Raw genomic sequence first — 281580 nt, 5'->3', positions numbered from 1 at the left:
GCCGCCATTTTTGCGTTAAAGGCTTTTGTGCCAGAAGGAGCTGTCTACACTGCCCCTTCTTGCACAACAAAAACCCTCTTGCACAATGCCGTTCTGCCCCTTATTTTTCAGGAAGAATGGCATTGCGCAAGAGGGTTTTTGTTGCGCAAGAAAGGGCAGTGTAGACACCTGCTTCTGGCACAAAAGCGTCTTCCACAAAATGGCAGCTCATTAGGTATGCAAATGAAGCTTGGCGATATTCCACGCTTAGCCTAATTTGCATATTTCTTGAGCAAGAAGCCGAGAGTGTAGACATAGCCTTAGTGTAAAGATTCCAAGGCTGGGGAACCTCCCACATCCCGGCTGTGTCTAGACTGGCAAGTTTTTCCTCAAAATCATCTGCTTTTGCAGAAAAAACTTGCCAGCTGTCTACACTGGCCATTTGAATTTCCGCAAAAGCACTGACAATCTCATGTAAGATTGTCAGCGCTTTTGCGGAAATACTATGCTGCTCCCATTCAGGCAAAAGTCATTTTCTGAAAAACTTTTGCACAAAAGGGCCAGTGTAGACAGCACAGTAGTGTTTTCCGCAAAAAAGCCCCGATCACGAAAATGGCGATTGGGGCTTTTTTACGGAAAAGCGCATCTAGATTGGCCACGGATGCTTTTCCGCAAAAAGTGCTTTTGCAGAAAAGCATCCTGCCAATGTAGACGTGCTTTTCCAAAAATGCTTTTAACTGAAAAGTTTTCTGTTAAAAGCATTTCTGGAAAATCATGCCAGTGTAGACATAGCCCCCTTGTACCTGAAACCCAGCAATGGGCTGCCCTCCCTGGAGTGCCTTTTTTGAACAGGAATTTGTCTCACTGCAACCTCCATGAGGAATGGTGGGAGCTGAGATCTGTGACATGGTGGGAAGGTGACAGGTCTGACCCCTTCCCCACAGCTCCCCTGGGCTGCAGGCGAGATCACACAACAATCACCAAATGTGGCACCTCAGGACCCCTGGGATGTCACCTGAGGTGCTTTTGTAACACCAACAAGTGGAACCAAACCTGGGACCTCTGGACCTTGGTGCACGAGCCTGTACAGCTTGAGCTAGGAGCCAGCTAGCTCTCAGGGAAGGCTTATTATTCTCTATGTCAGTGGTCTAAGTACCACTCCATGGGACAGTGACCCAGACCCAGTAGGTGTGTAGGTTACACTAAGGCTATGTCTACACTGGGAAGGTTTGTCGACAAAAGCGCTGGTGACATGCAAAAGCCGCCAAAAGTGAAAACTGGCCAAATCAGTTTTTCTGCCTCCCATTGTCGACATTTCACAGCCACTTTATTAGTACCCAGTTGACAGGTAGAGCAAAGGAATATGAGTAAACATCCTACAGTGCAGTGCTGTGGAAGGCAGAGCTAATTCCTGCACTTCTTGGGATTCCTTCCTACCTCAGTGAGCTCTCTGTGCTAAGGAATGTCAAAGCAGCACAGTCGTCTCTCCAGCCCTCCCTCTGCAGCCACAGTCTGCCTGTCACTGTGTTCCTAGCAGCGCAGAACAGAAGCATTCTAAAGATTTTCTTTGTTCCCCAAACAAAGCAGCTCCCTCAGCTGTCAGCTGTCACCTTTGAAAAGGGAGGGTTCATGCCTGCAGGGCAGCAGAGATCACAGAACACTGAGCACAGCCATCAGGGCAGGCATTATGGGATATTAGTGGACACCAATTCCCTCAATAAAACAGCTGAGTCCACACTGACTGCTTTTCAACAATAAAGGGAGGGGAAAAGACAAATGTCTCTCAGAGGGTTGGAAGTTTTTTGTCATCAAAACTGGGTGTTTTTCCCCACAAGTCTCATTGCAGGGTAAACGCTCTCACTGTTTTGTCATCAAAGGCAATTTTTGGTGTCAAAATGTACCAATGTAGACAAGGCCCTAAACATCACTGAGCCCTGCTTCACTGCCAGCCTGGGCCCCCCTTAAAGGCAGATTCTCGGGCGCTAGCACAGCACACAGGCAGAGGCACACCCACCTGCAGAAAATACAGACACTGAGATCAGCACTGGGAAGACTGAGCTTTAGCACCCAGATGTTCACCCCCTCCCTTTTGGGGAACAAACCCAAAATCAAATGAAGTTCACCTCCTTCCTCAGGGTGAAGGAAGGAATACACAGATTCTCGCCCCCTTCCCTGGTTAGAAATTCCACAAACTGGGTTACAGTAAAAAAAAATGTATTAGCTAAAAGAGGAGGGTGGATTTTAAGTTGTTATAAGTGGCAACAAACAGAACAAAGAAGCTCACTTCAGTAAATAAAACAGACTTGCTAATCTTAGCATACCACAGAAATTGGCTATAATCAATATTTCTCTCCCTAAATATTGTTCTTATCTTCTTCACAGGACAGACATCCTTCCAGCCTGGGCCCAGTTTCTTCCCCCAATTCAGCCTTAATTGTTTCCAGTAGTCATCTTGGGTGAGGTAGCTGGAAGAATTCATGACCCAGATTACCTCACTCCCCACCCTTAAATAGGGTTTGCATAAATCCATTTTTTCCTAGTCTAACACGCCTCCCCCCCCCACACACACACTTCCCACCAGCTTTTCATGGAAAGGTACAGAATTCAGGATGGGTTCCAAGTATCTGCTGCCACGGTCACATGTCTCTGTAGGGACCCTGGGGCCATTCTTCACAGACTGACCCATCCATTCCCAGGAAGGTGAGGCTTTTTCACAGTCTCTTGCTGACGAGCCCTCAGCACTGTCCAGTTTTTCCATTGTACAGGAAGGGCAGATAGAAGGCTTCGCCCAGCGTGGACACATTGGTAATATAAAATCTACCATCCATGTTCCTAACTCCAGCAACAGGGTGTATGCAAATAGGCTAGCCATATTCTAGAAATCATCACCTTTCCAATGAGATTACATCAGCCATCTTGCAGAGGGCAAATCTCACTTATAACTTATTCATATCCTGAACTTATTTTCATAAAGCCTATAGAATGCCATGTCACATCCAGAATGTAATGTGGCTGGAATGAATGCAGGGGGTTCTGGGATACGTAGCATTCTGCTCATACCTGGACCTGTCTTGTGCTGCCGTGTCTCTTGTACTGCCTCATTGGCCTCGAAGGTTCCCCTGCAAAGGGCCACATGCACCATGGACACACAGAGAATTTATTAGGGGTCACTATGGAAACCTTGTTGATACATTTTCCAGTCTCCTTCCCTTGCTATCCCATCACTACAAGGTGATGCAGCTCCTAGCAACATGCTGCAGACCAGGCGTGTCTCTCCTCTGCTCCTGAGCTGTGGGCATCACATGGTAAGACGGAAATGTAAGAACTGGAGGAGGAGAGCAACAGAACACATGGATAGCAAGCGGATATCCGCAGAGTTGCTGGATTCTAGATACAAAATTTGTATCCCCATCCATATCTGCATAAGAGAGCCACGGATATCCACATCCACATCCACATCCACATCTGTGGATATAGATGTGGCTATAAAGCAGATGTCCATGGATTTGTGGGGCTCTGTTTATCAGTATCCAAGCCTGCAAATGTGAAGTTGAAATGAGGAGCTACCCATGACTGGAATTCAGTGACTGCTGCAGAAAGTATTTATCTTTATTGCAAACCTTGGCCACCTGGGCAGGAAAGGACTGCACTGTTTGCATGTCGGGCGTGGATAAAATTTAACTGAAATGAGGAAACAACCGCTCTGGCTGGGAGATCTGTCAGGCATTAGGCTTTAAGTCCGTCTGCTTCCTCATCAAGCTGTTTGCATCTGCAAATGCAGCCCTGTGACCTGCTGTCACCGAAGGAGTAGAGCCAGGACTTTCCTCTTCCTGTCCTGAGCCAGGGAAAAAATTGGAGGAGCTCTCATAGGTCCTGTCTTTCCCGCACACTTAAACCGAGTTCTTACCCATGTGGTAACCTAACACGCCCCCCCTCCACAGCTACACAGACTCTCTGACGGGGTGCAGGCATGAGGGGTGCTGTAGGGGCTGCTGTGCCCCAGGCTTGCAGTGGCTTCCATCATAGTTCCAGTTGGATTCAATGGCTCTCAGTGCACCCCCTGAAAAAATATTCCAGTGTCTCCACCCTCTGACCTGGATTCAAAGGTGCTTTAAGGTGATGCAGGTCAGGAGCGGTGAGGGTTTAGAGCCTGGTTCCAGACCAACAGCACCCTGGGGCCAGGATCCAGACCCAACACTGGGCCAGGATGCACAGTGCCCAGGGGCTGCGTTCTGGCCCAAGTGGTGTCCTGGGGCCAAGGGCTGCACTGAACAGTGTGCTGCTGCTCAGCTGCGAACTTCGAATTGCTACAGCAGGCTCAGCAGCCTTTCCGAAGTGGCCTGCCAGTATTTAACCCTCCTGCCCCAGGCCATGCTGCTCTCCTGGAAGCGGGGAGGGACTCACTCCACCACGTGCCCCGTGGACCACCGGGGTCAATGCAAACTTTTCCGCAGTGACCAGCTGCTCATGGAAATTCGCCGTTAATTACATAATTACATCTGAGCCGTTTCGCTAGTGCTGCAGCTAGGGAGAACGATTTAATTTAAATTATTAAACAGATTCAGCATTTTAACTTTTTTGTGTTAGTTTATCAAATTTAGAATCATAGAACCATAGAGCTGGAAGAGATCTCAGAAGGTCATCAAGTCCAGCCCCCTGCTCTAGGCAGGACCAATCCCAACTAAATCAACCCAGCCAGGGCTTTGTCAAGCCAAGACTTAAAAATCTCTAGGGATGGAGACTCCACTACTTCCCTAGGGAACCCATCCCAGTGCTTCACCACCCTCCTAGTGAAATAGTTTTTCCTAATAGCCAACCTGGACCTCTCCCACCACAACTTGAGACCATTGCTCTTTGTTCTGCCATCTGTCACTACTGAGAACAGCCTCTCTCCAGCCTCTTTGGAACCTCCCTTCAGGAAGTTGAAGGCAGCTATCAAATCCCCCCTCACTCTTCGCTTCTGCAGACTAAACAGACCCAAGTCCCTCAGCCTCTCCTCATAAGTCATATGCTCCAGCCCCCTAATCATTTTGGTTGCCCCCCTCTGGACCCTCTCCAGTGCATCCACATCCTTCCTGTAATTGGGGCCCAGAACTGGACACAATACTTCAGATGTGGCTTCACCAGAGCCGAATAAAGGGGAATAATGACAACTCTGGATCTGCTGGCAATGTTCCTCTTAATGCAACCTAAAAGGCCATTAGCCTTCTTGGCTACAAGGGCACACTGTTGACTCATATCCAGCTTCTCATCCACTGTAACCCCCAGGTCCTTTTCTGCAGAACTACTACTTAGCCAGTTGGTCCCCAGCCTGTAACAATGCTTGGGATTCTTCCGTCCCAAGTGCAGGACTCTACACTTGTCCTTGTTGAACCTCATCAGATTTCTTTTAGCCCAATCCTCCAATTTGTCTAAGTCACTCTGGACCCTATCTCTGCCCTTGAGCGTATCTACCTCTTCCCCTAGATTAGTGTCATCTGCAAACTTGCTGAGGGTGCAATCCATCCCCTCATCCACGTCATTAATAAGGATATTGAACAAAACCGGTCCTAGAACCGAAGCTTTGGGCACTCCTCTAGAAACCAACCGCCAACCTGACATCGAGCCATTGATCACTACCCGCTGGGCCTGCCCTTCTATCCATCTTACCATCTATTTGTCCAATCCACATTCCCTTAAACTGATGGCAAGAATATTGTGTGAGACCGTATCAAAAGCCTTGCTAAAGTCAAGTATATCACATCCACTGACTTTCCCATGTCCACAGAGCCAGTTACCTCATCATAGAAGCTTAATCAGATTGGTCAGACACGACTTGCCCTTTGTGAATCCATGCTGACTATTCCTGATCACTTTCCTCTCATCCAAGTGCCTCAATATGGATTCCTTAAGGATCCCTTCCATGATTTTTCCAGGAACCGAGGTAAGACTGACCGGCCTATAGTTCTCTGCATTGCCCTTTTTCCCTTTTTTGAAGATGGGCACTAAATTTGCCTTTTTCCAGTCATCTGGGATCTCTCCCGATCTCCACAACTTTTCAAAGATAATGGCCAAAGGCTCCTCAATGACATTTGCCAACTCCCTCAGTACCCTCGGATGCATTAAGTCCGGACCCATGGATTTATGTACGTTTAGTTTTTCTAAATAGTTCCTAACCTGTTCTTTACCCACCACGGGCTGTCCATCTTCATCCCATCTTGCATCACTTAGCGCATTAGTCCAGGAGCTGAACTTGTCCGTGAATACAGAGGCAAAGAAAGCCTTGAGTACTTCAGCTTTCCCCACATCATCTGTCACTGGGGCTGTGTCCAGACTCAGGGGTTTTTTCGGGAAAAGTAGCCTTTTCCCGAAAAAACTTCCCCTGCGTCCAGACTCAAGCCGCGTTCTTTCGAAATTAATTCGAAAGAACGCGGCTTTTCTTTCGATGGCGGTAAACCTCAATTTACGAGGAAGAACGCCTTCTTTTGAAAGTTCCTCTTTCGAAAGAAGGCGTTCTTCAATGTAAATAGGGCTTCTTCAAAAGAGAGCATCCAGACTCACTGGATGCTTTCTTTCGAAAAAGCAAGCCGCTTTTTCGAAATTTCTCCGTGCAGTCTAGACGCTCTCTTTCTAAAGAGCCTCTTTCGAAAGAGGCTTGCAGTCTAGACATAGCCTAGGCTACCTCCTTCATCCAGTAGGGGCCGTGCACCCTCTCTGATCACCACCTTCTTGTTATTCTTCACATCCTTTGCCAGTTGCAATTCCTTATGTGCTTTCGCCTTCCTGATAACCCCCCGGCACTCTCGAGCTAGACATTTAAACTCCTCCCTGGTCATTTGTCCAAGTTTCCACTTTTTGTAAGCTTCCTTTTTGTGCTTAATTTCACCAAGGATTTCCCCTGTAAGCCAATCCGGTCTTCTACCATGTTTGCCTCTCTTGCTACGCATCAGGATGGTTTCTTTGTGTGCCTTCAATAAGGATTCTTTAAAATACTGCCAGCTTTCCTGGACTCCTTTCCCCTTCATGTTAGCAACCCAGGGGATTCTGACAGGGAGTCAAAATCTGCTTTTTTGAAGTCCAAGGTGTGTATTTTACTACTCTCTTTTCTTTCTTTGCTCAGGATCCTGAAATCTACCATCTCATGATCACTGCTTCCCAGGTTGTCACCCACCTCCACTTCCCCTATTAGTTCCTTCCTGTCTGTGAGCAGAAGGTCAAGTTGTTGACGGTCCCTGGTCAGATCCTTGAGCACTAGTACCAAGAAATTATCCCCAACATTCTCCAAAAACTTCCTGGATTGCCTGTGTACTGCCGTATTGGTCTCCCAACAGATGTTAGGGTGATTAAAGTCCTCCACAAGAACCAGGGACTGAGATCTGGAAGCTTCTCTCAGTTGTCCAAAGAAAGCCTCATCTACCTCATCTACCTGATTTGGTGGCCTGTAGCAGACACCAACCACAACATCACTGCTGTTGTTTGCACCTCTAATCTTAACCCATAGACTCTCAACATGTTTTTTCTCTATATATACTGGAGTTCTGAGCAATCATAGTGCTCTCTTACATATAGTGCAACTCCTCCTCCTTTTCTCCCCTGCCTGTTCTTCCTGAACAGCCTATACCCTTCCATGACAGCGCTCCAGTCATGCGAGTCATCCCACCAAGTCTCTGTTATCCCAATTAAATCATATTTCTTGGACTGAGCCAAGGCCTCCAATTCTTCCTGTTTGTTGCCCAGGCTTCTCGCATTGGTGTACAAACACCTCAGATAACCAGGTGATTGCCCTATCTTCTCCATTTGAATCAGGGGTCCTCCTTTCTTGCTTGTTCCTCTTTGCATTTCTTTCTGGTATCTGACTTCCCCACTCCACTCAGGGTTTTGGTCACCAACCCCCAACAAACCCTCACTGGGTTTGCAAGACTGCCCACCATGATGCTCCTTCCTCTCTTTGTTAGGTGGATCCCATCTCTTCCTAACAATCCTTGTGCCTGGAACAGAGTCCCACGGTTGAAGAAACCAAAGCCCTCACTCTGAAACCACCTGCGCAACCACGCATTTACTTCCTCAGTTTGATGATCCCTGCCCAGTCCTTTCCCTTCAACAGGGAGGATGGACGAGAACACCACTTGCGCCCAGTGCTACATAATCTGCAGTGACCTGCTCAAGGTCATTCTTGGCCATATCGATAGTTTCCACATGGAGAAGCAGGAAGGCGTAGCAATCCTAAGGTTTGATAAGTTTTGCAATCCTCTCAGTCACATTCTGAATTTGAACTCCCGGTAAGTAGCCCACCTCTTGAGATTCCAGGTCCAGATGGCAGATGGATGGCTCAGTCCCTCTTAGGAGGGAGTCCCCGACCACCACCACCCGTCTTCTTCTTTCCACCTGCCAGTCAGAGCACACACTCTGTGAAGGGAAGGGGGAGGGGAAAGGGGAAGTGAAAAAAAGCCTCACTCACAATCACAGGGGAAAAAAACACACAGCAACCCTCACTCACAAACACAAGCTCAGCACACAGCAAGAAGCCCCAAACACTTCCCTCAAGAGTCCTGTATCTTCTTCTCCTTTACCTGGAGAACTCCCTCTCTAAACTCCCTGGTAGCACTCACCTGTTATTTATTTAAATAAAATAAAACACTGTGTCCAACACAAAAGATTTTAATGTTTTCTTTATTTATGGCAGGGGTGGAAAACCATTTTTTGCATTGGGGGTCTCTGACCCACAGAAAAATCAGCTGGGAGCCACACAAGTGAGAAGCAAAACACTCCTCCCAAACCCCTCTCACTGATGTGGCCCCCAATGGAGACACCTCACTCCTCTGGTGCTCCAACCCTACAGGTGAGGGGAAGGACAGGGAGGACTGAGGTTCAGGGCTTTCCATAGGCCAGATTTACTTTTCCAGGGCTAATGGATTATGTGGACTCCCTTAGACTCTGGGGTGGGAACAAAACTGAGGGGTTCATTGTGCGGGACTGCCAGCAAGTGGGATAGGGATGCAAAATCTGGGTGGGAGGGGAGGTGCAGGATGGGGTGAGGAGGACAGGGTCTGGAAGGGAGTTTGGCAGCAGGAGAGGGTGTGAGATGGGGGTACGAGAGGGAGTTTGGAGGCAGAAGAGGGCTGGGAGAGTAAAGCAGAAAAGGTGAGAGGCTGAGAATGCAGCCAAATAGCTAGCTGGGGAGGGAGGCAAAGACATGAGGAGTAAAGGAAAGTGCAGCTTCTTCAGAGTAAAATTGTATCTCCCCCCCCCCAAATGTTCCCTTGTGACTACATGTGCTCGCTGCCCAGCCCCGGCTCTGCAGAGCAGGCCCAGTCCCACCCCCTCACAAAGCAGGAAGCAGAGCCTCTTGCTGGAGGGGGGGACAACCCCCTAGCTTCTGGGAGCTGCACATCCAGGCTCGGCAGGGGCAGCTCCAGGGATGCACACAGGTGCCTCTCCCATGCCCTGCCCCTGCAGGAAGCCTGAGCTGTGTGGCTGCCACCCTGCGTGCCAGTGAAAATTGGCTCCCATGCTGCTTGTGGCATGCGTGCTGGGGGCTGCCAACCCCTGTTCTATACCAGCCATGGAGGGAGAGCCATGGACGCAGAAGGGAGGCTGGGGTGGAGGTGGTCAGGCTACTCCTGGTTGTTGGGGGAGGCTCAGCCTCCAGAGCCTCTGATACCCACTGGCAATGCAGAAGGGCCAGACAAGCAGCCTGGGACTGGAGGCAGCATCAGTGCTGAGGCTGAGTGGAGCTGGAGCCATTCAGAGTGGGGTGGAGTGAGAAGCTGTGAAGGGCAAGGGGGACCCTCGGAGGGAGACACCCCAAGCCAAGAGGCTAGCAGGCCAGACTTGCAGGGGGATCATACCTGGCCGGGGGGGGGGGGGTCCGATGCTGGGGAGTAGGGTCTTGCCCGCCCAGAGTTTGAGGGCATGTGGCCACCATGTTACAGAGTGGATTAAGTCCTAAAGTCCCCTGCTGGAGGCTTGTGGCCTTGCCACACACCACCCCTGAAAAGGAGCAGTAAAGAAGTCCTCCAAGCACCCCGGAGCAACGGTGTGAGAGGCAGCCAATTAAGGACCAGCAAACCAGTATAAATAAAACTGCTGGGTGAGAGCCAGACCCTGCCACTTTGGAGGGTAAGGAGTGCAGAGGAGGCAACTGGCTGACAGAGCAGCAGCACCGCGGACAGCTCACTGGGGAAAGCTTATTGAAAACTGGACTCAGGGCCGGGGGCGGCTGCTGAAAACCAGGCCTTGGCTTATGGGAAGTCTGCAGGTCTCAGGCTGTCTGGATGGGGCATGGCGGGGGCTGGGCTAGTGTCTCAGGCTGTCTGGATGGGGCATGGCGGGGGCTGGGCTAGTGTCTCAGGCTGTCTGGCATGGCGGGGGCTGGGCTGGTGTCTCGGGCTGTCTGGATGGGGCATGGCGGGGGCTGGGCTGATGTCTCCGGCTGTCTGGATGGGGCATGGCGGGGGCTGGGCTGGTGTCTCGGGCTGTCTGGATGGGGCATGGCGGGGGCTGGGCTGATGTCTCCGGCTGTCTGGATGGGGCATGGCGGGGGCTGGGCTGATGTCTCCGGCTGTCTGGATGGGGCATGGCGGGGGCTGGGCTGATGTCTCAGGCTGTCTGGATGGGGCATGGCGGGGGCTGGGCTGGTGTCTCGGGCTGTCTGGATGGGGCATGGCGGGGGCTGGGCTGATGTCTCCGGCTGTCTGGATGGGGCATGGCGGGGGCTGGGCTGGTGGCTCAGGCTGTCTGGATGGGGCATGGCAGGGGCTGGGCTAGTGTCTCAGGCTGTCTGGATGGGGCATGGCAGGGGCTGGGCTGGTGTCTCAGGCTGTCTGGATGGGGCATGGCGGGGGCTGGGCTGGTGTCTCAGGCTGTCTGGATGGGGCATGGCGGGGGCTGGGCTAGTGTCTCAGGCTGTCTGGATGGGACATGGCGGGGGCTGGGCTGGTGTCTCAGGCTGTCTGGATGGGACATGGCGGGGGCTGGGCTGGTGTCTCAGGCTGTCTGGATGGGGCATGGCAGGGGCTGGGCTGGTGTCTCGGGCTGTCTGGATGGGGCATGGCGGGGGCTGGGCTGATGTCTCAGGCTGTCTGGATGGGGCATGGCGGGGGCTGGGCTAGTGTCTCAGGCTGTCTGGATGGGGCATGGCAGGGGCTGGGCTGGTGTCTCAGGCTGTCTGGATGGGGCATGGCAGGGGCTGGGCTGGTGTCTCAGGCTGTCTGGATGGGGCATGGCGGGGGCTGGGCTGATGTCTCAGGCTGTCTGGATGGGGCCTGGCAGGGGCTGGGCTAGTGTCTCAGGCTGTCTGGATGGGGCATGGCAGGGGCTGGGCTAGTGTCTCAGGCTGTCTGGATGGGGCATGGCAGGGGCTGGGCTGGTGTCTCAGGCTGTCTGGATGGGGCATGGCGGGGGCTGGGCTGATGTCTCAGGCTGTCTGGATGGGGCCTGGCAGGGGCTGGGCTAGTGTCTCAGGCTGTCTGGATGGGGCATGGCAGGGGCTGGGCTAGTGTCTCAGGGTGTCTGGATGCGGCAAGGCAGGGGCTGGGCTGGTGCAGATCGCCAGATGCCTGCCTGACATTTGATGAAAGATCTTCACCCGTTGCTGGAGAAAAAGCCTAGAAACTCGCCCATCCAGGGACCTCTGGTTTCCCGCCAGTTCCAGATATGGGTCCGCCAAAGCCTCCCCCAGGCCTTCCCGACCCCACCCATATTGATATCTGAAAACTCATGGCTCCAGCGCTCGGCAATGGGGCACCTGCAGCAGCGATGGGGTGCAGGCATTTCCCTGCATGTGCTGGCCAGGTCTATGACCACTTCACTGACAAGGGGGCTCCCCTCTGCCTTGATTCATCTTCAGCAGCACCTTCCTCTGCAAGGGCCCGATGGGGGCTAACTCGCAGAGTGCGGCTGGCCAAACACCAGGGCATGTCAGGAGCTGAGTGCTCATGGAAATTGCACTGCATCAGTAGGTGCCAGGCCCCTGGGATTGTGCTGCCGGGGGTCCAGTCACACCATGTAGGCTGAATTGTGGGAGCTCCAGTGGGGTGCGTGGGACTCTGTGCGCAAAGGGAGTTTCATCCAACATGGCTATGGGTGGCTGTATCAGGCCCCCTGGTCGTCTTACCATCGGCCTTACTGCTTGTCTGGGGGCTTGGGCATGGCTCTGCAGCTGAGCACTGTTCCTGTGCAGGAAGCTGGCACAGGCCAGAGACCGAGCAGTGATTGTTTCCCACAAGCTTTCTGGGGTCCTGTTTCACTGCCGGTGGGGCCTTTGTAGTCTGGCACCTTCAAGAGCTGTTCAGTGTCGAACCAGGCCACAGGAGGTCAGTATTGTCCAGCAGCATTCCCAGCACTTTCACTGCTTAGTGGGCTCTGAGGAGACATTTAGGGATAAATTGGAGCTAAATAACAGCCCAGAACACTGAGACCTGGAGTGGTGGCTGGACTTTATGGGACCGTGGGGAACTTGGCCACACCTATGATAAGTAGACATGGGGATGACTAAAATCATGCCAGACCACGGATGTTGACTAGAGAGGTTCAGCCTGTACATGCTTTGTTCGGGAAGGGCTGTACAGGCTGTTTCCCATTCCCCCCCCATGGACAAAACAAAACAATAATCTGAACAGTGAGGGAGGGGGAATCCAGTGAAAAGTTCCGCTCCGCGGGCCGTGGATTCTGCATGCGGGGTATTCCAGGCATGTCCCTTTCAGGAGGGGTTTCTGAGACAGGCACACTGGATTCAGGACGGTTAAGGTTTCAGCTTCTTAGGGAAGGGGGGGAGCAGAGGAGCTGAGGTGTAGCCAGGAGGAGAATCTTTCTCTTCAATGAGGACGCGAAGGGCTGCTTTGTTGTGGTTGGACATTGTGGCAGAAATCTCAAAGTTGCCCAAGGTCACAACAAGGCCCGTTGCGTTTTTCCCGAGCTGGTCCTTCTGGTAGGTGCTGGACAGCGGCCTGTGGCCACGCATGCTGTGATACATACTCTCCAGCTCCCTGCCATCCATGCTGCCCTCGCGGATATCCAGGGCATACTCGAGGCTCCGCACGCTGCTGTTAAAGGGGTTGAAGAACATGATGGCAAGGGAGAACCCTGGCCACTCATAGGCGAGGGCCCCTGTGACTCCCCAGGTGCTGAGCTCCCTTTTCACAAACACGCAGGTCTCCTTGCAGCCAGGGTTGATGACTGGGATGGGGGGGATCCTGGTGTGGCCGCTGGAACAGAAGACGCTGAAGGCAGAGAAAGCATCCTCATTATTGGACTCAGCCAGGAGTTAACTTGTGGGGGCTGGACTACAGGGCGCAGGCTGGAGCAGGAAGCCAAGAGGAGGACTGTAAGGAACAGGCCTGCTGGAGGGTGAGGGGAGCAAAGGGGGTGATGCACAGGGGCCTGGCCATTCAAAGGAGCCTGAGGATCCAGCAGCCCCCACTTCCGCAGAAGTGCCAGAGAGCTGCTACACCTGGCTCTGAGGGGGAAGACAGCCCCACGGTCTGGGCAGTAGGAAGGGCTGACTGCCCTCAGCTCCGCCTCTTCTACCCTTGGCCCTGCCCCTTCTAGGGAGCAGAGCTGCCCCCACACACTTTGCCCCAGAGCCCCGGCTTTCAGTGGTGACAGAATTGGAGATTCTCAGCTAGCTACTCCTGTAGTTGCGTTTGCCTAAAGCCCCCCTCAAGAAGGTGTCTGGCCATCAAGAGATGGAGACTCTACCACTGCCCCTAGGAGTTTATGCCTTCCCCCTGCCAAGACAACTTCCAGTCTGGAGCTCCCAGGCTCCCAGTACCCCCCTCCAAGCAGGGCAGGTCTCAGCCCCACTTTCACTCCAGTGCAGGGCAGCTCCCAGGTCCCTGGCCACACCCTCTCTTGCAGCTGGGTTTGCCCAGTCCCCTGGCCAGGCCACAAGGGACAGGAGAGCAGGCCAGCACCCTCCCTCCCCGTCGCCCCGGGCTGATTGATCCCACTGGGGCAGAGTTCACCTGCAGAGCAGGGACCCCGAACCCCAGTGTCTGTAACAGGGCTTATTTACTGTGGCAGTCACTCCCACGTGGCTGCCAGATGCTGCTCCAGAGAGACCCATGGGTCGAGTGTGGAATGGAGGCTGCGCCTTGCCAGGAGCACAGGGATTCTGGCCGGCGGGTCCAGGCAGACTGGGCAGGACCCAGCCCACTGGCATCTGGATGGTGGACTCCAGTGGCCCCACAGGGCTCTCTGGCGGGGGTGAGTGCACGGCCTGCGCGGGCGGTGCTAGGTGGGGGCAGAGTAGCAGGGACGTGGCCATGGCAGCAGTGGGTCCTTCATGGGCAAAACGGCGTCTGGGTCTGCTTTTGGCCCCGCACCAGGCCATCCTGAGTGTACGTCCACCGGGGCAATGCTACTTTCTATACAGAGCAGCAGGCAGGGCCCTTTCTACGGGCACCCTGAGCAAAGGCCTCACCTGGGGTTGCGGAGGGAGACTGAACTTCTGTTGGTTATCTCGACCCCCACGCACCGGGAGGGACTCACGCCCCTCAGGATCTCTTCGATGTCTTTGCCCTTTTCCATCTCGGCCGAGTGCAGGGCTCTGGAAAGCAATCATTGAGCAGAGCGTCAGCGAGCGGAGCACTGGCACAGCCCCCCGCAAAGCCCAGCTGAGCGGAGCGGCGTAACCACCACCCACGTGCCACGTGTGCTCACGAGAGGACCAGGACCGCCCTGTGCAACAACAGCTCCCCCCAGCCATGTCCTGCCCAGAGTTAGAGCTCCTAAGCTTTCAGGAGGAGTGGAACATGCCCTGGGGCCATGGATCAGCAAGTAAGTTTAATAGGCTAGTGGTGCTGCACAGGAATCAGGAGTAATGCTTGAGTAATGTGTGAGCCTTGTTAGGCTTGTAAGAAGCACATAGGACTTTGGGGTGGGAAGAGGCAAGACACTGTGTTTATTAAGGATACAGTAGTAAAGCAGCTGGCAGATGCTCACACAGACACACACACACAGGCTGCGTCTAGATTGGCAAGATTTTGCGCAAATACTTTTAACAGAAAAGTTTTTCCGTTAAAAGTATTTGTGCAAGAGAGAATCTACACTGGCATGTGCCTTTGCACAAGAGATGTGCTTTTGCGCAAAAGCATCCGTGCCCAGTGTAGACGCTCTCTTGTGCAAGAAAGCTCTGCTGGCCATTTTAACCATCGGGCTTTCTTGCGCAAGAAATTAATGTGGCTGTCTACACTGGCCTCTTGCGCAAGAATACCGCCCCGTGGCTACGGGGAGTGTTGGAGTATTTGCACAAGAACCACTGATTTAGTACATTACAATGTCGGTGTTCTTGCACAAATACTCACGGCCAGTGTAGACAGGTGGCAAGATTTTGCGCAAAAGCAGTCGCTTTTGCACAAAAGCATGCCAGTCTAGACACAGCCACACTTACCAGTTTTACCAATGTTGTGATAGTTACCAGTTTGTTATTTTTATCAACCTACTAGCCACGTAGGCTGAGCGAGGGAGAAGCAGGGCTCTGTGGCTTTGTCTATACTGCAGGGTTTTTGCGCAAGAAGCTTTTTGTGGAAGAGATCTTTCGCAAAAACTTCTTGCACAAAAGCGCGTCCACACCTCATAAGCACGTCGCAAAAGCAATGTGCTTTTGTGCAAGAGAGCACCCACACTGCATGGACACTCTTGCACAAGAGAGCTATGATGGCCATTCACAGAATGGCCATCAGAGCACCTGTGCTTTTTCTGATAGGTTCTTTTTGCACAAGAAACCCCTGCGGAGCGTCCACACTTGCCTTTTTGCACAAGAGCTATAACACAAAAAGGAATTATTCCTCATAGGGAAATGAATAACTATACCAGCAAAAGCCCTCTGTCCTGTTGATTTACTGTTTTGTTTTGGGGTCTTTTTGTGTGCAAAAACATGCTTGAGGTATGGACATGCCACCGGTTTTTGTGCAAAAACCTTGTAGTGTAGACATAGCCTGTCAGTCCAGAACGATGCTCCAGGATGTTGGCAAGACAGGACCCAAAAACAGTAACAAAGCTGCCCCTTTTCATAGCAATGTTTTTATTGGAATTAGTAAGTTTTGCACCCTTATATAGCACAGCTTTTGCACCTTTTATATCACAGCTATTTTGTTCCAATTGATAGGCGTTTGCCTTGATTTTTAGAGTTGTTCATTTGCCCTTCATTTGCATTTTAATAGGGATATGCAGCAATCTTCTTTCATCTTTATGTTTGCCCTCAGCTTCTCTTTACAACAGATGGTTTGGTGAGGGCCTTTACACTTATTTTTTAATGCACATTACTTATTCTGCACCCACACAAGCAAAAGTGGTACAGTTGCTTTTGTAATATCAGATTTAGTACAAAAAACATTCTTATGGTTTTAAATTAAAGAAAACAATCCTAATAGTAAAAGGGTGACATGAGGGACAAATAGGCCCTTTTGGTGTATTCCTGCTTTCATATTAATAACAGACACAAACAGCCTGCTCAGCACATCTGTACCAACAGCAGCTTCCCTCAGAGAGTCACAGCCAAAATTCCCATCACCATCTAAGTATTGGTGCAGTGTCCAGGGAAACAGAGTCACACATGGGGTTACTATAGGACAAGAGCACTCACTTGCAACAAAGCAAGGTGAATAAAACCCTCATTTCATCACAATGTAAAGAGCAAAAGACACAGGAACGAGAATGGGACCCTAACACAGGGCAAGTACAGATGCCTAATGGAAATGAAACTGCAGCCTGCAGCCCTGAACTCTGAGGGACCTAACCGTCTTGTTAGTTTCTAAAGTGCTACATAGTCCTGTATTTTGTTCCAGCTACACCAAACTAACACAGCTACATTTCTATCACTATTCTTTTGTTGGTTTGTGCAGGCAATTTCCTTCCAAGCCTAGAGCAAGACAGCAGCTGTGGACGCGCTCGGAAAGCCCTGCTAAGGGTCCATGGGAACTGACGTACCTGGGACTGTAGCAGACCAACAGCCTCCTGCTGGCGAGCTCCCTTGAGCGCTTCCAGATTCTCTCTGTGGCTTACAGGTTGTGGCTCTTGCTGTTTTTATGGGAAGGCAAAGCCCAGCCCTGGGGTTTAATGACCTTCAGGCTTGTCTCTCAAGTCATAAGGCAAAGGGAGGAAACTCCACCAGGATTTATGGGCAGTGAGCTGGCAGGGAGTGTTCAGGGTACACGGATGTTCCATGAGTGTGACCTTGACTGCGCTGACAACCACTTGGGGAAGGGGTGTGTCACGTTACCGGATTTTGAGGGGAGCAGCCAGATCACTGATGCACCTATAGGTAGGGGTGTTGGCCCCAAAAATGGTATAAAAGGGGGCCATGTGGGGTGTTGAATAGAAGCTTACTGTCTGATAATCCTGTGTACGCTAGTCATGTGATTGTATAGTGTCTGTGTGTCTAGGTAGGAATCTGTGTGGATACTTAATATTTCTCTGAATGTTGTTGAGGATAGGGCAGAGCCCGGCCTATGGACATGCTAATTAGTGAGGCCCTGTGGGACAATGTCACTGAAAGGGCCAAGAACACACCTAAAGAATGAGTGGTGACTCATGCCTAAGGGCTACCAGCAGGAATAAACCGTGGGCCAGGTGACCTGCTGTAGCCAAGAAGAGACCAGGAAGGAGGGATAAATGGGCCATGTGGTGGACTCCATCTTGGTCTTCAGCTCAGCACTTCATCCCAGAGGCAGCAGTGCAGGGATTGAAGAGCCAGAAAGACCTGTGGACCCATCCTGATCCTAGGATGCGCAAGAAGGACTTTTAAACCAGCAGCTGTAACATCTGTGCTAGGGCCTGCATCGAGAACTGGGAGATTCGATGCATGTAATGTACTATCCTTTAATAACCTCACTCTCATGCTTTTCTTTATTGTAGTAATAAACCTTTAGAGGATAGATGCTAAAGGATTGGCTCAGCATGATTTGTGGGTAAGGTCCAGAGGGTAAATTGACCAGGGATCTGTGGCTGGTTTCTTGGAACTTGTTCGGGGTAGGTGGGATTAGGTTCTAAGACACCCCCCCCCCCCCACCTGTGAATGAGGCCCGGGGCCATCTAGGGCACGGATATTGCTGGGGTGTCGTGAGGCTTCAGGCAGGCTGCTGAAGTGCTCTGTGGGACTGGTTTGTGGCCTGTGTGGAGAGGTCACCAGTCTGGGGACTGTAAGGAGCCCCGGATTTGAGCAATTCGCCCTGAGCGGATGGCCTCAGCAGCACCCAGACACGGCCCGGTCCATCACAGGGTGGCAGCTTTTAAAATCGGCTGCTCAAGGGAGTGATGCCAGATTGAGGAGGCTGGCTAATTTCAGCAGGGACAGCGATGAGGAGAAGATGAAGAACAGAGGCTGGAGAGTTCAGGTCAGATGAGGCCAATGCTGTAAAAAAATGGAAATAGAAAATATCCTCAGGGTTTAATGTCACCCAGTAGGGATTGCAGCCACTTCTGGTGTCACACACAGACATAGGCCCATGCAGAATCATGAGTTACAACCAGGAGACTTGCTAGAGTCTGCCAAGTCTCCTGAGAACTTTCTAGATTCCATTAGGGTCATTGGGAGCTTTATACAGCCCAGGAGAACTTCAGGAAGGGTTCCCAGAGCTGGTACGTGAGAAAAGGGAAAGTCAAAGATTTGAAGACCAGAAGGGACCATTCTGATAATCTAATCTGACTCCCAGCATCACATATAGACCACAGAACCTCCTCCAAGCCATTCATGCATCTTGCCCATATCCTGTGATTGAGCTAGACTGGGTCTTTAGAAAGAGACACGCAATCCTGAGGGGACTTGTAGAGGAAAGTACTTGCATATTTTCTCTACTCCCATAGGAATGCAAAAGACATGTTAACCAAAAATGTCCTGCTTGCATGGTATGACATTGAGCCAGCAGGGTGAGTAGCCATCAGGCCATGCGAGCTGAAAACAACCCATAAAGATGTATTAGAAGAATATTGAAATGGTAATGTAGATACAGCTCTGTATTAATCATACAGCTCTGTTTTAATAAATTTTCATTGAAGTTTTTAACTTTGTAGCAAGTCCTTTTGTATAGCTTTGCATTAAGTCCTTTTATAGACACACTTTGTATCTTGTAGAATAGTGATAGAAATGTAGCCGTATTAGTCTGGTGTAGCTGAAACAAAAAACAGGACTGTGTAGCACTTTAAAGACTAACAAGATGGTTTATTAGGTGATGAGCTTCCGTGGGCCAGACCCACTTCCTCAGATCAAATAGTGGAAGAAAATAGACACAACCATATATACCAAAGGATACAATTTAAAAAAATGAACACACATGAAAAGGACAAATCAAATTTCCCTTTTCATATGTGTTCATTTTTTTAAATTGTATCCTTTGGTGTATATGGCTGTGACAATTTTCTTCCACTATTTGATCTGAGGAAGTGGGTCTGGCCCACGAAAGCTCATCACCTAATAAACCATCTTGTTAGTCTTTAAAGTGCTACATAGTCCTGTATTTTGCATCTTGTAGAACAGTCTTACTTGATTGCCCTGTCAAATGAATGAGCTGTGAATGGATAAAGTGAGAAAGAAAAGCACTTCCAGGCAGTTGCAGCAGTTGGAGAGGGGATGGAAGCCAGATCCAAGAATAATGAGATCTCTGAAGTGGGCCCATTGAAAAAAGACTGGACATATGGACGCCGTTGGGAGTCAGCAGCAAGTGCCTGCTTTTGGAAGCCCCCTCTTTGAAGATGAATGTGGCAGCTTTGAGACACCTCCCAGAAGAAGGCATCACAGAAGACTAACTGCATATGCATAAGATGTTAGATTTGCAGGAGGAGAGAGCTTCTATAAATCAAAGGTGTTTTGCAGGAGGACCCAAGGTCTCGTCTTGTCACCACTGGAGCACTGGTAACGATTGGCAGGAGCCCAGCTCCGCACCTCCCCGACCTAACTCACCCAGCCAGTGCAGTTAGGGGGAACAACTATTGGTAACAACAACAAGATGGAATGTGTTTGGTGGGTCTGTGTGTGAGTGCATCAGTGTGATATACCATATGCATATAAGTGTTGATTGATATATGTGCTACCGATAAATGCAGCATTTTGCCTTTTCCCCTGAAAAGATCCTGTGCAGTACTTTTAAGCATAGAAGTAAAGAAGGGCATTCCTTATAGGTAATTACCAAAGCCTTGTTACATAAAGTAAAAGAAAATAGAAGTAGATAGTAATTGTACTTGTCTGTGTGTCTGTCTCTTGTTAGAAGTTGAACAGGGTGATCTAATTATGTTGTATATGCTAAACTTCTGTTCCTGTCTATAATATTTCCTTCCTATATTCTGTTGATTCAGAGATCAAAAACGGACATTAGCATTTAGATGGCTCTTGTGGCATAATTATATTTATTGCTCTTTCAAGTTTTTATGGTAACCCACCTGTGTAATCGTTTGAACAGTTAATCACCTTACACTAATGAATGCAGCAAGTTATTGTTGTCTGCCTAGGAAATAGTGATTTACTTTGGAGGAACAATGTGTATTACCTAGTCTTCCTCTAGGAAAGCCTCTACTCTGATGTTTGCTGCCAAGAGGCTATCAGACATAAGGATATCAACAGGTTTCAGAGAGGTGGCTGTGTTAGTCTGTTTCAGCAAAAGAAGGAGACTGGTGGCACTTTCAAGACTAAACAATGTTATTAGGATGTTAGAGCATACACTTTTGTGAGCTACAACTGTCTCTATGTAAAAGAATAAATGGACATAAATTAGACATTAGGAACGGCAACATCCAACAGCTGGGAAGGGAGACATTCACCTTTCTGGGCAGTTTCAAACTTGCAAGTTGACATAGAAAAACTTCCAAAACAGACTACAGAGCGGAAGCTGCTGAGCTGGAATTCATATGCAAATTTGACACCTTGAACCAAAGTCTGAACAAACACATTGTGTAGTTCCTGCATCACAGTAGGTAATTTCCCATTCAGGTAATTTCCCATTCAGGTACTCTCACTTTTTATGGCTGTTGGAGATGAGTCACGTCCATTCTGATTTTAATAGCACCGAGGTCACATTGCTGTCATTTTCTTTCTTTCTTTCTTTCTTTCTTTCTTTCTTTCTTTCTTTCTTTCTTTCTTTCTTTCTTTCTTTCTTTCTTTCTTTCTTTCTTTCTTTCTTCAGCGTCTGAGGCAGTGAGCTGTAGCTCACCAAAGCTTATGCTCTAATGAATTTGTTAGTCTCCCGTTAGGATCATGGCTATCAACAGTTCTGCTCATCTTTAAATAACAACTAAAAATTTGCTTTTGAACAACGAATTTGTAATACAAATAAATAGAACCCCCTGGGGCTGTTCTAGTTTCCTCTCCAACTATTTGAGCAGCACAACACATTGTTTTGGGTGTTTGGATGGGCAAAGCGGGGCCCTACGTTCAAGTGGCAGAGATGGTGTGCCAGCCAGAGCACCCATAGGAAGGCTGCCCCGCTCCTGGGAGTCTCTGTATATCTGCAGGATCCTGAGTAGAGGAGTCCAGGGACTCACTGCCATTAAACTGTGGGAGGGTAAAGAGATTTGATGTTGAGCAGTGCTCAGGTACTATGGCTGGTGATGGACAACTTACCTGTGTGTCTTATGTCATTTGTGTGTGTGTGTGTGTGTGTGTGTGTGTGTGTGTGCGCGCGCGCACATGCGTGTGTGTGTTGGGACGGGTGTTTTATGAGCAACAAGTGTTTCTGTTTCTGCAGCTCCTGCCACCTCTGCATCCTTTGGCAGTGTCCAGAGTTTGCAGCGCTGTGTCGGCCCTGCCACTCTCCCATGCTGCCAGCTTACTGCTTAGACTGTGGTGGCATTTCTATGTATCCTAGACTCCTGGAGCCTTCTGGCTGCATCCAGCCTGCGACAGCTGGGTTCTCCGGAGACTCAGATCCCCCTGCCCCAGCTGACGGTGACAGGCGCTGTAGACAGCACTTCTGGGCTGCTTGTCTCATAAAAAGCAGCACTTCTTGTGTGCATATGACATCACTGTGTCTGACGGCTGCTCAACAGCTCCTCTCCTGCCCAGTCTGTGACCACATGGCATCCCACCCACAAAGGAAGGGTGATGCATAGAGCCTGCGGCTGCACCACAGCCAGGTGAGACCTTGGGCTGAATGGAGAATCATTCTCAGAGCCCCGGACCTTCCAGCATTGCTGGGAGAAGTTGTATCTTAAAGGGGAAAAATAGCTTTGGAGGAAAACAGGCTTTTTGGAAAAGGGGAAATGTTGACGGTCGATGTGGGGTTTTGTGACAAAAAAAATCAAGAAAAAATGACGAAATGCGCCCATTCATTTCCTCTCCGAAGAGTTTGTTCTTGGTTGGAGGTGAGGAAGTGTTTGTTTTTCGGTTTTGGTTTCTTCTGCTCTTCTGTTTTCTGACTTTTTTCCCATGGGAAACTCAGAAAATATTTTATCTTGCACTTCCTTACACTCCTTTAGATATATATATATATATTTTCTTCACTGGAAAAGAGTGGATTTTTTTAAATGAGAGAAAAAAGAATCCTACCTCTCAAAAAAAGCAATTAAGCAAATTCTAAATGAAACAAAACTTCATTTTTATTGTACTGTTGTTGTCCTTACCTCCTGAGGCCTACAATACATATAGAAAGAATGCAACATTAACACTTTGTTGCTTGGAAATTATAGTAGAAGAGTGAGATTTGGAATTTGCAAGGTTAAAATAATTAGTTTTACTGAACTTATTTACAGCAAAGGTTTTTTTTAATTGTACCATTTTCACTCACACAGAGAGCAATTCATCTACAGGAACTGAGGCTACATCTACATATCCAAGTTTTGTCACCAAAAACTGCCTTATAGTGACAAAACAGTGAGACGTGCACAATGCAATGTCTGGAAAAATGCCCAGTTTCAGCAACAGAAAAATTCCATCTCTACTAGAGATGTTTTTCTTTCTCCTCTCTTTATTGTCAACATAGAACTGCTGTTTGTTTTGACGACAGAACTGGCTTCCACCCAATATCCCACAATGCCTGCCCTGTTGGCTCTGCTCTGTGTTTTGATTTCTGCTGCTCTTCCGGCAGTGCTGGATTTAGACATGAACTATCTAAGTTACAGCTTAGGGCCTGGCAGTATGAGGGACTGCTAAAAAAGAAAAAACAATGAACTCCATTTCTAATTTGATCAAAATCAGCTGATAAATAAAGGAGCTATGGGGAAAAGATTCTCTGGAAATACAGACATTTCCATTCAAATATGGCAAAAATATACACATCTGGCTAGAAAAATAAATACCCTCACCCTTCATTATTGACAGGCAGGAGGCCAGGGCTGAAAAAAATAATTGCATTTATAAAACTGGTATTTCTACAAGTAGGTTCGCTATCAGTGTCCCAAGGCCAGTGTCTTGTTGGCTCCTGGTAAAATTCTGGCTGAGCCTTCAGAGCCGATTGAAATAAATAAATAAGCTCACTGCTGATAAAACTGGGGGAACTATGACAGTGGTGTTGTGCCGCAATCCTCTCAAGCTCTACTTGGATGGGACTCGGCCTGCGGCTGACACCTATAGCCTCCCCCTTGGCTGGGAACAGCTGGAAGGCCAGCAGTGCTAGACATTCTCTTACTCTTGTTGGCCATGCTGTAATTCAGGGATAGGCAAACACTGGCCCATGGGCCAGATATAGTGCCAGGGTTAGCCCCTGGCAGGCCCCCACACTGCCATATTTACCTGTGCCTCCACAGGTCCAGGAGATCTCAGCTCCCATTGGCTGTGGATCACCATTCCTGGCCAACGAGAGCTGCGATTGCTCGTCCCTGCAGAGGTGCAGATAAATATAGCAGCAGCAGCCCACCAGGGACTAACTCTGGTGAATCGCTGCCATTTTATTGCCCACCCTTGCTGTAGTAGATTGCTGAGTAGCTACAGTTAACTTGTTTGCTATTGTGGAAGAGCTGTCTACATTCTTTCCTGTCTCATCACACCACCAGACAGCGCTCATATTGTTTTTGAGTCCCAAGTCCCCCATACCAAAACTTCCTTCTGATGCTAGTTGGGAAGCATGGGCAAGGTTTACAGCAGATAGCTACAGTTCAATTATTGAACCACTTAATCCTCTTCATACTGATGGCAGTGAAAAAAGTAATACAAGGAGAGAGGTTTGGTATTCGGCATGGGTATGTCTACACTACAATGTTAGTTCGAATTAACTTTGATAGTGCTACACATGCAAACCGCTAGTTTGGACTTAATTCGAACTATTGGAGTGCTTAATTCGAACTATGAAAACCTCATTCCACAAGGACTAACGCCTAGTTCGAATTAAGTAGTTCGAATTAAGGGCTGTGTAGCCACTTAATTCAAACTAGTGGGAGGCTAGCCCTCCCCAGCTTTCCCTGGTGGCCACTCTGGGCACCACCAGGGAAACTCTTCTGCCTCCCTCCCGGCCCCGGAGCCCTTAAAGGGGCACAGGCTGGCTATGGTGCCCATGCCAGGTGCAAGCCTGCCAGCACCCAGCCAGCAGACCCTGCACCTGGCACGGCACGAGCCAGCCACCCGCTGCCACCCAGCCCTCCGCCTCTTCCCGGGACCAGGCTGGCGGCTCTCGGGAGCCTGCCCAGGTCCTCAAGAGGCGGGTGCCCGCCTGGTCTAGTGCGGAGATCGTGGACCTCATCCATGAGCTCCATACTAGGCACAGGAAAGTGGCCGCCTAGGGCAGGATAGCTGCCAGCCTGGCCACCCAGGAGCAGGTTTACATGAAAATCAGTGTGGTCCAGGGAGATCCCCGACTCTGAGCCCTGAGCTTAGAATGGCCGTACTGGGTCAGACCAAAGGTCCATCTAGCCCAGTAGCCTGTCTGCCAACAGCGGCCAACACTAGGGACCCTGGAGGGGATGGACCGAAGATAATGACCAATCCATTTGTCTCGTGCCATCCATCTCCAGCCTTCCACAAACAGAGGCCAGGGACACCATTTCTAACCCCTGGCTAGTAGCACTCCATGGATCCAACCTCCATGAATTTATCTAAGTTCTCTTTAAACTCTGTTCTAGTTCTAGCCTTCACAGCCTCCTGCAGCAAGGAGTTCCACAGGTTGACTATTTGCTTTGTGAAGAAGAACTTTCTGTTAGTTTGAAGCCTGCTATCTATTCATTTCATTTGGTGTCCTCTAGTCCTTCTATTATGGGAACTAATGAAGAACTTTTCTTTATTCACCCTCTCTACACCACTCATGCTTTTAGACCTCTATCATATCTCCCCTCAGTCTCCTCTTTTCTAAGCTGAAAAGTCCCAGTCTCTTTAGCCTCTTTTCATATGGGACCTGTTCCAAACCCCTGATCATTTTAGTTGCCCTCCCCTCTCCCACCCTCTCTCTTCCCCTCTCCCACCTCCTTTTCCCAGTGTCCCCGAGTTTTGTTCAATAAAGAGAGTTTCTATTTTTGAACACACGTGTCCTTTATTTTGTACATCAGGAAGGGGGGCTAGGGAGGGATAAGTGGAAGGAGGTGAGGGAGGAATGGGGTATGAGCCCCCGATGGGGAGGACTGGGGTGGCTCTGCGGGCTCCTCGGGGTGGAAGCTCTCCTGCAGCCCTCCGATTGACACGCCCCCCCCCCCCCCCCGGGATGGTAGCGTGCGGCAAGTGCTGCCGGGCTGATGGCCGAGTGCTGTGATGTACCGAGTGTGGGCATTCAGAGCACTCCAAGCCAGGACTGCTTTGCTGACCCTTATCGAGTTAGACAAGTGAGCGGGGAACCCCTGAGAACTGTCTGTCTGGGGTGGGGGTCGGGTCCCTTTAAGCACAGCCCTCGGCTAGCCTGAGACAGCAGCTCCACGCTCTAAGTCCTAACCTGATGCCCTGCCGGCACTGCTTCCGGCCAGCCTTAACCTCAGTTCAGGGTCCACTCAATGTGGACATGCTAGTTCGAATTAGCAAAATGCTAATTCGAACTAGTTTTTAGGTCTAGATGCACTAGTTCAAATTAGCTTAGTTCGAATTAACTAATTCGAATTAAGTTAGTTCGAATTAGTGCTGTAGTGTATACATACTCCATGACAAGAAGGAGTAGCGTGGTCCTTGTGCTCCAGTCAGAACGTTGGAATCAGTTCCATGACACCAGCAGGACACCACACGATGCAGGGAGAACCCTTGATACATGAGCAAAGCTTGGCATCTCACTGCCCTGCTTTGTGAAAGAAACCCAGAATCATTTTGACAACCAGGGACATAAAGGAAAAGAAAAACTGCCTGACATAGACCACAAACCATAGCTAACCAGAAAAGAAGTTTAAAAAAGCTAATGGTGGTGACACACCTAATATTGATGAAATGTTTTTTTCAAGAGACAAATTTCAGGTAGAATCCTTTATCCCTGTAGTACAGGGGTGGGCAATAACTTTTGATGGGGGGGGGCACTCCAAAATTTGGTAAGTGGTCACTTTTGTATGGAGGGCATATGGGGTCTATGATGGAGCTTGGGTACAGAAGGGAGCTTGGAGTAGTGGATAGAGGTACAGGAGGGGGTGTGGGGTCTGAGAGGGAGTTTGGGTGAAGGAGGGGGTTCGCAGTGCATGAAGAATCCCCTTAACGCCAGCACAGAGGGGCAGATGGAGCAGCCATCTGCTCTAAGCCCTGGGGCTGCACCTTGTCTGTGGGTCTTGTGGGACAGGGTTGTGGGCTGGATTGAATGGCTTGGCAGGCCACACCCAGCCTCTGGGCTGTGTCTTGCCCACCCTTGCTATAGTATAATGGATGCACTTGAAACCAAGTTGAAGACAAGAGAAATCATATACAAAAGTGTTGCAAACAATTTTTCACTTTTGGTTGTCTAAGCTGCCTTGGAGAAACAGCAAAATGAAAGAATAATGCTCTTGATGAAAAACTGCCCTGACGCTGTTGGTGTTAACCTCGCTAGGGAAATAAAGCACTTCCATGCCTATATAAAGGAAAAAAATATGCACATAAAGGACATTTGAACCACCAGGACCTTTCTCAATTCATAATCCAAGATGAGATTCCATTGGCATTCCATAATGCAGAAATGATTTTGCATCTTTTTATTTTTTAGTTTCATAGTAGCTAACTGCTCAGTAGAAAGACCATATTTTGCAACCAAAATATCTCAAGAATGAACTGCGAACGAAAATGCTGCAAGAAAAGCGATCTATCCTAAGCATTCAGTGCATTGAGAGTGACAAATTCTGTACGTTATCAGATGAGGACTTCGTCAATAACTTTGCTCTCCAAAAAGCACAGCACATTTTAAATTTGTGTTAAAATTAATGTGATGTGCAAACTGCCATTCTGCCAGTTGTACTGCTTCCATTTTATAAGGTGGTCTGTGCACCTGTAGCTGTTTTGGTGTGTCTGTAGATATAAAGTTTTCATATCTACTTATTAAGAAATCATACATGAAAATATGCTAATTTTAACTATTTTTTAATGCAAACAGGCATATTGCAAGACATGTTTCATTTTCACCTAAGTCAACCCAAAGTGAAAAAATACAAAATTGTTTGCAGTACTTCTATATATGGTTGCTCTTTCCTTCACATTGGTTTCAAGTGCATCCATTATAGGGATAAAGGATTTTACCTGAATTTTGTTTGAAGAAAATGTTTCATCAACATTAGGTGAATTTAGTATTCTTACAATGTTGCCTTTGTATAGATGCAAATAATAAACCTTTTATGTTTATATTTTCAATGTCCTTTCTGTGAAAATAATATATATATTTTTATGGCATGGGGCCTCTTAAACTTGACATTAGCATAGGGCCTTATCATGTCATAATCTGGCCTCATTTCCCTGCATGGACCCTTCCCCTGTCAAAGCTTGAGGAAGTATCTGACAGCTGAGTGAGCTGCTCCCATTATACTGCTTCTTTTCTGCCTTGTTAGGAACACATAGCAGGCAGAAGGCTGCTGCTCTAGGAGGGAGACAGATTACTGCATTGCTTCAACATTCCTCAGCACAGAGAGCTTAGAACATAAGAACGGCCGTACTGGGTCAGACCAATGGTCCATCGAGCCCAGTATCCTGTCTGCCGACAGTGGCCAGCACCAGGGCCCCAGAGAGGGTGGACCGGAGACAGTGATCAAGCAATTTGTCTCCTGCCATCCCCTCTCCAGCCTCTGACAAACAGAGACCAAGGACACCATTTTATCCCCTGGCTAATAGCCTTTTATGGACCTAACCTCCAGGAAATTATCTAGCTTCTCTTTAAACTCTATTATAGTCCTAGCCTTCACAGCCTCCTCTGGCAAGGAGTTCCACAGGTTGACTACACGCTGTGTGAAGAAGAACTTTCTTTTATTAGTTTTAAACCTGCTACCCATTAATTTCATTTGGTGTCCTCTAGTTCTTCTATTTAGGGAGCTAATAAATAACTTTTTTTTTTATCGGCCCTCTCCACACCACTCATGATTTTATAGACCTCTATCATATCCCCCCTCAATGTCCTCTTTTCTAAACTGAAAAGTCCCAGTCGCTTTAACCTCTCCTCATATGGGACCTGTTCCAAACCCCTACACATAGTTGAACTCCCAGCACCTGTGGGAGAATTTGGAGGACATCCTAAAAATCACAGCAATCAGTCCTGCTTTCTCACAACACTGCTCTGTGGGGCATATCCCCACAACGTATTGCTCACACGTTAATGATGGTGCCCCCAGTGTGCACATGCTCGGTAGATAGAAGGATCAAGTGTGAACACTTTCTGACAATCTTTGATTTTTTGAATTTTGGCTGTCAACATGGCTACGTCTACACTGGCCCCTTTTCCGGAAGGGGCATGTAAATTTCACTAGTCGTCGTAGGGAAATCCGCGGGGGATTTAAATATCCCCCGCGGCATTTAAATAAAAATGTCCGCCGCTTTTTTCCGGCTTTTAAAAAAGCCGGAAAAGAGCGTCTAGACTGGCCCCGATCCTCCGGAAAAAGTGCCCTTTTCCGGAGGGTCTTATTCCTACTTTGAAGTAGGAATAAGACCCTCCGGAAAAGGGCACTTTTTCCGGAGGATCGGGGCCAGTCTAGACGCTCTTTTCCGGCTTTTTTAAAAGCCGGAAAAAAGCGGCGGACATTTTTATTTAAATGCCGCGGGGGATATTTAAATCCCCCGCGGATTTCCCTACGACGACTAGTGAAATTTACATGCCCCTTCCGGAAAAGGGGCCAGTGTAGACGTAGCCCATAAGTTTTGTCAACAAAACGTGGTAGTGTAGACATACATAGTCAGGGTATGTCTACACTACCACCCTAGTTCGAACTAGGGTGGTTAATGTAGGCAACCCTAGTTGCAAATGAAGCCCGGGATTTGAATTTCCCGGGCTTCATTTGCATGTTCCCGGGCGCCACCATTTTTAAATGTCCGCTAGTTCGGACTCCGTGCCCGCAGCTACACGTGGCACGAACTATGTAGTTCGGATTAGGCTTCCTATTCCGAACTACCGTTACTCCTCGTGGAGTCCGAACTAGCAGACATTTAAAAATGGCGGCACCCAGCAACATGCAAATGAAGCCCGGGAAATTCAAATCCCGGGCTTCATTTGCAACTCCGGTTGCCTACATTAACCACCCTAGTTCGAACTAGGGTGGTAGTGTAGACATACCCTCAGTGTATGTAATGCACACAGGCTAGATTTAACATAATTGTGCATTTTAAGTAGCATATAACAACACAACAAGGTTAAACATTAAATAATATTTTCCCAAACATTTAACAACACACAGTTCAATTCCAGATTTTGAAACATACACTACAAGGTAATTCTAATGCTTAGATCAATGCCCTTTAGAAAACAGAAGTATAGTGTTTGTGTCCTGTAATTGCTAAATTAATTTTAATACACAAAAATCCAAAATTACAGTGATCTCTAAGTAAAAATAAATGACTGAATTTAGGCGCAAATAAATAATTATGAGGTGTTGCATTTAAATTGTATTACTTAGCCTAATTATAAATTTTAGGGAAACGTTTGTGATGTCTGTTTTGCACATGCAGAATTCAAGGGGGAAAAAAGGAAACAAGCAAGTACCCATTAAGAAAATGTCAGAAAGGAAGGAATTCATACAATTAGAAAGAGAGAAAATAAAGGATTTAAGACACTAAATACAGCACCACAATATTTCAGTTGTTTTCATAAGTTATTATCTGGCCACATGTTGCATAATTTCTGGCTGGCTCCTGCTCTCTATGTTTGTTTCATAACTGTCTCAACCTCTCTTTGACCTTTCTGTGGGTTTTCTCTGTGTGCTGTTGCTGGCTTTTTCACAGATCTCATCTCAGGCATGTTATAAATGGCAAGACACAAATGCTTCTTCTGTATCTAGCACCATCAAGCAGCAGCTGGAACACTTTCACTTTCATTTCCTGTTCACTTTTGTCCTCTGCTACGGTGTTACACAGGGAACAGGCAAAAGCCCAAGAGCATTTCTCAGACGTTGTGTCCCATGGTCAATCATATTCAAAGGAGTCCCTCATCTTACTTCTATTGCTTTATAATCAGGTGTGTACAGTTTGGATCTCATATCTATTTCCTATTCCCCTGACAGGGATCTGCTGAGCAATGTGTTGGGTGCACTGCAAGAACCCCCTATGTCCACAAGCAGCTAGAATAAACCTTTTCTTTGCCCCCCCCCGCTTTGTGATTTCACAATATCAACCCCCATCTGGTCTGCTTTTTAGTGTTTTCCCCTTTTCATAAAGTTTTTCTAAATTGTGGTACATATGGTACCAGTCACATAAGTGAGAGGTCCAATTGAGACTGCTAGGTGAGAATCTAGGACAGGGGTGGACAATAAAATGGCAGCTTCTCACTGGGATTAGCCCCGGCGGGCTGCCGTCATTATATTTACCTGAAGATACCAGTGATCACAGCTCCCATTGGCCATGGATTGCCGTTCCTGACTAATGGGAGCTGCAGCAAGTAGCATGGAACAGGACACCACTTCCCATTGTTCCCATTGGCCAGGAACAGTGATATGCAGCCAACAGGAGCTGCAATCACCTATGCCTGCCGAGGTAAATACAATGGTGAGGCAACTAGGGGTTAACCCTGCCAAACCAGATATCTGCCCACACCGGCGCTAGGACCTCCATGGTAACGTTCTCTGGAATCCTTCCAATTCCACACCCAGGGCCAGTTGGGCAGATCTGCAGGGTCTCCGTGCAGGGATGAGACACTGGTGCAGGAAGGAGAGATTCAAGTTTATGAGGAACTAGGGAACCTTTTGGATAAAGAGGAACCTCTTCAGCAGGGGTCAGCAAGCTTTCCGGAGTGCTGTGCCGAGATTTAACCCTCCTGCTCTGGGCTGCACTGCTCTAGGGAGCGGGAGAGGGGCTTTCTCCACTGCTCGCCCCGCTTGGGCTCTTGCCTTGTGAGGAGGGAAGGAGCAGCACATGGCACTTCCCTGGAAGATGGATGTAGCGCGGAGCCTCGGGGCTTCCCATCCCCACCCCTAACCCCCGCAGGAAGCTGGCACTGGCTCCAATCTTGTAGGGGGCGCGATGCTGCACCACCAGCATAGGCTGGGGTCAGGATCACTGGGGGGATTCAGAGAAATGGGCAAGGCAGGGGTGGGTGGGTGGGTGGAGACAGGGATCCGTGCGGGTCCAGCCCATGGTGCTCTCGCTTTCCTGCCAGAGACCCAGGCAGCCAGAGGCCAACGTAGCTTTGGGGCCCAGCGGCAGTGGTGCTTGTGGCTGAGTGTGAATTCAGCACTAGCTTTAGCCTGCCTGGCAGGGGCACCGCGAGGCAGAAAGGGAGGCGAGCGGAGTGGGGGCACCAAGGCTGCAGGGCTGGGTCTGCATAACAGGGCGGAGAGCAGTGGGCTGGAGGAGGTGGGGATGGGACTCTCAGGCGAAGGCGCTGGAGGGGCAGGAAGGCAGCTACACACACACACACACACACACACACCACAATCCTCTGAAGCAGCACCAGGGTGAGTCCCCCCCCCATTTCCCCATGGCCACTGCACCCCAGTCCGGCTCTAGCCTGCCTCCAGAAGCTGGCTCGGGAAGCCTCACTCCTCCATATGGCCTAACCACCCCTGAAGAAACCCCAGCCCCCGCACCAACCCCGCTCCTCCATGCAGGCTGGCCACCCCCAGGAGCCTAACTGAAGCAGCTCCAGCATCCAGAACAGCCCAGCTCCTGGAGCTGGCTAGGCTGTGTGGCTGCCATGGGAACAGGTACTGTGGTGATGCAGTCCCAGTAGGGACAGTCTCACTATGACCCGGCTCCAACCATGGAAAATGGTGCAGCCACCCATCACACAGCCCTGCCGGCTGGGCCGTGTGCCACTCAAAACCATCTCACACGCCACTAGCGGCATGCGCATGGTATATTGATGATCTCTGCCCACAGGAGGGCTGGGCTCTGCCTAAACTGAAAAGGAGCAACACTGTTGGCACGGAAAATTAAAAAGGCCGTAGAGGAGATTTTACACTAAGGGCTGGGATGGAGGGAGCCAACAGCAATAGAGAAGCATATGACAGAGACCTCCCTTGGGGGAATTTATTAAATGGGACACTATCCTAGCAAAGACGAGAGAATGGAAGTTGATAACGTTCAGATGGAAACCGGAGAGAAAGGAGTGGCTCTGTATGGGAAAGAAAGCGAAGAGTCAAATACAGTTACCATCTGAAATGACTCAAACGGCACCACAGCACCATCACATTCCTATGGACAGAGTTTCCATGCTTAAATAATAAGAGGACAGCAGCTGGAAGCTACCACTCACCATCTGACCAGTGGGGTGACACTGACTGAGAAAGGCCCTGGGAGATCCTGTGTCTACAGAACCAGAAGCCCCAATAATAATGGGGGGTTGCAGCTCTCCCCATATTGACTTGGTAATTGTTAGGAGCTCTTTCAAGCGTGGGCCTGTCATGGTGCTACTGGCTCCGTAATACACGGTTCCCCCATGTGATGGAGCAAGGATTTTATTCACTGTGTTATGTTGCACTTGAGCTCTGCTGTCCAAAGCCTGTGTGTGCCTCAGTTTCCCTGGGTGCTACATCCAGGCCTAGATGGTGATGGGAGTTTCAGGTGTGACTGACTTGAGGAAGGCTGCCCCATGGCCTGTATGTGAACAACAGCAAACTCCCTTCGTAACCTGAGCCCAAGAGGGGGTGCGACCATGTAACACCTTTTGCCCAGGAAGGGAGACAAAAGTGGGAGGAGGAGTCTGACCCAATCCAGCCCAATCTTTCCTGGCCACCTGGAGGGTCAGGGTTGCTGTGCCGCAGCCCTGGCTCCAGTGCTCTGGGGTGGCCAGGGAGCCTGGCTGCCGTGCCACTGGCCCGTCCCTCCCTGATGGCTGGGATCCCGGGTTGTCACACCATGGCCCCAGCCCTCCCTGGCAGCTGGGAATGTAGGCAGTTTTGGGAAGGCTGTTCCCTCCCTTACCTGCCGCACATGTGCATTCCTGGAATTGTACCACAAGCTGTCTGGGTCCCATGGCAGTGCCATCCCTCCCTTACTCACCATTTTAACCTCTCCCGGTGGGTCCCACAGACCTTCCTTGCTAGCACCTCATAACGGCCAGACTGGGTTGGACCAACGGCCCATCTAGCCCTGTGTCATTTCTGCTGACAGTGGCCAGAGCCAGGTGCCCTAGAGGGAGTGACCGGAGCACTTCCCACACCGCCCTCCCTCCTGAGGCAAGGGGAAGTTACTCTGTCCCAAGAAGTTGCATGCACTGGACACAGCAGGAAGCCAGCCTCTGCCTCAACCCCCCTCCTACCTGTCGGCTCCTGGGCTGCCTGGCCCCTCCGCACAACAGCCCGACTTTGGACTGAGTGCGTCCGGACACTCCCCTGAGACATCTGACACTGTGGCCAAACTATGGCCTTGCACAAAACACAGCACCTGTGTCTGAACAGAGACCTTCCACCTACGCTAAGGCCACATCTGCACTCAGAAATTATCTCAACATCTCAAAATTCAACTTAATTCCCTGGGTGGGAAAGTCGAACTCGAGTGTCCTCACTATGGGCAAGCATTGAAAGTGTTAGAATTAGTCTGAAATAGCACGTCTCCACCGACTGGAGTCCACCTTGGACTGAACCCCTGGGAGCACTCTGGGGAGGGCACCAGAAGGGCAGATACTGTCTGTGGCTGCTTGGTCAGGCAAGCTGCAATGTGCACTCATAGGGCTCCTCTCTGTGGCCCCTGCTGCATCTCACAAGCCACTTCTCCCTCGCCTACCTCCTGCGGGACACAAGTGGGACGCAGTGAATACGTGCCTCCTTGTGCTCTGGTTGCCCATGAGGATGCCACAGCACACACAGCCTGGAGACAGAGCTGCTGCAAAGCAGTGCCATGCTCACGGGCCTTGTTCTGCGCCTCATGGTGCAGTACTTCCAAACTACCCACATGCTGCTCCAGCAGGACAAAGACAAGGAGGCCCTGCTCAGCCAAGTCCTGATGCTCCTCAGTTGTACATGGCCCTCAGTGCCCCAAAATGCCATTTCTGGCAGTGGGAGACAAGCTCAGACTGGTGGGACCAGATCGTCCTGCAGGGATGGGATGACCTGCAGTGGCTGCAGAACTTCCACATGAGCAAGGCCACCTTCCTGGAGCTCTGCGACTGCCTCACACCTGCCCTCAGATGACAGGACACTTGCATGAGACCTGCCATCCCCGTGCAGAAGCAAGTGGCCATCGCCCTGTGGAAGCTCGCCACGCTGGACAGTTACTGGTCAGTCAAGAACCAGTTTGGCGTGGGGAATTCCACAGGAGGGGCCAGGCTCTTGCAGGTAGCCATGGCCATCTGCCACGTGCTGCTACAGAAGGTCATCACTCTGGGTAACATGGATAACATAATAGCCAGCTTTGCCGGCATGGGCTTCCCCAACAGCTGGGGGGCCATAGTTGGCAATCACCAAGCTTCGGAGTTCATGACCTGAAAGGGGAACATCTCCATGGTGCTGCAGGCCCTCATGAATCACAAAGGACACTTCACCGACATCACCGTCGGATGATTGGGAAAGGCGCATGACACCTGCCTCTTCCAGAACTCCTGCTGGGGCACTTCCTGGAGGACGGGGCAGGGCAGGCTGTGGACATAGTGGCTGCTCTCGGCAGCAGCCGACTCCCAGCTCACTAAGTAGAGTTCAGGGACTCAGTGGCTGCTGGGGCTCAGCCGCAGTGGGGCCCCATAGCCTGAGCACCAAGAACAAGCAAAACACTCCTCAGGCTGCAAATTCACCCAGAGGGCACCCGCGGCCTGGTGCTGTCACTGCATGGGCCCCCCGCAGTGAGTGCCACCTGTCTGGGCTCCGATGGCTCAGGCTAGGCAGCAGACACCTTCCCCCGGCCACCCCTCAGCAGCCCGCTCCCATTGCTGCCACTGCCGCCCCCACCACTATAGCAGCCTCCTGCCCGCGCCTCCTTCCTGGTGCCTGCCAAGTGCTTGAGCAATCAGCATCTGGAGACAGCCATCACCCGCTCCAGCAGGAGAGCTGCGATCACAGCTGCTCCACCATGCAACCATCCGCCACGGTTCCCTCCAGCTGGGAAAGCAACAGAGAAAAATGGGGACCCCAGCCCCGCAAACTGGAAGGCAAAAGGTAGGGGAGGGGAAGAGATGGGAGAAGAAGGGATTTGTGCTGAGGGGAGGGGGGACAGGGTGATGCAGGGAGAGGAGAGGGTAAGGGTATTGGGCTAGAGGGGGGAGGGGGATGTGCTGGGAGAAGGTTTGAAAGAAGGGGTGGGCATGAGGAAGGCAGGGATTGAGCAAGTTAATGTGTGAGGGCAAAGAGACATGAGGGGAACGGGGGCAGAGAGTGGTGAGGGGGTGGGTATCAGAGAAAAAGAGGACAAGGGGGCAGGGGCAGTGAAGGAAGGGGGAAGCACCAAGAGGGTGCAGGGGTAAGGGAAGGTGCAGATGCCAGAGGATTCTGGGGGTGAAGCAGAAGGGCAGACACCTGCAGGGGAGGGACCAGCACCAGAGGAGAGAAGCAGGGCAGGTGTGTAGCGTGAGAGCAAAAAGGCTTTCTGTACCGTTCATAAATAAAATAAAATATTTTAAAAACATTGTTTAGTTCATCTTTATCTCATCCTTTAATTTCTATTTCTGGTGTACGTTTTATAATACATAATTTATAAATACATAAATATAGGGGGTGCGTGCTCAAAAATTTTACTGATAGGGGTGCGCAATCAAAAAAGTTTGGAGACCACTGCTCTATGGGAACTGTCCTTGTCCAGCCTAGACGGCAGTGGAAAGTTCTGCCCCTGCTGAGCTGAATCCATTGTCATAGACAAACATTCTTATTATCCTCATAGAGTCTACCAGGTGCTGTTACTGAACTGCGTTCACAATAACTCTGCCCCCGGTGCCTTTGTCCCTTATCTGATTTGTGGTCACTGGAGGTTCTCTTGTGACCTGCTGGGCTGGCTACCTGCACAGAGGGAGCACATGCACACAGCCAAATGGTTATTGGCACTTGAGAGGAAGATACCACTCAGGACACCCAGCCAGCGACATTGGATGACATGCACAAATCCTGTTCTTCTAAAGGGAGTTTTCCCCAGGCACTTAAATCCAAACACATTGGCTGTGTCTAGACTGCATCCCTTTTCCATAAAAGGGATGCAAATTAGACACATGGCAATTGCAAATGGAGCAGAGATTTAAATCCCCCCCGCTTCATTTGCATAAACATGGCTGCCGCTTTTTTCCAGCTTGGAGCTTTGCTGGAAAAAAGCGCCAGTCTAGACGGGGATCTTTCGGAAAATAAAGCCTTTTCCAAAAGATCCCTAATTCCTCTTAAAATAAGGAATAAGGGATCTTTCGGAAAAGGCTTTATTTTCCGAAAGATCCGCGTCTAGACTGGCGCTTTTTTCTGGCAAAGCTCCGAGCCGGGAAAAAAGCCACAGCCATGTTTATGCTAATGAAGCGGGGGGAGATTTAAATCCCCGCTTCATTAGCAATTGTGATACGTCTAATCTTCATCCCTTTTACGAAAAAAGGGATGCATTCTAGACACAGCCCTCGGTTTTGAGAACACAAGTGTATTAACTTTTGTGACAGAGCAGGAGTGATAAAGCAGATTAAAGAGCTTGATACTATTTGGTATCCAGGAGGTGGGCGGGCATTAGCCCGCCCACCTCTAAAGGACCTCCCACTATCCTGCAGGGAGGGTCCACAGAACCCAGAAAAACCAACTAATTACTGGGGACAAATGAAAAAACAGGGACGGGTGTGAGGGTCAAAGGGTTAAAACGAGGGAACCGGATGGGGACACCGAGCAGAGAATCCCAGACAGCGCCCACTGCCCCCGAAGGTGGCTGAAATAAACCCTGTCCCCCCACTCCAGCTGCCAGCTAGCCTCGGTGGCCACAGCTGCATGGGTCTCCTGGAGGAATACGACAGAGTACCTCCCCTTCCGAAGGAAGGTGAGTACCTGACACCTACGGAGGCCGGACCGGCAGCCCCAGGTGTGTAGAGTGGCAATGATGAGCAGAGGCATTGAGAGGGCTGGGGAAGATCCTCATTGGCAGGAGTGCCAGCGGCCCCCATTGGGACTCGCAGCAAACCGTGACCGTGCCCAAAGGTAAGAAGGGTGTCACGGAAGCTGCGGACCCGCTGGTAAGCCGTGGCCTCCTGCCGCCCGGTCCCTTTACCCTCCCCCAGGAGGGCCCTTACTATTTGTAGGATGAAATGAAAATCTCCCCAGCACTGAAGGGCGAGAGCGACTTTGTTCTTGGAGGCACAGATGTCTTCCAAGAAAGCACGCATCTCGCCCTTCAGCGCATCTGGCGTCGGGGGCTCGGGCCCTCGAATGCCTTGGGGCCAGACCTCTCCCTGAGCCCTGTGGCCCATCGACACCGGGATGCAGGGCATCTGAGGTCCCTGCTGGGAGGACAGTGGCGGAGGGAGCCCAGCCCCAGATGTGCTGGGAGCAAGAGAAACGAAAACCGCCTCCCGGGGGTCAACGTCTAGAGTAAACGTGGCAACCCCAGGGGCGGCAGTAACAGAGTAAGGGGAGGAAAAAAGTTCAGGCAGGGGATCAGGAAAAGGAGGGAGACGAGGAAGGGGAGTAGGGGGAGGAAGAGGTGAGGGATTGGGGAAAAGACAAGGACTGGGGGGAAGGAGGAAGAGGGTCAGGAAGCTCAGTTGGGAGGGGGTTGGAACAGGGAGCAGGAGAAGGAGGAGGGCAAGAAGCCTCAGCGGTGCCTCCTCGCAGGGCAGAGAGTCAGTGGCAACGGTAGGGGTAGTAATACTCTCCCAGTGCTGGGCTCCAGTGCCACAGAGAGTGCAGCACCAGAAGCCTCAGCACCGGGGGTGATGGATATTAATGGGAGCTCCCTTCCGCTGAGAGTCTCAAGGGTTTCGGCAGCCGCGGCCGAAACGCTGTCGATGGCCGGGCAGATGGTCGCACCCCGGGGCAACTCAGAGGCAGGGAGAAGGGATAGCAGCGAGTCGGAAGGGGAAGGAGAGGTCTGTTGTTGTCCCTCCAGGACCTGATGATCCCCCCGAGGCAGCCGGGGTCAGCCCCAAAGCCTCCACCTCCTGGGAGAGGAAGGCAAGCCTGCTAGCCGCCACCAGATGGTGATCTTTGTCGGTGGCAAGGTCAGCGGCTGCCCCCTCAGCGGAGGTGGGAACAGTGAGAGCATCCTTCATGGACTCCCCCTCTTGCAGGGACCCCGGGAGGGAGGTGTTCACCTCTCCCGCAACCGCCGCGGTCACCTCAACCGCTTCGCAGTGCTGTGAATCGTTCGAGGGCTCAAAGGGTGGGACTGTTCCAGCATCCATCCCCATAGGTGCAGGGAGGTTGTCCTCCCCCTCAGTGGGCGGGGTGGAATGCCGAGCACGCTTTCGGCGCCTCCCTGTTGCAAGCTCCCATCCCTCGGAGGAAGGGGGCTGAGCCTGATGGGAGGAAGAGCCAGGGGACAAGGGCGGTGGTGGGAGGGCAAGGGTAGATGAGGGCTGGGCAGCAGGGGAAAGGGATGCCTCCCCCTGAGGCAGGTCCTGCCCGAGTCCCCTCACTGACCCCGCCGCCCTCTCCTCCGTGGGCCCGGCCTTGCCGCTTTTGGCAGTGGCAGCAACAGCACCCGCACGCTCGTCTGGGCCCTGCGGAACCCGAGCAGGATTGATGACAGTCACGGTTGGAGGAGGGGCGACCCCAGGGTCCAGACCGTCAGGGCCACTGGCGATGGTAGGGCCGGTGCCCTCCCGGGCGTCAGGGGTCCCGGGTGTCTCTCCAAACCGGGCCAGGGGACAGTCCCTTCAGACGTGCCCCGTCGCCCGACAGAGAAAACACCGGGCCTCCCCCATGGTGTAGTACATCCGGTACCGGGCCCCTTGATGGGGCACCAGAAATGACCCTTTGAGGGCTTCTCCGCCACGTCCCGCCGGCAGTAGTTGGATTTGTACCTGCCGGCGAAAGGAGAGGACGTGGCGGAGGGTAGGATCTTTGCAGCCCAGAGGAAGGGGACTCAGGACTGACAGAGGCCTCCCCAGGGTGGAGAGGAAAGGCAACAGGGTGGCATTGAGGAGGAATGGAGGACAAAACCACCCATACACCTACGTCCTCCAAAGGCTCGAGGGGAATGTGGACTCCCCCCACCGCCAAACCCCTTTCCACCGCCTCCTGGGCGGCGGCCTCAGACGCCAGGAAGAATACCACCTTCCCGAACATCCTAGAGGCCGCCACCACGGCCGCGGGCCCCACCACGCGTGCCTACGCCCGCACGTAGGTCTCCACGTGGGGCGAGAAGCCACCAAGAGACAACGGACCCCGTGCCTCCTGGTCAGGGTGGGAAAGGGGCCGCGGCTGCCGGGGATGGTATTCCGGGAGGCGGCTTGAGAAGCAGCAGGTGGGAGGGTGGCAGCTACCTGGGCGTACGCCCTGGGGCCCGGGACACCCTTGCCCCCAGAGCTGGTGGAAGGAACAGGGGAGCGGGAAGGAGGGGGGGGGGGCTGCGGCCAGCAGATGGGTCATGGCTGGGGAGTGAGCCTTCGCCTCAGGAGGTTTTGCCTTCCGGGCGGGGCTCTTGCCCTTCTTGGTCCCCCGGCCCTTCCTACCCTTCAGGGGAAGTTCTTTAGAGGTGACTGGAGGTGCCGCGGCAGAAGCGGTCGAGGCCCTGGGGTCCTCATCCATGTTCGCCCCCTCTACCATAGTGACGGGGGGGCCCGGCAGCCTCAGAGGGGTTCTTGTTTTTAGGGGTGGGAGGGGAAGGTCTGGCAGGGGTGTCACTGGACAACCCCTCCATTGTGGTTATAGGTGGGAAGGAAGGACCAAAAACACCAGGGGAGGGAACAAGGAGGGAGAGGGAGAGGAGGAGGAAGGAATACAGCTCCCAGCACAGGATATAAAGAGTGGCTCCTCCGGCTGCACTGGGAATGTGAGAGGGTCAATTATTGAAAGGCATGTGGCAAGTGAAATGGTGTGTGTGTGGGGGGGGGGGTAACCAAAGTAGAGTGGGAGGCTCAGGCGCCAAACGAGATGCCAGAGGGGGCATGGCACGGGTAGAGGAGAGGGGAATGCAGTCTGTGAGAAGGGGCCTGCTCAAGAAAGCAGGAGGGCAGCAAGATACTTCAGGCTGGAGAGGGGGGAAGGAAGCGAGTGTGCCCACAGGCACCTGAGTGGCAGGCTCACTGTACCTGCTGCAGGACCCACCAGAGCAAGGGAGGGGCAGGGAGGCAAGCAGTGGGGCCAAGGAAGAAGATAGCCCTACAGCACCTGAGGCAGCACCTGAGGCTGGGGAGGGAGCAGCAACAGCAGCAGCAGAAATGCAGGGGAGACAGCAGGGAGCAGAGGGAACCACCCCCAGTCCCAGCACCCCACAAAAGCTGTGCCAGCTGCCACCTAGGGGCCCAGATGGCAAGAGGCCCCTCACAAACACTCACCTCCCCCCACAAACTCATGGAGGGGAATTAAGAACCCCAGGAGTTGCTGTAAAGCAGCCCCCTTACCTCCTCCACTCCAGAGAGAGTAGCAGCTGCAGGAACGGTGAAGTTCAGGCCTGCAACTGTGAAAAAGGGGCCAGGCAGTCCCCAAATAGATGGAAAATGGGGGGGTCCTGCTCCCCCCACCAGGGTGAGGGCAGCAAAGGCCCCCCGTCCACCCCCACACTCCCAGCAGCTCCTGCAGCCAGCTGAGGGGTGGGGGTGGGGAAAGGCTGCCTGCAGATAGAGCAGGCAGAGAGAAAAGGGACCTAGCCCAGAATGTAGCCAGGGCCAGCCTGCCACAACCCCAGTAGCCCCCCCCCCCACACACACACCTCCCAAAAAGTGGAGGGGAGGGGTGCAGGGGAGGAAAAAGCACAACAAGCCCAGACCAGCAGCCTGCCATGCTCAGTGGAAGAGTGGTTCCTCTCTCCACCTCCAAGTCCCGGGCATGGACGGGCTGACCGTGGAGTTCTACTGCGTGTTCTGGGACCGTCCTCGGCCTGGACCTCGTCACCATCTGGGCCGAGTCCCTGGAGAGCGGGGTCCTCCCTCTGTTGTGCAGGCGAGCGGTGCTCGCCTTACTGCCAAAGAGGGGGGACCTCCGCGACCTACGGAATTGGCATCCCGTCTCGCTCCTCAGCACGGACTACAAGATCGTAGCAAAAACCATCTCGCTGCGACTGCGGTCCGTGCTGGCGGACGTGATCCATCCCGACCAGACCTACACCGTCCCGGGCCGTAGTATATTTGATAACTTGTATTTGGTCCGGGATCTCTTAGAGCTCGGGTGTAGGGACGGCTTGTCTTTCACCCTCCTGTCCCTGGACCAGGAGAAGGCGTTCGACAGGATGGACCACGGGTATCTCCTGGGCACCCTGCAGGCCTTCGGCTTCGGGCCCCGGTTTGTGGGTTTTCTCCGGGTGCTGTACGCCCTCGCGGAGTGTTTGGTCAGGCTCAACTGGACCCTGACCGAGCCGGTCAGCTTCGGGCGGAGGGTACGTCAGGGGTGTCCGCTGTCGGGCCAGCTGTACGCTCTGGCGATCGAGCCCTTCCTCTGTCTCCTCCGTAGGAGGTTGACGGGGTTGGTGCTTCGGGAGCCGGAGCTGCGGCTGGTCCTGTCGGCGTACGCCGATGACGTGCTCCTCGTGGTCCAGGACCCGGGTGACCTGGCGCGGGTGGAGGCTTGCCAAGCCTCCTCCGCCCGGGTCAACTGGGTCAAGAGCTCTGGCCTGGTGGTCGGGGACGAGTGGCAGGCCGGCTCCCTCCCACCCGCGCTTCAGGCCATCAGGTGGAGCGCGGGTCCGCTGCTCTATCTGCCCGCCCACCCTCCCATGATTTCCAAATAGACCTCCAAGTCAGAAACAGAGCTGGGGGATGTAGCCAGAGAGGGACAGAGAGAGTCAGCAATCCTGGCTATTTAGGGGCAGCTGAGCCAGGGCCCAGGTGAAACCAATTGAGGCTACCTGGAGACCTATTTAAGAACCCTCCCTGTGGGTGAGGAGAGAGAGAGAGAGAGAGAGATGGGAAGGGAAGGGAAGGGAAGGGAAGGAGTTTGGAGAGTTGTGAGAGTGTGGAGTGAACTGTGGAGGAGTTTGGAGAGAGAAAGACACTGGAGGAGTCAAGAGAACAGCATCAACCTTGTTAAAAGACTACAGGGACACAACAAAACTCAAACCAAGGCGAATAAGCCGTATTACTGTGACTTCTAGACTGTGGGACAGTGGGCTGAACAGGGGCCCAGGAGTGGGACTGACCCTGCCACACTTTACATACAATATTGCTACATGTGTTTTTTCAGAACAGTATTGTTTAGTGAGTTAGGACTTTTCCAAATTTGTACACAAATGATTGCAGCCGTGTGATGAAAGGGGCAAATACAGGCGCACAGACCTGCTGGGGTATGACAGAGGGCTATAAAATCTTGAATGGTGCAGAGAAAGCAAATAGGGAAATGTATTCATGGAATAAGGAGGTGCCATCTTTTCCTAACACAAGAACTAGGGGTCACCAAATGACATTCAAAGGGGCAGGTTTATACCAGACCAAAGGACGTATTTCTTCACAAAGCTCACAGTCCGCCTGTGGAACATGTTGCTGGGCGTGTTGTAAAGGCCAAAATTACAATGGGGTTCAAAAGCGACTTAGACAAGTTCATGAAGGACGACTCCATCAATGGCTACTAGCCAAGGTGGGCAGGGGCCGAAGCCCATTCTCTAGGTGTCTCTAAACCTCTCACTGCCAGAGGCTGGGAGTGGACCACAGGGGATGGGTCACTTGAAGTTGTCCTGCTCTGTTCATTCCCTCTGAAGCATCTGGCACTGGGTTGGGTGGGTGTCACATTACCGAATTGGAGGGAAGCAGCCAGATCGCTGCTGCACCCCTAGGTAGGGGTGTTGGCCCCAGAAATTGGTATAAAAGGGAGCCATGTGGGGTATTGAATGGGAGCTTATCGTTTGTTGATCTTATGTACGCTATTTATGTGAGTGTATAATGTCTATGTGTGTAGGTAGGAATCTGTAATCTGTGTGGAAGCTGAATATTTCTCTGAATGTGGCTAAGCATGGCTATGGACAGGCTGAGTAGCGAAGCCCTGTGGGACAATGGATCTCAATGGGCTATGGACACACCCAAAGAATGGGGTTTGTCACCTGAGAGCAGCCAGCAGGGAACATAGAGATTGGCCTCTGACCAGGTGACTTGCTGCATAGAAGAAGAGGCCAGGAAGGAGGTATAAAGAGGCCATGTGGTCGATGCCATTTTATTCTCAGCTCAGCACTTCATCCCAGAGGCAGCATTGCAGGGATCGAAGAGCCCGGAAGACCTGTGAACCCATCCTGACCCTAGGATGTGCAACAAGAACTTTTAAACTAGCAGCTGTAACATCTCTGCTAGAGCCTGCATCGAGGACTGGGAGATTCGGTGCATGTAACGTTCTATTCTTTAACAACTTTACTCTCATGCTTTTCTTTATTGTAATAATAAACCTTTAGATTTTAGATGCTAAAGGATTGGCTCAGCGTGATTTGTGGGTAAGGTCCAGAGGGTAAATTGACCAGGGATCTGTGGCTGGTTTCTTGGAACCGGACAGAACTTGTTCGGGGTAGGTGGGATTGGGTGCTAGGACCCCCCACCTGTGTATGAGGCCCGGGGCCATCTGGGGCACGGATATTGCTGGGGTATCGGAGGGGTTTTGCTCAGGAGGCTTCAGGCAGGTTGCTGAAGCGCTCTGTGAGACTGGTTTGTGGCCTGTGTGGAGAGGTCACCAGTCTGGGGGCTGTAAGGAGCCCCGGATTCGAGCAATTCGCCCTGAGCGGACGCCCTCAGCTGTGCCCAGACACGGCCCGGTCCGTCACAGTGGGCAATTGTGTTATGATCTTCTGCACCTACCCTTTCCTTGTGTGTTTATAACTTGCCATTCAAGTTGCTTAGCCAATTCTAGTTTTCCTCGTAAGCACACATGCAATCAATAGCAACCTTACACAGCTACACCAAAAGGTCAAGCTCTTCAACATTTATTTTTTAAAAATTCTGTTATCTTTTTAGCATGACTTTTTGCAAAGCTTTATCACCAAGATAAATGCTGAAGCTTCAGGCCTTCATATGCCAACACCTACTATTTCTGAGATTAGGAAATAAGCAGAAAAAAAATACCTTCTTTATAATCCTGCATGCCCAGATACCCCCACACTGAGGAGACAGACATGTACTAGTGCCAAAAAAGAGCAGTTCAGGCTAGCCACCGAGTGCAAACCCAAGAGATCAGGCAAGATGGTACTTGGCTGGCTAGCTCTTCCCACCAACCCCACTGCTCTGGCCATTTTTAGTGGCCTCGCATGAGCAGAGCTAACGCAAGGTTGTCTACACAGGCTGGGAGAAAAAAGTCCCTGCCCCTGCCCCCCCACACACACACTCCACCCCAGTCTGTCACACAGGGACACTTGCCTGGGCTGAGTGTATAGCTAGGGCAGGCTAGGATTGTTTTTGCTCAATCTCCACTTTAATGTAGGACTTATAGTTGCTGGTCATGGTGGCTTTCACCTCTATCTCCTGGTTGTGAACCCTCAGTTCCCTAGTACTCCACCCCTGGAGCACCGCTTTCTTGAAGGAGTGGCACTGATAGGGCGGGCCACCGTCGTACATATAGCTGTAGAGGCGCTTCATGCTTTCGAAGTGCTCCCTGCCACTGCAGAGTTCAAGAGCAAACGTGATGCTGTACAAATTGTAGTCAAAGGGGTTGGAGAACATGATGGCCAGGGTGAAGGTATCGGACTCATAGCTCAGCGCCCCCACACTTCCGCGGGCAGTGTATCTAGTTTTCACAAACACGCTTCTCCCCGAGGAGCCAGGGCAGATTTCAAGTGTTGGCTCCGTCCATACGTAGCCACTCTTACAGTAAGTCCTGGAGGAACAGACAACAGGGCACCTCATCACACAGTATCCCTGACAATAATTAACAGCAGGAGACCCCTGACCCTGGGGCTGAGGTGGGTCACAGCGTCTCAGCTCTTCTACAGAGAGATGCACAGCACATCGCTGGACAAGGGAGCATGACCCAACTTGGGCCAAGCCCAGGGCAGAGGGGCCTTTCCTGAATGACCAAGGAATAAGGGAGCAGAGATAAGGTAAGTGGGAACTGACCCTCCCACCCAACCCAGGCTGGGCTCTGCCCCTATCCCTGCCAGTACCCTGCTCACACAGCACCAGCCTGCCTGGGGGAAGCTGTGGCTGCAGAGCCTGGGCTGAGCAGGTGGAGCCCAGCAGGTTCTAGGATGGGCAAGGAGGAGACCTCCGGTCTGGGAGGCAGCAGCAGCCAGGATGGATCTAAGAAGAGGAGCAGGCACAGCTGCCCCACTAGGCTGCACATGATGGAGCTGGCTCAGGGGACAGAGTCCCTCTAAGCTGCGTGGCAGCACAGCCCCATAGCTGCTTAATCAGCCCTGCCCAGTCAGATGCTCAGGGCTCTGTGCAGGGCGCTGCCTGGCTGAGCGGAGCTGATTAAGCAGCTGCAGGGCCGTGCTGCCACTCAGTGTAGAGGGAACACTTGTGGGGAAGCTCTAGGTGGCAGGGTGTTTCTTGGAGGCTCTGGGTTGTTACTGGGGTGGCAGGAGGCTCTAGGCAACAGGGTTTTTACTTGGGAGGATAGAAAGGGGGTGTCAGGGTGCCAGAGCTTACATTGGGGTTCTGGTTTATCCTTGGGCAGGGGTGAGGAACCTTTCTTGGGTCGGGAGCTGCTGATCCACAGAAAAATTAGTCACGGGCCACATACACATATCACCTGTTCAGCCAAAAATAGTCTGAAATGCAGTTGTTTTGGTTGACTTGGCTCCTTTTACTATGTTGGTCAGTTTGTTGTTGGTGTGTTGTTTTGGTTTGATTTGATTTTTTTCATGTTCAGGAGTTTTATAGTTGCTATTGCTTCTCAGGTTTAGATTGGCTCCTGGAGTCCACCCACCTCTGGATCCCACCAATCAGAATGAAAGTTTAAAAGATTTACACTGATTTGACTGAAGTCCCTCTAACGAAAATGCCCCTTCCCCTCCCAACCAGATTGTGCGTGCTTACAACGTACAGGTCATTGTTAAGGGACTACAGTTCCATTTGCTTCCTTTATCTTATGAGTTTAGGATCATGAGAATCCCCACTGCCAGAAGACTGGCTTAGGGTTAGTGACAGAGTTAGGGTCAGTGATAGGGTTAGGGTGAGCATTAGGGATAGGATTAAAGACAGGGCGAGGGATAGCAATACAGACTGAGTTAGGGTTAGCGTTATGGTTAGGGTTAGTGATAGCATTAGAGTTAGGTTATGTATACAAATAGGGTCAGGATTAGCATTAGGATTAGAGATACGGATAGGGTTGAGGTTAGGGCTAGAGTTAGTGAAAGGGTTAGAATTGTTAGGATTAGAGCTATGTTTTAGGGTGAGGTTTATTATTAGGGTTAGGGATAGGATTAGGATTAGTGTTTAGGTTAGGATTAGGGATACCATTTGGTTAGGATTAGGGTTAGGGTTTGTTTTAGGGGTTAAGGTTAGGGTTAGGGTTAAAGTTAGGAATAAATTTAGGATTATGGTTAGCATTAAGGATTAGAGTTAGTGTTAGGGTTAGGAATAGTGTTTGGTTACTGTTAAATTTAGGGTTAGAGTTAGGATTAGTGTGTAGGGTTATTTTAGGATTAGGGTTAGAGATCACATTTGGTTAGGGTTAGGTTCAAGGTTAGGATTAGGTTTACCATTAGTTTTAGGGTTTTGGTTGAGAGTGAGGTTAGGGATAGCATTTGATTAGGGCTAGGGATCATAGGCATGCGTAGCACATTTCATTAGGGTGTGCACCCAGGGAATTTTTTTTTAAAGGTGAACATTTATTGAATACTCAATAAAGGACATTATTTTTATTCATCAAAGAAACTAAAACTTAACTAAACTTATTTTTTTAATTAACAACTAAACTTTACTTAAAAGAGCGTATCATATGATTAAATTAAAATGCAAAGCCACTTTTTTTGAGACATTAGGGTGTGCCTGGGCACACCAGGCACACCCCCTGTGCACGCCTATGTTAAGGATGGTGAAATGGTTAGTTTAGTGTTAGAGATAGGGATAGGCTTGGGCTTGGGCTTGGGTTTGGGGCTAGGGTTAGGTTTGAGGTAGAGTTAGATTTAGGGTTACGTTTTAGGATTAGGAATCGGGATGGGGATAGGGTTTGGTTTAGTGTTTGTTGAGGGTTAGGGTTAGGATTTCAGATAGGATTTGGTTATGGTTAGCATTAGAGTTAGGGCTGGGAATAGAGATAGGATTAGGGTTAGTGTTAGAGTTTAAGGTTAGGGTTAGGATTAAGGTTCAGGGTAGTGTTAGGGTTATGATTAGTTTTAGGATTAGGGATAGCATTTGGTGAGGGTTAGGGTTAGATCTGGGATTAGGATTAGGATTAGGGTTAGGATTAGGGCTAGTGTTAGGGTTACGGTTACCGATAGGATTAGGAATAGTTATAGGGCTAGGAATAGGGTTAGCATGAAGTGTATGCTTAGGGATAGGGATAAGGCTAAATTCAGCCTTAAAATAAGGGTTATGTTTAGGATTAGGTTTAATTTAGGTTTAGCATTAGGGATAGATTTAGGATTTGGTTTAGGATTAGGGTTAAGATTAGTGTTAGGGTTGGGTGTAGGGTTAATGTTAGGGTTAAGGCTAGGGTTTGGTTTAGGTTATGGTTAGGGTTAGGGTAAAAATTAAAGGGATTCTGTCAGTGTTTTAGGGCTAGAGTTAGGTTCAGGGTTATAGCTAGGGCTTGGGTTAGGGTTAGGGTTAGTGTTAGGTTAGCATATAGGGTTAGATTTGGGTTAGGGTTAGGTGCAAAGTCAGGATTGGGGTCTTTAGGGTTAGGGATAGCATAAGGCTTTGGTTTAGGGTTAGGGTGACGGTTATGAATAGAGTTAGAGGTGTTGCATAAAAATGCCTCCACCTAAGCTTACTTGATTTATATACATGGATTTTCTGAAACTACACTAAAGTGTAAGGTCTAAGGTTTTAAACTGCAACTCATTGTGATCTTTGTCAAACTTTGAAATCTTTGTGCCTCTCAGAAATTTACTGTAAGCTGCAACTTTGTAATCTTTGTATGCTTGCTTGTAACTTTCTCTAAACTGCATTCTCCTCTGAGTGAATGGAGACAAAGTGTGAGTATGTTTGAAGAAGACTAGGAACAATGGACCACATGGCAATGAGTCATCACAGTCTGGGCATGCTCCCTGCTGGATAAAAGGAAGTCTGGGCATGCTCCCTTATGACGAGGTGAATGAGTCACAGGAGCCATTCAGACACAATATAAAAAGAGGGAGCAGATATGAGACTCTTTTTCTCTTCCCTTCTCCTGAGAAGCTCCTCTCTAGTGTCTTTCCTCCTAACCAGCTTCCTCAGCCATTATAAGCAGACAGACTCTCCAGGATCTGCATGTCTTGGCTCCTTCTGCAATCCATATGCCTGTGTAAGTGTGTGAGTGCCTGAGGGCAGGAATGAATGGGTGTGAATGAGTGAGTGAATGAATGAATGAATTAGACACCACTCTCTACAGAAAACCCACCGACTCATACAGTTACCTACATGCTTCCAGCTCCCATCCAGAACACACCACACAATCCATCGTCTATAGCCAAGCCCTTCGATACAACCGCATCTGCTCTAATCCCACTGACAGAGACCAGAAGCTTCAGGATCTCTACCAAGCATTTATAAACCTCAACTACCCACCCAGAGAAAGAAAAAAGCAAATTGAAAGAGCCAGACGAATACCTAGAAACCATCTACTTCAAGACAGACCCAAGAAAACCAACAATAGAACACCACTTGTCATCACCTACAACCCCCAACTTAAACCTGTCCAACACATTATCAATAAACTACAGCCTATATTGGAACAGGATACCATACTCAAAGAGGCTCTGGGAGACAGACCCATAGTCTCCTATAGACAACCACCTAACCTCAAGATGATTCTTACCAACAACCACAGGACATACCACACTAATACCAACCCTGGTACCTTCCCTTGCAACAAACCCCGTTGCCAGCTTTGTCCACATATTCATTCTGCTGATACCATTATTGGACCTAACCAAGTGAGTTATAAGATCAAGAACACATATTCCTGCGCATCCAGAAATATAATCTATGCTATCATGTGCCGAAAGTGTCCGTCTGCTATGTACATTGGACAAACATCTCAGACACTTCGCCAAAGGATTAATGCCCACAAAACAGATATCAGACAAGATCACAAAGAGAAAACAGTTTCTTGCCATTTTAACCAGAAAGGACACTCTCTCAATGACTTAACCACCTGCATTCTGCTACAAAGACCTTTTACATCTGCACTTGAAAGGGAATCCTCTGAACTGTCATTCATGTTAAAATTCGACACTTTCCAAAAAGTTCAAATGTTTGTTGAGTCCTATCTCACCCATTACCAAGATAGTTTCCCCAATTATCACCTCTAATACCATTAACTCACAAACATCCCACTCTCCCTACCTCTAATATCATCAATTCACAGACACTTTCCTTCCTTCCTTCCCCTCCCCCTGCGTCCCCCTCCTGTTCTGCAATGTGATTTGTCCTTTTCATATTTGTTCATTTTTTTAAATTGTATCCTTTGGTGTATATATGGTTGTGACTACTTTCTTCCACTATTTGATCTGAGGAAGTGGGTCTGGCCCACGAAAGCTCATCATCTAATAAACCATCTTGTTAGTCTTTAAAGTGCTACATTGTCCTGCATTTTGCTGGAGGGTGTGTGTGTGTGTGTGAGAGAGAGAGAGAGAGCTCTGTATCTTCTTCAGTTTAAACCTTTGGTGGCTGCTCTCTCCTCTTTAGTTTTACCTAGTGGCAATAAACCCACACTAGTGTAACCCTGGGTAGTCTCCAGTGAGAATGTGTTTGGGGTAACAAGAGGTAGGGCTAGGGTAAGGGTTAGAGTTAGGGAAAGAGGGTTAGAGAGAGGGTTAGGGATAAGGTTCAGTTAAGGATAGCATCAGGGTTTGGGTTAAGGCTAGTGTTAGGGTTATGGTTATGGTTAGTGTTAGAGTTCAGGTAGAGTTTAGTGTGAGGGTAGTGTTGGGATAGCATTTGGTTATGGTTAGAGTTAGCGTTTAGGTTTGGTTTAGGATTACGGTTAGGGATAGGGCTAAAGATATGATTAGGGTCAGGAATACAGATAGGGTTAGGGTTAGGGTTAGGGTTAGGGTTAAGGAAAGATTTGAATTAGGGGTAGGAACAGGGAATGGGTTAGAGTAGGGTTAGGGTTACGGCTTAGGGTTAGGAATAGGGATAGAATTAGGTTTACAGTTACGCTGCATCATGATTGGCATGATTTTTCGGAAATGCTTTTAACGGAAAAGTTTTCTGTTAAAAGCATTTTCGGAACAGAGCGTCTAGATTGGCATGGACACTTTTCCACAAAAGCACTTTTTGCGGAAAAGCGTCCATGCCAATCTAGATGCGCTTTTCCACAAAAAAGTCCCGATCACCATTTTCGCGATCAGGGATTTTTTGCGGAAAACAAATCTGAGCTGTCTACACTTTGTGCAAAAGGGACTTTTGCCAGAACAGGAGCAGAATAGTATTTCTGCAAGAAGCACTGATTTCTTACAGTAGGAAGTCAGTGCTTTTGCAGAAATTCAAGCGGCCAGTGTAGACAGCTGGCAAGTTTTTCCAGAAAAGCGGCTGATTTTCCGGAAAAACTGGCCAGTCTAGACACAGCCTTAGTGTTTAGGGTTACGGTTAGGATGCAGTTAGGTTTAGGAGTAGGGATTGTGTTTGGCAAGAGTTATGGTTAGATTTTGGATTAAAGTTAGGGTTAAGGTTAGTGTTAGGGATAGGGTATGGGTTAGGAATAGGGTTAGCATTAGTGTTAGGGATAGGGATAGAAATAAAGTTAGGGTTACGTTTAGGGTTAGAACTAGGGTTAGGGTGAGAGTTAGTATTGTGGGTGTCCTGTCCATGTTTTAAAAAATTGTTGAAATTCTGGAGAGTGGAAGGATAAGATGCAAGCTTATCCCTATCCCTATTCCTATCCCTAATCCCGGCTGCTGAGTCTGGGAGTCAGTGTGTGAAGGGAGTAAAGTCTCTCTCGCCCCTGTAGATGCTGCACAGGAGGAAGAACTAAGCTTCCCCCAAGGGGCTGCGCTGGTTTCGGGTGAGACACTCCCAGCCCTGCAGACACCATGTGGAGGGGGAGGGAATCCCCCACATGCACATCCCCAAGCCTCAGTAGCGACATTTAAATGGTGAAGTTCCATTCCAGACTCGGTGCATTATCTGCCATGTCACTGAACAGTCATGAAACTGCATGAAATCTTGGCAGTTACACAGCTATTGGATAGTCCCCAGGGGTGGGGCTGGTAGCCAGTGAGCTTCCAAGCCCACTCCCAGGGAGCCCCTTGGCACCCAGTCTGGAAGGGGTGGGGAGAGAGAGAAGGCAGGGGAGGTATATGGGAGTGGGTGGATGGATGGAGGAGGTGTATGGGAATGGCAGACAGACACTCGATAGCAGGCATGTACCCCACACCCTGGCCAGTCCATAGAGGCGTGTAGAGGGGGCCATGGAAACTCGCTCACCTGGGTTTCTCGAGAGTCACATTTTTGGTTTTGTTGCTTATCTCGATGCCCACACACCTGCCAACGTTCAGCTCCGCCACTTCCTTCTCAATGGTCGTCATCATGCAGCACTGAGGAACTGTTCAGCAGCAGCCTCTACAGAGCCCCTGTGGGAGAAGAGCCAACTCACTCCCCTGCCAGCCCTGGCTGCATGGGCCTCCTGCCAGCCGGGTCACACAGCGCCCTTGGTCTGCAGGGCAGGGCTGTGCACGGGCAGGATGTAGGGGGTGGAAGGGCTACAAAGGAACCCTGGCTAAGGAAGGAGGGGCAGAGCCAGCACAACGACGCGGGACGCTCACTGCTGCCCCTGTGGGTTACTTGCTGGCTCTCGGGCTGGCCTGCTCCTTACAGGGATCTACACAACCTGTCTCAGTGGAGGAAGGGGGCCCAGACACCTCTGCCGTAGCTCAATGGGTACCCCGGGCCCTCGGGACGTTATCACGTTTATACAATTAACCAATAAACCTGGGCTCATTGGTTATTCCAAAAGGATACACTCCACCCCTCCCCCTTGCTGCCTCTGTATCATAGGCATATCACAGGCAATAGGGCGGGAAGGGCAGGCAGGAGCCGGTATGCGCAGGGAGCCAGCTCTCTGCGGCTGCCAGCTACTGCAGAGCCACCTCTCCCCCACCCTGCCTCCCACAGAGCTGGGACACATGGGAAGTCGACTCCCTGCGTGTAGCAGTTCCCATGGATCCACCTCCCCACATGCTGCTGTCAGAGGCAGCCAGGTGGGGGGACAAGCGGAAGACAGTTTAAAAGCCAGTTTCTGCCTGTATGTAAACACGTGAGCATGGCAAAGTTCAGCAGTTCCATGTTTACAACAATAAACTTTTGTTGACAACCCGGCCAGGCCCAGGAACCAGACCTGGTGCTGGGGACACAAGGAATATGCATTGTCTGTGTCTGGGGACACAGACATCCAGCCTGCTCCTCCGCTTGGCCGGGCACCAGCCTCCAGGGAGTGGCCGGGGCCAGGTGCAAAGCCCAAGCTGAGAAGGGCCCGTTGTAGGGACCCCGGCAGTGGGAGGGGCAGGGTTTGTCTCCAGCAGCTCTTTGAGGTTTCCCCTGAAGAGGTGACTCGGCTTCCCATTGGTGGAGATAACGGAGGCGTCGGGAGACAATAATTGAACCACAGTGGACACTGAGATTCAAAAAGTTAAAGCGTCATAGCCCCTCTGCCACAAATCACCACCATTAGATTTCAAATCCACAAATCACCTCTAATCAAGCTCCAGAGTTTTACAGCTAGCATGTTTCTCATTCTTCCTGGCAGCAGAGGTAGGTTGTTATCAGGGTAATTTTTGTTGGTTTGTGTGTTCACGCATGAAATCGACGTTTGCTGCTATTCCCTGATTAAAATCTCATCCTTTCGAGCCTACAACAAAACAGCAGCTGTGGATGCACTCGGACAGCCCTGCTGAGGGGCAACGGGAACCGACGTACCTGGGACTGTCGCAGATCAACAGCCTTCTGCTGGCGAGGTCCCTTGGGTGCTTCCAGATTCTCTCTGTCCTCAGATGTAGCGGCTCTTGCCGGTTTTGTAGGAAGGCAGAGTCCAGCCCCCGGGTCTAAAGACCACAAGCCTCTCACAGCATTTATGGGAAAACAGCTGGTGACTGTGCTGATCAACCACAGGAAAGCACCACAGTCAAATGAAGAAGAGGTGACAGAAGGGAGCAATGCTAGATGGCTCATTGAGAAGACGTTGTAGTTTAACTGTTTAATTACAGCACTCAGGGCAGTGGGTTTGTAGACATTGTGGTGGTTCCCAGACTGTGTCCACGTCCCTCCTGTCCTCCCCCACCCCCCCGACCTGTCTGAGGCTCTGGGAGGGTATGTCTACACTACAAAGTTAATTCAAACTAGCAGCTGTTAGTTTAAATTAACTTTAATAGGGGCTACACATACAAACCGCTAGTTCGAACTAGCGGAGCGCTTAATTCGAACTAGATAAACCTCATTCCACGAGGACTAACGCCTAGTTCGAATTAAGTAGTTCGAATTAAGGTTTGTGTAGCCACTTAGTTCAAACTAGTGGGAGGCTAGCCCTCCCCAGCTTGCCCTGGTGACCACTCTGGGCCAAACCAGAAAAACTCTTCTGCCCCCCTTCCAGCCCTGGAGCCCTTAAAGGGGCAGATTCTGGCCACAGTGCCTGTGCCAGGTGCAAGCCTGCCAGCATCCAGCCAGCAGACCCTGCACCTGGCACACCATGAGCCAGCCACCCGCTGCCACCCAGCCCTCTGCCTCTTCCGAGGACCAGGTTGGCGGCTCTCAGGAGTCTGCCAGGGACCGAAAAAGATGGGTGCCCACCTAGTCTAGTGCGGAGATCACGGATTTCACTGAGGTTTGGGGGAGGCCTCCAACGCCCACGATCTCTGCACTAGGCACAGGAATGCGGCCGTCTACAGCTCTGCCAGCCTGGCCACCAGAGGCCACATGCGCAGCCAGGAGCAGGTGCGCTGCAAAATTAAAGACCTGCAGCAGGCCTACTCCAGGGGCTCCCAACCAGGGGTTGACACCTGCCCTCATTATGAGGCCCTGGACCACATCCTGGGGTCTCACACAGTCCGTGCCCCCTGGGTTGTGATTGACCCCGGGGCAGAGAGCCCAACCCCTGAAACGGGAAGAGGAGGAAGATGAGGAGGACAACAGCCAGGAGCCGCAGGAGCCTGCAGGTAGCCTGCCCAGCACCCAGGACCCCCGAGTCATCCCACAGAGCCCATCAGCTGTGTCATCTGAGGCCGGGGAGGGCTCCACATGTGAGTGCCGTCATGGTTCCCTTATGTGTGTGTGAGGCGGGGGGGGCCAAGGGACTGTGCACCTGGGCCTTGCCCACCATGGAGCAGCAGCTGGGTGTCATGCAGGGGCCCTGGCCCGTTCCCCACACTCCGACCTCGCCTTGCAGAGGGGGGCTGGGTTTCACCCACCTTGTCCCCAGGGAGAACTGACCACTGCTCTTGTTTCACCAGAGCCGCAGCATCTGTGAGTGCAGGGCACACCACCCTGCTGGGACCAGCCAACTGCATCTGGGCCAGCAGGCGCACCAGGAACCAGGAGGACTACAAACAGCGGCACATGTGGCTACTGGGGCAGCAGCTCCGCAACCAGGACCTGCGGATATGGCAGCAGAGCTTGCAGGCGCTGGAGGAGCAGGGCCATGACCTCTGAGGCCACCTCCAGAACCTGGTGGACAGGTTCCTGCCTCCTCCTGCTCCAGCCCCTGCAGCCACCCCAGCTCTCGCTCCTCCTCCCACCCCTGCTCCCACCCCTGCTTCCTCTGCCTCCCCGTCCCTCCTGCCTCACCCTCCACACCCACCCCCCCCCCCCCCCCCCGACGCCCCTGTACTCGCAGTGCTGTGAGATGGGAGAGCCAGCAGGACTCCCAAGCCCTGAGCTTTCCCTTCCCTTCCTCCCCTTACCTCTCCCTTCCAGCTGCTTCCTCCCAGGTTTGCCCCTCCCCTTTCCCACCCTCATTCCCCCCTTCCTCCATCTCAGTTCTGTGAAATAAACAGACACAGTTGTTGGCAAAACTGGTGTTTTTATTTTACATTAGGAAGGGGGTTAGGGAGGGGAAAGGGGAAGGAGGGGAGGGTGGAAAAGTGGGGCACGCCAGGAAGAGTTCAGTCCTCTTCCTCCTGGAAGCTCTCCCGCGGGGTTTTCCGGATCTGGACAGCCCCCCGCTGGGCCTCCCGGAAGGCGGCGGTGCAGGGCTGCACATACTGGCCAGCTAAGTGTTCCACCTCAGCCATCCAGGCTGGCAGGAAAGCCTCCCCCTTCCACTCACATAAACTGTGTAGCACACAACATGCTGCTACCCCGGGAGGAATATTGTTCTCAGCGAGGTCGAGGTGCATGAGGAGACACCTAAGCCATGCTTTCAGTCAGCCAAAGGCTCCCTCCACCATGATGCAGCCCCTGGTGAGCCTAGCATTGAAGGCCTGGCAGGAAGGGTTGAGGTGCCCCGTGTACAGCTTCATCAGCCAGGGCTGTAAGGGGTAGACCACATCCCCCACCAGGCACACGGGCATGTCCACGTCCCCGACCCTGATGTGGCGGTTGGGGAAGAAGGTCCCGGCGTGCAGCCTCTGCCACATGGTGGAGTTGCGGAACACCCGCGCATCGTGTGCCTTGCCAGACCAGCCCACACTGATGTCCGTGAACTGGCCCCGGTGGTCAGACCCGGCCTGCAGGAGCACGGAGAAGTACTTCTTCCTGTTGATGTAGAGGGAGGCTGTAGCCAGACAGGAACGCCCCTTGTAACATCCATTTTTGCTTGCCTGGAGCATACAGGGCACACAGAGCAGAAGGCCCAGGCTGTGTGACCGTGAATGGCTGTAAACAGAGATACTCCAATTGCTGACCAAGAGGCTGCCAAGGAGTGTCCTTGACTTAACCCATATTGATACGAACACACAGCCGTCTGCGGGGGGAGGAATCTCTCGCCCAGTAAAAAAATGTCTAGTACTCACAATTTAGTTATCTCTCTTGCAAGTGTAAATTAACTTGAAACTTGTTTGTAAGAACTGGCACCACAAAACGGACCAGTACAATTCAGCATCTTAGATAAGAAAGAGGATACGGGCCCCCAGGGGTATATAGATGGGTCCAGCAGCACATTTTCTCTGAGTGTCAATCTACCATCTATCTGCTGGTCGGGTTAGGTGTTTGATCTCCCGAGGTTCCAGAGGGGACGCCCACCTTGTATTCGTCTTTCCTAGGAATTGAGAGACCAGCCCTGGCCTGACACGCTGGAGTCGAGAGGCACAGAAAGGGGTAAAAATTGTACCTGGATGTGGTCCTTTGTTTAAGTATATATATACATAGTGTTAGAGCTCTTTAAAGATTAAGCTGTCACTTGGTACCATTATTTCTATTTTCTATCTTTACCTTTTTCCTGTAATCATTTTTAAGACCTATATATATATATATATATATTTGCTAGCATTTAAGAAATAAAGTAATAGCCATTGTAACCATATGATTTATAAGCCTCTTTAATAAACCTGTAACTGTTTAAGCTTTAACCTGACTCCTTCAGTTGCTGTAATAGAACCAAGCACAATTTAAAAGAACTTCAGCCGGTCATAAAGGGACAGACATAGGGAGAGCTTAGGCGTTTGGATCTGTGTCACTCCCAGGTGACAAGATCCATTGAGGCACCTTTTCAGCCTTTCCTAGGCTGCCCGCTGCGAAGGAACCCCTGTGTTCTAGCAGCTAAAATCTAAGGTGTAATAAGCTCTTCCTATATAACGGGGCGTCTGTTGGCCTGCTGGCCACCCTCTGCGACAGGACCCCGGTCCTAGCAGTAAAGACACGGACGTTAAACCTTTTCTCAGAAACATACACACACACAATGCCCTGACCGTCGGCTGACAGAATTGGCGTAGTCGGCAGGATTGTGTTATTGGTTCACATACAGCAGCATGAAGCCTGTCATGCTGGACATGGATTTTAGCTGTATGGAGAAAGCATTTGCCCAAGAGGGCAACCCTAAATGGGATAAAGAGATTTTAGGGAAAGGCGCTTGCATCTGGCTGTTAAAGGGTGTGTGGCAAGCAGCCTGTACTAGCTACTGGAAGTTAGAAACAGAGCTTATCAGAGTGCAGAGAGAGAGATACGAACTCTGGGAGCAATGCCAGAACCTGGATACCCGGGTGCGAACCCTAAATAAGGACATGGAGCACCTTCAGGAACGGCTCCTCCTGAGGCTAGAGAGGGGAAGGAGAAAGTAATTAATGGAGAAAAATGAGCTTTTGGAGCTGGCTTTAGAACTTTGCTAGCTCAAACCTCCGCCTTCCACTGTAACCAAGATAAAACAGTACAGCATTCCAGCCGAAGCTATGGCTCCGGTCTGTGAACTAATTAAAGATTTGGAAAAATGGGGAATCTTAATTTGTACCTACTCCCCGTATAATTTGCTCAGGAAGCATGCTCGCTGGGAATGAGCCCCTACCCACAAGGAAGCTCTGAGACAGCTGAAAACGAGATACGCACTTATCAGTCTATGGGTCCCATTTCATTTGTACCTTACTATGGGAAACACAGGGATATCCTATGGCAAGAAGGAGAAATGGTACCCCGCCGTCCCATACAGTTTGGCTCGAAGTTATGGCAGGGGTCACAGTCAAATTACTTGCCTTATAAAAAGTGCTTCTGGCAGCCTACACAGCACTAAGAGAAACAGAGGAGCTAACCCAAGCTCAAGCCATAACACTTCACACTCCTCTCCCAATCATTAAGCCCATATTGGAAGGAAAGGAGTTGCCACCGGGAATAGCCCAAAAGAAAATGACTGTCCAAAGATGAGCACTCTATTTACACCACAGACTTTGCTGCAGCATGGATGTTATAAAAACCCTATGCTAAGAAGTTTAAAATTAGTAATAGCTGACTGCAATAATAAACAGTCAGATTTACCTATTGAAAGGAATCAAAAGATGTGAGGGACTAATTAAAAAGCTCACCCTCCTTACCAAATTGATACTGAACAAACCTGTGTCATTGGAAAAAGTCATTTAGCAGAAATCAGGACGGACCATAAGAGGGAAAAGCATGTGAAGGTAAAAAGTGAACTCCAAGGGAGTGTGGAAGGAATTAAGCGATTGTTGTAATATGTGAAGGGAAACCTGCTTTAAAAATGACACCTCGTTTCTTTGCAGCCTCTTTCTTAAGCACTGTGCAAACCATCTAGGCAAAGAAACAATCAACTGTAAACATTTGTCTATGGATACTTTTGTTAAATCTGCAAAGGAAAATTAGGTATTCTACTGAAACTTAATTGGTTAACTGCATAAAGAATGAGTTCTATATATTGTAACTTTATTTTGTAGGTTTCAAATGAACTAGTTTTATTTTGTTTTGGACAATGTCCTCTTGCTTAAAATTGCAAACAGACAAAGCACAAATTAGTTAGTGCTTCTGTTGGGCATTCAACTTTTAAAGTTAAATTTGCTCTCTAAGAAAACCAAGTTATTGTTTTAAGAATCCAAACTCTGAAACTTCACTGTGTCTTTGTTCAAGGCTGAGTTGATAACACTTGTAGCTTGCTCTCAGATCCAAGGTTGTAAGTAGGTGCAGACTGCCTGTCTGTTCTGAAGAGGTGTAAAACCAACTGTCTCTCATAAGTAAGCCTGTAACATTGTACATATGAATCTTTTTAGGAAAATAAAATCTTTTTGCTTGCAGGAACAGTAACTAACCAACACTTTGTGCTAAGGAAAAGCATTATAGCTTCACACATTAAGCCTGATCTGTGGTACAAGAGGGAAAATGAGGCATGCCACTGTTAGGGAGGGCTAGCAACTCTAAGTAATTCGAGGGAGTGGAAGGTCATGAGTACCGATAAAGCGCCGTTCTAAGAAAGTTGTAGCTCACTCACCCATAGAAGTGTTAAGGAACTAGCTGTAACAGGTTCCCCATGCAGATCTTAGGCAGTATTTTAAGTTATAATAGGCCACCCCGATGGGGGTAGAGATGTTTTCTTGTCTTTCAGATCATCAGAAAGTGCTGGTGCCAGCTGAAGAAACAACAAACAACAACAACAACCACTACCACCCATGGTTCTGTGTCATGACACAATAAGTTTGTGTTCTGTCCAAGTTTGTCTTGTGTGTCTTAATTGTAATACGCATTGCAAATATTGTTGTGTGTAAGATATTGTTTTAATGAAAGGATAATTTGAGTAAAGCAAAAGCATGAATTTAAACCAACAAAATTCATAATTGGGCCCAATCAATTGGCAACTCTAAACTTAGTCAATTGGCAACTTTAAACTTTAGTGAAAGGATAATAGTTTGGTAATTGTTTAGGCTAGGAGAATGTTAACAATGTCTCCACAGGTAATTAAAGAAGAAACTGGAAGGAAGCAAGGAGTGCATCACGTGAACAGAAGGACTGGGAGTGAGGTACCAGCCCTCTCTTCCACCGGATTGGTTTTGCTTTAATAGCTCTAGAGCACCAGAGATAATAAGAAATCTATAAGAAACAACACGAGCAAGTAGGACATCAGCATATTTAAGTAAAGATGCCCACAACAATGAGGAAACTAGTAACCTCACCATTGCAATAACAGCTACTTGCCCTGCTACTCATTGGTGCCTGATGCTTTAAAAGGCCTCAAGAATTATGGAATTGCATGGGTTAACAATTAAACATCTGTGAACCATGCTTGATCCTATAAGAGAAACAGTGACTCTAGTAAACGTAACCTCCTTCAAGTTACATACATAGGAAAAATACACGCTAATAGCAATAGGGAATACACGGCCTTGGGCTGCCCCTCATTCACACTGAATTATTTTGTTTATTGTAATAACATGAACGCTACGAGGACAAAGAATACACAGTCCTGAGTTAAAGTTTGTGTAGAATATTGCGGGAAAGAAGCTAAACACTAACATTAGGCCACTAAAGTTGGACCTACTGACTCCTACTGGGGCTTACCACTTAAAGCCCAGACAAAGGTAACCCCTGAGGCATGGCTGTCATTTGTTAAACAATGGCCATTGCTAACTTGCTCTCATTTAGATATTATTAACCAGGACTTTGAGGACAAAATAGAGCCTCCCAATTGTGCATCATGCCCTGAACAGACCCCTGTCCCAGAACCAGGACAACTGTCACTGGTCCTTACCTTGGTGATGTTCCACACTGGTATAGACCAGCTGTGTGCTAGACTGGCTAATCAAATTGGCAAGTGCCTAATTAAGCAATGATGGGCCTTAGCAGATACCATCGCAGATTGGTTTAGGCCTGAAAACCCTGTCAGCAACACTTATGTCATAGCCTAGAAATTGTATAGAATCCAGGCTGGTAGATGCAGTAATATCCAGTGCCCGTGGAGGACTAGACACCAGCCAAGCCAACCGACTGATCCTGTATAGTTTGAAGGATCTGTCCAGCTCTGTGTCCACTTCACTAGACCTAACCAAATATTTGGACCAGAGACTAATTAGATTGTTAATTAATGGAACTAAATTAAAGAATTAGAAGGCCAGTGTTGAAGAATAGGATAGCTTTGACCACCCTGCCCTTATGGTGGTGAGTCCCCATCTCCCCCGTGCCTACCCATGGGAGTGGGGAAGTAAAGAATCCATGAGGACCCAAAGGCCCACAGATGGCAAATGGAAAAACAGCTTAGATACTGTGGTGCAAAAATTAAACAATTGGCAGACCCCTACAGGCAGTTCGATCAGTAAGAGATTCTTCCCTACAGGGAGAACACCTCCTAGCCCCACTGTACCACTCAAAGATTTTAAATATGCACCCGGAGACACTGTGGTAATCAAACACCCCAGTTTAAGAATGTAAATCCACGTACTGCACTCCCACAAGGGAAAAGGAGTCTGGACCACTGCAGACGTTGGGCTAACACCAATAACCATTACTGAGGCTTGGATTGTATCCAAGACCAGCAAACCTTATGTTTTATTACAGGAAACTGAGGCAATGGCCCTGAACAGTGCTCCAGTGGGATGGATCCCTCCCAACGCTGGTGTGGATCTGGAAAACCACCATGAACTTTTTGTATATATACCGCTTGCTGTTATAGCGCTTGCAATCGCTGTTGCTGGTTATAGACTGAACTATAGAAAAAAAAATCTAAGCTGAAGCAAGACATGGTACTCCAACTCGCCATGGTCTTCTTCCTCATTCCAACTGCTACTGCTGTACCAGAACACCTTACTTGACTCCTCTACTGGACTGGGAATCGAGTTTGTCCCTCTCAGCCCAAACAACTGGTGGAACAAGAGCAACATCTTCCAATGGAGACCGGTATGGTTCGATGACAGCGACCACCGCAATTCTCAAAATAACTTTGGGGGGAGGCAAGGGAAGTGGCAACGGATGGTATGGGGTAAGACATGCTGTAACTAAGAATGTAAACATCTCATGGCTAAATTGGGGTATGTCTACACTACAGCGCTAATTCGAACTAACTTAGTTCGAATTAGTTAATTCGAACTAAGCTAATTCGAACTAATGGATCCAGACTAAAAAACTAGTTCGAATTACAGGCAGTCCCCGGGTTACGTACAAGATAGGGACTGTAGGTTTGTTCTTAAGTTGAATCTGTATGTAAGTAGGAACTGGCGTCAGCCGCTACTGAAACTGATCAGTTTCAACCGCGGCTGAATCTGGACGCCAGTTCTGACTTACATACGGATTCAACTTAAGAAACCCAAGCATCCCCAAGTCAGCTGCTGCTGAAACTGATCAGCGGCTGATTCCAGAAAGCCTGGGGCAGAGCCTCGGGCTACCCCCAGGGGTAGGCAGGAAAAGCCTGGTCTGCTGGCGGGGGGCACTAGCTGCCCCCCCCCAGCAGACCAGGGAGATGGGGGTGGCGGGACCGCCCAAATCCTCCACGGCTTTGCTCCATCTCCCTGGTCTGCTGACCTGGGAGATGTGGAGCAAAGCCGCAGAGCATGTGGGCAGTGGGACAGTCCAGGTGCGCCTGTGCTGTCCCGCTGCGGAAGTGCTCCAAGGCTTTGCTCCCCATCTCCCTGCAGACCAGGAAGACGGGGAGCAGCTTTTCTCGCCCCGGAGGACGGGGGCGGCGGACTGCGGCGCATCTGGGCATCCTGCCGCTCCCGTCCTCCGGGACGAGAAAAGCCCCGTTCGTAACTGCGGATCCGACATAAGTCGGATCCGCGTAACTCGGGGACTGCCTGTAGCGTTTTGCTAATTCGAACTAGCATGTCCACATTAAGTGGACCCTGAACCGGGGTTAAGGATGGCCGGAAGCAGTGCCGGCAGGGTATCAGATGAGGACTTAGAGCATGGAGCTGCTGCCTCAGGCTAGCTGAGGGCTGTGCTTAAAGGGACCCGACCCCCACCCCGGACAGACAGTTCTCAGGGTTTCCCGCTTGCAAAGCAGTCCTGGCTTGGATTGCCCGGAGTATCCACACTGGGCACATCACAGCACATGGCCATCAGACCGGCTGCACTTGCCGCAGGCTGCCATCTGGGGAGAGAGGGCAATTGCGGGGCTGCCGGAGAGCTTCCACCCCCAGAAGCCCGCAGAGCCACCCCAGTCCTCCCCATCGGGGGCTCGTACCCCATTCCTCCCTCACCTCCTTCCAGTGCCCTGAATGCCCACACTCGGCACATCACAGCACTCGGCCATCAGCCCTGCTGCACTTGCCGCAGGCTGCCATCTAGGGGGAGGTCAATCGGGGAGCTGCAGGAGAGCTTCCACCCCGAGGAGCCCACAGAGTGCTCCCCATTGGGGGCTCATACCCCATTCCTCCCTCACCTCCTTCCACTTACCCCTCCCTAGCCCCCCTTCCTGATCTACAAAATAAAGAACACGTGTGTTCAAAAATGGAAACTCTCTTTATTGAACAAAACTCGGGGAGACTAGGAAAAGGAGGTGGGAGGGGGAAGAGAGAAGGTGGGAGAGGGGAGGAGGAAACCTGGGAGGAGGGAGCTGGAAGGGGGAAGCCAGGGAAAGAAGGAGAAAGGGAAGTATCAAACTATGGTACGCCATATCTTCAGTACTGTGTACAGATGTGATCTCCTCACCCCAGAAAAGATATTTTGACCTTGGAAAAGGTTCAGAAAAGGGCAACTAAAATGATCAGGGGTTTGGAACAGGTCCCATATGAAGAGAGGCTAAAGAGACTGGGACTTTTCAGCTTAGAAAAGAGGAGACTGAGGGGGGATATGATAGAGGTCTATAAAAGCATGACTGGTGTGGAGAGGATGCATAAAGAAAAGTTCTTCATTAGTTCCCATAATAGAAGGACTAGAGGACACCAAATGAAATGAATAGGTAGCAGGCTTCAAACTAATAACAGAAAGTTCTTCTTCGCAAAGCAAATAGTCAACCTGTGGAACTCCTTGCTGCAGGAGGCTGTGAAGGCTAGAACTAGAACAGAGTTTAAAGAGAAGTGAGATAAAGTCATGGAGGTTGGGTCCATGGAGTGGTATTAGCCAGGGGGTAGGAATGGTGTCCCTGGCCTCTGTTTGTGGAAGGCTGGAGATGGATGGCACGAGAGAAATGGCTTGGTCATTGTCTTCGGTCCATCCCCTCCAGGGTACCTAGTGTTGGCCGCTGTCAGCAGACAGGCTACTGGGCTAGCTGGACCTTTGGTCTGACCCAGGACGGCCATTGTAAGCTCAGGGCTCAGGGTCGGGGGTCTCACTGGACCACCCTGATATTCATGCAAACCTGATAAGGTCCACGATCTCCGCACTAGACCAGGTGGGCGCCCGCCTGTTGCAGACCAGGGCAGGCTCCCGGGAGCCGCCAGCCTGGTCCTGGGAAGAGGCAGAGGGCCGGGTGGCAGTGGGTGGCTGGCTCGTGCCGTGCCAGGTGCAGGGTCTGCTGGCTGGGTGCTGGCAGGCTTGCACCTGGCACGGGCACCGTAGCCAGCCCGTGCCCCTTTAAGGGCTCCGGGGCCGGGAGGGGAGCAGAAGAGTTTCCCTGGTGGTGCCCAGAGTGGCCACCAGGGCAAGCTGGGGAGTGCTAGCCTCCCACTAGTTCGAATTAAGTGGCTACACAGCCCTTAATTCGAACTACTTATTTCGAACTAGGCGTTAGTCCTCGTAGAATGAGGTTTACCTAGTTCGAATTAAGCGCTCCGCTAGTTCGAATTAAGTTCGAACTAGCGGTTTGCCTGTGTAGCACCTATCAAAGTTAATTTGAACTAACGTCTGTTAGTTCGAATTAACTTTGTAGTGCAGACATACCCTCAGGGATAATCCTACCATGAGAGCAGAAGAGTGGATTTAATGACCTCTCAAAGTCCCTTCCAGCTCTATGAGACAGGTGTATCTCCATATATTAATACTGTGCTTTATAACCTAGCTAGCCCCTGTTCCAATTTTGATGAGCCTGTCAAACCACTGCACAACAGCTAATTACAACTTTTGTTGCTGGAAACATTTTCCAACCCAAAAAAATTGGTTTAATCAAAAATATTTTGTAGGAATTTTTTTTTCCAAACTATGAGTTGGGATAAAATCAGACAGCTAAAGAGTAAGCATAACTGTCAGGAATTGGAAATTGAAAAAAAAATAGATTGAAAGCAGTTCATCAATCAAACAGCATGTGTGTATGGGTGGGGGGAGGTTCGTCTTTAAAAGTGGTAGGAGAAAAAGGACCAAACTGAAACACTTTGCACATCTCAAAAATTTGTTCATGAAAAGTTCCCAAACATCAAAAAATAAAGGCAGGAACTTCTTTTGGGGGGGGGGGGGGAGAGGGAAGCATCCTGAATTCTGCAGCTTGTGGAATGAGATTCAAAAGCAGACGAACATTTTCCATTTGTTTAAAATGCACCATGTTCGATGTTCAATCATTTGCAGGCATTTTAGTGCTTAGTTTTAGCATGAAATAAGGATTGAGGCTCCTCAGATGCTGGAGCATAGGCAGGGGGGGATTCAATTTCTTCAATCAGGATCTTAAAAACAGCTTTACTGTGGTTGGACATGGTGGCAGAAATTTTAAATGGCCCTCGTGCAACCGCAAGAGCTCTTGAATTTCGGCTAAGCTTTTCGCTTACGTATGTTTCACTTTTACTCTGAGAGCTGCGCATCTTTTCATACATGATCTTCAAATCTGTTTCTCTGAAGTTCTTTTTGCCTTCCAGGATTTCCAGTCCATACTGAAGATCATGCAGGTTGTTGTCAAAGGGATTGGAGAACATGACGGCAAATGAGAAACTGTCGGATTCATAGGTGAAGACTCCTGCAACTCCCCAAGTGCTGAGGTGCCTTTTCACAAACACACAGGTCTCGGTGCTTTGGGGGCCAATGGACGGAGGGGGAGGACTGAAGGTGTGACCGCTGTAACAGAACACACTGTGGGGAGACAGGAAATCTACTGGTTATGTTGCCTCCTCAGCAGCAGGTTTGCTATAATCAGCCAGTGGCTGGCAAAGCAGACGACTGAACCCGAGGACTAGCAAGCTGATTGGACTCCAAGGCTATGTCTACACTAATGAGTTCTTGTGCAAGAATGGTTGTTCTTGCGCAAGAATCTACAGAGCGTCCACATGGCCCCCCACTTTTCTTTCACAAGAAGACTTATAGTCCGGCGTGGTAAGAGAGGGCTTCTTGCGCAAGAGCTATGGGCATGTCTACACTACAGACGTTAGTTCGAATTAACTTTGATAGGCGCTACACTAGCAAACCGCTAGTTCGAACTTAATTCGAACTAGCGGAGCGCTTAATTCGAACTAGGTAAACCTCATTCTATGAGGACTAACGCCTAGTTTGAAATAAGTAGTTCAAATTAAGGGCTGTGTAGCCACTTAATTCGAACTAGTGGGAGGCTAGCCCTCCCCAGCTTTCCCTGGTGGCCACTCTGAGCACCACCAGGGAAACTCTTCTGCCCCCCTTCCGGCCCCGGAGCCCTTAAAGGGGCACAGGCTGGCTACGGTGCCCGTGCCAGGTGCAAGCCTGCCAGCACCCAGCCAGCAGACCCTGCACCTGGCATGGCTTGAGCCAGCCACCCGCTGCCACCCAGTCCTCCGCCTCTTCCAGGGACCAGGCTGGCAGATCCTGGGAGCCTGCCAAGGTCCGCAAGAGGCGGGCACCCGCCTGGTCTAGTGCAGACATCGTGGACCTCATCCACAACCTCTGCACTAGGCACAGGAAAGTGGCCATGTAGGGGTATTTCTACACTACCCCGCTAGTTCGAACTAGTGGGGTAATGTATGCATACCGAACTTGCTAATGAAGCCCGGGATTTGAATTTCCCGGGGTCATTAGCATAAAGCCGGCGCGCCGTTTTTAAAAGCCGGCTAGTGCGAACCCCGTGCCGTGCGGCTACATGCGGCACGGCCTAGATAGTTCGGAATGGCTACGTAGTTCGAACTATCTAGCCCGTGCCGTGTGTAGCCGCGCGGCACGGGGTTCGCACTAGCCGGTTTTTAAAAATGGCGGCGCCGGCTTTATGCTAATGAAGCCCGGGAAATTCAAATCCCGGGATTCATTAGCAAGTTCGGTATGCATACATTACCCCGCTAGTTCGAACTAGCGGGGTAGTGTAGACATACCCTAGGGCAGGATAGCTGCCAGCCTGGCCACCCAGGAGCAGGTTTACATGAATATCGAGGTGGTCCAGTGAGACCCCCAACCCTGAGCCCTGAGCTTAGAACGGCCGTAGTGGGTCAGACCAAAGGTCCATCTAGCCCAGTAGCATGTCTGCCGACAGCAGCCAACACTAGGTATCCTGGAGGGGATGGACCGAAGACAATGACCAAGCCATTTGTCTCATGCCATCCATCTCCAGCCTTCCACAAACAGAGGCCAGGGACACCATTTCTACCCCCTGGCTAATACCACTCCATGGACCCAACCTCCATGACTTTATCTCACTTCTCTTTAAATTCTGTTCTAGTTCTAGCCTTCACAGCCTCCTGCAGCAAGGAGTTCCACAGGTTGACTGTTTGCTTTGTGAAGAAGAACTTTCTTTTATTAGTTTGAAGCCTGCTACCCATTCATTTCATTTGGTGTCCTCTAGTCCTTCTATTATGGGAACTAATGAAGAACTTTTCTTTATGCACCCTCTCCACACCACCCATGCTTTTATAGACCTCTATCATATCCCCCCTCAGTCTCCTCTTTTCTAAGCTGAGAAGTCCCAGTCTCTTTAGCCTCTCTTCATATGGGACCTGTTCCAAACCCCTGATCATTTTAGTTGCCCTCCCCTCTCCCACCCTCTCTCTTCCCCTCTCCCACCTCCTTTTCCCAGTCTCCCCCAGTTTTGTTCAATAAAGAGAGTTTCTATTTTTGAACACACGTGTCCTTTATTTTGTACATCAGGAAGGGGGGCTAGAGAGGGGTAAGTGGAAGGAGGTGAGGGAGGCATGCAGTACGAGCCCCCAATGGGAAGGACTGGGGTGGCTCTGTGGGCTCCTCGGGGTGGAAGCTCTCCTGAAGCCCCCGATTGACACCCCTTCCCCGGATGGCAGCCTGCGGCAAGTGCAGCTGGGCTGATGGCCGAGTGCTGTGATGTGCCGAGTGTGGGCAGTCAGGGAACTCCAAGACAGGACTGCTGTGCAAGCGGAGCACCCCTGAGAACTGTCTGTCCAGGGTAGGGGTTGGGTCCCTTGAAGCACAGCCCTCTGCTAGCCTGAGACAGCAGCTCCATGCTCTAAGTCCTAATCTGATGCCCTGCCGGCACTGCTTCCGGCCAGCCTTAACCTCGGTTCAGGGTCCACTCAGTGTGGACATGCTAGTTCGAATTAGCAAAACGCTAATTCGAACTAGTTTTTAAGTCTAGATGCGCTAATTCGAATTAGCTTAGTTCAAATTAGCTAGTTCGAATTAGTGCTGTAGTGTAGACATACCCTATGCTCTTTTCTAACAGGTGTAGCTCTCTTGTGCAAGAGAGCAGTGTGGATGCGCGGCAGGGGTTTCTTGCGCAAGAAAGCCCTATGGCTAAAACAGCCATCATTTCTTTCTTGCGCAAAAGAGTGTCCACACTGCCATGGATGCCCTTGCGCAAAAGCACATCTCGCACATGGCAGTGTGGATGTGTTCTTGCAGAAGACTTCTTGAACAGGAACCCTTGTACAAGATATTCTTGTGCAAGAAGCTGCCCGTGTAGACATAGCCCAGGAGTGCAGAGGGAAGTTCCATCCTCATGGGATAATGCACTTTAGGGCTATGGCTGTGCAGTTGCCCAGTCACCTTTCCCTGAGCAACCAAGTCCTCTTCTAGAGTGCTACACTGTCTACACTGGCAGGTTCTTGTGCAAGAACTCTTGCGCAGGAACATGTCCACACTGCCCTGTGCTTTTGCACAAGAGCATCCATGGTAGTGTGGACGCTTTCTTGCGCAAGAAAGCTCTGATGGCCATTTTAGCCTTAGGGCTTTCTTGCACAAGAAACCCCTGCCATGTGTCCACACTGCCCTCTTGTGCAAGAGCTCCTGCACAAGAGGGCTTACATCTGTTAGAAAAGAGCGTAGCTCTTGTGCAAGAAGCCCTCTCTTCCAACATCGTACTGTAAATCTTCTTGTGCAAGAGCAGGCAGGCAGTGTGGACACTCTGCGGGTTTTTGTGCAAGAACGGCTGTTCTTGTGCAAGAACCCACCAGGTTAGACATAGCCCTTGTGTTTAGCTGGGAATCTCTCCCCAGGTCTGGCTGATGTTTGTAGATTCGGAGATCTAAACCCTTAAGCAGTCATTCCCCAGGATCTTTCACTTGAAAACCTTTGCCCTGACACTATCTGGCACTTGCTATGGTAGCATTTGCCCCAATATCTTTATTTACACATACAAAAATGGTAAGTAGCAAATGTCAAAGTGGTACAATATACCCTTAACTCTGTCCCCGGTGGGCATGTGCAATGCCCTTGCCTCTCCTTTATTCTTTCATTTTTATTTAATCAGCCCTTTTTCAGGCCCCTACTGGATGAAAGCCTCCCCCATTTAAGCATCACTTTCTTCAGTCTTGCACCATTCCCATTCAAGCAGCTCCCAGTCCTACCTACATTAGAGACACAAGGTGGGTAAAGTAATAGAGACAAACTTTTGAGCTACACAAAATAATGAGGCATTAAAAAGAAATTAAATTGGAGCTGACGTCTGGGGTAGCTAGGGTGCATCTACACTGAAATAAGCACTAGAGCTTGAAATAAGAAATGCAATTTGAGCTATGCAAATTGTATATGTTATTTTGATCTTATTTCAAAATAGCTTATTTCGTAATTTGGTGCTGTCTACACAGCACCAAATTTCGAAATAAAGTGCTATCCCAAAATGTCCCTTAGTCCTCATGGAATGAGGTTTACAGGGATGTTGGAATAGCAAGCCTGAAATAACAGGCTTGCTGTTAAAATGCGGGATAGCTATTTCGAGACACCTCAGTATCCCGAAACAGCGCTGCAGTGTAGTTGTAGCCCTACAGAGAGAAATATACACAGCTGTAGGATATAGAAAGCACCTGGAATAATCATTCTGCATAAAACATGAGCCCATACATACCCTGGGGATGAGAGAGCCACAGTAGTTTTGTTGGTTATCTCAACTCCCACACTTCTGGAGTGATTCACCCCTTTAAGAATCTCTTCGATGGCTTTGCTCTTGTCCATCTCTGAAACTTGCCAAGCACAGGGACTTTCTAGCAGGTCAGCGAGTCTCAATTTAGTGCCACCTCACACAGGGTTCTCGCTGTTTTCGCCGAGCACCCAGCCCGTCTGAGGAAGCCAGACCTTTGCGATGAGCAATAAATGCTGGGAGGCAAGAGGCGTCTTCAAGTGAGGTCTGGCTGCTTGCCTGGAGGACTCCACTTCCCCCCCTTTTTTTTTCTTCTCTGTTTTTGAGTGAGGCTTCAGAGAGGGAGTTCTCCAGGTAGAAGAGAAGCAGGTACAGGACTCTTGAGGGAAGTGTGTGTTGTGTTTGGGGCTTTCTTGCTGTGTGCTGAGCTTGTCTTTGTGAGTGAGAGTTGGTGTGTGTGCTTTTTTTGTTTGTTTGTTTTTTTCCCCTGTGTTTGTAAGTGAGGCTTTTTTTTTCCACTTCCCCTTTGCCCTCCCCGTCCCCTTGATGGAGTTTGTGCTGTGATTGGCTGTGATTGGCAGGTGGAAACTGTTGGCTTCTAATTAAAGTTTGAATTCTAGAAGCTTCTGCTGATTGGCTGAGGCTTGGTAGGGGGAGGGACTTTCAGGCACTCTAGGGCGTTATAAGGCAATGGGCAAGCGACCAAGGAGCTTGTGAACAGGTGAGTGCTAACAGGGAGTTTAGAGAGGGAGTTGGGAAGGGTGGGAGGTTCTCTTGCCTTTCTTTTTAAATCCCTTCTCCAGGACAGCAGCGATGGTTGATGATGGGTCTGCTGCTGGTACCTGCACAGCGTGTGCCATGTTTGTCTTCCTCCCAGAAGAAAGAACAGATTTCATCTGCACAAAGTGCAAGCTGGTTGACATTTTGGAAGAAAAAGTTAGAGGGCTGGAGGCCCAAGTGTCAACCCTGTGCTCGATCAGAGAGGATGAAGTCTTCCTCGATAGAAGGCAACGTTTAATCCTTCAAGCACGGCAGGCAGAGGAGCCAGAGAGGGCAGTACAGGACCAAGAAAAGAACTGGCAGCATGTAACTTCTAGAAGGGGAAAAAGGCCAGCACAGGAATCCCCCGATGCTATAGAGGTAAACAATCGCTTTCAAGCTCTCTCCACAGGCTCTGCAGTGCTGAAAGCTCTGGAAGGGACCTCACAAGGAAGAAACCAGAAGGGAACACCATCTACTGGAAGGCATGGGATGCGTAGTCCTAGGGATGGGGGTTCCACGGCCACCACCCCCAAAGGAAAACGATGGGTGGTGGTGGTCGGGGACTCCCTCCTAAGAGGGACTGAGCCATCCCCCTGCCGTCCGGACCTGGAATCTCGAGAGGTATGCTGCTTACCGGGAGCTCACATTCAGGGTGTCACTGAGAGGCTTACCAAGCTGATCAAACCTTCGGATCGCTACCCCTTCCTGCTTCTCCACGTGGGAACTAATGATACAGCCAAGAATGACCTTGAGCGGGTTACTGCGGATTATGTAACGCTAGGAAGAAGGATCCAAGAATTCAGAGCGCAAGTGGTGTTCTCATCCATCCTCCCTGTTGAAGGGAAAGGACTGGACAGGGATCGTCGAATTGAGGACGTAAATGCGTGGTTGTGCAAGTGGTGTCGCAGAGAGAGCTTTGGTTTCTTCGACCATGGGACTCTGTTCCGGGCACAAGGATTGTTAGGAAGAGATGGGATTCACTTAACCAAGAGAGGAAGGAGCATCTTCGCGGGCAGGCTTGCAAACCGAGTGAGGAGGGCTTAAAACTAGGTTCGTCGGGGGACGGTGACAAAAACCCTGAGGGGAGTGGGAAAGCTGGATACCAGGAAGCAATGCAGAGAGGAGGGAGCAAGAAAGGAGGACCTCTGTTTCGAATGGACAAGATAGGGCAATCAACTGGTTACCTGAAGTGTTTGTACACGAATGCGAGAAGCCTGGGCAACAAACAGGAAGAACTGGAGGCCCTGGCCCAGTCCAAGAAATATGATTTAATTGGGATAACAGAGACTTGGTGGGATGACTCGCATGACTGGAGCGCTGTCATGGAAGGGTATAGACTGTTCAGGAAGAACAGGCAGGGGAGAAAAGGAGGAGGAGTTGCACTATATGTAAGAGAGCACTACGATTGCTCTGAACTCCAGTGTAAAGAGGGAGAAAAACCTGTTGAGAGTCTATGGGTTAAGTTTAAAGGAGCAAACAACAGCAGTGATGTTGTGGTTGGTGTCTGCTACAGGCCACTGAATCAGGTGGATGAGGTAAATGAGGCTTTCTTCGGACAACTGCGCGAAGTTTCCAGATCGCAGGCCCTGGTTCTTGTGGAGGACTTTAATCACCCTGACATCTGTTGGGAAACCAATACGGCAGTACACAGGCAATCCAGGAAGTTTTTGGAGAATGTTGGGGATAACTTCTTGACACAAGTGCTGAAGGATCCGACCAGGGGCCGTGCGCAACTTGACCTTCTGCTCACAAACAGGGAGGAACTAAGGGTATGTCTACCCTACAGCACTAATTCAAACTAATGTAATACGAATTAATTAATTCAAACTAAGCTAATTCGAACAAGTGCATCTAGACCTAAAAACTAGTTCGAATTAGCATTTTGCTAATTCGAGCTAGCATGTCCACATTGAGTGGACCCTGAACCGAAGTTAAGGCTGGCTGGAAACAGTGCCGGCAGGGCATCAGATTAGGACTTAAAGCGTGGAGCTGCTGTCTCAGGCTAGCCGAGGGCTGTGCTTATAGGGACCCGACCCCCACCCCGGACAGACAATTCTCAGGGGTTCCCCGCTCGCTTGTCTAATTCGATGAGGGACAGCAAAGCAGTCCTGGCTTGGGGTGCCCTGAATGCCCACACTTGGCACATCACAGCACTCGGCCATCAGCCTGGCTGAACTTGCCACAGGCTGCCATCCGGGGGGGAGGGGTGTCAATCGAGGGGCTTCAGGAGAGCTTCCACCCCAAGGATCCTGCAGAGCCAGCCCAGTCCTCCCCATCGGGGGCTCATGCCCCATTCCTCCCTCACCTCCTTCCACTTACCCTTCCCTAGCCCCCCTTCCTGATGTACAAAATAAAGGACACGTGTGTTCAAAAATAGAAACTCTCTTTATTGAACAAAACTCGGGGAGACTGGGAAAAGGAGGTGGGAGAGGGGAAGAGAGAGGGTGGGAGAGGGGAGGGCAACTAAAATGATCAGGGGTTTGAAACAGGTCCCATGTGAAGAGAGGCTAAAGAGACTGGGACTTTTCAGCTTAGAAAAGAGAAGACTGAGGGGGGATATGATAGAGGTCTATGAAAGCATGAGTGGTGTGGAGAGGGTGCATAAAGAAAAGTTCTTCATTAGTTCCCATAATAGAAGGACTAGAGGACACCAAATGAAATGAATGGGTAGCAGGCTTCAAACTAACAGAAAGTTCTTCTTCACAAAGCAAATAGTCAACCTGTGGAACTCCTTGCTGCATGAGGCTGTGAAGGCTAGAACTAGAACAGAGTTTAAAGAGAAGTGAGATAAAGTCATGGAGGTTGGATCCATGGAGTGCTATTAGCCAGGGGTAGAAACGGTGTCCCTGGCCTCTGTTTGTGGAAGGCTGGAGATGGATGGCACGAGACAAATGGCTTGGACATTGTCTTTGGTCCATCCCGTCCAGGGTACCTAGTATTGGCTGCTGTCCGCAGACAGGCTACTGGGCTAGATGGACCTTTGGTCTGACCCAGTACAGACGTTCTAAGCTCAGGGCTCAGGGTTGGGGGTCTCAGTGGACCACCTTGATTTTCATGCAAACCTGCTCCTGGGTGGCCAGGCTGGCAGCTATCCTGCCCTAGATGGCCACTTTCCTGTGCCTAGTGCGGAGGTCGTGGATGAGGTCCACGATGTCTGCACTAGACCAGGCCGGCACCCACCTCTTGCGGACCTTGGCAGGCTCCTGGGAGCTGCCAGCCTGGTCCCAGAAAGAGGCGGAGGGCTGGGTGGCAGCGGGTGGCTGGCTCAAGCCATGCCAGGTGCAGGGTCTGCTGGCTGGTTGCTGGCAGGCTTGCACCTGGCACGGGCACCGTAGCCAGCCCGTGCCCCTTTAAGGGCTCCGGGGCCGGGAGGGGGGCAGAAGAGTTTCCCTGATGGTGCCCAGAGTGGCCACCAGGGAAAGCTGGGGAGAGCTAGCCTCCCACTAGTTCGAATTAAGTGGCTACACAGCCCTTAATTCGAACTACTTAATTCGAACTAGGCGTTAGTCCTCGTAGAATGAGGTTTACCTAGTTCGAATTAAGCGCTCCGCTAGTTCGAATCAAGTTCGAACTAGCGGTTTGCCTGTGTAGTGCCTATCAAAGTTAATTCGAACTAACGTCTGTTAGTTTGAATTAACTTTGTAGTGTTAACTTCCCTAATAGGGGAAGTGGAGGAGGGTGACAACCTGGGAAGAAGTCATCATGAAATGGTAGATTTCAGGATCCTGACCAAAGGAAGAAAAGAGAGTAGTAAAATACACACCTTGGACTTCAAAAAAGCAGATTTTGACTCCCTCAGAGATCTGATGGGCAGAATCCCCTGGGATGCTAACATGAAGGGGAAAGGAGTCTAGGACAGCTGGCAGTATTTTAAAGAAGCCTTATTGAAGGCACAGAAAGAAACCATCCCGACGCGTAGGAAGAGAGGCTGTTAGCCAAAATGGTCAGGGCAGTGTGTGCGTGTGTGTTACACCCAAGTCTTCAACTGCTCAGACGCAAAGTCTCATTGCAGTGGGCAGCCTAGGAGGCTGGAGGGCACCCCGAAAAATAGTTTAACGTCTGTGACTTTACTGCTAGGACCGCGGTCCCATCGCAGAGGGCAGCCAACAGGCTCTCAGACGCCCCGAGTTTATAGGAAGAGCTTATTACACCTCAGGTTTTAGCTGCTAGGATACAGAAATCCCTTCGCAGCGGGCAGCCTGGGGAGGCTGAGAGGTGCCCCAATGGATCTGTCCCCTGGAAGCGACACGATCCAAAATGCCCAAGCTCTTCCTATACCTCTCCCTTTTGACCGGCTGAAGTTCTTTTGTTTGTGTTCGGTTCGGGTACAGCAGCACGGGTTCAAGTCAGAAGCTTGACATGCACTGGCTTATTTATAGGAGAAAGAAAGAGAAAAGAAATAAAGAAACTTGGTTCAGTATATATATATATTTATAAGTGAATGAGGGCATCCCACTTATTCCCAAAGTTTATAGCTAAATCACCTTACCAAAGGCAGTTTACAATAGAAATGAAGCAGCTTGACTTAAGAAAACTATAATAAAGTAACTAAATTTACAACAGAGTGACAATTAAAGTGTACACATAAAGAAAACACATTGCAGGTACAATTCTCACCCCTGCGTTCCAGACTTGGTGTGGCCAGCGTCTTTCTCTCAATCCCTCGGAAAGAAGTAGGGCAAGGTTGGGCGTCCCACGGACCTCGGGAGACAATCAATACCTGCCAGCAGGTGTAGGTGATTGGAGCTCAGATGGGGTGGGCAACTCAACCCCGCTTTATACCCCTTGGGTCACATGGGCTTCTTCTTGGTCTCAAGTGGCCAATTAGGAAAAATGGCTTTGAATGCCAAGTTTCCCACGAAGGGTGCAAAGCATAATTCACACCTGGGAAAATGCAGACAATGGGCACCTCTGGTATGTGATGGGCGAAGATTCCTCTCCTGGGACAGTGCAGGCGTGTCAATTACTGATACTAGCCATCACGGCGACGGGAGACATCCCAGTCGTCAGCTAGCCCATTTACTGTCTGGTTTCTGTTTATGGTAGAGTCAGGGACAGGCACCACACCTGCGTTCCCAGGGCATCAAAGGCTGACTGCCTTTCTCTTGCTCTCTGGGGAGGGGGGAACAAGATGGGGTTTGTGTCTGGCTACATTCCACCCCCTTGACACGCCTCACTATGTCTCAGAACGCAAGATGGCGGTGATGTCAGAACCTTTTGCCCTCCTTGGAGGAAGCTAAAATCGCCCTATCGCCAGGGTCTGATCAGATAATTTTGGATCAAGGGATTGATTAGGATCGCTTCCCAACGCCATATACCGGACCTGTACAGAGGAGGTGGCAGTGTACACCAAACGCTTAACAATACATAGAAGCATGCAGCAAGCAATTACAACAAGTAAAACGGTTAATATAGTATTTACAACAGAGTGAAGGAATGGAGTTAACGAAAATCCTAGGTGTTGGGCTAGCCAATCTAGCCATGAGGCTTTTCCATCCTCAGTTACAGCATGTAGTACCTTAACAGCGCCCTTTATAGCGAGTACATCTTGTTCAATTTGTCCTGATTTATTTACATAGAAGCAGCAAGATTGGTTGATTACCACACATACTCCCCCCTGTTGGGCCAAATCTGCGTCCAAGGCTATTCTGTTCTGCAGGGCAAAACGGGCTACTGATTGAATTTGCTCGTTAAGCAAGCCTAGAGCATCTGCAGTGTGGTTGAGTGCCTGTTCTATTTGCCCAGATACATTTACTACTGCCTTCTCTAGCTCAGCTACATCAAGCCAGGGCAGGAGCACACGGACGAACTGGTGGAAGCCTGTGGGACGTATTATAAGGGGATTAGTGGAAGACCTTCGTGGTGACCGGTGTAAGAAGCTCCCAAGATTAGTAATTCCAGGAGCCATAATGTGAGGGTGTACAGTGAGTCCCCCAGGGGCGGCGTGCCCCATTGAGCAGCGACCCATCCAGTTCAGTGGCAGATACTTGTAGGCTTTCTGCCCGCAAATGAAAAAGAGTCCTGGCTCCTCCTTCAGAATGGGGGAGTAGGGTCCCTTATACCACCCTGTTCCAGTGGGTCCTTTCTTTGGGGTATGGTGGGTAGCTATCATTAGCAACTATCATTAGCAGCTGTGCATCCCAGGGCATCAAAGGCTGACTGCCTTTCTCTTGCTCTCGGGGGGGGGGGGGGGGGGGACAAGATGGGGTTTGTGTCTGGCTACAGAGGCAAACATGGTAGGAGACCGGATTGGCTTACAGGGGAAATCCTTGGTGAACTAAAGCACAAATGACAAATGACCAGGGAGGAGTTTAAAGGTATAGCTCGAGAATGGCGGGGGGTTATCAGGAAGGCGCAAATGGAATTGCATCTGGATAAGGATGTGAAGGATAACAAGAAAGGTTTCTACAGGCATGTTAACAAGAAGAAGGTGATCAGAGAGGGTGTGCGGCCCCTAATGGATGAAGAAGGTAACCTAGTGACAGATGATGTGGGGAAAGCTGAAGTACTCAATGCTTTCTTTGCCTCTGTATTCACGGACAAGGTTGGCTCCTGGACTTCTGTGCTAAGTGATGCAAGATGGGATGAAGATGGACAGCCCTTGGTAGGTAAAGAACAGGTTAGGAACTATTTAGAAAAGCTAAATGTACACAAATCCATGGGTCCGGACTTAATGCACCCAAGGGTACTGAGGGAGTTGGCAAATGTCATTGAGGAGCCTTTGGCTATTATCTTTGAAAAGTCGTGGAGATCGGGAGAAATCCCGGATGACTGGAAAAAGGCAAATGTAGCGCCCATCTGCAAAAAAGGGAAGAAGGATGATCCAGGGAAATATAGGCCGGTCAGTCTTACCTCGGTTCCTGGAAAAATCATGGAAGGGATCCTTAAGGAATCCATTTTGAGGCACTTGGATGAGAGGAAAGTGATTAGGAATAGTCAGCATGGATTCACAAAGGGCAAGTCGTGCCTGACCAATCTGATTAGCTTCTATGATGAGGTAACTTGCTCGGTGGACATGGGAAAGTCAGTGGATGTGATATACCTTGACTTTAGCAAGGCTTTTGATACGGTCTCCCACAGTATTCTTGCCATCAAGTTAAGGGAATGTGGATTGGATAAATGGACGGTAAGATGGATAGAAAGTTGGCTAGAAGGCCGGGCCCAGCGGGTAGTGATCAACGGCTCGATGTCAAGATGGCGGTCGGTTTCTTGCAGAGTGCCCCAAGGTTCGGTTCTACGACCGGTTTTGTTCAATATCTTTATTAATGATCTGGATGAGGGGATGGATTGCACCCTCAGCAAGTTTGCGGATGACACTAAGTTGGGGGGAGAGGTAGATCCACTTAAGGGCAGAGATAGGGTCCAAAGTGACTTAGGCAAATTGGAGGATTGGGCCACAAGAAATCTGATGAGATTCAACAAGGACAAGTGTAGAGTCCTGCACTTGGGACGGAAGAATCCCAAGCATAGTTACAAACTGGGGACCAACCAGTTAACTAGTAGTTCTGCAGAAAAGGACCTGGGGGTTACAGTTGATGAGAAGCTGGATATGAGTCAACAGTGTGCCCTTGTAGCCAAGAAGGCTAATGGCAATCTAGGTTGCATTAAGAGGAGCATTGCCAGCAGATCCAGAGATGTCATTATTCCCCTTTATTCGCCTTTGGTGAGGCCACATCTGGAGTATTGTGTCCAGTTCTGGGTCCCCCACTACAAAAAGGATGTGGACGCATTGGAGAGGGTCCAGAGGAGGGCAACCAAAATGATTAGGGGGCTGGAACATATGACTTATGAGGAGAGGCTGAGGGAGTTAGGTTTGTTTAGTCTGCAGAAGTGAAGAGTGAGGGGGGATTTGATAGCAGCCTTCAACTTCCTGAAGGGAGGTTCCAAAGAGGATGGAGAGAGGCTGTTCTCAGTAATGACAGATGGCAGAACAAGGAGCAATGGTCTCAAGTTGTGGTGGGAGAGGTCCAGGTTGGATATTAGGAAAAACTATTTCACTAGTAGGGTAGTGAAGCACTGGAATGGGTTCCCTAGGGAAGTAGTGGAGTCTCCATCCCTAGAGGTGTTTAAGTCTTGGCTTGACAAAGCCCTGGCTGGGTTGATTTAGTTGGGATTGGTCCTGCCTAGAGCAGGGGGCTGGACTTGATGGCCTTCTGAGGTCTCTTCCAGTTCTATGATTCTATGATCCTCCAGAACCCTGTGGTGCCTTTCTGGACCATTCAAACAAAGCTTATGAAAAACCTTTTCTTTTCTAAAAGGGTAAGGAAACAGGTGTTATCTACAACTAGCCAAAGAAAGAAACTAGCTGCAATTCTAACACTGAAGAACATTTGGAATATTTGATGGGCTGTCTTGTTGAAACATTTTGAAATGTCCTTTGCTCTTTGCCCTGACTGCCCCAAGATGCAGGAGAGCAAAGGACACCCTGATTTGTCTGGGGTTTTGTTCACCTTTTCCCTTTTCTGTCTTTTCAGATTTCCTCTGCTAGTCAAAGCTGGGATCTTGGTGTAATGACTCCAGGACTGGAGACACAGTCCCCACCTTCACTGTACATCCCTTAACCCTGTGACCCAACACTGGGCTGCCCTCCCTGCTGTGAGTTTGTGCTTGTTTCCAGTCAGAATTTGTCTCACTGCAGCATCCATGTGGGAACGGTAGGAGCTGATGTCTGCAGCATGGATACGCTGACCTGATACTGGGCTGGATGGACCATTGGTCTGACCCAGTATGTCCGTTCTTATGTCCTTATGACCGTACATCCTGAATTTTCCAGGACAGTCCCGAATTTAAATGCTCTGTCTCAGTACTGCATCTAGTAGGGAAATATGCTAGAAAGCCCTGCGGAACATTTCACTACTTTATGGGGACACCAGCTTGCAGAGAAGAAGTAACCAAGAAATGGCTCCTCACACGGTGCAGCAACCCCACCCTCCCAGCAGGGCATGTAGACAGTTCCATTGGAGCTTAGCCAGCGGGTAGCCGGGCTGGTTTACAGTGGCATGCAGCCCTTCCCTCCCCCACGGGACCTCCTCTGCCATGCAGGGTTCTGGTCTGGTGGCACAGCCTCCTTCGCCTCCAGGTCACTTGTTAGTACAGCAGAAGCCACTGCCACTGCTGGGGGGCTGAGCAGGTCCAATGCAAAACCCGGCAGAGCTGCTCCCAGACCTCCACACCTTGAAGCCCTGGCAGAAGCCACATGTAGCCTAGATGGGGTGCTGCAGGGCAGAGCATATTCAGGCTTGGCAGGTGCCAGGACTGGAGCAGAGGCTGTCTACGGTGCTATTTTTAGTACCTTGGTCCCGGTCCTTGCATGTGACCCGGCTCCAGCTGAAGTCAAGGAGCAGTCACATGAGACAATTCCAGCCTCACTGGAAAAGGCCTTGTGTGGCTGCCACTCCACTTCATCTGGAGCCAGGCCACCCATGGGGACCAGGACCATGGTACTAAAAATAGCTTCCAGCCCCCCTGCACACCACTCCTTCCCCAGGAGCAGCTGGGGCAGGGACTGTGGGGAATTCTGGGGCCAGGACTGCAACACTAAAAACAGCACTGTGGCCCTGGCTCCAGGACCTGCAAAATACTTTCCATGTGGAAGGTAGAAGGTGAAGGAAGGGGCAAGGGGAGAACTATGGGGAAGGGGGTTGAGGACAGAAAGGGGCTTGTGCTGAGAAGGGGGGCAGGGCAGAAGAAGAAAGAAGAAGGCACCAAGAGGCAGGGTGGAGGACAGACAAATGCCAGAGAGCCAAGAGGAGAACATGAGGAAAAGGGCAGGAGGGGGGACGAGAGGGAAGGTGTCAGTGGGGATGAGAGAGGGGAGGGGAAAGGAGGGACAATGGAGGCAAGAGGAAGAGAAGCTGGTGCCCGGAGAAGAGGGGTTGAAAGTAGGGTTGGGCATGAGGAAGGCGGGGATGGATCAAGTCGTGTGAGGGCACAGAGGGGTATGAGGAGAACTGGGAAAAGGGTGGCGAGGAGGTAGGCACCAAAGAGAGAGAGAACAAGGAGGACAGAGGCAATCAGGGAAAGGAGAGGCACCAGGAAGGTGAAGGGGTAAGGGAAGGTGCAGGTGCCAGGGAATTGTGGGGGTAAAGCAGAAGGGCAGACCCGTGGAGGAGAGGTATGGACACCAGAGGAGAGAGGCAGGGCAGGTGGGTACAGGGAGGTGTTAGGAGAGGGCATGGGGTGGGTTGCGGGGAGTGAGAAGAGCAGGAGACAGGACAGCAGAGGAAGGTGAGGAGTGGGGGGCAGCAGGCTCCAGGGAGGCAGAAGGGGTGAGGGGAGGATGGGAGACATGGCAGCAGAGGGAAAAGGGTGAGGTTTATAAGATATTTATTAATAACGTGGGTGCCACAGTGGCACAACCGAACAAGTGCACACGGACTCAATAATGGTGCACAAGACAAAACTCACTCCACTCATGGGAGGAAAATCTTAGGGTATGTCTACACTAGCCCCCTAGTTCGAACTAGAGAGGCTAATGTAGGCATTTGAAGTTGCAAATGAAGCATGGGATTTAAATATCTCGGGCTTTATTTGCATCTTCCCGTCTGGGTGCCATTTTTAAATCCCCTTAGTCCGAACTAACTGCCCGCGGCTACATGCGGCAGTCAAACGTTAACTCAAACTAAGTCCTTAGTTCGAGTTAAATGTTATACCTCATTCCAGGAGGATTTGGGTTTGTTTAGTCTGCAGAAGAGAGGAGTGAGGGGGGATTTGATAGCAGCCTTCAACTTCCTGAAGGGAGGTTCCAAAGAGGATGGAGAGAGGCTGTTCTCAGTAGTGAGGGATGGCAGAACAAGGAGCAATGGTCTCAAGTTACAGTGGGGGAGGTCTAGGTTGGATATCAGAGAAAACTATTTCCCTAGGAGGGTGATGAAGCACTGGAATGGGTTCCCTAAAGAGGGAGTGGATGGCAGAAGAGGGAGAAATGGTCTCAAGTTGCAGGGCAGGGGAGGTCTAGGTTGGATATTACTACTTTGAAGTAGGAATAAGAGATCCCCCAGAAAAGGGCTTTATTCCGGAGGATCGCGCCAGTCTAGAAGCTTTTTTCCGGCTTTTCCCCAAGCCGGAAAAAAAGCAGCGGCCATGTTTATTTAAATCCCACGGGGGATATTTAAATCCCCAGCAGATTTCCCTATTCCCAAGTTCAAAATTAGCATGCCCCTTCTGAAGAAGGGGCCAGTGTAGACGTAGCCTTGGTGTGTTCCATCATTTCCTCCCTTAATGATCCTGTGGCCTCAGCCCGATCACCTGACGCCTCAGGCAGATTGGTAACAGACATCTGCCATAATTTTGGTGGAGAATTGCAGAGGAGGGGAGCTCTGCGGAGCGCACCAACTGTTCTGCCCTTGGTATTTCATGTTTACTCTGTCCAGCACTGTTGGTATTTCCTGTTGAGGATTTTATGATTACAGGTGTGCCCCACCCTCAATCGTAGTATTCCTGAGAACCGGAGAGGGGTTTAGCATTCCTCTCTCCACCCCAGTCGGCGGGGAAAGGGTGCAGGTGGGTCGACCCCCGGTAATAGGATGTGGGCTTAGAGACCCTTGCTCCACGCAATAGATAGCCTTGGTGCATATACCCTCAGCTGTAGCATGTCTGAGCATAAGAGGAGAACTTAGCGTTTCTCTCTCTGCCCCTGGGAGGGATTTTCATTCAGTTGTGGGGGGTTGTCTGTCTAGGAAAATTCCCCCCAATCCACCGGTGTGTGTACCCTCAGTCGTAGAAGTACCGAGTAATACGGAGGGAGGCTTAGCATCTCTCCCTCTGGCCCAGTGGGGTAACAGTGGAAGCACTTGTGCAGGCGTGAGCTACATGAAATCTCAAGTGATTAAAAGATCTTAAGAAGTAAGGGAAAGATACCTTTAACAAGTATGAACAAATGCAGGAGGATGGTTTGGCAGTGGCAGTCTCACTTGTGTACACTGAGATCTTAAGAGTTGTACTGAGGGATGGTAACAACATAGTCAGGAAACAGAAGGGTGAGCTTGCATCATGGGAGGCAGGTGGACCTGATGCCTGAGCCATGGAGGAGGCAGCAAAGAGGGACGGGACTCTGCTGCCTCTTTCAAAGGGGGGTGAAGACCTCTCCTGGCTGGAGAAGGCTCTAACCAAGGTGGGATACAATCACTGGGGTTCTGTGGAAGAGCTTCAGAAAAGTGTACAGACGTGGCAGGATTTGTTAGACCTGTATGCCGAGTATGAAAAGCTGAAGGGTAAAAACCTAGGGACAGCTGTGGGATTAATTTGGACTGCAGCGGCCATGTGGTATCAAATGTTGTCGGGACAGAAAGAGAAGTTGGGGAGAAGGGACGAGGCGTGTACCCGACAGCTAGTGGAAGTTGAGTAACTGAAAGCACAAATTACTAACCAGGCAGCAACCCAAGCCTATGCCCAAGACAAGTTGCAGGCCTTGAGACAGGACTTTCAGGCGGAAAAAGAGGAACGCGCCTGCCTGGAAGCACTGGCTAAGCAAGTACCGATCCTTCGGGGACTTGTCAAAGGCTTGACCATCCACAGGTCAGCATTGAATATTGCTTATGCTGTTGCAAGCATCGCAGGGCATTTTGGGGAGGGGTCAAAGGTGTGTATGTGGAGTGAATGGAGGATTCTTTTGCAGGTCACGAGAGAACAATGGGGGAAAAAGACAAAGAGAGCAGAGAACGAGTTAACTCCACACTCTGGCTAGGTAACCGAAGATAAGGTGCTGACTCCAGCCAGCTCAAGGCCACAGCATGCATCTGACTCACAGTAAGAGAGCCAAAAAAGTGCCATCATGGCTTATCAACCAAATAAAAGAAGCAGTGAGAGATAAAAATGCATCATTTTAAAAGTGGAAGCTAAATCCTAGTGTGGAAAATACAAAGGAGCATAAACTCTGGCAAATGAAGTATAAAAATATAATTAGGAAGGCCAAAAAGGAATTTGGAGAATTTGAAGAATAGCTAGCCAACAATTAAAAAGGTAATAGCAATTTTTTGAAGTACATCAGAAGCAGAAAGCCTGCTGAATAATCAATAGAGCTATTGTATGACTTAGTTGCTATGGGAGCACTGAAGGATGGTAAGGTCTTTAAAGAGAAACTACATGAATTCTTTTCATTGGTTTTCATAGCTGTGGATGTGAGGATTCCCAAATCTCAGCCATTCTTTGTAGGTGACAAATCTGAGGAACTGTCTCAGATTGAGGTGTCATTAGAAGAGGTTTTGGAACAAATCAATAAACTAAACAGTAACAAGTTACTGGGACCAGATGGTGTTCACCCACGAGTTTTGAAAGAACTGAAATGTGAAATTGTGGGACTATTAACTATGGTTTGTAACCTGTCCTTTAAATCAACTTCTGTACCTAATGATTGGAAGATTGTGAATGTGACACCAATATTTAAAAAGGGCCCTAGAGGTGATCCTGGCAATTACAGACAGAAAAGTCTGGATCAGTACTGGGCAAATTAGTTCAAACTCTAGTACAGGCAGTCCCCGGGTTACGTACAAGATAGGGACTGTAGGTTTGTTCTTAAGTTGAATTTGTATGTAAGTCGGAACTGGTACATATTGTAGGGGAAACTCTAGCCAAACATTTTTTTTAGTTTTGGATAGCATAGGGAAAGGTTAACTCCCCTCTAATGTTTGTTTTGCTGTCTGTTCCCCTGTTCAGAAGATTTCACATCTCTTTCTGTCCCTGTGACAAACTCAGGACTAAAGGAGTAACTCATCAAATACCAAACAGCTCTGCACCATGCTTTGAGCTAATAGCTTTATTTCCACACACCACCCAGGGTTCTAGGAGGAGGGTCCTTTTTTTGCTAACACAATGAGGCCAGCACTTTGTTTGTTTTGGTGGAGTCTTTGTTTGCCCAGGGAGCCCAGCATGTATAGGGGGAGGAGGGGCGGAGAGGCTGCTTTTGTCTGCTGTTCGGCAGCCTGTTGCTCAGGGGAGGGGGCAGCCTGTTACTGGCAGGGGGATTGGGGGGGGGCAGCGGGCGTGGGGAGGCACTTTTCCTCTGCCCGGCAGCTCTGCGGGACCCCAGTCGGAGCCGGCCCCAGGAGGAGGAGGATCCTAGGACCCAGGTGAGCGAGCCCCGGGAATGCTGCTGCGCATGTGCGGGAGTTGCCTCACCCCCTTCGTATCAAAGGAAGGGTGATGCATAGAGCCTGCGGCTGCACCGCAGCCAGGTGAGACCTTGGGCTGAATGGAGAATCATTCTCAGAGCTCCGGACCTTCCAGCATTGCTGGGCAAAGTTGTATCTTAAAGGGGGAAAATAGCTTTGGAGGAAAACAGGCTTTTTGGAAAAGGGGAAATGTTGACGGTCGATGTGGGTTTTCATGACAAAAAAAAAATCAAGAGAAAAAGACGAAATGCGCCTGTTCATTTCCTCTCTGAAGTGTTTGTTCTTGCTTGGAGGTGAGGAAGTGTTTGTTTTTCGGTTTTGGTTTCTTCTGCCCTTCTGTTTTCTGACTTTTTTCCCATGGGAAACACAGAAAATATTTTATCTTGCACTTCCTTACACTCCTTTATATATTTTTCTTCACTGGAAAAGAGTGGATTTTTTAAGTGAGAGAAAAAAGAATCCTACCTCTCAAAAACAGCAATTAAGCAAATTCAAAATGAAACAAAACTTTATTTTTATTGTACTGTTGTTGTCCTTACCTCCCGAGGCCTACAATACATATGGAAAGAAGGCAACATTAACACTTTGTTGATTAGAAATTATAGTAAAAGAGTGAGATTTGGAATTTGCAAGGTTAAAATAATTAGTTTTACTGAACTTATTTACAGCAAAGGTTTTTTTAACTTTACCATTTTCACTCACACAGAGAGCAATTCATCCTACAGGAATTGAGGCTACATCCAAAAACTGCCTTATAGTGACAAAACAGTGAGACGTGCACAATGCAATGTCTTGAAAAATGCCCAGTTTCAGCAACAGAAAAATTCCATCCCTAGGAGAGATGTTTTTCTTTCTCCTCCCTTTATTATCAGCAAAGCACTGCTGTTTGTTTTGATGACAAAACTGGCTTCCACCCAATATCCCACAATGCCTGCCGTGTTGGCTCTGCTCTGTGTTTTGATTTCTGCTGCTCTGCCGGCAGTGCTGGATTTAGACATGAACTATATAAGGGTATGTCTACACTACAAAGTTAATTAGAACTAACATCCGTTAGTTCGAATTAACTTTGATAGGCGCTACACATGCAAACCGCTAGTTCGAACTTAATTCAAACTAGCGGAGCGCTTAATTCAAACTAGGTAAACCTCATTCCACGAGGACTAACACCTAGTTCGAATTAAATAGTTCGAATTAAGGGCTGTGTTGCCACTTAATTCGAACTAGTGGGAGGCTAGCCCTTCCCAGCTTGCCCTGGTGGCCACTCTGGGCACCATCAGGGAAACTCTTCTGCCCCCCTCCCGGCCCCGGAGCCCTTAAAGGGGCACGGGCTGGCTACGGTGCCCGTGCCAGTTGCAAGCCTGCCAGCACCCAGCCAGCAGACCCTGCACCTGGCACGGGATGAGCCAGACACCCGCTGCCACCCAGCCCTCCGCCTCTTGCCGGGACCAGGCTGGTGGCTCCCAGGAGCCTGCCTGAGGCAAGCGCCTGCAAGAGGCGGGCTCCCACCTGGTCTAGTGCTGAGATCGTGGACCTCATCGAGGTTCCGGGGAGGCCTTCAATGTCCATGACCTCCGCACTAGGCACAGGAAAGTAGCTGTCTAGGGCAGGATAGCTGTCAGTCTAGCCACCAAAGGCCACATGTAAACCCAGGAGCAGGTTTGCATGAAAATCAAGGTGGCCCAGTGAGACCCCTGGCCCTGAGCTTAGAACATAAGAACATAAGAATGGCCGTACTGTGTCAGACCAAAGGTCCATCTAGCCCAGTAGCCTGTCTGCCAACAGCGGCCAACACCAGCTACCCCGGAGGCGATGGACCAAAGAAAAGCCATTTGTCTCGTGCCATCCATCTCCAGCCTTCCACAAACAGAGGACAGGGACACCATTTCTACCCCCTGGCTAATACCACTTCATAGACCCAACCTCCATGACTTTATCTAACTTCTCTTTAAACTCTGTTCTAGTTCTAGCCTTCACAGCCTCCTGCGGCAAGGAGTTCCTCAGGTTGACTATTTGCTTTGTGAAGAAGAACTTTCGCTTATTAGTCTGAAGCCTGCTACCCATTCATTTCATTTGGTGTCCTCTAGTCCTTCTATCTATGGGATTAGTTCTTCATTATGGGAACTAATGAAGAACTTTTCTTTATGCATCCTCTCCACACCACTCATGATTTTATAGACCTCTATCATATCCCCCCTCAGACTCCTCTTTTCTAAGCTGAAAAGTCCCAGTCTCTTTAGCCTCTCTTCATATGGGATCTGTTCCAAACCCCTGATCATTTTAGTTGCCCTTTTCGGAACCCTTTCCAAGGCCAAAATATCTTTTCTGGGGTGAGTAGACCACATCTGTACACAGTACTGAAGATATGGCATACCATAGTTTTATACTTCCCCTCCTCCTTCCCCTGGCTTCCCCCTTCCAGCTCCCTCCTCCCAGGTTTTCCCCTCCCCTCTCCCACCCTCTCTATTCCCCTCTCCCACCTCCTTTTCCCAGTCTCCCCAGAGATTAATCCCTCCCCCCCTCCTGTTTTGTTAAATAAAGAGTTTCTATTTTTGAACACAAGTGTCCTTTATTTTTTACATCAGGAAGGGGGGCTAGGGAGGAGTAAGTGGAAGGAGGTGAGGGAGGAATGGGGCATGAGACCATGATGGGGAGGACTGGGCTGGCTCTGCGGGCTCCTTGGGGTGGAAGCTCTCCTGCGGCCCCCCGATTGACCCTCCCGGATGGCAGCCTGCGGCAAGTGCAGCCGGGCTGATGGCCGAGTGCTGTGATGTGCCGAGTGTGGGCATTCAGGGCATTCCAAGACAGGACTGCTTTGCTGTCCCTCATCGAGATAGACAAGCAAGCGGGGAACCCTGAGAACTGTCTGTCCGGGGTGGGGGTCGGGTCCCTTTAAGCACAGCCCTCGGCTAGCCTGAGGTAGCAGATCCATGCTCTAAGTCCTAACCTGATGCCCTGCCGGCACTGCTTCCGGCCAGCCTTAACTTCGGTTCAGGGTCCACTCAATGTGGACTTGCTAGTTTGAATTAGCAAAACACTAATTCGAACTAGTTTTTAGGTCTAGATGCACTTGTTCGAATTAGCTTAGTTCGAATTAACTAATTTGAATTAAGTTAGTTCAAATTAGTGCTGTAGTGTAGACATACCCTAAGTTACAGCTTAGGGCCTGGCACTATGAGGGACTGCTAAAAAAGAAAAAAAAAGTGAACTCCATTTCTAATTTGATCAAAATCAGCTGATAAATAAAGGAGCTATGGGGAAAAGATTCCATTTAAATACAGACCTTTCCATTCAAATATGGCAAAAATATACACATCTGGCTAGAAAAATAAATACCCTCACCCTTCATTATTGACAGGCAGGAGGCCAGGGCTGAAAAAAATAATCGCACTTATAAAATTGGTATTTCTACAAGTAGGTCCGCTATCAGTGTCCCAAGGCCAGTGTCTTGTTGGCTCCTGGTAAAATTCTGGCTGAGCCTTCAGAGCCTATTGAAATAAATAAATAAGCTCACTGCTGATAAAACTGGGGGAACTATGACGGTGGTGTTGTGCCGCAAGCTCCCACTTGGATGGGACTCGGCCTGCGGCTGACACCTATAGCCTCCCCCTTGGCTGGGAACAGCTGGAAGGCCAGCAGTGCTAGACATTCTCTTACTCTTGTTGGCCATGCTGGAGTTCAGGGATAGGCACACACTGGCCCATGGGCCAGATATAGTGCCAGGGTTAGCCCCTGGCAGGCCCCCACACTGCCATATTTACCTGTGCCTCCACAGGTCCAGAAGATCTCAGCTCCCATTGGCTGTGGATCACCATTCCTGGCCAACGAGAGCTGCGATTGCTCGTCCCTGCAGAGGTGCAGATAAATATAGCAGCAGTGGCCCACCAGGGGCTAACTCTGGTGAATCGCTGCCATTTTATTGCCCACCCTTGCTGTAGTAGATTGCTGAGTAGCTACAGTTAACTTGTTTGCTATTGTGGAAGAGCTGTCTACATTCTTTCCTGTCTCATCACACCACCAGACAGCGCTCATATTGTTTTTGAGTCCCAAGTCCCCCATACCAAAACTTCCTTCTGATGCTAGATGGGAAGCATGGGCAAGGTTTACAGCAGATAGCTACAGTTCAATTATTGAACCACTTAATCCTCTTCATACTGATGGCAGTGAAAAAAGTAATACAAGGAGAGAGGTTTGGTATTCGGCATGACAGCAAGGAGGAGCGTGGTCCTTGTGCTCCGGTAAGAACGTTGGAATCAGTTCCATGACACCAGCAGGACACCACACGATGCAGGGAGAACCCTTGATACATGAGCAAAGTTTGGCATCTCACTGCCCTGCTTTGTGAAAGAAACCCAGAATCATTTAGACAACCAGGGACATAAAGCAAAAGAAAAACTGCCTGACATAGACCACAAACCATAGCTAACCAGAAAAGAAGTTTAAAAAAGTTAATGGTGGTGACACACATAATATTGATGAAATGTTTTTTTCAAGAGACAAATTTCAGGTAGAATCCTTTATCCCTATAGTACATGGGTGGGCAATAACTTTTGATGGGGGGGGGGGGGCACTCCAAAATTTGGTAAGTGGTCAAAGGTCACACTTTTGTATGGAGGGCATATAAGGGCGGAGCTTGGGTACAGAAGGGAGCTTGGAGTAGTGGATAGAGGTACAGGAGGGGGTGTGGGGTCTGCGAGGGAGTTTGAGTGAAGGAGGGGGTTCACAGTGCATGAAGAATACCCTTTACCCCAGCACAGAGGGGCAGATGGAGCAGCCATCTGCTCTGAGCCCTGGGGCTGCACCTTGTCTGTGGGTCTTGTGGGACAGGGCTGTGGGCTGGATTGAAAGGAGGCAATGGATGCACTTGAAACCAATTTGAAGACAAGGGAAATCATATACAAAAGTGTTGCAAACAATTTTTCACTTTTGGTTGTCTAAGGTGCCTGGGAGAAACAGCAAAATGAAAGAATAATGCTCCTGATGAAAAACTGCCTTGACGCTGTTGGTGTTAACCTCGCTGGGGAAATAAAACACTTCCATGCCTATATAAAGGAAAAAAATATGCACATAAATGACGTTTGAACCACCAGGGCCTTTCTCAATTCATCATCCGAGATGAGATTCCATTGGCATTCCATAATGCAGAAATGATTTTGCATCTTTTTATTTTTTAGTTTCATAGTAGCTAACTGCTCAGGAGAAAGGCCATATTTTGCAACCAAAATATCTCAAGAATGAACTGCAAACAAAAATGTTGCAAGAAAAGCGATCTATCCTAAGCGTTCAGTGCATTGAGAGTGACAAATTCTGTACCTTATCCAGATGAGGACTTTGTCAATAACCTTGCTCTCCAAAAAGCACAACACATTTTAAATTTCAGTGTTAAAATGAATGTGATGTGCAAACTGCCATTCTGCCAGTTGCACTGCTTCCATTTTATAAGGTGGTCTGTGCACCTGTAGCTGTTTTGGTGTGTCTGTAGATATAAAGTTTTCATACCTACTTATTAAGAAATCATACATGAAAATATGCTAATTTTAACTATTTTATAATGCAAACAGGCATATTGCAAGACATGTTTTATTTTCACCTAAGTCAACCAAAAGTAAAAAAGTGCAAAATTGTTTGCAATACTTCTATATATGGTTGCTCTTTCTTTTAAATTGGTTTCAAGTGCATCCATTATAGGGATAAAGGATTTTACCTGACATTTGTTTGAAGAAAATGTTTCATCAACATTAGGTGAATTTAGTATTCTTACAATGTTGCCTTTGTATAGATGCAAATATAAAGCTTTTATGTTTATATTTTCAATGTCCTTTCTGTGAAAATAATATATATATTTTATGGCATGGGGCCTCTTAAACTTGACATTAGCATAGGGCCTTATAATGTCATAATCCAGCCCCATCTGCCTGCATGTACCCTTCCCCTGTCAAAGCTTGAGGAAGTATCTGACAGCTGAGTGAGCTGCTCCCTTTGGGGAACAAACAAAGAGCAATTCATTACACTGCTTCTTTTCTGCGCTGCTAGGAACACATAGCAGGCAGACGGCTGCTGCTTTAGGAGGACAGATTACAGTGTTGCTTCAACATTCCTCAGCACAGAGAGCTCATAATGCTACACATGGTTGAACTCCCAGCAGCTGTGGGAGAATTTGGAGGGCATCCTAAAAATCACAGCAATCAGCTCTGCTTTCCCACAACACTGCTTTGTGGGGTATATCCCCGTAATGCATTGCTCACACTGTTAATGATGGTGCCCTCAGTGTGCACATGATGGGTAGATAGAAGGATCAAGTGTAAACACTTTCTGACAATTTTTGATTTTTTGAATTTTGGCTGTCAACATAAGTTTTGTCAACAAAACATGGTAGTGTAGACATCCATATGCTGTGTATGTAATGCACACAGGCTAGATTTAACATAATTGTGCATTTTAAGTAGCATATAACAACAGAACAAGATTAAACATTAAATAATAATATAGTAGCCCAGTGTCTATGAGTCTGTAACACTGATGTACACGGCCATACCCCTTGTCCGTGTGTGTCAGCACCCCGCCCCCCTTCCCCTCCCTCTGTGGCAGCTTGGCTGAACGCTGCGCCCCTCAACTGGGCCCTGGAGGAGGAGCAAGTGGTGGCATGCAGACATTTGGGGTCCGCGCTACCCATCCATGGGAGCACAGACCCCAAACGGCCGCTTGCCACTGCTTGCTCCCCCACCAGGGCCCAGCTGAGCGGTGCATTGCCGTTGCTGCTCAGCCGGGCCCTGGCTAGGGTTGTCAGGTAGACCCAGCTAAAAAAATGGACACGCTTGTCTGGGAGAGGGGGAGACTGGCCGGGAGGGGGGCGGGGCTGGCCAGAAGGGGGTGGGAAGCAGAGCTGGGGGGGATTGGAGGCTGTGGGGCTGCAGGGGACGATGGGGGGCCCTGGAGGAAGGGGGGTAGGAAGCAGGGATGGCAGGGGGGAGGTGTCCGGGGGCCATGGGGCTGGCTGGCAGAAAGAAGGGGCAGGAAGCAAAGCTGGGGGGGATCAGGGGCTGTAGGGCTGTACGGGTGGAGGGGGGACAGAGGAAGGGGAGTGGAAAGTAGACCTGGCGGGGGGGGGGGTGTACCCACTGGCCGCAGCTGGAGTCCTTCTGCCGTGCACCCTGCAGGCGCTCCCTTTATTTGCCAGCAGAAGCCGGGCAGGGGCAGGGGCAGGGGCAGGGGCAGGGGCAGGGGCAGGGGCAGGGGTGGGGCTGGGATCCACTCCCCCGACCCGGCTTCTGCTCACAACCAGAGGCTCCCAGCTGGGAAATGGGCCACGATTGGCGCTGGGAGCCCCGTGGTCGCGCGCAAAAGCCAGGTGGAGGGGGGTGGCTGGGAGTCCCGGCCCCCACCCCACCTGGCTTTTGCACGCGACCACAGGGCTCCCAAAGCCAATCATGCTCCGCCTCCCAGTCGCTCCCCTGCCCCTGCCAGGCTTCCCTCTGGTGCCCAGCCGGAAATTCACAAAATTCCGGACATTGCACAGTGCACGTGTCTGGTATTTCCTGAATTTTTCTACCGGACAGAGGGTGCAAATACCGGATTGTCCCGTAGAAAACTGGACAACTTGCAACCGTAGCCCTGGCGGCAGTGCCGCTCAGCTGGGCCTCAGGTGGCAAGTGGCCATTTGGGGTCTGCACTCCCCATGGATGGAGAGCGTGGACCCCAAATGGCCACTTGCTGCCACTTGCTCCCCTGCCACAGCCCAGCTGAGTGGTGCTGGTGCTGAGCCCCGGTGGAACGGGAAGAGGGGTGGGGTGCTGATGTACACGGCCAGGGGACAGGGCCGTGTACATCACCCCCCCCCCCCACTGTGGCACTGAGTGGTGCGCCCCTCGGCCGGGCAGCCGCGGGAGAGGGGAAGGGGGGGTGGTGACGTAGACAGCCCCTCCCCCTGTCCATGTACACCCTCCTCCCCCACAGCAGCCCAGCTGAGTGAGCAACACTCAGCTGAGCTGCTGTGAGGGAGTGGGGCGGGGCGGTGATATACATGGCCGGGGGTAGGACTGTGTATGTCAGCTCCCTCCTTCCCTTCTTGCTGTGGCACTCAGCTGAGTGCTGCGCCCCTCAGTCAGGTTGCCCGGGGAGCCAGCAGCGCAAGGGGCCATTCGGGCTCCCCCAGTGATCTGCATGGCCCCGCCCCCTGGCCATGTACGTCACCGCCCCGCCCTTCTCCCACGTGGCAGCCCGGCTGAGCAGGCAGCGCTCAGCCAAGTGCCACAGTGGGAGGAAAGGGGAAGGGGTAGGGGAAGGGGAGAGACAGAGGAGAGAGAGAGGCAGGAGAGGGAGGAGAAGAGAAAGGGAGAGTGAGAGGCAGAAGGGGGAGAAGAGAAAGAAAGAGACGGAGAGAGAGGCAGGAGGCGGAGGAGAACTGGGGGGGTGGAGGCAGTAGGAGGAGAGAGAGAGAGAGAGAGAGAGAGAGACGGGGTGAGAGCGCTCAGGAGAGAAGACCTGAAAATCCCGTCTTATGACGGGCTAATTGGCTAGTTAAATAATATTTTCCCAGACATTTAACAACACACAGTTCAATACTGATTTTGAAACATACACTACAAGGTAATTCTAATGCTTAGATCAATGCCCTTGGAAAACAGAAGTATAGTGTTTGTGTCCTGTAACTGCTAAATTAATTTTAATACACAAAAATCCAAAATTAGAGTATTCTCTAAGTAAAAATAAATGACTGAATTTAGGCACAAATATATAATTACTAGGTGTTGGATTTAAATCGTATTACTTAGCCTAATTATACATTTTAGGGAAACATTTGTGTTGATGTCTGTTTTGCACATGCAGAATTCAAGGGGAAAAAAAAGAAAACAAGCAAGGATTTAAGACACTAACTACAGCACCACAATATTTCAGTTGTTTTCATAAGTTATTATCCGGCCACATGTTGCATAATTTGTGGCTGGCTCCTGTTCTACATGTTTGTTTCATAACTGTCTCAACCTCTCTTTGACCTTTCTGTGGGTTTTCTCTGTGTGCTGTTGCTGGCTTTTTCACCAGACTAATCTCAGGCATGTTATAAATGGCAAGACACAAATGCTTCTTCTGTATCTAGCAACATCAAGCAGCAGCTGGACCACTTTCACTTTCATTTCCTGTTCACTTTTGTCCTCTGCTATGGTGTTACACAGGGAACAGGCAAAAGCCCAAGAGCATTTCTCAGACATTGTGTCCCATGGTCAATTATATGCAAAGGAGTCCCTCATCTTACTTCTATTGCTTTATAATCAGGTGTGTACAGTTTGGATCTCATATCTATTTCCTATTCCCCTGAAAGGCATCTGCTGAGCAATGTGTTGGGTGCACTGCAAGAACCCCTATGTCCACAAGCAGCTAGAATAAACCTTTTCTTTGCCCCCCCCCCTTGATTTGTGATTTCACATTATCAACCCCCATCTGGTCTGCTTTTTAGTGTTTTCCCCTTTTCATAAAGTTTTTCTAAATTGTGGTACATATGGTACCAGTCACATAAGTGAGAGGTCCAATTGAGACTGCTAGGTGAGAATCTAGGACAGGGGTGGACAATAAAATGGCAGCTTCTCACTGGGATTAGCCCCGGCGGGCTGCCGTCATTATATTTACCTGAAGATACCAGTGATCACAGCTCCCATTGGCCATGGATTGCCGTTCCTGACTAATGGGAGCTGTAGCAAGTAGCATGGAACAGGACACCACTTCCCATTGTTCCCATTGGCCAGGAACAGTGATATGCAGCCAACAGGAGCTGCAATCACCCATGCCTGCCGAGGTAAATACAATGGTGAGGCAACTAGGGGTTAACCCTGCCAAACCAGATATCTGCCCACACCGGCGCTAGGACCTCCATGGTAGCGTTCTCTGGAATCCTTCCAATTCCACACCCAGGGCCAGCTGGGCAGATCTGCAGGGTCTCCGTGCAGGGATGAGACACTGGCGCAGGAAGGAGAGATTCAAGTTTATGAGGAACTAGGGAACCTTTTGGATAAAGAGGAACCTCTTCAGCAGGGGTCAGCAACCTTTCCGGAGTGGTGTGCCGAGATTTAACCCTCCTGCCCTGGGCCGCACCACTCTGCGGGCAGTGGGGGAGGGGCTCTCTCCATCGCACGCCCAGTTTGGTCTCCTGCCTGGTGGGAAGGGAAGGAGCAGCACATGGCACTTCCCTGGAAGCTGGATGCAGCGCGGAGCCTCGGGGCTTCCCATCCCCACCCCTGCCCCCTGCCGGAAGCTGGCACTGGCTCCGAAGTTGGAGGGGGAGGGGAGAGTGTGATGTTGCACCACCAGCACAGGCTGGGGCAGGGTGTCAGAGAAATGGGCAAGCGAGGGTGTGACAGGGACCCGTGGGGGTCCGGCCCATGGTGCACTCGTCTGCTCACATGGCTTTGGGGCAGGGGACCCCCTACACATTTTCCTCTCCCGTCAGCTGCCACCACTCAGACTGAGAGCCGCAGGTCAGCTTTAGCCTGCCTAGCAGGGGCACCGCGAGGCAGAAAGGGAGGCGAACAGAGTGGGGGCACCGAGGCTGCAGGGCTGGGGCTGCATAACAGGGCGGAGAGCAGTGGGCTGGAGGAGGTGGGGATGGGACTCTCAGGCGAAGGCGCTGGAGGGGCAGGAAGGCAGCTCCACACACACACACACACACACACACACACCCCATCCTCTGAAGCAGCACCAGAGTGAGCCCCCCCTTGTCCCACGGCCACTGCACCCCAGCCCGGCTCTAGCCTGCCCCCAGAAGCTGGCTCGGGGGAGCCTCACTTCCCCATGTGGCCTAGCCGCCCCTGAAGAAACCCCAGCCCCCGCACCAACCCCGCTCCTCCATGCAGGCTGGCTGCCCCAGAGCAGTCCCAGCCGCCCACCACACAGCCCTGCTGTCTGGGCCATGTGGCTTCCACAGAGCAGGTACTGGGGCCCTGGTGATGCTGTCTCAGCAGGGACAGTCTCACTATGACCCAGCTCCAGCCATGGAAAAGGGGGCAGCCACCCGTCACACAGCCCTGCCGGCTGGGCCGTGTGCCACTCAAAACCATCTCACACGCCAGTTGCAGCATGCGCATGGTATATTGCTGATATCTGGTCACAGGAGGGCTGGGCTCTGCGCAAACTGAAAAGGAGCAACACTGTTGGCACGGAAAATTAAAAAGGCCGTAGAGGAGATTTTACACTAAGGGCTGGGACGGGGGGAGCCAACAGCAACAGAGACGCACATGACAGAGACCTCCCTTGGGGGATTTATTAAATGGGACACTCTGTCCTAGCAAAGATGAGAGAAGGAAGTTGATAAAGTTCAGAAGGAAACTGAAGAGAAACAGTCAAATGAAAAAGCCTCCCATCCAATTACATCCCATGAAGTCAGGCCATTAAATATGTGCAAATATGAGACATGCTCCTGTACAAAGGCTAGAAGTTTAAATACCAAGATGGGTGAACTAGCGTGCCTGATATTACATGAGGATAAAACAGGCATCACAGGGTATGTCTACACTGCAGAGTTTTTTCAGAAAAACTACATGTACATCCACACTGCTATTGCGTTCTTTCAACAGAAAGTCGAAAGAACGGAGGGGTTTTTCCAACAGCGGTAAACCTCTTTCTATGAGGAAGAAGCCTTTTTCAGAAAAAGCTTTTTTTGGAAAAGGCATTTATGGATGTGGAAGAGAGTGTTTTTTTGAAAGAAGAGGCCTCCAGGAAAAAGCACAGGTGCCCTGGTGTCCTGTGGGCGCTATCAAAAAAGCAGGTCACTTTTTCATTGTGCTTTTGCTGTGTGGACGCTCTCTTTCTAGAAAAGCTTTTCTGAATGATCTCTCCCAGAAAAGCTTCTTCTGGAAGAAGCCTGCAGACGGTCTAGACATGGCCACAGAAACTTGGTGGAAGGAGGATAGTGAATGGGATGTGGTGATGTCACAGTGCAACATACGTAGGAAGGACCGAGTCGGTTGCCCTGGCGTGGGAGTGGCTCTGTATGGGAAAGAAAGCGAAGAGTCAAATACTGTTACAATCTGAAATGACTCAAACAGCACCACAGCATCATCGCATCCCTAGGGACACAGATTCCATGCTTGAATATAAGAGAACAGCAGCTGGAAGCTACCACTGACCATCTGACCAGTGGGGTGACTCTGACTATGAAAGGCCCTGGGAGATCCTGTGTCTACAGAACCAGAAGCCCCAATAATAATGGGGGGTTGCAGCTCTCCCCATATTGACTTCATAATCATTAGGCCTGGGTCTGGCGTGGTGCAATTGGCTCTGTGATATGTGATTCCCCAGGGATTTTATTCACTTTGTTATGTTGCACATGAGCTCTGCTGTCCAATAGTTAACGCCTGTGTGTGCCTCAGTTTCCCTAGGTGCTACACCCAGGCCTAGATGGTGATGGGGGTTCTGGGTGGGACTGACTTGAGGAAGGCTGCCCCACAGCCTGTATGTGAACAACGGCCAATTTCCTTCGAAACCTGAGCCCAAGAGGGGGTGCGACCAGGTAACACCTTTTGCCCAGGAAGGGAGACAAAGGCGGGAGGAGGAGTCGGGCCCAACCCAGCCCAACACTTCCTGGCCACCTGGAGGGTCAGGGTTGCTGTGCTGCAGCCCCGGCTGTAGCCCTCTCGGGTGGCCAAGGAGCCTGGCTGCCGTGCCACTAGCCCATCCCTCCCTGGTAGCTGGGATCCCGAATTGTCACACCATGACCCCAGCCCTCCCTGGAGGCCGGAGAGGTAGGCAGTTTGGGGAAGGCTATGCCTTCCCTTGCCTCCATTACCCGCCACCCATGAGTGTGCCTGCAATTGTACCACAAGCTGTCCAGGTCCCATGTCAGAGCCGTCCCTCCCTTACTCACCATTTTAACTTCTCCCGGTGGGTGCCACAGACTTTCCTTGCTGGAACCTCAGAATGTCCAGACTGGGTCGGACCAACGGCCCATCTAGCCCCGTGTCCCTTCTGCTGACATTGGCCAGTGCCAGGTGTCCTAGAGGGAGTGACTGGAGCACTTCCCACACCGCCCTCCCTCCTGGGGCAAGGGGAAGAGGGACAGTCTCCCAGAGGCCTCAGGGACAGGACCCGGTTTGTGCCGGATGCAGTGGGCAGCCGACCGGTAGTTCCCCCACTTCTCAGTTGCAGGCTCCCCAACTGGCCAGGGAATTGTCCCAAGGAGCTGTATGCACTGGACACAGCGGGAAGCCAGCCTCTACCTCCACCCACCTCCTACCTGTCGGCTCCTGGGCTGCTTGGCCTCTCCCCACAACAGACCAACTTTGGACCGAGTGTGTCTGGACTCTCCCCTGAGGCATCTGGGCACCTGCTGGGAAGGGCCCCTTTTAAGGCCAAACTCTGGGCTTGCAAAAAACACATCACCCGTGTCTCAACTGAGACCTTCCGCCTACGCTAAGGCCACGTCTGCACTCGGAAATTATCTCAACATCTCTACATTCGACTTAATAACTCCCCGGGTGGGAAATGTGGATGAGTGTGTCCTCGCTACAGGCAAGAGTCAAAAGTAGTTAGAATGAGTCTGAAATAGCCCCTCTACACTGACTGGAGCCCGCCTCGGACTGAGAGCCCCCGGGAGCACACAGGGGAGGGCAGCAGGAGGGCAGATAGGGTATGTCTACACTACAGCACTAATTAGAACTAACTTAGTTCGAATTAGTTAATTCGAACTAAGCTAATTAGAATTTGTGTATCTAGACCTAAAAACTAATTCAAATTAGCGTATTGCTAATTTGAAATAGCATGTCCACATTGCATGGACCCTGAACTGAGGTTAAGGCTGGTCGGAACAGGTGCTGGCAGGGCATCAGGTTAGGACTTAGAGCGTGGAGCTGCTGCCTCAGACTAGCAAAGGGCTGTGCTTAAAGGGACCCGACCCCCACCCTGGCCAGACAGTTCTCAGGGTTCCCCGCTTGCTTGTCTACCTCGATGAGGGACAGCAAAGCAGTCCTGGCTTGGAGTGCCCTGAATGCCCACACACGGCACATCACAGCACTCGGCCATCAGCCCGGCTGCACTTGCCGCAGGCTGCCACCCGGGAGGGTCAATCAGGGGGCTGTCAGGATCGAGGAGACCCTGTAAGAGAGCTTCCATCCCGAGGAGCCCATAGAGCCACCCCAGTCCTCCCCATCGGGGGCTCGTACCCCATTCCTCCCTCACCTCCTTCCACTTACCCCTCCCTAGCCCCCCTTCCTGATGTTAAAAATAAAGGACACGTGTGTTCAAAAATAGAAACTCTCTTTATTTAACAGAACTGGGGGTGGGGATGAACCTCTGGGGAGACTGGGAAAAGGAGGTGGGAGAGGGGAAGAGAGAGGGAGGGAGAGGGGAGGGGGAAACCTGGGAGGAGGGAGCTGGAAGGGGGAAGCCAGGGGAAGAAGGAGGAGGGGAAGTATAAAACTTTGGTACGCCATATCTTCAGTACTGTGTACATTTGTGGTCTCCTCACCTCAAAAGAGATGTTTTGGCCTTGGAAAGGGTTCAGAAAAGGGCAACTAAAATGATTAGGGGTTTGGAACAGGTCCCATATGAAGAGAGGCTAAAAAGACTGGGCCTTTTCAGCTTAAAAAAGAGGAGACTGAGGGGGGATATGATAAAGGTCTATAAAATCATGAGTGGTGTGGAGAGGATGCATAAAGAAAAGTTCTTCATTAGTTCCCATAATAGAAGGACTAGAGGACACCAAATGAAATGAATGGGTAGCAGGCTTCAAACTAATAAAGTTCTTCTTCACAAAGCAAATAGTCAACCTGTGGAACTCCTTGCCACAGGAGGCTGTGAAGGCTAGAACTATAACAGAGTTTAAAGAGAAGTTAGATAAAGTCATGGAGGTTGGGTCCATGGAGTGCTATTAGCCAGGGGGTAGGAACAGTGTCCCTGGCCTCTGTTTGTGGAAGGCTGGAGATGGATGGCACGAGACAAATGGCTTGGTCATTGTCTTCGGTCCATCCCCTCTGGGGTAGCTGGTGTCGGCTGCTGTTGGCAGACAGGCTACTGGGCTAGATGGACCTTTGGTCTGACCCAATACGGCCGTTCTTATGTTCTTATGTTGTAAGCTCTGGGCTCAGGGTCGGGAGTCTCACTGGACCACCTTGATTTTCATGCAAACCTGCTCCTGGGTTCGCATGTGGCCTTTGGTGGCCAGGCTGGCAGCTATCCTGCCCTAGACGGCCACTTTCCTGTGCCTAGTGCGGAGGTCATGGACGTTGGAGGCCTCCCCCCAAACCTGGATGAGGTCCATGATCTCCGCACTAGACCAGGCGGGCGCCCGCCTGTTGCATCCCCGGGAAGGCTCCTGGGAGCCATCAGCCTGGTCCCGGGAAGAGGAGGAGGGCTGGGTGGCAGCGGGTGGCTGGAGTGGGGGAGGATCAGAGCAGAGAGTGTGGGAGTGGGGAGCTCAGAGCAGGGGTGTGGAGGTGCAGGTGTCCAGACAGACAGCTGGATTGAGGGGTTTAAGAGGGGGGTGCACTGAAGGGCCAAGATCCTAACAATATGTACGTAAGATTCTGACCAGTCCTTGTTAAGAATCTTTCACATATGCCCAAGCTCCACGGGCCTGGTCTGAGGCACGAGGCCTAGTTAACAATGGACAATACCTGGCTAAAGGAAAGCTAAGATAAGTAGGAAACGGACATGTCTGTTTAACCAGCCGTAAACAAGCTGAGACAGCACAACCCCAGGTGGGGAGCAGTAACTGGGGACTTATGAGTTACGGGCACGTAGCTCACAGAGAGGGGCCTTGGAGTCTGCTCCGTGGCTCAGGAAGAGGTAACAAGTACACACTGCCCCAATGCCAACCAGAGTTCAGGGGGAGGGCTAGCAAGTCAGCCTGAGTTATGGCATCTGTCCTTCACAGATGCCAACCCGAGCTCAAGGGGACACATTGGTAACTGTAAATAATTGTCATTGCTGGGTACTCTTTTCTCTTCTCTTTGCTTTAAGACCCTCTAGGAATTTACCTGCAGGCAAACCTGTCTGAGAGGTGCCACCTGCCATTTCTATGGACCTGACATCAGGACTTAACTAACACCTTGCAAGGGGAAATATTTGAGGGATAACACCTGTATACTAGCAAACATGTTAACCTGAGCTATGGGCGGAGCAATGATGTAACCTTTTAGACTACTGGCTTATTGTGCTTATTATATCTTGCTGCTAGAACCTATCCAGGGGCTCAGGAACTCTCACCCTGTCACTTCTCCCCACCCACTGGCACCCTATCTAATCTATGGTAATCAATTGTCTGGCAGCATCTCACTGAGCCTAATAAGCGAAGTGACACTCCTCCACCAGCCGTGTGTAATAAAAGGCCTGGTGCTTGAATCTACACAGTGTCGAACATGGCGGGAATAAATGATCAGCTCTCACATAGAAGAGAGGTAAATACCCAGGGTCTGTACCATTGATGTAGTGGTGTTCAACATATTCATAAATTGTCTAGACCAGTGATTCTCAAACTGCAGGCCAGGATCCCAAAGTGGATCATGTCCCTGTTTCTATGGAGTCACTGGGAACTTGGGAGTGATGCTCAATCCTGAGCCCAACTACTTAGACATGGGACAGTGAGCTCAGACCTTGGGTTCCTTCTACTCTGTGCCATGAGACTTGAACTTTCTTCCACTCTCCTCCAAGTGGGTCCAGGCTACAGTCCTCCCACCTGGGGTCATGCAGTAATTTTTATTGTCAGCAGGTGGTCGTGGTGCAATGAAGTATGAGAACTCCTGATCCAGACAAAAAGGTAGAAAGGAGGTGGTAATGTTTGCAGATGATATGAAATGAGTCAAGGCAGTTAAGTCCAAAGCAGACTGCAAAGAGTTAAAATAAGAAACATAAGAACATAAGTTCCAAAGGAATCTCGCAAAACATGGCAAACTAATTCAGTGTTGGTAAGAGCAAAGTAACGCACATTGGAAAGCATCTATCCACATAAAATAGAGGAGTCTGAATTCAGCAAAGAGATCTTGGGGTATGTCTACACTACCCCGCTAGTTCGAACTAGCGGGGTAATGTATGCATACCGCACTTGCTAATGAAGCCCGGGATTTGAATTTCCCGGGCTTCATTAGCATAAGCGGGGAGCCGCCATTTTTAAATCCCCGCTGCTTCGAACCCCGTGTAGCGCGGCTACACAGGGCTCGAACTAGGTAGTTCGGACTAGGGTGCCTATTCCGAACTACCGGTACACCTCGTTTCACGAGGAGTAACGGTAGTTCGGAATAGGACCCTAGTCCGAACTACCTAGTTCGAGCCCCGTGTAGCCGCGCTACACGGGGTTCGAAGCAGCGGGGATTTAAAAATGGCGGCTCCCCGCTTATGCTAATGAAGCCCGGGAAATTCAAATCCCGGGCTTCATTAGCAAGTGCGGTATGCATACATTACCCCGCTAGTTCGAACTAGCGGGGTAGTGTAGACATACCCCCCGAGACTTCTTGGATAGTTCTCTGAAAATCTCTGCTCAACGTGCAGCAGCAATCAATAAAGCTAACAGAAAAGCTCATAAAACAGATAATACCATAATGCCACTGCGTAAGCCCCTGGTACGCTCCCCACTCCCCCCGCCCTTGAATACTGTGGGCCGCTCTGGTAGCCCCATCTCAAAAAAGATACATTAGAATTGGAAAATGTGCAAAGAAAGGCAATGAACATGATCAGGACTATGGAACAGTTTCCTAGTAGGAAACATGAAGGAGACGTGGTTGTTCGTCTTAGAAAAGAGACAACTGAGGGCAGATTGTGACACACCCAGGATCTGGACAGATGAACAGCCGTGCCCTCTCAGCTCTCTAATCTGGGGGCCTGTTACACTGCCCACATTTGATTGCTGCCAACAGCCGCTCTTGAATTACACTGCAGAGGGACACCAGACTTTCCCCTGAGAGGAGGTTCTTGTGCTGCCAAGCTCTCTCCCGGACAAGACAAGCTCCGATGAATTCCAGCATTTATTAATAGAAAATGGCAGGCACAGAATCCTGGTACCCCAAACGGAGTTTCCCCCAAACATTCAAAGGCACTCATTCAGATAAAACAATAAAACAAGTGTATTAACTACAAAAGGATGGACTCAAACAAGTACAAATAATGAGACATACAAATCAGACATCCCATGTTCCAGGTGTCCCTAAGCCTCTGACTGCCAGAAGCTGGGACTGGACCAGGGTCTGGCAAAATATGGCCCGTGGGCTGGATCCCTGCCTGTCCCAGCCCCACACACTAATCAGAAAAGCTGACTGCAGGCTGGGTTTGTCTGAACAGCTGCAAGCCTGGGGAAGGGGTGGAAGAGGCTTTGCACACTGCCCCATCCCAAAAACCATCTTGAATCCCCCCCCCAACTCTCCTCAGGCTCTGAGCAGCCTGCCAGGCCATGGACAGCAGGGAACCTGCTGGGCTATTGCCAAGGAATCGCCCAGGTAAGTCTCCCAGCCAGGGTCACACCCTGACACACCAGCCCCTCCCTCTTCCCCCAGACCATCCCCAATCCTGTTCCCGTACCCCACATAATCCAAACTTTTCACACACCCCCACTCCTGCACTCATACCCCCTTCCCAGACCCTGCACCCCAATCCCCTGGCCCCAGGACACAGGCCCCTCCTGCCCAAGGTCATAACACAAACCCCTGCATCTCCTCCCCTGCCCCGATCACAACCACCTCCTTCACCCAAACTCCCTCCCAGATCCCACATCCCCTCCTGCACTTCAATCCCTTCCCCCAAGCTCCCTTCCGCACCCAGCCTCCATCCCAGACCCTGCCCCTCCTCCACTAATACCATGGAAGAATATTATACCCTCCACCACTGACCAAATTCTTGGAGTGGCTCCCCATCAAAAATTATTGCCCACCCCTGGACTAGACAACAGGAGATGGCTCACTCAAAGCTGCCCTGTTCGGTTCATTCCCTCTCACGCATGTGACACTGCACTAGGCAGACCATTGGGCCAACCTAGTAGGGTCATTCTTTCATTCTTAGGATCTGATCTCATGTACTTAGCCTTTCTTGTTGTTTCCATTGCAATCTGTAACCAGCTATTTACATTGCTTAGTCAAGCATGTATGCAACGAAAACAACCTATGCGGCTATACCACAAGGTGACACTCTTAAACATGTTTGCACTTAGCAAGCTCACTGTCATTTGCTAATAATTCAATAGAACCATTTATCGTATTCCTTTTTGCAAAGCTTCATGGGGTCTTATAACCATGACCAATGCCGAAGCTGCGGGTTTCATTATGCCTATTATATCTGAAATTATAATATAAGCAAGAAAAAAAATGATGACAACCTCTGGATGCCTGGAGACTTCCCAGCCTGGGTAGACAGTAGATTATGCAGCTTCCCTGGAAGCTGTGCACTGAAAGATTACCCCGGAGAGATTCAGGTGCCACCCAGCTGATTAGCAGAGCACCCACAGCTAGGTTTATGTTTCTACTGATGGTGCACATGTGCACCTGCCTCGCTGCACACAACAACTTTTATTCCTCACATGGATGTTAAAAAATGGAGGGAACATTGATAGACAGACATGTACCAGTGCACTAAAAGCAGCAGCATGGGCACTGTGGCATGGGCACCCACATGGCTCTGGCTATTTTTAGTGCACTCACTTGTGCAGAGTTAGCACATCACTGTCTGCTCAGGCTGGGAGTCACTAGTTGCCACGCTGGTCTATCACATGGGCCATTTCCCTGGGTAGTTCGGGTTGTCTGTGTGATCATCTTTTGCTTCAATCTCCACTTTAATGATGGCCTTATCCGCATTGGACATAGTGGCTTTTGCCTGGATCCCCTGGGTGGTCACGTCTAGCTGGTAATCCGGCACCTTGAGCTCCACTCTCCCGAAGGACTCACACTTATAGGGTGGGTGGTGGTTGTACATATACTGGTAGAGACGCTCCATGCTCTCAAAGTGCTTCCTGCCCGCGAAGAGCTCGATGGCAAACTCCGAGTTGTAGAGGACGCGGTCGAAGGGGTTGGAGAACATGATGGCCAGGGTGAAGGCATCGGACTCGTAGCTCAGCACCCCCACGCTCCCGCGGGCCGAGTAGCTCGTTTTCACAAACACGCAGCTCCCCGATTTGCCAGGGGGGATGGAGTCCTCTGGCTTAACCAGGACATGGCCACTGAAACAGTAAGTCCTGGAGGAAAACCACACAGGATTCCTTTATTACACGGCATCCCTGACAACAGGGCATCCTTAGGGGTTATGCGGCCCTATGAAGTGCTGTAAACTGGTCCCCCAATGGCAGCGGGGAGAGGGGATTTTCAGAATTGTGATTTTATAATCTTCAGCCACACGCTAATGAAATAGTTTTAAAGCAAATTTTAAAGCCAGGCCCTGTCGACTGACAGTAAATTCAGAATAAACTTTAAAAAGAACAAATGTTCTGGTAGCACTTTATAGACGAATAAAACATGTAGATGGGATCATGAGCTTGCGTGGGCACGGCCCACTTCGACTGACAGTCCAGAGCAGGGCTTGGCAAACCCCTGTGACAAGGCTTCATTACCACTCGCATGGCTCTCTCTCCGGCTCTGCTAACAGACGTGGCAGGCTTTGTCACAGTTCAGTGAGCTGGATCCTCTCCGGAGGAAGCAGGGCCGCAGAGCAGGGAGAGGAAGAGACGGGAGGGTGGACAGTAAGACCCAGGGGTGCCCCAAATTTCTGGATACAAATTCTACATCTGGGTAAATAATTTACACCTGGCAATAATGTAAAACAGTGTCCTGATAACGGCAGAAACCTGACCTGGAGTTTAAGCAAAAATACCAAACCTTCCCCCCCAAAAAAACTTGGGAAAAATTCTGTTGATAAAAAAAGGGGGAGACCAAAGATGTTGAGGGAACAAAAATCAGTATGGCCTCTTTAAGAGGCTTTTTTGCAGGAGGCCATTTGGTTTTTCTGTTAGAGCCACAAGACAAGCCTCTGCAGAACCAGATAAGTGGGGGTGGGGTGGGGGAGCATCCAAGAAGGGGGAGACCCTGGAGCGGGTCCGGGGGTTGGGCCTGGTTGCCAGGTTTCTGGTATTTTCACCTCCTGGCAGGGGAAGAAAGAAAATACTCTGCTCAGGGTCGGGGCGCTGGCTGCAGAGCCGGGGCTAAGGGGGTGGAGCCCAGCAGGTTCCAGGATGGGCAAGGAGACCTCGGTCTGTGAAGCAGCAGCAGCCAGGTTGGATCTAAGGCAGGGAGCAGGCACATCTGACAGGTCTGGGCGAGGGGGGGCTCTAGGTGGCAGGGTGGTTCAAGGGGCGGCAGGGGTCTCTCGACTGCAGGATGTTTATTTGGGAGGGTAGGAAGGGGGCATCAGGGTGGCAGAGCTTATATTGGGGTGCTGGTTTCCCTAGCGTGTAGGGACCCTTGCGGGGCACAGGTTGTGTAGGGCCAGGCTGCGTGTGTAGTGATCTGACCAGCGAGGGGAATGTAATATGACTGAGGTTGAGAGGTTGGCAGAGTGACTTTCCTCTCAACGATTTTGAATTCGATCATTCTCTGCCTTGTTGCTAATGTGCACGAATTCCTGCTGGGGCTTGTAGCTTTAAAAAAACAAAGCCCGTTAGAGCTAGGTACCTAAAGCGCCGCTTGTTATTTGTTGTACAGAGGTAATAAATAAACCTCTTAATTTCAGTAAATAGATCGGGCAACTTTTGGGCTACCATTTAAATGATTTTGGACTCTTAATTCAGTAGAAATCTGGAAACATTATGTTCCTAATGACAGTGTTCAGGGACATAGATACACCCGCATCATATGGCGATGTAGCAGAGCGTGAGTGCACATGGATATGTGTGTACACATTTAGATGCCCATGTGTGGGTGTATGTGAGTGAGGGTATGTGACAGACGTGCACATACAGGTCTGTGGAGGTTGTATCAATGTGCAGTAAACACACTGATCACCTTCACAAAGTATCGCTGGCCGATAGCCATGGCTCTGCCCCCAGTCCAACTCCTCGGGACTGACACACACAGTCCAACAGTCCAGCAGCTGTTTCCTCTCAAATCAAATGTCCAGGGAAACATTTCCTTCTCTCCCCGCCCCCCTCCAAAGTGTGTGATCTCCCTCCAAACTCCTCCAGCCCTTGTCCTAGACACATGCAATCCCCTGGCCCAACGATCCACTACAAACTTGTGCCCCTCCAGAGCTAAAAACAGCAAATTCAGCCCCGAGGGAAGGAGGATTTGCAGTGGTTCTAGGAGACACACAGAACTCACCCAGCCTGTGGCTGCATGGGGATAGATTAGATAGATAGAGGAGGTGTTGGGGACAGACATACAGACAGACACTCAGTCGCAGACACGCACCCCACACCCTAGCCCAGACAGACAGACCCCAGACATAGGAAGAGTTGGAAGACCCGAGGAGGGGGCCTGGGAACCTGCTCACCTGGGATTTTCAAGGGTGCTGCTGGTCTTGTTGCTTATCTCGATGCCCACGCTCCTGCCAGCAGTCACGGTCAGCATCCGCCCTTCGATGTTCGCCATCTCGCAGCACCAAGGGCTCGCTGAGCAGCAGAACTGACCCACTGGCCTCCCAGCCGGCCCAGGTCCAGCCCTGGCTGCGTGTGCAGCCCACACGTCACTTATGGGCAGGGTGTCTACATGTCAGTGGGAGAATGTGAAGGTCTCAAATCAGCAGGGTTTCTGCAAGAGGAAGTCCTGTCTACTCGAGTGGGGGAGGGAGCTCACAGGGGAGAAACACAAACCCTTTTGCTGTCAACCCATGGCTGCTGCTCCTCTCAGGGCCCTGCACCCCTGGGTCAGGGCAGGGCAGGGCTCCAGTGTCTCTGCTCCATGGGCAGCAGCAGGCGCAAAGCAAACCCAGCGCAGGACGGACACAGGGACTGGATGGTGAACATGCTCATGGTAATGTTGGACCCAGTGGTGCGGCTACCCCTGGGCCCCATGCGACAACACGGGAGATCTGAGAAGCTGAAAACCTGACGTGCAAGGAGAGCTTGGAGAGACTTGCTGGAGCTGTAGGCATAGCGAGCCGTGTGAACTAGACACTGTCACACCAAACAGGCCTGGCCTGGCCAGAGAGCAACACACCCCAGACTGGCTAGCCAAGCAAGCAAGCGCCTCACTGGAGAGGTAGTGCAGGAAAACCCAATGTTCTCAAGTAGCTACATAAGCACCCCAGGGAGGCGAATTTGTAGAAATGGTGGTGCCCAGAATGGGCCCTCGTCCCTCCCCTGCACCTGCCTAAGGCTTTGGGAGGGAGTTTGGCTCCAGGTTGGGGCAGGGATTGGGGTGCAGGAGGGGATCCAGGGTGCAAGTTCTGGGAAGGAATTCGGGTGCAGGTGGGGTGAGGGTGGGAGGAGCGGACACGGGGGCAGGGAGTGAGCGGTGTTGTGCTCACCTGTGGCACTCCTCCTCTGACATCCGTTCTTAGGCAGGGGGATGGGACAGGGATTCTGTACCCTGCTGCCTGCATGCACCTTCTCTGCAGCTCCCACTGGCCACAGGAGCACTTGGGCTGGTGGGGGATGTGCAGGGACAAACACACACACACCCTGCCCAGGGGCTGCAGAGACGTGCCGGGAGCCATCACAGAGCGAGAGCAGGCAGGGAGCCGCGTTAGCCCCGTTGCTGCAGGGGGTGACAGTGTAGGGCAGCCTGGACAACTCCGTCTTGACCAGAATAATAATGTCTGTGTTGTCCCACCCTGCAGGGACTGGGCTAACGATGGCTGCCTTGACCAAAGTGCGGCTTCTAACAGAGCAAACCAGGCCTGATTTGAACCTAGTGCATGAAAGCACATGGGCCAGGCCGAGGAGGGGTGAGCTTTGAGAATCAGGAGTGCATTAAATAGTGCACTGGGAGTGTTGGTCTAGAGATACCGTGCCGAGAACACTGGGAGTAACCCGGTACTGGTACATAACAATTCTAATGAGCAAAAATCACCCATGCAGCCATAGAATTATCCATTAAGTATCGAGTAGTTTGAGTAGCAGGACGTGTCCAAAAGAGGGGCATAAACAAAACATGATTAATTGGTAAATTTTACTAGAACGAGCAAGTCTTGCTATGGCTGTAAAGGTACGAATAGAAAAGGCAATCAGTGGGAGGGATTGGATAAGAGGTCACCATGACCTTACTCGCTGCAACTAGAAGCTGTGCCTGTTCCTACCGACTGATACATTGTGGACACCTCTGCGCATGGGGAAACAATGAGGCCACGACCTCCCATCTGACAATCATCTGACAATTGTAAGGTCTTAGTGGTGGAACTGTGTGTTACATAGACATAAGTACATGTATATCCCCATCCTTAAAATCAAGTATCTGGGGTATTGTGCCAGGTGTAGGTGTTCTATTATTGTCTGTGCTATCTATCCTGTGTATTGAACAGATCTGTGTAACCTTGCACTGCTTTCCTTTACCATTCTGTGCATAATAAAGTTAAGAAGAGTTTATCTGAGGTGTTTTTACTGGCTCCTCTCGTATCCAAAAGCTGAACCACACGACAGACAGCAGGAAGCTTTTTAAATCATAGAATCATAGAATCCCAGGACTGGAAGAGACCTCAGGAGTCATTGGCTGTGTCTACATTAGCCCCTATTCCTTAATAGGGATGCAAATGTAGAACTTTGGAATAGGCAAATCCGCGGGGGATTTAAATATCCCCCGCGGCATTTGCATTAACATGGCTGCTGCTTTTTCCCGGCTTGTAGATAAGCCGGAGAAAAGCGCCAGTCTGGACGCGATCCTCCGGAAAATAAGTTCTTTTCCGGAGGATCTCTTATTCCTACTTTCACTGCACTGAATTGCCTAGTATAGTAGTCTGTGAAGAGAGAGGAAAAAGAACATTGCGAACTTCAGCTTTTCCCACATCATCTATCACTAAGTCACCTCCCTCATCCCATAAGGGCCCCACAGCCTCTCTGATCACCCTCTTATTGCTAACATGCCTGTAGAAACCTTGCTTGTTACCCTTCACAGCCCTTGCTAGCTGCAATTCCAATTGCGCTTTTGCCTTGCTCATAACTTCTCTCCATGCTCAAGAAATATATTTCTATACCTCCCGGCTGTGTCTAGACTAGCAAGTTTTTCCGCAAAATCATCTGCTTTTGCGGAAAAACTTGCCAGCTGTCTACACTGGCTGTTTGAATTTCCGCAAAAGCACTGACGATCTCATGTAAGATTGTCAGTGCTTTTGCAGAAATACTACGCTGCTCCCGTTCGGGCAAAAGTCTTTTTCCGAAAAACTTTTGCGCAAAAGGGCCAGTGTAGACAGCAGAGATTTGTTTTCCGCAAAAAAGCCCCGATCGCGAAAATGGCTTTCGGGGCTTTTTTGCGGAAAAGGTCATCTAGATTGGCCACAGACGCTTTTCGGCAAAAAGTGATTTTGTGGAAAAGCATCCTGCCAATCTAGACACGCTTTTCCGAAAATGCTTTTAACGGAAAACTTTTCCATTTAAAGCATTTCTGGAAAATCATGCCAATGTAGACGTAGCCCCTAGTCATCTGTCCACATTTCCACTTCTTGTAAGCTTCCTTTTTGCGTTGAAGCTCACCAAGGATTTCCCTGGTAAGTCAAGCCGGTCGCCTACCATATTTGTTTTTCTTACTGCCCATCGGGACAGTTTGTTCCTGGGCCTTCAATAAGCCTTCTTTAAAATACTGCCAGTTCTCCTGGACTCCTTTCCCTTCATGTTAGCATCCCAGGGAATCCTGCCCATCAGTTCTCTGAGGGAGTCAAAGTCTGCTTTTCTGAAGTCCAAGGTGTGTATTTTGCTACTCTCCTTTCTTCCTTTGGTCAGGATCTTGAAATAGACCATCTCATGATCACTGCTTCCCAGGTTGCCACCCACATCTATTTCCCCTACTAGTTCCTCCCTGTTTGTGGTTGGTTCCTTCAGCACTTGTACCAGGAAGGTATCCTCAGCAGTCTCCAAACACTTCCTGGATTGTCCGTGTATTGTTGTATTAGTCTCCCAATAAATGTCAAGGTGGTTAAAGTCCCCCATGAGAACCAGGGTCTGTGATCTGGAAGCTTCTCTTAGTTGTCTGAAGAAAGCCTCATCTACCTCATCCATCTGATCTGGTCTATAGCAGACACCAACCACAACATCACCCCTGTTGCTCCCGCCTCTAACTTAACCCAAAAACTCTCAACAGGTTTTTCTCCCTCTATGTACTGAAGCTCTGAGCAATCATCCTTCTCTCTTACATACAGTGCAACTCCTCCTCCTTGTCTCCCACCTGATCCTCCTGAACAGTTTACACCCTTCCATGACAATGCTCCAGTCATGGGAGTCATCCCACCGAGTCTCCGCTATTCTAGTCACCTCACAGTTCTTTGATTGTGCCAGGACTTCTAATCTTCCTGCTTGTTTCCCAGGCTTCTTGCATTCCTGTGCAGACACCGTAGATAACTAGCTGATTGCTGAACCTTCCCCATACAACTCAAGGCTCCTCTGCCTTGTATTTCACGTGGGGTCAGAGGGTGGGGCCAGGAGAAGCACATGGGGAGCACCTGGGGGGTGGCAGGCATGGCCACAGGAGAGTCCTGGCTATGAATTTTGCTGGAGCTGGACCCCTGGGCTAGGAATATTCCTGAAGCCCAGGTACCAAGGGAACATATAACTCTCCACCTGTGTAAACCCTTCCTTAAGAGCTGGGCCAGGAACGCAGGGACTGGTGGTAAGAGCTGACCGAGCAATGGATGGTTTTGTTCACACTCGCGGGTAAAAGGGGTCGGGCTGGTCACCACCCACACCTGGCGTGGAACAGGTAACGTTTGTGTCGATGTAAAATGGGAGAAGTCAGAGGAGGGACCTCTCTGGCAGTGTCCTGGGGCATTTCCGGGGGAATGGGGCACGTGCAGGTTGGAACCAGTAGAGGTGAGTCTCTATCCCAGGCCTTTTCTACACCCTGATTTGAGACAATGGGGCACTCGGCCAGAGGCTGGGGGTGCGTACAGGAGTGGGGAGGGAGGTTCTGTGGCCTGCAATGTGCAGGGGTCAGACTAGGATGGTCCAGGGGCCCGAGCTGGGACCATTGTCGTGAGCACACGTGTTTCAGGGTAGCTGCACCAGGGTGCATGGCTGCAGGAAGTCTTGGGCCAGGAACTGAGCTTGATTCAGAACCAGATCAGAGGAGGCGTCCCCGTGGGGGTAGTGTGGACGGGAGGGACAATAATACGTAGCTCTCTAGAGGAAGGCCACTTGAGCACCTCTGGGGCCAGGCACCTACATCTGGACTCTTTAGAAAAAAAGATTTAGAGATGCTGCCCCCTGGTGGGAAGACACAGCGCAGCAGGCAGAGACTGGAAGTGAAATGTAAATGGCTCTGGCTATGGGGAACTAAGGGCTTTCCACATACCCCTGTCGAACTACCTCCGTGCTGACTGGCAATAGCCTCCGTGTCCAGTCAGGGAGGACGCACTGTCGGAGGCAGTGAAAGGGTCACAATTCTGAGCTCACTGTAGAAATTACTTGTTCACAGCCAGGCAATTAGTCTCTGGCAACATCTTTTAAACAATCAAAATGAAGTTTCCATTTGCAGGCCCCTCTAGAGCACTGGCACCGTTCTCACAGCGCAGTGTCCAATACCTCCATGGATGCAGATGAAGTAGCAACCACAAAGGAATTAGTCACCTTCTAGCAGGGGTGGACGAATACCGGCCTGCCGACTGGATCCAATCTGCCAGGGTTAGCCCCCGGTGGGCCCCCAAACCACCGTATTTACCTGCACCTCCGCAGATCACTGTTCCTGGCCAATGGGAGCTGTGATTGCCCATATCGGCGGAGACATGGGTAAATATAGCAGCAGTGACCCACCAGGAGCTAACCCTGGTGAAGCGCCACTGGTTTATTGCCCACCCCTGCCTTATTGTGACCTTACATCTGCTTAAGCAGCAGCCAGAATAATTCATTGAAGCACCTGACGTGCTTCTGTGGGCACGTGGCTGTAGAGTGCTGAAACCAGACAAACCAGAGCTCTGGCTACGCCATTGTGCCCGAGAGCTACGCTGAATTAATCATGTGTCAGGTGAGCCAAGGCATAACTTTCACAGCCTCCCACCTCCCCCGCACCCAGTCCACATCGGCGCCAGCTGCCTCCACTTCCCTCACAGCTCTTCCCCTCACTCATTTCTCCCTTGCTGGCCAGGGTCAAACTCTCAAGCTCTTGGCCTTGGCCAGAGCCCCTCCCTCATTCTGCCCCATCACCTGCAACCCCACTCACAGCCTTTCTGCCCTGTCCCCCGCTGCCCCACTCCCTGCTCACTCCATTCACCCTCTGCAGGTTGCCAACTTTCTCATTGCTGAAAACCGAACAACTTTGCCCCGCCTCCTACTCCGCATCTTCCTCTGAAGCCCCGCCCCATATTTACTCCTCTCCCTGCATCTCTTGCTCTCCACCCTCCCTCGGCCTGCTCACTCCCACCTCTCCCTGGACTCACCGGATGACCTGACGTTGCCAGGTTCCCTTTTCGAATGGACATTCTAGTGGAAAACTGGACATCTGGAAACTCTCCCCCCAGGTCTCCAGCAAAGCTCTGTGCCCCGATGCAGCTCCAGGGCCACTCCCCCCATCCAGGGCCATGGTGGTGGGAGAATATTTTTCCAGGGCCCCAAATCCACCACTGCCCCCCACCCAGGAGCATGAGATTACACCCCTCCACACTGGTTGTAGCCACAGTTACTGGCTGGTGTAAAGTGCAGGGTTGGGACTATCAGGGTGGTTGAGCAGGAGCCTCTGCAAGAAATCTGGCCCTGGCACTTCCCTCCGCAGGTTGCTGCTGTTGTGATTATTAGAGGTGGGGCGGAGGGGCAGGTGCTTGGGGAGCACACTGAGAAAACCGGGGAGGAGACGGAAGCAAAGGAGGAAAGGTAAGGAAGGGGGTCTAAAGACACTCATGTCTGGGGACAGGGCTGAAGATCTCATGCCCTGGCAGGGTAGATGGCACCAGCTAGTTGGTCTTTTCTGATGAATGAAGAGCACAGGAAACCCGAGAAGAAGTCGTACTTTTCGATAACTGGGTTTGGTTCTTTAAAGGATTTGAAACCACAGAGAGAGGAATACTTCTTTTTAGGGTTAAACAAAGATTATTTATTTTTTCTATTTACTTTATAATTAATTTTCTATTTAAATCAATTCATTATTTTTGATTCTTTTAAGACAATATAATATACAAAGAAAAAGTAAAAAAACAGTACAGTTAAAAATAACAAGAAATAATAACTTCTCCTACTGATATACCCTCCTGAGTTACCTTTAAGAAATTTATGGAGTTAACAGTTATATAATACTCACGTTAAGAAAGATAGAAGCATTGCTTAGATTCAGGAGATATTCTTTTCTTTATGTTTTTCCTTTCTTTGGATTTTTCGTTGCAACTTACGACCGGTATTCGTTCCCCTTTCGGAGCTTATTTGTTCCCCTTTCGGAGCTTATGTACGGCAGCGAGATTCAGCGCCGGGGAGGGAGCCCTGGTTGATCAGACCTGGCTTTTCGGATTCGCAACCCGTCCGCTCGTGGTCTGTTTCAGCCCACCTTATATACCCTGTTTCGGTATTTTGGTACTCCTCCACTCGCCTGACAATTGCTGACGTTAGATTTTTGTTGTCTCATTCTGCTCTTACAAAAAACTTTCGTCTGCTCCATTTGGGGTACTCAGCACTTTGTTGCATACTGCTGTCTGAGTTACTTACTTCCCTAAAAGCGGGGTTATTGTTGGTCAACCAATCAAATTTTGTTTTTATTTTTATCTCCTGTATCTGAGAGTGCTGCCTTTCCTTTCCACTTACAATTAAACTGGTGCTCATTTGACATATTCTGGGTAGGCCTCAATACCTTTCTTTCACAGTACTCAGCTACTGTGGTTGTGGCTGGGAGTAACAAGAGATGAAACCTGACAGCTTCCAGCCCAGGAAACGTAGCACCAAGATGGGTTTCAACCACGATAAAAAAGAAGTTGAAGTCAAATCTTCATTCGCTCGTGGTCCAATATCCCCCTCTGAGCTGAAACTCTCTAGTCGGTCCAGATGACATGCCCATGGCTGGAAGAGCCCCACTATTCAACTCAGCGTTTTATAGGACCATGTAGCCAATTATTTTAGTAGCTGGTTCATTTATTGTGTGGTTATGACGAATTGGCATGTTAGGTCACATATAATCACTGTATGCTAAACAGAGTTAAGCTGGAGGGCTATAGAAGTATAAGACTCCGAGTACAACTCCAAGCAGATCCTGCACTTTGCCCACTGGGAGTTCCAGGTGTGGGATGATGACGTCCAAATCAGGTGTGGGGCTGCGGACATGGAGGTGGGAGCAGGAGAGGGCTCTGGAAGGAGGAAGGGGAGGGGCACACATTAACCTGGAACCCCGGGGTGGGCTGGGCATGGCCAGGGTAGCCCTTGCAGAAGGGTGGAGAGAGCGGAGTGTGGTTGGTGCCGTGGGTCCGTGAGACAGCTCGTGACGGAGTCTCTCCCCCACCCCCAATTCCTCACAGGCACTGTGTGGATGACTGAGATCTTGAGTCTGATCTGCAGCGGCGGGGACCCAGCCTGGAACCGAACCACCCTCAACTCCACCCGCATGCCCTGGTTCACCACCCACCTGGGGCTGGAAGCCATGCTAAACTACCCCCCACCCCGCCTGCTGACATGCTACCTCCCCATCCAGCTCTTCCCCACCTCTTTCTTCAGCTCCAGGGCCAAGGTGAGCCTGACAGGCTATGCTGACCCCCAGGGTTATCCAGGAATTACTGGTGAATCTTTCATTAAAGATTGTGTCCTGTGATGAAACCTCCACAAATATTTCCAAGCGAAACTGCAACCCTGAGGGTAAGAGGGGGCAGGACTATGGAGCAGAGCGGTGGGGGGGCAGGTATCTGGCGGAGGGGTGCCCAGGAGAGAGGGGAATGGGCTGGGGGCAGGTGACCAAAGCCCACAGCTAAGTGAAGAGCTGGTGGGGCATGTGCTATGGTGCAGAACTGGGAGTGGGCAGGGTTATGGTGTGGAGCAGGGAGGCAGGGTTATGAAGCAGAGCAAGGGGGCGGGGCTGTGGTGTGGAGCAAGGGGGCAGGGTTACGGTGCAGAGCAGGGGGTAGGGCTAAGATGCATAGCTCAGTGGTTCTGGGCCTAAGCTGCAGACTGGGTGGTGTGGGGGAACAAGGCAATGGTGCGGAGCAGGGGGGCAGGACTGTGGTGCAGACCCAAGAGGGGCAGGGTTAGGATGCATAGCTAGAAGGTATGGGGGCTAAGGTGCATATCTGGGAGGGAGTAGCGATGCGGGGGCTAAGGTGCATATCCGGGGGTTGGGGGGAAGATGCAGGGGCTAAGGTGCAGACCCATAGGAAGGCACATGCAACAATGGGCAACCTTAAACATGTGCCTGAATTCTGAGTTCCTTGACCCTGCCCCATAGATCCTCAGGGGTTTCCCTGGCTCACTTTGGCTGGATGCCCATAGACAAGCCAGCTGGGCACTTCAGGGGCTCCCTGACCCACAGGGGTAATAGTAGAGCAGCATGTCCTTCTCCTCGCCCGAGCCCACATCTCTGGCCCTACCCCTGCCTGTGCTCCTCTCCAGGTGATCTACACGCTCTGCAATCCCAAGGACGTCCTGGTCTCCTAATTCTATTTCTCCAAGATGTGCAGCTCGTACGAGGACCCCGAGTCCTTCGAGCAGTTCCTGGGGGACTTTCTGAGCAGGGACGGTGAGTGAGGCTCCAGGACCTCAGCCACCTTGGGTCATGGGGGAGGAGGGAGCTGAGCGGGGACTGGAGACCAGTCTGCAAATATGGGGAAAGTTGCTATAAAGAGGACAGGGATCAATTGTTCTCCCTCTGCACCAAGGGAATCTGCCTGCTGCTTTTGTTTTGGACGTTCAAACCAAGAATTGGGAGGGGGAAGGGAGATAAATACCCATGCCTAGAAATGGACTAGACCTTGGAAGTACAAACATGTGAGTAGATAGAGAATGTTTTTAGTTAGACACAATCAGGTTATTTTCTTTGTTTTGTTGTTTGGTTAAACTCCCCTTACACTGTAACTAAAACTGAATCCCAGGGAAGCAATTCTCTGTGTTTTAATCTGTTATTTTCTCAGCTGCTCTATAACACCTAGCAACAAAGTATGCTTTATCAAGTATATCTTTTTGCTTTGTTAATAAGAACACCCTTTTAAAGATTGTGATCTGATTCTTGTGTCCTGGAAAGTAATAGGACACAAGAAGGTCTGTGAGTGCTTGACTAAGTCTGAGAGATCAACTATCAGAGATTATAGTTTGTTTTTTTCAAGCTCTCTTATGGCAACAGAGCTTGGGGTACCCCTCTGAAGAAGTTCCCAAGTGGGTGGTTCCTGGGTTCAAAAAGAAAGAGGTTTTGCACTTGGGTGGTGGCAGCTACCCCACAAGGGCAGGGAATCTGTGACTTTGGGGCATTTTCAAGCAGAAGCCTCTGCAGCAGTGTTTCTTAAACTGTGTTTCAGGGCATGTAGCCTGCAGGTAGCCATGACCATCAACACCGTGCTGCTACAGAGGGTCGTCACTCTGGGTTACGTGGACAACATCATAGATGGCTTTGCCACCATAGGCTAGCCCAAATACTAGGGGAGGGCCTGGAGGTTTTTCGCCTTCCTCTGTAGCATGGGGCACAGATCACAGCTGGAGGATTCTCTGCATCTTGGCGTCTTCAAACTATTTGAAGGTTTCAATATCTGAGATATAGGTGAAAGGAAAATTCCAGGAGTGGGTGGGTGAGATTCTGTGGCCTGCACTGTGCAGAGGGTCAGATAGATGAACATAATGGTCCCTTCTGACCTTAAAGTCTATGAGTCTGTAAAATGGCACGTCCCCATCCTGGCCCACAACCACCAAGCTTCGGAGTTCATGAACCAAAAGGGGAATGTCTCCGTGGTGCTTCACGCCCTCGTGGATCACAAAAGACGCTTCACCGACATCAGAGTTGGATGGTTGGGAAAGGCGCATGACACCCGCATTTTCTAGAACTCCTGCCTCTTCCAAATGTTGCACTTTTCCCCCAGACTGTACCACCAGAGCGGGAGAGGAGAACATGCCCACAGAGATGCCTACCGCTCGTTCCCCTGGCTCATGAAGCCCTACATGGGCAACTTGGAGCCCAGCAAGAAGGAGTTCAATACCCGGCTAAGCAGGTGCCGCATGGTGGTGGAATGTGCACTCAGCCATTTAAAAGGGAGGTTCAGGAGGCTCCCCACCCATTTGGACCTCAGCGAGCGCAACATCCCCTTCATGATGGCGACCTGCTGTGTGCAAGGGGCTGTGCTCATCTGAGAGGTCTTGATGGAGAGTTTCATGCAAGGCCAGTTCTGAGACTCTTTCCTGGGGCTCTCTACAAGGGGCCCCTGCATTCCCTGTGTGTGCTTTTCACCACTCCCTTTCCCTGCCCTCCCTTCCCACCTTCCCCCCTCCCTGCAGAGCAAACAACAAAGACATTGTTTTTGAAAAGACAGGACCCTTTATTTGGGGGGCATACAACAGGGAAGGGACTGGGAATTGGGGGGGGTCATGGATGGGGCTGAGAGTGGTGCCTGCCTCTGGGTGGTCTGAAGGCTCTGGCTGCCCTGAGATCCCACTACCCTGTGTTCTCAGGTGGCCCCTGGGAAACCTTGGAGGGGAAGTCATGGGGAGGGTGGGGAGGTGGCTGGATCATGTCTCATGGCCTGTTCCAGGAGTGAAGCCATGCGCTTCATCACTGAGGGTGGGGAACGTGACTTCATGCTGGCACCTCTTCTCTTCCCAGGCACCCTTTCTCTGCTCCCAGTCAGCTCTTCCCAGTTCGCCCGGCACTCCTCCTGGTTGGTGGCCCACTCCTGCTGCCCTTCCTCGAGTCCCTGGTGGAGGGACTGCAGGCACCACCATCTGCTCTCTCAATAGCTCCTCCCGGGTGCGTTTCCACCTGAGAATCCCGCTGAGTCAGGTAGATGAAGTGGGAGGTGGGGGACATGCCAAGCTCACAGCTGTCCCAGAAGGGTGGTACCAGACACGCCCCTAGGAAACATCTTGGTACCAACACACTCCCCACAGATACCAGGGACATACCAGCCCAAGTTCAGGACAGGGTTCAGAAGGACAGCCAGATGGAGAGTGATGTTTTGGTCAAACTACCATGTACAAGGTCTGTCACCCAGGTATGTCAGAGGGAGGCCAAGCACTTGGGTTCCCTAGGGAGGTGGTGGACTCTCCATCCCTGAAGGGTTTTAAGTCTCAGCTTGACAAAGCCCTGGCTGGGAGGATTTAGCTGGCTCTGGCCCTGCTTTGGGCAGGGGGATGGACTCAAAGACCTCTGGAGGTCTCTTCCAGACCTAGGATTCTATGGGGGCTGTCCTTGTCCAGCCTAGAGGGCAGTGGAAAGCCCCACCCCGGGCTGAGCTGAATCCATAGTCATGGGCAAACATTCTTAGTATCCTCGTAGAGTCTACCAGGTGCTGTTACTGTATTTCATTTACAAGGACTCTGCCTTGTGCCTTTGTCCCTTATCTGATTTGTGGTCACTGGGGGTTCTCTTGTGACCTGCTGGGTTGGCTACCTGCACAGAGGGAGCACATGCACGCAGCCAAATGGTTATTGGCATTCAACAGAGGAAGATACCACTCAGGACACGCAGCCAGCGACATCGGATGACATGAACAATTCCTGTTCTCCTAAAGGGAGTTTTCCCCAGACACTGAAATCCAACACATTGGTTTTGAGAACACAAGTGTATTAACTTTACATACAAAGCTGCTACACATGTTGTTTTAGAACAATATTGTTTAGTGAGGACATTTCAAAATTTGTACACAAATGATTACAGCCATGTGATGAAAGGGGCGAATACAGACAAATAGACCTGCTGGGGTATGACAAAGGACTATAAAATTTTGAATGATGCAGAGACAGCAAATAGGGAAGTGTATTTAGGGAATAAGGAGGTTGCTACTTTTTCCTAACACAAGAACTAGGGGTCACCAAATGACATTGAAAGGAGCAGGTTTATACCAGACCAAAGGACGTATTTCTTCACAAAGCTCACAGTCCGCCTGTGGAACATGTTGCTGGGTGTGTGGTAAAGGCCAAAATTACAATGGGGCTTAAGAATGACTTAGATACGTTCGTGAAGGACGGCTCCATCAATGGCTACTAGCCAAGGTGGGCAGGGGCCGAAGCCCATTCTCTAGGTGTCCCTAAACCTCTCACTGCCAGAGGCTGGGAGTGGACCACAGGGGATGGATCACTTGAAGTTGTCCTGCTCTGTTCATTCCATTTGCAGCACCTGTCACTGGGCTGGGTGGGCAATTGGGCAGCCCCAGTAGGGCCATTCTCACACTTGTGTTATGATCTTCTGCACCTACCCTTTCCTTGTGTCTTTATAACTTGCCATTCAAGTTGCTTAGCCAGTTCTAATTTACCCAGTAAGCACACATGCAATCAATAGCAACCTTACACGGCTACCAAAAGGTCAAGCTCTTCAACATATTCCACTTACAAGAATTTTAGCCTTTATTTTCTAAAAATTCTGTTACCTTTTTAGCATGACTTTTTGCAAAGCTTTATAGGAGTTTTATCACCAAGATAAATGCTGAAGCTTCAGGCTTTCCTATGCCAACACCTATTATTTCTGAGATTAGGAAATAAACAGAAAAAGAACCCTTCTTTACATAATCTTGCATGCCCAGATACCACCTGACTGAGGAGACAGACAGGTACTAGTGCACTAAAAAGAGCAGTGTGGGCAGCAGTTCAGGCTAGTCACCGAGTGCAAACCCAAGAGATCAGGAAGATGGTACTTGGTGCAGGGCTGGCCTCGCCAGGAGGTGAACTGAGGTGGCCACCTCAGGGGCCAGATCGGAGACGGGGGGGGGGGGGCGCCACTAGGACCCAGAGGGTAGAAAATTGTGTCTGCTGGTGGAGTGCTGTGCTGGAGGAAGGAGGGCACAAGAGACCTTTCAAAGTTTTGGTCCAAGTGAGGAGGTATGGGGGTGTCATTTGTGTTGTGGGCCAGCCCTGCTTGGCTGGCTAGCTCTTCCCACCGCCCACACTGCTCTGGCCATTTCTAAAAATCCTCGCATGAGCAGAGCTAGCACATCACTGTCTATGCAGGCTGTGAGAAAGAAAGTCCCTAGTTCCCCTGCATCCTGGTCTGTCACATGGGGGCATTTCCCTGGGCTGAGTGCATAGCTAGGGCGGGCTAGGACTGGTTTTGCTCAATCTGCACTCTAATGTAGGACTTATAGTTGCTGGTCATGGTGATTTTCACCTCTATTTCCTGGTTGCGCACCCTCAGTTCCCCAGGATTCCACCCCCGGAGCACCGCCTTCCTGAAGGAGTGGCACTGATAGGGCGGGCCCCCACCATGCATATAGCTATAGAGGCGCTCCATGCTGTCAAACTGCTGCCTGCCACTGCAGAGTTGAAGAGCGAACTCAATGTTGTACAAGTTGTAGTTGAAGGGGTTGGAGAACATGATGGCCAGGGTGAAGTTATTGGACTCGTAGCTCAGCACCCCCACGCTCCCGCAGGCCGTCCTGCCTTTTTCACAAACACGCTGCTCCCCGAGCCACCGGGGGGGATTACAGGTGTAGGCTCCATCCATACATTGCCACTCTTACAGTAAGTCCTGGAGGAACAGACAACAGGGCACCTCAGCACACAGCATCCCTGACAATAATTAATAAGTGCATCTCCGCAGCAGGAGAGCCCTGACCCTGGGGCTGGGGTGGGTCACAGCATCTCAGCTCTTCTATAGAGGAGACACACAGCACGTCGCTGGACAAGGGAGCACGGCCCAACGTCGGCCAAGCCCAGGGCTGAGAGGCCTTTCCTGCATCACCAAAGCGTAAGGGAGTGGAGATAAGGTAAGTGGGGACAGGGCCAATCCCCATCTTCCCACCCACCCCGGGCTGGGCTCTGCCTCCTCCTTAGGGTTGCCAGGTGTCTGATATTCACCTGGACAGTTTGATATTTGTGGGCTCCGTCTGGTAAAAGAAAAACAACAGGAAATACTGGATATGTGAAATACCGTCCTGTTTCCCTGGGACGGAAGCCTGGTGGGGACAATTATCCCATGCCACATCTGGCAGGGGCGGGCGAGTGAGAAGCGTGGCAGAATCTAGAATAGGGAGGCATGAGGGGGCACTTTTTGAGTGCCACACTAAGGGGGCACCAGGCTGGGGTGGGAGCAGAGCTCACGTGATCAGCAGAGACCGGGAGCGGGCCACGTGATGCCTCCCTCTACACAATGTGAGCCGCGGCAGCCGGGCCGGGCGGCAGGAGCAACCACTTGAAAATTCAGATTGTTCCTCTGTGCCTGGCTCAGCGGGAGGGGGACATTTCATTGGAGTGGGGGCTCCCGACGCTGGGGATGCCTGCCTCACGGGAAGGGGGGAATGCACTGGGAAGGGGGGATGCTAGGGGAGCCTGGCTCTGAGGCAGGGATGAGTGTATTGGGATGGGAGGACTGTAGGGCCTGGCTCAGGAGGAAGGGTGGGTGCATTGGTGGTCAGTGTGTGGTCCCAAGCTGGAGGGAGTGCTGCAACGTTTGCTTAACAACTTCAACTTCCTCCCCATTTTTATTTTATTTTATTTTATTTTTGCTCAACAACTTTGGTCTCCCCTTTTTTTCCTTGACACAATTTTTTCCCAGCATACAGTCTGGAAGGGGCAGAGCAGGGGAGGTGTATGGGAGTGGGTGGAGGAATGGAGGAGGTGTATGGGAATGGCAGACAGACACTCGGTAGCAGGCATGTACCCCACATCCTGGCCAGTCCATAGAGGCGTGCAGAGGGGGCATGGGAACCTGCTCACCTGGGGTTCTCGAGCATCACATTTTCAGTGTTGTTGAATATCTCGATGCCCACACACCTGCCGACGTTCAGATCCCCCACCACCCTTTCAACGGTTGTCATTGCACAGAGCAGAGGGACTGTTCAGCAGTAGCCTCTGCAGAGCCCCTGTGGAAGAAGAGCCAACTCACTCCCCTGCCAGCCCTGGCTGCGTGGGCCTCCTGCCAGCTGGGGCACACAGCGCCCTTGGTCTGCAGGGCAGGGCTGTGCACGGGCAGGATGTAGGGGGTGGAAGGGCTACAAAGGAACCCTGGCTAAGGAAGGAGGGGCAGAGCCAGCACAACGACGGGGGAAGCTCACTGCCATTCCTGTGGGTTACTTGCTGGCTCTCGGGCTGGCCTGCTCCTTACAGGGATCTACACAACCTGTATTGGTGGAGGAAGGGGGCCCAGGCACCTCTGCCGTAGCTCAATGGGTACCCCGGGCCCTAGGGACGTTATCGCGTTTATACAATTAACCAGTAAACCTGGGCTCATCGGTTAATCCTACATGTATCCCCCCTTGCTGCCTCTGTATGAGAGAGAGCAGGGGAGAGGGAGTGGAAGCTGCTGTCCCCACACATGCCGGCTCCAGTGGAGATGTCCCCTCCCCTTCTGTATCACGGGCAGCAGTGCGGGAAGGGCAGGCAGGAGCCGGTATGTGCAGGGAGCCAGCTCTCTGCGGCTGCCAGCTACTGCAGAGCCACCTGTCCCCCACCCTGCCTCCCACAGAGCTGGGACACATGGGAAGCCGACTCCCTGCGTGTAGCAGTTCCCATGGAGCCACCTCCCCACATGCTGCTGCCCCTGTCAGCTCCCGCCTACCCCTCCCCCCGCATGTAAACATGGAAGCACGGCAAAGTTCAGCATATTTACAACAATGAACGTTTATTCACAACACATGCCAGGCCCAGGAACCAAACCTGGTGCTGGGAGACAGAAGGAATAGGGGGGACGCCCCAGGGCCCTGTGTGCACAGAATGACAATAAGATCTAGTTGCTTCATTTGCTTCCTTCTAGCTGAGGAGCAGCCCACAGCTCACCCGTGGGCAGGGTCTCTAAATGGCAGTGGCGGGATGCGAAGGTCTCAAGTCAGGGCTACCCGAGGTGCGGGAAGGAGCTCACGGGGAGAAACACAAACCCTTTGCTGGAAACACACGGCTGCTGCTCCTCACAGGGCCCTGCACCCCTGTGTCAGTGCAGGATGGGGGCTCTGGCATTCTTGCTCCATGGGCAGCTGCAGGTGCAAAGCAAACCCGGCACAGGATAGACACAGGGGCTACGTCTAGATTGCATCCCTTTTTCGTAAAAGGGATGCAAATTAGACGTATCGCAATTGCTAATGAAGCGGGGATTTAAATCTCCCCCACTTCATTAGCATAAAAATGGCTGCTGCTTTTTTTCGGCTCGGAGCTTTGCTGGAAAAAAGCGCCAGTCTAGATGCAGATCTTTCGGAAAATAAAGCCTTTTCCAAAAGATCCCTTATCCCTCTTAAAATAAGAAAATTCAAGCGGCCAGTGTAGACAGCTGGCAAGTTTTTCCAGATTTTCCGGAAAAATTGGCCAGTCTAGACACAGCCCAGCTGTGGACACGCTCAGACAGCCCTGCTGAGGGGCAACGGGAACCGACATACCTGGGACTGAAGCAGATCAACAGCCTCCTGCTGGCAAGCTCCCTTGGGCGTTTCCAGATTCTCTCTGTGCCCCAGAGGTAGCGGCTCTTGCCGGTTTTGTAGGAAGGCAGAGCCCAGCCCCCGGGTCTAAAGACTGCAAGCCTCCCACAGTATTTACGGGAAACCAGGTGGTGACTGTGCTGATCAACCACAGGAATGCACCCTAGTCGAATGGGGCATGGGCGGGGGAAGGAAGCACTGTCAGTGTAACAAGACGTTGTAGTTTAGTTGTTTAATTACAGCAGTCAGGGCAATAGGTTTGTAGACATTGTGGTGGTTCCCAGAACTCCACCCAGTACCGCTCAGAAATAACAATACGGTGGTAACACTGCTCTACAGCCAAAATGCTTCTGAAATAAATGTAGTCAAACTTTACTAATTCTGGGTCACTGAGAATGAAAATGATGCTTAAAATTGTTGATTGACTCTAGTTTTCAAGATATGCTATTGGGTCAGTATATACGACCCTTGACTTGCGAATGGCGGAGGATAAGTGAGTTATAAAGGAAAGGATCTCAATTTAAACCAGAAATGACTAAAATACATCTTTGACTGGATCTATGAATAAATCTATGATTGGGTTTGGACAGTACTTGCTTTTTAGGCAAAACAATGAATGATGCAATCTGAAGCTGGTATTGCGTCATACATGATATGAATTGCATCATGTTATTCCTAGAAGTCATGGATGTTTTGCTGCATAATGGCAATGTTTTGCCATCAATTCCAGTTGGTCATGCAGTCCATATGAAGGAAACCTATAACAACATGAAACGACTTTTGAGGTGAACATAAGAACGGCCGTACTGGGTCAGACCAAAGGTCCATCTAGCCCAGTAGCCTGTCTACCGACAGTGGCCAGCACCAGGTGCCCCAGAGCGGGTGGACCCAAGACAATGATCAAGCGATTTGTCTCCTGCCATCCCTCTCCAGCCTCTGACAGACAGAGGCCAAGGACACCATTTTATCCCCTGGCTAATAGCCTTTTATGGACCTAACCTCCATGAAATTATCTAGCTTCTCTTTAAACTCTATTATAGTCCTAGCCTTCACAGCCTCCTCTGGCAAGGAGTTCCACAGGTTGACTACACGCTGTGTGAAGAAGAACTTTCTTTTATTAGTTTTAAACCTGCTCCCCATTAATTTCATTTGGTGTCCTCTAGTTCTTCTATTTAGGGAACTAATAAATAACTTTTCTTTATCGGCCCTCTCCACACCACTCATGATTTTATAGACCTCTATCATATCCCCCCTCAGTCTCCTCTTTTCTAAACTGAAAAGTCCCAGTCGCTTTAACCTCTCCTCATATGGGACCCGTTTCAAACCCCTAATCATTTTAGTTGCCCTTTTCTGAACCCTTTCCAGGGCCAAAATATCTTTTTTGAGGTGAGGAGACCACATCTGTACACAGTATTCAAGATGTGGGCGTACCATAGTTTTATACAGGGGCAGTAAGATATTCTGTGTCTTATTTTCTAACCCTTTCCTAATAATTCCTAGCAACCTATTTGCCTTTTTGACCGCCGCTGCACTCTGTGTGGAAGTTTTCAGAGAACTGTCCACGATAACTCCAAGATCCCTTTCCTGATTTGTCGTAGCCAAATTAGCCCCCATCATACTGTACGTATAGTTGGGGTTAATTTTCCCAATGTGCATTACTTTACACTTATCCACATTAAATTTCATTTGCCATTTTGTTGCCCAATCACTCAGTTTGGTGAGATCTTTTTGGAGTCCCTCACAGTCTGCTTCTGTCTTGACTATCCTAAACAGTTTGGTATCATCTGCAAACTTTACTACCTCACTGCTTACCCCTTTCTCCAGATCATTTATGAATAAGTTGAACAGGATTGGTCCCAGGACTGACCCTTGGTGTACACCACTAGTTACCCCTCTCCACTCTGAAAATTTACCATTTATTCCTACCCTTTGTTTCTTGTCTTTTAACCAGTTCTCAATCCAAGAAAGGACCTTCCCTCTTATCCCATGGCCATGTAATTTACACAAGAGCCTTTGGTGAGGGACCTTGTCAAAGGCTTTCTGAAAATCTAAGTATACTATATCTACTGGATCCCCCTTGTCCGCATGTTTGTTAACCCCTTCAAAGAACTCTAATAGATTAGTAAGACATGATTTCCCTTTATAGAAACCATGTTGACTTTTGTCCAACAAATTATGTTCTTCTACATGCTTCACAATTTTATTCTTAAACTATGACCAACATCAGTGCATAAACTATGACCAACATCAGTGTGTTTTCTCTGCGAATGGGATAGTCATGCAAGAGATTCCCACTACTGTACATCAAGATAGATTGGCCACTCTGACAGTCATTGGAGCCTGGGAGGAAAAGTGTTCAGCATCCACCACTTGTAGAATTAAGGAAGATTTTGTTACCACCCTTACACATCAAGCTGGGTCTGATGAAGAACTTTGTCAAGGCCATGGACAAAACACAAGCAGCTTTCAAGTACCTCTGTGGAAAATTTCCAAGGTTAAGTGAAGCTAAGATAAAGGAAGGTATCTTTGTTGGTCCTAAGATTCGTGAACTTCTTTGAGATGATGCATTTGACCATGTGTAAGCGGTGGAATGGTCCCGCTATTGTGGGGAACTTTCCTGGCTTCTATACCACCCCGGTGAAATGGACCAGCGAAAGGATCTGAGTCCCCACTCCCACTTCCTTTACCCCACGGCTCCCCTGATCCTGAGGGCTCCCCCTCCACTCTCCTGAGTAGCAAAGTCCTCGAAACCCCAACAAGGGGAGCCAGGGCTGGGAACAGAGAGGCCAGCTGAAGCTGTGGGGCTAACGAGAACCCAGCTGTCAACTATACAGAGAAGCCCGGGTGGCTTAGAGAGCCCAGCTGAAGCCGTTAGGGCGAGTGAGAGCCCAGCTGACAGCTATAAATAGAGAAGCCCAGTCTGCTTAAGGGAAGGCCAGTGGAGGGCTGACGGTGGAGGAAGCAGGAGCTCCTAGGAGGGAGACAAGCTGGGAATAGCCAGCAAAGGCTGGAAGAGGGCCAGCCAAGACTCCCCCTTGCTAGGGGCTGGAGACACAACCCTGGTTTGCAGGGGGATCATGATGCCGACCAGGTAAGCAGGGCAGTTGAGACAATCCGATGCCAATGATGAGCAACCCAAACAGACTGTAACTTGCCCTGAGTGTGGCTAGATGAGGACAGTCAGGGGGCACTGAGGCACGGGGGGGACTTGCCCCTGTGACAAGTCCCCTTACACATGCACTGCATGGCAAGGAAAAGACAGCATGGTAAGCCTTCCAGTTAGTGGTAATAAATTTTCTCAGAAACAACAAGGCAGACAACTACAGGTTGTTGGTGGAAAACCTCCTCAAGGCATACAAAAGCATTGGTTGCAACATGTCACTGAAGATACATTTTTTTGCACTCTCATCTAGATTTTTTTTTTCCCACTGAACTGCGGAGCAGTGAGCGACGTGAATGGTGAGTGATTTCACTAGGACATTGCAAAAATGGAGAAATGCTATCAGGGCAAATGGAGCCCATCAATGCTTGCAGACTATTGCTGGACAGTGACAAGAGATGCTCCATTAAATGAATACAAGAGACAAGCCAAGAAGCGCCAAGTAGACACTGAATAGGACTAAACTATGTACATAATACTTTTTTGCCTTTTGTTTCATAATAATTTTTATTTATATAACCCTTTTGCTGATTTTTAAAGTGTTACATAAACAGGACAGGTGAAATATCATGTAAAGCAACCATAAACACATGAAAAGACCTAGGTTTACAATTTATGATTAAAACTCTACTTATCTACACAATATACATAGACGTAAAATGTAAAAACTTAAATATCTTGGAAACAGTAGCCAATCAGTTGTTTTAATTGTCATATTTGAATTCAGCACATCAAAATACATAATAAATAGCACATTTTATCTCTGAAGTAGACGACTTCTAAAAAATTGTAGACCAGTGTAATCCAAGTGGATCAATACTGTATCTGCATCCGCAGTTTGTCCTAAGTTCACAGTAAATAAGTTCTATACTGTTAATATGCCCACGATGATGAACTTGTGTCTGTGTAAAGTCTTCGAAATTAAAGGGTGTGACATCGACGTAGTGTTAATAGACACAGATTATGAGGATATCACTGCGAGATATGCTGTTATAGATACAGTGACCCTGATTTCATTGGGCCCAAATTTGGAAGTGATAAAAACAATGATGATCCACTCCGATTTGAAAGGTATTATCGATAACATACGTAATACCAGTGTGAGGGTACACATAGTTGTCCAACATTCCGTAAATGAAATCATTAGCATTGGAAAATGTATGCAGCTTAAACCCAGCTGGTGGAATGTTCTGTTTGGGAACATTTTTGGAGACCTTTCTAAAATCAACCTTTTGACATTGTCAACTAACCCTATTGAACTCTTGTATATTGTTGTGGCATGTTTGTTTTTTTTATGTGTTGGTACTTACTATATATATATATATATATATATATATTGTCCCCATCATAAATCTAGACCGATCTTCGCCTTCAATTCTGTTTAAGAGTTGATGAACATCTACATCTCTTACTCTGACGTGCATCAAGGAGGGAAAATGTTAGCAGAATTGTATACATGCTTGTACAATCTTATGTAATCTTTGGTTGTACTATAATCATTTGTATAGTAATGAGCACACCATATGGCTGTGTCTAGACTGGCAAGTTTTTGCGGAAAAGCGGCCGCTTTTGCGCAAAAACTTGACAGCTGACTACACTAGCCGCTTGATTTTGCGCAAAAGCATTGACTTTCTAATGTAAGAAATCAGTGCTTCTTGCGCAAAAACTTTGATGCTCCCGTTCAGGCAAAAGTCCTTTTGTGCAAAAGGGCCAGTGTAGACCGCTCGGATTTGTTTTGTGCAAAAGTGCGTCTAGATTGGCCAGGGATGCTTTTGCACAAAAGTGCTTTTCCGTTAAAAGTATTTGCGGAAAATCATGCCAGTCTAGCCATAGTCTATGTGTATTAGCCTTGTGCGTATTACATCATTAATTTAATATCAAATTGCATTGCTGGTGTACCAACGGAATGTTTGACGTTTGAATTTAAAACTGTAAATGAATATTCATTTATCAGTCGTTGGTTACATGAATATTCATAGGGTCGAATGTTCTCTCATAAATAAAATGTTATGTTAAGGGACCAATCACTTTAAAATCATGTAAAATAACATCTTCTCTAGACCAATGACTTCAAACAGAACCCTCATGCATATATGTGAGTCTACCCTATAAAATTCTGTGCCACGCCAAAATAACTGTCGCGTCGGGGTGTCGGGCATAGCTTAGGGTAGGCTAGCTTAGCTCGAGAGAGGGTGAGAGAGAGGAATGCGCACGAATCATAGAATCATAGAATAATAGGACTGGAAGGGACCTCGAGAGGTCATCGAGTCCAGCCCCCCGCCCTCAAGGCAGGATCAAGCTCCGTCTACACCATCCCTGACAGATGTCTATCTAACCTGTTCTTAAATATCTCCAGAGAGGGAGATTCCACCACCTCCCTTGGCAATTTATTCCAATATTTGACCACCCTGACAGTTAGGAATTTTTTCCTAATGTCCAATCTAAACCTCCCCTGCTGCACTTTAAGCCCATTACTCCTTGTCCTGTCCTCAGAAACCAAGAGGAACAAATTTTCTCCTTCCTCCTTGTGACACCCTTTTAGATATTTGAAAACCGCTATCATGTCCCCCCTTAATCTTCTTTTTTCCAAACTAATCAAGCCCAGTTCATGAAGCCTGGCTTCATAGGTCATGTTCTCTAAACCTTTAATCATTCTTGTCGCTCTTCTCTGTACCCTTTCCAATTTCTCCACATCTTTCTTGAAATGTGGCGCCCAGAACTGGACACAGTACTCCAGCTGAGGCCTAACTAGTGCAGAGTAGAGCGGCAGAATGACTTCACGAGTTTTGCTTACAACACACCTGTTGATACAACCTAGAATCATATTTGCTTTTTTTGCAACAGCATCACACTGTTGGCTCATATTCAACTTGTGGTCCACTATGACCCCTAGATCCCTTTCCGCCATGCTCCTTCCTAGACAGTCGCTTCCCATCTTGTATGTATGGAACTGATTGTTCCTTCCTAAGTGGAGCACTTTGCATTTCTCTTTATTAAACCTCATCCTGTTTACCTCTGACCATTTCTCTAACTTGCTAAGGTCATTTTGAATTATGTCCCTATCCTCCAAAGAAGTTGCAACCCCACCCAGTTTGGTATCATCTGCAAACTTAATAAGCGTACTCTCTATCCCAATATCTACATCATTGATGAAGATATTGAACAGTACGGGTCCCAAAACAGACCCTTGAGGAACTCCACTTGTTATCCCTTTCCAGCAGGATTTAGAACCATTAACAACAACTCTCTGACTACGGTTATCCAGCCAATTATGCACCCACCTTATCGTGGCCCTATCTAAGTTATATTTGCCTAGTTTATCAATAAGAATATCATGCGAGACCGTATCAAATGCCTTACTAAAGTCTAGGTATATGACATCCACCGCTTCTCCCTTATCCACAAGGCTCGTTATCCTATCAAAGAAAGTTATCAGATTAGTTTGGCATGACTTGTTCTTCACAAACCCATGCTGGCTATTCCCTATCACTTTATTACCTTCCAAGTGTTTGCATATGATTTCCTTAATTACCTGCTCCATTATCTTCCCTGGGACAGACGTTAAACTGACCGGTCTGTAGTTTCCTGGGTTGTTCTTATTCCCCTTTTTATAGATGGGCACAATATTTGCCCTTTTCCAGTCTTCTGGAATCTCCCCTGTCTGCCATGATTTTTCAAAGATCATAGCTAAAGGCTCAGATACCTCCTCTATCAGCTCCTTGAGTATCCTGGGATGCATTTCATCAGGACCTGGTGACTTGCTGACATCTAACTTTCCTACGTGATTTTTAACTTGTTCTTTGTGTATCCTATCTTCTAAACTTACCCTCTCTCTGCTTGTATTCACTACGTTAGGCACACCTCCAGACTTCTCGGTGAAGACCGAAACAAAGAAGTCATTGAGCATCTCCGCCATTTCCAAGTTCCCTGTTACTGCTTCTCCCTCCTCACTAAGCAGTGGGCCTACCCTGTCCTTGGTCTTCCTCTTGCTTTTAATGTATTTATAAAAGGTCTTCTTGTTTCCCTTTATGCCTGTAGCTAGTTTGATCTCATTTTGTGCCTTTGCCTTTCTAATCTTGCCCCTGCATTCCCGTGTTGCTTGCATATATTCCTCCTTTGTTAGTTGTCCTAGTTTCCATTTTTTATATGACTCCTTTTTTATTTTGAGATCGTGCAAGATCTCCTTGTTAAGCCAAGCTGGTCTTTTGCCATATTTTCTATCTTTCCTACACAGCGGAATTGTTTGCTTTTGGGCCCTTAACAACGTCCCTTTGAAATACTTCCAACTCTCCTCAGTTGTTTTTCCCTTCAGTCTTGCTTCCCATGGGACCTTACCTACAAGTTCTCTGAGCTTATCAAAATCTGCCTTCCTGAAATCCATTACCTCAATTGTGCTGGTCTCCCTTCTACCTTTCCTTAAGATCATGAACTCTATTATTTCGTGATCACTGTCCCCTATACTGTCTTCCACTTTCAAGTTCTCAACTAGTTCCTCCCTATTTGTTAAAACCAAATCCAGAACAGCTTCTCCTCTGGTAGCTTTTTCAACCTTCTGAAACAGAAAGTTGTCTCCAATGCAGTCCAGAAACTTATTGGATAGCCTGTGCCTCGCTGTGTTAGTTTCCCAACATATGTCTGGATAGTTGAAGTCCCCCATCACCACCAAATCTTGGGCTTTGGATAGTTTTGTTAATTGTTTAAAAAAGGCCTCATCCACCTCTTCCACCTGGCTAGGTGGCCTGTAATAGACTCCTAGCATGATATCACCCTCGTTTTTTACCCCTTTTAGCTTAACCCAGAGACTCTCTACACAGCTATCTCCTACATTCATCTCCACTTCAGTCCAAGTGTGTACATTTTTAATATACAAGGCAACCCCTCCTCCCTTTTTTCCCTGTCTGTCCTTCCTGAGCAAGCCGTACCCTTCCATACCAACATTCCAATCATGCGTCCCATCCCACCAGGTTTCTGTAATACCAATGATATCATAGTTGTATTTATTGGTTAGCAATTCCAGTTCTTCCTGCTTATTACCCATACTTCTCGCATTTGTATATAGGCATCTAAGATACTGATTTGATCTTGCCTCCCTGTTGTGCCCTGACCCTCCTTTCTCTTTCCCATTATAGGCCGTAGTCCCCCCCATTTCCAACCCATCTCCCAGTCCCGCACATGCAGCACTTACCTGTGGGCTTTGTTCACCTGCCCCCAACAAACCTAGTTTAAAGCCCTCCTCACAAGGTTAGCCAGTCTGTGTCCAAACAAGGCCTTCCCGCTCCTGGAAAGGTGAACTCCATCTCCGCCAAGCAGTCCTTCCTGGAAGAGCACCCCGTGATCAAGGAAGCCGAATCCCTCCTGGCGACACCATCGTCGCAGCCAGGCATTCACCTCCAGGATGCACCTCTCTCTGCCCGGCCCCTACCTTTGACAGGAAGGATAGAAGAGAATACCACCTGCGCTCCAAACTCCTTCACCCGTACTCCCAAAGCCCTGTAGTCACACTTGATCCGCTCAGTGTCACACCTGGCAGTATCATTTGTGCCCACGTGGATGAGTAGCATGGGGTAGTAGTCAGAGGGCCGGATAATCCTCGACAATGCCTCCGTAACATCTCGGATACGGGCCCCTGGCAGACAGCATACCTCTCGAGATGAGCTGTCAGGGCGACAAATGGGTGCCTCCATTCCCCTCAGAAGAGAGTCTCCAACCACCACTACCCTACGTTTCCTCCTCGCAGTGGTGGCAGGAGACTGCTCAACCTTGGTGGTGCAAGGCCTGGTCTCCTCCACTGTGGGGGGTGACTCCTTGTCTCCTGCTGAAAGTAAAGTGTAACGGTTATGTAACAACACAGTGGGAGGGTTAGGAGCAGGGGTGGAACACTGCCTGCTGCCGGAAGTAACCAGCTGCCAGTTCTCACCCTGCACCACCGCCTCCTCCATAAGTGGCTGGTCAACAGTCCCACATCCTAGGACAGTGACCTCCGTGGACTCCACAGGAATACTGTCCAGGAATTCCTCATGGCTTCGAATGCTCCTCAGCCTGGCCACCTCCTCCTGTAGCTCTCCCACCTGCTGCCTGAGAGATTCCACCAGCAGGCACCTTTCACAACGGTTGTCTCCCCCAGCCTGGAGATCACTCAGTGGGAATTGCAAGCCACAAATACAGCAAGACTACACCAGGACCTGGGTAGAGGCATCCATGCTCAGGTTCTCTGTCTGGATACAGGCACAGGTGGAGGAGACAGGAGAAGTACTGGCACAAGCGCTTCGGGTCTTCATCACCATCAGTCACTCCCTCTGCACAACTCCCTCTTCAACTCCCCTGTCTGCAGTCCCCTGTCCGCTTCGCTCCCCTGGTCGCACTGCTCTGGCTTTTTAAAGCCTGCTTGCCTAGGTCAGGCCTGCCCCCTTCTGAGTCACACAGGGGAAGGCTGAGCCTGAGGCTAATCAGAGGCAATCAAGGGAACAATGGCAGGCTCTCAGTCCCAACTGCCACAGAAGCTGAAACTGAAACTGCTAGCACTCACCTGGAATCAGACTCAATTCACACTTCAAACTGTAAAATTCAAACAGTCAGGCACACACACACACTCACACCACAGCTTGTACTCTCACCGGGTAGCCTCTTCGGCGGTGGGGTCGCTTTGCTCTCCCTCTTCAACTCCCCTGTCTGCAGTCCCCTGTCCGCTTCGCACTCACGAAGAGTGATTGAGTCCTAGGTTAGGTTAAGTAAGGTAAGCTAAGTGGAAGGCTTATGCTTATTAATATAGGTATAGGTTTAGAGTTAGATAGTTTAATCGACGTCATCATGTCTGTCCATCAGGCTGTGTCGGTCACAGCACGTCGGCCGTCATAGTGTCTGTTCGGCGGGTGCATCGTGTCTTTAGATAGGTTTTACTTTAGCATAGGATAAGATAGATAGTTAGAGTCTAGGCCGACTATTGTCAGTTCCAGCTGCCTTGAAGTGCAGGAAGAAGGACGGTGACCCGACAGAAGGTGGACTCATCAAACCCGATTCCGGATCTTCGTGGGACTCCTGGCAGTTCTTCTCCAAGGGCCCGGAAGTACCCAAGGATTGAGGTTGCCAGTGTCAGCGTCGTCGCCCAGCGAGGGACTCCTGGTAGTTCTTCTCCCGAGGCTCAGAAGAGCCAAAGGATCGAGGTCGCCAGCATCACATCAATCATCTCAGTGCCGTAGACTCTGGTAGATTACTTTTATGTTGTGACTAATGCTTGTTTACTTGTTTGAAATAATATAGTCTAGTGGTTATGAAATTTATTTAAAGTGTTAAGTTTTTATTTCATGCGCCACAAACCAAGGGTAAAAGTAAACCGGTGATTAGATACGGATTTGGAGTCACACTTTGTAATCTTTGAATTTTAATTAGGCTGATTGGCATTAGTTAAAATATACGTTGCTCTAGTTTCGAGTCAACAGTGGGGAGAAGCAGCAGGACGCGGTCTCCAGGTTCGAACTGGCGGGTGTTGGCCGTGCGGTTATAGTAGCGGGTCTGGGCCTTTAGGAGGTTCAATTTCGCATAACCTCCTAGCCACCGGGGCTTCTCCCGGAGCTGCAAGACATACTGGATGGTGCTCTGGCACCGCATCGTTTGTGCTTCCCAATCCTCCCTCAGGATGTCCAATATCCCCCGGGGTTGCCGCCCGTATAATAGTTCGAAAGGGGAATATTCTGTGGAGGCTTGAGGCACCTCCTGGATAGCAAATAATAGGGCTGGCAGCATGCGGTCCCATTCCCGGGGGTCGTCCTGTACCACTCGTTTTAGCATATCTTTTAAGGTGTGGTTAAACCTTTCGACCAACCCGTCAGCCTGGGGATGGTACGCTGAAGTTCTCAGTCTTTATTCTGAGATGGGTGCACAGCTCCTTCATCAGTCAGGAAGTGACGCTGGTACCCTGATCTGTCAGGATCGCCTTTGGGAATCCTACCTGGGCAAACAGCTCTAATAGTTCGGCTGTGAGGGTCGGGACCCTCGTGTTCCGTAAGGGCACGGCCTCAGGGTACCGGGTGGCATAATCTATTATCACCATTATAAACTAGTGTCCTTTCTGCAAGGGCTCAAGGGGCCCCGCCAGGTCCAAGGCGATCCTTTCAAAGGGTACGCCGACCACTGGTAAGGGTACTAGGGGTGCTCAGGGGACAACTACCAACAATACCCTTTGACATTCAGGGCAAGAAGCACAAAAATCGTGCACCACCCGGTAGACCCCTGGCCAGTAGAATTGTTGTATAACCCGGGCCAGCGTCTTTTCCTGCCCCAGGTGGCCCGCCCAAGGGTTGGTGTGGGCTAAGTCCAACACCTCCTTCCTGTGGCTCTGGGGAATCACTCACTGGCATTTATCGCCCTCGCCCTCCAGAGCGCTCACCACCCAATACAGGCGCCCGTCTCATACCTGGAAACAGGGTCCTTGTTCTTTCCGGCCGGAGGCGTCTTCTCTCGGTCTGCGGGCCTCTGCCTGCTCCCAGGCATACTTCAGGGTCGGGTCGCCCCGTTGTTCCTCCAGGAAGTCCCTAGGATCTCCATGTCTAGCTGGTGTTTCCGGTTCCATCCTGGGATTTCCCGGGGGCCGGCATCCCCCATGGCTCCAACCTGTGCTTCAAGGTGTATGTATCCCTCAACCTCCCTGGGTTTGTTGTTGTCAACGGCCTGTCTCACCGGGGGGGGGTCTTTACCTGGAACAGCTGGTGAAACCCTGGCCAGTCTCTGTCCGGCACCATGGGGCAAGGTAACACAGGGGCCTTCCCCACACACCACATCCTATTTTGCTGGCCGTCAGAGATGTGGGCCCATACTGGAGGGTAGGCCCTGACATCCCCGTGGACACACTTTGTCCACACTACCTCTCCTGTGGTCGGCGTGTTCAGGAGGAGTCCTCTTTTACCAGCATGAGGGCCAACCCCGAATCCACTAGTGCTTTCACGGCCCTCCCTTCCAGCCACAGGGTTACGATCGGTTGTGATCCCCTCAGGGCCAGTGCTGGCAAGGTCTGGCTTAGGGTGCAGTCCATCATGGGACAGTCTCTCTTCAAGTGGCCTTCTTGGCCGCACTGAAAGCACGTATTACATGGTGTCCCTCTCCTACTTTCTCCTGTCTTTTCCTCTGCCCCCTCTTCGGCCTCACCGGGGCCCTCCCCCGGTCAGCCGGGCCATACGGGAGCCAGACGGTTTCCGACTGGACCTACTATTTTTACCTGAGGCCTGGGCCCACGCTGGAGTGGAGGCTCATTCCAGGGCACACCTGGCAACATCTCCCGGTAGCCACTTCCTTCGGCCGTGAGGAGGGCTTCGGTAAGGGTGATGGCCTCCGCCAATGTAGTGGGTTGATGTCTCCACACCCAGCTTTGCGCCTCTCAGGGAAGCGCATGGGTGAACTGCTCCACTACTGTGGCCTCCACTACCTGGGCCCCAGTCTGCTTCTCCAGCTCCAACCACCTCCAGGCCCATTCCTGCAGCCGTTGGGTGAAGGCTCGAGGTCACTCTCTGGTCTTAAACCATTCTTGCTGGAAGCGGTGGCGGTAGGTCTCGGCGGTGATGCCTAGCTGGTCGAGGATCACCTCTTTGACCTTAAAATAACGTAGTGCATCTTTGGCTGCCAAGCCCCGATAAGCCATTTGGGTTGTCCTGGTCAAATAGGGGGCAAGTAGTGTGGCCCAGTGATCTTCGGGCCATCGTGCAGCCGTGGCTACCCTCTCAAAGGTCGTGAGGTACGCTTCTGGGTCGTCCTCTGGACCCATCTTAGTCGCAAGGGGCGGGAACCTAGGCTTTTCACCTCCTCGTCTCCCTCTGTAAACCCTGTGGCCCCACCGCCCCTGGGGACCGCTGCCTGGAGCCATTTCTAGTGCTGTGCTGCCAGCTCCTGGATCAGCTGCCGCTGCTGGTCCTGGAACTGGGTGGCAAGCTGTTGTAACATCTGTGCTTGCTGCTGCTGCTGTTGCCTCTGGGTCTCGCCTACGCAGTCTAATAGCTGTTTTGGATCCATTGTCCCTGCGAGGGATGAGATGCGTTAACCTCCGTACCCACAGTCTGTAGGGCCACCCCCCTCACACTATTCCAGGGTCTTTGCCCACATTCTCCACCACTCTGGGCCGCCGATCGTTGGATCGAGTCCGGGTCAGCGTCTTTGGGTGCGATCACCCCGCTCTGCCGAGTCCGGGGGATCTGCAAACCCTACGGTCGTCTGCCCCTTAGGCAGGGGCTTTTTAGGATTGGTTGTGCAAGATAGCTCCTCCTCGGTGGGGGCCGGAGTTGCACTGGCTCCCGAAGCGGCGGGAGGGGAGGAGGACCCAGGCCCACCCTCTCCACTGGGTCCCAGCCCAGGGCCCTAAGTGCAGGGGTTTGCTAGTCCCCTGCACAACAGACGTGAGATGCACTCCCGAAACACACCTGCCCCCGGGTGCCAGAAGGGCCCTCCCCCAGGCTGCTTACTTCCCACAGCGCATCCTGGCCTTCCTTCTGGAAGGCCCCCAGGGCTTACCGCGGTTCTGTTGTCCGGCGTGGTGGACATCTTCGCCGGGCGCCTGGTCCCGGGGTCGGTGGCGACCGATGTTGGCAGGGATCCTTAGTCTGCGTCTGGCTGCTGGCCTCCCTTAGAGGTGGCGCCGACCCGCACACGGCCTAGGGCTTCCCTGAGGCAAGCCTCAGGGGCTGCCTCCCTCCCCGCTGCTGGCGGGCCCTTTTTAAAAGGCCCGCCGGAGTTGACGTGCCCTAAAGGTACCGCCCCTCCCAGGCTCTGGCACGCTCCCCCGCCCCGCCCATCAATCTCAGCATCTGCCTCCTGCGAACGTGTGTAAGGGGTGGGGCCAGCCGAGGCTTGGCCCCGCAGTCGTGAGGGAAGTCCCTGCTGCCACCGCCTGCTCCCCCCAGGGCCGTGAGGTCCGGTTGCCTCCGCAAGGGCCGCCGCTTTCCCCGGACCTTCCCTGTGCTCCCCCGTACGGGTTGCTTCTGACCTATCACAGCAGGGAAGGTGGGAGGCTGTGAAAGTTTTGCCTTGGCTCACCTGATGCATCATTAATTCAGTGAGCTCTCTAACACAATGGCGTAGCCAGAGCTCTGGTTTGTCTTTCCGGTTTGGGCTGGTTCTAGTAAGTTCAGTGTCATGCAATAAAATGGACACTGGCAACTAGTGAAGCTCACTGTGTTTCCAATGATTTCTTCCTCAACCATGGAATGCCACACAGTATAACCAAGGGTGTGTCTAGACTACAGAGTTTTGTCGACAAAAGTGGACTTTTGTCGACAAAACTATACCTGCGTCTACACTACCGCTGAGTTCTGTCGACATAACATCAACAGAACTCAGCAGTTTTGTCGACGCTGGTAAACCTCATTTTACGAGGCATAACACCTTCTGTCAACAGAGTTCTGTCGACAGAAGGTGTTATTGCATGTAAACTGTCCTTGCGTCTACACTGCCATGTCGACAAAGCAACTTGCTTTGTCGACAGAACTGAATGTAGTGTAGACGCTCTTTGTTGACAGAAGCTTTGTCGACAGTATCTGTCGACAAAACTTCTGTCGACAAAACCCTGTAGTCTAGACGTACCCCAAGTGTCGACAAGGATGTGAAACCTGTGCTGCCTCCAGCAACAGAAGTAGCGGAAGTCAGTGTAAGAAAACAAAGCAGAGAAACTGCTTTTGTAGTTGGCCAGCCATTCACAGTCTTTGAATCATAGAATACTAGTACTGGAAGGGACCTTGAGAGGTCATCGAGTCCAGTACCCTGTCCCGATTGCAGGACCAAATACTGTCTAGACCATCCCTGAGGGTATGTCTACATTACCTCCCTGGGCAATTTATTCCAGTGTTTAACTACCCCAACAGTTAGGAACTCTTTCCTAATGGCCAACCTAAACCACCCTTGCTGCAGTTTAAGCCCATTGCTTCTTGTTCTATCCTCAGATGCCAAGAGGAACAAGTTTTCTCCCTCCTCCTTATGACACCCTTTTAGATACCTGAAAACGGCTATCATGTCCCCCCTCAGTCTTCTCTTTTCTAAACTAAACAAACCCAGTTCTTTCAGCCTTGCTTCATAGGTCATGTTCTCTAGACCTTTAAGCATTCTTGTTGCTCTTCTCTGGACCCTCTCCAATTTCTCCACATCTTTCTTGAAATGTGTCTTGCTCACAACACACCTGTTAATGCATCCCAGAATCATGTTTGCTTTTTTTTCAACAGCATCACACTGCTGACTCATATTCAGCTTGTGGTCCACTATAACCCCTTTCTGCCATACTCCTTCCTAGACAGTCACTTCCCATTCTGTATGTGTGACACTGATTGTTCCTTCCTAAGTGGAGCACTTTACATTTGTCTTTATTAAACTTCATCCTGTTTACCTCAGACCATTTGTCCAATTTGTCCAGATCATTTTGAATTATGTCCCTATCCTCCAGAGCAGGCGCAGCCCCTCCCAGTTTGGTATCATCTGCAAACTTAATAAGCGTACTTTCTATGCCAATATCTGAATCATTTGTTTAATCCTAAACTGACAGTGTCCAGACTGCAAATGAATTGTAGCTCTGCAGCTTCTCTTTGAAGTCTGTTTTGGAACTTGCTGGGGGCAGGCTGCAGAGCATGGGCCGGGCATGGCATGGGGAGCAATGTCCTTCTGTGTGTTGCCACATAACTCAGTCTGTCCCGTCTCTCCCATGCTCAGGAAGGAGGTAAGCACCTGGACTTTGCCTCTCCTGGAAAACATTGGCCGGGGGTCCTGCCCCATGGCAGACCTTTGTCCCCGTATGGCATCATTTAACATCTCCTTAAATTCAGAGTGCCGCAAGCTTTTACAAATTTGCTACAAATTCTACAGCTGTTTCACTTTCTTTTTGGCCTCTGTTATGGAACCTAGACCTTTCTGCAATTACCAGTGGTTTTGGAGCATAATGTGACCCCAGGATTTCTCCAACGTCACACTAAGATTTGGTCTCTGGCTTAACAGGGAGCAGTGTAGCAGAAAGTAGGTTTTAGCCACTACAACACTTAAAAGTATTGACACCTTCTTCTCTTCCTTAGGGTACGTCTAGACTACAGGCTTTTGTTGACAGAAGTTTTGTCGACAGATACTGTCGACAAAACTTCTGTCGACAAAGAGCGTCTAGACTACATTCAGTTCTGTCGACAAAGCAAGCTGCTTTGTCGACAAAACCCTGTAGTCTAGACACAACCCTAGATGCAATAACACCTTCTGTCGACAGAACTCTGTCGAAAAAAGGCGTTATGCCTCGTAAAATGAGGTTTACCAGCATCGACAAAACTGCTGAGTTCTGTCAACGTTATGTCGACAGAACTCAGCGGTAGTGTAGACGCAGGTATAGTTTTGTCGACAAAACTCTGTAGTCTAGACACACCCTTAATATCATTCTCAATAACAAAAAGCTCAAAACGCTCACTATGTACGTGCCATTGCTCACAGTCTCCTCAAAAGGTCCCAGCGGCCCTGTAAGTGTAGCCATGGCTGCTGCAATTCCCTTCTTTCTTTCTTTCTTTCTCTCTCTCTCTCTCTCTCTCTCTCTCTCTCTCTCTCTCCCTCCCTCCCAGTCTCTCGGCTCCACTGATCTTCGCTTCAGTTTGCACTGTCAGTACAAGCAGTCAGTTCTTACCCCCACCTTCCAGAACAGCTAAAAGCTTTATTTCCTTACACTGACTTCTACTGCTTCTGTTGCTGGAGGCAGCACAGGTTTCCCATTCTTGTCACCACTTGGTTATTCCGTGTGGCGTTCCACGGTTGAGGAAGAAATCATTGGAAACACAGTGAGCTTCACTAGTTGCCAGTGTCCATTTTATTGCATGACACAGAACTTACTAGAACCAGCCCAAACCGGCTGGGCTGACCCCTAGTGACCTAACTTAATTATTATAAAAACAAGATCTATATCTACAACCCAATACACAACACATGTAGAAACCTTTCTTCCTGATTACACCCTGCATGCTTGAGAAATATATTTATACTTCTCCCTAGTCACCTACCCAAGTTCCCACTTCTTATAAGCTTCCTTTTTGTGTTGAAGCTCACCAAGGATTTCCCTGCTAAGCCAATCAGGTCACCTGCGATATTTGCTTTTCTTACTGCTCATCGGGATGGTTTGTTTCTGGGCCTTCAATAAGGCTTCTTTAAAATACTGCCAGTTCTCCTGGCCTCCTTTCCCCTTCATGTTAGCATCCCAGGGGATCCTGCCCATCAGTTCTCTGAGGGAGTCAAAGTCCGCTCTTCTGAAGTGCAGGGTGTGTATTTTGCTGCTCTCCTTTCTTCCTTTGGTCAGGATCTTGAAATCTACCATCCCATGATCACTGCTTCCTAGCTGGTCACCCACTTCTACTTCCCCTACTAGTTCCTCCATGTTTGTGAGCAGGAGGTCAAGCTGCGCACGGTCCCTAGTCGGTTCCTTCAGCTCTTGTACCAGGAAGTTATCCCCAACATTCTGCAAACACTTCCTGGATAGTCTGTGTGCTGCTGTATTGGTCTCCCAACAGATGTCAGGGTGGTTAAAGGCCCCCATGAGAACCAGGGTCTGTGATCTGGAAGCTTCTCTCAGTTGTCTGGAGAAAGACTCGTCTACCTCATCCACCTGATCTGGTCTATAGCAGACACCAACCACAACATCACCCCTGTTGCTCCCGCCTCTAAACTTAACTCATAGACTCTCAACAGGCTTTTCTCCCTCTATATAACTGGAGCTCTGAGCAACCATCCTGCTCTCTTACATACAGTGCAACTTCTCCTCCTTGTCTCCCACCTGTTCTTCCAGAACAGTTTACACCCTAATTTGAGGCTGTCAAGCTGGGGGTGCGTTAGAGGAGCGGGGAAGGAGAAAGGTTCTGTGGCCTGCGATGTGCAGGGGTCAGACTAGGATGGCCCCAGAGGCTGAGCTGGGGCCATTGTTGTGAGCACATGTGTCTCAGGGTAGCTGCACCCGGCTGCATGGCTGCAGGAAGTCTTAGACTGGGAACTGAGCAAGATTCAGAACGAGATCAGCAGAGTCGTCCCCATGGGGGTAGTGTGGACAGGAGGGGCAATAATACATAGCTCTCTAGAGGGGAACATGTGAGCACCTCTGGGGCCAGGCACCTACATCTGGGTTCTTTAGAAAAAAAGATTTAGAGATGCTGCCCCCTGGTGAGGACACAGCGCAGCTGACAGGGACTCTGGTGGGGAGACAGCGCAGCAGGCAGGGATGCTGGTGAGGAGACACAGCGCAGCAGGCAGGGACTCTGGTGGGGAGACACAGCGCAGCAGGCAGAGACTGGAAGTGAAATGTAGATGGCTCTGGCTATGGGGAACTAAGGGCTTTCCACATACCCCTGTCGAAGTACCTCCGTGCTGACTGGCAATAGCCTCCGTGTCCAGTCGGGGAGGACACTGAACTTTTTTGGCATTCGGAGGCAGTGAAAGGATCACAATTCTGAGCTCACTATAGAAATTACTTTTTTCACAGCCAGGCAATTAGCCTCTAGCAACATCTTTCAAACAATCAAAACAAAGTTTCCGTTTGCAGGCCCCTCTAAAGCACCAGCACCGTTCTCACAGCGCAGTGTCCAATACCTCCACGGATGCTGCTAAAGTAGCAGTGACAAGGCTGATTCCCCACTTTGGCACGATGAATACAGAAGTGGGGGCCCGCAAAAGCAACCCCAAAACCTTCTCTTTCCAGGCTTTGGTATAAAACTTCCCCCCAAAATCCTAAAAAACCTAGATTTGGGGGATAAAAATTCACTGCCGCCATCAAGTGCTTTTGAACCCACAAACAGGGTGGACACTGAAACAAACTCCAGAGCACCCCAAGCTCTTTTTCCCAAAGAGCTTGAACAAGAAAAGAGAACAGACAAACTGCAGCCTATGGTTGCTGTCCCCTAGTCAGAGGCACGCAGACCTCACAGACAGATATTCCAGGACACACCACTGAACCAATACCAGGTTAACAAAAAAGAAAGAACTTTTATTATAAAAACAATACTCCTGTTCCAAGCATAATTGGATTGGCTAGATGGTAAGAGCCACCAATTAATAAACTCATGGGGAATTTTCCCATGGGCCAAAACTTAGTTACAAAAGAGAGGAAAACCCATTTCTGAAACACAGACCTTAGCTCCAAATTCCCAAACCAGAAAAGACTAAAACCTGACGGATTTATCTAGACTTTGCCCTACTTACACATTCTGAAGAGTCTTTTTCTTGGAGAGAGACATGTCTTCTGTCTCCCTCAGTATCTAGAGCAAACCGGCCCAGAGACAAAGGAGGGAAAACCCCCAAAATTCCTTTGTCTCAGTTTGAAATCCCTACCTGCATTTCTATTGGCTAACTGCTACCTGGCTAGGTTCAGTTAACCCCTTAGTCCCCGGGCTGCTGCCCATCCCTCATGACCATGACAAGCAGCCACAAAGGAATTAGTGGATGCAGCTGAAGTAGCAGCCACAAAGGAATTAGTCACCGTCTAGCAGGGGTGGACGAATACCGGCCTGCTGACTGGATCCAATCTGCCAGTGTTAGCCCCCGGTGGGCCCCCAAACCACCGTATTTACCTTCACCTCTGCAGGTCTGGGGGATCACAGCTCCCATTGGACGCGGATCGCTGTTCCTGGCCAATGGGAGCTGAGATTGCCCGTATCTTCAGAGGCAGATAAATATAGCAGCAGTGACCCACCAGGGCCTAACCCTGGCGAAGCGCCACTGGTTTATTGCCCACCCCTGCCTTACTGTGACCTTGTTTCTGCTTACGCAGCAGCCAGAATAATTAATTGAAGCACCTGACGTGCTTCTGTGGGCACGTGGCTGTAGAGTGCTGAAAGACAAACCAGAGCTCTGGCTACACCATTGTGCCCGAGAGCTACACTGAATTAATCACGTGCCAGGTGAGCCAAAGCATAACTTTCACAGCCTCCCACCTCCCCCACACTCACTCCACGTCGGCACCAGCTGCCTCCACTTCCCTCGCAGCCCCTCTTCCACCCACTCACTCCTCCCTCACTAGCCAGGGTCAAACTCTCAAGCTCTTGTCACTGGCCAGAGCTCTGAGGCAAGAGCCCCTCCCTCATTCTGCCCCATCACCTGCAGTCCGTCTCATGGCCTTTCTGCCCCATCCCCGTGGCCCCACTCCCTGCTCCCTCCGTTCACCCTCTCCAGGTCACCAACATTCTCATTGTTGAAAACCGAACAACTTTGCCCCGCCTCCTGCCCCGCCTTTTCATGAGGCCCCGCCCCACACTCACTGCTTTCCCTCCATCGCTTGCTCTCCACCCTCCCCCAGCCTGCTCACTCCCACCTCTCCCTGGACTCACCAGATGACCTGACTTTGCCAGGTTCCCCTTTTTGACCGGACATTCTAGTGGAAAAATGGACATCTGGAAACTCTCCCTCTAGCCCTCCAGCAAAGCTCTGTGCCCTGATGCAGCTCCAAAGCCACAGCCAGAAACAACTCCTTCCGCCTAGGGTCATGGTGGTGGGGAACAATTTTCCAGGGCTCGAAATCCACCACTGCTCCCGATAGAATGAGATTATGCACCTCCACAGTTTGTAGACACATTCACCTGCAGGTGCAAAGTGCAGGGCTGGGACTATAGGAGGGTTGAGCAGGAGCCTCCGTGAGAAAGACTGGGGCTGGTTCTGGCACTTCCCTCCACATGTCATTGCTCTTGTGACTATTGGAGGTGGGGCAGGTGGGCAGGTGCTTGGGGAACGCACTGAGGAAATAGGGGAGGAGATGACAGCGAAGGAGCAGACAGAATGATAGAGAAGGGGGTCTAGAGACACTGGTGTCTGGGGACAGGCCTGAAGATCTCACGCCCTGGTGAGGTGGCACCAGCTGGTCAGGCTTTTCTGATGATTGCGGGGCATAAGGAACCCGAGAACAAGTTGTACTCAACTAGAGTGGTTGTGACTGGGAGTAAGAAGAGATTAATCCGGTCGGCTTCCAGCCCAGGAAACGTAGCAGCAAGGACAGTTCCAACCACTAGTGATGATAAAAAAGAAGTTGAAATCAAACCTTCATTCGCTCGTGGTCTGATATCTCCTCTGAGCTGAAACTCTCTAGTCGGTTCTCACAACATGGTCGCCCATGGCTGGAAGTGCCCCACTATTCAACTCCCAGCATTTTATAGGACCGTGTAGCCGATTATTTTAACAGCTGGTTCCTTTATTGTGTGTTTATGATGAATTGGCATGTTAGGTCACCAATAATCACTGTATGCTTAATAGAGTTAAGCTGTAGGGCTATAGAAGTATAAGACTGAACAGGATGAAGGAAAAATTCTGTATTAGGTGTCTCAGTAAGTAAGCTTGAAACACAAGGCCTGTGGGCTGAAGCCTGCAAGATTGTAACTGAGCTATTTTACGCTGTAGAGCTAAGAAACACTGACACAAGTAGGTGAGCAAAGAATAAGCTGAAACCCTCAGTATCAGAGCGATAGCCATGTTAGTCTGAATCTGCATAAACAACAAGAAATCCTGTGGCACCTTAGGGTATGTCTAGACTACAGGCTTTTGTCGACAGAGGCTTTGTCGACAGACACTGTCGACAAAGAGCGTCTAGACTACATCCAGTTCTGTCGACAAAGCAAGCTGCTTTGTCAACATGACAGTGTAGACGCAAAGGACAGCGTAGATGCAATAACGCCTTCTGTCGACCGAACTCTGTCAACAAAAGGCGTTATTCCTCGCAGAATGAGGTTTATAGCCGTCGGCAAAACTGCTGAGTTCTGTTGCTGTTGTGTCTACACAGGTATAGTTTTGTCGACAAAACCCTGTAGTCTAGATACACCCTTAGGGTACGTCTAGACTACATGGCTCCGTCGACGGAGCCATGTAAATTTGTTTTTTTGACAAAGGCAAATGAAGCCGCGATTTAAATGATCGCGGCTTCATTTACATTTACATGGCTGCCGCGCTGAGCCGACAAACAGCTGATCAGCTGTTTGTCGGCTCGCACACTAGTCTGGACGCTCCCCTGCCGACATCTAAGCCCTTTGTCGGTAGCCCCGGTAAACCTCATCCCACGAGGAATAACGGGACTGCCGACAAAGGGCTTTGATGTCGACAGGGGGAGCGTCCAGACTAGCGCGCGAGCCGACAAACAGCTGATCAGCTGTTTGTCGGCTCAGCACGGCAGCCATGTAAATGTGAATGAAGCCGCGATCATTTAAATCGCGGCTTAATTTGCCTTTGCCTATGTGTCTAATCTACATGCCTCTGCCGACAGAGGCATGTAGTCTAGACACAGCCTTATAGACCAGGGTAGGCCAAAGGGCCTCAACAGGCCAAATCTGGTTTGCAAAGCAGGTGGATCCAGCCCGTGGAGGCCTGCTACTGCCCCGCCCCCAAGCCAATTGAGGCCTGGGAGCAGCAGAGCTGCGTTAAGCTTCCTTCGCCCTGCCCTGGCCATGCGAGGAGCCTGCAGCACTTCAAAGTGCCATGTGCTCCTCACAGGGCAGGAGGAGGCTTCCTGTGCTGCCCTGCCCCGAGGCCCTGATTTGCCTGGGAGTGGGGGAGCATGCCAAGCCTCTTCTAGGGCATGGGTGCCCAGTGGGAAGAGGAGGCAAAGGGGCTCCCTCAACCCCAGACCAATCATGATCTGCAGTGGGGTAGCCTCTCTCCTTCCCGTTTCGGCTCCGCCCCTTCCCGTTTAGGCCCCACCCCTTCTTGGGTGGCCAGGGGCTACGTCGAAAATTTTTGAAGTGGCCCCCGGGCAAAAATTTTTGCTGACCCCTGTTGGAGACTAAGGGTATGTCTACACTACAGCGCTAATTCGAACTACATTATTTTAAATTAGTTAATTCGAAATAAGCTAATTTGAAATAACACATCTAGACCACAAAACTAATTCGAATTAGTGTTTTGCTAATTCGAACTAGCGCGTCCACACTGATTGGACACTGGGTCGCATTTAAGGGCAGCTAAAACCGGTTCTGGCAGGGCATCAGGTCAGTAGTTGCTTTGTGTGGCCGCTGTCTGAGGCTAACTGAGGCTCGTGCTTAAAGGGACCTGCCTGGACAGCCGGTTCTCAGCTTTTCCGCTTGCTTGCCTACCTCACCGAGGGACAGCAAAGCGTTTTCCTCTCTGCCTGCCTGTGTAGGTGGTTCCCATTGGGGATGCCGCTGCAGTTGGCACCATATAGCCAGAGCTCACCCTGGGCATGCTGCTCCAGTTTTGGACTTGCAGTTGCAAGCCTGCCAGCAATGGCTCGAGGCTGCCTGGCACCATCTGGTGCACGTCAGCCCCCTGCCTCTCCGCCTGGCCGCCCTGGGGACTGTGGAGGAGCCACAGCAGCGCCCTGACGCCAGCGTGCCCCGCCGCATCTGGCGTCTGGACACCAGCAGCGACTGGTGGGACCGCATCGTCCTAGAGCACTGGGGAGACAAACAGTGGACCCAGAACTTCAGGATGAAGAAGGACACCTTCCTGGAGCTCTGCGAGTGGCTCGCCCCTGCTCTGCGGCAACGGGATACTCACTTGAGGCCCACCATCCCCCTCCAGAAGTGTGTGGCCATTGCCCTGTGGAAGCTCTCCACGCTGGACAGCAACCAATCCGTTGGGAACCAGTTTGGCGTGGGGAAATCCACCGTCGGAGAAGTGCTCATGCAGGTACAGCACTCACCGGCCACTGGGCCGGAAGGGGGGGGGGATGCAAGGAGGGAATGGGCCTCCCCAGGGAAAACGGGGGGGGGGGGAAGGAGGTGAAAGTGCCCCGCATGAGGAGTAACAGTAGTTCGAATTAGAGATCCTAATTTGAACTACCTACTCTGTGCCGCGTGTAGCCGCGGGCACGGAGTTCGGACTAAGGGCGATTTAAAAATGGCGGCGCCCGGGAACATGCAAATGAAGCCCGTGATATTTAAATCCCGGGCTTCATTTGCAACCCCAGTTGCCCTCATTTGCCTACCTAGTTCGAACTAACGAGCTAGTGTAGACATACTCTTAGGGTATATCTACACTACAAAGTTAATTCAAACTAACAGCCGTTAGATCGAATTAACTTTAATCGGGGCTAAACATGCAAACTGGTAGTTCGAATTTAAATCGAACTAGCGGAGCGCTTAATTCGAACGAGGTAAACCTCATTCCACGAGGACTAACGCCTAGTTCGAATTAAGTAGTTCGAATTAAGGGCTGTGTAGCCCTACCGAGCATGCCCGGGCTGCAGCTGGGCTATAAAAGCCTGGGGAAGGACTCAGTCGGGGGAGACAGCTGGAGAAGAAGGACCGGGGCAGGGAGCTCCCACTCAGCTGTTGCCGGGGACTCCAGGAGAGGCCGAAAAAGACGCGGAGGTGAGTTGGTGTAACCCAGGGACTGCCTACTGAGGGGACGCCAGCACGGAGCTTGCAGCAAGCTGGGCAAATGCAGGGGAAAGAACCCCAGGGGACCAGGTAGCAAGTGGCTCAGGGCAGGAGCGGGAGCCGCCTCTCCTGCCCAGAGAACCTCGGCGCATTTCGGCCGGATTGCCCTGCCGAAGGAGTAACCCGTTACCCGGTCGCTCGCAGGGCCCTGGGCTGGGACCCGGTGGAGTAGAGTGGGCCTGTGTCCCCTGCCTAGGGGAGTGCCCCGCTACAACCCTGAACTACATTGTGGACTCAGGCCAGAGGGCCTTGGCCTTGCTTAAAGGGCCAGCTATAAACTGCATTGTGGACTCGGGTCAGGGGCCTTGGACTTACGAGGGCAGGCGGGCGAGACCCGCCACACACTCCATGGACCCAACCTCCATGACTTTATCTAACTTCTCTTTAAACTCTGTTATAGTTCTAGCCTTCACAGCCTCCTGCAGCAAGGAGTTCCACAGGTTGACTATTTGCTTTGTGAAGAAGAACTTTCTGTTATTAGTTTGAAGCCTGCTACGCATTCATTTCATTTGGTGTCCTCTAGCCCTTGTATTATGGGAACTAATGAAGAACTTTTCTTTATGCACCCTCTTCACACCACTCATGCTTTTATAGACCTCTATCATATGCTCCCTCAGTCTCCTCTTTTCTAAGCTGAAAAGTCCCAATCTCTTTAGCCTCTCTTCATATGGGACCTGTTCCAAACCCCTGATCATTTTAGTTGCCCTCCCCTCTCCCACCCTCTCTCTTCCCCTCTCCCACCTCCTTTTCCCAGTCTCCCCAAGTTTTGTTCAATAAAGAGAGTTTCTATTTTTGAACACACGTGTCCTTTATTTTGTACATCAGGAAGGGGGGCTAGGGAGGGGTAAGTGGAAGGAGGTGAGGGAGGAATGGGGTACGCGCCCCCGATGGGGAGGACTGGGGTGGTTCTGTGGGCTCCTTGTGGTGGAAGCTCTCCTGCAGCCCCCCGATTTACCCCCTCCCCGTCCTCCTGGATGGCAGCCTGCGGCCCTCATCGAGTTAGACAAGCGAGTGGGGAACCCTGAGAACTGTCTGTCCGGGGTGGGGGTCGGGTCCCTTTAAGCACAGCCATCGGCTAGCCTGAGACAGCAGCTCCATACTCTAAGTCCTCCTCTGATGCCCTGCCAGCACTGCTTCCGGCAATCCTTAACCTCGGTTCAGGGTCCACTTAATGTGGACATGCTAGTTCGAAATAGCAAAACGCTAATTCGAACTAGTTTTTAGGTCTAGATGCACTAGTTCCAATTAGCTTAGTTCAAATTAAGTTAGTTCGAATTAGTGCTGTAGTGTAGACATACCCTGGTTTCTGAGGGCGTTATTTCCCCTAGGACCTGCGGGGCAGCGTGCAGCGACTCTGCCAGGTCCTGGGGCAGGCGCTGGATGAGGGAGCCCTCACGGCGGTGGTGGAGAATGCCTCCTTCAGGGCCATGCGGGAGAACCAGATGTGCAACTCGACACTGCTCCCCGCGGAAATCATGGATCAGGAGAAGGGCACCTTCCTGAGGAAGCTGCTGGGGGAGTGTCTGCCTCCCCTGCAGTGACAGTGAGGGGGCTGCTGTGAGCCAGCCTCATCATTGTGGAGCGTTGCAGATCCCATTGCAGCCCTTGTGGGGGATGAGCCGGGGGCAGAGCCAGGATTGCGCACTGGGAGCAGGGTGGGCTCCACCCCCCTTGCAGCAGCAAGCGCCCCGCGATCTGCAGGGTGGGAGGCGAGTCCCAGTCCCCTCGATGGCCATGGTGCGAATCCTGAGCAGCACCGCTCGCCTTCCACAGGCATCTGTGGGGACTGGAAGAACCATTTCACAGCAGTGCAGAGCAAGGCCTTCGACGGGATCTACCGGGACCGCATGGGAGGCCTCCTGGGGGCGTTCCCCTGGGATCCGCCCTGGGATTGAACAGTGGGAATAAATCAGCCAGGAGACCACAAGGAACCGGGGCTGAGTTGCCGGGAGTGGCTGGCTGCCGTGGTTCACACAGCCTATGGGAGGGAATGGCTCCGGCCTGGCAGGATGGACCAGGCTGAGATGCATGTTCTGGGAGTGAGGTGTTGTGTCATCGCCTGCCCTGTAACTCCGGGTGTCTTAAATGCTCTGCTGCTGGGCTCGCAGCCGGACACCCATAGCCTCCGACAAGCCCACAGAGCTTTCCCCATTTTCCCTTTGGGGAATGTGGTCACTCTACCCTTGTGCTCCATCCCTACTCTACAGCCAGAGGTAGATTAAGGTTACCTGGGGCCCTTCCTCCCCTAGTCTCACACGCTGTCTATTCCCCAAACCTCAGCTCAGGGGTTGCCTGCAGGGTAGCAGCCTGCAGCACCAGAGCCAGGACTGGCAGCAGAGGGGATCCATGGTGGAGGAGGCTGCTCGGAGACCCAGGTGTGGAGCCACTGGCTGAGCAGGGCTGCCAAACCGCAGTAAGCTCAGTGCGCTGCACATGTTTTAATGTTGCTACACATGTTTTTTCAGGAAAATATTGTTTAGTGAGTTAGGACTTTTCAAATTTTGTACACAAATGATTACAGCCGTGTGATGAAAGGGGCGAATACAGGCGCATAGACCTGCTGGGGTATGACAGAAGGCTATAAAGTCTTGAATGGTGCAGAGACAGCAAATAGGGAAGTGTATTTAGGGAATAAGGAGGTTGCTACGTTTTCCTAACAAAAGAACTAGGGGTCACCAAATGACATTCAAAGGAGCAGGTTTATAACAGACCAAAGGACGTATTTCTTCACACAGCGCATAGTCCACCTGTGAAACATATTACTGGGCATATTGAAAAGGCCAAAGTTCCGATAGGGCTCAAGAACGACTTAGATACGTTCATGGATGATGGCTCCATCAATGGCCACTAGCCAAGGTGGGCAGGGACCGACCCCCATGTTGTCCTGCTCTGTTCATTCCATTTGTAGCACCTGTCACTGGGCTGGGTGGGCAATTGGGCAGCCCCAGTAGGGCCATTCTCACACTCTTGTGTTATGATCTTCTGCACCTACCCTTTCCTTGTGTGTTTATAACTTGCCATTCAAGTTGCTTAGCCAGTTCTAGTTTACCCAGTAAGCACACATGCAATCAATAGCAACCTTACACAGATACACCAAAAGGTCAAGCTCTTCAATATATTCCCCTTACAAGAATTTTAGCCTTTATTTTCTAAAAATTCGGTTACCTTTTTAGCATTAGTTTTTGCAAAGCTTTATAGGAGTTTTATCACCAAGATAAATACTGAAGCGTCAGGCCTTCCTATGCCAACACCTACTATTTCTGAGATTAGGAAATAAACAGAAAAAAACCCTTCTTTATATAATCTTGAATACCCAGATACCACCAGACTGAGGAGACTAGTGCACTAAAAAGAGCAGTGTGGGCAGCAGTTCAGGCTAGCCACCGAGTGCAAACCCAAGAGATCGGGAAGATGGTACTTGGTGCAGGGCTGGCCTCGCCAGGAGATGAACTGAGGTGGCCACCTGAGGTGCCAGATTTGAGGGGGGCGGGGCCAAGAGAGGATGCCACTAGGACCCAGAGTGTGGAAAATTGTGTCCGCTGCTGGTGCATATGTATTCTTTCTGCTGTACATGCACAGAGATGCTGGAGTGCTGTGCTGTGCTGGAGGAATGAGGGCACAAGAGACCTTTCAAAGTTTTGGCCCAAGTGAGGGGCCATGGGGGCATCATTTGAGCTCCCTGCCTCAGGTCCAAAATGTTGTGGGCTGGCCCTGCTTGGCTGGCTAGCTCTTCCCACCGCCCACACCACTCTGGCCTTTTTTTAGTGGCCTCATGTGAGCAGAGCTAGCACATCACTGTCTATGCAGGTTGGGAGAAAGAAAGTCCTTACTTCCCCTGCATCCTGGTCTGTCACATGGGGGCATTTCCCTGGGCTGAGTGCATAGCTAGGGCGGGCTTGGATTATTTTTGCTCAATCTGCACTTTAATGTAGGACTTATAGTTGCTGGTCATGGTGGCTTTCACCTCTATCTCCTGGTTGCGCACCCTCAGTTCCCCAGGATTCCACCCCCGGAGCACTGCCTTCCTGAAGGAGTGGCACTGATAGGGCGGGCCCCCGCCGTACATATAGCGGTAGAGGTTCTTCATGCTGTCAAAGTGCGTCCTCCCACTGCAGAGTTGAAGAGCAAACGTGATGCTGTAGAAGTTGTAGTTGAAGGGATTGGAGAACATGATGGCCAGGGTGAAGTTATTGGACTCGTAGCTCAGCACCCCCACACTCCCGCAGGCCGTGCTGCCTTTTTTCACAAACATGCTGCTCCCCGAGCCACCGGGGGGGATTTCTGTTGTAGGCTCCATCCATACGTTGCCACTCTCACAGTAAGTCCTGGAGGAACAGACAACAGGGCACCTCAGCACACAGCATCCCTGACAATAATTAATAAGTGCATCTCCGCAGCAGGAGATCCCTGACCCTGGGGCTGGGGTGGGTCACAGCGTCTCAGCTCTTCTATAGAGGAGACACACAGCACGTTGCTGGACAAGGGAGCATGACCCAACTTGGGCCAGGCCCAGGGCAGAGGGGCCTTTCCTGCACAACCAAAGCATAAGGGAGTGGAGATGAGGTAAGTGGGGACAGGGCCAGTCCCTTTCCTCCCACCCAACCCGGGCTGGGCTCTGCCTCCTCCTTCGGGTTGTCAGGTGTCCGATATTCACTTGGACATCTGCGGGCTCCGTCCAGTAAAAAAAAAAACAGAAAATACCGGATATGTGAAATACCGTCCTGTTTCCCTGGAACGGAAGCCTGGTGGGGACAATTTTCCCCTGCTGCATTTGGCAGGGGCGGGCGAGTGAGAAGTGTGGCAGAATCTAGAATAGGGAGGCAGGAGGGGGCACTTTTTGAGTGCCACACTAAGGGGGCACCAGACTGGGGTGGGAGCAGAGCGCACGTGATCAGCAGAGACCGGGAGCTGGCCACGTGATGCCTCCCTCTACACAATGTGAGCCAAGGCAGCCGGGCCAGGCAGCAGGAGCAACCACTTGAAAAGTCAGATTGTTCCTCTGCGCCTGGCTCAGCGGGAGGGGGACATTTCATTGGAGTGGGGGCTCCCGACGCTGGGGATGCCTGCCTCACGGGAAGGGGGGAGTGCACTGGGATGGGAGGACTGGGGGGCCTGCCCCGGGGGAGAAGTGGTTTCACCGGTGGTCAGTGTGTGGTCCCAAGCTGGAGGGAGTGCTGCAACGTTTGCTTAACAACTTCAACTTCCTCCCCATTTTTATTTTATTTTTGCTTAACAACTTTGGTCTCCCCTTTTTTTTCCTCAACAGAATTTTTCCCGGTGTTTTTTTTTGTGTGTGTGTGTGTGTGTGTGTGAGGGGAGGGGGTCTTTGGTATTTTTTTGTTAATCCACCTGACAACCCTACCCTCAGGACCGCGCTCACACAGCACCAGCCTGCCTGGGGGGAGCTCTGGCTGCAGAGCCTCGGCTGAGGAGGTGGAGCCCAGCAGTTTCCAGGATGGACAAGGAGGAGACCTGTGGCCTGGGAGGCTGCATCATCCAGGCTGTATCTAAGAAGTGGAGCAGGCACAACTGCCCCGCTGGGGCTGCACATGATGGGGCTGGGGCAGGGGACAGTGTCCCTCTAAGCTGCGTGGCAGCACAGCCCCATAGCTGCTTAATCAGCCCCGCCCAGATGCTCAGGGCTATGTATGGCGCTGCCTGGCTGGACGGGGCTGATTAAGCAGCTGCAGGGCCGTGCTGCCACTCAGCGTAGAGGAAACTCTTGTGGGGGAGCTCTAGGTGGCAGGGTGTGTCTTGGAGGCTCTGGGTTGTTACTGGGGTGACAGGAGGCTCTAGGCAACAGGGTTTTTACTTGGGAGAATAGAAAGGGGGTGTCAGGGTGCCAGAGCTTACATTGGGGTTCTGGTTTGCCCTGGGGCAGGGGTGGGGAACCTTTCTTGGGTCGGGAGCTGCTGATCCACAGAAAAATCAGTCACGGGCCACATGGAAATGGGGAAAAAAATCCCTCACTGCCGTGGCCCTTGACTGAGAAGGAGAAAGACACTCCCCTCATTCCCCTCACACACCAGAGTATACAGAAGCCCAGGCGTGCCGATTTTGTGTGCTCCAGCCCCAAGGAAGAGCGGGACGGTGGGCTGGAGTGCCAGTGCGGGCTCCACTAAGTATGGGGGGCCCCTGAGCTTCAGGAGCTTGATCCAAACAAGCTGGGGACCACATCCAGCCCCCAATTCCAAGGTCCCCCCCAGACTATAGGGGACCCCAGGTGGAAGGATTGCAGTGGGGGTGTCACTGGCTGACGCTGGTTTTGTAGAGCTGGGCTGCGTCTGTAGAGATCTGACTGGCAAGGGGAATGTACTATGGCGGGAGGATGGGGGGTTGGATGAGTGACTGTCCTGTCAAACTTTCAACTTCATAGAGGTCTGCTGCGCCAATTCCTTCCAGGGCTTGTAGCTTTTCTTTGTTAAGTCAAGTCAGTACGAGGCATCTTGTGAAATCTTCATTTCTTATTTAATGTACAGACCATCAGGTTAATAACAAAAGCCCTTTGTTTTTAGAGTAAACAGATTGGGTTACCAATTAAGTGTCTTTGAGCTGTTAATTCAGTAGACATCTGTCAACATAATGTCATTAACAACAATGTTCAGCACCATACGTAGGCAGGAGCACACACGTCATATGGCAGTGTAGGAGGATTTGAGTGCACAGGTATAGGTGTGTAATGTTTGGATGAATATGTGTAGGTGTGTAGCACCTGTTCAGCCAGAAATAGTCCAAAATTCAGTTGTTTTAGTTGACTTGGCTCCTGTTACTATGTTGGCTAGTTTGTTGGTGTGTTGTTTTGGTTTGATTTGATTGTTTTCCTGTTCAGGAGGAGTTTTATAGTGGCTATTGCTTCTCAGGTTTCGATTGGCTCCTGGAGTCCACCCACCTCTGGATCCAGCCAATTAGAATGAAAGTTTAAAATATTTCCACTGATTTGGCTGAAGTCTAGCTAACCAGAATGTCTCTTCCCTTCCCAGCCAGATTGTGCGTGCTTACGGCATACAGGCCATTGTTAAGGGACTACAGTTCCATTTGCTTCCTTTATCCTATGAGCCTAGGACCAGCAGAAAATAGGGTTGGGGTTAGGGGTAGCAATATAGACTGAGTTAGTGTTAGCGTTCGGGTTAGTGATAGGATTAGAGTTAGGGTTAGGGTTATGTATAAGAACGGGGTCAGGATTAGAGTTAGGGATACAGATAGGGTTGGGGTTACGGTTAGTGAAAGGGCCCAGGGTTAGGCTTAGAGCTATTGTTTACAGTGAGGTTTATTATTAGGTTAGGAATAAGAAATCCTCCGGAAAAGGGCTTATTTTCCAGAGAATTGCGTCTAGACTGGCGCTTTTCTCTGGCTTATCCCCAAGCTGGAAAAAAGCGGCAGCCATGTAAATGCAAATGCCGCGGGGAATATTTAAATCCCCCGCGGATTTGCAATTCCGACTCGTCTCATTAGCATCCCTTTTCCGGAAAGGGATGCCAATGTAGATGTAGCCCTCGTGTTTTAGGGTTAGAGTTAGGTGTACGGTTGAGGTTAGGGCTAGGGCTCACAGTCAGGGTTACGGTTACAGTTAGGGTTAGGAATAGGATCAGTGCTAGAGTGAGGGTTAGCATTTAGGATTATAGTTAGGGTTAGTGTTAGGGTTAGGGATAGTGTTAGCATGTAGGGCTAGGTTTTGGGTTAGGGTTAGGGTTAGGGTTAGCATTTGCATGTAGGGTTAGTTTAGGATTAGGGTTAATGATAGCATTTGGTTAGTGTGAGTTTTAGGGTGAGGGTTAGAGGTAGGATTAGGGACAAAGACAAGGTTGGGTTCTTTTAGGGTTAGGGATAGCGTAATCGTTTGGGTTAGGGATAGGGATAGGGATAGGGATAGGGTTTAGGTTATGGTTATGGTTAGTGATAGTGTTAGGGCTACCGTTAGGGTTACAATTAGCATTAGGGTAGGTTTAGGAATACGGTTAGGTTTGAAGATAGGATTTGGTTATGGTTAGATTAATTGTTAGGGTTAATGTGTAGGTTTAGGTTAGGATTGGGATAGGGATAGGATTAGGATTAGAGTTAGTGTGAGGGTTAGAGTTTGGGTTAAGGATAAGATTGGAGATATATTTTGATTAGGGTTAGGAATCAGGACTTGATTAGGGTTAGATAAGATTGGCATAGGGTTACTGTTAGGGATAGGGTTAGAGTTAAGGTTTGTGTTACTGTTTTGGTTAATGACAGGTTTAGGGTTACCATTACAGTTAAGGTCAGGATTTGGGTTAGGAGTAGGGTTAGGGTTCAGGTTATGATTAGTGTTAGGAATAGGGTTAGGGTTAGGGTTAGAATTAATGTTAGTGTTAGGATTTGGGTTAGGGTTAGCATTAGGTTTAGGGTTACGCTTAGGGTTAGTGATAGGGAGAGGGTTATGGTTAAGGCTAGGAATAGGGATAGGGATAGAGGTAGGGTTAGGGTTAGGTTTAGCGTTTATGGTTAGGGTTAGGAATTTGGTTAGGGTAAGGGTTAAGGTTCAAATTAAAAATAGGGTTAGGGTTAGGGTTGGGGTGACATTTAGTGTGAGGGTAAGGATTAGGGTTAGGATAGCGTTATAGTTAGGGTTAGGGTAACGGTTCGGGTGATGTTTAGGATTAGGGTAAGCGATAGGGTTAAAGATAGGATTAGGAACAGGAAGACAGATAGAGATAGGGTTAAGATTAGGGTTAGGGAAAGGTTTGGATTAGAGGTAAGGATAGGGAATGGGTTAGAGTTAGGATTAGGGTTAGGGAAAGGTTTAGGGTTAGAGTTTGGGTTTGGGTTAGGGGTTGCTAAAGGGTTAGCTTTAGGGTTAGGGTTAGATTTGTTTAGGTTAGCTTTAGGGTTCGGGATAGCATTTGGCAAGTGTTATGGTTTGCTTTAGAGTTAGGGTACGGGTTAGCAGTGCGGGTGTCCTGTCCATGTTTTTAAAAATTGTTGAAATTCTAGAGGGTGGAAGCTGCAGGCAGCCCAGCTGCTGCACATGGGAGTCAGCGTGAGGAGGGAGCGAAGTCCCTCTCACCCCTGTAGATGCTGCACAGGAGGAAGCACTAAGCTTCCCCCAAGGGGCTGCGCTGGTTTTGGGTGAGACACTCCCAGCCCTGCAGACACCACGTGGAGGGGGAGGGAATCCCCCACATGCGCATCCCCGAGCCTCAGTAGCGACATTTAAATGGTGAAGTTCCATTCCAGACTCGGTGCATTATCTGCCATGTCACTGAACATGTCACTGAACAGTCATGTATGTAACTGCATGAAATCTTGGCAGTTACACAGCTATTGGATAGTCCCCAGGGCTTCCAAGCCCGTTTCCAGGGAGCCCCCGACACCCAGTCTGGAAGGGGTGGGGGGGGAGGTGTATGGGAGTGGGTGGATGGATGGAGGAGGTGTATGGGAATGGCAGACAGACACTTGATAGCAGGCATGTACCCCACACCCTGGCCAGTCCATAGAGGCGTGCGGAGGGGGCCGTGGGAACTTGCTCACCTGGGGTTCTCGAGAGTCACATTTTCAGTGTTGTTGAATATCTCAATGCCCACACACCTGCCGAAGTTCAGATTCCCCACCACCCTTTCAACGGTTGTCATCGTGCAGAGCAGAGGGACTCTTCGGTAGCAGCCTCTGCAGTGCCCCTGTGGGAGAAGAGCCAACTCACTCCCCTGCCAGCCCTGGCTGCGTGGGCCTCCTGCCAGCCGGGTCACACAGCGCCCTTGGTCTGCAGGGCAGGGCTGTGCACGGGCAGGATGTAGGGGGTGGAAGGGCTACAAAGGAACCCTGGCTAAGGAAGGAGGGGCAGAGCCAGCACAACGACGGGGGAAGCTCACTGCTGCCCCTGTGGGTTACTTGCTGGCTCTCGGGCTGGCCTGCTCTTTACAGGGATCTACACAACCTGTATTGGTGGAGGAAGGGGGCCCAGACACCTCTGCCGTAGCTCAATGGGTACCCCGGGCCCTAGGGACGTTATCGCGTTTATACAATTAACCAGTAAACCTGGGCTCATTGGTTAATCCTACATGTATCCCCCCTTGCTGCCTCTGTATGAGAGAGAGCAGGGGGAGGAGGAGTGGAAGCTGCTGTCCCCACACATGCCGGCTCCAGTGGAGATGCTCCCTCCCCTGCTGGTATCACGGGCAGCAGTGCGGGAAGGGCAGGCAGGAGCCAGTATGCGCAGGGAGCCAGCTCTCTGTGGCTGCCAGCTACTGCAGAGCCACCTCTCCCCCACCCTGCCTCCCACGGGACACATGGGAAGCCGACTCCCTGCGTGTAGCAGTTCCCATGGAGCCACCTCCCCACATGCTGCTGCCTCTGTCAGCTCCCGCCTACCCCTCCCCCCGCATGTAAACATGGAAGCACGGCAAAGTTCAGCATGTTTACAACAATGAACGTTTGTTCACAACCATGCCAGGCCCAGGAACCAAACCTGGTGCTGGGGACACAGGGAATAGGGGGGACGCCCCAGGGCCCTGTGTGCACAAAATGACAAGAAGAGCCAGTTGCTTCAGATGTTTCCTTCTAACTGAGGAGCAGCCACAGCTCACCCACAGGCAGGGTCTCTCAATGTCAGTGGCGGGATGCGAAGGTCTAGAGTCAGGGCTACCTGAGGAGGGGGAGGGAGCTCACAGGGGAGAAACACAAACCCTTTGCTGGAAACACACGGCTGCTGCTCCTCGCAGGGCCCTGCATTCCTGCATCAGTGCAGGACGGGGGCTCCGGCATCCCTGATTCATGGGCAGCTGCAGGCGCAAAGCAAACCCGATGCAGGCCGGACACAAGGAGTGGGTGGCAAACGTGTTCGTGCTGCTGTTGAAGCCAGTGGGGCGGCTACACCTGGGCATCATGGGCAGAAAAGAACAACGTGGGAGATATGGGAAGCTGAAAACCTAATGTGCAAGGAGAGCTCGGAGAGACGGAAGTGGCCCTTGCTGGAGCTGTATCATAGTGAACCGTGTGACCCAGACACAGGATTGGGGATGTGGGGAGCAGGAGTCAGGGGCTGTTAGGGGTGTGGCCATGGATACCAGGGGGGCAAGGGGTGAGTGGATGCTAGAAAGATGGGCAGGAATGTGGGGTGAGGGGCGAGTGGGTGATGGGGGAGGGGCAGGAATGTGGAGGGCAGTGGGTGGGTGGGTGCTAGGGAGCGGGCCTAGGAATAAGGGGAAAAGGATGAATTGGTATTAGGGGCAGGTCTGGGAGGGGAGGATCCGGTGGGGGTGCCATTTTATACTCTCCAATACATCACAGCCCGCGGTGTACTCCTGGCCCCTCTGTGGTAGCTCAATGGGCACTCTGGGCCCTAGGGAGGGGCAGGAATGTGGAGGGCAGTGTGTGGGTGGGTGCTAGGAAGCGGGCCAGGGATAGTGGGAGAGGGATGAATGGGTATGGGGGGGGCTGGGAGGGGAGGATCTGGTGGGGGTGCCATTTTATACTCTCCAATACATCACAGCCCGCGGTGTACTCCTGGCCCCTCTGCGGTTTGGCCACTGGCTGCGTCAGGAATCCAGCCCAGCTGGGAGAAGCCGCTCCATGGGCAGCAATCGCTGTGCTCACACGCCCAGCCTGCTCCTCCGCTTGGCCGGGCACCAGCCTCCAGGGAGTGGCCGGGGCCAGGTGCAAAGCCCAAGCTGAGAAGGGCCCGTTGTAGGGACCCCGGCAATGGGAGGGGCAGGGTTTGTCTCCAGCAGCTCATTGAGGTTTCCCCTGAAGAGGTGACTCGGCTTCCCATTGGTGGAGATAACGGAGGCGTCGGGCGACAACAATTGAACCACAGTGGACACTGAGATTCAAAAAGTTAAAGCGTCGCAGCCCCCCTGCCACAAATCACCACCATTGGATTTCAAATCCTCTAATCCGGCTCCACTAGTTTTACAGCAGCGTGGTTCTCGCTCCTCCTGGCAGCAAAGGTGGGTTGTTCTCCAGGGAATCGTGTTGTTGGTTTGTGTGTTCCCGCCGTGAAATCGACGTTTGCTGCCATTGCCTGATTAAAATCTCACCCCTCCGAGCCGAGAGCAAGACAGCAGCTGTGGACGCACAACGGGAACCGACGTACCTGGGACTGTCGCAGATCAACAGCCTCCTGCTGGTGAGCTCCCGTGGGCGCTTCCAGAGTCTCTCTGTGCCCCAGAGGTAGCGGCTCTTGCCGGTTTTGTAGGAAGGCAGAGCCCAGCCCCCGGGTCTAAGGACCGCAAACCTCTCAGAGCATTTACGGGAAACCAGGTGGTAACTGTGCTGATCAACCACAGGAAAGCGCCAGTCGCATGGGGCTCGGGCGGCGGAAGGAAGCCGTTGTAGTTGAGCTGTTTAATTACAGCCGTCAGGGCAGTAGGTTTGCAGACATTGTGGTGGTTCCCAGACTGGGTCCACATCCCTCCTGCCCCCTCTCCCCCCCACTTGCCTGGGGCTCCGGGAGAGAGTTTGGGTGGGCGTGGTCTGGGATGCAGCCTCTGGGAGGGAGTTTGGTGGCCTGGTGCAGGCTCTAGGCTGGGGGAGGGGATGGGGTGCAGGGAGGGAGTTTGGGTGCACAAGAACTGAGGGGTCAGGCTCTGGGAGGGAGTTTGAGTGGGAGGAGGTGCAGGAAGGGGTGAGGGAATCAGGCTCTGGGAGGGATTTTAGGAGTAGAAGGGGGTTACAGGGAGGAAGAGGGGGTGCAGCGCTTACCTGGGGCACCCTCCTCTGGCAGTGGCTCTTAGACAGAGTGGCTAGGATTCTCCATGCACTACTGCCCACTGGCACCACCCTCACAAGAGCACTGGAGGGGGGGCTACACATGGAGACACACACACCTCCCACCCAAAGCCTTCAGGGATGTGTCTGCATCTGCACATGCAGTGGTGGGGCTGGAAGCAGCTTTAGCACCTCTGGGCTGCTGGTGGTTGTGGCAGGAGCCATGGAGCCCTTTACAATCATCTTGTGGTAGCAGGCAGGGCTGGGGGATGCACCAAGGTAAGCACACAGGAGAACCACGTGGGGCCGAGGGAGAGACCCAGGCCCAAGTCTGGTGGAGCTGGCTCCCCAGGCCAGGAATATTCCTGGAGCCTGGGCACCACGGGACAACACCCTGACAATGGTGACGGTGACAATGAGCTCAGGACGAAGAGCGAAGGCTGGAGAGTTCAGTCAGGCTCTTCAGGTCAAAGGAAGCCAGTGCTGTAACAAATGGGAATAGACAATAGGACACCCAGCCAGGACTGCAGCCACCTCTGGGGTGACACGCAGACAGAGAGCCATGCAGAATCATGAGTCTAGAGCCAGGAGTCTTTCTAGACTCTTCCAAGTCTTCTGAGAACTTTCTAGATTCTATTAGGATCATTGGGAGCTTTCTTCACCTCCTGAGAACTTCAGGAAGGGCCAGTATGGAATCAAGGAACTCTAGAACGGGAAGGGACCTTGAGAGGTCATGGAATCCGGTGCTTACGGGAGGACCAAGCACCATCTCTAGATAATCCCAGATAGATGTTTATCTAACCTCTTGAATATCTCCAGCGATGGAGACTCCACAACCTCCCTGGGCAATTTATTCTGTTGTTTAACCACCTTGACAGGACCTAAACCAACCAACCTAAACCTCCCGTGATGCAGTTTAAGCCCACTGGCTGTGTCTAGACTGGCAAGTTTTTCCGCAAAATCAGATGATTTTGCAGAAAAACTTGCCAGCTGTCTACACTGGCCACTTGAATTTCCGGAAAAGCACTGACGATCTAGTGTAAAATCATCAGTGCTTTTCCAGAAATACTATGCTGCTCCCGTTCGGGCAAAAGTCTTTTTCCAAAAGACTTTTGCACAAAAGGGCCAGTGTAGACAGCATAGTACTGTTTTCCGCAAAAAAGCCCCGATCGCAAAAATGGCCATCGGGGCTTTTTTGCGGAAAAGCATCCATGACCAATCTAGACGCGGTTTTCCACAAAAAGCGCTTTTGCAGAAAAGTATCCTGCCAATCTGGAAGCAATTTTTCCGAAAATGCTTTTAACAGAAAACTTTTCCGTTAAAAGCATTTTCGGAAAATCATGCCAGTGTAGACGTAGCCATTTCTTCTTGTCCTGTCATCAGAGAGAACAATTCTCCTGCCAAGGAGAACAATTTTCTCCCCCTCCTTGTAACATCCTTTTAGTTACTTGAAAACTGTTATCATGGTCCCTCTTAGGCTGTGTCCAGACTACAAAGAAAAGTTGGAAAAAGATAAGCAAATTGTGAACCGCAATTTGTGCATCTTTTTCTGCTTTTCTTCTGAAAGAGGCTTTTCTGACATTTGGCCCGTCTACACTGAGCCAAATGTCAGAAAAAAAACCCTCTTTCAGAACATCCCTTCCTCCTTGTAAAATGAGGTTTTCCGGGATGCCAAAAAAAAAACCAGATCTGCTTTTCCAAATATTTTTTCAGAAAAGCAGACGCTTTCCTTAAATGCTGTCATGATCATGAAGGTTAGCCGGCAGTCTAGAGACTAACGGCTTAACTAAACCTAGCCAGGTGGAGTGGACAATAGGAATGTAGGTAGGAATCTCAAAGTAGGACAAAGGAATTTTTGGGTTTCCCGCCTTGGTCCTGGTAGTTCCCTCCAGCTACTGAGGGAGACAAACATCTCTCTCTCGCTCCAGGAAACAATTCTGCACTTTCTGTAAGTAGGGTACAGTTCAGATAAATCCATCCGGTTTTATTATTTTATGGTTTGGGAAATGGGATCTGATATTTTGGCTTTCCTTTGTAACTAAGTTCTAGTTACATGGAGTTTCAAATTCCAGGCGCATGGAGTTTCATAGAATCATAGAATCATAGAGCTGGAAGAGATCTCAGAAGGTCATCAAGTCCACTGGCATTCTTGGAGTGGCACCTCTTCTCTTCCCAGGCACCCTTTCTCTGCTCCCAGTCAGCTCTTCCCAGTTCGCCCGGCACTCCTCCTGGTTGGTGGCCCACTCCTGCTGCCCTTCCTCGAGTCCCTGGTGGAGGGACTGCAGGCACCACCATCTGCTCTCTCAATAGCTCCTCCCGGGTGCGTTTCCACCTGAGAATCCCGCTGAGTCAGGTAGATGAAGTGGGAGGTGGGGGACATGCCAAGCTCACAGCTGTCCCAGAAGGGTGGTACCAGACACGCCCCTAGGAAACATCTTGGTACCAACACACTCCCCACAGATACCAGGGACATACCAGCCCAAGTTCAGGACAGGGTTCAGAAGGACAGCCAGATGGAGAGTGATGTTTTGGTCAAACTACCATGTACAAGGTCTGTCACCCAGGTATGTCAGAGGGAGGCCAAGCACTTGGGTTCCCTAGGGAGGTGGTGGACTCTCCATCCCTGAAGGGTTTTAAGTCTCAGCTTGACAAAGCCCTGGCTGGGAGGATTTAGCTGGCTCTGGCCCTGCTTTGGGCAGGGGGATGGACTCAAAGACCTCTGGAGGTCTCTTCCAGACCTAGGATTCTATGGGGGCTGTCCTTGTCCAGCCTAGAGGGCAGTGGAAAGTCCCACCCCCGGCTGAGCGGTATCCATTGTCATGGGCAAACATTCTTAGTATCCTCATAGACTCTACCAGGTGCTGTTACTGTATTTCATTTACAAGGACTCTGCCTTGTGCCTTTGTCCCTTATCTGATTTGTGGTCACTGGGGATTCTCTTGTGACCTGCTGGGCTGGCTACCTGCACAGAGGGAGCACATGCACACAGCCAAATGGTTATTGGCATTTAACAGAGGAAGATACCGCTTAGGACATGCAGCCAGCGACATCGGATGACATGCACAAATCCTGTTCTCCTAAAGGGAGTTTTCCCCAGACACTTAGGCTACGTCTAGACTGGCATGATTTTCCGGAAATGCTTTTAACGGAAAAGTTTTCCGTTAAAAGCATTTTCGGAAAGGAGCGTCTAGATTGGCACGGACACTTTTCCGCAAAAGCACTTTTTGCAGAAAAGTGTCTGTGGCCAATCTATATGTGCTTTTATGCAAAAAAGCCCTGATTGCCATTTTCGCGATCGGGGCTTTTTTGCATGAAACAAATCTGAGCTGTCTACGCTGGCCCTTTTGCGCAAAAGTTTTGCGCAAAAGGGAATTTTGCCCGAACGGGAGCAGAATAGTATTTCCGCAAAAAGCACTGATTTCTTACAGTAGGAAGCCAGTGCTTTTGTGGAAATTCAAGCAGCCAATGTAGACAGCTGGCAAGTTTTTCCGGAAAAGCAGCTGATTTTCGGGAAAAACTGGCCAATCTAGACATAGCCTTAAATCCAAACACATTGGTTTTGAGAAAACAAGTGTATTAACGTTACATACAATGTTGCTACACATTTTTTTTAGAACAATAGGCTACGTCTACACTGGCATGATTTTCCGGAAATGCTTATCATGGAAAAGTTTTCCGTTAAAAGTATTTTTGGAAAAAGTGCGTCTAGATTGGCAGGATGCTTTTCTGGAAAAGCACTTTTTGCAGAAAAGCGTCCGTGCCAATCTAGACGCGCTTTTCCGCAAAAAAAGCCCCGATCGTCATTTTCGCGATTGGGGCTTTTTTTGCGGAAAATAAATCTCTGCTGTCTACACTGGCCCTTTTCAGGAACAGTTTTCCGGAAAAAGACTTTTGCCCGAATGGGAGCAGCATAGTTTTTCCGGAAAAGCACTGATGATTTTACATTAGATCGTCAGTGCTTTTCCAGAAATTGAAGTGGCCAGTGTAGACAGCTAGCAAGTTATTCCAGAAAAGCGGCTGATTTTCCAGAATAACTGGTCAGTGTAGACACAGCTATATTGTTTAGTGAGTTAGTACTTTTCAAAATTTGTACACAAATGATTACAGCCGTGTGATGAAAAGGGCGAATACAGACAAATAGACCTGCTGGGGTATGACAGAGGATTATAAAATTTTGAATGATGCAGAGACAGCAAATAGGGAAGTGTATTTAGGGAATAAGGAGGTTGCTACTTTTTCCTAACACAAGAACTAGGGGTCACCAAATGATATTCAAAGGAGCAGGTTTATACCAGACCAAAGGACGTATTTTTTCACAAAGCTCACAGTCCGCCTGTGGACCATGTTGCTGGGAGTTTTGTAAAGGCCAAAATTACAATGGGGCTTAAGAACAACTTAGATATGTTCATTAAGAATGGCTCCATCAATGGCTACAAGACAAGGTGGGCAGGGGCCAAACCCCATGCTCCAGGTGTCCCTAAACCTCTCACTGCCAGAGGCTGGGAGTGGACCACAGGGGATGGATCACTTGAAGTTGTCTTGCTCTGTTCATTCCATTTGCAGCACTTCTCACTGGGCTGGGTGGGCAATTGGGCAGCCCCAGTAGGGCCATTCTCACACTCTTGTGTTATGATCTTCTGCACCTACCCTTTCCTTGTGTCTTTATAACTTGCCATTCAAGTTGCTTAGCTCCTTACAAGAATTTTAGCCTTTATTTTCTAAAAATTGTTACCTTTTTAGCATGACTTTTTGCAAAGCTTTATAGGAGTTTTATCACCAAGATAAAAGCTGAAGCTTCAGGCTTTCATATGCCAACACCTACTATCTCGGAGATTAGGAAATACACAGAAAAAAACCCTTCTTTATATAATTTTGCATGCCCAGATACCACCAGACTGAGGAGACAGACAGGTACTAGTGCACTAAAAAGAGCAGTGTGGGCAGCAGTGCAAACCCAAGAGATCGGGAAGATGGTACTTCGTGCAGGGCTGCTCTCGCCAGGAGGTGAACTGAGTTGGCCGCCTCAGGTGACAGATTGGAGAGGGGGGGCCCAGAGTGCAGAAAATTGTGTCTGCTGCTGGTGCATATGTATTCTCTCTGCTGCACATGCACAGAGATGGTGGAGTGCTGTGCTGTGCTGTGCTGTGCTGTGCTGTGCTGTGCTGTGCTGTGCTGTGCTGTGCTGTACTGGAAGAAGGAGAGCACAAGAGACCTTTCAAAGTTTTGGTCCAAGTGAGGAGGTATGGGGGTATCATTTGTGTTGTGGGCCGGCCCTGCTTGGCTGGCTAGCTCTTCCCACCACCCACACTGCTCTGGCCATTTTTAGTGGCCTCGCATGAGCAGAGCTAGCGCATGACTGTCTACGAAGGCCGGGAGAAAGTCCCTAGTTCCCCTGCATCCTGGTCTGTCACATGGGGGCATTTCCCTGGGCTGAGTGCATAGCTAGGGCGGGCTAGGATTGGTTTGCTCGATCTGCACTCTAATGTAGGACTTATAGTTGCTGGTCATGGTGGCTTTCACCTCTATCTCCTGGTTGCGCACCCTCAGTTCCCCAGGATTCCACCCCCGGAGCACCGCCTTCCTGAAGGAGTGGCACTGGTAGGGCGGGCCCCCGCCGTACATGTAGGTGTGGAGGCTCTTCATGCTGTCAAAGTGCTGCCTGCCACTGCAGAGCTGAAGAGCAAACGTGATGTTGTACAAGTTGTAGTTGAAGGGGTTGGAGAACATGATGGCCAGGGTGAAGGTGTCGGACTCATAGCTCAGCACCCCCACACTCCCGCAGGCCGTGCCGCCTTTTTTCACAAACACGCTGCTCCCCGAGCCACCGGGGGGGATTTCAGGTGTAGGCTCCATCCATACATTGCCACTCTCACAGTAAGTCCTGGAGGAACAGACAACAGGGCACCTCAGCACACAGCATCCCTGACAATAATTAATAAGTGCATCTCCGCAGCAGGAGAGCCCTGACCCTGGGGCTGGGGTGGGTCACAGCGTCTCAGCTCTTCTATAGAAGAGACACACAGCAAATTGCTGGACAAGGGAGCACGACCCAACTTGGGCCAAACCCAGGGCAGAGGGGCCTTTCTTGCATGACCAAATCACAAGGGAGTGGAGATGAGGTAAGTGGGGACAGGGCCAGTCCCTTCCCTCCCACCCAACCCGGGCTGGGCTCTGCCTCCTCCTTCAGGTTGTCAGGTGTCCGATATTCACTTGGACATCTGCGGGCTCCGTCCAGTAAAAAAAAAAAACAGGAACTACCGGATATGTGAAATACCGTCCTGTTTCCCTGGAACGGAAGCCTGGTGGGGACAATATTCCCCTGCTGCATTTGGCAGGGGCAGGCGAGTGAGAAGCGTGGCAGAGTCTAGCATAGGGAGGCAGGAGAGGGCACTTTTGGAGTGCCACACTAAGGGGGCACCAGACTGGGGTGGGAGCAGAGCACACGTGATCAGCAGAGACCGGGAGCTGGCCACGTGATGCCTCCCTCTACACAATGTGAGCCAAGGCAGCCGGGCCAGGCAGCAGGAGCAGCCACTTGAAAAGTCAGATTGTTCCTCTGTGCCTGGCTCAGTGGGAGGGGGACATTTCATTGGAGTGGGGGCTCCCGACGCTGGGGATGCCTGCCTCACGGGAAGGGGGAATGCACTGGGAAGGGGGGATGCTAGGGGAGCCTGGCTCTGAGGCAGGGGTGAGTGTATTGGGATGGGAGGACTGGGGGGCCTGGCTCAGGGAGAGGGGTGGGTTCATTGGTGTTTAGTGTTTGTTCCCAAACTGCAGGGAGTGCTGCAACGTTTGCTTAACAACTCCCCACATTCCCCTCACACACCAGAGAATACAGAGGTCCAGGCTTGCCGATTTTGTGTGCTCCAGCCCCAAGGAAAAGCAGTGGGGTGGGCGGGGGGAGGAGTGCCAGTGTGGGCTTCCCAATGCATTGGGAGGGCCTGAGTTTTGGGAATTGGATCCAAACAAGCTGGGGACCACATCCAGCCCCCAATTCCAAGGTCCCCCCCAGACTATAAGGGACCCCAGGTGGAAGGATTGCAGTGGGGGTGTCACTGGCTGACGCTGGTTTTATAGAGCTGGGCTGCGTCTGTAGAGATCTGACTGGCAAGTGGAATGTACTATGGTGGGAGGATGGGGGGTTGGATGAGTGACTTTCCTGTCAAACTTTCAACTTCATAGAGGTCTGCTGCGCCAATTCCTTCCAGGGCTTGTAGCTTTTCTTTGTTAAGTCAAGTCAGTAGGAGGCATCTCGTGAAATCTTCATTTCTTATTTAATGTACAGACCATCAGGTTAATAACAAAAGCCCTTTGTTTTTAGAGTAAACAGATTGGGTTACCAATTAAGTGTCTTTGAGCTGTTAATTCAGTAGACATCTGTCAACATAATGTCATTAACAACAATGTTCAGCACCATACGTAGGCAGGAGCACACACGTCATATGGCAGTGTAGGAGGGATTTGAGTGCACAGGTATAGGTGTGTAATGTTTGGATGACTATGTGTAGGAGTGTAGCACCTGTTCAGCCAGAAATAGTCCGAAATTCAATTGTTTTAGTTGACTTGGCTCCTGTTACTATGTTGGCGAGTTTGTTGGTGTGTTGTTTTGGTTTGATTTGATTGTTTTCCTGTTCAGGAGGAGTTTTATAGTGGCTATTGCTTCTCAGGTTTCGATTGGCTCCTGGAGTCCACCCACCTCTGGATCCAGCCAATTAGAATGAAAGTTTAAAATATTTCCACTGATTTGGCTGAAGTCTAGCTAACCAGAATGTCTCTTCCCTTCCCAGCCAGATTGTGCGTGCTTACGGCATACAGGCCATTGTTAAGGGACTACAGTTCCATTTGCTTCCTTTATCCTATGAGCCGAGGACCAGGAGAAGACAGGGTTAGGGTTAGTGATATTGTTAGGATGAGTGTTAGGGATAGGGTTAAAGACAGGGTTAAGGATAGCAATACAGACTGAGTTAGGGTTAGCGTTATGGTTAGTGTTAGTGATAGGATTAGAGTTAGGGTTAGGGTTATGTATAAGAACCGGGTCAAGATTAGGGTCAGGGTTAAAGATACAGATAGGATTGGGGTTAGGGTTAGCGAAAGGGCTAGGGTTAGGATTGGAGCTATTGTTTACAGTGAGGGTTACTATTAGGTGAAGCAAAATGCAGGACAATGTAGCACTTTAAAGACTAACAAGATGGTTTATTAGATGATGAGCTTTCGTGGGCCAGACCCACTTCCTCAGATCAAATAGTGATCCTCTCCAAAAAGGAATGAACAAACACTTGAACTATCTTACCCATTACCAAGATAGCTTCCTCAATTATCACCTCTAATACCATTAACTCACAAACATCCCACTCTCCCTACATCTAATATCATCAATTCACAGACACTTACCTTCCTTCCTTCCCCCCCCCCCCCCCCCGCATCCCTCTCCTGCTCTGCAATGTGATTTGTCCTTTTCATATGTGTTCATTTTTTTAAATTGTATCCTTTGGTATATATGGTTGTGACTATTTTCTTCCGCTATTTGATCTGAGGAAGTGGGTCTGGCCCACGAAAGCTCATCATCTAATAAACCATCTTGTTAGTCTTTAAAGTGCTACATTGTCCTGCATTTTGCTTCAGCTACCCCAGATTAACACGGCTACATTTCTATCACGGTTACTATTAGGGTTAGCGATAGTGTTAGGGATAGGATTAGGGATACCATTTAGTTCGGATTTGCATTTGGATTTGGGTTAGAGTTAGGGTTTGTTTTAGGGGTTAGGGTTAGGGTTAGAAATAGGGTTAGGGTTAGCATTTAGGATTATGGTTAGTGTTGGGCTTAGGGATGGTGTTTGGTTATTGTTAGATTTAGGGTTAGGGTTAGTGTATAGGGTTAGGTTAGGATTAGGGTTAGGGATCGCATTTGGTTAGGGTTAGGTTCAGGGTTAGAGTTAGGGTTAGAGTTACAGTTAGGGATATGGATGGGGTAGAGTTAAGTTTAGGGTTATGTTTTAGGATTAGGAATCGGGATGGGGATAGGGTGTGGTTTAGTGTTTGGTTAGGGTTAGGGTTAAAGTTAGAGTTAGGAATAGGGATAGGATTAGGGTTAAGGTTAGAGTTAGGATTAAGTTCTGTTTAGCGTTAGGGTTAGGATTTGTTTTAGGGTTGGGGATAACATTTTGTGAGGGTTAGAGTTAGATTTGTGATTAGGATTAGGGCTGGTGTTAGTGTTAGGGTTACAGATAGTTACATGGCTAGGAATAGGGTTAACGTTAAGATTATGCTTAGGGATAAGGATAAGGCTAAATTCAACATTAGGGTAAAGGTTATGTTTAGGATTACATTTAATGTAGGTTTAGCGTTAGGGTTAGGGTTAGGATTTGTTTTAGGATTAGGGTTAAGATTAGGGTTAGGGTCGGGCATAGGGTTAGAGTTAGAGTTGGGGCTAGGGTTTAGGTTATGGGTTAGAATTAGGGTAAATATTGCTGGGATTCTGTTAGGCTAAGTCTATACTAGCAAGATTTTGTGCAAATACTTTTAACGGAAGAGTTTTTCCGTTAAAAGTATTTGCACAAGAGAGCGTCTACACTGGCATGTGCTTTTGCGCAAAAGATGTGCTTTTGCACAAAAGCATCCATGCCAGTGTAGACACTCTCTTGTGCAAGAAAGCTCCTATGGCCATTTTTGCCATCGGGCTTTCTTGCGCAAGAAATTGACATTGCCTATCTACACTGGCCTCTTGCACAAGAATACTTGCGCAAGACGGCTTATCCCTGAGCGGGAGCATCAGAATATTTGTGCAAGAAGCACTGATTTTGTACATTACAAGTCAGTGTTCTTGCGCAAATACTCACAGCCAGTGTAGACAGGAGGCAAGATTTTGCGCAAAAGCAATCGCTTTTGCACAAAACCTTGCCAATGTAGACACGGCCTTAGTGTTTTAGGGTTAGAGTTAGGTGTATGGTTGAGGTTAGGGCTAGGGCTCAGGTTAGGGTTACAGTTACAGATAGGGTTAGGAAGAGGATTAGTGCTAGAGTGAGGGTTAACATTTAGGGTTAGGGTTAGTGTTAGGGTTAGGGATAGCGTTAGCATGTAGGGTTAGGTTTTGGGTTGGGGTTACCATTTGCATGTAGGGTTTGTATAGGGTTAGGGTTAATGATAGCATTTGGTTAGGGTAAGTGTTAGGGTGAGGGTTAGAGTTAGGGTTAGGGACAAAGTCAAGGTTGGGTTAGGGTTAGGGTTAGGGTTAGGGTTAGTGTAATTGTTTGGTTTAGGATTAGAGTTAGGGTTAGTGATAGTGTTAGGCAGTGCCGGCTCGAGCAATTCTGGTGCCCCAGGCAGCAGGCGCGTGATGCATGCGCGGCTCTGCCCCGGGCGCACTGTGCATGCGTGCCCTCCCCCTCAATGTGCTGCCCGATGGCAGATGTAAGGGGAGGCATTCGGAGCTAGCGTTGGCAGGACATGTGTGGCAGGGCGGTGCTGGCCGGCACTGCAGGGGTTAACACGGGCTCCGTCCCAGGCGGCCACTGCAGGGTGGTGGCTGGGAGCTGCTGCAGCCCGCGATCCGGGAACTAGGCGCACCCCTTGCAGCTGCCATCAGGCACCACCAATAGGTTGGCGCCCCGGACAGCTGCCCAGCTAGGCCACCCCTTAATCCAGCCCTGGTGTTAGGGTTACAGTTAAGGTTACGATTAGAATTAGGGTTACGTTTAGGAATAGGGTTACAGTTACAGTTAGGGTTAGCATTTAGGATTAGGGTTAGGTTTAGAGATTGGATTTGGTTATCATTAGATTTAGTCTTAGGGTTAGTGTGTAGTTTTAGGATAGCATTAGGGGTAGGGATAGAATCATAGAACCATAGAGCTGGAAGAGAACCCAGAAGGACATCAAGCCCAGCCCCCTGCTCTAGGCAGGACCAATCCCAACTCAATCAACCCAGCCAGGGCTTGGTCAAGCTGAGACTTAAACACCTCTAGGGATGGAGATTCCACTACTTCCCTAGGGAACCCATTCCACTGCTTCCCCACCCTACTAGTGAAATAGTTATTCCTAATATCCAACCACAACTTGAGACCATTGCTCCTTGTTCTGCCATCTGTTAGTACCTTTCTCCATCCTCTTTGGAAGCTCCCTTCAGGAAGTTGAAGGCTGCTATCAAATCCCCCCTCACTCTTCGCTTCTGCAGACTAAACAGACCCAAATCCCTCAGCCTCTCTTCATAAGTCATATGCTCCAGCCCACTTATCATTTTGGTTGCCCTCCGCTGGACCCTCTCCAATGCGTCCACATCCTTTTTGTAGCAAGGGGCCCAGAACTGGACACAATACTCCAGATGTGGCCTCACCAGAGCCGAATAAAGGGGAATAATGACATCTCTGGATCTGCTGGCAATGCTCCTCTTAATGCAACCTAATATGCCATTAGCCTTCTTGGCTACAAGGGCACACTGTTGACTCATATCCAGCTTCTCATCCACTGTAACCCCCAGGTCCTTTTCTGCAGAACTACTACGTAACTGGTTGGTCCCCAGCTTGTAACTATGCTTAGGATTCTTCCATCCCAAGTGCAGGTCTCTGAACCTGTCCTTGTTGAACTTCATCAGATTTCTTGTGGCCCAATCCTCCAATTTGACTAAGTCACTCTGGACCCTATCTCTGCCCTCAAGCATATCTACCTCTCCCCGTAGCTTAGTGTCATCTGCAAACTTGCTGAGGGTGCAATCTATCCCCTCATCCAGGTCATAAATAAAGATATGGAACAAAACCGGTCCTAGAACCGAACCTTGGGGCACTCCGCTAGAAACCAACCGCCATCCTGACATCGAGCCGTTGACCTGGTGGGCCCAGCCTTCTAGCCATCTTTGTATCCATCTTACCGTCCATTTATCCAATCCACATTCCCTTAACTTGCTGGCAAGAATATTGCTAAAGTCAAGGTATATCACATCCACTGACTTTCCCACGTCCACAGAGCCAATTATTCCATGCTGACTATTCCTAATCACTTTCCTCTCTTCCAAGTGCCTCAAAATGGATTCCTTAAGGATCCCTTCCATGATTTTTCCAGGAACTGAGGTAAGACTGACCGGCTTATAGTTCCCTGGATAGTCCATCTTCCCTTTTTGGAAGATGAGCACTACATTTGCTTTTTTCCAGTCATCCAGGATTTCTCCCGAACTCCACAACTTTTCAAAGATAAAGGCCAAAGTCTCCTTAATGACATTTACCAACTCCCTCAGTACCCTCGGGTGCATTAAGTCCGGACCCATGGAATTGTGTACGTTTAGCTTTTCTAAAAAGTTCCTAACCTGGGGTATGTCTACACTACAACGTTAATTCGAACTAACTTAGTTCGAATAAGTTAATTCGAACTAAGCTAATTCGAACTAACGGATCTAGACTAAAAAACTAGTTCGAATTAGCGTTTTGCTAATTCGAACTAGCATGTCCACATTAAGTGGACCCTGAACCAGGCTTAAGGATGGCCGGAAGTAGTGCCAGCAGGACATCAGAGGAGGACTTAGAGCGTGGAGATGCTGTCTCAGGCTAGCCGAGGGCTGCGCTTAAAGGGTCCCGACCCCCACCCCGGACAGACAGTTCTCAGGGGTGCCCCACTTGCAAAGCAGTCCTGGCTTGGAGTGCCCGGAGTACCCACAGTGGGCACATCACAGCACTCGGCCATCAGCCCGGCTGCACTTGCCGCAGGCTGCCATCTGGGAAGAGGAGGCAATCGGGGGGCTGCAGGAGAGCTTCCACCCCCAAAAGCCCGCATAGCCAGCCCAGTCCTCCCCATCGGGGGCTCATGCCCCATTCCTCCCTCACCTCCTTCCACTTACCCTTCCCTAGCCCCTTTTCTTGATGTACAAAATAAAGGACAATTGTGTTCAAAAATGGAATCTGTCTTTATTGAACAAAACTAGGGGAGACTGGGAAAAGGAGGTGGGAGAGGGGAAGAGAGAGGCTGGGAGAGGGGAGGGCAACTAAAATGATCAGGGGTTGGGAACAGGCCCCATATAGAATCATAGAATCATAGAATAATAGGACTGGAAGGGACCTCGAGAGGTCATCGAGTCCAGCCCCCTGCCCTCAAGGCAGGATCAAGCTCCGTCTACACCATCCCTGACAGATGTCTATCTAACCTGTTCTTAAATATCTCCAGAGAGGGAGATTCCACCACCTCCCTTGGCAATTTATTCCAATATTTGACCACCCTGACAGTTAGGAATTTTTTCCTAATGTCCAATCTAAACCTCCCCTGCTGCACTTTAAGCCCATTACTCCTTGTCCTGTCCTCAGAAACCAAGAGGAACAAATTTTCTCCTTCCTCCTTGTGACACCCTTTTAGATATTTGAAAACCGCTATCATGTCCCCCCTTAATCTTCTTTTTTCCAAACTAAACAAGCCCAGTTCATGAAGCCTGGCTTCATAGGTCATGTTCTCTAAACCTTTAATCATTCTTGTCGCTCTTCTCTGTACCCTTTCCAATTTCTCCACATCTTTCTTGAAATGTGGCGCCAAAGAGAGGCTAAAGAGACTGGGACTTTTCAGCTTAGACAAGAGGAGATGGAGGGGGGACAGTATAGAGGTCTCTAAAAGCAGCTTCCTTCTTGTGCTTAAGTTCACCAAGGATTTCCCCTGTAAGCCAATCCGGTCTCCTACCATGTTTGCCTCTCTTGCTACGCGTCGGGATGGTTTCTTTCTGTGCCTTCAATAAGGCTTCTTTAAAATACTGCCAGCTGTCCTGGACTCATTTCCCCTTCATGTTAGCAACCCAGGGGATTCTGCATATCAGATGGAGAGGGTACATACAGAAAAGTTCTTCATTAGTTCCCATAAAGAAGGACTAGAGGACACCAAAGGAAAGGAATGGGTAGCAGGCTTCAAACTAGTAAGAGAAAGTTGTTCTTCACAAAGCAAAGAGTCAACCTGTGGAACTCCTTGCTGCAGGAGGCTATGAAGGCTAGAACTAGAACAGAGTTTAAAGGGAAGTGAGATCAAGTCATGGAGGTTGGGTCCATGGAGTGCTATTAGCCAGGGAGTAGGAGTGGTATCCCTGCCCAAGGTTTGTGGAAGGCTGGAGAGGGATGGCACGAGACAAATGGCTTGGTCACTGTCTTCGGTCCATCCCCTCCAGGGTTCCTAGGGTTGGCCACTGTCGGCACACAGGCTACTGGGCTAGATGGACCTTTGGACTGACCCAGGACGGCCATTGTAAGCTCAGGGCTCAGGGTCGGGTGTCTCAGTGGACCCCCTTGATTTTCATGCAAACCTGCTCCTGGGTGGCCAGGCTGGCAGCTCTCCTGCCCAAGCCTGCCACTTTCCTGTGCCTAGTGCTGAGATCGTGGACGAGGTCCACGATGTCTGCACTAGCCCAGGCGGGTGCCCGCCTCTCGCGGTCCCGGGCAAGCTCCCAGGAGCCGCCAGCCTGGTCCCGGGAAGAGGGGGAGGGCTGGGGGGCATCGGGTGGCTGGCTCGATCCGTGCCAGGTGCAGGGTCTGCTGGCTGGGTGCTGGCAGGCTTGCACCTGGCACGGGCACCGTAGCCAGCCTGTGCCCCTTTAGGGGTCCGGGGCTGGGAGGGGGGCAGACAAGTTTCCCTGGTGTTGGCCGGAGTGGCCACCAGGGAAACCTGAGGAGGGCTAGCCTCCCACTAGTTCGAATTAAGGGGCTACACACCCGTTAATTCGAACTAGTAAATTTGAACTAGGCTTAATCCTCGTGGAATGAGGATTACCTAGTTCGAACTAACGGAGCGCTAGTGTAGCGCCTATGAAAGTTAGTTCGAACTAACGTCTGTTAGTTCGAACTAACTTTGTAGTGTAGACATACCCCTATTCTTTACCCACCAAAGGCTGTCCATCTTCATCACATCTTGCGTCACTTAGCGCAGAAGTCCAGGAGCCAACCTTGTCCGTGAATACAGAGGCAAAGAAAGCATTGAGTACTTCAGCTTTCCCCACATCATCTGTCACTAGGTTACCTCCTTCCTCCATTAGGGGCTGCACACCCTCTCTGATCACCTTCTTGTTAACATGCCTGTAGAAATCTTTTTTGTTATGCTTCACGTCCTTAGCCAGTAGCAATTCCATTTGCACTTTCACCTTCCTAATAACCCTCCAGCATTCTCGAGCTATACATTTAAACCCCTCCCTGGTCATTTGTCCAAGTTTCCACTCTTTGTAAGCTTCCTTCTTGTGCTTAAGTTCACCAAGGATTTCCCCTGTAAGCCAATCCGGTCTCCTACCATGTTTGCCTCTCTTGCTACGCGTCGGGATGGTTTCTTTCTGTGCCTTCAATAAGGCTTCTTTAAAATACTGCCAGCTGTCCTGGACTCATTTCCCCTTCATGTTAGCATCCCAGGGGATTCTGCATATCAGATCTCTGAGGGAGTCAAAATCTGCTTTTTTGAAGTCAAAGGAGTGTATTTTACTAGTCTCTTTTCTTCTTTTGGTCAGGATCCTGAAATCTACCATCTCATGATCACTGCTTCCCAGGTTGTCACCCACCTCTACTTCCCCTATTAGTTCCTCCCTGTTTGTGAGCAGAAGGTCAAACTGTAAATGGCCCCTGGTCGGACCCTTCAGCTCTTGTGTCAAGAAGTTATCCCCAACATTCTCCAAAAATCTTCCTGGATTGCCTGTGTACTGCCGTATTAGTTTCCCAACAGATGTCAGGGTAATTAAAGTCCCCCACGAGAACCAGGGCCTGTGATCTGGAAGCTTCTCTCAATTGTCCGAAGAAAGCCTCATCTACCTCATCCACCTGATTTGGTGGCCTGTAGCAGATACCAACCACAACATCACTGCTGTTGTTTGCTCCTTTAAATTTAATCCATAGACTCTCAACAAGTTTTTCTCCCTTTTTATACTGGTGTTCGGAGCAATCATAGTGCTCTCTTACATATAGTGCAACTCCTCCTCCTTTTCTCCCCTGCCTGTTGTTCCTGAACAGTCTATACCCTTCCATGACAGCGCTCCAGTCATGCAAGTCATCCCACCAAGTCTCTGTTATCCCAATTAAATCATATTTCTTGGTCTGGGCCAGGGCCTCCAGTTCTTCCTGTTTGTTCCCCAGGCTTCTCGCATTAGTGTACAAACACCTCAGATAACCAGTCGATCTCCCTATCTTCTCCATTCGAAACAGGGGTCCTCTTTTCTTGCTCGTTCCTCTCTGCATTTCTTCCCGGTAATAGCATTTGGTTAGGATTTGGGTTAGGGTTAGTGTTAGGGTTAGAGTTTGGGTTAAGGATAAGATTGGAGATACATTTTGATTATGGTTAGGAATCGGGACACGGTTAGGGTTAGATATAGGGATAGAGTTGGCATAGGGTTAGGGAAAGGGTTCGAGTTAGGGTTTGGGTTAACGTTTTGCTTTATGACATGTTTAGGGTTATCAGTTAAGGTCAGGGCTCAGATTAGGAGTAGGGATGGGGTTCATGGTAAGGTTAGTGTTAGGGATAGGGTTAGGGTTAGGAGTGGTTAGGGTTAGGGTTAGAATTAATGTTAGTGTTAGGATTTGGCTTAGGGTTAGCATTAGGTGTAGGGTTATGCTTAGGGTTAGAGATAGGAAGAGGGTTATGGTTAAGGTTAGGAATAGGGTTAGGGATAGATGTAGGGTTAGGGTTAGCGTTTATGGTTAGAGTTAGGAATTGGATTAGGGTTAGGGTTAGAGATTAGGTTCAAATAAAAAATAGGATTAGGGTTTGGGTTAGGGCTTGCATTAAGGTTATGGTTAGTGTTAGGGTTGGGGTAGCGTTTAGTGTGAGGGTAAGGATTAGGGTTAGAATAGCGTTTGGTTATAGTTAGGGTTAGGGTAAGGGTTCGAGCTAGGTTTAGGATTTGGGTAAGGGATAGAGTTAAAGATAGGATTAGGAACAGTAAGACAGATAGAGATAGGGTTAGGGTTAGGGAAAGGTTTGGATTAAAGGTATGGATAAGGAATGGGTTAGAGTTAGGGTTAGGATTAGAAAAGATTTAGGGTTAGAGTTTGGGTTTGTGTTAGGGATTGGTAAAGGGTTAGCTTTATGGTTAGGGTTTGGATTCAGTTAGGTTAGGTTTAGAGTTTGCGATAGCATTTGGCAAGTGTTATGGTTCACGTTGGAGTTAGGGTGAGGGTTAGGGTTAGGGTTAGGGTTAGGGTGAGGGTTTCGGTTAGGGTTAGAGTTAGGGTTAGGGTTTGGGTGAGGGTTTCGGTTAGGGTTAGAGTTAGGTAGGGTTTGGGTGAGGGTTTCGGTAAGGGTTAGGTTTAGGGTTAGGGTTTTGGGTGAGTGTTTCAGTTAGGGTTAGCAGTGCGGGTGTCCTGTCCATGTTTTTAAAAATTGTTGAAATTCTAGAGGGTGGAAGGAAAAGCTGCAGGCAGCCTGGCTGCTGCACATGGGAGTCAGCGTGAGGAGGGAGCGAAGTCCCTCTCCCCCCTGTACATGCTGCACAGGAGGAAGCACTAAGCTTCCCCCAAGGGGCTGCGCTGGTTTTGGGTGAGACACTCCCAGCCCTGCAGACACCACGTGGAGGGGGAGGGAATCCCCCACATGCGCATCCCCGAGCCTCAGTAGCGACATTTAAATGGTGAAGTTCCATTCCAGACTCGGTGCATTATCTGCCATGTCACTGAACAGTCATGTATGTAACTGCATGAAATCTTGGCAGTTACACAGCTATTGGATAGTCCCCAGGGCTTCCAAGCCCGTTTCCAGGGAGCCCCCGACACCCAGTCTGGAAGGAGTGGGGAGAGCGTGGGGGTGTATGGGAGTGGGTGGATGGATGGAAGAGGTGTATGGGAATGGCAGACAGACACTCAATATCAGGCATGTACCCCACACCCTGGCCAGTCCATAGAGGTATGCGGGGGGGAGGGGGCATGGGAACTTGCTCACCTGGGGTTCTCGAGAGTCATATTTTCAGTGTTGTTAAATATCTCGATGCCCACACACCTGCCGACGTTCAGATCCCCCACCACCTTTTCAACGGTTGTCATTGTGCAGTGCGGAAGGACTGTTCAGCAGCAGCCTCTGCAGTGCCCCTGTGGAAGAAGAGCCAGCTCACCCTCCTGCCAGCCGGGTCACACAGCGCCCTTGGTCTGCAGGGCAGGGCTGTGCACGGGCAGGGTGTAGGGGGTGGAAGGGCTACAAAGGAACCCTGGCTAAGGAAGGAGGGGCAGAGCCAGCACAACGACAGGGGAAGCTCACTGCCACCCTGTGGGTTACTTGCTGGCTCTCGGGCTGGCCTGCTCCTTACAGGGATCTACACAACCTGTCTCAGTGGAGGAAGGGGGCCCGAGCCCCTCTGCGGTAGCTCAATGGGCACTCTGGGCCCTAGGGAGGGGCAGGAATGTGGAGGGCAGTGTGTGGGTGGGTGCTAGGAAGCGGGCCAGGGATAGTGGGAGAGGGATGAATGGGTATGGGGGGGGCTGGGAGGGGAGGATCCGGTGGGGGTGCCATTTTATACTCTCCAATACATCACAGCCCAGGGTGTACTCCTGGCCCCTCTGCGGTTTGGCCACTGGCTGCGTCAGGAATCCAGCCCAGCTGGGAGAAGCCGCTCCATGGGCAGCAATCGCTGTGCTCACACGCCCAGCCTGCTCCTCCGCTTGGCCGGGCACCAGCCTCCAGGGAGTGGCCGGGGCCAGGTGCAAAGCCCAAGCTGAGAAGGGCCCGTTGTAGGGACCCCGGCAGTGGGAGGGGCAGGGTTTGTCTCCAGCAGCTCTTTGCGGTTTCCCCTGAAGAGGTGACTCGGCTTCCCATTGGTGGAGATAACGGAGGCGTCGGGCGACAATAATTGAACCACAGTGGACACTGAGATTCAAAAAGTTAAAGCGTCGCAGCCCCCCTGCCACAAATCACCATTAGATTTCAAATCCACAAATGGCCTCTAATCAAGCTCCAGAGTTTTACAGCAGCGTGGTTCTCGCTCCTCCTGGCAGCAAAGGTGGGTTGTTCTCCAGGGAATCGTGTTGTTGGTTTGTGTGTTCCCGCCGTGAAATCGACGTTTGCTGCCATTGCCTGATTAAAACCTCACCCCTCCGAGCCGAGAGCAAGACAGCAGCTGTGGACACACTCAGACAGCCCCGCTGAGGGGCAACGGGAACCGACGTACCTGGGACTGTAGCAGATCAACAGCCTCCTGCTGGCGAGCTCCCTTGGGCGCTTCCAGAGTCTCTCTGTGCCCCAGAGGTAGAGGCCCTTGCTGGTTTTGTAGGAAGGCAGAGCCCAGCCCCCGGGTCTAAGGACCGCAAACCTCTCAGAACATTTACGGGAAACTGGGTGGTGACTGTGCTGATCAACCACAGGAAAGCGCCAGTCGAATGGGCCACAGGTGGCGGAAGGAAGCACTGTCAGTGAAACAAGACGTTGTAGTTGAACTGTTTAATTACAGGAGTCAGGGCTTTTTGTGTCCTGGTTTGTACTTTAGGGGTGAGATTTCTCAGTAGTCTCTCCCTGATTTCTTTAGCATATTTGGCTGCTGGCAATGGACATTTTATTCCCAAAATCTAGGTTAAGATTTTGGGAGAAAGTTTTATACCAAAACCTGGTAAATAAGGTTTTGGGGGACTTCTGCAGGCCCGCACTTCTGCATTTATCATGCCAGAGTGGGGAAGGAGCCAACACAGATGCAGCAGATACCACCGGTATCCCAGGAAAGCTCTGTAGTCTCTAGACGTACCCTCAGTCTTCTCTTTTCTGAACTAAATAAGCCCATTTCTTTCAGTCTTCCCTCATCATAGCTCATGTTCTCTAGACCTTTAATCATTTTTGTTGCTCTTCTCTGAACTCTCTCCAATTTCTCCACCTCTTTCTCGAAATATGTTCCCCAAAACTGGGCACAATACTCCAACTGAGGCCGAACCATTGCAGAGTGGAGAAGATGATTGACTTCTCGTGTCCTGCTCACAACACTCTTGTCATGTTTCATTTTTTTGCAGCTGTGTCTCTCAGACTCAGATTTAGCTTGTGTTCCACTCTGACCCCTAGATCCCGTTCTGCAGTGCTCCTTCCTCGATAGTCGCTTCCCATGCTGTGTGTGGGACACTGATTGTCTCTCCCTGAGTGGAGCACTTTGCATTTGTCCTTATTAAACTTCACCACATTTACCTCAGACCACTTCTCTAGTTTGTCCAGATCATTGTGAATTATCATCCTGTCCTCCAAGCACTTGCAACCCCTCCCAGCTTGGTACCTTCTGCAAAGTTAATAAGCATCCTCTCTAGGCCAATATGTAAATTATTGATGAATTTATTGAACAGCACCGGTCCCCAAACAGACCCCTGCAGAACCCCACTTGTTCTGCCCTTCCAGTAGGACTGTGAACCGTTAATAACGACTCTGTGAGAAGGGTTCTCCAGCCAGTTACGCATCCACCTCATCGTCGTCTCATCTAGGGAGCCCCATCTAGAGCTGGTATGTGAGAAAAGGGAATCTAAAGAGATTTCACAATCAGAAGGGACCTTGCTGATAATCTACCCAGGGGCCTCAAACTCAGTTTAGCTTACGGCCTGTGTCAGTCCCCAGAGCCTCCTAGGCAGGGCTCCAGGAGGGGCCAGGGGTCTCCACGAATCCCCTCCACCACCCTTGCCTCCCAGCTCCACTTGCTGGCTCACTCGCTCTCTCCCTGTCTCCCGTAGCCCCTCCTGCTGCTCCCATCAGCTGGGAGTGCCCACCGCTATCACCAGCCACACAGCAGGGCTAGAACAGCTTCTGGTTGCTTGCTGTACAGCACAGCATGTCCCTGTGGCCCGGGGGAGGGGTGTATAAGGCCGTCCCATAGGTGTAAGCAGGGTGAAAGCAACTTACATTTCTGACAGGTACTGCCCTGTCACAACATGGCCCTCGTGCGGGGGAAGAGGGGGTGCAGGCGAAGGGAGGCTCAGAACGGAGGATGAGGGATGCAATACGACAGTGAGAAATTTAAGTGTGGGTTGGAGTGGTGGGGGGGCTCTGAGCAGAGGGTTAGGGTTGGAGGTGCAGGAGTTGGGACAGGAGTGTGTAAGCATCACAGGGCAAGGGATTGTGTGTGGGGGGGTGCCGGAGTCAGAGCTTGGGAGTGGGGTTAGGATCGGAGCAGAAGGTGCGGGGCTGCAGGTTGGATTGAGGGGGTACAGAAGCCAGGACAGGAGTGTAGGGGCAGGTACAGGAGTCAGGGCAGAAGGTTGTGGGGGACAGGAGGCTCAGTGCAGAGGGTTCGGGTGGGGGGATCAGGGCAAGGATTTGGGGTTAGGGGGGAATCACTGGGCTGGGAGGGCAGCCGCATGGCCCAACCATTGAATCCCCATCTCGCCCTGTCATGCAGCCTCTCTGTATGCCACATTGCCAGCGCCACCATCAGGTCACCCTTAGCTCCACTAGGAAGTGAATCCGGCCCTCCAGCCAACCCAGGTGCTGGAAGAGGTCCTGGAAGAGGTAGCAGAGCTGGTTTTCAGCATGGAGCAGAGAGCCTTGCTCCCTCTGCAGAGCACAGCCAAAGTCAGCACCTTCTCCCAAGTCTTGTAGGGGGGCACTGGGGGGACATGCAGTGGCTAAGCAGAGGGCAGTGGGGCATGGAGTGGCTCAATAGGGTAGTGGAGACATGCAGTGGATCAGTAGGCATGCAGTGGATCAGTAGGGTAGTGGAGGCATGCAGTGGATCAGTAGGGTAGTAGAGGCATGCAGTGGATCAGTAGGGTAGTAGAGGCATGCAGTGGATCAGTAGGCATGCAGTGGCTCAGTAGGGTAGTGGAGGCATGCAGTGGATCAGTAGGGTAGTGGAGGCATGCAGTGGATCAGTAGGCATGCAGTGGGGCATGCAGTGGATCAGTAGGGTAGTAGAGGCATGCAGTGGATCAGTAGGCATGCAGTGGCTCAGTAGGGTAGTGGAGGCATGCAGTGGATCAGTAGGGTAGTGGAGACATGCAGTGGATCAGTAGGCATGCAGTGGGGCATGCAGTGGATCAGTAGCTCCTCCATGGCCAGGCTCAGAGTCACTGGGCCTGAGCTGGGGAGGCGACGCCTGGTCCTACAGGGCCCTTGCAGGGTCATGTCACTGTGGAGATGCTGCTAGACCGACTCAGCAGGACCCTGGGCTGATGGATCAAGCACTGTGACAGCAGGAAAGGTTCTATCTGGCTCAGGTTGAGTGACTTGCACCCAGCTGGAAGGCCTGGGCCAGCAGCTCCGGGCTCCTGGCCACACCCAAACAAAGAGCTGATTGGCTGACATGGTGGGGGCTGCACTTGCCCAGCGTCCAGATCCCAGGGGTTTTCCACACTGCACCGCGCAGCTGCCCAAGCACCAGAGCTGGAGCCTGGGTGCTCTATGGCTGCTCAGCCCAAAGTGCCAGCAACATCCAGAGCCAGCCCCTCTCCAGCCAGTCTTTGAGCAGAGCCCCACAGCCGGGCACTGCACCGTTCACCATCACCCATGGTGCAAGCTGCAAAACTGTTCACTCGTTTTGTGACACTGGCTAGATCTCAGTGATGCCAACTCCCCTGATTTGCTCAGTAGGCTCCTGACAACTGGGGACGTTTCCCCCCTGGAAAGCCCCTGCCCCATTATTAGAATGACGCCAGATCTGGGAATTTCACTGCCTGATGCCGCATGACGACTAGCAACTGGGATCGCGCTGGCTGAGTCAATCGGGCTTGCTTGGTTAGAAGAGAATCCCGGACACCTTTTTTTTTAGGTCCCATGGTTTGTGGAGATCAGCTAGAAAACACACCCCGAGTTCAGCCAAAGACCTCGACCACCAGCTGCCAGATGAAAAGATCCCGCAGTGTATTTGTATCTGGGATTCCAAGAAGCCAGGCTCTGTGGGGCAGGGAGGAGAGAGGGGCTGACTCACCAGTTCTGAACACTGGGGGTTGGCGATATAGTACATGCAAACTGGAGCCTAGATACAGCCTACAAAAGACATGAAACTGAGTCCTCACCCTGACACCCCCAATATCTTCGTGCTGGGATTCTCCCCCTGCTAAGATCTGCACCCCTGTACTGTGAGCCTACTTGCCCTGAGCTCCTCTCTAACATCTGTGCCCTTGCACTGTGATCCTTCCTGCCCTGCCCTCCCCTCTAACATCTGTGCCCTTGCATTGGGATACTGTCTGCCCCTCTTCCCAACCCCTAAGCAAACATCTGCATCATTGGGTGTCTGCAGCCCAATGGGGCTGTGACCTCCTGTATCTGCAGAGGTGCAGGGAAATCTGGCAGTGGGGCTCCACCCGGGGCTAACCAGGAAAAATTGGACACGGTCTCTCGGCTGGAATTTGTCCACCCCGGGTCTAGGACCCTTCCAACTCCATACACAGTCAGGGTATGTCTACACTACAAAGTGAATTTGAACTAACAGCTGTTAGTTCTAATTAACTTCAATAGGCGCTACACATACAAACCGCTAGTTTGAACTTAATTCAAACTAGTGGAGCACTTAATTCGAACTAGGTAAACCTCATTCCACGAGGACTAACACCTAGTTCAATTTAAGTAGTTTGAAATAAGGGCTGTGTAGCCACTTAATTCGAACTAGTGGGAGGCTAGCCATCCCCAGCTTGCCCTGGTGGCCACTCTGGGCACAACCAGGGAAACTCTACTGCCCCCCTCCCGGCCCCGGAGCCCTTAAAGGGGCACGGGCTGGCTACAGTTCTTGTGCCAGGTGCAAGCCTGCCAGCACCCAGCCAGCAGACCCTCCACCTAGCATGGGATGAGCCAGCCACCCGCTGCCACCCAGCCCTCCGCCTCTTCCCAGGACCAGGCTGGCGGCTCCCAGGAGCCTGCCCAGGGCTGTAAGAGGTGGGCGCCCACCTGGTCTAGTGCGGAGATTGTGGACCTCATCAGGTTTGGGGGGAGGCCTCCAACGTCCACGATCTCCGCACTAACCACAGGAACGCAGCTGTCTACAGCCGCATGGCTGACAGCCTGGCCGCCAGAGGAGACCCAGGACCCCCGAGTCACCCCACAGAGCACATCACCTGTGCCATCCGAGGCCGGGGAGAGCTCCACATGTGAGTGCCATCATAGTCCCCTTATGTGTACGGAAGGGTGGGGGGAGAGGGAGCCCAGGGACCGTGCGCCTGGGCCTTGCCCACCATGGAGCAGCAGCTGGGTGTCATGCAGGGGCCCTGGCCTTGCAGAGGGGGGCTGGGTTTCACCCACTGTGTCCCCAAGGAGAACTGACCACTGCTCTTGTTTCACCACAGCCGCAGCGCCTGGGACTGCCGGGCGCACCACCCCGCCTGCAACAGCCACCCGCACCCGGGCCAGCAGGCGCACCAGGAACCTGGAGGACTACCACCGGTGGCGTCTGTGGCTACTGGAGCACCAGATCCGCATCCAGGAGCACTGGGTCCGGGAGGACCTGCAGCTGCGGCAGTGGAGCTTGGAGGCGCTGGAGAAGCAGGGCCGTGCCCTCAGAGGCCACCTCCAGACCCTGGTGGACAGGTTCCTGCCTCCTCCTGCTCCAGCCCCTGCGGCCGCCCCAGCTCTTGCTCCCCCTCCCACCCCTGCTCCCCCTCCCACTTCCTCCGCACCCCCCTCCCTCCTGCCCCACCCTCCACACTCACTCCCCACCAACGCCCCGGCACCCGCACAGCTGTGAGACGGGAGAGCCAGCAGGACCCCCAACCCTGAGCTTTCCCTTCCCTTCCTCCCTTCCACCCCCTTCCAGATCCCTCCTCCCAGGTTTCCCCCTCCCCTCTCCCACCTTCACTCCTTCCTCCCCACATCCCAGTTATGTAAAATAAAAAGAGATTTTTGTTGGCAAAACAGGTGTCTTTATTTGACATTAGGAAGGGGAGTTAGGAAGGGAAAAGGGGAAGGGAGGGAGGGTGGAAGAAGGCCCCAGTGGGGCATGCAGGGAGAGTTCAGTCCTCCTCCTCCACCTGGAAGCTCTCCCGCAGGGCTTCCTCCCGGATCCAGACGGCCCCCCGCTGGGCTTCCCGGATGGCTGCTCTGCAGGGCTGCACCTACTGGCCAGCCATGCGCTCAGCCTCAGCCATTCAGGCTGGCAGGAAAGCCTCCCCCTTCTGCTCTCTCAACATGATACCACGGGAGGGATGTTGTGCTCAGCAAGGTCGAGGCGGGTGAGGAGGCACCTAAATCTGGCTTTCAGTCGCCCGAAGGCCCCCTCGACCACAATGCGGACCCTGGTGAGCCTGGCATTGAAGGCCTGGCGGGAGGGGTTGAGGTGCCCCGTGTAGGGCTTCATGAACCAGAGTTGCAGGGGGTAGGCCGCATCCTCCACCAGGCACACGGGCATGTCCACGTCCCCGACCCTGATGTGGCGGTCGGGGAAGAAGGTCCCGACATGAACCCTCTGGCACGTGGAGGAGTTGAGGAACACCCCTGCATCATGTGCCTTGCCAGACCAGCCCACATTAATGTCCGTGAACTGGACCTGTTGGTGACACACGGCCTGCAGGAGCATGGAGAAGTACACCTTGCGGTTGATGGACAGGGAGGCCTGATGTTCCAGGGCACGGATGGAGATGTGCGTCCCGTCGATGGCCCCCCCACAGTTGGGGAAGCCGAGGGAGCCGAACCCCTGGATGACGGCGTCCGGGTTGGCGAGGTGGACCACCCTGCGGAGCAGCACCCGGTTGATGGCCTTGACCACCTGCAGAGAGACACAGCAAACCACGAATCACTGGGGCGCCCAGGTGGCTGGGAGTGTTCGTTCCTTAGAACTGGCCCGGGCTCCACTCCCAGAAGCAGCCCCTGCTGTGATCCTGGCCGCTGCGGGCAGCATGCAGTACGGCTGGGACAGACTGAACCCTCCCGTGCGGGGCACTGTCGCCTCCTCCCCCACCCCCATTTTCCCTGGGGCGGCCCATTCCCTCCTTGCAGCTCCCCTCCCACTCGGCCCAATGGCCAGTGGGTGCCGTACCTGCATGAGCACCGCTCTGCCGGTAGATCTTCGCATGCCGAACTGGTTCCCAACAGATCATTAGCTGTCCGGCGTGGAGAGCTCCCACAGGGCGATGGACACACGCTTCTGGAGGGGGATGGCGGGCCTCATGCAAGTGTCCCGTTGCCGCAGAGCAGGGGCGAGCCACTCGCAGAGCTCCAAGAAGGGTCCCTCTTCATCCTGAAGTTCTGAGTCCACTGTCTGTCTCCCCAGCGCTCCAGGACGATGCGGTCCCACCAGTCGCTGCTGGTGTCCAGACGCCAGATGCGGCGGGGCATGCTAGCATCCGGGCACTGCTGCGGCTCCTCCACAATGCCCAGGGAGGCCAGGGGGCGAGGCAGGGGGCTGACGTGCACCAGGTGGTGCAAGGCAGCCTCGAGCCATTGCTGGCTGGCTTGCAGCAGCAAGTCCAAAAACTGGAGCAGCATGTCCAGGGCGAGCTCTGCCTCCATGGTGCCAACTGTGGCGGTGTCCCCAAAGGGAACCACTGACACAGACGGGCACAGAGACCGACGCTTTGCTGTCCCTCGGCGAGGTTGGCAAGCAAGCGGAAAAGCTGAGAACCAGCTGTCCAGGGGGGTCCCTTTAAGCACGAGCCTCAGATAGCCTCAGACAGCAGCCACACAAAGCAACTACTGACCTGATGCCCTGCTGGAACCAGTTTCAGCTGCCCTTAAATGCGACCCAGCATCCAATCAGTGTGGACGCGCTAGTTCGAATTAGCAAAACACTAATTCAAATTAGTTTTTGGGTCAAGATGCGCTAATTCAAATTAGCTTAGTTCGAATTGACTAATTTGAATTAAGTTAGTTTGAATTAGTGCTGTAGTGTAGACATACCCTTAGACAGGCAAATCTGCAGGGTCACCAGGCGTGGATGAGACAATGGCACAGGAAGGAGCAATTCAGCTTTATCAGGAACTAGGGAGCCTTTCAGAAGAGGAAGAGCCTCTACAGGAAGGCTGGGCTCCACCTAAGCCTAAACTGAAATGGAGCAAACTCTCGACATGTAAGATTTAAAAGGACCTTTTACACTAAAGGAAACAGCTTTTACACTAAGGCTGTGTCTACATCGGCGCGATCTTGCTGCCTGTCTACACTGGCTGCGAGTTCTGCACAAGAACACTGACGCTCTAATGTATGAAATCAGGGCTTCTTGCGCAAGAACTAGGATGCTCCCACTCAAGAATTAGCCCTTTTGCGCAACTGTTCTTGCGCAAGAGGCCAGTGTAGACAGGCAACATGAATTTCTTGCGCAAGAAAGCCCTATGGCTAAAATGGCCATTAGAGCTTTCTTGAGCAACAGAGCGTCTACACTGGCATGGATGCTCTTGCGCAAAAGCACATCTCTTGCACAAATGCACGTGCCAGTGTAGATGTAGCCCCAGGGAAAGCCAACAGCAGCAGAGCAGCACATGGTTTGGACAGAAACCTCTCTTGGGGGGATTTATTAAAGGGAAGAAAATGGAAGTTGTTAAAGTCCAGATAGAAACTGAGGAAAAGCAATCAAATGAAAAGAGCATCGTCCAGTCACTTCCCATGAGAGCAGACAGCTAAATATGGACAAATATGATACGTGTTTGTACAGGTTGAGTCTCTCTAGTCTGGCATTCTCTGGTGCAGCAACAGCCGTGGTCCAGCATGATTTTAGTTAGCTGGATGTCCACTTATCATGGGTGGCGCCAAGTTTTCTGTGGTCCCATAAATGTTGTTTACAGCCACTAGGCCCGGCTCTCAGGATTCTGTGCTGTTTTGCTTTTTTATCTGGGGTTTTTTTGGGGGGCGGAGGGGGGGGGTAGGTTGGTTGGCTGGTTGTTTTTGTGACAGATCTCAGGAAGTTACCCAGACTGCTGAAGGAATTCAGATGTGAAATTCCAGAAATACTAACTGTGCTACTAGCCAGGACGGGCAGGGATGGTGTCCCCAGCAACTGTTTGCTAAAAGCTGGGAATGAGCAACAGGGGAAGGATCGCTTGATGATTTCCTGTTTTGTTCACTCCCTCTGGGGCACCTATCATTGGCCACTGTCTGTAGGGAATAATTCCGGACACTCTGGGTGCAGATGAAAACAAGTAGAGGATTTATTGTACACCAGCGCTGGCGGAGTGCCAACCAGCAGTTAACCTGGTGAACACTCGTTAGTCAAATCATTACAATAGATTATATAGGTGGCAGATGGACGGAGGGGAAGTGATTTGATAGGTCTAGCAGCAAGATGGAAATAAGCGCATAAGCCAATAAACTACAAGAGATTACATAGCATCTCTGCCCATTGCCAATTAAACATCACTAACAAGCTAAATAAGCCAACATAAACATTGGACATTTAATGGTAGCTTTAACAATTAAAAGTATGATGTGTCCACTACGGGATGATATGCCTCGCATTGGCGTGTTCCCATCTGGGGTCTAGGATCAAAGGGAAGACAGTAAGTGCAACTTCCACTCATTAACTTAAACAAATTTATTGTGATACCGGCCAGTGCCTTATATAACTACGGCCCCTTGGAATGGGCTTGCCAAGGTAACCAGGGTCATACTACGGCCTGTGCTGTGCTGCTCCCAACTCTGTTTCAAATTAAGGATAGATAGATTGAATAGAGGGTCTTAGTAAAATACCATGGACTGCCTCAGTTTCCCCTGCACTGTCGGCAGACCTTTGGTCTGACCCAGTCTGGCTGCTCTTATGTTCTTGTGAGGTAATCTATCACTTAAATCAGCCTCTGGCCAGCTGACTCGAGGGGAACTAGTGTAACACCTGTCTCTTAAGATGGTGCTGGGGTGATCCTGGCACTTGCAGGTCAGTAAGCCTACCATGACTGCCAGGCAGTGTGGTTGGGAAAGTACAGTATAGAGCAAAAGTGTCAGACACAGAGACAAACACAATGGCTACGTCTACACTGGCATGATTTTCCGGAAATGCTTTTAACGGAAAAGTTTTCCGTGAAAAGCTTTTTCGGAAAAGCGCATCTAGATTGACAGGACGCTTTTCCGCAAAAGCACTTTTTGCAGAAAAGTGTCCGTGGTCAATCTAGACGCACTTTTCTGCAAAAAAGCCCCGATCGCCATTTTCATGATCGGGGCTTTTTTGCAGAAAACAAATCTCTGCTGTCTACACTGGCCCTTTTGCGCAAAAGTTTTTCGGAAAAAGACTTTTGCCCGAACAGGAGCAGCATAGTATTTCTGCAAAAGCACTGACAATCTTACATGAGATCGTCAGTGCTTTTCCAGAAATTCAAGCGGCCAGTGTGGACAGCTGGCAAGTTTTTCCGGAAAAGCAACTGCTTTTCCCGAAAAAGTGGCCAGTCTAGACACAGCCAATATGAGGGAGCGAATCAACACAACTTTCTGAAGAGCAATCATACCTCACCACTCAGTTAGAATTTATTGAGGGGGCCAAGAGACATGTAGACCAGGGCAATGCAATGGACATACTGCACTTGGCCTCTCAGAAAGCCTTGGACAAGGTCCCTCAAAAGGAGCTCTTAAGCAAAGCACTGGACATGCCCTCTTGTGGGTTAGTAACTGGTTAAAAGATACAAAACAACGGGCAGGAATAAATGGTCAGCTTTCATGGAGAAGCGAGTTAAATACCCAGGGTCAGTACCACTGATGTTCAATATATTCATAAACTGTCTAGAACAGTGATTCTCAAAGTGCAGGCCGGGACCACAAAGTGGATCACGTCCCTGTTTCTATGGAGTCACTGGGAACTTGGGACCGATGCTCAAGCCTGAGTTCAACTACCTAGACATGGGACAATGGGCTCAGACCTTGGGTCCCTTCCACGTTTCACAGTGAGGCTTAGACTTTGCCCCAACCCACTCGGAATGGGTCCAGGCTACAGTCCCCCACCTGGGGGTCATGCAGTCATATTTGTTGGCAGCAGGAGGTCATGGTGCAAAGAAGTATGAGAACCCCTGATCCAGGCAAAGAGGTAGTAAGGAGATGGTAACGTTTGCAGATGATACTAATGACTCAAGGCAGTTAAGTTCAAAGTGGACTACGAAGAGATACAAGGGAATCTCGCAAAACATGGCAAACTAATTCTGTGTTGGTAAATGCAAAGTAATGCACATTGCAAAGCATAACCCCATCTATCTGTATAAAATAGAGGAGTCTGAATTACCTTCTGCCACTCAGCAAAGAGATCTTGGAGACTTCTTGGATAGTTCTCTGAAAATCTCTGCTCAACATGCAGCAGAATAAAGCTAACAGAAAAGGATAGCTCAGAAAACAGAAAAATATCATAATGCCACTGTGTATTCCCATGGTACGCCCCCCCCCCCCACCGAATACTGTGGGCCGCTCTGGTAGCCCCATCTCAAAAAAGATACATTAGAATTGGGAAAGGGGCAAAGAAAGGCAATGAACATGATCAGGCTTATGGAACAGTTTCCTAGTAGGAAACATGAAGGAGATGTGGCCGTTCGTCTTAGAAAAGATACAATTAAGGGGAGATTGTGACACATCCAGGATCTGGACAGATGAACAGCCGTGTCCCCTCGGCTCTCTAATCTGGGGGTCCTATTACACTGCCCACGTATGAGTGCTGCCAACAGCCACTCTTGAATTACACTGCAGAGGGACACCAGACTTTCCCCTGAGAGGAGGTTCTTGTTCTGCCAAGCTCTCTCCCGGACAAGACAAGCTCCGATGAATTCCAGCATTTATTAATAGAAAATGGCAGGCATAGAATCCTGGTACCCCAAACGGAGTTTCCCCCAAACATTCAAATCCACTGATTTAGATAAAACAATAAAACAAGTTTATTAACTACAAAAGAATGGACTTAAAGCGAGTACAAATAATGAGACATACAAATCAGAATTGGTTACAAGAAAAATAAAAGTAAAATGCAGCTAACAGCAAACTTATCACAAGCTGATGAAATCAAAGCAAGGCCTCTCTTATCGCAGCCAGGATCCCTCCCTGGTCCAATGGTGCCTTCTATGTTCTCCGGGTGTTGTGGGTGCCATTGGCAGAGAGAAGGGGAGAAATTATTTGCGGCATCTGCCCTTCCTTCTTATTGTCCTTTCCCTTCTTTGAGAACCATCTCAGGGGAGGTTCAGGAAACAAAAAGTCAGTGGGAGTGGGAATGCCAGCCTTTGTCAGATGTAGATTTTTGTGGTCACTTCCCAGACTTCAAGTATGTCTTATGAACACCCTGCAAAGGACTCCAGTGTTGCTACACATATTTCTGGAGTATTGTGTCCAGTTCTGGGCCTCCCATTTCAGAAAGGATGTGGACACATTGGAGAGCATCCAGAAGAGGACAACATGACCTACGAGGAAAGGCTGAGGGATTTGGTCTTATTTAGTCTGCAAAAGAGAAGAGTGAGGGGGGATTTGATAGCAGCCTTTAACTACCTGAAGGGGGTTCCAAAGAGGATGGGAGAGGCGTCAGATGGCAGAACAAGGAGCAATGGTCTCAAGTTACAGTGGGGGAGGTCTAGATTGGATATTAGGAAAAACGGTTTCCCTAGGTAGGTGGGGAAGCACTGGGATGGGTTCCCTAGGGAGTTGGTGGAGTCTCCATCCCTAGAGGTTTTTCAGTCCCGGCTTGACAAAGCCCAAGCTGGGATGATTTAGTTGGGGTTGGTCCTGCTTTGGGAAGGGGTTCAGACTTGATGACCTCCTGAAGTCTCTTCCACCCCTAGGATTTTATTATTTTATTATTTTCTCAGGAGAATATTCTTCAGAGAGTTGTAAGTTTTCAAATTTGACATAAATTATTACAAAAGCATGAAAGGGATGACTGGAGGGGTACAGAGCACCATCAGAGTATGACAGAGGTCTGTACAATCTTGAATGGTGCAGAGAATGCAAATAGGGAAGTGTTAACTTTTCCTGACACAAGAACACGCAGTCACCCAATGAAATGAATTGGCAGCAGGCTTAAAACAAACAAAAGGAAGCTCTTCTTCACGCAATATGCAGTCAACCTGTAAAACTCTTTGCCGGGGATGTTGTCAAGGCCAAAATTACAATTGGGTTCAAGAAAGACTCAGATAAGATCTTGAAGGACAGCTCCATCAATGGCTACTAGCCAAGATCATCAGGGACATCCCATTCTCCTGGTGTCCCTAAGCCTCTGACTGCTAGAAGGTGGAACTAGACCAGGGTCCGGCAAAATAAGGCCTGTGGGCTAGATCCAGACTGCCACACTGCTGGATGCAGCCCATGGGTGTAGCAGAGGGAGCTTCAGCCAGGCTCCTTGCCTGCCTGACCCCCAAAGGCTGCTCAGAAAAGTTGACTGCAGGCTGGTTTGTCTGTGAACAGCTGCAAGCCCGGAGGAGGGGTGGGAGAGGTTTTGCACACTGCCCCACCCCCAAAACAATCTTGCAGCTCCTGTGGGAGCTGCCTATTTGAAGAACAGGCAGTGCACAAAGTGCCCCTCCCCATCTCCCCTCAGGCTCTGAGCAGCCTGCCGGGACATGGAGGGCAGGGAACCTGCTGGGCTGTTGGCCAGGAATCGCCCAGGGAATTCTCCCAGCCAGTGCTGGACTCTGGCACCCAAGCCCCTCCCTCTTCCCCTCTGACCCACCACTCCTGTCTCCCAACCCCACATAAGCCAAATCCTGTGCCTCCCTCCTGCACTCATACCCCCTTCCCAGACCCTGCACCCCAATCCCCTGGCCCCAGGACACAGGCCCCTCCTGCCCAAGGTCATAACACAAACCCCTGCATCTCCTCCCCTGCCCCGATCACAACCACCTCCTTCACCCAAACTCCCTCCCAGATCCCACATCCCCTCCTGCACGCCAATCCCTTCCCCTAAGCTCCCTTACGCACCCAGCCTCCATCCCAGACCCTGCACCTCCTCCACTAATACCATGGAAGAATATTATACCCTCCACCACTGACCAAATTCTTGGAGTGGGTCCCCATCAAAAATTATTGACCAGCGCTGGACTAGACAACAGGAGACGGCTCACTCGAAGCTGCCTGTTCGGTTCATTCCCTCTCACGCATGTGGCACTGCACTAGGCAGACCATTGGGCCAACCTAGTAGGGTCATTCTTTCATTCTTAGGATCTGATCTCATGTACTTAGCCTTTCTGGTAATTTCCATTGCAATCTGTAACCGGCTATTTACGTTCCTTAGGCAAGCATGTATGTAACTAAAACAACCTACGCGGCCATACCACAAGGTCACACTCTTAGACGTGTTTGCACTTAGCAAGCAGCTCAGCTCCCATTTGCAAATAATTCAATGGAACTGTTCATCACATTCCTTTTTGCAAAGCTTTACAGGGCCTTATAGCCATGACCAATGCTGAAGCTTCGGGTTTCCATATGCCTATTATATCTGAAGTTATAGCAAAAGCAAGAAAAAAACCTCCTTTATAAAATGATGGCAACCTCTGGATGCCTGGAGACTTCCCAGCCTGGGTAGACAGCAGATTCCTGGAAGCTGTGCACTGAGGGGTTGCCCCGGAGAGATTCAGGAGCCACCCAGCTGATTAGCAGAGCACCCACAGCTTGGCTTCCATTTCTACTGAGGGTGCACATGTGCACATGCCTCGGTGCATACCAACCACTTTTATTCCTCACATGGATGTTAAAAAATAGAGGGAACATGGGTAGACAGACATGCACCAGTGCACTACAAACAGCACCGTGGCATGTGCACCCACATGGCTCTGGCTGTTTTTAGTGCACTCACTTGAGCAGAGTTAGCACATCACTGTCTGCTCAGGCTGGGAGTCACTAGTTGCCACGCTGGTCTGTCACATGGGCCATTTCCCTGGGTTGCTTGGGCTGTCTGTGTGATCATCTTTTCCCTTAATCTCCACTTTAATGGTGGCCTTATCCTTGTTGGACACGGTGGCTGTTGCCTGGATCCCCTGGTTGGTCACCACTAGCTCGCCATCCAGCATCTCAAGCTCCACTCTCTCAAAGGACTCGCACTTATAGGGTGGGCCATGGTTGTACATATACTGGTAGAGACGCTCCATGCTCTCAAAGTGCTTCCTGCCCGCGAAGAGCTCGATGGCAAACTCCGAGTTGTAGAGGACGCGGTCGAAGGGGTTGGAGAACATGATGGCCAGAGTGAAGGCATCGGACTCGTAGCTCAGCACCCCCACGCTCCCGCGGGCCGAGTAGCTCGTTTTCACAAACACGCAGCTCCCCGATTTGCCAGGGGGGATGGAGTTCTCTGGCTTAACCAGATCATGGCCACTGAAACAGTGTGTCCTGGAGGAAAACCACACAGGATTCCTTTATTATACGGCATCCCTGACAACAGGGCATCCTTAGGGGTTATGGGGCCCTATGCAGTGCTGTAAACTGGTCCCCCAATGGCAGCGGGGAGAGGGGATTTTCAGAATTGTGATTTTATAATCTTCAGCCACGCGCTAATGAAATAGTTTTAAAGCCAGGTCCTGTTGACTGACAGTAAATTCAGAATAAACTTTAAAAAGAACAAATGTTCTGGTAGCACTTTATAGACGAACAAAACATGTAGATGGGATCATGAGCTTGCGTGGGCACGGCCCACTTTGACTGACAGTCCAGAGCGGGGCTTGGCAAACCCCTGTGACATGGCTTCATTACCGCTCGCATGGCTCTCTCTCCAGCTCTGCTAACAGGCCTGGCAGGCTTTGTCACAGTTCAGTGAGCTGGATCCTCTCCGGAGGAAGCAGGGCCGCAGAGCAGGGAGAGGAAGAGACGGGAGGGTGGACAGTAAGACCCAGGGGTGCCCCAAATTTCTGGATACAAATTCTACATCTGGGTAAATAATTTACACCTGGCAATAATGTAAAACAGCGTCCTGATAACGGCAGAAACCTGACCTGGGGGTTGGGGGGGGTCACTGCAGAGGGGACAGTCACTGGACAAGGGAGCACTGCTCTACCTGGGCCAGCCCCTAGGCCAGGGGTCTCTCCTCCATGACCAAGGCACAAGGGAAGGTTAGCGGGGCAGGGCCCAGGCTGGGCTCTGCCTGCCCCACTGCCCCCGCTCACACAGCACCAGCCTGCTCGGGGCGGGGTGCTGGCTGCAGAGCCTGGGCTAAGAGGGTGGAGCCCAGTAGGTTCCATGATGGGCAAGGAGGAGACCTCGGCCTGTGAAGCAGCAGCAGCCAGGCTGGATCTAAGGCAGGGAGCAGGCACATCTGCCCTGCTGAGGCTGCACCTGACAGGGCTGCACAAGGGGGATCTCTAGGCTGCATATTAAACCTGTGGAGGGATTTATCACCTTCTCCCGCTTGTGAGTCCTTTGGGCTGTACTGGACCCAGACAGCCCCACTGCTAAACCGCTGCAGAGAAGAATTTTGTGGTCATAAGTCATCAACGGCCCCCACAAATACGCGTACCACTGGGACACTAATCTTACAGTTGCTGGGAACCGGTGAACCTAAAATTAGTGTTTTACCCTGTTATGGTATATTTGTCTCCTGTTTAAGGGTATGTCTACACTACAGCACTATTTCGAATTAACAAAATAGTTAATTCGGATTAAACTAATTCGAAATAACGTATCTATACACAAAAACTATTTCGAAATAGCGTTGTGCTATTTCGAAATAGTGCATCCACACTGAGTGGACCCTGAACTGAAGATAAAGCTGGCCGGAACCAGTGCCGGCAGGGCATCAGGTTAGGACTTAGTGTGTGGGGCTGCTGCCTGAGGCTAACTGAACTCCGTGCTTAAAGGGATCCTACCCCCACCCCGGACAGACAGTTCTCAGGGTTCCCCGCTTGCTTGTCTACCTCGATGAGGGACAGCAAAGCAGTCCTGTCTTGGAGTACCCTGAGTGCCCGCACTCGGGACACCACAGCACTCGGCCACATGGAGCCAGAGCTGCCCCTGGGCACACCGGTGCATCTCGGGGGTCGTTGCCATCAGACCAGCTGCACTTGCTGCAGGCTTCCATCCAGGGGTCCATCGGGGGGCTGTCAGGATCCAGGAGGCCCTGAGGGAGACCGTCCACCCCTAGGAGCCTCCCTGGTCCTCCCCACCGGGGGCTTGTGCCCCATTCCTCCCTCACATCCTTCCACTTACTCTTCCTGTTGTCAAATAAAAGACACGTATGTTCAAAAATAAAAACAGGGTTTATAGAACAAAACTGGGGAGGGGATGAACCTCTGGGGAGACTGGGAAAAGGAGGTGGGAGAGGGGAAGAGAGAGGGTGGAAGAGGGGAGGGAGAAACCTGGGAGGAGGGAGCTGGAAGGGGGAAGCAAGGGGAAGAAGGGGATGGGGAAGCTCAGGGTTCAGGGTCTTGCCAGACCAACTTTACTTTCATGCTAACCTGCTCCTGGGTTTGCATGTGGCCTTTGGTGGCCAGGCTGGCAGCTATCCTGCCATAGACAGCCACATTCCTCCATCTAGTATGGATATCATGGAAGTTGGGGGCATGCCTCCCAAATCTGAATAGGGTCCATGATCTCCACCCTGGACAAGGAAGGCGCCTGCCTTCTCCAGCCCCTGTCAGGCTCCTGGGAGCTGGCAGACTGCTCCTGGGAAGCGGTGGAGGGCTGGCTGCCAGTGGCTTGCTGGCTCATGTTTTGGGGCCACTGGGTCAGGGGCTCCGGTGGCCACTGCTGGCTCTGGGCTGGCAGGCTTGGAGCTGGCTCCGGGGCTGGGGGAGAGGAGAGTAAGCTTTCCTGGTTGTGCCCAGAGTGGCCACCAGGGCTCTCTGGGAAGGGCTGGAGGCCCCCTATTTCGAATTAAGTGTCTACACAGCACTTTATTCGAAATAGCTATTTCGAATTTGGTGTTACTCCTCGTAGAATGAGGTTTACTAAATTTGAAACAAGGGCTCCACTATTTCGATTTATTTCAAAATAGCGGTTTGCCTGTGTAGATACTATTAAAGTTAATTTGAAATAACTGCTGTTATTTCGAATTAACTTTGTAGTGTAGACATCCCGCATATACTTGTGTTTAATATGGTGTATGTGTTTGTGTTATTTTCTGGGAGTCTCCAGCTATCTGGGAAGTACGTGGGGATTACCCTGGGTTAGAATTTTCCTCCCAAGCTGTCCTGGTGACCCTCCCAGGAAGGAGTGAGGGGGGTGGAGGCACCGCCAAATAAATGCATAGGAAAAAATAAAGTGAGCGTATGGCAGGATCCAGAAGAACCCAGACCTGTCCATCAGAACCTATAAGCAGATTGGCATTAAAGAAGATAACCAGGTGGAGAGGGGGGCGCTACAATTATGTTATTAACGACAGTGTGCAGGGGCATAGATACACCCGCATCATATGGCGATGTAGGAGAGTGTGAGCACACACACATATGTGTGTACACGTTTGGATGCCCATGTGTGGGTGTATATGGGTGAGGGTATGTGACAGACGTGCACATACAGGTCTGTGGAGGTTGTATCAATGTGCAGTAAACACACTGATCACCTTCACAAAGTATCACTGGCCGATAGCCATGGCTCTGCCCCCAGTCCAACTCCTGAGGACTGACATACACAGTCCAACAGTCCAGCAGCTGTTTCCTCTCAAATCAAATGTCCAGGGAACATTTCCTTCTCCCCCCCCCCCAAAGTGTGTGATCTCCCTCCAATCTCCTCCAGCCCTTGTCCTGGACACGTGCAATCCCCTGGCCCAACGATCCACTACAAACTTGAGCCCCTCCAGAGCTAAAAACAGCAAATTCAGGCTCGACAGAAGGAGGATTTGCAGTGGCCCAATGAGACACACAGAACTCACCCAGTCAGCGGGACGGGGGGCACTGCATGGGGAGAGAGAGAGTGTTTGGGGACGGATGGACAGACAGACAGACAGATAGAGGATGTGTTGGGGACAGACATACAGACAGACACTCACTCGCAGACACGTACCCCACACCCTAGCCCAGACAGACAGACCCCAGACATAGGATGAGTTGGAAGCCCCGAGGAGGGGGCCTGGGAACCTGCTCACCTGGGGTTTTCAAGGGTGCTGCTGGTCTTGTTGCTTATCTCAATGCCCACACTCCTGCCAGCAGCCACCTCCAGCATCAGCCCTTCGATGGTCTCCATCTCGCAGCACCGAGGGCTCGCTGAGCAGCAGCGCTGTCCCACTGGCCTCCCAGTCAGCCCAGGTCCAGCCCTGGCTGCATGTGCAGCCCACACGTCACCTGCGGGCAGGGTCGCTACATGACAGTGGCAGGATGTGAAGGTCTCAAGGCAGCAGGGTTTCTGCAAGAGGAAGTCCTGTCTACTCGAGTGGGGGAGGGAGCTCTCAGGGGAGAAACAAACCCAGCGTTCTCACGTTGCTACATAAACACCCCAGGGAGGTGAGTTTGTAGAAATGGTGGTGCCCAGAATGGGCCCTCGTCCCTCCCCTGCACCTGCCTAAGGCTTTGGGAGGGAGTTTGGCTCCGGGCTGGGGCCGGAAGTGGGGGTGCAGGAAGGGTTCAGATTCTGGTAAGGCTCAGGGATTGGGGTGCAGGAGGGGATGCAGGGTTCAAGTTCTGGGAAGGAATTCGGGTGCAGGTGGGGTGAGGGTGGAAGGAGCGGACATGGGGGCAGGGAGTGAGCAGTGTTGTGCTCACCCGTGGCACTCCTCCTCTGACATCCGTTCCTAGGCAGGGGGATGGGACAGGGATTCTGTACCCTGCTGCCTGCATGCACCTTCTCTGCAGCTCCCACTGGCCACAGGTGCACTTGGGCTGGTGGGGGATGTGCAGGGACAAACACACACACACCCTGCCCAGGGGCTGCAGAGACGTACCGCAGAGCGAGAGCAGGCAGGGAGCCGCGTTAGCCCCATTGCTGCAGGGGGTGACAGTGTAGGGCAGCCTGGACAACCCCATCTTGACCAGAATAATAATGTCTGTGTTGTCCCGCCCTGCAGGGCCTGGACTAACGATGGCTGCCTTGACCAAAGTGCGTCTTCCAACATAGCAAACCAGGCCTGATTTGAGCCTAGTGCATGAAAGCACATGGGCCAGGCCAAGTGGGGGTGAGCTTTGAGAATCAGGAGTGCGTTAAACTCTAGTGTGCTGGGAGTGTTGGTCTAGAGATACCGTGCCAAGATCACTGGGAGTAACCCGGTACTGGTACATAACAATTCTAATGAGCAAAAATCACCCATGCAGCCATAGAACTATCCATTAAGTATCGAGTAGTTTGACTAGCAGGATGTGTCCAAAAGAGGGGCATAAACAATACATGATTAATTGGTAAATTTTACTAGAACGACCAAGTCTTGCTATGGCTGTAAAAGTAGGAGTAGAAAAGATAATCGGTGGGAGGGATTCGGTAAGAGGTCCCCATGACCTAACCCGCTGAAAGTAGAAGCTGTGCTTGTTCCTAGTGACTAAGGCATATGGATGCCTCTGCGCATGGGGAAATGAGGCCACGACCTCCCGTCTGACAATCATCTGACAATCGTAAGGTCTTAGCGGTGGAACTGTGAGTGATTTATAGACATAAGTACATGTATATCCCATGCTTAAAATCAAGTATCTGGGGTATTGTGCCAGGTGTAGGTGTTATATTATTGTCTGTGCTATCTATCCTGTGTATTGAACAGATCTATGCAACCTTGCACTGCTTTCCTTTACCATTCTGTGCATAATAAAGTTAAGAAGAGTTTATCTGAGGTGTTTTGACTGGCTCCTCTCGTATCCAAAAGCCGAACCACACGACAGACAGCAGCAGCCCGGGGGCCTTTTTAAATAATAGAATCAGAGAATCCCGGGACTGGAAGAGACCTCAGGAGTCATCAAGTCCAGCCCCCTACTCAAAGCAGGACCAACCCAACTAAATCATCCCAGCCAGGGCTTTGTCAAGCCAGGATTTAAAAACTTCTAGGGACCCCATCCCAGTACTTCACCACCCTCCTAGTGAACTAGTTTTTCCTAATGTCCAACCCAGACCTCTCCCACTGAAACTTGAGACCATTGCTCCTTGTTCTCCCATCTCTCATTACTGTGGATAGCCTTTCTCCAGCCTCTTTGGAACCTCCCTTCAGAAAGTTGAAGGCTGCTGTCAAATCCCCCCTCACCCTTCTCTTTTGCAGACTAAATAGACCCAAATCCCTCAGCCTCTCCTCATAGGTCGTATGCTCCAGCCCCCGAAGCATTTTGGTTGCCCTCCGCTGGACCCTCTCCAATGCGTCCACATCCATTCTGTAGTGGGGGGTCCAGAACTGGACACAAAACTCCAGATGTGGACTCACCAGAGCCGAATAAAGGAGAATAATGACATCTCTGGATCTGCTGGCAATGCTCCTCCTAATGCAGCCTAATATGCCATTAGCCTTCTTGGCTACAAGGGCACACTGTTATCTGATATCCAGCTTCTCATCCACTACAATCCCCAGGTCCTTTTCTGCAGAACTACTACTTAGCCATTTGGTCCCCAGCCTATAGCAATGCCTGGGATTCTTCCATCCCAAGTGCAGGACTCTACACTTGTTCTTGTTGAACCTCATCAGATTCCTTGTGGCCCAATCCTCCAATTTATCTAAGTCACTCTGGACCCTATCCCTGCTCTCCAGCATATCTACCTCTCCCCCTAGCTTAGTGTCATCCGCAAACTTGCTGAGGGTGCAATCCATCCCCTCAGCCAGGTCATTAATAAAAATGTTGAATAAAATCGGCACTAGAAGTGATCATCTGGCACACTGCTTGAAATTGACTGTCTACCAGTCATCAAACCATTGATCACTACCCATTGGGCACGACCATCTAGCCAGCTTTCCGGCCATTTATCCAATCTATAGTCCATGTATCCAATCCATACTTCCTTATCTTGCAAGAAAGAATATTGTGGGAGACCATATCAAAAGCTTTGCTAAAGTCAAGGTATCTCACATCCACTGACTTTCCCATATCCACAGAGCCAGTTACCTCATCATAGAAGCTAATCAGATTGGTCAGGCGCGACTTGCCCTTTGTGAATCCATGCTGACTATTCCTGATCACTTTCTGCTCTTCTAAGTGCCTCAAAATGGATTCCTTAAGGATCCCTTCCATCATTTTTCCAGAGACTGAGGTAAGACTGACCGGCCTATAGATCCCTGGATCGTCCTCCTTCCCTTTTTTGAAGATGGGCACTACATTTGCCTTTTTCCAATCGTTCAAGATCTCTCCTGATCTCCACAAGTTTTCAAAGATAATGGCCAAAGGCTCTGCAATGACATTTGCCAACTCTCTCAGTACCCTCAGATGCATTAAGTCCGGACCTATTGATTTATGTATGTTTAGCTTTTTTAAATAGATCCTAACCTCCTCTTTACCCACCGAGGGCTGTCCATCTTCATCCCATCTCGCATTAGTCTGGGAGCTGACCTTGACTGCGAAGACAGAGGCAAAGAAAGCATTGAGTACTTCAGCTTTTCCTACATCAGCTGTTACTAGTGTTGAAGCAAAAAACGCTCCTCTCTGTTTAGGCAGCTAACAAACAGCTTTATTAATTAATAAAGCACAGCATGAGCCAAACATGGTCCCAGCAGAGCCAGGCCCAGTAAGGCTGCTAATACAATCAATCCTAGTATCTTTATACCCTTAGCCAAACAGTCTGACGTCAGGGCATCCAATTACAGAAATCCTCAATTAAACTTGGAAAAACAAAGCCTTATCAACAAGATGGCAGACAGGTACAAGGGAGTGCATCTCCTGTCCCAACCAGCCCAATTAACACATACCAATAGCCCATCCTGTAGGCCTCTTCTCACGGGGTGACAAAGTTCACTCTGGTCTACGTGCTTGAGAGAAAAGCTGAAATGGTTTCTGTTATACAAGATGGCTTCTAGCTAAATATGAAAATGGTTTCTACAGCTTCTACACTAGGTTACCTCCTTCATCCAGTAGGGGCCCCACACCCTGTCTGATCACCCTCTTATTGCTAACATGCCTGTAGAAACCTTTCTTGTTACCCTTCACATCCCTTGCCAGTCGCAATTCCAATTGCGCTTTTGCCTTCCTGATAACCTCCCTGCATTCTCGAGCTATACATTTAGGCTGTGTCCAGACTCAGGGTTTTTTTCGGGAAAAGTAGCCTTTTTCCGAAAAAACTTCACCTGCGTCTAGACTGCAGCCGCGTTCTTTCGAAATTAAATCGAAAGAACGCGGCTTTTCTTTCGACGGCGGTAAACCTCATTTCACGAGGAAGAACGCCTTCTTTCGAAAATGCTTCTTTCGAAAGAAGGCGTTCTTGAATGTAAATAGGGCTTCTTCGAAAGAGAGCATCCAGACTCACTGGGTGCTTTCTTTCGAAAAAGCGGCTTGCTCTTTCGAAAGTTCCGCGTGCAGTCTAGACGCTCTCTTTCGAAAGAGGCTTGCAGTCTAGACATAGCCTTAAACTCCTTCCTGGTCATTTGTCCAAGTTTCCACTTTTTGTAAGCTTCCTTTTTGTGCTTAAGTTCACCAAGGATTTCCCCTGTAAGCCAATCTGGTCTCCTACCATGTTTGCCTCTCTTGCTACGCGTCGGGATGGTTTCTTTCTGTGCCTTCAATAAGGCTTCTTTAAAATACTGCCAGGTCTCCTGGCTCCTTTCCCCTCCATGTTAGCATCCCAGGGGATTCTGCCCATCAGGTCTCTGAGGGAGTCAAAGTCCCTCCACATATCGCTGCTCTTGTGAGTATTAGAGGTGGGGACGGGGATAGGTGCTTGGGAAGCGCACTGGGGAAATGGGAGGAGACAGTAGCAAAGAAGCAGACAGAATGGTAGGGAAGGGGGTCTACAGACACCGGTGTCTGGGGACAGGCCTAAAGATCTCATGCCCTGGCGGAGCTGGTCGGGCTTTTCTGATGAATGAGGGGCACAAGGAACCCGAGAACAAGTCACTCCACTGAGTGGTTGTGGCTGGGAGTAACAAGAGATGAATCCTGGCGGCTTCCAGCCCAGGAAACGTAGCACCCATATCGGTTCCAACCACTAGCGATGATAAAAAAGAAGCTGAAGTCAAATCTTCATTCACTTGTGAGCAGGGGCGGATATAGGGCAGGGCGAACGGGGCGGCCGCCCCAGGCCCCGCGCTTAAAAGAGCCCCGCACATGCACTGTGGTGCCACCGCGCATGCGCATGGTATCACGGCGCATGCGCCAAGGCAAAGGTGGGGCCCCTCGGAGTTATGCTGCCCAGGGCCCCGCAAAACAGTCATCTGCCCCTGCTTGTGAGCTTCAACTCTCTAGTTGGTCCTGACGACATGTCCACCCATGGCTGGAAGTGCCCCACTGTTCAACTCTCAGTGTTTTATAGGACCATGTAGCCAATTATTTTAGTAGCTGGTTCATTTATTGTGTGGTTATGATGAATTGGCACTGTATGCTACATAGAGTTAAGTTGTAGGGCTATAGAAGTATATATCAGGATGTAAGAATAATCCTGTACTAGATGTCTCAGTAAGCTTGAAACTCAAGGCCTGTGGGTTGAGGCCTGCAAGATTGTAGCTGGGCTATTTTAGGCCTTACAGCTAAGAAACGCTGACACAAGTAGGTGAGCGAGGAAGAACTTGAAGCCCTAAGTCTCAGAGGAGCAGCCATGTTAGTTTGAATCAGTCCTGTGGCACCTTATAGAGCAGGGGTGGGCAAAAGGGCCTCCTCAGGCCGGATCTGGCCTGCCAAGTAGGTGAATCCTGTGCTGCTCCACTGCCTCCAGGCCTGGGGACAGAGGAGCGCCCGAAGCCTTCTCTGCTCTGCCCCCACCCTGCCAGTAGTGCGTGGTGGGGGCAGAACAAAGAAAGCTTCAATGTTTCCCACCCCCTGCCCAAGGCCTTAATTGGCCTGGGGGTGGGGGAATGCACAGACTCTCCTCCCACCCTGCCAGGAGCACCTGGTGCTTTGAAGTACCATGCGCTGCTCGCAGGGCGGGGGCAGAGCAGAGGAGGCTTTGTGAGCTCCCCTGTCCCCCAGGCCAAGTAGGGTCTGGGGGCAGGGGAGCTGTGACGTTTCCTTCACGCTTCCCCAGCCCTGCCAGGAGCCCGCGGCCCTTCAAAATGCCACGTGCATGTAGTGGAAATTCCAGAGGCAGTTATAAATATCCAGGCACACGAAAAGAAGGGAAGACCAACAGGGCCAGCTTTAGGCCGATTCAACCTATTCCCCCGAATTGGGCCCCGCGCCTAAGAGGGCCCTGTGCCCTAAAGCCGTGGTCCCCAACCGGTCGATCGTGATCAACTGGTCCATCACGAGGCCTCAACCAGTTGATCGTATGGTGTTCGGGATCTCCCCTCCCACTATCTACTTGCAGCGTAGTGCCGGCTTCCCACGGGGTTGGACAAAAGTCCTTCCTGCAGCTTCGCACCACTTCCAGGGATTCCGGAAGTGCGCTGGCTGCTCCCTTCCCACAGCTCAGTGGCGTGCCGGGCGCAGTGCAGGAGGGAGTGTCAGCCCCGGAGGAAAAGCGTGGCGCCGTTGGCTTCCTTGCACTGTGACCACAGGACTCAGGAGGGGTGAATCGAGCTCAGGGGTTTCGACTGTGCCATGGGAGGACGGTTTGGCCTCGGGGCAGGCAGGGGAGTAGTTTTGGCCGTGCCGCGGGAGGGGGTTTTGGCCCCGGGGCAGGCGTGAGTGTGGGTTTGGCCTCTGGGCAGGTGCAAGCGGGGGTTTGGCCCTGCCGCGGGAAGGGGGTTTGGCCCCAGGGCAGGCATGGGACTGTGGGAGGGGTTTTGGCTGTGTCGTGGGAGGGGGGGTTTGGCCAGCTTCTGGGGTGGGGGGAGAATCCTGGGAGGAGGCAGGTGCAGGGGACTCTCTACCCCCACTGGTCCCCATTCCCTCTCCCCACTCCCCTGTTCCCTCTCTCCACTCCCCAGCCTCAGAAACCTGTCCCCACTGGCACCCTGTCCCCAGCACTATGTCCCCTGCTCCCACCAACACAGTTGGGGCCACATTAGTGAAGCTTGGGGGGGGGGGGTTGGAGGAGGGGTTTTTTTGCATCTCACTTGTGTGGCCCCAACTGAGTTTTCTGTGGGTCAGTGACCCCGACTCAAAACAGTTTCCCCACCCTTCTCAGAAATAAAGACAATGCAGAAACTTTTTGTGTTTGACACAGTATTTTATTTAAAAATGAAGCCTGGCCAACAAACCCCCAATTGGATCCAAGCCACCATCTGGTCACAGCATCATAACACTCCTGCACTCCCCTTTCCCCCAGACCCTACATCTGAAAATCAGTTGTACAACTATCAAAACAAATTATTTTCCTAATATGAAAGTGAAAATCTATAATTATATTCTTTTAGAATAAAGTGGTGACTTCTATCAATATGAGTAAGTAAGAGATCAAAACTTTTATGTGTGGTGTGTTTTTTGTTTTTTTGTTTTTTGCTCAACAAAAAATCCTGGGTGCCGGGGCCCCGTCGAAACTCTTTGAATTGGGCCCCGCACTTCCTAAAGGGTATGTCTACACTACACTCCTAATTCGAACTAGGAGGGTAATGTAGGCATACCGCACTTGCAAATGAAGCCCGGGATTTGAATCCTCGTGGAATGAGGAGTAACGGTAGTTCGAACTACCTAGTCCGAACTACCTAGTCCGTGCCGCGTGTAGCCGCATGGCATGGGGTTCGAACGAGCCGGGATTTAAAAATGGCGGCACCTGGCTTATGCAAATGAAGCCCGGGAAATTCAAATCCCAGGCTTCATTTGCAAGTGCGGTATGCCTACATTACCCCGCTAGTTCGAATTAGGAGGGTAGTGTAGACATACCCAAAGCCAGCCCTGAGGATCAATCAAGAGGGAGGCCAGAGATAACGAGCTCAATTCAGTCAGGGAGGATGAGGCCCACTTCTAGCAGCTGATGCGGAGGTGTGAACAGCAAGAGAGGAGAAAACTGCTTTTGTAGTTGCCCAGCCATTCCAAGTCTTTGTTTAATCCTAAACTGACAGTGTCCAATTTGCAAATGAATTGTAGCTCTGCAGCTTCTCTTTGAAGTCTGTTTTGGAAGTTGTGGAGCATGTCGTGGGGAGCAATGTCCTTCCGTGTGTCGCCACGTAGGTCAGTCTTCCCCCTCTCCCATGCTCAGGAAGGGGGTGAGAACCTGGACTTTGTCTTTCCTGGAAAACATTGACCAGGCGGTTGGGCCGGGCCTGGATCCCTGATCCCACCCCATAATAGACCTTTGTCCCCACCTTGCCAGGACGGACTCTACACTGTGCAGTCCTCATGCTAACCTGCCCATATGGCATCATTTAACATCTCCTTAAATTCACAGTGTGCCGCAGATTTTTCAAATTTGCTACAAATTGTACAACTGTTTGACTTTCTTTTTGGCCTCTGTTATGGAACCTAGACCTTTCTGCAATTACCAATGGCTTTGGAGCATAATGTGACCCCAGGATTTCCACAATGTCACTGTAAGATTTGGTCTCTGGCTTAACAGGGAGCAGTGCAGCAGAAAGTGGGTCTTAGCCCCTACAACACTTACAAATATTGGCATCGTCTTCTCTTCCTTAATGTCATTCGCAATAGCAAAAAGTTCCAGACTCTCAGTATGTACGTGCCATTGCTCTATAGTCTCCTCAGAAGATCCCAGTGTAAGTGTAGCCATGGCTGCTGCAATTCCTTTCCTTCCTTCCTTCCTCCCTCCCTCCCTCTGGGCTCCACGGATCTTAGTTTCAGTTTGCACTGTCAGTACAAGCAGTCAGTTCTTACCCCCACCGTCCAGAACAGCTAAAAGCTTTGTTTCCTTACACTGACTTCCACGGCTTCTGTTGCTGGAGGCAGCACAGGTTTCCCATTCTTGTCACCACTTGGTTATTCCGTGTGGAATTCCACAGTTGAGGAAGAAATCATTGGAAACACAGTGAGCTTGAGTAATTGCAAGTGTCCATTTTATTGCATGACACAGAACTTACTGGAACCAGCCCAAACTGGCTGGGTTGACCGAATTCAGTTACTATAAAAACAAGATCTGTATCTACAACCCAATACACAACACATGTAGAAACCTTTCTTCCTGATTGCACCCTGCATGCTTGAGAAATATATTTATACTTCTCCCTAGTCACCTACCCAAGTTTCCACTTTTTATAAGCTTCCTTTTTGAGTTGAAGCTCACCAAGGATTTCCCTGCTAAGCCAATCAGGTCACCTGTGATATTTGCTTTTCTTACTGTGCATCAAGCTAGTTTGGCCTTCAATAAGGCTTCTTTAAAATACTGCCAGCTCTCCTGGCCAACTTTCCCCTTCATGTTAGCACCCCAGGGGATCTTGCCCATCAGTTCTCTGAGGAAGTCAAAGTCCGCTCTTCTGAAGTCCAGGGTGCGTATTTTGCTACTCTCCTTCCTTTCTTTGGTGGGGATCCATAAATATAGCATCTCATGATCACTGCTGCCCTGGTTGCCATCCACATCTACTTCCCCTACTAGTTCCTCCCTCTTTGCGAGCAGCAGGTCAAGCTGTGCATGGCCCCTGGTCAGTTCCTTGTACCCGGAAGTTATCCCCAACATTCTCCAAACACTTCCTAGATAGTCTGTGTGCTGCTGTATTGGTCTCCCAACATTTGTCAGGGTGGTTAAAGGCCCCCATGAGAACCAGGGTCTGTGATCTGGAAGCTTCTCTCAGTTGTCTGGAGAAAGCCTCATCTACCTCATCCACCTGATCTGGTCTATAGCAGACACCAACCACAACATCACCCCTGTTACTCCGGCCTCTGAACTTAACTCAAAGATTCTCAACAGGTTTTTCTCCCTCTAAGTACTGGATCTCCAAGCAATCATCCTGCTCTCTGAGGGTATGTCTACACTACAAAGTTAATTCGAACTAGCGGAGCGCTTAGTTCGAACTAGGTAAACCTCATTCCACGAGGACTAAGCCTAGTTCGAACTTACTAGTTCGAATTAAGGGGTGTGTAGCCCCTTAATTCGAACTAGTGGGAGGCTAGCCCTCCCCAGCTTGCCCTGGTGGCCACTCTAGCCAACACCACGGAAACCCTATTGCCCCTCCGGGCCCCAGACCCCTTAAAGGGGCAAGGGCTGGCTACGGTGCCCGTGCCAGGTGCAAGCCTGCCAGCACCCAGCCAGCAGACCCTGAACTTGGCACGGCTCGAGCCAGCCACCCGATGCCCCCCAGCTCTCCCCCTCTTGCCGGGACCAGGCTAGCGGCTCCCGGGAGCTTGCCCAGGACCACAAGAGGCGGGCACCCGCCTGGTCCAGTACAGACATCGTGGACCTCCATACTAGACACAGGAAAGCGGCCGTCTAGGGCAGGAGAGCTGCCAGCCTGGCCACCCAGGAGCAGGTTTGCATGAAAATCAAGGTGGTCCAGTGAGATCCCCGACCCTGAGTCCTGAGCTTAGAATGGCCGTACTGGGTCAGACCAAAGGTCCATCTAGCCCAGTAGCCTGTCTGCCGACAGCGGCCAAAACTAGGTACCCTGGAGGGGATGGACCGAAACAATGACCAAGCCATTTGTCTCGTGCCATCCCTCTCCAGCCTTCCACAAACAGAGGCCAGGGACACCATTTCTACCCCCTGGCTAGTACCACTTCATCGACCCAACCTCCATGACTTTATCTCACTTCTCTTTAAACTCTGTTCTAGTTCTAGCCTTCACAGCCTCCTGCAGCAAGGAGTTCCACAGGTTGACTATTTGCTTTGTGAAGAAGAACTTTCTGTTATTAGTTTGAAGCCTGCTACCCATTCATTTCATTTGGCGTCCTCTAGTCCTTCTATTATGGGAACTAATGAAGAACTTTTCTTTATGCACCCTCTCCACACCACTCATGCTTTTATAGACCTCTATCCTATCCCCCTCAGTCTCCTCTTTTCTAAGCTGAAAAGTCCCAGTCTCTTTAGCCTCTCTTCATATGGGACCTGATCCAACCCCCTGATCATTTTAATTGCCTTCCCCTCTCCCACCCTCTCTCTTCCCCTCTCCCACCTCCTTTTCCCAGTCTCCCCGAGTTTTGTTTAATAAAGAAAGTTTCTATTTTTGAACACACGTGTCCTTTATTTTGTACACCAGGAAGGGGGGCTAGGGAAGGGTAAGTGGAAGGAGGTGAGGGAGGAATGGGGTATGAGCCCCCGATGGGGAGGACTGGGGTGGCTCTGTGGGCTCCTTGTGGTGGAAGCTCTCCTGCAGCCCCTCGATTAACTCCCCCGCCCCCCACTGCTTCCGGCCTGTCTTAACCTCGGTTCAGGGTCCACTCAATGTGGACGTGCTAGTTCGAATTAGCAAAATGCTAATTCGAACTAGTTTTTAGGTCTAGATGCACTAGTTCGAATTAGCTTAGTTTGAATTAACTAATTCGAATTAAGTTAGTTCGAATTAGTGCTGTAGTGTAGACATACCCCATCTGTGTAAACCCTTCCTTAAGAGCTGGGCCAGGAACGCAGGGACTGGTGGTAAGAGGACGGGCTGACAGAGCAATGGATGGTTTTGTTCACACTCACGGGTACAAGGGGCGGGCTGGTAACCAGCCACACCTGGCGTGGAACAGGTAATGTTTGTGTCGATGCAAACTGGCAGAAGTCAGAGGAGGGGCCTCTCTGGCAGTGTCCTGGGTCATTGCTTGGGGCATGGGGCACGAGCAGGTTGGAACCAGTAGAGGTGAGTCTCTGTCCCTGGCCTTCTCTACACTCTGACGTGAGGCCCTGGGGCACTCGGCCAGAAGCTGGGGGTGCGTACAGGAGTGGGGGGGGGGGGTTCTGCGATGTGCAGGGGTCAGACTAGGATGGCCCAGGAGGCCGAGCTGGGGCCATTGTCGTGAGCACATATGTCTCAGGGTGGCTGCACCAGGGCGTGTGGCCACAGGATTTCTCGGGCCAGGAACTGAGCAAGATTCAGAACAAGAGCAGAGGAGTCGTCCCTGTGGGGGTAGTGTGGGTGGGAGGGGCAATAATATGTAGCTCTCTAGAGGGGGGACATGTGAGCACCTCTGGGGCCAGGCACCTACATCTGGACTCTTTAGAAAAAAAGATTTAGAGACGCTGCCCCCTGGTGACAAGGCAGAATGCAGCAGGCAGTTACTCTGGTAAGGAGGCACAGCACAGCACAGCAGGCAGAGACTGGAAGTGGAATGTAGATGGCTCTGGGTATGGGGAACTAAGGGCTTTCCACATACCCCTGTCGAAGTACCTCAGCAGGAACTACACACTGAACTATTCTGGTGTTCGGAGGCAGTGTTGGTTCTCCCGCATGGCCCTGAAGGAGGTGTTCTCCACCACCACTGTGAGGGCTGTGCCCTCCCCTCCCCCCCGCCAAAGTGACAATGAGGAGGCTGCTGTGAGCCAGCCCCATCCTTCAGGAGCTTTGCAGATCCCATTGCAGCCCTCATGGGGGATGAGCCGGGGCCAGAGCCAGGAGTGCGCACTGGGAGCAGGGTAGGCTCCACCCTCCTTACAGCAGCAAGCGCCTCGTGATCTGCAGGGTGGGAGGCGAGTCCCAGCCCCGTCGATGTCCATGGTGCGAATCTTGAGCAGCGCCGCTCCCCTTCCACAGGCATCTGTGGGGACTGGAAGAACCATTTCACAGCAGCGCAGAGCAAGGCCTTCGACGGGATCTACCGGGACCGCATGGGAGGCCTCCTGGGGGCGTTCCCCTGGGATGCGCCCTGGGAATGAACAATGGGAATAAAGCAGCCAGGAGACCACAAGGAGCCAGGGCTGAGTTGCCGGGAGTGGCTGGCTGCCGTGGTTCACACAGCCTATGGGAGGGAATGGCTCCGGCCTGGCAGAATGGACCAGGCTGAGGAGCATTGCCTGGCTTGGCCATTCCCTGCCAGCAGTACCTGCCATGTCCTCCCTCCCACCAGGCACTCGAGTCAGCCTGGCTTCTAGCCACTGCAGCTCGCTCCCTTGGCCTGTGACAGCCCCCTGAACCTTACCGGCACCGCTCTACAGACTGAGGTGCAATGTTCGAGGTACATGTTCTGGGGGTGAGGTGTTGTGTTATCCCCTGCCGTCCACAGGCCTTTCACATTGGGTCCCAGCAACATGATGGGTGTAAAACGTCCAACTTACACAGCACGCAGGGTGTGGCCTGCTGCCCTCCACCCCGTCCCGCCCTGACTCTGGACCACAAATGCGGCGATGAGCCAAAGCCAGTGACCTTTGCCCCGACCCTCTTCCCCCAGGTGCCAGGGCGCCGTGTGAGGGGGAGCCCACCCCAGGGCAGGGCTGTAGGGACGGGCACCCACAAGCCAGGACATGGGCACAGGGCTGACACTGCCAGCCCCTCACGTGAGGGGTCCCCTTTGGCTCCTGCTCCCTTCGCACATGTGTGTGTGTGGGGGGGGGCAGTTCCCGACCCCCTGGAGCTGGAGAACCCTCTGCCTGCGGCGGGCTGTGGGTGGGGGCTGCTCCCAGGTACGGTTCCCTGTTCACATCCTGCCCTGTGAGAGCAGCAAGTCCCTGGGCAGGGCGGCAGCGCAGGGCACAGACAACCAGAAAGGACATTGTCTTGACGACTTGATTACCTGCATCCTGCTTCAAAGACCTTTTAAGACTTCATTTCAAAGAGAATCCTCTGAACTGTCATTCATGATTAAATTTGACACTTTACACTCAAATTTGAATAAAGACCCTAATTATCTTACCCATTACAAAGATAGCTTCCCCAATTATCACCTCTAATATCATTAGGTCACAGACATCTACCTCCTCCCCTTCCTCCCCTCCATCCCTCTTCTGTTCTGAAATTTGATTTGTCCTTTTCATATGTGTTCATTTTTTTTTTATTTGTATCCTTTGGTATATATGGTTGTGACAATTTTCTTCCACTATTTGATCTGATGAAGTGGGTCAATAACTGAATGGATCAATAACTCCATCCTCCTGGACAGGTAGGGGACACAGTCAGGTGAGACCTGACAGTTCTGCAGAGATGTTGCATGCATCACAAGATCCATAACTTGGTATAGAACTGAGTCAACACGAGTTGCTCTCTTAACTTGTGCAGCAGTGATGGGCGTGTGCTCTACCTGTTCAAAGTAGAAGATTTCCTTCTAGCCACTATCTTGATGTTTGACTGGCAAAGGCAGCCTACAGGGACCATCCGCATTGCCATACAGAGTGGATTTCTGATATCTGATCTCATATGTGTGTCCCTGTGTCAGGATCCCCACTCAGGCCCCTTGGTCTGGGTTACCTTCTGGTCCACAAATCAGCCAGAGATGCTTCAGGTGCAGTCACCTGTGCTTTAATTGTTAGTTCCCACCACCTTCTATGTACAAAGCTTACAGTCAATTCAACCAGCTCCTCCATCTGCCTGGGAGCACACCCAGCCACAACCTGGCTTCTGGCTCCTGGCTTCTCCTTGCCTCTCCTGGCTTCCTTCCTCTGCCTTATATATCCCTCTCCCAGTGAGGCCCACAGCTGCTTCTAATAGCCCTTCAGGCCTGGGCTTGTTCAGCTGTTTCCTCTCAGTGTCTTTACCCAGGCTACAGTGGCAGAGCTCTGGTTTGCCAGCCATCTGTCACAGTCCCAAAAGCCATGATGCCCGTAGTTGCATACGACTAGCAGCCCGTTAGAGATGGAGATCAGTGAGAAGTGTAAACTTTCGTCCAAACAGGTACTCGTGAAATTTCCAAAGCCCGAAAACAATTCCCAATGCTTCACACTCGATTTAAGCATAGTTAGTTTCAGCCTTGCTTAAGGTGGGTGAAGCAAAAGCAATTGGTTTCTCTTCTCCTGAAGGCAAAATGTGTGACAAGACCACTCCCACTCCATACTCTACAGACTGAGGAGGCATCACAGGCCAACTGTAAAGGTGAGGATGGATCAAAATGTGTGAGGACCTCTGAGTTTACATCAAAGGCTTCAGTCCACTTCCAGGCCTTGTTCTGGCCAAGGAGCTCATGAAGTGGTTTGAATAGTGTGGCTGACTATGAAATAAACTTTCCATAATAGTTCAATAGTCCTAGTAACGAACAAAGTTGACTAACATTTTGAGGGGGTGGAGTCTCCACAAAAGCCTTTTAATTTTGAAGGGGACTTGGCCAGTAGCATCAATGGGGTTGTACCATTTGACTGGAGAATTGCTAATATAGTTCCTATTTTTAAGACAGGGAAAAAAAGCGACCCGGGTAACTATAGGCCTGTTAGTTTGACATCTGTAGTATGCAAGATCTTGGAAAAAATTTTGAAGGAGAAAGTAGTTAGAGACATTGAGGCTAATGGCAATTGGTACAAATTACAACATGGTTTTACAAAAGGTAGATCGTGCCAAACCAACCTGATCTCCTTTTTTGAGAAAGTAACAGATTTTTTAGATAAAGGAAATGCAGTGGATCTAATCTACCTCAACTTTAGTAAGACATTTGATAGAGTACCACATGGGGAATTATTGGTTAAATTGGAAAAGATAGGGATTAATATGAAAGTTGAGAGGTAGATAAGCAACTGGTTAAAGGGGAGACTACAGCGGGTCATACTGAAAGGTGGACTGTCAGGTTGGAGGAAGGTTACTAGTGGAGTTCCTCAGGGATCAGTTTTGGGGCCAATTTTATTTAATCTTTTTATCGCTGACCATGGCACCAAAAGTGGAAGTGTCCTGATAAAATCTGCAGATGACACAAAGTTGGGAGGCATTGCCAATTCAGAAAAGGATCAGGATATCATACAGGAAGATGTAAATTGGAGTGATAGCAATAGGATGAAATTTAATAGTGAGAAGTGTAAGGTTATGCATTTAGGGATTAATAACAAGATTTATAAGCTGGGGACACATCAGTTGGAAGTAACGGAGGAGGAGAAGGACCTCGGAGTCCTGGTTGATTATAGGATGACTATGAGCCGCCAATGTGACATGGCCGTGAAAAAGGCTAATACGGTCTTGGGATGTATTAGGCGAGGTATTTCCAGTAGGGATAAGGAGGTGTTAGTGCCATTATACAAGTCATTGGTGAGACCCCCATTTGGAATACTGTGTGCAGTTCTGGTCTCCCATGTTTAAGAAGGATGAATTCAAACTGGAACAGGTACAAAGAAAGGCCACTAGGATGATCCGAGGAATGGAAAACCTGTCTTATGAAAGGAGACTCAAGGAGCTTGGCTTGTTTACCTTAACCAAAAGAAGGCTGAGCGGGGACATGACTGCACTTTTAAATATATTAGAGGGATAAATACCAGGGAGGGAGAGGAATTATTTAAGCTCAATACCAATGTGGACACAAGAACAAATGGATATAAGCTGGCTAGTAGGAAGTTTAGACTGCGATTAGAGGAAGGTTTCTAACCATTAGTGGAGTGAGGTTCTGGAACAGCCTTCCAAGGGAAGTAGCGGGGGCAAAAGATCTATCTTGCTTCAAGATTAAACTAGATGGGTTTATGAAGGGGATGGTTTAATGAGATAACATGATCTTGGTAACTATTTGACCATTCATTATCAGTGGGAAATAGGTCAATGGAGGGATGATAGGAGTTACTATAGAGAACTTTCTGAGTGTCTGGCTGGTGAGTCTTGCCCACATGCTCAGGGTTTAGCTGATCGCCATATTTGGGGTCGGGAAGGAATTTTCCTCCAGGGTAGATTGGCAGAGGCCCTGGAGGTTTTTCGCCTTCCTCTGTAGCATGGGGTGCAGATCACAGCTGGAGGATTCTCTGCATCTTGTGGTCTTCAAACTATTTGAAGGCTTCAATATCTGAGATATAGGTGAGAGGATTATTCTAGGAGGGGGTGGGTGAGATTCTGTGGCCTGCACTGTGCAGGGGGTCAGACTAGATGATCATAATGGTCCCTTCTGACCTTAAAGTCTATGAGTCTATGAGTCCCAAATATTCAACAGAGGTCTGAAAGAATGCACACTTTTCTTTGTGGACTCGTTGACCATACTCTTCCAGTCTTTGTAGGGTAGCCTCTAAGTTCTCAAGGTGATCCTCTTCATTCCCGCCCATGACCAGGATGTTATCAAGATAGCACTGGATTCCTGGCAAACCACACAAGATCTAGTCCATTGCCCTATGGAACAAAGCTGTGGCAGAAGAGTAAGCGACAGTAACGTTAAAGCACTTTGTGTCACAATAGTCAACAGCTCTTGAGATTTCTCATCAACGTGCACCTGTAAATATGCTTGACTCAGACCAAGCTTGCTGGACTTTTGCCCCCCAGCCAGGCCCACAAAGAGTTCATCAATGAGGGGAAAAGTGGTATTGCTCTGCACACAACTCTGGGTTAACAGTGACCTTAAAATCTCCACCAATACGAATAGAGCCATCTTTGTTCAATATTGGAACTTTAGGAGTTGCCCATGGACTATGGGTAACTGGTATTAGGACTCCATTTCTGAGTAAGAGCTCCAGGTCCACTTCAACTTCTGGCCTGATGGCATATGGCACAGTTCTGGCCTTCAGATATTTTGGCTGGCTGCCGGGTTTAATGTTCAGTTTCATGGTGATTCCCCTCAAACTTCCCAGAGCCTCTCCAAAAACAGCAGCATGTTTCTTTAATACATCGGTCAGAGCTGTTTCTTCTTTAGTCATCCAGTGCACTTCTGCCCAGCTCAGCAGGATCTTCCTAAGCCACAATCTACCCATTTAGGCTGGGTAATGGCCTTTCACCACAAACATTGGCAATTCAGCAGTCTGTCCATTGAGCACCACCATCATCAGTAGTACCCAATTGGGGTACAACTTCTCCAGTATGTGTCTTCAGAATGATCTTATGCGGAAGATGCTGTAGCTTTTCCTTATACACAGTGGCTACGTCTAGACGGGCATGATTTTCCGCAAATGCTTTTAACGGAAAAGTTTTCCGTTAAAAGCATTTGCGGAAAAGAGCGTCTAGATTGGCACGGATGCTTTTCCGCAAAAGCACTTTTTGCGGAAAAACGTCTGTGCCAATCTAGATGCGCCTTTCCGCAAAAAAGCCCTGATAGCAATTTTCACGACCGGGGCTTTTTTGCGCAAAACAAATCTGAGCTGTCTACACTGGCCCTTTTGTGCAAAAGCTTTGCGCAAAAGGACTTTTGCCCGAACGGGAGCAGCATAGCATTTCCGCAAGAAGCACTGATTTCAGACAGTAGGAAATCAGTGTTCTTGCTTAAATTCAAGCGGGCAGTGTAGACAGCTGGCAAGTTTTTCCGCAAAAGCAGCTGCTTTTTTGGAAAAACTTGCCAGTCTAGACGCAGCCAGTGTCTGTGAGCAATGAAACTGCTGCACCAGTGTCCACTTCCATGCATACAGGTTTGCCATCCAACAGTGGAGTTATTCATGGGAGCCCCCTTCCAAAAACAAACCATAGCAGGGCAGTTCTTCACAGGGGGTGTCACCTTGATCATCAGGCATCTGCTCAATGGGATACAGATTTCCCCTTTTGGTCTGCCAAACCACAGGCCTTTTTCTCTTTTGTTTGCAGATACGCTCAATGTGTCCTTTTCTCCACACTATAGGCAGTCCCCGGGTTACGTACAAGATAGGGACTGTAGGTTTGTTCTTAAGTTGAATCTGTATGTAAGTCGGAACTGGCGTCCAGATTCAGCTGCTGCTGAAACTGACCAGCCGCTGACTACAGGAAGCCCGAGAAAGAGTTGCTCTGCCCCGGGCTTCCTGGAATCAGCGGCTGATCAGTTTCAACAGGCTGAATCTGGATGCCAGTTCCAACTTACATACAGATTCAACTTAAGAACCCCAGGCATCCCCAAGTCAGCTGCTGCTGAAACTGATCAGCGGCTGATTCCAGGAAGCCTGAGGCTTTGCTCACCGTCTCCCTGGTCTGCTGGTCTCCAGCAGACTAGTAGACCAGGGAGACGCGGAGCAAAGCCGCGGAGCACGGGGGCAGCGGGACAGCCCATACACGCCACGGCTGTCCCGCTGCCGGCATCCTCTGAGGCTTTGCTCCCCATCTCCCTGGTCTTCTGGAGACAGCAGACCAGGGACACGGGGAGCAAAGACAGCCGTGGCGCGTCTGGGCTGTCCCGCTGCCCGCGTGCTTCGCGGCTTTGCTCAGCGTCTCCCTGGCCTGCTGGGGGGGGCTTCCCCCCCCAGCAGACCGGGGAGACGTGGAGCAGCTTTTCTCGCCCCAGAGGACACGGGTGGCGGGACCGCGGCGCATCTGGGCGTCCTGCCACTCCCGTCCTCCGGAGCGAGAAAAACCCCATTCGTAACTGCGGATCAGACATAAGTCGGATCAGCATAACTCGGGAACTGCCTGTATTGATACACAGGGTCCTTACACCAGCATTCTGATGCATGGTGACCTGGCTTCGCACAGCAGTAACATTCCTGCCTCCCAGCTGTTTTGTGGGGAGGTTCCTGGGACACTTTGTGCACCCTAGGAGATGCACTGAGATTTTGTGCCTCCTGTGTGGTCAATTCCATGGAGACTGCAATATCAATGGCCGTCTGAAGGGTGATCTGGGCTTCTGTTAATAAACGGAAGCTACTCTGTGCAGGCCACACAGTAACCTGCCCATATGGCATCATTTAACATCTCTTTAAATTCACAGTGTGCCGCGAACTTTTTCAAATTTGCTACAAATTGTACAGATGTTTCACTTTCTTTTTGGCCTCAGTTATGGAACCTAGACATTTCTGCAATTACCAATGGTTTTGGAGCATAATGTGACCCCAGGATTTCCACAATGTCACTGTAAGATTTGGTCTCTGGCTTAACAGGGAGCAGTGCAGCAGAAAGCAGGTCTTAGCCCCTACAACACTTACAAATATTGACAACTTCTTCTCTTCTTTAATGTCATTCTCAATAGCAAAAAGCTCAAAAGGCTCACTATGTACGGGCCATTGCTTTATAGTCCCCCCAAAAGGTCCCAGTGACCCTGTAAGCGTAGCCATGGCTGCTGCAATTCTCTTCTTTCTTTCCCAGTCTCTCAGCTCCACTGATCTTCGCTTCAGTTTGCACTGTCAGTTCTTATCCCCACCTTCCAGAACAGCAAAAAGCTTTATTTCCTTACACTGACTTCCACGGCTTCTGTTGCCGGAGGCAGCACAGGTTTCCCACTCTCGGTGCCACTTTGTTATGTTGGGTGGAGTTCCACAGTTGAGGAAGAAATCAGTGGAACACAGAAGCTGCATTTATATTGGCAAGATTTTGCACAAAAGCAGCTGCTTTTGCTCAAAATCTTGCCGCCTGTCTACATTGGCCGCGAGTACGCGTGTTTCCCAGGGTTACTGCATTCGTGTGCAGACACCGTAGATAACTAGCTGATTGCCCAACCTTCTCCATACAACTCAGGACTCCTCGGTCTTGTATTTCCTGTGGGGTCAGGTGGTGGGGCGAGGAAGAGTACATGGGGAGCAGGTAGGGGGTGGCAGGACAGGAGAGCCCTGGCCATGAACTTTGCTGGAGCTGGGCCCCTGGGCCAGGAATATTCCTGGAGCCCAGGTACCATGGGAACATATAACTCTCTGCCTGTGTAAACCCTTCCTTAAGAGCTGGGCCAGGAACGCAGGGACTGGTGGTAAGAGCTGACCGAGCAATGGATGGTTTTGTTCACACTCGCGGGTACAAGGGGTCGGGCTGGTCACCACCCACACCTGGCGTGGAACAGGTAACGTTTGTGTCGATGTAAAATGGGAGAAGTCAGAGGAGGGGCCTCTCTGGCAGTGTCCTGGGGTAATGGGGCATGTGCAGGTTGGAACCAGTAGAGGGTGAGTCTCTGTCCCTGGCCTTCTCTACATGCTGAGTTGAGGCCATGGGGCACTCGGCCAGAGGCTGGGGGTGTGTACAGGAGTGGGTGGGGGGGTTCTGTGATGGGCAGGGGTCAGAAAAGGATGGCCGAGGAGACTGAGCTGGGGCCATTTTTTTGAGCACACGTCTCAGGGTGGCTGCACCAAGTTGCGCAGCCGCGGAAAGTCTCGGAGCAAGATTCAGAACGAGATCAGAGGGGCTACGTCTAGACTAGCATGATTTTCCGGAAATGCTTATAACAGAAAAGTTTTCCATGAAAAGTATTTTCAGAAAAAGCGCGTCTAGATTGGCAGGATGCTTTTCCGGAAAAGCACTTTTTGCAGAAAAGCGTCCGTGCCAATCTAGACGCACTTTTCCGCAAAAAAGCCCCGATCGCCATTTTCGCAAAAACAAATCTGAGCTGTCTACACTGGACTTTTGCCCGAACGGGAGCAGCATAGTATTTCTGCAAGAAGCACTGATTTCAGACAGTAGGAAGTCAGTGCTCTTGTGGAAATTCAAGTAGCCAGTGTAGCCAGCTGGCAAGGTTTTCTGCAAAAGCGTCAGTCTAGACACAGCCAGGAGGCGTCCCCGTGGGGGTAGTGTGGACGGGAGGGGCAATAATACGTAGCTCTCTAGAGGGGGGACATGTGCGCACCTCTGGGGCCAGGCATCTACATCTGGGCTCCTTAGAAAAAAAAGTTTTAGAGACGCTGCCCCCTGGTGGGGAGACAAATTGCAGCAGGCAGGGACTCTGGTGAGGAGGCAGAGCGCAGCAGGCTGGAATGTAGATGGCTCTGGCTATGGGGAACTAAGGGCTTTCCACATACCCCTGTCAAAGTACCTCCGTGCTGACTGGCAATAGCCTGCGTGTCCAGTTGGGGAGGACACACTGAACTTTTCTCGCATGCAGAGGCAGTGAAAGGGTCACAAGACTGAGCTCACTGTAGAAATTACTTGTTCACATCCAGGCAATTAGCCTCTGGCAACATCTTTTAAACAATCAAAATGAAGTTTCCGTTTGCAGGCCCCTCTAGAGCACCGGCACCGTTCTCACAGCGCAGTGTCCAATACCTCCACGGATGCAGATGAAGTAGCAACCACAAATGAATTAGTCACCTTCTAGCAGGGGTGGACGAATACCGACCTGCTGATTGGATCCAATCTGCCAGTGTTAGCCCCCAGTGGGCCCCCAAACCACCGTATTTACTTCACCTCTGCGGGGTGGGGGATCACAGCTCCCATTGGCCACAGATCGCCGTTCCTGGCCAATGGGAGCTGCAATTGGCCGTATCCGTGGAGATGCGGGTAAATATAGCAGCAGTGGCCCACCAGGGGCTAACCCTGGCAAAACGCCACTGGTTTATTGCCCACCCCTGCCTTATTGTGACCTTGTGCCTGCTAAAGCAGCAGCCAGCACAATTCATTGAAGCACCTGACGTGCTTCTGTGGGCATGTGGCTGTAGAGTGCTGAAAGACAAACCAGAGCTCTGGCTACGCCATTGTGCCCGAGAGCTACACTGAATTAATCACGTGCCAGGTGACCCAAAGCATAAATTTCACGGATCCCACCACCCCATGCGCACATGCACACACACACACTCCGTGCTGGCACCAGCTGCCTCCACTTCCCCCACAGCTCCTCCCCCAACTCACTTCTCTGACGCAGGCCAGGGTCAAGCACCAACTTTCTCATTACTAAAAACTGCACAACTTTACCTCGTCTCTTACTCTAAGGAACCAGAGAACAACTCACTCTCAGCTAGAGTGGTAGTGGCTGGGAGTAAGAAGAGATGAATCCGGACGGCTTCCAGCCCAGGAAACGTAGCACCCAGATCGGTTCCAACCACTAGTCATGATAAAAAAGAAGCTGAAGTCAAATCTTCATTCACTTCTGGTCCGATAGCCCCCTCTGAGCGGAAACTCTCTAGTCGGTCCTCACAACATGGTCGCCCATGGCTGGAAGTGCCCCACTGTTCAACTCCCAGAATTTTATAGGACCATGTAGCCTATTTTAGTGATTCATTTATTGTGTGTTTATGACGAATTGGCATGTTAGGTCACATATAATCACCGTGTGCTAAACAGAGTTAAGTTGTAGGGCTATAGAAGTATAAGACTGATCAAGATGTAGGAATAATCCTGTACTAGATGTCTCAGTAAGCTTGAACCACAAGGCCTGTGGGTTGAGTCCTGCAAGATTGTAGCTGAGCTATTTTAGGCCTTACAACTAAGAAAGGCTGACACAAGTAAGTGAGCAAAGTATAACTTGAAGCCCTAAGTATCAGAGCGGTAGCCATGTTAGTCTGAATCTGCATAAACACCAAGAAGTCCTGTGGCACCTTATAGACCAGGGGTGGGCAAAAGGGCCTCCACAGTTTGGATCCGGCCTGCCAAGCAGGTGGATCCCACCCGTGGAGGCCCTGCGGCTCCTTCCTTCTCCCAGCCCCAACCCTGCGAGGAGCCTGCAGCACTTCAAAGTGCCACGTGCTCCTCACAGGGCAGGAGGAGGCTTCCTGTGCTCCCCAGACCCTCATTGGTCTGGGGGTGGGGACGTGTGCCAAGCGTCTTCCAGGGCATGGATGCTTAGAGGGAAGGGGGGGCAAAGGGACTTCCCCACCCCCAGACCAATCATGATCTGCGCTGAGGTAGCCCCTTCCCTTCCCGTTTAGTCCCCGTCAGATGCATGTAGTGGAAACTCCAGAGGCAGGTATAAATATCCAGGCACATGAAAACAAGGGAGGACCAATCAAGAGGAAGGCCAAGATAACGAGGTCAATTCAGTCAGGGAGGATGAGACCTACTTCTAGCAGCTGATGTGGAGGTATGAACACCAAGAGCAGAGAAACTGCCTTTGTAGTTGGCCAGCCGTTCCCAGTCTTTATTTAATCCTAAACTGACAGTGTCCAATTTGCAAATGAATTGTAGCTCTGCAGCTTCTCTTTGAAGTCTGTTTTGGAAATTGCTGGGGGCAGGCTGCAGAGCATGGGCCGGGCATGTCATGGGGAGCAATGTCCCTCCACGTGTTGCCACGTAGGTCAGTCTGTCCCCTCTCTCCCGTGCTCAGGAAGGGGGTGAGCACCTGGACTTTGTCTCTCCTGGAAAACATTGGCCGGAGCGGGAGGGGGCTGGGCTGGGACTGGTTCCCTGATCCCGCCCCATGACAGACCTTCGTCCCCACCTCGCCAGGCACTGTGCTAAGCTGGGGTTCAGGGCACTGCAGTGAGAACTTTTCTTCTGGCCTCTGTCCTGACAGGGCTCTTATGCCCTGGCTGCTGCCACCCACACTCCCAGGCAGAGCCATCAGGGCAGGTGAGTACAAGGGCTTTCCCGAGGGCAGAGTAGCCACCAATTCCTTTCAGAGGGAAAGCTCCTCTCCAAGCGAGCTGGGCAGGGAGGGGGCTGGGAAGGGGGTGCCCTGAGCAGGGGAACCCAGCTGGGAGGGGGCTGGGTGAGCTGTGCCTGGGGGAGAGTGACCAAGAAGAAGGGGGCTGGGGAGGGAGTGTCCGTGGGAGGATGCCCAGCAGGGATGGAACTGGGCAGGCAGTATCAGGCAGAGGGGTGTCCAGGAGGGAGGGGGATGGGCTTGGGGGAGGGGTACCCAGCAGGGATGGGACTGGGCAGGGAGTGCCAGGGAATAATGTCCAGCAGGGAGATGTTCAGGGGGTGTCCTATGCAGTTGTAGGGCTGAATCATACAATCATAGAACCATAGAGCTGGAAGAGACCTTAGAAGGTCATCAGGTCCAGCCCCCTGCTCTAGGCAGGACCAATCCCAACTCAATCAACCCAGCCAGGGCTTTGTCAAGCCGAGACTTAAACACCTCTAGGGATGGAGACTCCACTACTTCCCTAGGGAACCCATTCCAGTGCTTCACCACTCTCCTAGTGAAATAGTTTTTCCTAATATCCAACCTGGATCTCTCCCACCACAACTTGAGACCATTGCTCCTTGTTCTGCCATCTGTCACTACTGAGAACAGCCTCTCTCCATCCTCTTTGGAACCTCCCTTCAGGAAGTTGAAGGCTGCTATCAAATCCCCCCTCACTCTTCGCTTCTGCAGACTGAACAAACCCAAATCCCTCAGCCTCTCCTCGTAGGTCATATGCTCCAGCCCCCTAATCATTTTGGTTGCCCTCCGCTGGACCCTCTCCAATGCGTCCACATCCTTTTTGTAGTGGGGGGCCCAGAACTGGACACAGTAATCCAGATGTGGCCTCACCAGAGCCGAATAAAGGGGAATAATGACATCTCTGGATCTGCTGGCAATGCTCCTCTTAATGCATCCTAATATGCCATTAGCCTTCTTGGCTACAAGGGCACACTGTTGACTCATATCCAGCTTCTCATCCACTGTAGCCCCCAGGTCCTTTTCTGCAGAACTACTACTTAACTGGTTGGTCCCCAGTCTATAATAATGTTTGGGATTCTTCCATCCCAAGTGTAGGACTCTGCACTTGTCCTTGTTAAACCTCATCAGATTTCTTGTGGCCCAATCCTCCAATTTGTCTAAGTCACTCTGCACCCTATCTCTGCCCTCAGGCGTATCTACCTCTCCCTCTAGCTGAGTATCATCCACAAACTTGCTGAGGGTGCAATCCATCCTCTCATCCAGGTCATTAATAAAGATATTGAACAAAACTGGTCCTAGAACCGAACCTTGGGGCACTCTGCTAGAAACTGACCGCCATCCTAACATTGAGCCGTTGATCACTACCCGCTGGGCCCAACCTTCTAGCCAACTTTCTATCCATCTTACCGTCCATTTATCCAATCCACATTCCTTTAACTTGCTGGCAAGAATATTGTGGGAGACTGTATCAAAAGCCTTGCTAAAGTCAAGGTATATCACATCCACTGACTTTCCCACATCCACAGAGCCAGTTCTCTCATCATAGAAGCTAATCAGATTGGTCAGGCACGACTTGCCCTTTGTGAGTCCATGCTGACTATTCCTAATCACTTTCCTCTCTTCCAAGTGCCTCAAAATGGATTCCTTAAGGATCCCTTCCATGATTTTTCCAGGAACCGAGGTAAGACTGACCGGCCTATAGTTCCCTGGATCGTCCTTCTTCCTTTTTTTGAAGATGGGCACTACAGTTGCCCTTTTTCAATCATCCAGGATTTCTCCGGATCTCCATGACTTTTCAAAGATAATGGCCAAAGGCTCCTCAATGACAAAAACACCACTTGCGCTCCAAATTCTTGGATCCTTCTTCCCAGCGCTAAATAATCCGCAGTAACCCACTCAAGGTCGTTCTTGGCTGTATCATTAGTTCCCACGTGGAGAAGCAGGAAGGGGTAGCCATCCAAAGGTTTGAACATTTTGGTAAGCCTCTTAGTCACATCCTGAATTTGAGCTCCCGGTAAGTAGCCCACCTCTTGAGATTCCAGGTCCAGTTGGCAGAGGGATGGCTCAGTCCCTTTTAGGAGCGAGTCCCCGACCACCACCACCCGTCGTTTTCCTTTGGGGGTGGTGGCCGTGGAACCCCCATCCCTAGGACTATGCATCCCATACCTTCCAGTAGATGGTGTTCCCTTCTGGTTTCTTCCTTGTGAGGTCCCATCCAAACCATTCAACACTGCTGAGCCTGTGGAGAGAGCCTGAAAGCGATTGCTTACCTCTATAGCACTGGGGGATTCCTGTGCTGGCCTTTTCCCCCTTCTAGAAGTTACATGCTGCCAGTTCTCTTCTTGGTCCCGTACTGCCCTCTCTGGCTCTTCTGCCTGCTGTGCTTGAAGGATTAAACGCTGCCTTCTATCGAGGAAGACTTCATCCTCTCTGATCGAGCGCAGGGTTGACACTTGGGCCTTCAGCCCTCTAATTTTTTCTTCCAAAATGGCGACCAGCTTGCACTTCATGCAGACGAAATCTGTTCTTTCTTCCAGGACGAAGCCAAACATGGCACACTCCGTGCAGGTAACAACAGCAGACCTATCACCATCCATCGCTGCTGTCCTGGAGAAGGGATTTAAAAAGAAGGCAAGAGAACCTCGCCTCCTTCCCAACTCCCTCTCTAAACTCCCTGGGTATGTCTACACTACAAAGTTAGTTTGAACTAACATTCATAGCCGCTACACCAGCGCTCCGTTAGTTCGAATTTAATTCGAACTAACGGAGCGCTTAGTTCGAACTAGGTAAACCTCATTCCACGAGGATTAAGCCTAGTTCGAACTAGCTAGTTCGAATTAAGGGGTGTGTAGCCCCTTAATTCGAACTAGTGGGAGGCTAGCCCTCCCCAGGTTTCCCTAGTGGCCACTCTGGCCAACACCAGGGAAACTTGTCTGCCCCCCTCCTGGCCCCGGACCCCTTAAAGGGGCACGGGCTGGCTACGGTGCCCGTGCCAGGTGCAAGCCTGCCAGCACCCAGCTAGCAGACCCTGCACCTGGCACGGCTCGAGCCAGCCACCCGCTGCCACCCAGCCCTCCCCCTCTTCCTGGGACCAGGCTAGCGGCTCCCAGGAGCTTGCCCGGGACCGCAACAGGCGGGCACCTGCCTTGGCTAGTGCAGACATCGTGGACCTCATCCACGATCTCCGCACTAGGTACAGTAAAGTGGCCGGCTAGGGCAGGAGAGCTGCCAGCCTGGCCACCCAGGAACATGTGTGCAAGAGAATCAAGGGGGTCCACTGAGACCCCCGACCCTGAGCCCTGACCTTACAATGGCCATCCTGGGTCAGACCAAAGGTCCATCTAGTCCAGTAGCCTGTCTGCCGACAGCGGTCAACCCTAGGGACCCTGGAGGGGATGGACCGAAGACAGTGACCAAGCCATTTGTCTTGTGCCATCCCTCTTCAGCCTTCCACAAACCTTGGGCAGGGACACCACTCCTACCCCCGGGCTAATACCACTCCATGGACCCAACCTCCATGGCTTGATCTCACTTCCCTTTAAACTCTGTTCTAGTTGTAGCCTTCACAGCCTCCTGCAGCAAGGAGTTCCACAGGTTGACTATTTGCTTTGTGAAGAACAACTTTCTGTTACTAGTTTGAAGCATGCTACCCATTCCTTTCTTTTGGTGTCCTCTAGTCCTTCTTTATGGGAACTAATGAAGAACTTTTCTGTATGCACCCTCTCCACCCAACTCCTGCTTTTAGACACCTCTACCCTGGCCCCCCTTCGTCTCCTCTTTTCTAAGCTGAAAAGTCCCAGTCTCTTTAGCCTCTCTTCATATGGGACCTGTTCCCAACCCCTGATCATTTTAGTTGCCCTCCCCTCTCCCAGCCTCTCTCTTCCCCTCTCCCACCTCCTTTTCCCAGTCTCCCCCAGTTTTGTTCAATAAAGACAGATTCCATTTTGGAAGACACATTATCTTTATTTTGTACATCAAGAAGAGGGGCTAGGGAAGGGTAAGTGGAAGGAGATGAGGGAGGAATGGGGCACGAGCCCCTGATGGGGAGGACTGGGCTGGCTCTGCGGGCTTCTGGGGGTGGAAGCTCTCCTGCAGCCCCCCAATTGCTCCCTCTCCTCAGATGGCAGCCTGCGGCAAGTGCAGCCGAGTGCTGTGATGTGCCCAGTGTGGGTAGTCCGGGCACTCCAAGACAGGACTGCTTTGCAAGTGGGGCACCCCTGAGAACTGTCTGTCCGGGGTGGGGGTCGGGACCCTTTAAGCACAGCCCTCGACTAGCCTGAGACAGCAGCGCCATGCTCTAAGTCCTCCTCTGATGCCCTGCCGGCACTGCTTCCGGCCATCCTTAACCCCAGTTCAGGGACCACTTAATGTGGACATGCTAGTTCGAATTAGCAAAATGCTAATTCAAACTAGTTTTTTAGTCTGGATCCATTAGTTTGAATTAACATTGTAGTGTAGACATACCCCCTGTTAGCACTCACCTGTTCACAAGCTCCCTGGTCACTTGCCCACTGTCTTATAAAGCCCTGGAGTGCCTGAAAGTCCCTCCCCCTAGCAAGGCTCAGCCAATCAGCAGAGGCTTCTAGAATTCAAACTTTAATTAGAAGCCAACTGTTTCCACCTGCCAATCACAGAATACACTGCATGAAGGGGAGGGGGAGGGGCAAAGGGGAAGTGAAAAAAAAAAAAGCCTCACTCACAAACAGGGAGAAAAAAAAACACACCAACAAAACAAAAAAGCACACACACCAACCCTCACTCACAAAGACAAGCTCAGCACACAGCAAGAAAGCCCCAAACACAACCCACACTTCCCTCAAGAGTCCTGTATCTGCTTCTCCTCTACCTGGAGAACTCCCTCTCTAAACTCCCTGGTAGTACTCTCCTGTTCACTGGTTAGGAGGTGCTGGGGGGGCTAACAGTGCCTATGCAATGATGAAAGGGTGGGGGGAGGGTCTGCAAACAGGCTGACTAAGGCCCAAGGCCCCTCAGCAGGGTGCACTGGGGGAGGGGAAATAGATGGGTCTGCTGTCGGGCTGACCAAGGCTCGACACCCCTCAGCAGGGTGCAGTGGGGAAAGGGGGTGATGGGTCTGCAGTCGGGGAGAGACAAGCCCTTGTGCTTGGTTATGGGCTCCTGCATCTCCCTGCAGGGCCACCTGTCTAAAGCGCTGCAAGGACGGGCAATGCCAGTGGAATACGTCATGTACCAGGGCATCAAGTTCCCCCCTGCGTACAACTCCGAGCAGAGCCTGCACTTTGCCCACCGGGAGTTCCAGGTGCAGGATGACGACATCTTCAACGTCACCTACCCCAAATCAGGTGGGGGGCTGTGGGCACAGGGGTGGGAGCAGGAGAGGGCCCTGGCAGGGCGAAGGGGAGGGTGCACACCTTACTCTGGAACCCAGGGCAGGGCTTGCAGAGGGGCGGAGAGGGCAGAGTGTGGCTGGCACTGTGGGTCCCTAAGATGGCTCCAAAGGCGCCACTGATGGAGCTTCCTCCCCCCGCCCCCACCCCGCCCCGCCCCACCCCGCCCCATTCTTCACAGGCACCGTGTGGATGACTGAGATCTTGAGTCTGATCCGCAGCGGCGGGGACCCAGCCTGGAACCGAACCGTCCTCAACTCCACCCGCATGCCCTGGTTCACCACCCGCCTGGGGCTGGAGGCTGCACTGAACTACCCCCCACCCCGCCTGCTGACCTGCCACCTCCCCATCCAGCTCTTCCCCACCTCTTTCTTCGGCTCCAGGGCCAAGGTGAGCCAGGCTGGCAGCGCACGGGGGGCAGGTTACGGTGCCAGGCTGGGGCCGACCCCCAGGGTTATCCAGGAATTACTGATGAATCTTTCATTAAGGATTCTGTCCTGTGATGAAATCTCCAGAAATACGTCCAAGCGAAACTAGCAACCCTGAGGGTGAGAGGGGGCAGGGCTGTGGTGCTGAGCAGGGGGCAGGGCTGTGGAGCAGAGAGGGGGGAGCAAGCGTATGGTGCAGAGCAGGGGAGCAGGGCTAAGAAGCATAGGCGAGGGGTGCAGGGGGGCAGAGCTATGCTGCAAATCCAAAGGGGGCAGGGGTAGGATGCATAGCTGAGGAGTGTGGGGTCTAAGCTGCAGACTGGGGGGGGGAAGCAGTGTTATTTGCAGAGCAGGGGGGCAGGGTTATGGTGCAGACCCAAGAGGAGCAGGGCTAGGATGTATAGCTGGGGATGCGGGGGCTAAGGTGCATATCTGGGGGGAGGGGGTGGAGATGCAGGGGCTAAGGTGCAGACCCCTAGGAAGCAGGGTTTGAGGCACATGCAGTAAACAGAAGCCTTAAGCATGTGCCTGAATTCCAAGTTCCTTGACCCTGCCCCATAGTGCCGTGGGGGATTCCCTGGCTCACCGGTGGCTGGATGCCCACAGACAAGCTAGCTGGGCACTTCAGGGTCTCCCTGACCCATAGGGGTAATAACTGAGCAGCATTGCCCCTCGCCCCAGCCCACGTCTCTGGCCCTACCCCTGCCTGCGCTCCCCTCCAGGTGATCTACACGCTCCGCAACCCTAAGGACGTCCTGGTCTCCTACTTCTATTTCTCCAAGATGTGCAGCTCATACGAGGACCCCGAGTCCTTCGAGCAGTTCCTGGGGGACTTTCTGAGCGGGGACGGTGAGTGAGGCTCCAGGACCTCGGCCATCTCTGGTCATGGGGAGGAGGAAGCTGAGCAGGGACTGGAGACCCATCTTCAAATGTGGGGAAAGTTGCTATAAAGAGCATAGGGATCAATTGTTCTCCCTCTGCTCCAAGGGGAGGACAGGAAGGAATCCGCTCAGTGTGCACCAAAGGAGTTGTAGGTTAGAAAGCAGGACAAACCAGGGCACCTAAGCTCTGGGGCAGGTGACCTAGGCAGGTTGTAGGATTCTTGTCATTGGAGGTTTCCAAAAACAGGCTGGACAGACCCCTGCCCAGGTGAGTCTAGAGTGACTCAGAGGGATGGAAACGGTGACCCCTCCAGGGTCCTTCCTGCAGGAACGTTCCCTGCTCCATGCAGCTCCTGCCCCTTGGGAGAGTCCCCTCTGCGGATAGTCTCTGGCTGGCGCTCACAGCCCCACCCCGCTCTGCTCTTTGCCCCGGCAGTGCCCCATGGGTCCTGGTTTGACCATGTCAGAGGCTGGATGGAAATGAAGGGCAAGGACAATTTCTTCTTCACGACGTACGAAGAGCTGCAGCAGGTACAGGGAGCCAGGCACGTCCCTCGCCAGAGCAGACTGGCCGGAGCTGCAGAGGAGTCAGTCGACCAGATCCCCCGGGGAAATCAGGAGTAACTGAAGTGGTGTCAGGGGAGCTGATTAGTTGGGACTGGAAGTATTGTTCTTTTTATATTTATATTTTAGGTTCAATAAGGTGGCAATGTAGTTGAATGATGTAGCAATCTAAGGTAACATATTATTATATTAAGTCCTTTTAGTTAAATGTATATCCCTTTGTCCTAACGCTTAGTAAGTTTAGCAAAAGGCCTAAGTAGGGACAGATAAACTACTAGAAGAATGTTGAAGGCTGAGACCTTAACTGCTTGATTTACAATGCCTTTCGGTCTGAGAGTTTAAGCATAAGACTCCCCTTCTACCCCGGGATGTAATTCAGGCGGCGCTATGGGAACCAGTGGGAGTGAGGGGTGGGCTGCCTCCGCGCCTATCCCACTGACGTCTGTGTTTCAGAGCAGACACCACCCAGGTATAGAAATTGTCCTCTTCACCCAGCCAGGCCTGCCAGGCCCTGCCCTGTTGTGGTCCCCGTCTACCCGGCACCGTGGGGGGCTCTGCCAGACCCTGCCCCAGTTACTGTCCTCATCTCTCCAGGCAGCATGGGGGGCTCTGCCAGACCCTGCCCCAGTTACTGTCCTCATCTCTCCAGGCAGCATGGGGGGCTCTGCCAGGCCCTGCCCCAGTTACTGTCCTCATCTCTCCAGGCAGCATGGGGGGCTCTGCCAGACCCTGCCCCAGTTACTGTCCTCATCTCTCCAGGCAGCATGGGGGGCTCTGCCAGGCCCTGCCCCAGTTACTGTCCTCGTCTCTCTGAGCAGCGTCGGGGGCTCTGCCAGGCCCTGCCCTGGTTACTGTCCCTGCCCCCATTTGCCCAGGCAGCATGGGGGACTCTGGTTGCTGAGGGCGTTATTTCCCCTAGGACCTGCGGGGCAGCGTGCAGCGACTCTGCCAGTTCCTGGGGCAGGCGCTGGATGAGGGAGCCCTCACGGCGGTGGTGGAGAACGCCTCCTTCAGGGCCATGCAGGAGAACCAGATGTGCAACTCGACACTGCTCCCAGCGGACATCATGGATCAGGAGAAGGGCACCTTCCTGAGGAAGGGTGAGGAGATGGGCACCCTGGGGCAATGCCCAACAAGGCTTCTGGGAGCATGGATCTGCCCCCCCCCCCTCCACTCCCAAAGTTATAGTGAGGAGGCTGCTGACAGCCAGCCCCATCACTGGGGAGCTTCACAGATGCCATCGAGCCCTTGTGGGGGATGAGCCGGGGGCAGAGCCAGGATTGCGCACTGGGAGCAGGGTGGGCTCCACCCCCCTTGCAGCAGCAAGCGCCCCGCGATCTGCAGGGTGGGAGGCGAGTCCCAGTCCCCGCGATGGCCATGGTGCGAATCCTGAGCAGCGCCGCTCCCCTTCCACAGGCATCTGTGGGGACTGGAAGAACCATTTCACAGCAGCGCAGAGCAAGGCCTTCGACGGGATCTACCGGGACCGGATGGGAGGCCTCCTGGGGGCGTTCCCCTGGGATGCGCCCTGGGATTGAACAGTGGGAATAAAGCAGCCAGGAGACCACGAGGAGCCAGGGCTGAGTTGCTGGGAGTGGCTGGCTGCCGTGGTTCACACAGCCTATGGGAGGGAATGGCTCCGGCCTGGCAGGATGGACCAGGCTGAGGAGCGTTGCCTGGCTTGGGCATTTCATGCCAGTGCTACCTGCCATGCCCTTGCCCTCCCTCCCACCAGGTTCCATAATCAGCCTGGCCTCTTATTGCCACAGGGAGCACCTCCAGGGTCAGCCTCCAGCCACTGCAGCTCGCTCCCTCGGCCTGTGACACCTCCCTGAACCTTACCGGCACCGCTCTACAGACTGAGGTGCATGTTCTGGGAGTGAGGTGTTGTGTCATCGCCTGCCCTGGAACTCTGGGTGCCTTAAATGCTCTGCTGCTGGGCTCGCAGCCTGACACCCATAGCCTCCGACAAGCCCACAGAGCCCTGTGTGCGCCAGCCTGTGGCTTCCTTCTTCCCTCCAGAGCTGAGTTTCCCCCAGCCAGGCCTTTCGCAGGAGTACGAGGTGCAGGCTTCCTGTCTCCTCCTTGCTGGCAGGGCCCATCCCACTTAGCTCTGACTCCTGCACTCCCCACACCGCCAGCCCCCTGCCCTGAAGGACCCGAGCAAGGCCAAGTAAGTCTTCTAGTAAAATATTACAGCTTAAAAAGAGAAGCAATGTTTTGGTAAGAGAGTGAAGGAGAGAGGTACAGATTGGCCTTTCTCACCCTCGTTGTCTGAAGAAACAGTTCAGCATTCAGTAACTAAAGGGTTCACCCTGGAAAGTGGGTGACCAGGAAGTGTTGGCAGGTAGCCAGGTGAACCAATGGGAAGAACGTGTTAGATTTGGCTTGAAAGGGAATCTGCCTGCTACTTTTCCTTTGGGCATTCAAACCAAGAACTGGGGGGAAGGGAGATGAATACCCATGCCTAGAAATGGACTAGACTTTGGAAGTACAAACATGGGAGTAGATAGGGAATGTTTATAGTTATACACAATTTTCTTTGTTTTGGTGTTTAGTTAAACCCCCCTTACGCTGTAACTAAAACTGAATCCCAGGGAAGCAATTCTCTGTGTTTTAATCTATTCTTTTCTCAGCTGCTCTATAACACCTAGCAATGAAGTATCCTTTATCAAAAATATCTTTTTGTTTTGTTAATAAGAACACCCTTTTAAAGACTATGATCTGATTCTTGTGTCCTGGGAAGTAATAGGAGGTCGGTGAGTGCATGACTAAGACTGAGAGGTCAGCTATCAGAGATTATTGGGGTTTTTTCAAGTGGTAGCAGAGCTTGGGGTACCCCTCTGAAGAAGTTCCCAGGTGGGTAGTTCCTGGGTTCCGAAAGAAAGAGGTTTTGCACTTGGGGTTGCAGCTACCCCCCAAGGACAGGGAATCTGTGACCTTGGGGAGTTTTCAAGCAGAAGCCTCTACAGCAGTGTTTCTTAAACTGTGTCACAAGGCATTCAAAATGGCCACCCTTAAAGGGGGCAGACAACCTTTTTTTTTTTTTTCCAACAAAAAATCCTTGGTGTTCCTCATAGAAATAATTATTGTTTGCTGATCCTCAGTCTTCAAAAGTTTAAGAAACACTGCTGTACAGGCAAGGTATTTTTCCAAGTGCCAGAGTGGAGAACAGCCTTCACAGAAACAAAAGGGTGAAAACTAAATAAACCCAGAACACAATGAAAGCGATTAAAAGCTAAATACTCGTCCATTTTTAAGCATGTTTTTACAGCCTAAAGAAATGGCAGATGCAGGAAATAGAGAAGGATATTTCATTGCCACAGCTTCATAACAAACACTCCTGTGAGACCACTTGAAAATGGATTTGAGACCACTTGAAAAATGCCATGGACATTGAGGGAGGGTGTGACGTAGTGGGTTTTGTTTTCACTCTGGTTGCTTTATTGCGTTATGTGTGATTCTACTGTCCTGGGCTGTTCTGTAGTGACTGTGTGGCTACGTCTACACTAGCAGCTTCTTGCACAAGAACTCTTTTGCGGAAGAGTTCTTGTGCAAAAACTCTTCCACAAGAGAGCGACTACACTGACAAGTGCCTTTGCACAAGAGATGTGCCTTTGCGCGAGAGCATCCATGCCAACGTAAATGCTCTCTTGCGCAAGAAAGCTCTAATGGCCATTTTAGCCATAGGGGTTTCTTGCGCAAGAAATTCATGTTGCCTGTCTACACTGGCCTCTTCTGGAAGAGCTCTTGCGCAAAAGGGCTTCTTCCTGGGGGGGAGGGGGTGAATTATCTCTGCAGCCAGGGAGCTCCAAGGGCAGATGAGTAATTAAATCCTCAGTCATTTTGGCATCTCTCTTGAATGCTGATCAATGTCTCCCCGATTGCTCCCTAGTGACCACTGATGGCTATAAAATCCTTGCCGCTGTCCCCTGTTCTTTCCAATTAGTGACTCTCTCTAGTCTCTGCCTCAGATCCTGCCCCATTTTCTCTCTAATTCCCCAATGTCCATTTCCAAACCTCTCCAACTGGCCAGTGACAATTTGTCCTGCTTTAGGCAGGAAACTGGTGCCCTGAGTCAAAGAGAAGTCGCTAGTCTCCCCTGTCTGAGCCTTTCCCGGCACCGCTGTACATCCCATCTCACAGTCTGTCCTCGGGTGTAGAACCCGGCACGGTACACGTGTACCCACGTCGGTACACACAGACATCAGTACCGCCAAGTCACAGGGGTCTACTCCCAAGGGGCACTGTGGCCAATGGAGAGGAGTGTGGTGTCGCTGCTCCCAGGAGCCAGCATCCCACACCGGCAGCTCCTCATAGTTGTGCCATCCTCAGCCGTGGCATCTCCTGTCTGGGATCAGATATCTCTGCTTGGGAAGAGGGAGGACCTGGCTTTGGAGGTCACTGGGGGGCCTGGTGCTGTGCAGAGGCAGCAGTCGGGCCCCACACACACTCCCCACATCAGTAGGAGCCATGGGGAAGCAGAGCACAACAGAGCATGTGCATTTGTCCAGTGCGGTCGGACTCCGCCATGGCTCCTGCCACACAGAGAATAGAGGGGGCATGACTGCTGCCTCCATGTGGTGCCAGCCCCCCAGTGATCCCCAAAGCTGCATCCTAGGGTACAAGGTGCCATGGGGGGAGAGGGCGGGGTGATGGTGGGAAAGGGCGGGGCATGGGGCGGTAATGGTTAGGGAGTCCCAGGGCAGATTGTGCAATTGCTCCAGCTGAGGATGGCCCACAGGCCGGGGACAGTGCTGCTGAACACGATCTGGGGGTTATCCAAGATCACAAATGGGCATATGAGTCAACAAGGTAATACAGCTGCAAAAAAGGGTTTGTCTAAACAGGGCTCTGGCTTGTCAGACCTGGGCGGTGCCTGTCCTCCTCCACCATTCTCAGCTGACGGACTCTGTTGGGTTCTGGCTGCCACACTGTAGGGAAGATGTGGGCCAGGTGGAGCGAGTCCAGAGGAGAGTCACAAAAATGATAAAACGTGTAAAATACCTGACCCATAAGATACCTGACACATAGACAGTCTTGAGAAAAGAAAAGGTAGGGAGGGCCGATAACAGGCCTTCACGTGTGTTACGGGCTCTTTTAAAGGGGCTGGTGATCAGTTGTCTCTATGTCCACTGAAGGTTGGACAACATGTGAGGGACTTTACCTGCACCGAGGGAGATTTAGGGGAACTTTCTGTCCCTAAGGGCAGTTAAGCTCTGGAAGAGGCTCCCAAAGGAGGCTGTGGAATCGCTATCGCTGGAGGGGTTTAAAAAGACGCTGGGCAGACACCTGTGAGGAATGGTCCAGGGTGACGTGCTCCCCTCACAGCTCAGACTTGAAGATTTCAGGGGGTTCCTTGCCGCCTTGCCCCTCCAGGGCTCTGTGCTTTCTGCCTCGCTGCTCTGAACGAACTCCCCGAAAACATCCGTTGAGCTGCCTCATCATCCCTTCCCTCCGTAGCACTCCCCGTCTCCGTGACGCCTGCAAAGCCAGGAGAACCCTGGGGCTGATGGTGTGATGAGACCACTGGCTCTCCTGGGGACGATGACTCCTTGTGCTGCCCTCCCAGGCAGTCTGGGCGCTGAACTTCTCTTCACTGATCAGGTGCCCAGCACAGGGCGGTTCTCCTCACGGCGCAGCAAACGGCTTGGCTGGGGCTGTGACAGACCGGACCGTGTCTGGGCACAGCTGAGGGCTTCCGCTCAGGGCGAATTGTTCAACTTCAGGGCTCCTTACAGTCCCCAGACTGGTGACCTCTCCACACAGGCCACAAACCAGTCCCACAGAGTGCTTCAGCTGCCTGCCTGAAGCCTCATGAGCAAAACCCCTCCGACACCCCAGCAATATCCATGTCCCACATGGCCCCGGGCCTCATACACAGGTGGGGGGTACTAGCACCCAATCCCACCTACCCCGAACAAGTTCTGTCTGGTCCTAAGAAACCAGCCACAGATCCCTGGTCAATTTACCCTCTGGATCTTACCCACAAATAACGCTGGGCCAATCCTTTAGCATCTAACACCTAAAGGTTTATTATTACAATAAAGAAAAGCATGAGAGTAAGGTTGTTAAAGGAATAGTATGTTACATGCACCGAATCTCCCAGTTCTCGATGCAGGCTCTAGCAGAGATGTTACAGCTGCTGGTATAAAAGTTCTTGTTGCGCATCCTAAGATCAGGATGGGTTCACAGGTCTTCCGGGCTCTTCGATCCCTGCAATGCTGCCTCTGGGATGAAGTGCTGAGCTGAGAACCAAGTTGGCATTGACCACATGGCCTCTTTATACCTCCTTCCTGGCCTCTTCTTGGCTGCAGGAGATCACCTGGTCCTCAGCCTCTCTCTGCTGGCTGCTCTTAGGTGTCCGCCCTCCTGCTTTAGGTGTGTCCTTGGCCCATTCAGTGCCATTGTCCCACAGGGCCTCGCTAATTAGCATGTCCACAGGCCGGGCTCTGCCCAATGCTCAACCACATGCAGAGAAATATTCAGGATCCACACAGACTACAGATTCCTAACTACACACACAGACGTCATACAACCACATAAATAGCTTACATAGGACTATCAGATAATAAGCTTCTATTCAGCACCCCACATGGCCCCCTTTTATACCATTTTCTGGGGCCAACACCCCCACCTATGGGTGCAGCAGTGATCTGGCTGCTCCCCTCAAGATCCAGTAATGTGACAGGCAGTGACTGGAGGAGCTGCCTGGGCATAGACTGTAACCCAGGGGCCCACTGTGCAGCAATCATCAGCAGTGTCTGTGTCTCCCCAGCCCCTATTCAGAGCTGAGTACAGGTACCTCCCCGGCCCCCTCCCCACCCCCGTCTCCTGCTCACAGCAGGTCAATAGGGTTCTCCCATTCTTGGGCATCTGGTTCCCATGCAGCTGCTCCCCACAGGAGTCCCTTGCAGCCCGGCAGGCTGGGGCAGGCCCCATCTCTCCAGCACCAAGGTGATGACGGATACAGACACCAGGAGGAGCGAGACGAGGGTGCAGCGAATGGCCTAGGGGGAGGAGATGTGGCCGGCCCTGCAAATGGAAAGGACCTGGTGACGGTCGGGTGCAAAGCAGCGGGCGGCCCTGCAGTGCCAGCACTAGGCACAGAGCAGCTGCCGTGTAGAGACCTTGTGTGAGTGCCCAGAGGGCTAGATCTACGGGGGATCATGCTGCAGGGGGCATGTTCCCCCGACAGGAGGCCGAAGTGACAGAGGCTGTTGGGGACTCTCCTCCCTTTGCCCAGGTGGTGTTGGAGGAGCAGGGAAGGACCCAGGTTTGCTCAGGCTGCACCAGGACTTGGTGCAAAGGCCTGACAGGAGCCAGCAACGGACACAGCAGCCCAGACCCTCTCTCTTCTCTCCAGTGTGGCTGGCGGCTCACAGGGGCGACCCCGCCCTGGGCACGAGGCCTTGGCACCGGCTGTGGGCTCAGGAGGGGGCGGACATGGGACATAAGCGATGCCGAAGGGAGGGGTGTGGGCATTAGAGGCCACTACCATTGCCCCGCCCCCTTCCCCGCACCTACCCCTGCCCCTGTTCTGAGGCCACGCCCCCACTCATTCCACTCCCCCCTCCCTCTGCTGCTTGGGCTCCCCCACCCTCACTCAGGTTCGCTGGCCTGAGGCTGAGGTTTCGGTGCAGGATGGCTGGGGAGTGGGGCGCGGGAGAGGCTGCGGGTTGCAGGCTCTGCGATGGGTTCAGGGCAGCGATGGGAGTTTGGGTGCAGACTCAGGGGCAGTTAACTGTGGGAGGAGGATCCAACAGGAGGCTGGGATTTGGGGTGGGGGGTGTCTACCCCAGCTGCCTGAGAGATACTAGACTGACTCTGGTTTCCCTGTGTCTCCCCACCTGGGCTCTCACTCCCACTTCTCCTCTCAGGGTCCCTGCCGGCTCCCCTGCTCTATCTGAATGCGTCCCTGGCGCCTCCAACCCCCCCAAGCCTCACGAATGTGGCCCCGACTGAGACATCTCACTCCCCTGGCACTCCAGCCCCAGGCCAGTTTAACTCTCCTGGGTTCCAGGGTGAGTGGCATTTGCGGGTCCCTCTCAATCTGAGGGGGGGCCAAAAATGAGGGATCCCCGAACCTCAGTCCTCCCTGTCCCTTCCCCTCACCCAGTGGGGCTGGAGCGCCAAAGCAGTGAGGTGCCCAAGTTGGGGGCCATCTCAGTGAGGCTTGTGGGTTTTGGAAGAAGGGTTTTTGTATTTTGCTTTTCTCGTGTGTGGTCCCCAACTGGTTTTTCTGGGGGTCAGTGGCCCTGGAGACAAAAAAGGTTCCTCATTCCTGCCTTAAATAAAGAAAACTTTGAAACCCTGTGTGGTAGACAGAAATTAACAATTTACCTTATTTAAAATGAAGTTTCATAAAGTTAAAACACCTAATCTATGTAAAAATTCAAATTAAACCCGTCACCCAAGCTCCAGCACTAGCACAATGGCTCCGCGTGATGATGCAATGAACGGTGCGCACCCAGGCTCCTACCCTAAGCTCCCTTCTGCACCCAACCGCCCCGTCCCAGACCCCAAACCCCTCGGTAGAAATGTGGCCCCTGACCACTTGCCAAAATGCCCCCCCCATTAAAAATTATTGACCAAGCCTGATCCAAATGTTTTTTGAAACGTTATTTAATCAGAATTTAAATACAATTCTATACAATTCGGAGGGTTGGGGGGAGGGGAACGCAGCTGCTGGCTCCTCAGCTCCTTGTGCTCTCACTGGCTGTCTTCCTGCTGCAAGGGAAGCAGAATCCATCAGATTCATCCCTGGGGACTCAGGCGTACTGGGCCACCCCAGCATTTCCACCCTCCTCCCCCCGCGCTGAGACTTGTTCTGCTCTCTGGTCACCCCCCGTCAGGCCCGCAGGGTGAGCTTCTGACCCACCCAGCAGGGACGTGGGGGGGGGGGCAGCCTGAGGAAAGGGGCAGGGGACTCCCTGAGGGGATGGGAAGGAGACCCTGGCCCTGCCCCACTCTCCTGCATCTGCTCCGGCTGCTCACCATGTATCCCAGGAGCTGATGGGCCTGCCCCTGCAGGGCGTGGGCCAGGACCAGCCCGGCCTGGCTGGGGCGCCGCAGGGGGGAGCGGGCAGCGTGCAGAGCCGTCTCCAAGAAGCAGTTCTCCTGCTCTGGTGTGAAGAGCTGCCCAAAGACCTGAAATCAAGAGCACAGGAAGTTTCAGCTGACGGCCCAGAGCCCGGCCCCAACTCCTGGGGCTAAAACAGCTTCCTCCTTCCCCAAACTCCCTTCCAGACCCTGCACCCAGACGCTCTCCTCACCCGGCACCCCAACCCCTGCCCCAGGTCACCCCTTCCTCCTGCCCCCAAGACCCTCCCAGACCTCACCCCCTCCGCACAACAGAGCAGCCCTAGGCCACTGGCCAAGATCTTGGAGCAGCCTCCATCGAAAAGTGTTGCCCCCCCTCCCGCCCTGGTTCCCCTCCTACGGGAGATCCGGGGCTCCGTGTGGCGCTGCCCCTAGGAAGCGCCGCCCCTTTGAAACACCGGGACAGCGTCACAAAGGGGCAGCGCCGCCCTGTCCACGGCTCGAATAGTCGAGGGAAAATGCATCGACCATTCGATCAGCGACTCACTCCCCACTTCCCACCCCGCGTCCTACCCGCACGAGGGCCCCAGCCAGCCCCACCCCCGAGCCCTGCCCTGCCCTGGCAGCGCGTCCTTACCTCTCCCACCCGCACGCTGTTGCTGTGAGCCAGGACCCATCTTTCCTTATACCAGTGCCTGCACCACAGGTCCTCTGCCTGGTGGATGTTGAGGCCTGCAAGAGACACAACAGGGTCATTCTGCTGGCAGGTCTGAGCCCTTCCCCTCCCACGGGTCCCTGCAGGCATCCCTGGGCAAATGGAGGGGCACAGGGGGCAGAAGGAGGGGAGCACAGAGGGACGCATCCCCCCTTGGGCCAGTCTGGGGGAAAAGGGCTGGGTCCCCTCCCCCCGCCGCCGGCACCCTCAGGGTGTCCCTGGGGCCCAGGTCCCGGCTGGGTTCCTTACCCCTGTGGTGCAGGAGGAGTCGGTACAGGCAGTGCACCCCCTCCCGGGCCAGCCGGCTGACGTCTTCGGATGGGTCCGAAATAAAAAGGCCCAGCTGGGCCACGTGGTGACCCATCCTCGGCCAGTTGGCGGAGTTCTGAGGGGAGAGAAGAGGGGGGTCCCTCAGCATCCTGGGGCTGCATGTCCCATGCAAACGGCCGCCGAGGCGGGTCTGAGCTCGGGGGACGGACAGAGACACCTCCCGGGGCGGGGCGGGGCCGGCCTTGCGAGGAGACAACCCTGAGCAATGGCCCCGACTGAAGGGTCACTCCGGGGGTGGAACAAGGGGATCCACTGACAGCCACTCCCTAGTCTGAGGCCCAGGTGCAGTCACCCAAAAGCCCCCCGGAAAGGCCCAGGGTCGCCCCTCCCCGGGGAAAGGAGAACGCGGCCCATTCCCAGCCCATTCCCGGCCCTGCCTCTGCCTCCCGGGGACGCTCCCAGCCCCGCGCCCTGCAACCCCAGACCCCCCGGCTCCGAGGTCACTTACGTCAAACCCCGGGAGGGTGGTGGCGACTCCCAGCAGAGCTGTGGTGCTGCCAAGGGCCCTGGCTCGCTCCTGGGGCAGGCGGGACTCCAGCCACGGGCTCAGGTGCTGGGGGGGAAAGAGGCAGGTCAGGACCCGTAGGGAGGCGCCGGTTCTGGGCAGAGCCTGGGGCTCCTCTCAGACTGTGCCCCGCCCCAGCCACTGACACTGCTCCTCTCTCGGCCCCCCCCCCCGAGGAAGCAGGGACAATGGCCCCGTCCCCCCCACGGGGCTCACCTCCATTATCAGCTGGAGCCGGGCGGTGTCTGGGGACTCGGCGAGGAGGCTCGCCAGTAGGGCCTGGAGGTCGTAGGGAAGGGCCCGGATGAACTGCTGCAAGACAAGGGGGAGCCCTGGGTCAGAGGGGGGTTGGGGAATCCAGGCCACCCGCTGGCTCCGGGGTGCAGCCTTGAGCAGGGTCTGAGCCGCCTCGCAGAGCAGGGAGGAGCCCAGGCTGGGCGGAGCCCAGGCTGGGCGTGGAAGGGACGGGCCCCCCGGGAGAGCAACGGGAACCCTGGAGGGAAGGATCCAAACCTGCAGCTTCTTCCCGCCCTCTGCCCCCCCGGAGCTCCAGCCCAGCCCGGAAGCAGGGCCCAGAGGGACGTACCTGCGTGTGGATGGGCTCCTGCTGCCAGTCCCCAGACACTGTCTGTCCCACGGCCGCCCTCAGCAGGGGGCTCAGGAGCTGGGCCCGCAGGGGAGGCTGCAAGGTGCTGGCAGGAGAGAGGGGCAGAGACTGTTAATTCAGCAGCAGGAGACAGAGACTTTCCCACTCCCTGGTCAGGGGATCTGCTCTGGGGGGGAGTCGGCGGGGGGGGTGTCGGTACCTGAGGCTGCAGGCGGCGTTGAGGCAGTCGGCCAAGACCAGCGGGGGGGGGGAGTCCTCCATGATCTCCTGGGAGATCCAAGGAGACAAAGGGGTGTGTGAGGCTAGTGCCCCCAAGAGTCGCTCACATGGCCGGCGCCCCCACCCAGCAGGATCCAACCCCACTGCCTCCCGCTGCCCTGTAGCCCCTCTGCCCGGCACAGGGCCCCTCCCAGCACCCCCCCCCCAAACCGGGACCAGCTCAATCCTTGTCCCCAGGCCGTCTCCTGCCCCTCACTGCCCTGGTGACCAGCCTCTGAACCTCCTCATCTCTGCTCCCCAGGCGCATCCCCAGCAGCCCGCTCGGCTGCCTTCCAGCCCCCCATGGCCCGGGGAGACCCCTCCCTGTCCCGAATCCCCCTCCCTGTCCAGCACCCCAGACCTGCCCCATTTCTGTGTCCCTCCCTCCTCCAGCATCCCCACCAGCCCTCCCCATGTCCATCTCCCTTTCCCCCTCCCCCTCCAGCACTCCTGGCCCCACCCATCCCGTTTCCAGCACCCCCACCCGCCGCCATGGCCCAGGCACACCCCTGTCCACCCCACGTATCCCCTCCCCTCCTCCCGGCCGCCGTGACTCGCTCACCACGATCCTGGCCACCATGGTGTCCTTGCAGCAGCGCGGCGCCAGGGTGTCCTCGCCCCTTTGGAGGGCGGCGAGGCAGGCGAGGGGGACGGCCAGAAGGAACCGCTGCAGGGCGGCTGGGCTCTGCACCCCAGAGAGAGTCTGTGAGCCTGGGGCCTGCCTGCCCCCCACGGACAGCTGCAGGGCTCAGGCCTCCCAGGAGTGGAGGTGGGAGCTGCTGGTTGTCCAAGCACCCACACTCCCCCCAACTGCTGCCTCAGGCTTGTGGGGGCCCAGCTGGTGCATGACAAGAGACCCCAGCTTGGGGGGCCCAGGCCATGCAGGAGAAGGGGCCCCAGGGGGATCCCCAGAGACAAGCCCCTCCCAGAGGGGGGGGACGTGCTGGGAAGGGGCCGGACAATCTCGGGTCCCCCCCGTGTGGAGAAGGTTCCTACCGTGTCCCGGGTGTGGAGTTGCTCTTCGATGTCGTAGATGGCCCCTTCCTCCACCCGGGAGTCCACCCGCTCCCGGCAGCGCTCCGGTGAGGCGCAGGGGGGCTCTGTGCGGGAGGGAAGGGACCAGGGTGACTCCAGCGGCCAGCAGGGGTCACGCGCCCCCATGTCAGGGACCCAGGGCAGGTTGGGCCCCACACGCCCCTCGCAGGGACCCATCCCCCTTCCACCCTCACATCTGCCAACGCCCTCAGCAGAGCCCCCACCAGGAACAAGAGAGCCAAGCAGCCCCCCGCCCCCATCCATTGCCCTGGCTGCGGGGCAGACACTGGGGCTGCCCCTCCCCCCGCCCCGGGGTACTGGGTGAGCCCCTGGGCCCAGCGTGTTCACGGCCCCTCACCTGGGTCTGAGCGGCTGCAGGAGGTGGCCCGGCTGCAGCTGGAGGCCCAGGCGCTGCTGCTGACTGAGCTGGACCCACAGCTGCAGGGGCTGGTGCGGAGAGGCTGGGGGCTCCCGGAGACTGGCAGGTCCCCGGGGGCCGGGCAGGGCGATGCCCCCTGGTGGTAATGGGGGCTGGGCTCCTGGGGCAGGTGTTTCTCTCCACAGAGGAGGCCCCGGAGCCACCCTACCCGGCTCCCCCGCTGGGCTGGGTCCCACCTGCCCAGCCGCCCCTGGAGCCAGGTCCGGGGGGGCCTGGCCGGTGGGCGAGTCGCCCCGAGCTGGTGGGATTCAGCTTCCCCACCCGCAGGGACGGAGGAGCTGCTCCCCACCGGCCCTGGGGCCATCTTCAGGGCTTTCCTGAACCACAGCCGAACGCGTTTGGCCATGCTGCAAATGAGGGGAGCAAAGGGGAGCTTGGGGCGCAGCCTGATGAACGAAATCCAGGGGTTCCAGCTCCCCAGAGCGACTGCCCCCAGCCCCCAAATGGCCCCTTGCTTATCGGCTCGGTCTTGCACAGGCACTGCAAGGACCTGAGTCTCATCAACAGCCCCTGCTCGGCCAATCAGGGGAGAGTCTAAGGTGTGGGGGGGTGGAGCGTTCTCCCCAAAGACACCGGCATAGACCTGTTCCAGCCCAGGTCCCCACAATGGGGGCTGCATCCCCCGCCCCACGGCTCCTGCAAACCACCCCCCGTCCTTCAGCTAGTCTGTTGGGTCACAAGCTGGGGGGGGGGGCAGCAGGGGAAGGTCACAGGAGAGGCAAGAACAGAGCAGAAATGTGGGGGGATGGAGGAAAAGGGAAACCAACCAGGAGAAAGCCCCAGTGGCGCTAAGGACGCAGCCCAGGTGAGGAATCACCTTCTGGCCCTTGACTAAGGGCTGGGCCTGCCTGGAACCCAGCCGGCCCCGGGCGGGATCCAACCCCTGGGGGCTCTTACCTTCTACACAAAGGTGTAGGGATGTGGAACTCACAGAACGTGAAGGAACCGTGAGGAGGAGACGCACCAGAGCTAAAGCAACCGGGGGTCTCCAAAGTCCCCTGGGCCCGCCCCCCCCTTTATCAGCCTGAGATGTGGGTCCCTCTGTGAGGTCACCACCTCCCCACCTGCCCTTTGCCTTATATGCTGAGGGCTGCCCAAAGCCCCTGTGAGGTCAGTGCCCCCCCCTCACCCTGCCAGGCAAATGTCCTGCCTCTGGCCACCCCCCTGGGAAGTTTGAGCCATTACTAGGGGTCTCTCCCCCTCCCTCACTGGGCACCCTGCAGGCAGCAGCTCCAGTAGCCCCATAGGCTGCTCCCTGCCCTACACTGCAGGCTTCTTGCACAAGAACTGTTTCACGCCAGAGTTCTTGCGCAAAAGGCCTCGTGTTAGAGCGCCTCCACCCTGCCATGTGCTTTTGCACAAGAGCGTCCATGGCAGTGTGAACGCTCTCTTGTGCAAGAAAGCTCTGATGACCATTTTAGCCATAAAAGTGTCTTGCTCAAGAAGCCCCTGGTGCCCGTCCACGCTGCCTTCTTGCACAACAGCTCTTACACGAAGGGGGCTTATTCCTCGTGGGGAGAGGAATAACTCTTGTGCAAGAAGGCCTGCTCTCTGATGCTTTACTGCAAATTTACTTGTGCAAGAACACACGTTTAGTTTAGACGTGCCACAAGTTTTCCCACAAGAACAGTTGTTCTTGAGCAAAATGCCTGCCGTGCAGACGTGGCCTTGATGTCACCCAGCACTGGACTTCCTGGCCAGGAGCAAGACTTAGAGCCTCCCACTCGCCCCGCTGCCTCTCACGGGCTCCTGCCCGGCCCCGGCCCTCGGTTTTGCCCTAGCGCATCCCAGCAAGGCCTCTGGCCTGCACTAGACCCATTGACATGCGGAGAATCCACCACTGCCCTGGGGCGCTTTTGTCTGTGGGACTCAAACTCACAGCTGAGCATGGAGCCTGATTTCTCCCAAGACTTTGGCTCTTTCCTAGCCAGGCCCTGGGGCTGGTTCCACCTTTGTCTGCCAGGGACCGATACTGTCTCTCCAGGGAGGCCCTGCAGTGCAGGCTCCTTCTTTTCCCCCTGGGCCCGCTCAGGAGCTCAGGAGACGCCATTTTTCTGCACCCCACAAAGCAGTGGGGGGCTCCTGGTTGCCCAGGTACCAATCTCTGAGCTTCTCTCTCAACGGGGGCCAGGCCTGGAGGCTCTAATCCCCCTGAGACTCACTGTTGCTGGCTCACCCCCTGTCCTGCTCGTGTCTCCGTTGTCCTCCTCCCCACAGCCCCCTCCACCTCTAAATGCTCCTCACGTCAGTTCCCCTTCCCCTTCCCCGTGGCCAGGCCCTGCAGGGCTCTGGGGGCTGGTTTGCTGCCCTCAGCCCTGCAGTAGCCTGCTCCCCAGTTTGCAGCCCCTCCCATCATGTGTGGGGTCTCCTGGTACCGGAGGGAGGACGGGGGCAGACCAGGAGGATTAATTTGATGTTGCAGTGGCAGGAGAAGGGGGGGGGGGGGTGGCAGAGAAGAGCTGTCAGTACATTATCCCAATACACCATCCGAGGACAGGCGTCGCACTGGTTCCTGCAGCCGATGGAGAGGAACCCACTCCTCCTGGGGGGAGGAGCAGCCAAGAGAGGGACCCATTCACACCGGTCTGGCAGTGTGATGTAGTGGAACCAGCGCTGCCTAGGTGGGATTCTACCTCCCCCCAGTCTGCTTCTGAGACCGAGTTTCCCCCTCTGCCCCATGGGCTAACAACAAGGCACTTTACAAACATTCTCGGTGTCATTGGCATTGTATGAAGGGGGAAACTGAGGCATGGAGCAGCATCTGATTTATACAGCTCAACCTAGTCCCCGTCCCTCTCTATCTGCAGAAAAAGAAGCCAAGTGTTCTTGCTATTTGGCCCCACTATCTCTCCATTCCCCTGCTTCCACCTGATGTCAAACACACTCAGCTTGCACTACTTCTTTCCTGCGCTGAAGCCAAGCAGATCAGGATGGGGAGGAGACATAAGGGAGCCCCCAAGTGCTTGCTGTCTCTCTCTCTCTCACACACACACAGGTATATATTACTTCAGAAAATGCCGGGCATGAGGTAGAGGAGAATCCCCATTAACTGTTAGCACTATAGGGCATATGATACATACATAAATCATTTAGAGTCCATCCAGCAGAGGGCAACAATACACCCCGCACACATGTAGCTCCCCCTCCTTTTCCAAATGCCCCAAGTCTTAAACTACTGGGGGGCTATAGCTACACTGACATGATATTGCAAAAAAAACTCTTTAGCGCCATTTTTCTTGGGTTAAAGTAGTTGTGCAAGACAGCATCTACACTGGCATGTGCTTTTGCACAAGAGCATCCATGCCCGCACAAGAAAGCTCTGATGGCCATTGTTACGGGGTCCGTGAGCCCACCCCGTCCTGGGCAGTCACACTCCCACGGTTGCCGTCCCGGAAGGTCCCAGTCTCGGTGCCGCGGCGCCGGGTCGGCCCTCCCGGTGGTTGCCCCGAGGATCCCGCGAGCGAGGAGGTGAGGGGGGTCCGGGCCCTCCCTCTCTCCAGACCCCAGCCCAGGGCCCTAAGGCGGGGGAGATGCTCTTCTCTCCCCCGACCTGGCTGATGGGGCACAGAGCCGCAACGCATCAACCCTCAGGCTCCAGTACACCCGCCCTGGGCTGCTTCCTCACGCCCTCGCTCGTCCGCTCACCAGCTGGCTGGTCTCGCCGCCTCCTCGGTGTCTCTCAGTCTCTGTCTCCAGCGTCCTCCTTCTCCTTCCCCCCTGCTTCTGCCTCTCCTGACTTTATACCTGGGGAAGGTGCCGCCCCGCCCCTCCAGAGCACTCACACCTGTGCTCATCCACGGCCCCAGCTTCTCCTCCCCAGCTGTTTCCCCTCACCCCCAGCGTTCTCTCCCTCTCCTGCAGCTGTGGGGCATAGGGCCGGCTGGGGCGCCCGCGGGGCCGCCCGCCCCGAGGCTGGTGGGGTGCCGTCCCTGCCCGGTTGTCCCCACTAACCTTGCCGGGGGGGGGGGGGGTTCTTCCCCCGCGCTGTCCCGGGCTGCGTCCCTGGAGCCGCCAGTCTGGCGGCATGTCTCGGCTGCCCTGCTGCCTGCGTCCCCGGCGGCAGCAGGTCCAGCCGTGGCGTTTCTTCCTGCCCCGCTGGGGGGGCCCTCCTCGGTGCGGGGTTGCCTCACCCCGTCACCGCCCTCCCCTGTGTTGCTCGGGGTCCCGCCCGCTCGCCCGCCTGCCGAGCGGCGCGTCCCGGTTACCCCACCGGACGCGTCCTCGGCGGCGGCGAGACAAGCCGCGCCGCTTTCCCCTGCCTCGCTGGGGGGGGCCCCTCTAGTGCGGGGTTGCCTCACCCCGTCACAGCCATTTTAACATAGGGCTTTCTAGTGCAAGAAATTCATGTTGCCTGTCTACACTGGCCTCTTGTGCAAGAACAGTTGCGCAAAAGGGCTTATTCCTGAGTGGGACCATCCTAGTTCTTGCACAAGAAGCCCTGATTTCATACAGTAGAACATCAGTTTACTTGCGCAAGAACACATGCCCAGTGTCGACAAGCAGCAAGTTTTTGTGCAAGAGCGGCCGCATTGGCGCAAGACGGCGCCAGTGTAGACGCAGCCCTGGAGACTACTCATTAGCTGTTAGTTGTATAGGAACTATGACACACACATGCAGTTCTGATGCCATCCAGAAAGATCTCACCAAACTGAGGGTATGTCTACACTACAAACGTTAGTTCAAATTGGCTTTGATAGGCGCTACACATGCAAACCGCTAGTTCGAACTTCATTCAAACTAACGGAGCGCTTAATTCGAACTAGGTAAACCTCACTCCACGAGGACTAACGCCTAGTTCGAATTAAGTAGTTCAAATTAAGGGCTGTGTAGCCACTTAATTCGAACTAGTTGGAGGCTAGCCCTCCCCAGCTTTCCCTGGTGGCCACCCTGGGCACCACCAGGGAAACTCTTCTGCCCCCCTCCCGGCCCCGGAGCCCTTAAAGGGGCACGGTCTGGCTACAGTGCCCGTGCCAGGTGCAAGCCTGCCAGCACCCAGCCAGCAGATCCTGCACCTGGCACGGCACAAGCCAGCCACCCTCTGCCACCCAGCCCTCCGCTTCTTCCCGGGACCAGGCTGGCGACTCCCAGAAGCCTTCCCAGGGCCGCAGGAGGCGGGCGCTCGCCTGGTCTAGTGCAGACATTGTGGACCTCATCCAGGTTTGGGGGGAAGCCTCCAACATCCACGACCTCCGCACTAGACGCAGGAAAGTGACCGTCTAGGGCAGGATAGCTGCCAGCCTGGCCACCCAGGAGCAGGTTTACATGAAAATCAAGGTGGTCGAGTGAGACCCCGACCCTGAGCCCTGAGCTTAGAACATAAAAACATAAGAATGGCCGTACTGTGTCAGACCAAAGGTCCATCTAGCCCAGTAGCCTGTCTGCTGACAGCGGCCAACACTAGGTACCCTGGAAGGGATGGACCGAAGGCAATGATCAAGCCATTTGTCTCGTGCTATCCATCTCCAGCCTTCCACAAACAGAGGCCAGGGACACCATTTCTACCCCTGGCTAATACCACTTTATGGACCCAACCTCCATGACTTTATGTAACTTCTCTTTAAACTCTGTTCTAGTTCTAGCCTTCACAGCCTCCTGCAGCAAGGAGTTCCACAGGTTGACTGTTTGCTTTGTGAAGAAGAACTTTCTGTTATTAGTTTGAAGCCTGCTACCCATTCATTTCATTTGGTGTCCTCTAGTCCTTCTGTTATGGGAACTAATGAAGAACTTTTCTTTATGCACCCTCTCCACACCACTCATGCTTTTATAGACCTCTATCATAACCCCCCTCAGTCTCCTCTTTTCTAAGCTGAAAAGTCTCAGACTGAGGGGCTGATTCTCAGCGCAGGGTTTAGGCCCCCACCACTCTGGTCATCTGAAGAAGTGGGCTGTGCCCGCCAAAGCTCATGGTCTCATCTGCATGTTTTATTCGTCTCTCAAGTGCTGCCAGGCGATTTGTAAATGCCAGGCAGCCTCAGCCTGCAGAGAATCTGGGGGAGATGGCTCAGAAGCAGAGCCCCCATTTTGCATGGGGGCTACCCAGCAGGGCATTAGCCCTGGGACCTCCAAACCCAGATAGAAATGGAGTTAACACTTGCACCCACCCCATTCACAGTGACACACTGTTAATTCTGAAACCTAGCGATGCCTCTGAAACTAGGCATTAAACTGTCTGAACATACTGTATAAAGAATCCCTGAAACTGTCTCTGGTGGCTGCTGCTCACTCTGGTAGCTGTCAGCCTGCATGCATAATAAAGTTTTCCTTCTGGGTTTCTCTCCTGCCTCACTGCTTTGACCTCCAGCCTCGGACCCTTCTGGGGGCTCTGTACCCCAGGGGAGCGAGATTTCCCCGACAGCCATCATGGGTGCAAGTGAGTCCTGACCAGGGAGGAGTGACGATGGATGTTTACTCCTTGCATGGGACTGTACCTCCCACAACCCTAAACCTGCTGTGCGTGAACCTGGTGTACCCGTCGGAATGAGTCCTGCACTCTGCCACTCAGATGGGCAGCTCCGGGCAAAGCCACAGGCAGCCCTTAAGTAACCTGCTATGGCCGGGCAGACTATGATCACATGTCTGCTGGATTTCCTGCCAAAACACAGATAGGGAGGGAAAAGGAGGGAGAAGAAAGGTGGCCAAAATGGAGCACCTGTTGTTGTTTAGGCTTTCAAAATGGCACCTGTGCCCAAGATGGTGTTTCAGAGAATTTTAACCCTACAGTAGCCACCTCCCCACAGCTCCCCAGACCCATAATTCCTTCTCAGTCCCTGCTTCCCTGCATCCCCGGTCCCCAGCAGTCGGTTCTGGGAATGGGTTCAGCTTCCTGAGAAAGCTGGGTCTAGGGCAGGGTCCTGTAAGTTGGATACTTGGGTGGCTGCTCAGAGGAGATTCAAATGCTGCCCCGCTGATTAGCAGAGCACCCACAACCGGCAGCAGCTGTTTCTACTGGTGGGGCACATCAGCACAGACCAAAATTTATTCCACACATGGGTGGAACAGTTACAGAGAACCCTGGTTCAGGGCTTAGCTTTGTAGGGCCCCAGAACAAGGATGGCAGGAGGCCTGGCCATAGAGACGTGAGAGGGAGGGGAGCCTGGGGAGCAGCCAGCAGCCCAGAATGGGGCTGAAAGACCTTGGAGGGCCAGAAAGTGTCCCCCAGTCTGGCACAGATAACTCAGGGAGCAGAGATGGGGGTGAAGGGTTAAGTGAGGGGCCTCCGACCCAGGCAGCTCCTCCCCCATGTCCCCTGTTAGTTCTTGGCACCAGGCTGTGTGGGGCTGTAGTGTGCAGTGGTGGGATTCTCCCTCCCTCCCTGGGACTCTGGGGCCAAAGGTTTGCCTGGGCTGGATCGAGGCGCGTCCCGTCCCACCACTGATTTGGGGAAGCTAGCTAAAGGATTACACAGCCTCCATCGCCATAGCAACTGATCCCCCCCCCCCATCAGTTAATATCTTTAACCCCTGATGCCCTCTCCCATGAGGCCCAACACCTTCATTGCACTGATGGGAAACTGAGGCACAGACGGGCTCAATGACTTGCCCACAGTCACACAGGGCACCTGCGGAGAAGCAGGGAAGTGAACCCAGGTCTCTGTCTGGTATCCTAACCTGCCTCCTACATCTCCCGTCGACATCAGAGAAAAAGCCCCGTGCTGGGAACGGAGCTGGAGTTTGCACAGCTGACGAGTGATTCTGTCAGCTTTGGCATCGGAGCTCACAATATTGGAAAAAATGGGTTAAATACATGTAGCGCCCCCTCTCCACCTGGTTACCTTCTTTTAAAGCCAATCTCCTTTCAGGTTCGGATGGATAGGTCTGGGTTCTTCTGGATCCCGCCACCTACTCAATTTTATTCTTTCTGATTGATGTACTTGGCGGTGCCTCCACCCCCCTCACTCCTTCCTAGCAGGGTCACCAGGGCAGCTTGGGAGGAAAATTCTAGCCCAGGATAATCCCCACGTATTTGTAAGATAGTTGGAGACTCCCAGAAAATAACACAAACACATACACTATAATAAACACAATTATATTAAACAGGAGACAATTATAACAGAACAGGGTAACACTATTTTTAGGGTCACCGGTGCCCAGCAACTGTGAGGTTAGTGTCCCGTTGGTACGCGTACTTTGTTGGGGCCCTTGATGACTGTTGACCACACAATCCTTCTCTGCAGTGGTTTAGCAGTGGAGCTGACTAGGTCCAGTACAGCCCAAAGGACTCACAAATGGGAGAAGGCAGTAAATCCCTCCACAGTTTAATATGCTGCAGGTAATAAAATCCCCAAACAAATTCCCTGCCTGACTAACTAAAAATTGGTGCACTCACACACTGCATGAATGACCTCAGGCTGAGAGATGACTCAGTCTCTGCAAAGGGCTGCTCTCTTCTCACAGAGGTCCTCTTTAAGCAGGAACCAGGCTGCTTCGGTCCCAGAATTTCCCCTCACCGTGAAGGGGTGCAGGGCTCAAGATGCAGACCACACAACTGCACCAAAATTCAAAACTACAGCCTCCCAGCCCAGCCTCCAGACCCACACAGCAGGCAGCAGCCCTGAACTTGCTGCTAGAGCCGAGCTGACCATGCAGTGACTCTCTCACCCAGGGAGCTGGAGCCAACTCAGCCTGGCTGGGGAAGCCTCCCAGCAAACTCCACAACTGGGAATCAACAGTGGAGACATAAACCCAGCTGAGGGATCCTGCTTTCAGGTCCCTAGAGGCTAGTTCTCAGGGGGAACCCTGCATGCAGGCCTGGGGCTTACTAGCTCCCCCACAGCCAGTCCTCCCCTTTCCCTGGCTGGCTCCAGACTCCCCTCAACAATGGTCTTTCCTTCCCCCTGGGAGGGGCATCTCACTCCCCATGGGTCGCCGGGCAGACTCTGGCCCTGGTAGGGAGGGGGAGCCAAGGCAAACTCAGAGCCTCTCCCTGAGCTGCCAGCAGACAAAGCCCCGGGAATCCAAGCAATCTCCTTGGGGGTTACATACACATTTGATTGATATGGCTGCCATTTTGGTTGAATCTCCATCTTGAATTGGCAAAAGGACAACCTGGCCTCCATCTTGGGGCCCCTTCTTCTCCAGACTTTTGGCGCCAAAACAGAGGAAAGGGAGGGAACATGGAGAGTCATGTGACTCTGCCCAGCAACTAGAAAACAGCTAGGGGAGTGTCTGCCACTCTGGCAGGGCTCTGTGTCTCTGGGTGCTGTGTGAGCCAGCCCTGCTGAGAGCCAGGGGAGAGAACATGTAGAAGGGACCCTTTAACATACATCCCTGCACAAACCCAGACAGGGAGGGTCCGCATGCCACACAGGGCGGTGTGGGGCAGAGGATTGAGGGAAGCCCAACTACCTCTTCCAGAGGTTGCTGGAATCCAGTTCCTCAAGTTCCTATTTCCTTCCCTGTGTGGAGGAAAACATTGTCCTCACTCTGAGTTTGTAAGCAACAAGTAGCCAGAGGCAGTTTTATTACGAGCTGCAGCAAGGGAAAAACTAGTTCGGGCAGGGGGGGAAGCCCCCCCCCCTCCGAGGCAGATCTTTGAATACAAGCAATTATGAAGCAGTTTATATACTTTCTATTAGACATAATAACAATTAGTCTCCTTCCCATTACAAACACCAATGGCTAACAGTTATTTAGTTCCACCCGGATGCTCCTTATCTCAAGGTCCCTACCAGAGTCAGCGTTCTATCCTTATCTCCGTATGGAGGCGAGAGGCAAAGGCAGCGTCTAATTACAGATCTCGTGTTCTCAGGCCACAGACTTAGCCTGACTTTTGCTCTCTTGTTAACAAGACCAAGATGGCTGCACACAAATTCCCTTATTCCCTTTTCCTGCCTCCACACCTGTGTCATCCCAGTGTTTACAGGACATAGGATAGTCCTTCCCTATTGTCTTGTTCCGCTATTGTAAGCATCTGGGCTCTGGAGTTCATTCCCTAAGATAACACCTGTGCCAAAGTCTGAGCCATTATTGCTCTGTTGCAGGGAGTCCTGGTTTGTTTATTTGTATGATCTAATAAAGATCTTGTTATTGGTGTCTGAGTGACACTAAACATTGATGACAGATGCAGAGGGTCAGGATGCTGCATACAGCCCGTCTTCTGATCAATAAAACCATAGATCTAAGTGTTTCAGGCTAACAACAGGAGCAAGAAACTGAGCCAACCAAATCCTGTGCTGGGACTCAGCCATGGGGGAGCAGGATGGGAGGGGAGCAGGAGGCATTTTTAGAGGCATTTCCCCAAATGGCCTTAATTGCCCCTTGAACCGTGGGCAGCCTCCCGCAGTGGCGGATCCTGCTTTATCTGCCCCCAAATGCCTTCAACAAATCTCCATCTTGAATTGGCAAAAGGACAACCTGGCCTCCATCTTGGGGCCCCTTCTTCTCCAGACTTTTGGCGCCAAAACAGAGGAAAGGGAGGGAACAGGGAGAGTCATGTGACTCTGCCCAGCAACTGGAAAACAGCTAGGGGAGTGTCTGCCACTCTGGCAGGGCTCTGTGTCTCTGGGCGCTGTGTGAGCCAGCCCTGCTGAGAGCCAGGGGAGAGAACATGTAGAAGGGACCCTTTCACATACATCCCTGCACAAACCCAGACAGGGAGGGTCCGCATGCCACACACAGGGCGGTGTGGGGCAGAGGATTGAGGGAAGCCCAACTACCTCTTTCAGAGGTTGCTGGAATCCAGTTCCTCAAGTTCCTGTGTCCTTCCCTGTGTCATCCCAGTGTTTACAGGACATAGGATAGTCCTTCCCTATTGTCTTGTTCCGCTATTGTAAGCATCTGGGCTCTGGAGTTCATTCCCTAAGATAACACCTGTGCCAAAGTCTGAGCCATTATTGCTCTGTTGCAGGGAGTCCTGGTTTGTTTATTTGTATGATCTAATAAAGATCTTGTTATTGGTGTCTGAGTGACACTAAACTTTGATGACAGATGCAGAGGGTCAGGATGCTGCATACAGCCCGTCTTCTGATCAATAAAATCATAGATCTAAGTGTTTCAGGCTAACAACGGGAGCAAGAAACTGAGCCAACCAAATCCTGTGCTGGGACTGAGCCATGGGGGAGCAGGACGGGAGGGGAGCAGGAGGCATTTCCCCAAACTGCCTTAATTGCCCCTGTAGTAAAATATAGTAAAAACTATGTGTGCTTCTTCCCCCTTCCATTACTTAAGCTTGAAACAGCACATATCATTTAGCTAATTGCGCATGTTTTAGAAGCTGTAGGAAAAAGGGGAACTAGCTGTTTAGACCCATTTCTCAAGGACTGGAGTACACGTATTACTTGAGTTAGGGAAATTTGCTAATTGCTATTGCTTAAGTAAGCTATACTGGTGGTTGTTACTGAATGGAATAGAGTTGAAATATGCTAACCAATAACGCGGCAACACAAAGCTAAGGTAACAAATCAAGACGTGCCAAGTTAGATAAGAAAGTTAAAGAAAGTATAAAAAAGGATGCTTAGCCAACGCTCAGGGTCGGCTCTGCTTTGAACATTGAGTTCCTTAGCCGTACCTTGGTTGCAACCAATAAACTTGAGTTGGACCCAGCCTGAAAGTGTGACTCTCTTCTTGGGGTAAATCAGACTAGCCTCCAAGGGGACGAAACCAGCAATTTATGCAACACCCCCTGAACCGTGGGCAGCCTCCCACAGTGGCGGATCCTGCCTTATCTGCCCCCAAATGCCTTCAGCAAAGCAAAGTGCTTCTGGAGAGCAGACTCCAATTGGTGCCTCTCTGCTCTCACTGACTGTCTGGGCGCCTTGCAGATTTTGTTGGGGGGGGGCTGTGACTTTAAGCCAGAAGCTATTTAGGCGCCTGAAAACGCTGCTTCTCTGGCAGGTAATTTAGCCGCTAATGACAGAAGCCCAGCCCTAATTCCTATAGAAACCAGAGACCAATATTAGCCCCATTCAGCTCCAACAACCTGCTCTGACGTCTTGTAGCAAATCTTAAAAATCAGCCAGTCGTCCCCAGCACCTCAGAGAGACACACCAAATGTAGCTGGTGGCAGGAGCGCTAGTGGGCACAGCCCACTTCTTCCGCTGAGCGGAGTGCAGGCGCCCGGGGCACCAATCAATGGCAGAGACAGAGAGGGGACGGGGACGGAAAGAGAAGGGGAAAAACGGGGGGAAATATTGTCCATGAGAGAGTCCCCGCCCAGTGAGGCTCGTCGAGTGGGCTGGCAGTGCTCCACGTCCCTGGCTTGACTTTGATGCATTGGGGGTGCAATGGAGCAGCCCATCCGGCTCAGGGCTTTGTGCAAATCTCCATTCCAGGGGTCAGACTGGTCAATGGAGCCAAGCACTGCAGCCTCGCTCTCCAGCGGGGCGGAGAGGGGGGTTGAAATTGCTCGTTAATAGCACAGTCATGTTTGCTCCATTTGGGAGTGCAGGGAGGGGGGGGCGGAAGCTGCTGGCTCTTCAGAGCCTCTGCCCCTGCAAGGTCTGGAGCAGCTGGTGTAGGCACTGGATGTCGGGAGCTGGAGCTCGTCCTACCACAAGGGAACAAAAACCCATCAGGGACTGAGCCCCCTGGGCGTCAGGAGCACCAGGCCCCAGCAGCATTTCCACCTGCGCCGTCAGAGGGACCAATTCTCCCTCCTCCCTGTTGCATAAATTGCTAGTTTCGTCCCCTGGAGGCTAGTTCAATTTGCCTCAAGAAGAGAGTCACACTTTCAAGCTGGGTCCAACTCTATTTTATTGTTTGCAAACAAGGACGGCCAAGGAGCTCAGTGCTCAAAGCAGGGTCGACCTTGAGCATAGCCTGAGCTGAAACTTTTATAGATTTCACATTCCTTCTGGTCAGCGTGTCGCAACGTGATTGGTCACTGCAAGTTTACTCAGTTCCCTGGCAGAAAGTTTAGCAGCTTCTAAGACATGCGCAATCAGCTAAACGATACGTGCTGTTTCTAGCTTAAGCAATGGAGGGGAAGAAGCACACTTAGTTTTTACTACATCCCTACAGTTAAAAGAGTTGTTTTGCCCTCTGGTCACCCCACTCCCCCTTGTATCAGCCCCCAGGGCTCCTGACACCTCTGCCCCCTCCCGCCATCCGGGACACAGCTCATGTGCACAGAACCTCTCTCCCACCCCCAGAGGTGCTCGCAGGGGCAGGAGGGATTCTGCCAACAGGGACGTGGGGTGGGGGGCAGCCCTGGAAAAAAGGGTGGGTCCTGTGGGGATGGGAAGGAGGCCCCAGCCCTGCCCTACTTTCCGTTGTCTACTTTGGCTCTTCACTATGTATCCCAGGAGCTGCTGGGCCTTCCCCAGAAGGGCATATGCCAGGACCAGCCTGGCCTGGCTGGGGCACAGCAGGGTGAGTGAGCAGAGAGCAGCACTGTCTGCAGGAAGGAACATTTCTTCTGCTCCATGAAGAGCTGCCCAAAGACCTGAAACCAACAGGACAGGAGGCTCCAGTTGACAGCCCAAAGCCCGGCCCCAACTCCTGGGGCTAGAATGGCTTCCTCCTTCCCCAGTCTCCCGCCCAGACCCTGCACCCACTCCTACACCCAGATGCTCTCCCGACCATGCACCCCAGTCTCCTGCTCTTGGAGCAGCCTCCATCCCTAAGTATTGCTCCCACCGACAACCGCTCCCATTCTAAGCACACAGGGCCCCAGCCAGTATCACCGTCTGAGCTGTGTCCTGGCCTGGCAGCATGCCCTGACCTCTCCCACCCTGACAGTGTTGCTATGCGCCAGGACCAGGCTCTCTTTGTACCAATGCCTGCCCCACAGATCCTCGGCCTGGTGGATGGTGAGGCCTGGGAGAGACAAACAAGGGTCATTCTTCTGGTGGGTCTGAGCCCTTCCCCTCCCACAGGGGGCTGCCCAGTGGGCAGAGAGCTCCCGGCATCCCCTGTCCAATGGAAGGGAAGAGAGCCCAGAAGGACCAGGACACAGAGGGACGCATCACCCTTCGGTCCAGTTTGTGAGAAATGGCCTGGGCCCCATCCCCCCTGCTGCTGGCACCCTCAGGGTGACACTGGGGCCCACCAGTGCAGGAGGAGCTGGTACAAGCGGTGTACCCCCTTCCAACCAATCGGCTTTATGGTGCAGGAGGAGCTGGTACAAGCGGTGTACCCCCTTCCAACCAATCGGCTTTATGGTGCAGGAGGAGCTGGTACAAGCGGTGTACCCCCTTCCAACCAATCGGCTTTATGGTGCAGGAGGAGCTGGTACAAGCGGTGTACCCCCTTCCAACCAATCGGCTTTATGGTGCAGGAGGAGCTGGTACAAGCAGTGTACCCCCTTCCAGCCAATCGGCTTTATGGTGCAGGAGGAGCTGGTACAAGCGGTGTACCCCCTTCCAACCAATCGGCTGACGCCCTCAGATGGGTCCATGACAAGGAGGGCATAGTTGGGCCATGTGGTGAGCTGACGTGCTCGGTCTGACGGGTTTGGTGCCTCAGACCGGAGGGCACCCAGGCTGGGGCTGGAAGTGGCCCTGTCTCTCAGCAACATGCCCTGATTCGACCCCTCTGAGCAGTGCCCCCAGGAACCCACTATATTACAAATAGGAAACTGAGGCACAGGGCCAGGCTGGGCCTCCCAGGCTGACAATGGCAGGGGCCCCAGACTGTCAGTGGTGCAGAAAGAAGAGCCTGCCAGCGGGCAGGGAATTTCCTATCTCCTGCCAGAGGATCTGCCCTTGGAAGGGGCCTAGGTGGGAGACGGGTGGTACTGCCCAACTATGGGCCAGGGTAGCAGGGGGGAGAGGTTGGTAGGGGGTGAAGGAGTCGGTATCTGAGGCTGCCAGTGGTGCTGAGGCAGTTGGCCAGGACCATAGGGGTTGGGGAGTTCTCCACAATCTCCTGTGAGACCCCAAGGGACAAAGGGGCGTGTGAGACTCAGGCCCCTGGCACGTCCCCATGAGGAGCTCCCATGCCCAGCTCCCCCCAGCCAGAGGGCAGTTTCAGCTTCTAGTGATTACTGAGATCACCTCCAAATTGTGCTCCCTTCTGCATCCAACCAGCCCATCCCAGACCCCAAACTCCTTGGTAGAAATGTGGCCCTGGGTCAATGGATAAACCCTTGGAGTGCCCCCCCCCCCCATTACCAATGATTGACCAAGCCTGCTCCAAACGTTTTTTCAAATGTTGTTTAATCAGAATTTAAAGACAATTGTAGCCAATTCGAAGGGTGGGAGGTGGGGACGCAGCTGCTGCCTCCTCAGCTCCTGGTGCGCTCACTGGCTGTCTTCCTGCTGCAAGGGAAGCAGAATCCGTGAGACAGAGATCCATCCCCGGGGAGTCAGGGGTACTGGGCCCCAGCAGCATTTCCACCCTCCTCCCCCCAGCGCTGAGACTTGTCCTGCTCCCCGCTCACCCCCCTGTCAGGCCAGCAGCCCGTAGGGTGAGCTCCTGACCCCCCCTCCCAGGGCTCCTGACACCTCTGCCCCCTCCCATCTCCCAGGACACGGCTTGTGTGCGCAGAGCCTCCCCCAACCCCAGGACGCTCGCGGGGCAGGAGGGATTCTGCCAGCAGGGACATGGGGTGGGGGCAGCCTGAGGAAAGGGGCAGGGGATTCCCTGAGGGGATGGGAAGGAGACCCTGGCCCTGCCCCACTCTCCTACATCTGCTCCAGCTGCTCACCATGTATCCCAGGAGCTGATGGGCCTGCCCCTGCAGGGCGTGGGCCAGGACCAGCCCGGCCTTGCTGGGGCGCCGCAGAGGGGAGCGGGCAGCGAGCAGAGCCGTCTCCAAAAAGGAGTTTTCCTTCTCCTGGGAGAACAGCTGCCCAAAGACCTGGGCAAATGGAAGGGCAAAGGGGGCAGGAGGGGAACACAGAGGGACGCATCCCCCTGCAGCCCCAGACCCCCCGGCTCCGAGGTCACTTACGTCAAACCCCGGGAGGGTGGTGGCGACTCCCAGCAGGGCCGTGGTGCTGCCAAGGGCCCTGGCTCGCTCCTGGGGCAGGCGGGACTCCAGCCACGGGCTCAGGTGCTGTGGGGGAAAGAGGCAGGTCAGGACCCGTAGGGAGGCGCCGGTTCTGGGCAGAGCCTGGGCCTCCTCTCAGACTGTGCCCCCCCCCAGCCACTGACACTGCTCCTCTCTCGGCCCCCCCGAGGAAGCAGGGACAATGACCCCGTCCCTCCCCACGGGGCTCACCTCCATTATCAGCTGGAGCCGGGCGGTGTCTGGGGCCTGGACGAGGAGATTGGCCAGCAGGGCATGGAGGAAATCAGCAAGGCCCCTGCTGAACTCCTGCAAGACAAGGGGGAGCCCTGGGTCAGAGGGAGATCCAGGGGGATCCAGGCCGCCAGAGGCTGCTCCTTCTCCTGGCTGGGGTGGCTAGGGAGGGGACGTACCTGCGTGTGGATGGGCTCCTGCTGCCAGTCCCCAGACACTGTCTGTCCCACGGCCACCCTCAGCAGGGGGCTCAGGAGCTGGGCCCGCAGGGGAGGCTGCAAGGTGCTGGCAGGAGAGAGGGGCAGAGACTCTTAATTCAGCAGCAGAAGACAGAGACTTTCCCACTCCCTGGTCAGGGGATCTGCTCTGTGGGGGGGAGAAGGGTCTGCGGGAGGGAGGGGAGCTTCTCCTGCTCCCTTTCCAAACACCCATTCTCTCCATCTTTCCTCTTCCTGGCCGGAGCCCGCACTGCCCCTGTGCACAAGGGAGAGTTGCCCCCTGCTCCCTGGGAGCCTGGCAAAGCTGGGGAGCAGCGCCTCAGGGCGTACGGCTGGGAAACAGCCCCATGGGACTAAGCACCCTGACAGGGAGTAAAGGGACTGGGGGAGGAGCAGCCAGAGCAGGAGAGGGGATGAGGCCTGAGCTCCCCGGGGTCTGCAGCCCACCCTAGTCCGACTGACGCTACACAGTTACTTGGAAACATCCCTTCTTTACCAGGTTGCTGCTGCTGGGGTTGATGTACCTCCTGGTGGCAAAGCGGGCCAGCCCTTCCTCGGAGACAAAAATCTTCAGGGGGTCACAGGACGTGACCAGGACATAGATGTGCATGTCAAATTTGAAGCATCAATAAGGAAGGGCTGTGAGAGACAAGGGCGGCGTGGTCTGGGGATCTGCTCGGGGGGGGGGAGGTGCTGCATCCTCGTGGCCGGGCTCCTCCTGTCCCAAGAGAGCAAGGGCCTGTCAGACGCGGGGCCCCGGGAACAAGGGGGGTCAGTGCGAGCTTGACCCTAGGCGGTGCCTCTCTAGGGCCCCCCAGGGCCAGACCCCTCTGGCCTATCATTGAAGGAGCTGCTACCGCCTCCCTCCCCCGCCCCATGCCAGCTGTTCCCCCTCAGCATCCGGCTGCCCCAGGGCCCTGGCTGGGCCTGGCCTTGGGGGGAGGGGAAGCCCCATCCATGCTCCTGAGCGTTGGGCAAGCGTCTTGTGGAGCCGCAGCAGAACTCACTGGCGCTGCGCCAGGACCGTGCGCGGAACAGGCAGCGCCCTGGGATCTGCACATGTCCGGCTAAGTCCCCTCCCCGCTGGCCGATTCGCTCCCCAGACCGCTCCCGGCCAGCCGGTTCTCCCCACTTCTCCTCCTGAGCTTTCCTGGCCAGCCCCGCTGCCCCCACAGCCTTGCTTCTGGCGGCCAGTTCTCCCCTCTTCCCCCAGATCTCCTCCAGCCAGCCCCGCTGCACCTAACCCCCCTCCCAACCCTGCATCCCACCGGCTGGTTCCCCCACCCTATCTCCCCCGACCTGCTTCCCCGTGTCAGGCCTGCTTCCCACTGGCTGCACTGCCCCACATCCCCCCACCCTCCCTCCCGGCCCAGACCCCCACCCTCATCTGAGATCAAGTGTGTCCGATATTTTTCTTTAACTCACCTGGTAACCCTACTCCCATTGCTGGGTGGGAGCCCGGGCGGGGTCATTTCCGCAGGGCCCCTGGCCTGGCATCTGCCGGTGTCTGTTCTAGGGGCCCGTTGCCCAGCGGGGTCCCTCACCTCCGGTACAGCAGCAGTGGGCAGAAGAGTCAGGCCCCCCCCGGGGCCGGGCACTCGAGGGCCAGGGCCAGCTGGGCCCCAAGCTCCCTGGGGGGGGGCTGAGCTGGGATGAAAGGGAGGAGACAGGGCCCCATCAGTGTCCTGCTCCCAGCTCCCAACCCCCCTGGGCCAGGCGCCTCCCTCCCCACGTCCCTCAGACCGGGGAGAGGAGTTAATGAGACCCCCAGCTCTTGGGGCAAAGGGCAGTGGGCAGGGGCCCCCATGGGGACTTGCACCCCCAGCTGGTTTTGCAGGGTTTGGACTGGACAGTGCCAGCCAGGCCGTACGTAGCTACACAGCAGAGAGGAGGGGGCAGGTCCGGGGAGAGAGGGAATCCTGGGGGCCGGACTCACTCGCGCTTCGCTGGGACCATGCGCGGGACAGGCAGGGCCCCGGGATCTGCATGCGCCCAGGCCAGCCCCGCTCCCCACTGGCCCCTCCCCCCTTGGCCAGACCCGCTCCCCCCAACTCCATCCCGGCTAGCCCCCTGCTTCCCGCCGGCTGGTCCCTTCCCTCCCCGCTCCCAGTTCTCCCCCCGTCAGCCCTGCTCCTCCCGACCTCCTCCCAGCCAGCCCTGCTTCCCGCCGGCTGGTCCCTTCCTTCCCCTCCCCGCTCCCAGTTCTCCCCCCGTCAGCCCTGCTCCTCCCGACCTCCTCCCAGCCAGCCCTGCTTCCCGCTGGCTGGTCTCCCCCGCCCCTGATCTGCCGCGCCAGCTCCGTTCCCCCCAGCCCCATCCCAGCCAGCCTCACTCCCCTCCCAGCCGGTCCCCCCTTCCCGTTCTGAGATCACGTGTGTCTGGGATGTTTTTCAAACCCATCTGGTAACCCTTCCAGGGGACAAGGAGGGGCCCAGGGCCAGAAAGGAACCTGGCTGGAGCTTGGGATGGAACATGGGTCCTTATCGTCCCCGGGTCTCCCCTGAGCCTGGAGAAGACGAACTGGGCCCAGTTCTGGCTCAGGCCTGGCTCTGACTCTGTCCTCCCCAGGGGTCACTCCCAGCCCGCGGCCCTGCTGCTGCCGGCCCTGCAGCCTGCGGGAGCCGCCAGGTCACGCCAGGCTCAGGGGCCGGCTCAGAGGACACTCGCCTCCCATGCCGGGTGCTGGGGGGCAATTACAACCGCGCTCTGCTGCTCCCTGGGGCCTTGGCGCACCCTTGGGATGCTCTGGGCGTGATCCAGGAGTTGACGTGCTGCGGGGGAGAGAGGTGGGGCAGGTCAATAGACCCGAGCCCGGCCTGTGCCAATGAGCCCCCATCCCCATCCCTGGGGCTGGGCCCTGGTGCCCAGGGGAGTGAGTCGGATCCATTAGGCATGGCTCTTAGATAGGGCCTTGTCTCTCCAGACCAGGACAATGTGGATGGATCCCATGGGGGGGGGGGGGGGAGAGGGAAGTTGGGGGGTGCGGGATTTGAGGTTCTTGTTCCGAGAACCAGCCAGGCCCTGATTTCAACTCCCATTTCCCAACCCTGTCCCTGAAGGGGGAAGGGCCCAACACAGCCCTGCCCAAGGGTCCCCAGTCTCCCCTTTCCCGCCCCTCACCCCCGGCGCTGAAGGAAAACAGCCTCCCCCTACTCGCCCATGCTCACCTCCCCGCTGTCTGCGCGCCCGTGTGGGTCTCTGCCCGCAGCACCCCCAAAAGGCCGGCCCGAGGCCAGACCCCGCCGTGCTGAGGGTCCCCCTGGCTAATACTTTGGCTGGGTTTGCTTTTGGACACACACAGGTAGGAGCTGGCCGGCAAAGAACCCATAGCCTCCCCTCCACAGCTCAGGTGAACAGCTGGGAGTGAGGAAAGGACAGAGCTCAGAGCGTCCAGCCGCGCCCTGTCAGCTTCTTGCGCTGCCCACAGAGCTGCTGGGCTGTTCACGCTGCTGGAGGTGGCTGCTGTGAGCAGAGGGCAGGGTACCCACCAATTCCCCACACCCGGGGTCCTCTCACGCCAGCCGTTTGCTCGGCCCCAGTCTCCCGACTCCCCAGACCTTTGGCCAGCGTGGCGGGAAAGCCCCTGAGATGGAAACACCCTTCTTTCAGAGGGGTCCCCCGGAATTGTACCCTGCTCCTGCGAGCAGGGACCATGCTCTGGCCAGGGAGAGTGGCAATTCTCCCGCAGCGATTCTGCCTCTTGCACAGTCAGAGACAGACAAGCAACCCTGGGGTCAGACCTGTGGCATGAGCGCCCCTCCTCCACGCACACGGGCCCAGCCAGCAGCACTCCAGAGTGTGGCTCGCTAGCATATACCAGTGCCAGAGGCCGGCTAAGCCCCTGTCCCACGCGCTAACAATTGCTCCTTCCTGGCTGCAGAACTCGCATGTGCCCGAGCTTTGCTGAAGCCAAAGGGAGGCGCTCTGGGCAGATTCCAGCAGTGCGACTCATGGAGCAGGACCCCAGGGCATGGCGAAAACACCAGCAGGGCGTTTGGGTCTCATTCCCAATGGCCTTCAGCCAGCTAGTGGTGTTTATGTGATGCCTACGGGCCGTGGCTCTGACAGGCAGCCCGGGCTGGCGTGGGGACGTGCCTGCTGATGACAGCCCTCCACGAGAGGCGTTTGGTAGGCGGGGAGGTGAAGAACGTCCCCCTAGTTGGAAGCCAGCCGGGACACCGGGGCAGAGCTGCGGGCGGGCAGCGCGGGCCATACCTGCGGTGGTTGAAGCTGAGGATGGACATGGCGTTGGCCCGGGGCGGGGCGTGGCGGGGCGTGGGCGCGCTGCACGATGGGCGCCGAGGTAGCGATGACGGCTAGTTCGTGGACTGTGGCGCGGCTCAGGGGGTCGGGCACTGTGGGGAAGGTGCAGTCGCTATACGTGTGTTTTGGAGCCTTCCTGGCAGTCACAAAGATGCCCCTTGGGGCTGGCTTGGAGCCCCCTGGCGACATGGCAACGCATCCTGGGGGATAAATACCCTGCCCCTACGCCTCTCCTGCCAGCCCTGAGCGCAGCAGCCAGGCCAGCGCGGCACGGTGCAGGGCTGAGTGTGTCCCCCTCCCACGGCGCCTCCCTCAGGAGTCTGACTGGGAACATACTGAGGTATGGCCTGTCTCTCACTGGCCATCGCTGTGGGAAGGGGCATTTTGGCAAGCCCGGGCCTCCCCCAGCCCTCTCCCCCTTCTCCTCGGACACTATCGCAGCTGCTGCCTTCTCCCCTTCCCACTCAGGACTCACGCCCGGCTCCCTCTGCCTGGGCTCCAGCTCTCGGCCTACGGGCCGTGGCAGGGTAGCAGCCGTCGCCCCGGGACTCCGGGAGACTCTGAGCTCTAGCGCCCTGCTGGAGCCCTGAAGATGAGAGCAGGGCAGGGCTCTCCAGCTCCCGGCCCAGGCCAGGCTGCTGGCCTGCGAGGCTCATTCCGGGGTGACGGGAAGCAGAGCGCCCCAGGCCCGACGAGGCCTGTCTTGGGACATGGCTGCTGAGAGGGACAGGCTGCTGTGTGGCTCCCACAGTCACCGTGAGTGCAGCGGTCCCACCCCTGCTGCCGGCCCCAGTTAGCTCAGGCCCGCGGGCCAACCCGCGTGAGGGGACAGCTCTGCACCCACCTGCCCTGGCCCACAGGGAGTCGGAAGCTGCTCGAGCCCGGTTGCACTGCAGCGTGGGGGTGTTAAATTGCCCACGGATAGCAGGTGGGGCCAGAGGACATGGGGGGAGAGAGCCAGCCAGCCGGAGTGGCCGGGAGCCCTGCTAGAGGAGGGTGCCCGCTGGCCCCTCTGGGGGATTTGAGAACTGGCCCCAGCCCTAGCCCTAAGGCACACTGAGTTAGAGACCCGTGGCACCCAGACCTTTCAAGTGTCGTGGCCCCTTGGGAGTCCAGGTGGGAGGCAGGAGACAGACCCCTTCTGCCATCTCACTAGCTGTGCCAGAGGAGGGCTGCTGGGGGGCTTGGTAACCAGGCCATACCTGGGGGGCCCTAGAGGCCTGGAAGGCAGCAGAGTTTGGGGCCAATCTAGACGCTCTTTTCTGCAAATGCTTTTAATGGAAAAACGTTTCCATTAAAAGCATTTGCGGAAAATCATGCCAGTCTAGACGTAGCCCTAGGGTTTAATTTTTCAGAAAAATTCAGTTTGCAAAAATCAGACTGTACTCGTGACCACAAAAACAGTGCATAAGAGTTTCACAAACCTCCAGTTTCATGTGTATTGACCTTCCTAAATAACCACCTAGCTAAGATCAGGAAGATACTGCTGTAAAATGGTCATTCAACTGAAACCTTCCTGGCCTGATTCCATGCTAAGTGGTTGGCCCCCGGTTTGACACTGGAGTTAGCTCACTGGTTCACAATTGTAGAAAAAGTGAGGTGTCTAGAACCCCAGTTTCAATTCCATACTATTCCCACGTACTGCAACATGGATGGCACCACACACGTCAATAGGAATCTGCATTTTCTGCTTTCTCTTCTATCCTCCATGGACCACGTCACTCCCAACTAGCACTTTACCTTCAAGGTACTGCAGCAGAGCTGGAATCTTTACTCCCCACATCTCACCCACTGCTGCATGGATATTTTGGTGCAAGGCTTTTAGCAGCTGCAAGACAGAATATCCGTGTCCTTCTCTTTCATAAGGAGATGAGGCTACAACCTGTCAACGACGGAGAAAGCTAAGTTCTGCAGCAAGATACCAGCTTGTTCCTGAAGGAGGAAATATTTCAGATTCTCTCACTGTGGAGACTACACACTGTAGAGCTGCTGCTTCTACTGCAGTGACTTCCTAAAGAAGAAAGTATTCTAACTAGCATGAGGGTGTAGAACAGTGTGTCTCTATCTGATCAGGGGAGGGTGGAGAGAGACCCAATCATACACATTCTTCAGCCTAAAGCATTTAGCTGGAAAACTGATTTTTATACTTAACTGTTCCACTTCACATTTATCAGAAAACCTGTTCTCCGTGGTCTACTTACCAGGAGTCGTGCCAGCAATCCCTGAGGTGTAGGGAGTCTCCCTGGGAAAAGAAATAGAAGATCATTAATTATGCCAGACTTTGGAGAATCCCGCTGATGTTGTTCACCTAGCCATTTCCAATGTGCCCACCAATGTTGCATGCAGCTGATAATATTTGCATTTCCATAGTGTTTTCAGGCAGAGCATCTCAAAAGTGTTTTACAAACATGAGTTAATTCCTCCTCATAGCACCTCTAAGAAACTGGCATTAATTAGTCCTCAATTTCACAAGTGGGAAAGCTGAGAGAGAGCAAGTGATTTCCCCAATGTTATATCAGAATTTTGGTGGTGATCTGGAACCAGAACCCCCAATTTCTAGCTCCCTCCCATTGCCATGTTTTAATCCCAAGACCATCCTGCATTCCTTTTAGTCTCTTGACTGAAGATGAGAGAATTGGAACAGGCTGAATCTGGTCATTTCATAGTGGCTGGTGAGAATAAATGAAAATGTTTCTGTTATAAACCTTGTCCACTGTAGTCCAGGCAAGCAGCTTCTCCTCCTTCTTGCATCTTTTTCTCAGCCATTTCCTGGAGGCATCTGCAGAGAGGCTTCAAAGTGCCAGTGTACTGAGTTGGCACCACATACGTTAGAAGCCTTGGCCATAACACCTGCACAGAAGAGCAAGACAGTTCAACACTTGGCTATTTTCATTCCCCCACCTCCTACTGGCTGAATCCTTCTGTCATGCACCTTCTCCTTTTAGTCATCACTGACCCTTCCCTGTCTCGTTACCTTATCTCTATCTCACTTTCTCCTCCCCTCCGCCATCATCTCACTCTACCTGTCCCAGTGATCCCTCTCTCTACATTTTAAGTACACTGCCTTGTTTGGTGAGCATTAGCAATCTGGTTCTCATCCGGAGATGAATCATCTTTCCCTGCATTATAAAGCTACTTAGACAGCACCATAAATTCATCCTGCACTTTTCAGACATACAGAAGGCACAATCACGGCCCCAATAACTGTTTAAATACAGGATCACCAAGTCTACATTTCCAAGGTATTCATGGGGAATCTAAGGAGACGTGCACTCAGGCAATGGTGGTAATTAAAAGAAAACCACTGCATTATGGTTCCTTCCAGTGAAGTTCCTTTTTATCTTGTCTGTACTGTGAATAGCTTCCTCCATGATACAGAGGTCCCATCATCTCTGACAGGAACTTGACCTGCTGTACCTCCATTATCCTGACTGGCAAGAAGCTTCCTTATGGAGAGGTACAGTAGATATACGGAAGAATGTCTTTATTTCACGAAGCAGTAGCAACATGTCACTTACTCGGGTCATTCCAGTGACTGATATGTTCAGGCCTTGCAGGATGTGAATGCACATAGTTTGGATAGTGCTTTCTTCCTGAACATCCCGGGAGGGAAGTTTTGTCCCCTGCTATGAGATAGATACATAGAATTTACTAGCTAGTGGGAAAACACTGGCTGTAGAATCAGTGTCTATTTCTTACAAAGCCTTTCTGAATATTGATCTGAGAGCTTTTCCATTGCATTAGGAGTGCACAAATCATAAAATCATGGATTAAGGATGGAAGGGACCTCAGGAGGTCATATAATCCAACCCCCTGCTCAAAGCAGGGCCAGCCCCAACTAAATTATTCCAGCCATGGCTTTGCCAGGCTTGGCATTAAAAACCTCTAATGATGGAGATTCTTAAGGGAAGAGAATAACAGAAACACCTAACTGGTGGGTCAGAACCCAGGCTTAGGAAAACCCCAGCACAAGGGGACACAAAGAAGATGGAGAGAGGCTGTTCTCAGTAGTGACAGATGACAGAACAAGAAGCAATGGTCTCAATTTGTGTGTGTGTGGGGGGGTGGATCTTAGGAAAAATGATTTCACGAGGAGGGTGGTGAAGCACTGGAATGGGTTACTGAGGGAGGTGGTGAGATCTCCATCCCTAGAGGTTTTTCAGTCTCAGCTTGACAAATCCCTGGCTGGGACGATTTAGTTGGAATTGGTTCTGCTTTTAGCAGGGGGTTGGACTCGATGACTTCCTGAATTCTCTTCAAGCCCTATCGTTCTATGATTCTATAAAAGAGGTCCTTGAACAGTATTCATTTCTTCTTTTTATCTCTGAGGAGAGCCACTCAGACTCTGCCCAGTGGAAATAAATATGCAGAACCTAGAGGGAGCCATTCTGTTTGTTCTGATGCCCCAAGCAGCTTGATCATTCTGTGCATAGTGAATGTGAGTCTATCTATAGGCTAAATTCTGTTCTTCCTTACACCAAACTAAATATTGATCAGCTCTACTGATTTCAGTTTAAATAAGAGCAAATGTGGCCTGATGAGAAAGAGTTGCCTCCTACTTTCTTTGAGATGGGTAGGATGAAAAAGAGGCAGTTGGTGAGTACAGGCAGTCCCCGGGTTACGTACAAGATAGGGACTGTAGGTTTGTTCTTAAGTTGAATCTGTATGTAAGTCGGAACTGGCGTCCAGATTCAGACACTGCTGAAACTGACCGCCAGTTCTGACTTACATACAGAATCAACTTAAGAACCCCAGGCGTCCCCAAGTCAGCTGCTGCTGAAACTGATCAGCAGCTGATTCCAGGAAGCCCGGGGCAGAGCAACTCTGCCTGGGGCTTCCTGTAGTCAGCGCTGGTCAGTTTCAGCAGAAGCTGACTTGGGGACGCCTGGGGCAGAGCAGCTGGGGTGCTGCTGGGTTGCTCCAGTAGCGCCGCTCCTGAACAGCAGCGGCTGAATCAGGACCTGGGGCAGAGCAGCTGGGGTGCTGCCGGGTTGGTCCAGTAGTGCCCAGAGCGGGCGCTGCAGGACCAATCAGCAGCACCCCAGCTGCTCTGCCCCAGAGTCCAAAACAAAAGCCTGGTCTGCTGGGGGGGGGGAGCACACTAGCTGCGCCCCCCCCCCCTCCCCAGCAGACCAGGGACACGGGGAGCAGAGCCTCTGAGGCTTTGCTCTGGCAAAGCCTCAGAGGGAGGGACCCCGCCGCGGCTGCGGCTTCAGTCCGGGAGCCTGTGGTCTGCTGGGGACGGTCCCCAGCAGACCACAGGCACCCAGATTGAAGCGGCAGCAGCGGCGGTTCCCCGCGCCTCTGAGGCTTTGCTCTGGCAAAGCCTCAGAAGCGCGGGAACCCGCCCGGTGCCCCTGGTCTGCTGGAGACGGTCTCCAGCAGACCAGGGGCACCGGAGCAGCTTACGAACGGGGCTTTCTCGCCCCGACTTCCGGTGCGAGAAAGCCCCGTTCGTAAGTGCGGATCCGACGTAAGTCGGATCCGCGTAAGTGGGGGACTGCCTGTACTGCCATAAGCTCCCACTTCGTAGCTAAAGGGCCAGGCAGAGCTAAGATCCTCAACAGCTTACTGTAAAGTTAATGTATATCATGGATCCCATCATGGAACTCTGTGTCTGGAGTCCATGACTGCGCATAGCTGGAAATACCCATTGAAAAGATTTTGAACTAGTACACATAGAACAGAGTATGAAGTGTACAGCAAACTTTTCCAGGTTCTAGACATCTTGATGTAGGCTGCATAACTTCAGTGTTTTGCTAATAGTTTATGTATGCTTCAGCAGCCACAAGATTGGGCACCATTGTGTTCTTTGGAGAGTCTATTTATAAAAAAGATGTGCTTCCTTATACAAGAGCATTTCACTGAAAGATTGTGTTGTCAGAATTTTCACTGACTTGCCCGAGGTCTAAGTAATGTAGGTTGCACTGTCAGATGTAAATATCCAGAATCAGATTCTGGTCTCTGCTACACTTGTGTAAATCCAAAATAATGCCACTGAAGTCAGGGGCATTACCCTGGCTTTACATGAATATCACTGATCAGATTCTAGCTCTAATCCTTCAGTCCAGCTGCATCCTTGAGCATCCAAAGCTCCCACTGAAGTCAAGGGGAACAATCAGCATGCCAGAATGGCAGAACTGAGTCCTAAGTGTTAAGAACTCTCCTTACCAGATTTCTGGTGGACACATTGAACTCGCTGAAAACATATGCGACCATATCCCATGCTGCACAATTCTCCACACTTCCTGAACTGAGCAGCTTCCTGACGAAATGGAGAGCTGCCATCCTCACCTGCAAGGGTAGAGATTATGCACGAGTTATTATTATCCCTTCTGCATGCAATATGAGACAGGATATGAGAGTCCTTTTGCTTTTGCTTTTATCTCTTTGGAATGGTGGCTGAAGTACAAATGATTAACACATCTGTTATGTAAATTCCTTGCAACACTGGCTACAGAAGTACCATGCAAATGCCAGTTTTCACTTTCAGGTGACACTGTAATTAGGAAAAAGGCAGCATTTTCTCCTATAAATGTAAACAAACTTGTTTGTCTTAGTGTCTGGCTGAACAAGAAGTAGGTCTGAATGGACTTGTAGACTCTAAAGTTTTACATTGTTTTGTTACAGTTAACAAAAAATAGCTACATTTGTAAGTTGCATTTTCACGCTAAAGAGATTGCTCTACATCACTTGTATGAGATGAATTGAAAAATATTATTTCTTTTGTCATTTTTACAATGCAAATGTTTGTTATAAAAATAATATAAAGTGCATAGTACACACTTGTCATTGTGTTGTAATTGAAATCAATATATTTGAAAATGTAAAAAACCACAAAAATATTTAATAAATTTCAATTTTTAATGGCATTAATTTTTAGTTAACTGTGATTAATTGAAACCCTATTAATAATCTCAGCCTAAAAATGTGTCTCATTGCCAGACTCTCCACTGAGTGAAATACTTCCCAGATATTAACAGCAATACCACTATTCCACACACAATCTTACCTTAGCACTCTGATCACTGAGAGCAGATTTCACTGCCTTCACAATCAGAAACTTTCTAACTCTTGTCTCAGGCACTGAAAGATAAGGAGAAGTGTGCAGTATAGTATATCTTTGTTCCAAACACTCATGCTCCACATTAGAATGTGTCCTGGGCCCTATTTAAGAGTACTACCAAGCTTCACTCATATACAGAATCAGCGGGGAAAATATAGGACCAGACTCTGATCTCAGTTACACCAGTCTAAGTCTGAAGTATTTCCACTTCTGTAAATAGCACCATCATACTATCCTGATGGAAATATTGTGAGAGAGTTAGACAAATGGATGTCAGTGAAGTTAGTCTGTGTTTACCACCAGTATAGCAGAATTTGGAATCTATTCTAGAGTGTCTAATACTTATTCAGTCAGGAGTACTATTTTGTTTTTATCTCATTATTATTAACATGCATCTGCCACAAGATTACATTTGTATTTGTACCTTGAAAATATCTTAGGCTACATTCAGCACTTCATTAACCCTGTTGATTTCTGTGTGACCACATGGGAGTAACTTAGAGCAGCACTGGGTCCCTTTAGTGAATTTCCAACCCTCTGGTGAGCATGCATCTAAAAGGGTGTCTCAAGGAGAAGGGAGAAAAATTGTTCTCTTTGGCCTCTGAAGATAGGACAAGAAACAATGGGCTTAAATTGCAGCAAGGGAGGTTTAGGTTGGACATTAGGAAAAACGTCCCAACTGTTAGGTTGGTTAAACACTGTGAAAAATTGCCCAGGGAAGTTGTGGAATCTCCACCACTGGAGATATTTAAGAGCAGATTGGATAGACACCTATCAGGGATGATCTAGACAGTGCTTGGTCCTGCCATGAGGGCAGGGGACTGGACTTGATGACCTCTCAAGGTCCCTTCCAGTTCTAATAATCTATGACTATATGACTCTATGTGTTGCAGCAGGGGCAGATGACCGTTTTGCGGGGCCCTGGGCAGCATAATTCCGCGGGGCCCCCCCTTTGCCACGGCGCATGCACAGTGACGCCATGCGCGGTGGTGCCACGGCGCATGCGCGGGGCTTTTTGAAGCGTGGGACCCAGGGCGGCCACCCCACTCGCCCTGCCCTATATCAGCCCCTGTGTTACAGATCCTCTGTGCCCCATTTGCAGAGATGATGAGTATGTTATAGCCCTACCGTGCCTGCAAAGCCTTGGTTCTTTAGATCAACCTATAGCAGCTCATGCTTTTAGCTCTGGATGTCCCCAACTCAACCCCCAGCACAATGGCGATGATCGCAGCAGTCACAGTTACTCCTGTGTTACTTACAGTCAGCACCAATAATAGCTCTGAGCAGATTCAGGGATGCCACATGAACAGTCTCATTCTCAATCTTCAGCTGCGAGTGCAGAAATGCTATGAGGTCATCAGGAGAAGAACGGGCTGCAAAGGAAGAAATCACATCCTCACTAACAACTGAAAGCTCATTCTTACCACACCTACAAAAGAAGGAAGTTACAAGGAAACTACTGTGTAATTTGGAGTCTCTTCCCCTACCTAGCAGTAGGATACAATAGCACAGCTCCATTTGATTTTCCATGATGAGCTGCTGAGTTGGAGAACAGATCTGTGGGAAGAAGAGAAGTGATCAAAGGAAAACTAATCAGAATAAGCAACTGAAAAGAAGATGCGATGCTCAATTAATTTCTAAGCACACACTTCCTACCTTTCCAAATAGAGCTCTGAACCCAAAATAAATGGTACTGACTGCACAACAAGAATCAGAAACAATGACCGATACATTGGATAACAGAAGTTCCTGCTTTCAAAGTGTTTTTAGCAGCAGAGCTAATTGAATCAAGACTTGACCCTTGGTAACTGGTTCAAATGGTTAATTATTCCACCATAAAAATGTAGGCCTTATTTCCAGTCTGAATTTGTCCAGCTTCATTTTCTAGTTATTGGCTCACGTTATGCCTTTCTCTGCTAGATTATTACATATGTTTCCCCACATAGATATTATAGACTGCAATTAAGTCACCCTGTCACAGGATAGGTCCTCCCCATTTGGATGGAATCAGTTTTTACTATATAACTCTAACTCCCTCTAATAACTGGCTTATGCTAAAATTGCTTTACAAACTGAGCTGGATTTTAGCTAATAAAATGAGACCACTATCTGCTTATTCTTAAGCCAGCAGAAACCAATAAGGCATGAGAAGGTCTCCGGGCTCTTCACTAGCATTCAAAAGATGTTTATTCTTAATATGCTTCAGATCTGCTGTGCTTAAGCTCAAGTGATACAAGAACAAGTTCCCCTCACCCGGTCGTGCAGAGCACTGCAGATGGCTTGACATTTCCCTTCAGGTAGAAGGATCTTATATTCACCAGAGACTTCCAAGAGCTGCCTCAGACTCTACAAGAGAGGGTGAAAGTTAGAAGGTGGGCGTACAAAGGAGCAATATGCAATGACTGAAGCAGGTTCATGGAATTCATAGATTCCAAGGCCAAAAGGGATGATTGTCATCAACTAGTCAGGCCTTCTATATGACACGGGCCTTAGAAATTGCCAAAATAATTCCTAAAGCAGAACTTTCAGAAAAAAATCCAATCTTGATTTTAAAATGATCCCCTTGACTCTTGGTAAATGGTTTGAATGGCTAATATCCCACCACTGAAAAGGTAGACCTTATTTCCCATCTGAATGTCTCCTGTTTCAGTTTGTAGCCACTGGATCATGTCATGCCTTTCTCTGCTAGGTCATTACATATATTTCCCCATGCAGATATTATAGACTGTAATTAAGTCACCTGTCACAGGGTAGGTCCACCCTGTTTGGATGGTATCAGGTTGTGGAGGAGTTAAAGAACTAAGGCAGCCCAAGTGGCCTAGTCTCCCCAACCACCATAGCAGGCCTGGTTCTTAGAGCAGCATTGCCTAATAGTCAGGGTCAGTGCAGCAGCCCTTTAATGAGGCTCTTCAGCGCAATGACCCAAGCCCTTCTAGGTACGACCGTGCAACCTACTGCTCAACCACCCTTTGGGGCAAACCAGTGTTGCCTAGTGGCCAGCCCTTCTCCACCAGGCTCTACCTACTCCACAGGGTCCCAGCCCAGGGCCTTGTCTTGCAGCTCAATGGGGTTTCTTCCAAAACATGCAGAGTCAAAGTCTAATACCTCAGCTCAATAATGCTTAGTTCACATAGATTACTTCCCACCATTCTTCTGCAGCAGGTCATCTCAGTAACTCCGTGGTCTCTCCTCCATCTGTGGCATTGGATGGTTGTGGGGGGGTCAACTGGAACCACAGGCTGGCTGGTTTCTGCATCCTAGGGCACTGGCAGTCCCTCCACAAAAGCCTGCAAAGCACCTCTGCTCCCTTCAGCTGTCAGCCTAGACAGAACTGAGCTGCTCCCTTTTATATCCTGGTTCCAGTTGGAGCATTCCCAGCAAGTATGAAGGGGCATAGCCCACAGATCATGATTAGCCCCCACTGAACCATGCATGGTGGGTATCCTCTGTCACAAACACTCCCCCTTAAGAGGGTGTCCATTGGTGGACCTTCCTCTTCATCGTCTCCTTCCACTTGGGAGAAGTCTGTGGGTATGTCTACACTACCCCGCTAGTTCGAACTAGGAGGGTAATGTAGGCATACCGCACTTGCAAATGAAGCCCGGGATTTGAATTTCCCGCGCTTCATCTGCATAAGCGGGGAGCCGCCATTTTTAAAACCCCGCTGGTTCGAACCCTGTGCCGCGCGGCTACACGGGGCACGAACTAGGTAGTTCGAACTAGGCTTCCTAGTTCGAACTACCGTTACTCCTCGTGAAATGAGGAGTAACGGTAGTTCAAACTAGGAAGCCTAGTTCGAACTACCTAGTTCGTGCCCCATGTAGCTGCGCTGCACGGGGTTCGAACCAGCAGGGTTTTAAAAATGGCGGCTCCCCGCTTATGCAAATGAAGCCCGGGAAATTCAAATCCCGGGCTTCATTTGCAAGTGCGGTATGCCTACATTACCCTCCTAGTTCGAACTAGGAGGGTAGTGTAGACATACTCTGTGTCTGCATGAGCCTTCCCTGGCCCAGTGTAACATATAGAAGTCATAGGGTTGGAGCGGGAAGTACTACCTCATGATTCAGGCACTGGTGTCCTTCATGTTATTAATCCATCTGAGGGATGCATGGTTGGTGACCAGTTGAAAGGGCTTCCCCAGTACATAATATCCCAGGGTATGTCTACACTACAGCGCTAATTCGAACTAACTTAGTTAATTCGAACTAAGCTAATTCGAACTAACGCATCCAGACTAAAAAACTAGTTCGAATTAGCGTTTTCCTAATTCGAACTAGCATGTCCACAGTAAGTGTACCCTGAACCGGGGTTAAGGATGGCCGGAAGCAGTGCCGGCAGGGCATCAGATGAGGACTTAGAACGTGGAGCTGCTGCCTCAGGCTAGCCAAGGGCTGTGCTTAAAGGGACTCGACCCCCACCCCGGACAGACAGTTCTCAGGGGTGCCCCGCTTGCAAAGCAGTCCTGGCTTGGAGTGCCCTGAGTGCCCACACTGGGCACATCACAGCACTCGGCCATCAGCCCGGCTGTACTTGCCGCAGGCTGCCATCTGGGGAGAGGGAGCAATTGGGGGACTGCAGGAGAGCTTCCACCCCCAGAAGCCCGCAGAGCCAGCCCAGTCCTCCCCATCGGGGGCTCGTACCCCATTCCTCCCTCACCTCCTTCCACTTACCCTTCCCTAGCCCCCCTTCCTGATGTACAAAATAAAGAAAACGTGTGGTCAAAAATGGAATCTCTCTTTATTGAACAAAACTCGGGGAGACTGGGAAAAGGAGGTGGGAGAGGGGAAGAGAGAGGGTGGAAGAGGGGAGGGCAACTACAATGATCAGAGGTTTGGAACAGGTCCCATATGAAGAGAGGCTAAAGAGACTGGGACTTCTCAGCTTAGAAAAGAGGAGACTGAGGGGGGATAGGATAGAGGTCCATAAAAGCATGAGTGGGGTGGAGAGGGTGCATCAAGAAAAGTTCTCCATTAGTTCCCATAATAGAAGGACTAGAGGACACCAAAGGAAAGGAATGGGTAGCAGGCTTCAAATTAGTAACAGAAAGTTGCTCTTCACAAAGCAAAGAGTCAACCTGTGGAACTCCTTGCTGCAGGAGGCTGTGAAGGATAGAACTAGAACAGAGTTTAAAGAGAAGTGAGATAAAGTGATGGAGGTTGGGTCCATGGAGTGCTATTAGCCAGGGGGTAGGAGTGGTGTCCCTGCCCAAAGTTTGTGGAAGGCTGGAGAGGGATGGCACAAGACAAATGGCTTGGTCACTGTCTTCGGTCCATCCCCTCCAGGGTCCCTAGGGTTGGCCGCTGTTGGCAGACAGGCTACTGGGCTAGATGGACCTTTGGTATGACCCAGTACGGCCATTGTAAGCTCAGAGCTCAGGGTCGGGGGTCTCAGTGGACCACCTTCATTTTCATGCACACCTGCTCCTGGGTGGCCAGGCTGGCAGCTCTCCTGCCCTAGACGGCCACTTTCCTGTGCCTAGTGCGGAGGTCATGGACGAGGTCCACGATGTCCGCACTAGACCAGGCGGATGCCCGCCTCTTGCGGTCCTGGGCAGGCTCCCGAGAGCCGCCAGCCTGGTCCCGGGAAGAGGGGGATGGCTGGGTGGCAGAGGGTGTCTGGCTCGAGCCGTGCCAGGTGCAGGGTCTGCTAGCTGGGTGCTGGCAGGCTTGCACCTGGCACGGGCACCGTAGCCAGCCCGTGCCCCTTTAAGGGGTCCGGGGCCGGGAGGGGGGCAGACGAGTTTCCCTGGTGGTGCCCAGAGTGGCCACCAGGGAAAGCTGGGGAGGGCTGGCCTCCCACTAGTTCGAATTAAGGGGCTACACAGCCCTTAATTCGAACTAGTAAGTTCGAACTAGGCTTAGTCCTCGTACAATGAGGTTTAACTAGTTCGAACTAAGCGCTCCGCTAGTTCGAATTAAGTTCGAACTAGCGGAGCACTAGTGTAGCACCTATCAAAGTTAATTCGAACTAACGCTCGTTAGTTCAAATTAACTTTGTAGTGTAGACATACCCCCAGGGTGTAGATCACCCACTTGTTGGCCAGGGCGTCCCTTGCTATAGTAGGGCAGCAGGTCTCTCCGGAGAACAGCTTTCAGCTGAGATAAAGGATCTGGTGCTCCTTCCCTCCTACTTCTTGACATAGTACCACTCCCGGTCCTACCTCCGAGACCTCCATTTGAAGGATAAAAGGCTTGGATGGGATAGGACCAGCTCTTGGTTCAGCTGCTTTCACAGAGCCTGGAAGGCTTCCTCACAGTCTTCTGATTACTGGACTTTCTGTGATTGGGTGTTCTTCATCAGGTCCAATAATAGGGTGGCCAGTGTGATGAAGTTGGGTACTAAGCAGCAGTAATAGCCACTGTGTCTGAAGTATTGTGGCACCTGTTTCTTTGTCATGGAGGTGGGGCAGTCACACAAGCCTTAGACCTTATTTATCAAGGAGCTATAGTTTTCCCCTTCCTACTGTGTTCACTAAGATGGCACTTGGCTGGATTCACAGTGAGTCCTGCATCTATTGGGGCTTACAATACATTTCTAAGATGTCAGAGGTGTTCCCCCCAGCTGGTGCTGTGGATGACAATATTCTTAATGCACACGGCTGTATATTGCATATATGTTTGCAATATTTGGTTCATGAGCTGCTGAAAAGTGGCTGAGGCTCTGTGCAGCCCAAATGGCATCATGCTGAATTGCTATAAGCCAAGCAGGGTGTGGAAGGCACTCTTCTCACAGGAAGCCGGTATCTACCAATATCTGTTGGTCAGTTCTAGTGTGGAAATGAACTTTGCATTTCCCACTGTATTCCTACTTGAGATTTCCCCATTTATGCACCCCATTTATGCATTCCCCATTTATGCATCCCATCACTTCAGCTTTTTTGGCCAGAGCATCGCATTTGTAGGTCATGTTCAGCTGAGTATTCACCAAGTTTCCCAAAATATTTTTCAGAGTTACTGTTTCTCAGGAAGCATCCCTCAACATGTATGTATCACCTACACTGTTTTGTTCCTAGATGCATATATTTACATTCAGCCATATTTAAATGCACATTTATTGTTAGCACCCAGTTTACCAACTGATCTATATCACTCTGAATCAGTGAGTTGTCCTTTCCATTATTTACCATAATCTAAAAGAGAGACATAGAGTTGATAGGATGTACCAGTAAATCACAAGGAGGGAGTATCTTATGGGGGGGGGGCAGGTGTTTTGTTTCTTACCTCCTTATCTCCAGGAAACAGAAGATACTTTTCATGAGAGGCTTTTACCTACAAAACTTGTCACCTGGGTCACCATGTCTATAAAATCAAGACTTGTGTGTTTATCTATTATCTAACAAGTCACTATGTAGACCAGGAAATGCCACTGGTAGCAGCTAGTGCAGTTCACCTATGCGCACACATTGATAGTTATTTTAATAAGTATCTCACCTTGGTGACGTGAAAAACATTAACATCCTCTTTATATTGCTCAAGGAGCCATGGGATCTGTTTGAACACCTGATCTTGATGCTCTTCTTTATGCAGGAGGAGGCTCATCATGGGACCAAGGGCTTTGATGATGGCCTGCTTCAGCTACATAGAGACCCAGAATTTATGTTCCTACAAATTCATTCAATATCATGGATTGGCCCATCTTTTCTACTTCTGATGAGTGCAATTTCCCTTTTTCCACTGTTGAAACAGCCCTATCTCAATATTTCCTGGTAAAGAATTAAGACTCATGGGCTATGTCTACACTGGCATGATTTTCCAAAAATGCAGGATGCTTTTCCGCAAAAGCACTTTTTGCGGAAAAGCGTCCGTGGCCAATCTAGACACGCTTTTCCGTAAAAAAGCCCCAATCGCCATTTTCGCGATCAGGGCTTTTTTGCTGAAGACACTACTGTGCTGTCTACACTGGCCCTTTTGCGCAAAAGTCTTTCGGAAAAGGACTTTTGCCTGAACGGGAGCAGCATAGTATTTCCGGAAAAGCACTGACGATCTTACATGAGATTGTCAGTGCTTTTCCGGAAATTCAAGCAGCCAGTGTAGACAGCTGGCAAGTTTTTCCAGTCTAGACACAGCTATGGTGTTGGTTTCAGAATTATATTCTACTGCACCTCACAACTTTCCCAAGTGGGATATTTCCCCAGATTAGTATGCACACTAAACCAACTCATTCCTGCTGTAACTCTACTGGAACTGAATAGACATCTGCCAGGAATGAATTTAGCCCATTCTCCTATATTCATCTGCATGTCAGGTGACAAAACTGGAATCTATGTACACTATGTGCAGACAGAATTTCCATGAGATTGTGACATTATAATCTTTTTTAAATGTTTTACATCATACTCTGTTCTATCCCAAAGAACCTGCCATTGAACTCCATCATCACAAAGAGTGCCATACACAGAGAATTTAACAATACAATTTCTCATAAAGGTTTAGAAAGCCTACAATTCTCACCTCCAAATCTTCACATGTGGTCCATTTGCTTGTCACATGACGATAGAGGGGAAGAATTTTATCACAGAATTGAGATTTACCCATTCTGGGAAGTGGGCACTTTTCCCAGTTACTAAAATATACATTTACTGCCCTTGACCATTTTTCCAGAACTGCATGGAAGGAAAAAAGACAGGCAATATGAAAAGGATGCAATAGTAATAAGGATACGTTGCTTTATCAGTGAAGACACCCAGGCTTGTAGTTTATTACAATTCCATGCCCAATTCAGAAACAGCTGATGAAATCCAATAACAGTTTTGAATTATTTCTCTTCCCTCCTTTCCGTTTCTTGTTTCTCAAAAGGCTTTCTTCTCTTTTGTCTCTCTCCATCTCTTTTTAATTCCCATCATTTGAAAACATTTTTTCTCCCTTGTTACCTCTTAATTAGAGCTGATTCAAAAGGTAGTTTAAATTAAATTAAAAGTGTTTACTCTTGTTTTTTTCAAAATTTCAAATTACAAAGATCATTCACATGTTTCAAAAATCAACAAATTTCAGCCACCTTTTTAGCTGCACAAAAACACTGAACACATCCTGATTAAAACTGTCATTGACATTTTTTCAGTTTAATATTCCATCAAATTGGAAAAAAATATGAAAAATATAATAAAAAACCAAAATATTTTGACCAGCTGTTTTCTGACTGATTCATGTCCTCTGCAGTTATTGCTTATTTAGCCCTAAAACTGTATGATTTCCTATTGGGTTACAGTTTGTCTGAAAGATGTTCGGTGCCCTTAACTCCTATTAGCTATATTGAGATTTGACAGCATTTTGCCCTAAAATTAGATGCACCCGCTGCCCTTGAAAGGAAAATTAAGGCTCAATCCCATGTTCTATGAAGCTGATGGCAAAATTCCCATTTATCTCAAAGGTGCAGGATTAGTCCCTTAGGCCTGATCTACACTAAAGGGGAAGTTGACTTAAGGTACGCAACTCCAGCTATGTTAATTATGTAGCTGGAGTTGACGTATCTTAAATTGTGTTTTCAGACTGTCCACACAGTGGAAGGTTGACAGGAGTGTTATTCCTCATGAGAAGCAGGACTACCGGTGCCAACGGGAGCACCCACTCAGTTTGAATTAGTGGGTCTTCACTAGACCTGCTAATTTGGACCCTAGTGATCAACTGCAGCAGCGTTGATCTTCTGCATAGTACAGACGTGGCCTTACTTGAGCATCAACCAAAAAGCAAAGGAAGAGAGAAGTGGATAAGACCAGAGGACAGAGAAAGAGGGTGAAAGGAGATGATAATTAAGAAACTAAAGAGGAGGAATGGGTGGAGGGGTGGAAAACAGGAAATTTTTAAATGTAATTCAATCTGTTGCCTGCACATTCTCCCCCAGGAGTTTCCTGTACCAAGGCCCCTAAATATCCATTTTGGACATCTACAATAAGTGCTGGCACTTACCACCACAAAATGCTTGCCTCAGCCTGCTCTCGTCGACTAACATCGGCATGTAGCTCATGATGTACAGGGTCATTCCCACAAAAGGAATGCACTTGAGTGCTGAAAAGAAGGACCAGAAGAAAAGGAAGACAGACAATTGACTGTTATCTGCCTTCTTACTATCGCATTTAGAAACACCGCTGGGTCGGATGCTAGGTCATTTTGTGCTGCGTACACAAATGATAAGGCAGAAGTAAAAAATCAGTGGGGGATTTACCCTGAGGAGGAGCATTCTCCACCAGTGTGCAGCTGTGCCAGATGCCCAATCCTCTCCTAGAGTAGGAGAGAGAGCATTGGGGAGGGATGAGAAATGGAATGGAGAAGAGCTCCACTAGACCTGATTTTCCTCAATCCTGTCCTTTAAGAACTTCAAATGGGGCATAAGAGCTTGCACCTTGGTGTGGATAGCTCATGGTCTAGCAACTAGAACCAGCCACAGTAGTTCATCTCATGCCCCCCAAATAGCACTCTGTGTAGCTGTAAAGAGCGTGAACCTCTGTCCTTAAATGGAAGACAATAACTTTGAAACAAAAGATGGAAGTTGACATACTATAGGCTGATGATAGGTTGCCCAGTGTAATCAAAGTGAACTCCTCAGGCAGCTCCAGTGGTTTCAGATGACATTGAAGCTCATACATCACCTCACTGAAATAGCAGCATGCCAGAGCCACGAATGTGTTGCTCGCTGCCACTTTTAGTTCATTTGTAGCTTCCTTAAAAAATACAAAAAGAGAGAGACTGAAGTGATTAAAGCCAACTACACCAGCCAA

The 281580-nt window shown here is 51.5% G+C and overlaps 9 protein-coding genes, 1 long non-coding RNA gene and 2 pseudogenes across 21 annotated transcripts; 2 read left to right on the top strand and 10 right to left on the bottom strand.

Moving 5' to 3' along the window:
- Positions 1-8642: 8642 nt before the first annotated feature.
- Positions 8643-14802, bottom strand: LOC149523208 (uncharacterized). Its single transcript, XM_075914439.2, has 2 exons — positions 14381-14802; positions 8643-13178 (listed from the first exon to the last, which is right to left on the bottom strand). The coding sequence occupies exons 1-2, from the start codon at positions 14485-14487 to the stop codon at positions 12701-12703; spliced, it is 585 nt and encodes a 194-aa protein (XP_075770554.1). The 5' UTR covers positions 14488-14802; the 3' UTR covers positions 8643-12700.
- A 28766-nt stretch (positions 14803-43568) lies between these two features.
- LOC102460158 (sulfotransferase 2B1-like) lies at positions 43569-232987 on the top strand. Of its 11 annotated transcripts, none has more exons than XM_089770300.1 (8): positions 43578-43717; positions 225568-225598; positions 228183-228351; positions 228578-228786; positions 229547-229673; positions 230142-230236; positions 231189-231369; positions 232039-232987. In XM_089770300.1, exons 2-8 carry the CDS (start codon positions 225581-225583, stop codon positions 232494-232496), a joined length of 1257 nt encoding a protein of 418 aa, XP_089626426.1. In that variant the 5' UTR covers positions 43578-43717; positions 225568-225580; the 3' UTR covers positions 232497-232987. The 11 variants fall into 11 exon arrangements, with proteins under 11 accessions (XP_089626430.1, XP_089626426.1, XP_089626431.1 ...); XM_089770303.1 differs by having other exon boundaries at positions 43581-43712; positions 225568-225708; XM_089770302.1 differs by having other exon boundaries at positions 43581-43717; positions 225568-225708.
- Positions 43806-53569, bottom strand: LOC142823407 (DELTA-thalatoxin-Avl1a-like). The gene is made up of 3 exons (XM_089769972.1): positions 53154-53569; positions 51891-52036; positions 43806-45186 (listed from the first exon to the last, which is right to left on the bottom strand). Exons 2-3 carry the CDS (start codon positions 51992-51994, stop codon positions 44757-44759), a joined length of 534 nt encoding a protein of 177 aa, XP_089626098.1. The 5' UTR covers positions 51995-52036; positions 53154-53569; the 3' UTR covers positions 43806-44756.
- Positions 63275-70289, bottom strand: LOC149523207 (uncharacterized). Its single transcript, XM_089770360.1, has 2 exons — positions 69877-70289; positions 63275-65741 (listed from the first exon to the last, which is right to left on the bottom strand). Exons 1-2 carry the CDS (start codon positions 69981-69983, stop codon positions 65252-65254), a joined length of 597 nt encoding a protein of 198 aa, XP_089626486.1. The 5' UTR covers positions 69984-70289; the 3' UTR covers positions 63275-65251.
- LOC102443812 (DELTA-actitoxin-Aas1a-like) lies at positions 102337-114547 on the bottom strand. Its single transcript, XM_006120076.5, has 3 exons — positions 114011-114547; positions 107133-107343; positions 102337-104886 (listed from the first exon to the last, which is right to left on the bottom strand). Exons 2-3 carry the CDS (start codon positions 107228-107230, stop codon positions 104421-104423), a joined length of 564 nt encoding a protein of 187 aa, XP_006120138.2. The 5' UTR covers positions 107231-107343; positions 114011-114547; the 3' UTR covers positions 102337-104420.
- Positions 111564-150607, top strand: LOC149523206 (sulfotransferase 2B1-like; annotated as a pseudogene).
- Positions 120631-123578, bottom strand: LOC142823320 (DELTA-actitoxin-Aeq1b-like; annotated as a pseudogene).
- Positions 150075-165165, bottom strand: LOC106731774 (cytolysin tenebrosin-B-like). Of its 2 annotated transcripts, XM_075914240.2 has the most exons (4): positions 160765-165165; positions 159356-159545; positions 158205-158350; positions 150075-153037 (listed from the first exon to the last, which is right to left on the bottom strand). In XM_075914240.2, the coding sequence occupies exons 2-4, from the start codon at positions 159443-159445 to the stop codon at positions 152614-152616; spliced, it is 660 nt and encodes a 219-aa protein (XP_075770355.2). In that variant the 5' UTR covers positions 159446-159545; positions 160765-165165; the 3' UTR covers positions 150075-152613. The 2 variants fall into 2 exon arrangements, with proteins under 2 accessions (XP_075770355.2, XP_089626097.1); XM_089769971.1 differs by lacking the exon at positions 160765-165165 and having other exon boundaries at positions 159356-160741.
- LOC149523205 (uncharacterized) lies at positions 165199-183052 on the bottom strand. Its single transcript, XM_075914239.2, has 3 exons — positions 180451-183052; positions 179232-179377; positions 165199-167259 (listed from the first exon to the last, which is right to left on the bottom strand). The coding sequence occupies exons 2-3, from the start codon at positions 179330-179332 to the stop codon at positions 166821-166823; spliced, it is 540 nt and encodes a 179-aa protein (XP_075770354.2). The 5' UTR covers positions 179333-179377; positions 180451-183052; the 3' UTR covers positions 165199-166820.
- Positions 191508-199373, bottom strand: LOC112545284 (DELTA-actitoxin-Aas1a-like). Its single transcript, XM_025183097.3, has 2 exons — positions 199108-199373; positions 191508-195422 (listed from the first exon to the last, which is right to left on the bottom strand). The coding sequence occupies exons 1-2, from the start codon at positions 199203-199205 to the stop codon at positions 194957-194959; spliced, it is 564 nt and encodes a 187-aa protein (XP_025038882.3). The 5' UTR covers positions 199206-199373; the 3' UTR covers positions 191508-194956.
- A 5890-nt stretch (positions 232988-238877) lies between the features above and the next one.
- On the bottom strand, positions 238878-243542 carry LOC142823344 (maestro heat-like repeat-containing protein family member 7). Its single transcript, XM_089769969.1, has 11 exons — positions 243120-243542; positions 242723-242826; positions 242289-242411; positions 241668-241735; positions 241448-241553; positions 241078-241173; positions 240805-240909; positions 240276-240411; positions 239949-240043; positions 239267-239419; positions 238878-238999 (listed from the first exon to the last, which is right to left on the bottom strand). The coding sequence occupies exons 1-11, from the start codon at positions 243502-243504 to the stop codon at positions 238982-238984; spliced, it is 1389 nt and encodes a 462-aa protein (XP_089626095.1). The 5' UTR covers positions 243505-243542; the 3' UTR covers positions 238878-238981.
- Positions 243543-258319: 14777 nt separating this feature from the next.
- LOC142823343 (uncharacterized) lies at positions 258320-259605 on the bottom strand. The gene is made up of 3 exons (XR_016347081.1): positions 259302-259605; positions 258786-259136; positions 258320-258396 (listed from the first exon to the last, which is right to left on the bottom strand). It is a non-coding gene; the product is annotated as an uncharacterized LOC142823343 (long non-coding RNA).
- Positions 259606-281580: the final 21975 nt, after the last annotated feature.

Source organism: Pelodiscus sinensis, chromosome 18, assembly GCF_052426305.1.
Source record: "Pelodiscus sinensis isolate ZL-2025 chromosome 18, ASM5242630v1, whole genome shotgun sequence".
Lineage (NCBI taxonomy): Eukaryota > Metazoa > Chordata > Testudines > Trionychidae > Pelodiscus > Pelodiscus sinensis.
Note: the sequence above shows the minus strand (reverse complement) of the source record. Positions and strands in the feature narration are given on the sequence as shown.

Bases quoted from the DNA above. Each gene is read 5' to 3' on its own strand.
- LOC149523208 (XM_075914439.2), bottom strand. From the start codon at position 14,487: ATGGAAAAGGGCAAAGACATCGAAGAGATCCTGAGGGGCGTGAGTCCC. The intron at 13,179-14,380 runs GTGAGGCCTTTG...CTCTGCCTTCAG, and splicing joins GTCTCCCTCCGCAACCCCAG to CGTCTTCTGTTCCAGCGGCC.
- LOC142823407 (XM_089769972.1), bottom strand. From the start codon at position 51,994: ATGATGACGACCATTGAGAAGGAAGTGGCGGAGCTGAACGTTGGCAGG. The intron at 45,187-51,890 runs GTGAGCGAGTTT...CTGTTCCTCCAG, and splicing joins GTGACTCTCGAGAAACCCAG to GACTTACTGTAAGAGTGGCT.
- LOC149523207 (XM_089770360.1), bottom strand. From the start codon at position 69,983: ATGGACAAGAGCAAAGCCATCGAAGAGATTCTTAAAGGGGTGAATCAC. The intron at 65,742-69,876 runs GTATGTATGGGC...GTCTCCCCACAG, and splicing joins GTGGCTCTCTCATCCCCAGG to TGTGTTCTGTTACAGCGGTC.
- LOC102443812 (XM_006120076.5), bottom strand. From the start codon at position 107,230: ATGGCGAACATCGAAGGGCGGATGCTGACCGTGACTGCTGGCAGGAGC. The intron at 104,887-107,132 runs GTGAGCAGGTTC...GTTTTCCTCCAG, and splicing joins AGCACCCTTGAAAATCCCAG to GACTTACTGTTTCAGTGGCC.
- LOC106731774 (XM_089769971.1), bottom strand. From the start codon at position 159,556: ATGATGCCCAGGTGTAGCCGCCCCACTGGCTTCAACAGCAGCACGAAC. The intron at 158,351-159,355 runs GTTTGTGTTTCT...CTTCTCCCACAG, and splicing joins CCGTGTGTTTCCAGCAAAGG to GGGCACTGCAGAGGCTGCTA. The intron at 153,038-158,204 runs GTGAGCAAGTTC...CTGTTCCTCCAG, and splicing joins GTGACTCTCGAGAACCCCAG to GACTTACTGTGAGAGTGGCA.
- LOC149523205 (XM_075914239.2), bottom strand. From the start codon at position 179,332: ATGACAACCGTTGAAAAGGTGGTGGGGGATCTGAACGTCGGCAGGTGT. The intron at 167,260-179,231 runs GTGAGCAAGTTC...CTGTTCCTCCAG, and splicing joins ATGACTCTCGAGAACCCCAG to GACTTACTGTGAGAGTGGCA.
- LOC112545284 (XM_025183097.3), bottom strand. From the start codon at position 199,205: ATGGAGACCATCGAAGGGCTGATGCTGGAGGTGGCTGCTGGCAGGAGT. The intron at 195,423-199,107 runs GTGAGCAGGTTC...GTTTTCCTCCAG, and splicing joins AGCACCCTTGAAAACCCCAG to GACACACTGTTTCAGTGGCC.
- LOC102460158 (XM_075914303.2), top strand. From the start codon at position 228,117: ATGGGTCTGCAGTCGGGGAGAGACAAGCCCTTGTGCTTGGTTATGGGC. The intron at 229,674-230,141 runs GTGAGTGAGGCT...TTGCCCCGGCAG, and splicing joins GGACTTTCTGAGCGGGGACG to TGCCCCATGGGTCCTGGTTT. The intron at 230,237-231,188 runs GTACAGGGAGCC...TATTTCCCCTAG, and splicing joins CGTACGAAGAGCTGCAGCAG to GACCTGCGGGGCAGCGTGCA.
- LOC142823344 (XM_089769969.1), bottom strand. From the start codon at position 243,504: ATGGCCCCAGGGCCGGTGGGGAGCAGCTCCTCCGTCCCTGCGGGTGGG. The intron at 242,827-243,119 runs GTGAGGGGCCGT...CCTCCCGCACAG, and splicing joins CTGCAGCCGCTCAGACCCAG to AGCCCCCCTGCGCCTCACCG. The intron at 239,420-239,948 runs GTAAGGACGCGC...TCTTGATTTCAG, and splicing joins ACAGCGTGCGGGTGGGAGAG to GTCTTTGGGCAGCTCTTCAC.